The sequence below is a fragment of the Oryctolagus cuniculus genome, chromosome 13 (genome assembly GCF_964237555.1).
Source record: "Oryctolagus cuniculus chromosome 13, mOryCun1.1, whole genome shotgun sequence".
In the NCBI taxonomy this organism is placed as follows: Eukaryota; Metazoa; Chordata; class Mammalia; order Lagomorpha; family Leporidae; genus Oryctolagus; species Oryctolagus cuniculus.
The window spans coordinates 40,494,515-40,777,228 of NC_091444.1; the positions used below are offsets into that span (position 1 = coordinate 40,494,515).

At 53.5% G+C, this 282,714-nt stretch overlaps 2 protein-coding genes and 1 long non-coding RNA gene across 4 annotated transcripts; 2 read left to right on the forward strand and 1 right to left on the reverse strand.

Moving 5' to 3' along the window:
• The first annotated feature begins 18,585 nt into the window (after window positions 1-18,585).
• Window positions 18,586-26,231, forward strand: LOC108178194 (uncharacterized). Its single transcript, XR_011381794.1, has 3 exons — window positions 18,586-18,765; window positions 19,202-19,538; window positions 25,830-26,231. It is a non-coding gene; the product is annotated as an uncharacterized lncRNA (long non-coding RNA).
• A 3,976-nt stretch (window positions 26,232-30,207) lies between these two features.
• LOC100350928 (inositol-trisphosphate 3-kinase B) lies at window positions 30,208-129,909 on the forward strand. 2 transcript variants are annotated; one of them, XM_008268340.4, is made up of 8 exons: window positions 30,208-30,458; window positions 31,864-33,996; window positions 117,050-117,149; window positions 118,328-118,541; window positions 122,677-122,881; window positions 124,711-124,812; window positions 126,148-126,219; window positions 127,062-129,909. In XM_008268340.4, the coding sequence occupies exons 2-8, from the start codon at window positions 32,074-32,076 to the stop codon at window positions 127,275-127,277; spliced, it is 2,832 nt and encodes a 943-aa protein (XP_008266562.4). In that variant the 5' UTR covers window positions 30,208-30,458; window positions 31,864-32,073; the 3' UTR covers window positions 127,278-129,909. The 2 variants fall into 2 exon arrangements, with proteins under 2 accessions (XP_008266562.4, XP_069911526.1); XM_070055425.1 differs by lacking the exons at window positions 30,208-30,458; window positions 31,864-33,996 and adding an exon at window positions 81,429-82,164.
• Window positions 129,910-140,434: 10,525 nt separating this feature from the next.
• Window positions 140,435-201,481, reverse strand: STUM (stum, mechanosensory transduction mediator homolog). Its single transcript, XM_008268339.4, has 3 exons — window positions 201,043-201,481; window positions 150,460-150,639; window positions 140,435-146,545 (listed from the first exon to the last, which is right to left on the reverse strand). The coding sequence occupies exons 1-3, from the start codon at window positions 201,242-201,244 to the stop codon at window positions 146,511-146,513; spliced, it is 417 nt and encodes a 138-aa protein (XP_008266561.2). The 5' UTR covers window positions 201,245-201,481; the 3' UTR covers window positions 140,435-146,510.
• Between the last annotated feature and the right edge of the window lie 81,233 nt (window positions 201,482-282,714).

A 282,714-nucleotide genomic window follows, 5' to 3' on the forward strand; every position in this document is an offset into this window, starting at 1 on the left:
CCCACCCTCAAAACAACATCAATTAGGCCGGCGCCGTGGCTCAATAGGCTAATCCTCCACCTTGCGGCACCGGCACACCGGGTTCTAGTCCCGGTCGGGGCGCCGGATTCTGTCCCGGTTGCCCCTCTTCCAGGCCAGCTCTCTGCTATGGCCAGGGAGTGCAGTGGAGGATGGCCCAGGTGCTTGGGCCCTGCACCCCATGGGAGACCAGGAGAAGCACCTGGCTCCTGGCTTCGGATCAGCGCGGTGCGCCGGCTGCAGCGGCGGCCATTGGAGGGTGAACCAACGGCAAGGGAAGACCTTTCTCTCTCTGTCTCTCTCACTGTCCACTCTGCCTGTCAAAAAAAAAAAAAAAAAAAAACAAAAACAAAAAAACAAAAAAACATCAATTAATTGGCTTCCTTTATTTAAAAAAAAAAAAAAAACAACTATGAGATGAAATTCACACGACATGACATTCACCATCTTAAAGTGAACAGTTCCTTAGGGGTTAGTAATCCCCAGTGCTGCACACCCACTGCGTCTGCCACTCCAGAGGAAGATAGCACACCTGTCTCGCGGGTTCACGCTCTGTCCCCCACCCCCAGCCTCTGGCAACCACCCATCGCTGTTAGGTCTCTACGGATTTATCTACTCTAAATATTTCGCGTCAATGGAATCAAACAATACATGACCTTTCGCGTCTGGCTTCTTTCAGGTAGTGTGTTTCAAGGTTGGTCCACATTGTATCGCTGCTTCCATTCCAGGCTGGAATCTCTTCAGTCCCGGGCGGCCTTGGGGTGCAGCAGTGAAGGTATCCTCAGGCTGCCTCCTCCCTGCCCCGCTTCCGACCCAGCTTCCTGCTCCTGTGGCCTCTGGGAGGCAGCAGGTGATGGCTCTGGTCCGCAGGTCACTGCCACTCACATGGAGACCTGCACTGAGTATGGGCTTCTAGCTTGCGCCTGGCCCAGCTCCGGTTGTTGTGGGCATCTGGGCAGTGATCCAGTAGGTGGAAGACCCCTGTGTCTCTCTGTTTCTCTGCCTTTAAAATTATAATAAAGAAGGACTGGTGCTATGGTGTAGCCCAAGTGCTTGGGCCCCGGCACCCACATGGGAGACCTGGAAGAAGCTCCGGCTCCTGGCTTCAGCCTGGCCCAGCCCTGGCCGTTGCAGCCATCTGGGGAGTGAACCAGCAGGTGGAAGACTCTCTCTCTCTCTCTCTCTGTAACTCTGACTTTCAAATAAATATAGAAATCATTTTAAAAAATTAATAATAAAACTTAAAATAGACATCCTATCACATGTGTATAACATGATTTGCTTTTTCATGGGTTGATGGACATTTGGGCCACTTTAATAAAGTCTCATAAAAGGGAATGTTTGCAGATCTGCGCGTTTGCAAGGAGGTTCTCACAGACGGCACAGAGGTTACCGTGTCAGTCCCCATCCCCTTGGTTTGGGGGTACCTGGTGCTCTGGAGCTACAAATGATGGGCAGAAAAACTCCTGATTTCACTGAGAGGGGGCTTCCTGAAGCTCACGTAAATGCAGATGAGTTCAAACCTATGCCTGGATTTCAATATTTTTCACACCAAAAAATAAATTTATCTTTTCATTCCGTTTTCCATGAGCTTTTTGATGTGCCCTCATCTAATCGGGACAGAAACTGTGACGACCTCCAGTTTGTAGAGACGGGAGCTGAATTCCAGAGACCGGAAGTCAAATGGCTCAGGCTGGGAGGCACTGGGGGACAGGCCAAACCCCGACCTTTGGACCAAACCCAGCCCCCACCTGCTTTAGCAGCTGTCACTCACGACAGCCGCAGTGACCAAGCTGAGTCCTGAAGGAGGGACACTGGCGTGGCAGGAAGAGTCCAGGGCAAGAAGTGGGGCCCGCAGTGGCCAGTCTGGAGGAATGGGACTCACACGGTGCCCGAGGCGGGGACTGCTGCTCTGGACCCAAACACTCCTCCCTGGCGGTCTCCCTCTGCCCACACCGCAAAGCCTCTGGCCAGCAAGTCACAGTTCAGCTCAGCATCCTGCTTCCAAAGACCTGCCCGCATGTGACCTTCCTGGACACCCGCGGCCTTCTCACACGCAGAGGTGCTGAATGGGAGGATGAACGAAGGCGATCAAAGTGCTTTTTGGGTCCTCTGCAACTTTTCCCTCTAGGCAGCTCATTCTCTTTGCTTCAAAAACCAAAATTCCCTAGCAAACAGTGGCCACCAACAGTGGGGTGCCGGTGCCTTGTCTGGGCCCGCAGGAGAGAAAGGGGGCGGAGCCATGGCCTGAGGATGCTGCCCATCCCAGCAGCTTGGCCTCTCTGTCCTGCTCAGGACTCCCGCATCGCGAAGGCCTGGCCCTGGACGCCAGAGCCCCTCTCCCACTCTGAGGGCCCACGAGGCAAGGTCCAGATTCCCCTCCCATTTCATTCTCCGGCAGCTCAGCTGCCTGCACAGTGGAAACTGTGATTGCATTTCCTGCAGCTTCCTGTTCCTCTCACCCCTAAGAAGCTGCTATGGATTATCTCAACAGTGTCAAGATGCGACATAAATTTTCATGCAAGCAGAAGGCCAAAAAACCCAGGGCTGGGGGGATGCGAGGGGAGGGGGGAAATGAAAACTTCGAGGCTGACACATTGCAGGCCCTAGAAACATCTTCCGCTCTTTTCCGGCCCTAAGAATAAAAACTCCTGCTCGGGCTGCACTGCTCTTCCCTATTATGGAGATGTGTTTGGGGCTGGAGGAGTGACTGTTCCCAATAAACAGAGGTGGGCAGCCTTCGGAGCTCCCACAGGCTGTCTCTGTGGTCCCAGGAACCCTCCCTTTTGTGGGCCACACTCTGAATTAATAAAACCCTGTGGGGGTGCTTGCTGGTTTTAGGGCCTGGCGCCTTATTTGGTTTTGGGAAAGGCCACTTTCCTGCTGATTCATGGCTCTCTTGTTGTCCTGGCTGCGAGGAAGGGAGATGGACGCACAGAGCCTGGGGACGAGGGAGCAGAGGAGTCGAACGAGAACCCAGGACACAGGGCACGCGTGTGTGTGCCTCTCTGGCCTTGCATGAGGATGCACAGTAGGGTGTGTGGTCGCAGCCTTTGCAGCCTCCGCCTTGAGCTCAGTGCCAACGTAAGGGGATGAGACCTCTGTGGTCCGCCTGCTGGCTCCCCAGACTTGACCGTGCGCCCCCAGGATGGTCATTCCACCTCTGTGAGCCTCAGCTTCTTCACCTGCAAAATCAGCCCAAGAGGTGGATGGCAGATGGGACGCGGCAGCCACGAGAGGGTCACGGGGCATCAGCGGGATGGCTGGCCAGCAGGAGGACTCTTGGAGTCACGGTTGACTTGGCAAATTCACAAGTCAAGTTCAGTTGTGCAGGCTCAGGAACCTGATGACACACACTGGGGCAGGAGTATGTGTGTGTGCCCGTTTTTTCAGGGGCCAATTAACGTTAACCTACTTCTCAGACACTGATGTATAAACCAGAGTGCCCAGTGACTGATTCAAAGTGAAAAATGCAGTCACTCTGAGGGCCAGATACCCCCAGGCCCCAGGCAGAGTGTTTCGAGCCGATGAGTGAGTAGTGGAAAGCCTGGCTGAGGAACAAGGGAAACTGATTATATTAGCTAAATTAAGTGGCCAACTCTCTGCTCACCCTTTCGTTCATCTCCCATAATGCTGTTGCCCGCCTGCACCAAAGTCACACCAAGGCCTGCTTGTCCACGGATGTGCCACTCTGCTCTGTCCTGCACCTTTGTCAGGTCCCACGGGCATCCTTTCCCTTCCTAACAGTGCCCGGTTTCATGTGCAGGTGTCCCATACACACCCCTAGGCCTCCAGAGAGACAGATTCCCAGTTCCTGTAGAAGCTGAATGAGGCAAAATCCCAGACTCTATCCTCCGAGCCTGCCTAAGAGTCAGCCGTGGTGACAACTTCCAGAAACTGAGTCTGGACTTCCGACTCTCAGAACTGGGAGAGAGAATAAAGTTGTGCTTTTCTAAGCCACTTCGTTTGTGGTCCTAGTTACAGCAATCACAGGAAACTGATTCCCACAAGGATGGCTGTTGAGACTCCGGGCAGCTGGTATACCTGATTGTGTGTCACTGAGGCTAGCTCCTACCCCTGTTTGACATAGAGACTCAGAGTGCTTTTTTCATAAGCAGACACTGTTTTCCAGGGAAAACTGCACTTCAGACAATCATGTCAAATATGGCAAAACTGCTGGGGTACTTGCTCCACCAAGTGAGTCTCCCGCTAGTACTGCCTAGGCTGTGCTGGTCGCGGTCATTCGTGGCTGTGGGATGCTGAGTGTGGCTGCCAATGCTTCACCCCTGCTGATGTCTTCCTGAGGCGTTTTCATATTAATACGTATTTTTCATTATAAATGTGTTCCTTTTTTCCCTTCCTCTATGTGATTTCCATGACCTAGTTAGGTCTTTGTAGTGCTATTTTTGCAAATAAGTGTGCATGTAGGACATATGATGTGCTAATTCCACTTCAGAAGGTATGAGCTATTTGTTAGAAAATGGGCCTTTAGGCCAGAGAGGGCTGATAAATACCACTCCCAAATGTCACTGCCAGCGTCATCGCCGGTGCTGTGGCATCCACTTCCCTGGTGATCCCCGCCTCCAGGAGCAGCACGGCGAGCCCACCTCTGCACTGTGTCCTGCCAGTCCCCCCCTCACCCGGGACAGGCAGCACACTTTCCCATCACACTGCGATCGCTCTACCCGGTCCCAGCCCACGGACAAGCTAGCGCAGGAGGCCAGGAGAGGCAGACCCCCTTGCCTGCAGTGCCCTTCCCTCTACCCTGGGGCCAACACAACCCCACCTCATCACCCCCACCACGAGAGCAGCCACAGGACCCCTCCTCGGTTCTCTCCTCTAGTTCTCTGCGCTGGCCTCTGTCAGTGTGGACAGCACCTGTCTGCTTCTCCCCACCACACGGGCTCCCAAGCGGCGACCCATCCCTCGAGCTCCACACAGCACCTGGCCGGTTGTAGCTGTGTGACACAGCTTTCATGGCATCAGGAAGGCGGAGGGGCAGGACGAATGTTCTTCCAACTCTGTTTCCTCTTCTCTGAGACTGGCCCAGCCCCCGTCTCAGGTTCCTGGTCCTTGACCCACGGCTTCCTTCTTCCTCTTTCTCCATAACTCGACGTCCTCACTGCCCCCTCATTTTTCAATGGAACCCATCTGCTTCCTCACGCTGTTCCCAACACACAGCTGACCAAGCCCCGGGCCCGAGTCCCTGGCCCCCTGCTCCCCTACAAGCTCGTTCTCCAGGAGGGGTGCAAGCTCATTCTCCAGGAGGGGTGCTGGGTGCTGCCCAGCCCCGGCTGAGAGCGGGACCAGGGATTTCCTTGTTGGTACTCCCACTCCTGGAAGGCAGATCTGACACCTCGGGATGCAAATGACTTCATGTGTTCCATTCTTGTTGTCCAAACCACACTTGATGAGGTAGTCTAAGCTCAAAAGGAGCCCGGCCGGCCCTGCTTGTCAGCATCCCCGGGGGCGGTGAGCAGCAGCTCTGCCCACGGGCCCGCCTGGACCACAGAAGAGCAACACTCATCTTTAATGCCTCCTTGCTGCTGCCCTGGGAAGGGCTCCACACTCAGTGGGATTCTCTGGGTGGCAGGGAGCGAGGGATGAGTCAAATCCTCTTCTCGAGGGGACAGCGACAAGAACAGGAACTTGGACACAAGATTCCCCCCTGTGGATTAGCCTATTGAGCAGCGCCAGCCCATCCATTTATTTTACATAAAAAATAAACAAAGTTCTTATGAAAGGAAGACTGCAAATACAATGAAATACAAACACTGTTTTGGAAACACACACACACACACACACTTCACTACCCATTTCAGAGATCCTGGAGGTCGTTGGAACAAGGGAGTAGCGGAAGAACCCTCTCAGAGGAGTTCTGTTTGGATGTCTCTTCGGAAGGACTGGAGAGCAAGGAGCCATCGTTGGTCGTGTCAGGAGCAATCCTCAGTCAACTCTGTGTCTGCGGGAACTGGTCCCGGGTGCGTGTGGATCGCAACACCTCGGACGCTCAAGGCCTGTATTTAAACGGTGACCCTGGGCACATCCTCTCAAATGACTCACAGTACCTAATACCATGTCAGTCTGTGACAAGAAAAAATATCTGCACATGCTCAGTTCTGACACAATTTCTTCTCGGAACATTTTTGATCCACAGTTGCTGGGATCGTGTCTATATTCTGCCCTGGGGGCCCATGGTTTAAAGGGTCCTGTACATCAAATACATGCACACAAAAAACAAGTGTGTCAAGTAACATGCAGAAGGCTTTGTCACTGGTGTCTGGTGCTGTATGCAGAGCAGCCTGCAAGCCCAAACCCCTGTCCTGTTGACAACACTGTGCAGGCTCCAGAGAAAGGCTCCTCCACAGTGGTTGTTCTATATATATATATATATATTTTTTTTTTTTTTGACAGGTAGAGTGGACAGAGAGAGAGACAGAGAGAGACAGAGAGAAAGGTCTTCCTTTTGCCATTGGTTCACCCTCCAATGGCCGCCACGGCCGGCATGCTGCAGCCGGCGTACCGCGCTGATCCGATGGCAGGAGCCAGGTACTTATCCTGGTCTCCCATGGGGTGCAGGGCCCAAGCACTTGGGCCATCCTCCACTGCACTCCCTGGCCACAGCAGAGAGCTGGCCTGGAAGAGGGGCAACCGGGACAGAATCCGGCACCCCGACCGGACTGGAACCCGGTGTGCCGGCGCCGCAAGGCAGAGGATTAGCCTAGTGAGCCGCGGCGCCAGCACCTATATTTTCAAAACTAAAAGCAACGACATTGGCATGCCATGAAGATTGTAGATTGCATCACTGCCAGCCTTGGCCATGGACACTTGGAGTATGGGAAGATTTGAGCAGTGAAAGGGTTTAGAGAAAGGACAAACAAGTTAAGTTCTTCTCAGCCTGGGTGCAGAGGAAGCACTACGCAGCACCAAGTACTACGACCATCTTCCATTGCCTTCCTTGGCCCATTAGCAGGGAGCTGGTTTGGAGGCAGAGTAGCCGGATCTCAAACCAGCACTCGGCTATGAGTGCTCGGTGCACCGGCTTAGCCCACTGCACCATACTGGCCCCAAACATCCACTAGAATTCTTAACTCTTTAGATTCCCACTCGTCATTCCAGAAGCCCTCACTCATGTAGTATCTGCAACAGTTGCATGAGCCAGACTTGGAATACTTTGCAGTAGGAAACATCATTCTTTTTTTTTTAAAGATTTATTTTATTTATTTAAAGGAGTTACAGAGGTAGAGACAAAGAGAGAGGTCTTCCATCCACTGGTTCACTCCCCAGATGGCCCCAGTGGCTGGAGCTGTGCCAATCTGAAGCCAGGAGCCAGGAGCTTCTTCTGAGTCTCCATGGGTGCAGGGGCCCAAGGACTTGCGCCATTTTCCACTGCTTCCCCAGGCCATTGCAGAGAGCTGGATCGGAAGTGGAGTAGCCGGGACTAGAACAGGATGGGATGCCGGCAGTTCAGGCCAGGGCTTTAACCCTCTGCACCACAGCGCTGGCCCCAGGAAATATCATTCTTAAGTCTGTATATGCAGTCAGTTCTCGCTGTCCATAGTAGCTGTGTTCTATAAAATCAACATGGACACTGAATTTGTGGACAGGAGTACTGAACCATTGCTCCCAGGGGGAAAACACAGGACTGGGCTCCCGTGAGCCGCTAGTCACATTTCACTAGCCAATCAATACACAGTTTTGCTTTCTGTGCATTTACATTTGGGTGTTTTTAAAATATCTATTGCTGATTCACTACCAATGACCTCATGGCCAACACTGCTATACCTCCGGCCTAAATGAAGCTTACTGGATACACATATGTTCTCTACAAAGCACCCAAAAGCCTCTTTCACTCAGGAACACACGGTAGTGTGTTCTACTCCTGGGGACCCTCTTCAAAGGCAAGATCACCAAAAAAAAAAAAAAAAAAAAAAAACTTTTAAAAACTGTGGTATTTTATAGAGCTAGGAAAGGGTACTTGGTTACAGGACGAGGGCTGAAAGAGGAAGGGCAGGGTGTCACCTTGTTTGTCCCTGCTGGGAAAGTGTGAGTGGGGTGACTCATCTTTCATGGCCCTGTACTCGTGTGCGAATGACCTCAAAAGCACTGAGTGTTGACTGTGAGATTACAAAGAAATTTTCACAAGTAGGTGAAGCCATAAATACAGACTTTGTGAATCATGAGGATTGACAGTTGTGGATCTAGATGCAATGAATGTGAAGTGTGATATTCATTTTTCATATTATATTAAAGAGTTGGGAGCAAAACACCAAAATTGCAAGTGATTTTATTTTTGTAAAATGATGTACTAAGATTTAATTACATCTTAAGTAAACCAAATAAAAGTTTCATCTTTGCATAAGTAAATTATATCTAAAATGTGCATATTCATTAATTATCATTTACAATTTGGCTTTTAATTTTATAGAAAAATTAAATGTTTTAGAAGAAAAAACTTTTTAAAACAGAGTTTTAATTTGTTTATGTTTCTCTTTTTATATATTACAAATTGTATACTTGGAATATAATCACTTTCATTATTTAATTCCTGAGGTCATTACTGTTAATGGTAAAGAAATGTGAACATCTTTATTATAACAATATAATTAATAATGTTGCTAAAAGGTAGGGATTATGGTACAGTGGGGTAAGCCACTGCTTGGGATGCCCGCATCTCAAATCAGAGTGCATGCTCCAGTCCCGGCTGCTCTGCTTCTGATCCAGCTCCCTGCTAGTGTGCCTGGGAGGCAGCGGGTGATGACCCAAGCACTTGGATCCCTGCCACCCACATGGGAGACCAGGACGGAGTTCCTGCTTCTTGGCTTTGGCCTGGTCCAATCCTGCCTGTTGCAGCCATTTAGGGAATAACCCAGCAGGTGAAAGAGCTCTCTATTTCTCTCTGTCTGTCATGCTGCCTTTCAAATAAATAAAAATAAATCTTTCTTAAAAAGTTGCTAAATGAAGGTAAGAAAAATGAGTTTTATAGAGATAGTACGTGAATTGTGTATGTGTTTATTTTGCCATTTATCTAAATATTGCCAAGCCATCATCAGAAAACTAGACATGTCCTATAATAATAAAATGCAAATGTCTTAGATAATTTGTTGACTTGTCATATATGGTCACAACTTTATGCACACACATACATATATACATATATAAAGATTTATTTTTTTATTTACTTGAACGAGAAAGAGAGAGAGAGAGAGATCTTCAATCTGCTGGTTCATTCTCCAGGTGGCCACAATGGCCACAGCTGGGTCAGACTGAAGCTAGGAGCCAAGAGCTTCATCTGGGTGTCAGGGGGTCCAAGCACTTGGGCCATCTTCTGCTGCTTTTCTCAGGCCATTAGCAGGGAGCTGGATCAGAAGTGGAGCAGCCAGGACTTGAACCAGTGCCCATATGGGATGCCAGTGTCCCAGACAGTTGTTTTACCTGCTGTGCCACAACACTGGCTCCAAGCTTTGCATGTTTTTAAAAAGTTTTGTTACGAAGATAAGCTTGTCAAGATGTAGGCTGCAACTTATTTTACTTAACAGTTTGTTGCCTTCATTTATTCAGCGTGTGGCGCTTCCTTCTTGCTCTGGCCTTGGGTCTGCCCACGTGTTAGTGGGCCTGCGGCTGCGGAGCTCCAGGGTATCCGGGTCTGTTATTCCATAAGAGCAGCAGGTATTCTGATGTTCTGACCAGGTCTAGGTCCAAATTGCAGGGAAAAAACAGGGACCGGCTGGCGCCGCAGCTCACTAGGCTAATCCTCCACCTTGCGGCGCCGGCACACCGGGTTCTAGTCCCGGTCGGGGCACCAGATTCTGTCCCAGTTGCCCCTCTTCCAGGCCAGCTCTCTGCTGTGTCCAGGGAGTGCAGTGGAGGATGGCCCAAGTGCTTGGGCCCTGCACCCCATGGGAGACCAGGATAAGTACCTGGCTCCTGCCATTGGATCAGCAAGGTGCGCTGGCTGCAGCGTGTTGGCTGCGGCGGCCATTGGAGGGTGAACCAATGGCAAAAAAGGGAAGACCTTTCTCTCTGTCTCTCTCTCTCTCTCACTGTCCACTCTGCCTGTCAAAAAAATAAATAAAATAAAATAAAATAAAAGAACAGGGACCAACAGATCAGCTGGAAACTCTCCAGTATGGAGTTAAACATTGTCCAGGGGTTGGAAGAGGCCACGCTGGCAGTCTGGGAGCCAGAAGTGGAAGGATGCAGCCAATGCATGGGGGCAGAGATGTCCACTGCAGGGAGAGGGTCCCTGCCAAACTGATGGGGTCAGAGGGTCCTGGGTTGTGCTGAGCTGAACCTGGAGTCTGCCTGCTCTGCTGTCCCACCCTGGAGGAATTTTACCAGAACTGGCTCACGGGGCATACCAGCTCTCAGGTGCCGTTTGCACCATCGTGAGCATGGAGGCTTCCCGACAACAGAACACCCATCTGTCCTGTACCGCCCACCTCAGACGGGCCCTGAACCAAGGCCGCTCCAGAACAAGTTTACAGGAAACGAAAGACAAGACATGGAGCCCACCTGCTCCGGTTAGCGACTCTGCCTCCGGGTCCTGAAGTTCCAGCTGGAAATCGTTTGACTGAGAATCAGTGCAGCCAAAGCCCCGGGGGACAGAGAAAACGATCTGGGTCCATTTCTAGCTGCTGCGCTCACCGGCGGCGCGACCTTGGACAACGGCTGTAACCTCCACGGGCACTGTTTCCTCATCTTGAAACAAAAGCACAGTTGAAGGTCCCTCTTGCTTTGCAGCTCCATGATTCATCTGCCAGAGGGATCCCTTCTGTGTGTCTTGGACCACAGCCAGGATCAGGATTACTTAGTCCAAAAGGCGGTTGTTCCTTTGTGTGCTGGCCCGAGGGGGAACCCAGACATTTTATGATGCTACTGGGATGGTGGGTGGAGGCGGCAGGGGTGTGTGGTGGCTGGTGTCTTCTGCCTCCAGGCCGCGTCACTGGCACTGGTCCAGCGTCTCCAGGGGAGGTCACCCCACCATGGTTGTACGGTCAGAGCGCTACCTGCAGGAGGTTCTCCCAAGACAATGGCTCCCTTTGACCGCAAGAAAGTCCCTTCAGCTACGGTGCACAAGCTTTGAGCTCCGTAACAGCCTTCAGCTGGTGACTTTTTAAAAACCATGACATGTTCATTAACTTAGTCAACAAGTATTTCAATAGAGGATAACAAAACCTACCTCATAGCATTGCTGTGAAGAGTAAACTAGTTCACAGAGGACCGCCAACAGGGTTTGACCTGTAGGAAATCCGAGTATGTTAGCTGGGGAGTGCCTATAGCTTGTGCCAGATGCTGGAACCCCAAAGGAGCAAGGGCAGAGGCAACCAGCGTGCACAACCAGCGTGCTCCATGGAACTAACAGTGCAGGAAGAAACCAATGTGACAGGAATACAGGCAAGGGAGGTGTTGATTCTTTGCAGTGGGAGAGAAAAATGAAGAGCCGTGGGCATCTCCCTCCCCGACACCTAACATCGGGTCCTTTCTGTCTCCAGGTAGCAGAGCCCATCTGTCTTGTGGGGAACCCTTCCATGTGGTCAGGTGGGACGGATCCCAGTGGAGGGTGGGGACCCCAGCCTGGCCATCAGAATGTTCTCTCTTTCTGTTGGCACTCACTGGCTCAGGGGTAAGATGTGGTACAACCCAAGAGGATCAAGGAGCTCCTCATGACTTTGACAAACTTATTAGCAGAGTGCAATTTCTGTCTTTGGGGTCAAGAGCTTCAACAACAATGAAAGCAATGGACACTAGAGCTTCCAGGGTGACTAACTTTAGGTGGAGGAACAATTGAACCTAAGGCAGAGATCAGAAGAGTTGGAGGGTGGGAATGAGGAGAAGGAAGTGGAAGGGAGAGAGAGCAAGAGAGACAGAGAGAGAGAGAGAAGGAGATGGGGGAGAGCGAGAAAGACTTTTCTGAACCTCTGGAGCCTGAACCTCCACCCACTCCCAGTTACCTGAACCAATAAAGTATCCCTTCGCCCAGGCTGGGTTACACTGGTTGTCTGGCATTTGCAACCAGCAGCCTTGGTAATATGGACAGTTTTTGTTTTTTCAAACACAGAAAGAAGATGGGGTACCTTAGCTGGAGTTTAAAAATATGTAGGAGTCCTGCAGGCAAAACAAAAGACCCGTTACCTTTGGGATTCAGGGACAAATCATAACTCCTAGGAATTCTTGCCATGTCTTGAAAAGCCTATATTATTTTCTCTCTTTACAACACTTTATTTACATGTTTTCATTTTGCATGGACACAGGTTGGAGTGTTCCCAGTGCATCCAGAACGGACTTCCCATCGGGCACTGGGTTCACGTAAGCCTGTGCCCCGAGTGTGCTTCTTCTGCCTTTGGGACTGACTTGGTTTCTGCTAGTTCAGACTCTAGACTCTTCCTGACTGTACGTGGGAGTGTTCCACTGCCACATCAACTTGTCTTTCCATTTTGTCCTTTCGGGGGCCCAGCAGGAGGCCTTGAATACTCCGCAACACCAGTCCACTGTGGTCCCCAGGGCTATGGGACCCTGGATCGCCACGCAGCTGTCAGCCACACGGTGGCCGCTCCTAGCTCAGCCTTTCTGTCTCTTTCCAGTCCTTGGCCGGGAACCCCCACAGTCACGCTCATGCTCCCCGGGGCACCCTCTCCAGTCCACCCCCCTGTAGGTCCCAGCAGCTTCGGCACATCTTCCTCCTGTCTCTGCATTGGCTCCATCTCTTTGCTACGGTCCAGAGAGTGCTCCTAAGAGTGCCTTTCCCTGCCCTCACCGGTGCAGCCCTGCCAACATTTGTCTCCGCTGTCATGCCTGTTCCACACTCCTTTTTAGGGCAGGGAAGCAAATTTCACATTAGCTTATTTGACAAGGCCAGATGTGACAGCTCACCTCTGGATTTTCACTAGAGAAGTGCTATTATCCAAGTTTATAACATGTGTGTTCTGTACGGTAGTCATCATTCCACTCTTTTTCCTTTCTAGCCAGAATTCTGTATTGAAATGGATTCAATATCCTCTCTAACGCCTTTTACACTGCTTGCTCCATTCTTGAGTTTCTCATTTCTTTAAAAGGTGGACTCACAACGAGCGGGGTGTTCTTCCCAGGAGGACTCTGGGCAGTGCAGTCCGTGAGCTCTCTTCTGTTTCAGGCTGTGCCTTTGCACGTCTACTGAAACAGCATCTTTAATATATATAATATATAATATATAAAATATATATAATAAATATATGATATATAGCAAAATATAATACTATTATATTATTATAATATATAATATGCATTATTATAATATATTATTAAAATATATTATAATACATAATAAATATATAATATATATAATAAAAGTCAGAATAACAGGGAGAGACAGAGAAGAGATCTTCTATCTGCTAGTTCACTCAACAAATGGCCACAATGGCCAGGACTGGGCCAGGTCAAAGCCAGGAGCCAGGAGCTTCCTCTGGGTCTCCCATATGGGTACAGGGGCCCAAGCACTTGGTCGATCTTCTGCTGCTTTCCCAGGCCCTTTACAGGGAGCTGGATTGGAAATGGAGCAGCCAGGACTTGAACAGGCTCCTTTATAGGATGTTGGCGCTGCAGACCGCAGCTTAACCAGCTGCGCCACAGTGCAGGCCCTCAAGAAAAATATATTTTTTTAAAACCTAGACTTTTGTTTATTTTATTCCTAAGGAGTATAGATACCTGTAAAAGAGCATGAAGAACCTCAATATTTTAAGAAATATTTTGAAAAAGATATATTTATTTATTTATTTATTTGAAAGGCAGAGTTTCAGAGGGAGAGGAACTCCATCCAGGTAACCCACATGGGTGCAGGGGCCCAAGGACTTGGGCCCTCTTCCACTGCTTTCCCAGGTGCATGATCAGGGAGCTGGATCAGAAGTGGAGCAGCCACGACTTGACCCAGTGCTCATACGGGGTGCTGGTATCCCAGGCAGAGGATTAACCCTCTGCGCCATAACGCCAGCCCCTCAGGTCATCTTAATAAAATGAGCACTGTGAGTTCATGGCCCTCCTTCTCAACTAGAATGTTGTGACTATTGCTGAGCCCATTTCCCTCACAACCCTCAGAAGAAATCATTATCCTGTTTTCCTTCTAGATTAGCCAGGAATTTACCCTTAAATAACACATTATTTAATTTTATTTCTTGACAACCAGAGAGACCAAGAAAGAGAGAAACAGACAGACAGACTCCAATCCACTGGTTCACTTCCCCCGCCCCTCAAATGCTAACAGTAGCTGAACCTGGGCCAGGCCAAAGCCAGGAGCTGGGAGCTTAATCTGGGCCTCCCACTTGGGTGTCAGGATCCATGTACTTGAGCCATCATCTGCTGCCTCCCAAGGTGTGCGTCAGCATGAAGTTGGGGTCAGAGCAGAGCCAGGACTCAAACCAGGCTCTCTGATACAGTGTGCAGGAGTCCCAAGCAGTGCCATAACCCCGGTGCCAAATGCCTGCCCTCTGGCTCATTTTTTATCACTGCAGTCATGTGTTCGATTTTGTGAACATACTGCAATGTATGTATCTATCCATTGTCTTATTGATTCAGGTGTTTTTCTAGCATGATCAGTACTGCCATGAACATCCTCGTGTGAGTCTTCAGTATCTGTTGTAATTTTTGCAAGATGTTCATTTGAGAGGCAGAGGGAGAGAGAGAGCTCCTCACTACTGGGTCACTTCCCAAACACTTGCAATGGCCATGGCTGGGCAGGGGCAGAAGCCTCAGCATCCAGAAACTCAATCCAGGTCTCCCATGTGGGTGGCAAGAACCCAGTTCCTAGAGCCATCTCCCGTTTCCTCCTGGGGTCTGTATTAGCAGGAAGCTGGAGTCAGGAGCCGGAACAAGGATGGAGCCCGGCTACCCCAACATGAGATGCAGGTGTCCTAACTAAATCTCACCCCTGGATTATTAGTCTTTTCTTCCATGCATAGGTTGCTCTGTTTAAGAATCACCAATCATTATATTTCATCATGTTTTTCTCTTCCATGTCCGTTACGTTCTCTTCAATAGTCACTGTAATTATATTCAACTTTTCCTCTACATCATAATTCAAATTTTAACACTCTATCATTTTATTCTTATTTCCAATTTATATTTTAATTCTATAATAATGCTACCCTCTGTTTGCTTCCTTAAATCTGAAATCTCTTTCCACCTCCTCTCTGTTTTACCATCCCATCCTGGAGCTCCTGCATAGTCTCACGTTCCGTTAAGGTGCACAGCGTAAAGCGTGGCAGGGCCGCCTCCTGTCACTTCCCTTGTGATTTCCTCTCACTCGGGCTCCTGGCCGCTGCCTGCCACATTCCCTTCTGCCACCCTGCAGGGTGAGTCGCCCTGCTTTTCTTGTCATTTCCTCATGCTTGGAGAACCTTATCCATTCCCGTCAGCAGTTATGACAGAGCGTGGGCGACTTCTCTACTTGCTTCCTCTTGATTTGCTTTTCTCTCAGTTTCACTGGGAGAGCTGAGGGAGCCAGGTGGGGAGGTGCAGGGAAAGCTCAGAGGACAAGTGTCCATGCTGAGATAGCCTGGACTCTGCTCCAGGCTGGATAACAAAGAGAGGAGAGAGATGAGAGAGGTGAGAGAGAGAGAGATGCCTTCCATCCTCTGGTTCACTCCCCAAAATGACACAACAGCCAGAGTTGGCCCAGACCAAAGCCAGGAGCTCAGACCTGCACCCAGGTCTCTCACGTGGGTGGCAAGGGCCCAAGCATTGGGGCCATCTTCCACTTCCTTCCCATGCACGTTAGCTGGATTGGAAGCAGAGCAGCTGGGACTTGCCCAGCACCGTTACACGGGATGCTGGCGTTGCAAGCAGCAGCTTAACCCACTGTGTCACACCACCAGTCAGGATTTATACCTTCCAGTCCACCCTGTCCCCAACAATCCCAAATTCAGTGTGCTGCCCTGAGGCTGTCACTTTGGGCAGAATCAGCCCAGTTGTTCACTTTCCCCCTTTGCCCCATTCATCCCAGCTTAGCCTTGTCTACTACTTTTCAGCCAGAGGAGGAAACAGCTCAGTAAACCTTCATGCATGACTCTCTCCTCTTTGGGAGTCTTGGTGAGAATCCTCAGGACCTTGTGGACTGCTGCTTCCAGGAAGTGGGTGCCAGGTTAAGAACCATGCGTGGCTGGTGCTGTGGCATAGAAGGTTAAGCCTCCACTGGCATTACAGTGCAGGAATCCCATATGGGCACCGGTTCAAGTACTGGCTGCTCTAATTCTGATCCAGCTTCCTGCTAATGCACCTGGGAAATCAGCAGAAGATGGCCCAAATACTTGGGCCCCTGTACCCATTTGGGAGACTCAGAAGAAACTCCTGGCTCCTGGCTTCAGCTTGGCTCAGCCCTGGCCATTGGGGCCATTTGGGCTATTTGGGGAGTGAACCAGCAGATGGAAGATTTTCTCCCCTCCTGCCTCTCTCTCTCTCTCTCTCTCTCTCTCCTTCTCTCTGTCTCTCTGTCTTTCAAATAAATTAATAAATCTTTAGGAAAAAAAAAGAACCATGCCATGCTGGCCTTCTGCATTCTGGTCCATAATCTCATTTATTTTCTTGATTAGCAATTTCGTAAATGTATCGCCTCTTTCCTTATTTGTTTGGTGTTGGTGAATGTCCTCTGTTTACTTTTACTTTTTTATCTTAGGGTGCTCTTTTGAAGTATTAGCAGAACAAAATGGGGTAAGAAATTGTCAACTACCATTTTAGTCCAAAAGTCCTTTATTTATCTTATGTTGTCTGGCTATCCCACCAGAATTTGATTTCCATAAGGGCAGGGACTTCATTTGGTTGTTCGTGTCCCACATCCTAAAACAATGTTTGGCACAGTGTATGTGCTCAATGAGTACTCAGTGCGTGGATGGATGGATGTGTAGGAGGATGGATTGGTGGATGGGTGGATGGATGGGTATATGATTGAATGGGTGAGTGCATGGGTAGAAGGTAGATGGATGAATGGGAGGGTTGGTGGGCAGATGAGTAGATGGATGAATGGAGTACATGGTGGGTGGATGTGTGGGTGGATGGATGGATAGGTAGATAGGTGGGTGGATGGATGGGTAGAAAAACAAAGAAATTAATGAGGCAGCTTTCCACATAGGTGGGAACGGTATGGGCTGAGCAGTGGAGGCAAAATGGAGAGGAAGAGTGGGTTTGACACAGGAATTTGGGGTAGATCTGACAGAGGTTGGTAACTCAGCTATGGTGAGGAATAGTGGGTAAGAAGGAAAATCAACCCCATATAATAACTGAAGACTATTGAGCGTTCAGCTTGATGAACAGGTGTGGTCATTAGGTCCTTAACTAAGAGTGCAAACACCAGAGGTGGAAAGGTACTGAGTTTAATTCTGGCGTGCTGGGTTTGGCCCCGTTGGGTCATGTGAGATATGGGCTGATGTTGAGAGACAGCGGAGCTGGAAGGATCCGGGGAGTTACCAGCAAAGGCGAAGTGTGAGTCAGTGGAGTTAGAAGAGAAGAGAAGGTGCAGAGGAGGCAGCTGCTTAACAGCATTTAAAGTGGAAGCGGGATCAGAGGGAAAGAAATCTGATTCTACTAAGCTCTAGGTTCCAGGACGTGCTTCTAGAAATTGGAGGGGAAAAAAGACATGTAGACACACGTGCCACATTTGTGCCCAACTGGACTTGCTCGTGCCCCAGCGTCTGCTGCCCCATTCTCCCTGCCATCACGTGTTTCCAAAGGGCAAGAAGAAACTGCAGGTTTGTGTAACCTCACAACAGGTGAGACCCACTGCCTCTTAGCAACAGGAAAGGTGCTCTTTGCGCTCACTGACTTGCACGATGTAAGTCATTTGAGGTTTTAAGAATTCAGCGGGGCCTGGGCATTTTAATACCCAACCCATGGGGCAGAGGGGCATGGGAGCAGACAAGCTCAAGGCAGGAAGTGCTGAGTGTCAGACCAAAGGCCCAGGGAAGACGCTGGGAAGGCTGATCTCCCCTGATGACTCAGGGCCTGGAAACGAGCTGTGACTTTGAGACGGAGTCAGCTGTCTTATTGATTGGGACAGGGGCCCAGGGCTCACAGTCCCACCCTAACTCCTCCCCACCTATTTCACATCCTTAGACCTCTTTAGGGTTAGAGTGATGAATTCATTCTGAATCTCCAAGTTCAATGTCCCCAGTACCCCTGCGCACTGTCCCGGGGATTGGGAATTGGGAATTCGGGTTGAAGCAAAGTAGCCTTGGACTCCAAGGGCTTTGGTTCCTGAACTGTCGTATGCACACCCAAGCCAGAAAGGACTGTGCCTGTCGGGTGGGCACAAGTTTGTCTTCTGAAGTTTCATTCCTCTTCAGCCACTTAGCTGAGACTTCGGCGGAAGGGTGACCATCAATTGTCACAAAAATAAAAGTTTAATCACGAAAAACATGAAGCACTAACTGTGGCCAAATTAATCCAGATTTTTACTGTAGATAATTTTGTTGTTAAGTCTTACAAAGTGCTGGGCATGAGGTTAAATGCGTTATCTCTGAGTTCTATTCTCCTATCAGGTTGTTCAAATTGAAATCATATTAATAATTAACCTCATCCCTTCCTTTCAATGCATTTTGACCGTGGACTCTGCTGGGAAGGCAGTTTCTGCCTCCAGAGTCTAATGCATTCCAGGCTGAAGACTGCACCCCCACCCCCACCCCGTCACAGGGTCGGGGAGGGGGGTGAAACCAGCCTTAGTGGATCCGAGCAGCGAAATAGAATGGAGTGAAAAGAAGCTATCAGAGTGCACCACACTTACTAAGGGTAAGTTCCATGAAGCCTTTATTTGAATGTATTGTTGTGTTTATACACCATGTTTATCTCACACCTGTCTCTGTAGACCCCTGATGGTAGGCCTAAGGATACACGGAATAATGATGTAAAATGGGTCTCTTACCGTCAGCCAATTTAAAAAGGTTGAAAGCTATGAAAGACCTCAAAAAGTTCATGGAAAACGGAGTGAAAAGTATATTTTGGTGCAAAAACCTTTTGATATCCCTGTGTAGTTATTTCACAATATATTGTCTTCAAAGGTTCTTGTGCGAAGAATTTCAAAATCTGTTTGCCCTGAGATCAACATGTCTTTTATTTTCGTTTTCCATGCAGTTTTTGAAGTGAATTTTTGAAGTAACCTCATATTTGTCTATGGGAGTGGCAGAGGGGGAATTTTCTTTAAAAATTTCCCGTTGTCGTTACACAGGCTTCTAGTCATAAGGAGTTTACACGCAACTCTATGTTTGCACGCATTTCAGTAGCTTTGGAAGAGAGGAGTTTGTCAGCACTGGAAGGCGCTTGAGAATTCTTTTCCTTTAAAGGTGGGATAATGACTTGGTGAAGCTTGTGTTCCAGTCGTAAAACTACTTGGAGATTCAAACCGAAATCTCAGAGAAGTGAATGGCCTTGCCCAGAGTTACAGAGGCGTGAAGGTTAACAGCTGGGCCAAGACCAGAGACCAAATCTCTGCCCTTCTACACCACCCAACACTCGGATACTGCTCTCTGCGACCATCTTAACCTGTGTCCATCATTCAGCCCATGGTAACAACTCAGATACTTCTCATGCAAACAGGCCGCTGGCTGGATGGGCGGGAAGATGGGATGGTTTGGGTCTTTTGAACTGTAGCACTCTTGGTTGCCTTTCAGCAGCTGGGGGAACATTTGGCTCTGAATGTATGAGAGGCTATAGCTTTATTAAAGAAAGCAATACCATTCATCAAACTAATGATCAATAACAATTCTTTAAGCAATACTGTAAGTACTTCATGGAATCAAGTTATTCTTTAAAGTCATCTTTAATTTCTCACCACAGGTGTTTGGAAACATGAATGGTTCATATTTAATGTTTACAGTACAAAGGAGGCATTAAGAACAACTTTTCTTTTTTGGCGATGAGAGACTCCAGTCATAAATCCATACATAGTTTATTCATAATATGCATTTTTCATGAATTTTTGAAGACCCCTCTTATGCATGGATTTCAATATTTTTTGCACCAAAAAAACTTCTCTCTTAATGCCATTTTCCACAAGCTTTCTGACACATGCTCGTGAATAGCTGGGTTCGTGCACCTGTGTGCGGGAGAGGTTAGGAGAGAGGAATCCTTCACCACCTGGTGACCCCTTCGCATGCATCCAGCTCCACCTCTCAGCAGCGCCTCCACCTTCCCTCTGGGTCCCGCTTCTGCTCATCTTCAAAACCCACAGAGGCCCCCTAAACACTCTGGCTGCCTGCACCCTGCCCTTCCCCCATCCACTCTCCTCTCCCCCACCCCTCCCTGGCAGCCAATGGGCCTTCCAGCAGCTCCCATGCACTCCCCAGGCAAAACCCACAGTGTCTCCCTGATCTTATTCTCTGCAACTCTCTCCTCCCTTGCCCTGTCCCTGCCACAACTGTGACTTGTTCCTTGGCTCAGCAATTCACTCTTGCTTTCTGTGGGGAAGGCCCCGCCCCAGTGGCTAGTGGACTGCCTCCCTCCTTTGCTCCCTGCGCATCCCTGCTCAGACACATGCCAGCATCCCTGACCATCGTGGGGAAACAGTACCTCAGCCTTCCCCACACCCCTCACCTGCTGTGTGGTTTGGTCCCCGTGTGCTCAGCACACTGGTTTGCTACCCTGTGTCACCCACTGAAGTGCGGTCTCTGAGGGCAGGGGTTGGGGCTGGTTTGCTCTCTGCTCTGTCCTCAGCATCTAGAAGATGGCCTGTGATGGAGCTGCTCACTCACCTTTCTCAAATTAATTTGTTTTCTTCCATTTTTCTATTTAATCACTTTTTAAATAAAGATTGATCTTTATTTATTTGAGAAGCAGAGTGACAAACAGAGAAGGAAATTTCAATCCACTGGTTCACTCCCTAAATGGCCACAATCACTGGGGCTTGGTCCAGGCCAAATCCGGAAGCTGGGAGCCAGGAACTCCATCTGTGTTGTCGCTCCCCGTCTTCGTGGAGGAACGACACAGGACCCTGCGCTGTTCTTTCGTCTGCTTGGCCCTCCCCGGGTTTGCTGCTGGTTCTTCCCGGGTTGGCTACCGTCCCTTCCACCTCCGTGGAAGGGCGTTCCCCCTGGCCACTTTCCCCACTTCCGCAGGGGAGCGGCACACCGCCGGCCGGCTCTCTCGGGGGCTGCACAGGTGTTCCTTCAGATAGATGTTCCCCTTAGATGTTCCTGGTGCATGTTGTCTCTCTCCTCCTTTATAGTCCTCTTCCACCAATCCCAACTCCGTTACCCACACGCCGAGTACGCTGCTCTCCTCCAATCAGGAGCAGGATCAGCTCCTGGAGGTCATCACTCAACTTGGCAAGAGGCAGCTGCGTAGAAGCTGTTTCCTCCTCTCCCAGCGCCATATTGTGGGAGAGCAGATGCATAGAATAAGTCTTAATTCCAGTAACTTAGTCTAGTCCGAGTTGCTCCCAGTTGCTCCCCACATGTGTCCCCACGTGGGGAGCAGAGGCCCAAGTTCTTGAGCCATCTTCCTCTGCAGGGAGCTATCTCAGAAGTGGAGCATCTGGGGCCTGAACCAGCACTCCACTATGGGATGCTGGCATTGCAGGTGGCAGCTTAACCTGCTGTGCCACAAAGCCGGCCGCCCAGGGAATCTTAGAATCTGGAATGGCCTTGGCAAGTTCTCCTCTACCTCTCGGCGCAGCATGTTGGGTTAGGAGCTCCTAGCCACGCTGAGTGGGTTTCCTGGTCCCCTGTGCTGGGTGTGCTGCCTGGCCACATGGATCCTGGCAGAGGAAGGCTGGAGCCAGAGAGGACCTGGGAGGGAACAGACCCATGTTAGTGCCCAGGCCAGCCGGCGGCAGAGGAAGCCCTGAGCCGGGGCCCTGGAGAGGGGCCAGCAGGCATTGAAAAGGGGATTACTGAATGCATGGGATCATGGAGGTCTCTCTTCGGGGACCTGGGTGTTGGGGGTGTCTGTGAGAATCCTGGTCTCCACCCTCTAAGGTGAAGTCCAGGGACCAGGCTCTGGCACAGCTTGCTTTGTGTGTGACTTTGAACAAAGCCTTCAGCTCTGGCTGCCTCTGCACTCCTGGCCCGAGTTGCTGGCTCAGTTCCCCTGGGACAGGGCCCATGTGGAATTCTTTGTATGCATTTAATCCCTCAAGAGCCCACAGGCTCAGCGGTGGTATCCCTGGGTTCCTTACCTGTGTCCATCATGGACTTTTTACCAAAGGACCCAAGGGTAATAAGAATAAAATGATGAAATGGAAATATTCAGGTATTTCACATTCTTTTTAAGACTTATTTATTTGAAAGAGTCACAGAGAGACAGAGATTTTCCACCCACTGATTTACCCCCCAGATGGCTGCAGCAGCAAGGGCTGGGCCATGCCAAAGCAGGCGCTCCATCTAGGTCTCCCACATGGGTGGCAGAGGCCCAAGTGCATGGACCATGTTCTGCTACTTTTCCCAGGCCATTAGCAAGAAGCTGGACTGGAAGTGGAGCAGCCAGGACTCGAACCAATGCCGATATGGGATGCTAGTTTCGCAGGCAGCAGCTTTCCCTGCTAACCACAATGCCTACCCCTCATATTCTTTTTGAAAATAAGAATTTATTCATTTATTTGAGAGAAACAGAGAGCTTCCATCTGCTGGTTCACTCTCCAAATGCTTGCAATAGCTGGGGCTGGGATGCGTTCAGAACTAGGAGCCTGGAACAAACTTTGAGCCCACCTGGTGGCAGGAACCCAATTACTTGAGCCCTCACTTCCACCTCCCAAGTCTGCATTGGCAGGAGACAGGAGTTAGGAGCCAGAGCCCAGGCACTCTGATGTGGGGTGTGGGTGTGGGTGTCTTGTGCACTAGGCTGAATGCCTGCCCTGTATCTGACACCTTACCCAGGACCACAGCAACAATCTGCTAACTGTGCCCCTCAAGAAAAAATTCTCTTCCTCTCCAGGTGGGTCCAGGTCTCCTCTTTGTCTCTCAGAGCCCCCAGGGAATGCTGCTGCCTCATTCTCCCCCTCCTCATTCTGGGACAGTTTAAGATCTGTTTCTCTTCTAGACACAGCCCTGGAAGGCACTGAAGAGTTCCTGCCTGTAGGAGTTCCTGGCCTGGGTGGGGGGTGCCCTCCCCTTAGAGGAGGAGGGGCCCTGTGACTCGTTTCTGAGCAGTAGAGTTTAGCAGAGTGGTGGTCCTCACTTCTGTTGGCTTGTGTCCTGCTTTACTACCTCACGTTAGATTTCATTATGCTATAGCTGACTGCGATTCCCGTCGCGTTCTCAGCTTGCACAAAAGTGGCCACGTTGAGACCCACATGGCAAAGAGCTTAGGGTGCCTCTGACCAAAGCCAGCAAGTACAGAATCCTGCAAACAACGAGAACCCGAATGTGGATTCCTCCCTAGCAGAGCCTCTGAGGAAGCCCCAGCCCCTGCTGACCCCCTGACTGCAGCCTGAGGCAGAGGACCCAGCTAAGCCCCACTGTATGTCTCAGATGATACATATGTGCACATGCATATGTGTAGCTTTAAGACAGTGATGTCCGTGCAGTGGGTAAGTCACACCCTCCCCTGTCGGGTGCATGCTCCTAAAAGGCAAGGATGGTGTTTTACTTATCTTTGAGGTCCTAGAGCCCGGCACAGGACCCCTATGGACGTTTGGGGTCACACTGAACTGGCCTCTGCCTCTTTCTCCTCCAACAGAACTTTCTAAAACTTTCTAAAATGCTAATTGTCACTCTCTGCTTCAAACTCCCCAATGGCATCCTATCGTTTTCAATAAAAATTGGCTAATTTAGCTTAACCATTAAGGAACCTCACAATGTGTCCTCCAGCTTCTATTCCAGTCTCTTCTCCACACCATCCAACCCCTCTCTCCCCACACTCCAGTTCTGCTGACTCATCACTCCTGCAGCCTGCCCCCCTGGTGGGGGCAGGGCTCTTGCACGTGAACTCCTACTCATCCTTTCCAGTCCACTGTCACATCACCTCCTCGCTTAGCCCAGGGCCAGCCCTGCTACTGTGCTCCTTGGTACTCTGAGCTATTTTCCCATGTACCACACTGGGTTTAAGCCCCACTCCTCTTCTAGTGTGTGTGTGTGTTCTCACCCCAGCCTCTGGCCTGGGAAACCTAGCCATCGTTGAACGAGTCCCTGAATGGTATTGATACTAATGCCCAGAGCTGAAGCGAGGTGCTCACAAGTTAAATAAGGCTGAACCAGCTGTGTCAGTGGCTCACCTGCATTGTGGACTGAGGGTGCCGTGCAGACAACAGAGACAGAGTCTCGTGCTGCTGTTGCTGTCTCCTCATCATAAGCAAAGGGAGAGAAAAGCCCTGGTCCTGCTGGAGAGAGCTGTGTGTGTGTGTGTGTGTGCTAGGACATTACCCGGGGGACATCTGCTGAGACTCCACCCTTAAAGACCCGGTATTGAAATTCTCTTATTTATTTATTTATTTGAAAGGCAGAGTTAGAGAGAGGCAGATGCAGAGAGAGGTCTTCCATCCACTGGCTCACTCCCCAGATGGCCACAATGGCTGGAGCTGTGACGATCTGGAGGCAGGGGCCAGGAGTTTCTTCCTGGGCGCAGGGGGTTCAAGGACTTGGGTCATCCTCTGCTGCTTTCCCAGGTGCATTAGTAGAAAGCTGGATCAGAAATGGAGCAGCTGGGACTTGATCCGGCACCCATATGGGATGCCGGCAAGGCAGGCGGCAGCTTTACCCACTATGCAACGGTGCCGGCTCCCCCCCTATGTGGAAATTGAACACTTCCTTCCCCTTGCTAAAATCTTACACGATGGAGCCAGATGGACTCAGGGGCCCTCTGTGGCTCTCCCGGGCTTCCTGGTTGGGACCCTTCAGACCCAAGGCCCCCTCTGTCAAAGAAGATGCTTTGTCAGTTGCGTGTAACTTCCTCATCCTGGGTGTTCTCCTCACCACTTATTTTTGTCCTATGTGCAGGGCCCATGAGTTCCACAGAAATCCAGCTGCCCAGGAAGGTTGCCGAGGCTGTGTCTCCTCCTTCGCCACTACAGATGTGAACCAAGGGCAGCCTTTTCAGTTACAAACAAGTGTGGGCTCATGGGAGGGGAATCCCAGGAGAAGGGCGGAGTGCAACACCTTACAGTCAGTATCTGAAATTGACAGCCAGCCTCTCCCTTTCAGTGAAAATGCAGTCTTGACACTGCATTTCAACAGGAGTGGTGAAGCTGGCTCAGCTCCCGTGTAGACACGAAAAGCCAGATCACATCTTTTCAATGCATTTCTGATCGGTTCATGGCGGTTTCCAGATGATGAAAACACCTGTGTTTACGAAACCCACTCTGACGATGGCTGTTCCACAGCTTTTGGGTCTCCCTGCCTGGGTCTGATTTGCAACAGTGCTGATTCAACCACCATCTCTGTTGTTCAGACGGCTGAAAAGCCGTTTTGAAACTTGGAGGATCACTGTTGCCATGCTCAAACATAGCTGGGTGTATACAGAGAAGTCTCTTACGCTTTGCTGCAGAAATACTCTGGTCAGCTTGCTTTGCCCTCTCCAGCACCGCCACCAAATGCCCCTCAGGTTGTGGAGAGGCAGAAAAGCCTGCGGTTGTCCTTACCTGAACTCAAGGTGTTGAGTGTTCAGATCGGGTCCCTTCTCTACCCCAGGCCCTGCAGGTGACACAGGAGTCAATTCTTAGGAGGAGTCAGAGGTAGCAGATGGCAGCAGAGCTGGGTAATGGGGGGGTGGGGCGTGTTTAGTGACTGAGAAATGAGTGAATACATGAGGAATAAGCTATTATAACATGGGGTGTGCCCAGGAAGACATCTAATCAGGACTCGGATAGGAGGGGTGTAGGGGTTGGGGAGTGGTAGAAATATAAGAATGAACTTACTCTTTGGCAGGTTAAAGCACCAGCCTTCAGCGCTGCCATTCCATATGGGCGCCTGTTTGAGTCCAAGCTGCTCCACTCTGATCCAGTGCTCTGCCATGGCCTGGGAAGCAGTAGAGGATGGCCCAAGTGCTTGGGCCCCTGCCCAGAAGAAGCTCCTGGCTCCTGGCTTCTGGCTTTGGATTGGCTCAGCTCTGGCCTTTGCAGCCATTTGGGGAGTTAACCCTGCAGATGGAAGATCCTCCCATGTCCCCACTCTGTCTCTTTCTTTCTCTGTAACTCTTTTTTAATTAAATAAAATAAATCTTTTTAAAAAACCTCCAAAACCCTAAATTGTATGATTTGCTATTTGTATTTTGTTCTTCCAGATTTTGTCCCCTACTAGTGGCAGAGGGTCCCGAGACTGAGCATGAATGTTTAAATAAATAAGCCTATTTTTTTAAGTAGTAGTGTTTGAAGATGACAAAATTAATCACAAATGAGCTTTCATGTGTAAGGCAGGGTATCAGGCTGCTGGGGTCGGGGGTGGGGGGGTGGTCCCTACAGAGGCCACAGCTGCTCTTCCCCCTCAGGGGTCTTCCAGAGAGAGTGAAGAGTGCACTAGCAGCAGGAAGCATAGGAGGGTGCTGAGTGGGCGGTGCTGGTGCAGGGCCCCATGGGAGGAGGAAGTGGGTGCAGGCTGGGCCATCAGAGAAGACCCGCAGGACAGGCGGCACAGCTGGAATGACTGTGGGAGAGAAGTTCTAGAGAGGACAGTGAGCCCAGATGGTGAGGAAGGCAGTGTGGCCAGAGAGGATCCAGAAGGTGTCATGAGCAATCCAGTGGGAGATGTGAGTTGGGTAAAATGGAAAAGCCCTGGAAGGGCAGCCCACATGTTCTCACGTTCTCCCATGGAGGGACAGGCAATAAATGGCTGAAGGAAGTAATGTGTCTTGGAGAAGGAAAGTCAGAGTAGAAGGAACTCACGTGTGTGTCTCTTGGCCCACCCAGAGGAGGGGAGGACTGGTTCCAGACCTCCAACCTGCCCTGGACCAAGGTGGGAAAGGGGAGTTAAGACAACAGGAAAAGGCATTCTGGGAACACAAGGTCAAGTTCCCCTTGACCCTCCCAGATGAACAGCTGGGGTTCTGGCTTCTCTGTGTCTCTCGGGTTTCCTTGGCCTGGGCTGTTCCCCTAGAGCTAAGGTAATGGGGGAAACCAAGGAGCCAGTCCCACGGTTAGCCAGAGAGCCTCCATGAAGCCAGGCCACTCTGGGAAAGCAGTCTGTAAGTCTTCCTGCTCCCACCTTCAGACTATGGAATTCACCCTTTTGGAAGTGTCTGCTTGGCTTCCCCACTGGAGGGGAGCCACAGAAGAAGTCATCTGCTTCTCCTCGTCAGGAGATTGCTAAAGGCCTAGTGAGTCGGACCCAACAATGGGCCTTCCTTATGGTCAGAGCACTTAGGGTTGCAAGGAGCAGAGCCGTGCTTGGCTAGCATGAGTGGAGGTAAGTTTGTTAGGGAAGCTCTGCAGAATCTGACCTAACCTCAGGGAGGACCCAGACCCCTGCCAGGCCTTACGGGAATGGGCTCTGGGAGGCCACCCATGCGTGAGGCTTCCTACTTTCTCACTCCATGCTTGCACGCAGTGCCATGGCTTCTCTTGACACCTCTGGTGCTCCCATCTCTGCTCACCTGGACGTCCTGTGCTCATTCCTGGCTTATTCCTCATTGCTCTCTCATGTGCCCCTGGGCCCCAAGCTTCATGATCTTTCTGCACAGGTCCTATAAGAAGCGTTTCTAGGTCCCACGAGTGGAATCCAGTGGACCACCTCATGTTTTCATTCCAAGTCGTTAGCCAGCCTGGGGATGAGCTCTCTTGGGATTATTGTCCTTCCTACTCTAAGCAGCTCTGGGCTCAGAATGGGCCTTTGGTACCTAGTGTTTCCATTCATGGAGCTGGGCAGGCTGAGTCTCTGAGAAGGGCATGTGGGCTGCCAACTGGCACCTCTCGTGTGGTTTTACGTCCCTGAATAAGGGCATGGCTGTCTACATAAGGCCGGACTTCAGAGTTTCTGAAGATAGAGAGAAGTGCCTGGCAGGACCAAACCCCTATGCTGTTGCTGGTGCTACCACCAAGGGAACAGAGCGGCAGCGGCCTGGGAAGAAAGGGCCTCTGGGAGCTGAAGATGCCTATTCCAGAAGCAGCTGTGTATTGAGTATCTGTGACGTGTAGTGCAGATTCTGGGCTAGCAACACACATCTGGGTCTTCCTTGGTATGAAATGCCAGGGGGTGAAAGCCTGCTTTTGGAAAAAAAGCATGTCTTTTAGAATGTAATACATGTACATTATTTAACAGATCTCAAACCTGGATTTCAGAGTTTCAGCTTTCCCCCAGTGCCCACTGCTCTTGGCGGCTCGGTTAGACTGGCAGGATGATCATGTGCTCCAACCCAGGGCAGGGTCCCTTCTGAGGGTCACACCTGCCAGCTGTCAGCTGCCTCCCGGCCAGGGGCTCTGCAAGCTGACGACACGCTCAGGCAGCCTGGGCTTCTCAGCTGTGTGGCTGGGCGGTGACAGCGAGGTTCCTCAGGAGCCGGGAGGCTAAGCGTCTGCGCTGAGTGTGGCAGGGTCCTCCCATTGCTTTCACTGGGATACCTGACTGGGGGTACCTGACAGCAGCCCACTGCAGGGAGTGGGTCTCCTAGGAACTGCCAGCTACTCCTCTCCCCACTAGGGAACCAACTTAGGGGCAAACATAGGCCTGGTTCTCAGTCTGAAGAATTACCCAGCTCCTGAGATAACACCTGAATAAACTCTGGGCCTTTTTTTTTTTTTTCTTAGCCCCATTGTGTGTGTTTTTTATGTGGGAGGGGAGGTTGGGTGGTGTGGGTAGGGGGGAATTAGGTTCAATCCTTCCATGATATGTGTGTGTGTGTGTGTTTAAAACATTTATTTAATTATTTGAAAGGCAGAGTTACAGAAGCAGAGGCAGAGACAGAGCGAGAGAGGTCTTCCATCTGCTGGTTCACTCCCCAGATGGCCACAATGGCTGAAGTTGCATCCATCCGAAGGCAGGAGCCAGGAGTTTCCTCTGGGTCTCCCATGGTGGTGCAGGGGCCCAAGGACCTGGGCCATCTTTTACTGCTTTCCCAGGCCATAGCAGAGAGCTGGATCGGAAGTGGAGCAGCCAGGACCAGAACTGGTGCCCACAGGGGATGCTGGTACTGCGGTGGCTTCACCCACTATGCCACAGGGCCGGCCCCATCCACGATGTGTTTTTAAAAATGTGAAGGGATACAAGTGTCTGATTCCCGGGAGTTGTTGGCTGGAAACTCTCTTGGTTTCAGACTGAAGCGAGTCTTCCCCCGACTGACTGAGCAGCAGGTTGCTTTGCTCACTGAAACAGTATTGTTACATAAACAAGCCGGAGACTGCTGGGCTGCAAGCAAAGCCAGCATTTCCATCTGACTTTTAGCCGATCAGGATGTCTGGACCAATCCAGGCTCTGCAGTTTCACATCTCCTGAGCTTGCAGCTGTTTTCCCTCTGTCCACTAAATGCTGTAAAGCTTTGGAGAACTGTGCAAAGCACTCTTGCAGGCTTCTCTGGGGCTGCATCCTCCCACCCAGTAATGCTGGCTGATGCGCCTTTCCCTGCTCTGCTGCTGCTGGTGACAACCACGGAGTATACAGGGGCCTGAGCTTGGGGGAGGGGTCTCAGAGGTTGCTCAGGCCTTCTTGGTTTCAGGACAGTCTTGTTTTTTCTTAAAATAACTCGAGAATTATGTGCAAAATATGCGAAGGTCACATTAGCTGACTGCGTCCATAGATAAATGTGCAGCACAAGGACTTGTTTACACATCAGCCACTGCACTGCCAAACCAGCGGCAGCCAGCAGCCCGCCAACGTAACAAAACCCTCCTGCAGAGATGCACTTGAAATCTGCAGCTTTGCAAGGATGGCGCCCACAGCACACCTTCCTTAAATTTGCATATTTGTGAAAAGAACACACACCGTAGAAAGAATTTTAGCCGGGTTTAAATGCTAAAATGGTCCCCTGGATTTGCTTTGTGGAAAACACATGCCCAAAACTTTATTGCAAATTAAAAAAAATATAGTTGCATAAAGCCAGACATCAGCAAGCCTCCATGGAAGGGTGGAAAATCAATCGTATATCTTTAACCCGCAGAAGTTAAAAAGACCTTTTTTTTTTTTTGTTAGCTAACAATGGAAACTTTTTTTTTAAGTGTTTCCCTCCCTCGGTCTTGCCAAGCAATAGAAAAAAAAAAAAAAGAAGAAAAGAAAAACTTGTTCCGCTGAGTTCAACCCCAGACAGGCTCACAACTTCCTTCCTGCCTTCCTCCCCCGAGCCCCCGCCTTTCTCCCTCCTCCCCCCCCCAACCAACTTTTTTTTTTTTAATCTTACATTGAACAAACACCGAAGTGGCCGGGAGCAGCCGCTGGCAGGGGTAGCGTCTCCCCGGCCGAGCCGGCCCCTCGCCGAGCAGCCTCCCCTCTTTCACAGTTCTTTTTACGGTCTTCCCAAGCGTGCTGGGGCTATCATTCCGGAGCATTTGTACCCTGAAAGCCGTCTCTTCCCTCTGAGGTCTGCGGCTGCGGGCATGTAGTCTGCACAGCACCCGGGAATCCGAGGAATTGCAGGTAAGTTGGCGGCTTTTTAATGGCTCTCGCCTCCGAGTCCGTTTTCCCCTTGCTCTCTGTTCGGAGCGGATCCGGGCATTCCGGGTTCCCAGCACACAAAGCCAGGCTGGGGAGACGGAGCAGGGGCGCCGGGGGCGCGGGAGCCACCAGAGAGTTTTCGGTGTCTCGTCGCGCCCGCCTTCCGGGCTGCTGGCTGGACGCAGTCTCCCAGGCGCGCTGCCGGCCGTCCCGGGCTCCAGCCGCTGGGCGGCTCGGCCGGCGCCGGGCGAGGCTGCTGGGGACGTGGAGGAGCCCTGCACCCCCGGCCGCGCCACGCCAGGGGCTTTGAGCGCCGTCCCCCACCCCGCCCCGGGAGGTCTGCGGAGCCCCAGGCTCTGCGCGCCCGGCTGCAGCCACGCTAGGCCGGGAGCTTCCCGGAGGGGCGCGGGTCCCGGAGCCCGCGGGGGCAGCCGCGGCCTGGGTAACAGGGCGCGCAGAGGCCGGGCTCACACGCTCACACGCCCTCACGCACGCGCGCACACACACACACATACACACATGCACACACACACACACACACACACACACGCAGTTCCCCGTGCCGCGGGGGGCGGCAGCAGGGGTCCCCGAGCCTTGGTTCCGGTACGAGGACCTTGCCGAGTCTCGGGCACGCGCATGCTAGCAAAACACTTGTTTAGGAACAGGCGACAACCCCAGTACTTGAAAAACGCTTGGGCCCGCGCGGCCCCATCGCCCGCCCAGGCCGTGGTAGGCCGAGAGACGGAGCCCCATGCCAGGGTCAGGAAGGTAAAACGAGAGCACTCAAACGCCCCCCCTGTCCCCCAATCCCGGCGCTCGTGGCGGCTCTGGGACGCAGGTCCCGCTCCAATTCCGACAGAGGCAGTCTCTCTCCGTTGCCCCGAGAGGATGGAGCAGGGCTGCCCCCGAAACCCCTCGATAGCCAGCGTTGGCTCAGACCGAGGAGACCAGAGATGGTGGCGCGGGGGCCTCACCCTGGGGAAGCTGGGAGACGCCGCCCCCGCACTCAGCACCTTTAGTGGCCGAGTGATTGTGCATCGTGCCTCGCCCATCTGCTTGGTTTCCGACCTGAATCTTATAACTGGGGCTTTGAAGGGATCTCGGAGCGCATCCCATCGTGGAGGTGATGTCCGATTTCAGAGGGTGGGGTGGGGGTGGGGCACCCCCAGAAAAATGCGCCCCGGCAGTCGCGCTGGCGGCGGGGACAGCCGTCCAGTGCCGGCACGTGTGCTCGCCTAGCCCCGCAAGCCCCACGGGTGAAGCGTCCACGGTCGCCCGGTCGGGGACGGAGTGGGCTCCCGGGCTCCGTGGGAGCTCCGCCGGCGGGATTCCCCCGCCTCCTGCCCCGCGCCGTCGGGCCTTGACTTGTCTTCTTGTGTCTCCACAGCGGCGCGTGTGTGTATGGAGCGCTGGGCGGGGGTTGCGCCCGCAGTCGCGCCCCCGGCCCGCCTCCCAGGCCATGCCGCCCTCTCGGCGCGCGGAGCCGCGGCCGCCGCGCCTCCAGGGCTGAGCCGCGAGCGGCGGGAGGAGGCGGCGCCGGCTGCGGAGCGGGAACGGGAGCCGCGGCGGCGGCGGGCAGCGCGGCGGACCCAGTACTATGGCTGTGTACTGCTATGCGCTCAATAGCCTGGTGATCATGAATAGCGCCAAGGAGGGCAAGAGCGGCGGCGGCGGCCCCCGGACCAGCGACAGTCAGACGCCCCCGCCCTCGGGGAGGGCCACGCTGAGCCCCGGCAGCGTTTTCAGCCCCGGGAGAGGCACCTCTTTCCTCTTCCCCCCAGCCGAGTCGCTGTCGCCCGAGGAGCCCCGGAGCCCCGGGGGCTGGCGGAGCGGCCGGCGCAGGCTGAACAGTAGCAGCGGCAGCGGCAGCAGCAGCGTGGGCAGCCCGAGCTGGGCGGGCCGCCCTCGAGTGGACGGGCAGCAGGTGGTGGCCGCCGGCGCCCTCTCCCCGCCGGAGCCCGAGGAGGCCAAGAGGAAGCTGCGGATCCTGCAGCGCGAGCTGCAGAATGTGCAGGTGAACCAGAAAGTGGGCATGTTCGAGGCGCACATCCAGGCGCAGAGCTCCGCCCTTCCAGCGCCCCGCAGCCCACGGCAGGGCAGGGCTCGCTCGCCCTCCCCCTGCCCCTTGCGAAGCAGCAGCCAGCCCCCAACAAGGGTCCTGGCTCAGTCCTCCCCGGGCGAGGAGCGCAGGACAAAGTCTTGGGGGGAGCAATGCCCAGAGACTTCCGAAGCCCACTCGCCGAGGAGAGGGGTGCCCAGCCGTTGCCCCTCGAAGGACACGGAAGGGGTGGCACCACTCCCTGGCCTGGACACCTCAGCAGGAGCAGTGGCCCTGCACCCAGCCACTTCGGTGAGAACGGAGAAGGGAGTCCCTGCCAGTCCCCCCGGTGGCTCACCCACAGCTACGGACATTGACAAGACGGGCTCTCCTTCGGGAACTCCGAGCTGCCAAGCTCCCTCCTTGGGGCTGGGCAGAGTGAGCTTCATGGTGGCCACAGACACCGCAACAGCTGCATCCACCTGGCCGCTGTGTCCCCACGCTCCCGCCCTCACTGAGCCATCTGAGAGGGCCTGCGAGCCTGGGGGAGCAGTCTCCCGGGAGACCCTGGCCTCCGAGATGCGGGGACAGTTTCTGGGCAGTGACGACACAGGCCCAGCCTCAGAGAGGGCCAGGGCTTGCGGCAAAGAACCCCCTGGGAAGGCGGGGATGGGAACTGTGCCCTGTGGCCTCCCTGGCTCCAGGGTGCCTGAAGCCGGCGAGAGACCAGAGGAGACGACTGTGAACGCGCAAAGCTCGGAGGCCCAGGGCTGGGCCAGGCCGCCTGGAGTCCTGGGCTCGGGAGGCCCCGGGGAGGCCCCAGGTGGGGTCCCGGTGATCCGGGGGCCACGGCAGCGCGCTGACCGAGCGGAAGAAGGGTCTGCACCGCTGGGCTTGCTTGGGGGCCGCTGCCCCGCGCAGCCAGTGGCCCAGGAGATGGAGGCGGGAATTCCTTCTGGCAGAATGCTGGAGCCTTTGCCGTCTTGGGAAGCAGCGACAGATCTGAATGAACCTCAGTGCCTTGCTGGGGACAGGGTGGGTGTGCAGCCTGGGCACGCCAGGGCTTGGCTGGGCACTGTGGAGGAGGCCGGGCTGGCCTGGACGTGCGGCACGCGGGCATCATTGCAGGGGACAACGAGGTGGGAAGGCCCGGGGCAGGACAGAGACGCACAGCCCGGGCCAGACCTGCTGTCCCAAGGGGGGAAGGACAGACCTCTGGCGAGAGAGACCTGCGGCCCCAGCAGCATTCCCGCGGTCATCATTACGGACGTGGGTGCCCAGGAGGACGGAGGCTTGGAGGAAGCCCAGGGAAGCCCCCGAGGCCACCTGCCGATGAGGAAACTCTCGTCTTCCTCGGCCTCCTCCACGGGCTTCTCCTCTTCCTATGACGACTCAGAGGAGGACATCTCCAGTGACCCTGAGCGCACCCTGGATCCCAACGCCGCCTTCCTGCACACCCTGGACCAGCAGAAACCCCGAGTGGTAAGTCTGGCCCCGAGATCTTTCTAGAACCCATGCTGATATCAGCAGGCCTTCGATGCTCCATTTGTTCTGTTTGTCTTGCTTTGTCCCGAGTCATGAAGACTGTAACCAGGGCTCTGGGCAGTCACGGCTCATACTTCCTTCCAGCTGTGTTTGCTGGGGGGAGGGTGGCATGGTGGTGGTGATGGGGTACGTAGAGGCACGGACCGTGCACTTCATAGTTTGGACAGCAAATCTGAGTCACTCCTACTGCTGTTTCCATGCTCATCCTAAAAAACAGGTTTTCACTCGAGTGCTTTCTCATCAGCACATCTTCTGGAAGATGGGATTCATGCGTGCCACCAGAAACTTGCTGGGTAATCCTCGAAGACAGCAAGAATGCTGAGTGTAGCTTTTGCCCGATCAGGCGAAACACTTAAGGCTGTGATTCATTGTGGCTGAGGGCATCTGACCAGGATGTCATCCAGTTAACTCAGCCTCTGCCGAGAGGAGAGCAGAACCTGGCCCGGGGCCCTGGAGCCCGTAGATGTGGTCACGCTGGTCTGTTGGGTGAGGAGCGGCTGAACCTCAGTGACTTGAGGCCTGGACATCGTAGTGTCAGTGTGGGCAGGGTAACTCAGGTGCGGTTTGATGTTTGAATTAAAGAGCCAGGAGTGAGGGCGGTATCTTTGCTGGAATGTTACATTAGATTGAACTGCTGGAGAGAAGCACCTGGGTGCTGTCTCCAGGCTAGGTACCTCCTGCTAGGTGAGCCTGTGGGCCAGAACACATGCTGGGCAGGTGTGCTGTCAGGTGCATCTCTGGGTTCATCACACTGACATCTCCCTCTGGCTGCAGCTGTAGACAGGAGTTTTTCTCCTCTGCATGGTTAATCTCAGTCATAGACTGTCTTCGCTGCAGGATCAGAGGACCTAACAAGACGTAAGTGATGGCGCTAGCACTGCTGACAGGGGCTGGACTTTGTCTTTGCTCCTCCAGAGTCTGGGGAATTTCCCAGCTCCATGGGGTGGGGTGGGGTGGGGGGGCTGTTGCGCTGCCTTGAGGGAAGAGTTGGCATTTTATTGTCAGTAGCCTTCTGACTTCATGTTGAATATCAAACACTAGTCACTGCACCTGGATCGTTTTCTCCTGCACAACTTGCTGTTTCCATGCCACGTCCCTCGCTAAGATGTCTGCACTCCAAAAGCATGCTTCTGTCTGATTCCGGGTCACAAGCCACAGTCTGAATTTGTGAAGGCCAAGCATTTCTCCTCCTGAAACTCTGCTTTCTGCTGATGACCTGGAGGCAAGTGTGCATGCAAAATCTGTCCCAGTCACCCTGGCATTTTGTGGGCAGCACAAGGCCTGCACCTGCTGTTGGCCATGGGCACAGCACCTTTAGGAGGGCGGTCCTCCTGGAAGGGGACGGTGGTGCAGAGCGGGTGGAAAATGCTCTCTGAAGGTGTGGCCCGCAGCCACAGCAGGTAGAGAACTAGTGAGTGAGGCGTGCGTGGACCCAGGCATCTTGTTCGTTGTGCAAACCCTGAAGCGTGGTCACACACAGCCACTTCAGCTCCTCCAGCTCTCCATTCGCCCTTTCTGGCTGCGGATTAGCAGCTGCGAATGGCTGATTACCAAAGTGGTTTATATGTCCTGTGTTTGGAAAGAGCTCTTGTCTGGAACTAAGTAAAGAGGAGATAAACAATGACAGGTGATCCTTTTGTTTCTCTCTTTTGCCGGAGGGCTACCAGCGGACAAATCAGAGGCTAAAGTGGTGTTTTCAAGTTAGCTAACAGCTCCCCAGGTAGCAAGGAGACTGGCTTGTAGTCCAGCCTGCCTCCCATCTCTAAGCGGGTTTTCAGACGCCCACAGCGGAGAGCCAGGGGAAGTTCCCCTGCCGGCTTCCTTCTCTGAATCATGTGAGGTGATGGGGAGTGGGAGGCGGGGGCGTAGGTGGGTCACCAGCTGGAAATTATGGGACCCTGGGACTTCTGAGCTTCGGTGGAGTGCTTACAGGATAAGGAAGGCTTGCGTCTCGTTGCACAGATTGTTAGGCCAGGGCCTTAGCTCGGACAGCAGAACATCTGCTCACTAGGCCAAAACTCACTTGACGGCCTGAGATTGATGTTTTGTCTACAGGGGCCAGACACCATGACCGACTGGGCGTTTGGGCTGGGTTCGAACCTGAGCTAGTGCCGTTGGCGGTTCTGCAGGGGCAGCACCAATGCCGTCCCGTCCTCCTTTCTGAACTCTGCCGCTTCCGTCCACACTGCTGGCCTGCGCCGTAGCTCTGCACGCTCGCTCCCACACGCCCGCATGCCCTAAGCCTCACGCAGGCCCACACACGCTCAGGCTCAGCGTCACTCTCCCGTCCGCTCACTCACACCCAGAGGTTTGAAGTGGCACGCTCAGCGTTCCAGGAGCACGAGCACGACCTTGGGGACGGGTTTTATGCCGCCACCCTGCCTTCCTGACCCTTTGGAGCCTCGTGTTCCTGCGGAGGAGCAGTCACTGTGTTGGACAGTGGGGGCTCCCGGGCGGCCCCTCCACACTCCCCGTTCTCCAGCAGAGCCTCCTCGTGTGAGCGCTGTGCTCTTTCACAAAACCACAACTAACAGTCAGCAGGTCCTCCCTCTCCTTTGTCTTTCCATTGCAGAGCACCTGGGCCATTGAACACCAGGCTTAAGGTACAGCATGAACGTATGGGTGCATCTTTAAAAAAAAAAAATCCCATGGCCGGCTCCACGGCTCACTAGGCTAATCCTCTGCCTTGCGGCGCCAGCACACCGGGTTCTAGTCCCAGTCGGGGCGCCGGATTCTGTCCCGGTTGCCCCTCTTCCAGGCCAGCTCTCTGCTGTGGCCAGGGAGTGCAGTGGAGGATGGCCCAAGTGCTTGGGCCCTGCACCCCATGGGAGACCAGGAGAAGCACCTGGCTCCTGGCTTCGGATCAGCGTGATGCGCTGGCCATTGGAGGGTGAACCAACGGCAAAAGGAAGACCTTTCTCTCTGTCTCTCTCTCACTGTCCACTCTGCCTGTCAAAATTAAAAAAAAAAAAATCCCAGATTTTATTGATGCATTCCAAAAACTTCTATCCATTTCGTGTACAAACAAAACAAAACAGCACAATACTGGGTTGGCTCCCTGGGGGGTTTATATAAGAAAGTACAGTATACATCTCCTGCCTTCTTGGAGCGTAAAAAAAAAAAAAAAAAAAAAGCCAGGGAAGCAAAATTGCAGTGCTCAGCCCACTTTTTGTATTGACTGATTTTGTTGTCTTTTTCTTTGTTCTGCTTTTTGCCCCCTTTTAGTGAGAAAATAACTCATACCCATGGGGGGAAAATGCCTCAGGATGTTTAAAATGTTTTACATGGTTTGAGAAAGCATATAAAAACTTGATTTTGGGGTAAACCAAACTGAACTTAAAAGCCTTAGAAAAGAATGCACTTTAAAAATTAAATCTGGTGGTGAGTGCTTGCAGGTGGGGAATTCTGGCCTGGATGAGGGTGTTGAAGGTGCAGACGGGTGGGACTGAGTTCAAGGCAGCCTTCTTCCCGTGCAGGTGTGTGTGAGCATGCTTCTGGCAAGACGTCCGCAGCTTCCAGGTCTAGGAGAACCCTGAGTCACTGACGTGAGGTCTGGGTGTTTCTCTGACCTGTTTGGGGATGAGGACACCAAGACCCAAATGGTGAAGGGGCCACAGGACACGCCTAGGCTCTGCCTCTTAGATTCATTTGGTTTTCTCCTTTTAAGATGTACCTATTTTAATTTTGTAAGTAAAGAAGATTTATTTATTTACTTGAAAGGCAGAGTGACAGCGAGGGAGGGTGAAGCAGAAGGAGCGGACCTTCCACCTGCTGGTTCACTTCCTGAATGCCTGGGGTAGCAGGGGCTGAGCCAGGCCACAGCCAGGGGCCTGGACCTGCAGCAGGGTGTCCCTTGTGAGTACGTGGGCCATCAGCTGCTGCCACATTAGCAGGACGCTGGATCAGAAGCACAGGGTAGTTGGGACTGGACCCAGACCCCCTGATAAAGGGATGTGGGTGTCTGAAGCAGCGGCTTAAGCTGCTGTCCCATAATACCCACCCCTGGAATTTGCATACGGCCAGGGGATGGCGCCCTGGAGTCCGTCTTGTTCGATTCCATGATGCTGTGATTCTGGACAGGATTCCAGACCAGCTGGATGTGCGGGATGCAGCGGGGTGCCTGGGCGTGTGACAAGATCCTTTGGTGTGGACCTCGGGCCACACTGAGGCCAGAACTGGGCGCCTTAAGTTTGTGCTTTCACACGAGGGCAGTTGATTGATTGGCCTCTTCAGAAGAATGGTTCTTGGTAGTTCAGCATTGGAAAGGCGTGGGCCACGATGGTCTGCACACTACTGAAGATTTCCATGAATATGCACACTGATCGCAGAGGCAGTGCAGGGAGGAGGCGAGAACGCCAGTCTGAAAGCACAGAACGCTCTGCGGCTTTGGGCCCCTCAGGTGTTTCAGCTGGGAAAGACAGAGCCAAAACAACATTTCCGAGACCTTGTTTTTTTTTCAAAGATGAAAGTACTTGGCCAGCTCAAAATTCTTTTCAAATAAAGGTGGGGTACAGAGAAAAAGGTTGCTTTTCAGCGTTGTCCCTTTTATGCAGGTGTGGAGGCTTTGCCAAGGTACAGCTCACAACTTTCCTAGCCTTTATGTTTTCCAGGGCAATCTCTCGAACCAACCACTTGGTTGCTGCTTTTGGAGCAATGCAATTGTGGTATTGCAAAAATCATTTTGGGGACTTTTGTTTTTAAGCGCTGAATGGCTGTGGAGTGACTTTTCTGATTTCTGTTGGCGCCTATCTCCAACTGTAAGTGCAGATTAGATTAGTCCTGTGTAGTTTATTTATATTCCTAGGAGTATTGATAACATTGTTGGGCTTGTTTTATCTTCTCCGGTTTCAGCTTGGTTATCAAAAGGTAGGATTTTAAATTATTGAATGGAAAGAGTTTTCTATCTTGGTAGGAAAGACTGTGTAGATCTGAGATCAGCAGGTGATTTGGGGTTAACTCAGGAACTAGAACGCTCTTGCTGTGTCACACGTCAGCACAGAGGGTTCTGGGGTTTTGTTGGAGAACTTGGCCTTGTAGGGTGGGCACGTTGTGCTCTCAGTCCCATGACAAATCGCCTGGCAGCGATTTTTCACGTTGTGCCGAGGTGGAGCTGGCAGTGTGAGCGATGTGTTTTTTTCCCCAAGCCACACCAAGCCCAACTGTGAGCTCCATGGCAGTGTGAACAGTCCTTTACTGTGTACCTGCTGCCTGCTTAGAATTTCGTATTCCCAGTTCTCCTGAGAGGGGTGTCCTTGCTGCGGCTGCACACTGTTAACCTACGAAATCAAGCGCCCGGGGCCGTGGCCCATCTCCACAGCATGGAGCAGAAACACCCAGCTCAGACTCAGCCCCGAGGCTCCCGTCCTGCTGACCATGGGCAGTCGCCGTGGACGGCGGGTGGAATCTGCCAGGCTGATCCCGTGACTGTATTCCAGCTCGACTTGCCGTGGTGCTGCCACCAGCCTTGCGTGTCCTCGAGGTCCTTGTCATCTCCGCACTGGACCTGCCTCATTCACCCTGGGCTGCAATGAGGACAGCAGCCCTGATGCGTTTCCGCAGAAGTGAACGCCGTTGTTCTGAAGACAGTTCACGTCTCCTTGGATCCAAGATACCATAAATACACAGGACCTCCTTAGGAAGCCAGGTCCCTGTGCTTGCTGTTAATAACCCAAACTTTCCTGTAGCTTCCATAAGGAAGCAGATCTGGGTCTGGGAGCGGCCCTGGGCTCATTTCCTCCTGTATCGTCCTTCTACAGCTGGGGGCAGCAGGTCAGAGCATTCACTGCACTTCTAGGACCCTTTTTACCTTCTTTTCACTTAAAAATCTCTTTTGTGGATAAGCTTCTTTTTCACCCTTAAAAATCCACCGGGGCTTTAAGATTAAAAAAAGCTTTTAAAATAAAAAAAAAATCATCTGAAAGGCAGAGTTGCAGAGAGGGAGAGACATCTTCCATCCGCTGGTTTACTTGTAACCCAAATGGCTGCAGTGTTCCGGATTGGTCCAGGCCAGAGCCAGGAGCCTGGAACTCCACAGCACGGGCCCCAGGCACGTGGGCCTCTTCCACTGCCTTCCCAGGTGCATTAGCAGTGAGCTGGATTGGAAGTGGAGCAGCCAAGACTTGAACCAGGCAGAGTGTGTTTGGAGAGGGCGCTGGGCCCCTTGGAAGAAATCTGTGCAGCAATGTCTGGATTTTGTTGAAGTTCCATTTTTATCCCACCCAGTCTAGTGCTGGAAAGAGGCCGGACTGGAGGTGCTTTCTGCAGGATTGGCGCTTCTGAGCGACCTGTGACCTCACAGGCTGGGAGGAGCCTGAGTTTGCCCATTTGGAATAAATAGGGCTAGTTTCTTGCAGCTGCCTCTTGTTCAGTGGCAGGGTTGGGGAGTCCTGTTTGGCTTAGACTCAGGGAGACAGGCTGAATAGCTTGGTCAGCAGGAGTGCACGGTGCCACAAGGGCCAAGGTCAGCCAGGACACCTTCTTGCAGAGTGTCTGTGTGGGAAGACCACTCCAAGGTCTCTTCCTCAAGCCAGGGCCTTCCTGGCCTGTGCGCTGAGGAGTGACTTGCGGTAGTGATTCCACTGGTACGCCGGCCCTTGGACTTTTGAGTAACTTGTCTGGCTTGTTTCTCTACAGTTCCATGAAGAATTCACTGTGAGAAATCTGATCTTTTCCCCTTGTTGGCTTTCCTTGGGCATTTTATTGACTTGATGTTACGTAATGGAAACCCATTCAACAACAGGTGTCTCTTCAGGCCACTATTCAGCACTGCATTTTGTATTTCCTGAAATGTTGACTTCTGTTTTGCTCCAGACCAGCTGCTAAGTGTGATACATAACCGAGAAGTAGGAGCCATGGATGAGGAGGAAGCAGAATGTACCTCCGTGTACATATTTGTGTTTGATTGATCTGGGGCAAGGGGAAGATGGGATTTTATTTTTCCATCTCTGAATATATAGAACGTGTCTCCACCTGGGCTGATGGCGGTGGATTTTCCCTTAGCAGACTCTCCCTTGTAAGCTCACTGTTACCCTATTAATCTAGCATTTTACTGTTGTGGTAAGATTCTGGGTGGAAAGGGAAAATGAAGTGATACAGCATGTCAAGCAGAGGAACTCAGATGATTTCGAATGACCTGGTGACCAAGATTAGGTAGGGTCTGATAAAAATATATGTGTTAACGACACAGGGTCAGGGCCCGTCCTTGGCCAAGAAGCAACACAGGGCGTGAAGTTGGTCTCATTGCATTGAGGGAGGCCACAAATGAGGTGCAGTTGCCTGTGGCTTGTTGGGCCCTGGGGTGATTTTCTTTCTTTATCCTTTTTTTTTTTTAAGGATTTATTTTTATTTATTTGAAGGGCATATTGACACAGTGGGAGGGACACACACACACACACACACACACAGTGAGGGAAAGATCTTCCACCTGTTGGCTTACTCCCCAGATGCCTGTAACAGCCAGGGCTGGGCCCATCTACTGCCTCCCTGGCACATTAGCAGGAAGCTGGACTGGAAGTGGAGCCGCTGAGACTTGAACCAGGCACTGCAATGTAGACTGCAGGCATCCACAGCAGCCCCTTAAACCCACTACCCACAACACCCACTTCTCTTTGCCCCTCCTAAAGGGTTCTCTGCATCCTGCCTCCTCCTATTTAGTTAGGATAAATAAACCATAAGAAGCTGTAATACATTTTATATTAGGAGTGCTTAATTGTTTTTTGCACACTGTGGGGTGCGGGGGAGTTTAGCACGCCCCCAGGCGGGGATTTGTGCCCTGAAGACTGGCCACAGGCTGGAGGAGGGGGCCCACCCCCGGCCCACCCCCCACCCCCAGCTCAGTCTGGGATCCTTCTTGGTATGCTGCAAGTTGGTGGGACCTGGGCAATGACCCGGGAGGTCACCGCACCCCCAGGCAGTTCCCAGCAAGTGTTTTTCCAATTTCCCTGACATTCTTTCCAGGCTCAGCTCAATTTGTTTTCATCTTCTCTATGGCAATTGATGACGGAATTGTAAGATGTATAATTCAGCAGGATCTCCTGTTAAGTGCTGCTTCGCCCATTGTATAGGAGCTGGTGTTTGCTTCTCTGCTTATGCACTGAGGTACAATGTTTTCTTTTTACAAGGTAGCTATTTGCATAGCAGATTTAATAAAATAGATGTATGGGGAAAGGCTGCAGGCTGGTGTGGAGGGGGAACTCAGGAGTATCACTTCTGTAATCCTTATCTAACCTGAATCTGTTAGCAGGAAACCGAAAAGGCCTGTGTATGACAATGAGATAAACAGTTTAATCTCTGAACAATGTCAAGTGGAAAATCCAGCCGCCTGCCAGTAGCTTAACAAGTGGCCAGGAGATTTGGTTAGGGACAAAGGATCCTGAGACCCAGCTTGCTGAGCCAAGGGCAGGAAAGCTGCTGGGTCTTAAAGCAGAGAGGTTGGTTAGGGGGATGCTGTTAGGCTTGAGAAACTACTAAACAATTCTTGCAGATTCAGAAGTTGGTAATGAGGGGACATTGTGAATGTAAGTGACGTTTTAGGCTATGTGAGCCCACTGGAACCTTTTTCTTTTTCTTTTCTCCAACATTAGCAGCAGCAGCAGCTGTGAGCATCTTGCAAATTCCAAATAGCTTTAGGAGACTCAGGGCCTTTCCTGAACACTGTACTGGGTGTCCTCCAGGAGCGCAGCTTTCTGGAAAGACTAGTGACTCTAGTCTTTCAGACTTCAGGTTTTTCAGATTCAACACTTGGCCTCCTTGTGTTTCAGTATGCTCATCTGTAAAATGGGCATATTGACAGCCTTCCAATTTCATGTAGTCTGTGGGTCTCAAATGAGGTAGTGTATATAGAGTCATTTGGGGAGTGTTTTATGACTGTATTATTTCCTGCCTAAATTAGTTTTTTTTTAATTTTTAAATTTTTAATTAATTTATTTTTTTGACAGAGTGGACAGTGAGAGAGAGAGAGAGAAAGGTCTTCCTTTGCCGTTGGTTCACCCTCCAATGGCCGCTGTGGCCGGCGTGCTGCAACCGGCGCACCACGCCGATCTGATGGCAGGAGCCACGTACTTCTCCTGGTCTCCCATGGGGTGCAGGGCCCAAGCACCTGGGCCATCCTCCACTGCACTCCCTGGCCACAGCAGAGAGCTCACCTGGAAGAAGGGCAACTGGGACAGAATCCGGCGCCCCGACCGGGACTAGAACCCAGTGTGCCGGCGCTGCAAGGTGGAGGATTAGCCTAGTGAGCCGCGGTTCCGGCCCTAAATTAGTGTTAAGTGTGAGTATTACGGTTTTGCTTTTAAAGTTTTCCAAAAAGTGGGAGGACAGGGCAGGCGCCACATTAGTGCCATGCAGTCTGACCTTGAGTTGAAGAGAAATAGCCAGGCTCTATGTCAGCAGCCATCGCCCTGTCCACAGCAAAGCTGCTCCCAAGTGGGTGTAGCCGTGGAAGTGGGGCCACCCTGGGGGCATCGAGGAGTGCATGCCTGGATGAAGCTGGCTCCACGTTGGCTGCGGGGCAGCCTCCTGTCTGAAGGCCTGGCCCCTGGATGTGGTTTGCAGTGGACATGTAAGTGTGGTGGACCCAGGGAAGGCTGCAGGAAGGCAGGAGGGGCCGCCCAGCAGGGGGCTGCAGCCCTGGAACAAGGCTGCCGGCTCCTGGGTGGTTAAGGGGAGGCTGCGTTCCCCTTGTGGATGCTTGATTCTCACAAACCCATGTGGTGATGTTCTCATCTGTGTCCTGCAAAGTCAGAGAGGAATTCAGCCAAGACTTGAGTTTTCATAGCACATACCACATCTGGTAAGCATATGCCGATGCCTCTTTGCACCCGGAAATCTCTGTGTCTTTCCACACGGAGCTGGGTCTCCCTTCTGGTGGCTGCTCACACCAGCAGCTGCCCAAACCATTTAACGTCGCTGTCTGGAGGCACCTGTGCTGGGCAGAATGGCTGAATTGATGCAGTCCCCGTCCTTGGGGATCTGCACTCAAACACAAAGCCAGTAGACGGCCTTGAGATCTGCGAAACTCAAGACCAAGTTGTATCGCCATTAAATAGCACAGCCATTACATAGGAGTGGATGAGTGATGACTTGAGGCTGGCGAGTGAAATGCAGAGTGTTTCAGCGTGCGTTGTGGAACAGGGAGCTGGGGCATTGGTTGGTGGAGCCGGGGAGGGGGTGTGGGGGAAAGGCCTTGAGGAGTTGGCTAGCTCTGTGCCAGGTGGTCAAACCAGGGACACTTCTGGATGCAAAGGCTCTGGGAGGTTGCCCCGGAGGAGGGCAGAGCCCTCCCCGTCCCAGGCCTCACTCCAGCACAGGGCCGTGTGCACCTGACGCTCAGCTGGTACAAGCTGCCCTGAGCCTGTGCCTCTTGAAGCTGCAGTGGGGCCTTTTGGTTCCCTCACTCCCACCTAGGCCGCCAGAGAGGGACCTGGCCTGGAAATCTCGGGAGGGACCTGGGCGCCTGAGTGTTGTGGAGCCTTCACCTAAGGAGGCATTCTGGAGGTGGACTGGCTGGGGGTAACATCTCACAGGTACCATGGGTGTGGGTTAAGGGCAGGTCTGGGGTTAAGTCTAAATGCTGCTGTTTCCTGACTGTGGGGCAGGGATCCAAGTACTTGAGCAATCCTCTGCCTCCCAAGCTGCATTGGCAGGAAACTGGATCAGGAGCTGAGGAGCTGGGGCTCGAATCGGCACTCTGCTAGGGATGCAGGTGTCCCAAGGGGTGGCTCACCACCCCCATTGCCTCAGCGCCGGCCCCTCCACTATTCTTTTGGGTGGAAGTGATGCAGGGCGCCCGGAGGAGGTGTTGCTTGCTCATGCTTGTCTTCCCCTTGCATTAATAGTGGGGTCTGGCAGTTCCCTGTGTTGAGGGTTGTAGGGGTGTATGCTGTGCTGGATCAAGCTTGGGAGTGTGGGGCCTCAGCCAGCCAGGCCTGCACATACACCCTCGCTGCGTCCCAGACCTTAGCAGAGACTTATCTTTAACAGGCTCTTGGAAGAGGGAATGAGATCATGTGCTCCAGGAAGAGGCACTGAGCAGGTGGGGAGCAGGGGTCACTTCCTCCGCTGTCTCCCAGGTACGAGGAGCATTGATGATTGGGTGCCCATCTTTGCCTTTATCAAGTGGCCCGAGTCACTGCAAATGTCCAGGATAATGACAGAGGCTCCAGGATTTATTTTTCCCAGGAGGCTCCTCAGCTGCGGGAGCAGCTTTGCTTTGTGACCAGGGCTCTTTGTGACCAGGGCTCCGCACCTGAAGCTTCAACAGCAGTCCCTTGTCCTCAGCTGCCAGCGAGGGTGTCAGGTTACACGCCCTGTGGACCAGCCTCCTTCTGTTCGGGTTTGGAGGTGGAAACTGGCTGAGATCACCAGGCATCCACAGGGCATCCTGTGCTGGGATAGGAGGCTCCCTCTCTGATCCTCCTGTCCCCCGGTTCCCTGGCTTTCTTTATGTGTCCCCAGAGCATGCAAGGGGGTGAAGATGCATAGGAAGCTGCTTTGTGTTGTCTCTGTGCACTTGAGTGATTTAATGGCTTCATCTCTTCCCCTGTGCCACACCTGGTGGCCAGGCCAGGCACAGGCTTATGAAAGCAGGCTCTTCTGAGATGAAAGAGGTGCTTTGCTTGCATGCAGACCAGGGGGCCCTAACACATGCACAGGGTCATTGAGGACCAGAGACCTGGTGGAGTCTCTGAAGTCCTCTTGGCATCACCTGGGTGCCCCGTACTCCCCAAATCCGAGGCTGTGCTTTGCTGTTGTCCTCAAGGTGGTGGAGGGGTAGAGTAGAAGGCAAACCTGGTCGGGTGGCTGGACTGAGTCCCCGGGAGACCCACGGGAAGCCAAGTGGACACAGCGGGAGCCACCTTGTGACAGGTGCCATTTGAGCAGCACACATTGACGTCAACAAAGTGCTGGGCACCCCGGTCTGCAAACACAGGCTTCTGTTTCACAGTGGCCATGGGAAGTGGAAATCACTTTCCTTCTGGCTGCAACATGGAACAGGCAGCCTGCAGGACTGACCATTGGGGTTCTGATCTCTCCTGGTCGTGAGTTGTCCTCTCAAGCCTTCTGGAAGTCCAGGACCCCAGGATGGCTGTTAGGAGTCTGGGTAGAGCTTGCAGGCACTGAACATGCTGTTTTGGGGCCGTGCCCCCTTCTGGAGAGATGTGTTCCCCCCTGGCCTGCACTCACACCTTCCACCCCTCAGCCTCCGTCTGCCCTGTGCAGGACAGCCGGTGATGTCTGGGAGGAGTGTGACTGTGGGAAGAGCTGGGCTCAGAGGAGGTCTGATGGCTGTGCGTGCAGGACAGGAATTGCCTTATTGCCCCAGCCTGGAAATGTACACGGGATGGTAATGAGTTTGGATCCCTGGCTGAAGCCACGTGCAGCGGTGTCTGGGATGTTGTTTGCCTCTTAGTATTCCACTGTGTGTTACAAGTCTGCCTCCTGCCCCCAGGAGCCGCCCAGAGACCTAGCATCCTTTCCTTGGCATTCAGGACTGGCCTAGATTTTCTGGTCTATCACCATTGGCTTCAAATACCACATCCTTTGGGGAAGGCAAGAGGTGTGGCGGCAGGGAGCCCTAAAGCTCCTCGTGGGTTACCATGATAGGAGGCGCCGAGTGGACCATGTGGTAGGCTGCGGGAGGACCATTACCCTGGCAACTCACTGTAGTTTGGGGACATGTGACACTGACTTTGGAAAGATTTCAGGAATGTCAGAAAATAATGCAACATGAACTGACCCCATAGCCAGGTACTATAAAAGGGAAAGTGGATCCCAAGTATGGGTTTATGCTTTTTCATTTGTTTACTTTCATCTTATTTGAAAAGCAGAGAGACAGACAAAGATCTTTGATCTGTTGGTTCACTCTCGAAATGCCCACAATAGCCAGGGCTGGGTCAGGTCAAAGCCAGGAGCCAGGAATCTTTCTGGGTCTCTCCAAGTATGTGGCAGGGACCCAACTCCTTGAGTCATTGTCTGCTGCCTCCCAAGGTGCACGTTAGCAGGAAGCTGGCGTCAGGACTTAAACCCTTGGACTCCAACATGGGATACAGGTGTCCCAAGTGGTATCCGAACTGCTGTGCCAAATGCCTGCCCCCCAAATACAGCTTTTAAAAAGTGGGGACCTGCACTGTGGCATAGCTGGTAAAGCTGCTGTCTGTGATGCCAGCATCTCACATGGGCACCTGTTTGAGTCCCGGTTCTTTGACTTCTGATCCAACTCCCTGATAATGTGTCTGGTAAAGCAGTGGAAGGTGGCCCAAGTCCTTGGGACCCTGCACCCACATAGGAAACCTGAAAGAACTCCTGGCTCCTGGCTTCGGTTTGGTCCAGCCTTGGCCATTGCAGCCATTTGGGGAGTGAACCAGTGGATGGAAGATTACTCTCTCTCTCTCTCTGTATCTTCTTCTCCCTCTCCCTCTCTATGACTCTGCCTTTCAAATAACTAACTAACTAAATATTTTTTAAAAAAGTACACAAAGCCTAGGATGGAGGAGACCTGGCTCATCAACACTGCTTATGAAATACACTGTGGGTTGTAATTTAGTGTGAGTTCACCGTGAATTGGCTGTGCGGTGCAGCTGTGTGAAATGCTGAGCAACCTTAGGATGCACAATAACTAAAAATAGCAGCAGCTGTGATTTCGGAAGCACCATTGTGTGCCAGGTATGTTCCATCAATCACTTCTTCTAATTTTTGCAAGGTATGTACATGGGGACTTCTTAAGTTTCTTGGTAGCAGTTGGTGCTGTGGCATAGTAGGCCAAGCCTCCTCTTGACACGCCGGTATTCCATATGGACACTATTCGAGTGTTGGCTTCTCCTTTTCCAGTCCAGCTAATGTGCTTGGAAAAAAAGCAGTGGGTGGCCCAAGTGCTTGGGCCCCTGCACTCAGGTGGGAAGACCCAGATGAAGCTCCTGGCTCTTAGCTTCATATCTGCTCAGCTCCGGCCATTGAGGCCATTTGCAGAGTGAACCAGCGGGTAAAAGACCCCTCTCTATGTCTATCCGTCTCTCAGTAACTCTGCCTTTCAAATAGATAATAAATAAATCTTAAAAAAATTTCATGGTGAATGGAAGTAGCAGATGAGTTTATTTTAGTGCAACACCTTGAAACCAGGCATACTCAGGCCTTCAAAAATGCATATTGTGAAAAAACAATGCGTGGGTCCCAAATTTTTTTGTGCCCAAGTAAACCTGCCTTCTTACCCTGTAAACTTCTGTTTGTATTATCTTCTGCATGTCACAGTGAGTAGAGAAGTCATCCAGTGGAGCCCGTAGCTGGCCGATGGCAGGGTTGGGACATGAACACATTCAAATCTCCAGAGGCTTGCCCTGTCCTTACTGCCATCCATCGGCTGCCTTGGAGGACAGAGGGGAGGCAGTGGGGCTCTGTGCAGAGCGAGCTCTGAGTTCGCTTCTGGGCTTTGAGCTCCTGGAGCAATGGGGACTGATTATAGTGATTGCAGAGGGAGCTGGGTGAGACGTGGAGGGAAATGGGTTGGGTGTTGCCTGGGAAATGTTAGATTTGGGGAAGGGGAAGAGAGATGTTCTCATGGTTGCCCTGGAGTGGTGCAGTGGCTTTTCAGTCTGGTTAAAGATCAATTTTCTATTGCAGAGGTGGAACTGAGAGAGGATTCTTTTCCTTCCAAATGAATGGGCCTTTGTTCAAAAACAAGGACTTAATAGGCAGCGGTAGCAAAAGGGACCTTTTGGAGCTGCCTGCAGCCCCAGGCTGGTAGAAAAAAAAAGGGGGGAGCTCCTAACCTTAAAGGCAGAGAGGGTGACGCTCCTCTCTGGGCAGGGAGGCTGCTTGGGGGGAGGGGAGGGGCTCACAGCAGGTGCAGAGCACAGACCTGTCCACAGAGCCTGTCCTGCTGCCTCTCCACTGCACTGGGCACACTCGACACCCTTCTGCACAGCACCCAGAGCCCGGCACCCCATCCAGGTCTCCCACGTGGACTGCAGGAACCAGAGTGGTGGAGCCATCATTTTCTGCCTCCCAGGGTGCACGTTAGCAGGAAGCTGGGAGCCGGGCTTGAATCCAGGAGCTTCAGTGTGGGAAGTGGAGTCCCAAGCAATGTCTGAGCTGCTGCGCTAAAACCCTGCCCCTGCACTTAGTTCTTAAAGAAAGTGCAGAGCTGTCTTCCAGGGGACCTGCACAATTTTTCCATCCCCACAGGGAAGTCTGAGTGATGCCGTCCCTCCACACCCTCGCCAGCACCGGGCCTTGTCATTCCTCTTCAGTTTTAACCACTCTGACAGGTTAACTCATTGTGGCTTTAATTTGTTTTTCCCTAGTGGCTAGTGATGTCCAGCACTTTTTTATAGTCTTATTTACCATCCCCTTCCATGAAATGTTCTGGCCTTAAAAAAAAAAAAAGCCACAGAGGTGCTGTGGAAACAGGGGCAGGGTATCTAAAGCCTTGAGTCCCTGTGCAGTCTCTGCATCTCAGGCTTCGAGTGGTGGTGGTGGTAGGGGGGGTCCTTTCTGCCCTCGGAGTTCTGGGACTCCAAAATAGAGCAGTGGCCCTTGGTGGGTACCTGTGGTGGGAGCTGTGGTGTGTAGGGAGCCAGGGTGGCGGCCCCGGCCCACACAGCATCACCGCCCAGCCTGTCTCCCCAGCAGCCCGCCCAGGCTGACTCACAGGTGCCATATTTAGGGAAAGCCAACTATTGATTGTCCTGCCTGGAAATAAAAAGGAAAACAAAGCAGCAGATGGGGGAGGGGTGTCTCCTCCCCATCTCCTTCCATCTCCCTCTGGGCCTCTCTGAAAGAAAGGAGCAGGGGGCTGGAAACCAAGGGCCGCAGTAGAGCAGCCGGCACCCCCTGAACCTACCTGCTCTGTGCACGGGGGGCCCGTCCACTCCAGGTGTCCTCCTGTCTCCGGCCGGGCGGATTCCTTCTCAGTCCAGCTCAGACTGGAATGAGTGGGCTCCCCTTCTGCCACTGGCCTGTCCCTCTTGGTGTCCTTCCAGGCTGGGCCTGCGCTTCGGGTTCGGTTTTGCAACATGGTCATGCTGAGGGTCCTGGGAAGGCTTCTCCTTTTTACTTGAATTAAACAAACAAGAATAGTTGGGTATACAGTTTAGAACTGCTGAACAGATGGTGACTGGAGCAATTGTTCTCTCTCAAACCAGCAGCACGTTTCACCCTTTGCAGATCGAAGGCCGGCAAGCAGGGGCCTTGGGTCTGCTGCCGGTCCGTGTCCCTGCAGGGGCGTGTGGTCTCCGCTGGGAAGCCGGGGAGATGTTACCTGCTTGAGAGGATCTTTATGCTTGTCTTTCTGCCTAGTACTCCACACGGGGTTTGGGGTGTGTGTGAAAGAAACCATCTTTTTCTTTTTTAAAACTTATTTATTTGAAAGAGTGTCTTTCTCTCTCTCTCTCTTTCACACACACACACACACACACACACACAGATTTTCTATCTGCTGGTTCACTCCCCAAGTGGCTGCAACAGCCAGGACTGGGCCAGGTTGAAGCCAGGATCCAGGAGCTTCATCTGGGTCACCCACATGGGTAGCACCTAGGTCATCTCTGCTGCTTTTCTCAGGCACATTAGCAGGGAGCTTGATTGGAAGTGGAGCAGCTGGGACGCAAACCATGCCCATATGGGATGTCGGCATCCCAGAGGGTGACTTTACCTGCTACGCCACAGTACCAGACCCAGAAGCCATCTTTAGTCTGGATTTAGTGAGTCACACGGAATGAACAAGTGTAGTTGTTTCTTGCTGGGTATCATGGGGTATGACATTTATAAACTCTCCTTTGGTGAATTTGTATAAACAGTCGGTCACAAAGAAAGTGTTGTCTTCTAAGATTTTTTGGAGAATGAGCAGAGGATTTTCCCATGTGTCTGCTGAGCCTGTGTGTTGGGAACAGTGAGTCTCGTGAACACAGATGGTTCCGGCTGTCCGGCGAGCCCGGGGCCCAGGAAGCAGCTCCAGCACACTGCAGCCATCATTTGGCTGGGCCCAGGTCCAGAGGTGCAGCTGAATCAGAGGGTGGTTTAGCTCAGACTCTTCGGGTTTGGTACATTTTGAAAACCTAGGTTTGATGTTTTCAAGTTGTTGAATAGGTGTTTTTAAAGATTTATTTTATTTATTTGAAAGGCATGTGACACAAGAGAGGGAGAGACAGAGACAGAGAGAGAGAGAGAGAGAGAGATCTTCCATCTGCTGGTTCCCTCCCCTAAATTGCTGCAATGGCTGGGGCTGGGCCAGGCCAAGACCAGGAGCCTGAAACTCCTGGATTTCCTGCATGGGTGACTGGCACAAGCACTCGGGCCATCTTCTACTGCCTTCCCAGGTACATTAGCAGGAAGCTGGATTGGAAGTGGAGCAGCCAGGACTCAAGCTAACCCTCCAGTATGGGATGCTGGTATTACAGGATTATTATACATATATTATTAGAGGTATTATATTAGCTTGTTGCACCACAACGCTGGTCCCTGAATACATTTTTAACTCTTGCTATGTTCCTGATTCAGATTTAGATTTGGTGTTTGTGTTTGGTTTGAGTTTGATTACACAAAATGTACTGCAGCTGTTGGTGAGCAGTGTATTTTGATTCAAGTCACTTCTCCAGATAGCATCAGTGTTATAAAATTTATTTCCTGTGAACTAGCCTTTTTCCAGGATGGTTGTGTGTGTCAATCTCTGGTTTCGTAAATATTCTGCCTGAAAAGTTCCCAGACTTGTATTTGTGCTTTGCCATGATGTAGAAGTGGTAAGTTCTTAACACTAAAGTCAGCAGAGGTTTTGCTAAATACAATGTGTGGATTTTGTCTTGTTGGTACCAGGTAATTGCTTGCAGTGAGCTAGCATTCGGGAAGTAGTGAGCTAACTCCTCACTCATGCAGTCCACGAACATTCAGTGTGTGCTAGCAGGTGGGAGTATATTTATAAGTAAAGCTTATGTGTGTGTGTGTGTATATATATATATATATATATATATATATGTAAACGAGATGTCTACAGTAGCAACAGAGAACCTTCTGGAAGGTTTTAGAAAGTCTGCTCTGATGCAGTTTAGTGTTACAGTACCTAACATTTATGGGGCAAACACTGAATGAGTGGTTAAGTGACAGTGACAGAGGAGTCAGAACATGAACTCAGACTTGCTTCCTCCAGCACATGAACCTTTGGCACTAGGGACGTTTGGAGCCCAGATGAGGGGGCTGCATCTCGGACCAGTAGCATCTCCCCCAAGTTGTGATGACTTCAGCTGTCTCCAGACATTGTCAGATGTTGCTGGAGGGTCCCTCGTCCCTGGATGCAAACGCTGCCCTAGGGCTTGCCCTTGTCACCACTGCTGTCTACACTTCCCAGTTAAGTGAGTGCTTAGTGCGGGATAAGCGTGTTTACAGTGGAGTCCAGATTCCTGCTGGAGGCAGAGGACACATGTCAGCACCGTCTGGGCTTGCAGGGAAGAGTCCATCTCACAGAAGGAGCCCTGTGAGCTGAGCTTTGAAGGACTTGGACTGCTCAGAGAAAGGGAAGAATACAGGAGCCGCGCGGGACCCCAGGGCACAAAAGCAGGAAGCGGGAGGAAATAGGGCAGAGGGAGGGGATGACAGGCCACTCGCTGTGGGCCCTTGGTTTCCCTCCTGATTGCTGTTTGCTTGTTTACTCCCTTGGAGCAGCAAGCAAGCCAGTTCATGGCAGCCTTCCTTCAAACTGAGGGTGGTGTGTGGGTCAGCAGGGGCCAGGTTGTGCTGCAGTAACAAACAAGCCTGTACGGTCGGTGGTGGAAAACAGGCTGGGTATATTCCTGCCCTTGCTGCATCCCTGCTGTGTGGGGCTGGCCGCGAGCTCCTCTCCATTGTTGTCCTCACCCTGTGGCCCCAGCGGATGGTGCCTGTCCCCATGGCAGAGGGAACAAGAACTTGGCGATTGCATCCTGACCCCTAAAGCTGCAGCCCCGAGGAGAGACCCACCTCCCACCTCTGCTCACATTGGATTGACCACGTGAGTCTTGTGTTCTCACCTAATTTTCTTTAAAGATTTGTTATTTTTATTTGAAAGGCAGAGTTGGAGAGCGACAGAGACAGAGACAGAGAGAGAGAGGAGGTCGTCGATCCGCTAGTCCACTCCCCAAATGGCTGGAGCCAGGCCAGGCCGAAGCCAGGAGCAGGAGCTTCATTCAGGTCACCCGCATGGTTGCAGGGGCTCAAGCACATGGGCCATCTTCTGCTGCATTCCCAGGCCAGTGGCAGGGAGCTGGATCGGAAGTGGAGCAGCTGGGACTGGAACTGGCACCCATATGGGCTGCCCGCACTGCATCCTCAACTAATTTTAAGGGGCAAAAGAGTCGGCCTACTGTGTGCTTGGGGAAATGACCTGGGACTCAGCCTGAGTCTGGTACCTGGAAAGAGCACCCATATGGGCTGCCCGCACTGCATCCTCAACTAATTTTAAGGGGCAAAAGAGTCGGCCTACTGTGTGCTTGGGGAAATGACCTGGGACTCAGCCTGAGGCTGGTACCTGGAAAGAGCCAGCATGCATGATGTGGCATCCTCCGTGTGCCAAACTCAGTGAGAATTTGCTGAGCAAAAAGGGAAAATTAGACTGCTAAGATTCCAGAAAAAGTGAGTTCTCTGAATCAGCCACAATAGGGCCTTGTGGGTTGGGACCAGGTCACAGACCCTCCTTTTGAGAGTTGGGACGTTGTGGGTGGGAGCGCAGGGTGGGGGTTCTTGGAGCAGGCATGAACCTGGGTGTGGAGGGCCGCTGCCCTGAGGTGCGTGGTTGCTCCTGAGGACGCTGGAAGTATCTAAGCATCCGACCGCCCCAGAGCTTTCGCTGGCTGTCCCTGTAGTAAGCCCGAGGCAAGTGCTGGGCAGCAGGATGGTGTCCGTTGTGCGTCTGAGAGATGCCAGCAGCGGGGAGGCTGTAGGAAGCCCAGACAAAGGCCTCATCCACCAAGGCGCGTTCTGCTCGCCAGAAACTTCCAGACCACGACTGTGTCGCCGGCCCTGGGGTGAGGAGATAGAGCGGGAGCCGGGCTGCACCGGGTCTAAAATGGGATGAAACCGGAAACCTGTGGGGAGGATGCAGCCCTTGTCACCCCTCGGCAGAGGGGGCACCGAGGCCTTAGAAAAACACAGATAAAAATAGTAGTCGTTTGCCACTTCCCTCCCCAGTAGAATGTTGTCTCCAAACCTGGCTGCTTCCGAACATCTTGGCTGTGGCGTGCAGGAGCGGGAGGGAGGGGGTACTGGCATCCCTCAGAGGCACACAGAGTTGGCAGTGGGGGGAGGCCTGGAATAGGGGCTGGGGTCTTACCAGAGTGTGTGTGTCTGTGATAGGTGTCAGAATTTCTGGATGTGTGCATATGGGTGTGTGCTTGTGTATACACGTAGTATGGGTGTGTGGATGCATGGATGGTATGTATAGGTGCTCATGAACATGGGGCTGCACACACGTGTTCATGTATGTGCGTCTATGGGGTCATGGCATGTACACCTGTAGTCGTGTGTGTGTGTGTGTGTGTACACGTGGCTGGCCGTGGGCAAGTGCCCCCGTGGGAGGGGTGCTGGGAGCTGTGTGCAGCAGGAGCGTTACTGACCATCCTGTGGTTTGCTGATAGCCGCCTGAGCGAGGCTGTGTGTGCTTCCTCCCTCCTCCGCAGATGCTGCGGTGCACCCAGGGAGGTGTGGCAGCTCTCTGGCATTGCACACCTCCGGCTTATACTGTCCTTTTCTCAGAGGGCAGCTGGCTTTTGGGAGCTCCAGCAGGCGGCACTGGGCCAGATCCTGTGGCTGCGGGTCGGCACAGCAGATGGGCTGGGGCAGGGGCGTGCGGGGCCAGGCTGAGCACCTGCTCCTCTTCCTGCCAGGCTGCTGCTCCCTGCATCGTTGCGTCCCACCATGGTCCGCGGCATCCCGCTGAGCCAGGTGTTTGCGAGTGTTCAGGCCCTGTGAGTGGTCTGAAGAAAGGAGGTCTGGGGGGATGGTGCAGGAGCCCAATGTCTCCCCTTCTTTCCCCGTTGTCTGCTCAGGGGCAAGCTGCTCATGCGCAGACACTCTGCTTGTCCTAGGATTGCGATCATGCCCAGGGGGACTGAGTTAGGTGAGGGTTCAGACTGCTGTGGGCCTCACAAGCGCCTGCACTTCCCGGGGGAAGCTTCTGGCCTGCTGGGACCTGGGCAGCAGTGGGACTCAGAGAGGGGCCTGCCTCCTAGGGCAGCCATGTCCACCCCGCTGTGGTGGGAAGGTGGTTTAACTGGGCTCCGCTCAGAGCCCCTGCCCTGAGGGCTCTGGAAGACACAGGTGCTGTGTAGAAAACCAAGACTGTTATCTTGCTCTCAGCCACACCCCACGGGAAACCTGTAGCCCTTCCTCTGGGGAGCTCTGGGGCCAGCCCTAGCGAGCTTCCTGTGAGGCGGAAGACCTTCCTGCAGGGGAAGAGAAGAAAGGGAAATGGCCACCCCAACACTGGGCTTCCTGCTTGCCTAGCGGGGCTGTGCAGTGCAGGAAGCCCCCTCCTCCCCTTCTCGCCTGCATCTCTGTGTTGGGGGCTGGGGCGGGGGGAGGTAGGGGGTGTGAGGGATACCAGGGAATGGCGGGCACCTCCATAGGTTCAATGCACACCTCAGAGGGGGGATGGGCAGTACTCCCAGGGAGCCTCTGGTGGGCAAAGGGCATCTGTCACCTCACCTCTGTGACCAGTGCTAGGAGGTAGGTAGGTTTCCGGGTTATTTCTGGTTATGAGCAATTTCCTTTGGGCAGCTTTTCCAAATGGGGCATGAATGGCATTGGAGGTGAACATTGCTGTTGTTTGGGACAGTCCCGCACACTGCAGGACACTGGCCTCTTTGGCCCTGGGGCACTGTTGACCAGTAGCAGTAACTGGTACCCCCAACACACACACACACACACACACACACACACTCTTCCAAACATCCTCTAGGACTGGGGTGGGTACTACATCTGGGTAGCAACCACTGTAGGAACTGTTTTTTGTTTTAAATAGATTTTTGTTTACTTGTTTATTTGAAAACCAGAGAGAGACAGGGCCAGGGCTTAACTTGCTGTACCGTAGTGTTGACTACAGCAAAGAGTTATGTGCTTTGGCAAAATCTCGGGAGAATATCAAGTGGGAATCAAAGGGCTTTTTTTTTTTTTTTTTAAAAAAGATTTATTTATGTATTTGAAAGAATTATACAGAGAGGAAAAGCAGAGAGAGATAGAGAGAGAGGTCTTCTATCCACTGGTTCACTCCCCAATTGGCCACAACAGCCAGAGCTGCACTGATTTGAAGCCAGGAGACAGGAGCTTCTTCCGGGTCTCCCATGTGGGTACAGGGGCCCAAGGACTTGAGCCATCTTCCACTGCTTTCCCAGGCCATAGCAGAGAGCTGGATCAGAAGTGGAGCAGCCAGGACCCGAACCAGTGCCCATATGGCTGGCATTGCAGGCTGCAGCTTTACCCACTATGCCACAGCACTGGCCCCAAGGGTTTATTTTTTAAGGGGGGGTGGGGCTAGGAGATTAGGATAAGATGGAGGATGTCAGACTGAGAACTGTCCCATCAGCTTGGACAGCCCTGATTGAATTGTTTTAAGTGACAAAGTTTCATCTCTCATCCTACTTATGAGCACCCTCAGTGTTCCCTCTGGGGCCAGCTTCATGGGGTGTGACCAGCACCCTTGTGCAGGCCCCTCCTGCTGAAATGGTTCACACTTCCTATTGGAATCTTTGGGGGTGTGTTTTGTAAGGGAAGTCCACCGGGACCAACAAGCATGAGCCCGCTGGGCTGGTTCCCACTTGGCTTCTGCCCCTTACCCCCCAGTAACTGCCGACACCTTTGACCCCATTAGGGACCTGGGCAGGAGATTTCCAGGGGAACAGGATCAGTGCTGCTGGTATCCCAAGGTAGGGCGTGGTGGCCATTCCTTCCCCAGGCTGACAAGACCACAAAGTGGGCAACTTGGCTTGGAAGCCTCCACCTCCCTCCGGGTCCAGTTACCAACATGCTGGGCACAGGGGTTGGAATCGCTTTGTATCTGGTGGTCTTGAGGACAGGGGACCTCTTGCTTCCAGCCTGGCAAGAGGGGAACACCGTAGCCACCCTGAGCAGCCTCCTGGCATCCTGTGTGGGTCTGCATTCACCCAGAGAGTATTTCCGGTGCTCCAGGGAGCATGACATTAAATAACAAACAGGAAACAGTGCAACAGTGTGAGAGACTGCAGGATAAGGGCAATGGTTTGATATTTTAGTACCTTTCATGGCGCCTTTTCCTGTTCTTTAAACGAGGGCTCTGCGTTCTCACTTTGTACCAGGCTCTGCAGATTATGTAGCCAGATATTTATGTAATGTTTACCTGCAATTTCTGTTGAGTTTTCCCCTCCTGTTTCTGGAAAGAAAAAAGGCAGGCAATTGAAAGGGCTCCCTGCGAGCACAGGGACTTGCATCCATCTTCTCCCTTCCCTGGTTGCTGGCAGCCCTCCCCAAACTTCTTTTCCAGTGCCACCCGTCAGCACAGCGTTTTCCAGAGCAGACAGGCCGGGAAGACAGGCTTGCCCGTTGCTGAGATGCGGCTGATGGGCGGTGAGCCTTCCTGCCAGGGAGCTATTGCTTCATGGGCATGAGTTGTGGGACCCGCTCTGGGGGGAGCGCTGGGCCCGGGCGGGATGCTGTTGGGATATTACACAGGAGTCATAAAGTAAGCTTCCAGGAAATGAGAGGCTCCATCCACTGTCACCAGCAAGCTTAATAAGGGACTGTTTGTGAACCGGGTAGTGCTGTACCAAAAGGTAAACACTGTCCCCTCCATTGAGGGTCCTGAGAAGCTGACCTGACCACAGATAAGGAGTCTGGAGAAAGCGTACCACCTTCTTGCGGTAGCATCTGGAGCTGTCCTTAGGCCTGGTGCAGCTCTTCGGTATGCAAAGGATGGAAATACCGGCACCTTTTCCTCTTCCACCTCTCAGGATGGGACACGGTTGAATGCACTGCTGGGCCCCCAGCAGACGGCTGCTCAGGCTCCCTGCCCCATCAGCTGTTTGAACAATCCCTTAGTTACTGGGCTCCTGCACTGGCTAACTCGTTAGCATAGCAGAGTTACTCAGAAACCCAGATGTCTTCCACATCTCCCTCTGCTCTGTCTTCAGGGCATGTCGGCTCTTGTCTTCTGGTGGTCCCAGAAGGGCTGATGCAGGTCCCTGTGTCCTGTGCCAGCACGAAGACATCCCAAGGGGGACAGAGGAGATGGCTCACATCGGTGTCTTAGGTGAAGATGGCTTTCTCAGGAGTCTCCCAGCAGACACCTCCGTGTCTCATTGGCCGGGATTGGTCACACACTCGGGCTTGGGAGTGGCTTCCAACAGTTGGTGTTTACTGCTGGAGCAGCTCCTCTGGGCACACGGCGAAGTCCCCTTGGGGGAGGGGGGCAGAGACAGACACGCAAGCAAAATCAGATCCTGTAACTGTTCCCTGCCTCCTTCTACAAAGGGTTTAAGGCTGATTCTTTTCTGTGTCCTTTTTGGTTTTTAATAAAATGTCAATGTTACAGAGAAAGCAGCTCCCCATTACGGTGACGAAATGAGTGGTTTAACTCATCTTAAGTGTACTTGGTCTTCATGATAAACTGCCTAGCTTTTTCAGAACCTGGTTTGACCCGGTTCATCCGTTGGTTGTGTCAGGTTAGCGCCACTTTATATTTCCATTAGTGTTGGTTTGGGTCATCTGCTCGCCATTGTGAATGTGGAACTGTCTTACGGCTGATGCGGCTCAAGTGTTCAGGTGCCAGGCACTAAGCATCCCTCACGAAGTGTCTCATTCCGTCCTCAGAGCAGCCCATTTCCAGATGTGGAACTGAGGCACAGCCAGTGCGGTGAGGGGTTGCTGTAGGTTCCCGGGCCCTAGCTTTGCTCCCCACCTAATCCACGGCCCACGGTGGCTGGGGGCAGTTCTGTGTCTTGTTACTGATGCAGCAATTGGTAAAAACGACCGCTTTCTTCTCCCTGGAGTTGCTTCCTTGGGAAAGGTTCCCCTCAGTGGTGTCGCTGGGCCAGTGGCCAGAAGAATGTCCTGAAGTTCCTGCGTCCACCCACGTGGCTGAGGAGCCACCTGCACCTGCTGCTTCTCTTGCAGCCTCCAGGCCTCCTTTGTAGCTGGGCAGTGTCTTGTAGGCCCTTCAGCTCTTAATTTTTTTTTTTGACAGGCAGAGTGGACAGTGAGAGAGAGACAGAGAGAAAGGTCTTCCTTTGCCGTTGGTTCACCCTCCAATGGCCGCCGCGGCCGGCGCGCTGCGGCCGGCGCAACGCGCTGATCCGATGGCAGGAGCCAGGTGCTTCTCCTGGTCTCCCATGGGATGCAGGGCCCAAGCACTTGGGCCATCCTCCACTGCACTCCCGGGCCACAGCAGAGAGCTGGCCTGGAAGAGGGGCAACCGGGACAGAATCCGGCGCCCCGACCGGGACTAGAACCCGGTGTGCCGGCGCCACAAGGTGGAGGATTAGCCTAGTGAGCCGCGACGCCGGCCTCAGCTCTTAATTTGTAATCCCTTAGTTATCAAGAACCAAGACTGGGCTTTCCCCGTGGTGATGGCCTGTACTTACTCACGGCTTATTGCCTATTCAGCTCCACTGAGCAACCCCTGACGGCACAGTCGATAGCATTTTATATAGTAAACAACCAGGTATGTTATTTACATGTCTCTGTTTCCATTCTGTGGTTTTTCTCTGGAAATTATACTTCATTTTGCAACAGTGTTTTTAGTCTCCATTAGCCTGACAGATCCTTCTTTCCCATGTGAAGGTGTTCTGCATTGCCCGGGGCCTGGAAAGAGAGCGGGCACGGGACTGCAGGGGCACGGCTGTCACTGATTTTCCTTTGGCATCCAGTGTTCATGATGGGTCAGTCCTTGGAGGACTGGGCTTTTGGGGAACCCCCAGGAATCAGTGAGGCTGAGAGCTGGTGCCTGGTGCTGGCAGGCTGGCCCCTGGCCATAGGCAGCCACTCCAGTTCTGTGGCCACCTCTACACCTTGGCAACAGCGTGGCGACTGAAGCACCCAAGCCCAGAAAGCCAGACAGAGTGGCGGCTGGAGACTTTGCAGAATCCTTGTAATTAGAAATGGAAAAGGCCATTGGCTCGTGTGCCCTCCTCCGCCGCCACCCAGACCTAAGCCAGTTTTAGAAGGTGACATGTAATTTGCTCTGTCACTTGAGTTTTCCAGGCCTCAGCTGTGACATCCAAGCGCTGAAGCAGATCAGGATTTTTTAACCTTTCTGGGGTCTTGTGCCGGCCGAGAAAATGGCCAAAAGCTGCGCCACCTCCCCCTGGCTGCTCGACCTGCTCGGCACACAGTGATCTGGAAGCCTCAACCTCAGCCTGCAGGCTGCAGGTTTAGAACCGCAAGGCTTGCTAGGCCCTGGCCTCCCTCTCAGCTCAGAAAACCCACGTCCTGGAGTCTCCTGGTCCAGGAACCTCGGAAGAGACGGGGGCCACGGGGAGTCGACTGTATTTACTCAGAGGAAGCCACTGTCCAGCCAAGGGTTTTTAGTTGGTTTAGCATCTGTTGTAGTTCAGGATGGAGTTCAGCTTTGTGATACCAGTTCTTTCCTCTCACTCCTGGTCAGTGTCATCGTGAACTCTCCCAGGTCTGTGGGGTGTGATGCACTTGAGGTGCTCTTCGGTCTCCACCTCTCAGGATGGGGGAATGCTGGCCAGGTGTCCCTCTCTCAGCAAGTGTTAGCCTCTGCCTGCTGAACAGCCCCTTGGCAGCCGGGAAAAGACACAACAGGCTGCTTGGGTTGATGTTTATGGGTGCCTGGGAGGTGGAAGATAGGAAGAAAAATCCTTCTGATTGCTCCATGGGTCCTTCCCCGGCACTCTAGGTTTGGTTGGCTAAAAGGCTTCGCTTCAGGTCCCTGGGACTTTGAATTCCTCAACTGATCTGCCTGCCAGTGAGTCCCAGGAATGATTCCAGCCATGAATATCTGTTGTTGAGCATCAGGAGACAACAGTATAGGCCGATTGATAGAGCTGGAGCGGAGTTGCCTGCGGCCTCCAGCTGTCCGGGCCAATCAGCCTCCTAGAATGGGCCACATGCAGTCACAGATGTAAGGCTTTCTGGGAGGCTGAAGGGGTACGTGCCTGTGTGTGCTTACAGGCCTGTTCGCCTGTTTGTATTTGACCCAGAGAATTGACAGCAAGTTTGGACAGGGGGTAGAGAATCTTCTTAATAGTCTGCAAGTTTCTAGAATCTTTTCTCCCCTTCCGGCTGCCAACATGCTTCTGGGACTGTAGGGCTAAAAAGTGATAAAGGAATTATTTCCTAAGTATTTTTTTTCAAGATTTTAAGGTGACTTTGCCATGTGGGAGAATGGCCTGAGTGTGGGCTCACTGGTCTTTAACTCTTCTTAGGCGCTTCTGATTCTACCTGAGTTACTGATCCTGTTCTTATCTCCCTCCTGTTCTGGAATTCAACCCAACATCTAACCCCTCTCATCATGCAAAAAGCATGTGCTGTTGAAAAGCACATACTGTATGCCAGAGAGGAGCTTATGACTTGAAAGGAATGTACACTCCAGCTCCAGATTTCCCATGAGGCCGAAGTTGTGTGGAGTCCCGGGGTTTCTCCCGGCAGCCGCGGAGAGGAAAGCCTCTTACTGAGGGCCTGGGCGCAGCATCGTGGCATGCCTGTCGCTCACCGGTCAGGAGCCAGTGACCTCTGAGAAAGTGTGGCCGTCAAGTCCCGAGCACGAGGCACTGCTTTGTTTCAAGCCGCGGCAGACTCTGTCCAGTGTCACTTTTATCTCCATTGCTTTTGTCAGGTTTTCCTGCTCCTTTCCCTGGAGTGAGGACATCGTGCACTTCCCAGAAGGACTGTCTTCAGCGCGGTCTGTTCAGTTTCCCAGGGAGCCAGGAGACACACTTAGCAGAGGGCTTCTCCAGCCCCATACATCCTCACCAGCACACACAAGACACTTCAGACAGGAAACTCCTAACCTTGACCAGTAACTGTTGGCTGTTGGGGTGTGGCTACCCTAGACTGTGCAATGCTGTAAACAGCTAATCCCATTAGCACTTTCTTGGCTATGCGGAATTACATTGGGGATCCAATTTAATAAGAGTTAATAATTTGTAGTAGGCATTTTACAGCATGCTAAGCATTTTCTGAAGTGCTTGTTCTATTAATGTTTAGACTACTAATTACTTTAGCAGGTCCCCACTTCACATACCGCACAGGTGAGTTGGATTCTGTTTACTATTCAGTTACCCAGCGTTCTCTGGGGGTGCTGCATTGTGGGGCAGCCGGTTAAGCTGCAGCTTGGGACAGCTGCATCCTATAAGGGAGTGCGGTCCAGTTCCCAGCTACTCTGCATCTGTTTCAGCTTTGCAGTTAATGCAGTCTGGCAGGCAGTAGATGGCCACTCACGTGGGAGACGGACAGAGTTCCTGGCTCTCGCCTGGTCCATCCCTGGAGGTGGCGGCCATTTGGGGGAGTGAACCGATGGATGGAAGATCTTGCCTTTTTGCCTTTGGAGTAGATGAAAATAAACATTAAAAAAAAAAAAAGTTCCCTGGAGTCTAGAGTCTGACTATCTTAGTTGAGCTCAGTAAATACAAACTGTGAGTGACGTCTTTGCGTGCAGAACGGGTACTCTACAAGCTGTGTGCGGGGTTAGGCACAGTGTCAGCTGAAGAAATGAAGGTAAAAAAAATCGGTCCTTCCAACAACATTAAGTAATAATGGGAACACATTTGTTGTTTCTGACCTGAAGGGACTGAGGGGAGCCTGAAGATTGAGTCTGACTTACAGTGTCCCTTTCAGTTCTCAAAGAAGCCCTACAAAAGTACTATAGACTGAGGCAAAACATTAGGTGTCCCCACCACCGGGACGGCCTCCTGCGGCGCTGAGACCAGCAGCCGCAGCCTAAGGTGTTTCCCAACTGCCGGCTGCAAAACCGACGCGACCGTAGCCCCTCCTCTCCGGCAGCCCCTCTTCCTCCGGTGGCCCCACCTCCTCGGGCAGCCCCCTGGCCCGGGCGGTGCCGCCCCCGCCACGTGACCGGCGCTGCCGCAGAGCATGTCGGGAGGCGGCGCCCCCTCCCTGGCCGCGGGCTTCCGCGCGTGGGCGGCACCGCAGGACGGGCGGGCCTCGCGCTGGAGTGGGTGGGGCACGAGGCTGGGGGAGAAACCACGGGAAGGAAAAGCCCCTGGCTGGGCGGCGCCAAGCAGGCTTGCGCTGAGTGTGGAGGGCCGCACGACTGTTAATTATAAACAAGGGAGAGAGGGAGGCGGGCCGGGTCCCTGGGTCCCCTGCTGCGGGCGCTCTGTGGTTCCTGGGGGAAGGGGTGTTCTGCGCTTCACCCAGGGGTGCTGGCGCTCAGCCTTCCTGAGGCCCAGGAGGTAGGACTCCGGGAGTAATGGACATTTCCTAGCGATAGCTGCACATTCCACCCCCCCCCCCCCGCCCACTCAGACATTCCCCATTTTCTCATCATCACTTTCTCTCACTTAAACACACACACTTAGCCCTTGGCAAGCAAAGTGGAATCTCGGGTCCTTCTTAGACCTCAGTGTTTAAGCTGCTGAAACACAGGGCATATTTGGTTTAGATATTTCACTGTTAGGAAAATAAACCACCCCCTGCAGTTACACCAGCTCAGAGCTTTCCTCAATGGGGTCAGTGTAGATTATCTCTTGGAAGGGAAAAAAAATGTTTAATTAGTAAGGGATAACATTCCAACTCCTAGCTCCTTGAGGCTGGGGGAGCTGGGGCAGGAAACAGTTATGTTTGAGCAAGTCCAAAACTCTCGGGCCCAGGAAACTCCAGGGGAAGTACAGTACCCGCGATGGATTTTCCTGTAGCTCGTTGACCCGGCTCTCCCGGTTCAGATTCCATTCTGGAATAGTCGATTCTGGACTGACCAATAGGAAGGCACCTTGTTTATGGGTCTCCACTAATACCTGCACAACCAAGAGTCTTGCAGGGCGGGAGTTGTGTCTCTTGGGTGCTTTGGAGTCAGTGATTGGATTAAATCTTGGCCCTTACTGTGCCAGTACAAGAGCCTGGAGTTAGCTGCCCAGCTTGGTAACAGCTGCCATGAGGCCCTCAGAGCATGGGCAGCCTGGCAGAAGGAAGCGCTCCTCCGTGCCTCTCCGTGATGAAGTGGGGGAGCCATCACGGTGATGTTTCTCCTGAGGGAATGAGTGGTCGCCCTACTCTACCTGGCCCTGATGCCCTCATGTCGCTGACATTTTCTCTGGTCTGAGCAGGCATTTCCTGCCCTTCCGATCCCCTTCTGTGTGTGTGTGTGTGTGTGTGTGTGCGCGCGCGCGCGTGTTTGCAGGCGCGCGCGCCTGGGTATTTGAGGAGGAAGGTTGCTGATAAGGGAGCCATAGGTGAGAAGGAAATGGCGACTTGATACCATTGTTCTGCAGATTTGGGGAGTGCTGATGAGGCTGATGCCGAGGAGGAACCAGCCCACCGTGACCTTGAGCCCTCTGATCACAAATGGTGGGTTAGTAGTGCCCCTGGGGTGCTCATTCGTGCCTGTCCACAGCAGCCCTAGGAAGGCTTCCCCTGGCGCTGCCAGGTCGCTGAGCAGGCAGTTTTAATCCCTCCCTGGTGAGTCGCTGATGCCATTTTAGGCAAGATTCTCACCTTCTGTACAAGCACTTCCTGCTCTGCGTGTGTGCGTGTGTGTGTGTGTGTGTGTGTGGAGACGGGTGTGAGTAAAGTGCCTTGCGTATGTCATAAACGGTACTGACTACTTTTTTGTTTTTGATTAATGAAGTTGTGCTACACTGGGTGTCATGGAGAATATCCCACTGAAAACTGCTCTCAAAATGTTGGTAAGGGGTGGGCCTGTGGCTCTGTGGTTAGGCCACCCGTTGGGACACCCACATCTCTTATCAGGTGCCTGGGTTCCAGTCGCGGCTTGGCTCCTGATGCTTCCTGCTGATGGGCATCCTGGCACGTGGCAGGTTATGACGGCTCACGTAGTTGGGTTCCTGCCACCCCCATGGGAGATCTGCATTGCCTCCCCCGACCCCTTGTCGTGGGCATTTGGGGAGTAAACCAGTGGCTGGGAGCCCTCAGTCTCTAAACAGAAAATAAAAGAAAAAAGAAAAAAAGTCACCAGTGAGATGATAATGTTGGGTTCTTCAGATGTGCTAGGCATTGTTCTAAGTGCTGTAAATGTTTTCACTTATTTACTGCTCATAACAGCCGTACGAGGCCAGTGCTATTAATTGATCGAACTTGCAGGCAAGGAAACTGAGGAACAGAATGTTCTAGCAGGGGAATGCCGGCCGCCTGGCTGCAGTCTGCTCCTAGCCCTTCTCCCCTGCACTGCCTGAGGTACAGGTGACCCGGATGTTGTTGTCAGCAACCTACGGGGTGCCTGGAGGTGCTAAGTCCCTTGGAGGGCATCCTTGGAATGTTAGGGGAGTGGGCGGTGTCCACAGCCCCTCCTCTTGCTGTCACAGAGCTGCTGGGGCCAGGAGGCCGCAGTCTTCAGCCTGCCTAGCCAAGGAACAAATGGCCCACTGAGTGCTTTGCTTTAGACTGAGCCCTTTCGCTGCCTCTTGGCCTGATGGGCCCTTATTATCAACATGTTAGAAAGCCAGAGCTGTTTCCTTCTGGGAGGTGGAGGGGGTGCAAGGAGGCCAGCAGGCCACAGAGAGTTCAAGGAACTCCGGGGAAACTTCAGGCATTGTTCCCTGCCCGGCAGCTCTTCCCGGGTGCTCCCCAGCAGTTGCTGGCCTTGCCAGATGGCACTGGTTTGCCACCAGCTCGACCAGCTCTTTCTTGAGCGGCTGAGCGTAGCCCTCTTAATTTCAAGCCAAAAAGGAGCAGTGGGCTGGAGAGGGTCCCTGTCTTGGAGATGAGCAGAGTGGCAGAGCTGGCCCTGCCCGGGGCTCTTCCTGGAGGCGGTCAGCAGATGTGTGAGTACGATGTGCAGGGCTGAGTGCAGAGGAGATGCCGTGGGAGGGGTCGCCCCGTCTGGGGTCTGCTTCCCATTGGTCCTGTCCTCTGCGGTGACCTCAGCCAGCGGCTTCCTGATTTGGGGAAAGGGTCGTCCCTTCCTCTGCAGCCTCTGGTGACGGTGATGGTGACGACCCGTTCAAAACCTGTCCTCGGGTCTCTGTCTTTTCCAGAGATGGTTTCCTTGGGCCCTGCTCTGATTCTGGAGAGAGGCAAATGCAGCAGGCATCGTGACCGAGTGCGAGAGGTCGAGCTGCCTGTCACTGGTTCAGTGACAAGAGGTTTCTCATCTCGTGTGTTGGGCAGTGAGCATCCCCAGCCTTGGCCCTCTGGTCTCTGGGGTCAGCTTGGTTCAGTCTAGAAGCTTTAGCGGCTCACTAGGCTAGTCCTCCACCTGCGGCGCCGGCACACCGGGTTCTAGTCCCAGTTGGGGTGCCGGATTCTGTCCCGGTTGCCCCTCTTCCAGGCCAGCTCTCTGCTATGGCCTGGGAGTGCAGTGGAGGATGGCCCAGGTGCTTGGGCCCTGCACCTGCATGGGAAACCAGGAGGGGCACCTGGCTCCTGGCTTCGGATCAGCGCGATGCGCTGGCTGCAGCGCGCCAGCCGCAGCAGCCACTGGAGGGTGAACCAACGGCAAAAGGAAGACCTTTCTCTGTCTCTGTCTCTCTCTCACTGTCCACTCTGCCTGTCAAAAAGAAAAAAAAGAAAAGAAAAGAAAAAAAGAGTCAGTGACCTTTGTCATCTTTCTCATCAGCAGAAATTTCCTGACCGTCCACTCTATGCCAGGTGCTGTGGAAACAAAGAGAACTCAAAGGCAGCAGCTGTCCTGTAGGGAACTGTCCAGTTTGGGTGATTCCCCTGGGCTCTTAACAGCTACATCCATGGCATTTAGGGGATGGAAAACAAGACTTGAACCAGTTGGACAGACACATCCAGAGCTGCCCTTGAGCCTGTAGTTGTGTTCTGCCCTAGGGCAGTGTCACTCCCTCTGTCTGGAGAAGGCAGTGTTCGAGACCCTGCCTCTGGGCCTAGTGACCCCAAGGCTGTGGGGCCAGGGAAGCCTCGAGAGGGTTTGGCTGTGCTTGAGGACCTCAGCGTCCAGGTGTGAGAGCACATCTGCTGGGCTGGGACAGAGACGCGGCGTTCCTTGGGGCCAGCGCTTCTTGGGGAGTTCTGGGTTCTGTGCAGGGGGACCCGGAGAATTCTCTTTTTTGATAAAGCTACCTGGGGCAGGTCGCCAGTGTCTTCGTCTGGAACAGCTTCTCTTTTCTAGTTCCCACGGTTGTAGAAGCATGTGAAGCCAGGGTTGTATGTGAGGTGTGCTCGGTGTCCGCTTGTGCCTCTGTGTAGGAATGAGCAGCCCTCGTTGGGGGACTTGAAGCAGAAGGAGGTACAGAGAAGCCCCCCTGCCTGACTTCCTGGCACCATCACGCCAGAGGTGATAAGAGGAGCTGGGTCCCTTCACGGCTGATGCCAGGGTGCTGTGTCTGCAGTGCCTGCTTGTCCACAAGGGGAAAGTTACTTCTCATGGGTGCTTGTGATCTTTTCAGATTTGTGTATGGGTAGAAAAAGGGGAAAGAACTTTAACATGTGTTGACTGTTTGCCAAACACTGCTCCATACCCTTAAATGCATCAGGCTTTAATCACTCCCCGCAACCATGGTTGGCCCTCTTCATCGCTCAGACAAGAGCGGAGATTCAGGAAGGTAAAGCAAGTGGCACAGGCACCTCGCCGGAATCGCTGGGTTTCTCCTTGGACCTGCCACTTCCAGTCGATGCTTGCCCATTCTTGCTTGTGATTGCATGCTCTCAGATCACAGCGTCTGCAAATTAAAGTGAACTGGTTAGTGTGGTGGTTGCTGGTGCGATTTGTCCCCAAGAGGATTCATAAACTCCGTGGTGGTTGTCTTTTTAATTAGAGACACAGTCCCTAGTCTTCCTATAGGAATTGACATGAGTGAGAGTGACCTTTGCCCTGGGCTGTTTTCCTTGGGGTGGGGACAGGATGTGCACAGCCCCTAGTTGGTTACTGCCAGGTCTCAGCTCTGGGATTCTAAGACGATGAGATGCTTAGAGAGGATCCAGAGCCTTCAGCAGATGTAAAGGGGTTGCAGCTGTTTGTTCTCCACGCTGATGCCAGCTGTGAGTTCTCCAGAGAGCGCTAGCCTTCTGCGGGGTCACTTTGCCTCCAGAGAGACCCTGAGACACAGCAGCAGCTCATGGTGCTGCAAACCAGTAGTACTCCCACTTGACAGTGGAATCCACACAAAACAAAGGAGAAGGTAGACGGGCCAGGCCTGGGCTGTTTTTTTCCCTAAGCCTTGACCTTATCAGAGTTAGAAACTGGTGTTTGAGATGGTAACATGTTACTAACCACTCCTTGGGCTGGTCTTACCAGAGATAAAGCTGGTGTTTGACATGGTAACATATGTTATTACCCACCAGGCTAGTATGTCTTATTAGATACCAGTGAGCACTTTCTGTGTGCTAAGCTGTGTGTATCTTAATTATATATATGTACATATAATTCTCATTTAATCCCGTACCGAAACCAGGAGGTAGAAATTATTATCCTCATTTCACACGAAGGGAAACTAAGGCTTAGAGGGCTTAAATAATGGGCCCAACTCTGTGCAGCTGGTGATAGACGGAGGTAGGATGTTAACTCAGGGTGATGAATTCAGAGATGCCCAGGTAGGGGCAGTAATGGGTACGGAATGGGTTGAACTGGGTGCCCTGGGCAGGAGCAGGAAGGAGCCAGTTGGAAGAAGAAAACAGAGTGACAGTGAGTGTTGGAGCCCGTGTCCTTCATCTTGCCCTCTGCTCTGCCTCTTCCCTCTCCCAGTCCTGTGTCTCTTTTCCCTTTCATCCCTTCTCGCTGCCTCCTGGGCCCAGGGAGTCCTGCCATGCATCCCCATCTCTCTTCTTCTCATTTCTCCTATTCCTCTTTCTTTCCTTCCCTCCCTTCTTCTTATCTATCTTCCAGTTCTGCTGCTCACCCAGCTCCGCTGTGGCTGCCCAAAGGGCAGAGTGAGAAGGGGATGTGGGAGTCTCTGCAGGCAGGGACAGGACCAGCGGTCAGTGGGGACCGCTCGGGCAGCTGGTCTGGATTGCTTGATCCCTGGGGCAGTCCAAGGACATGGCGGTGTCCTCAGAGTCCAGCAGGGCCACTTCCCATTAAGCAGAAGGTTGAGCTGACCACTCCTCTGTCTCCTCCCACTGCCTTGAAGCCAGCACCTCCCTGATTCTGCTTAATTGGTGACCTTCAAACTAAAATGGGATGACTTTTGCATCTTTTACTATTGATTTTGGCCTAGTGTTTCCATCAAGACATTTTTTGGCTCTTGATTTCTGTGCTTGATTGCATTCACAGTCCCTCCCTCCCAGCTTTTTGGGAACAGCAGAAAGAATGAGGAGTCTGTAACAGCAGCCTCCTGCTTAGAGGTTCACTTCCAAGATCAGGGGGCCTGTTATTCTGGGGTCTGGACAAGGCTGGCAGTGGTGGAGCAGGTGCAGAGGAAGCAGAGAGGGAGGCCAGGGTGAACTCTGCTTAAATAACCAACCCTCTCAAGAGAACCGCCTTCGAAGGGCACGCCCTCCGTGACCCAAAGACTGCCCACTGGGTTCACCTCCTACAGGCCTTAATCTGGTCTAGTCTCCACCCTAAATCCAACAGCCATTAACATTGACCCATTGACCATTAACATAAGACTTTGGGGCCCAAGCCCTCAGTATGCAAGCTTGTGGGGGACATTCATGCTATCATCCAGACAGAGGCCTACATTCAGATATGCAGCATTCAATATTCACTTCACCTGGCAACATTTTAATTCTGGTTTTTGATCAGGCCAATTTAAGGCTTGTTTAATCCAGAGGTTTGAGCTGATTAAGCCACTTGAATAACCCAGCAATTTGTACCTGGGATGTGGGCCCCCAGGGGCTATTTAGCACTGTCTGGAGCCGTTTTCTGGTTGTTAGAATTGTTAAGAGTGGTGCTTCTGGCGTTAACTGGACAGGGGCCAGGGATGCTACTCCACATTGTACAGGTGCCCAGGACTGCACTGAATTACCCAGTCCGAATGTCACTATTGCTGAGGTTGGGAAGTCCTTGTAAATGATGCCCGCCTCTCTGCTGTGGGAGATAAGATATGCAAATGTACTTGATAAAACTGTGGATACCTGGTCACCACTGACCAGTTATTATTGAGGGCACTCCATGCCAAGTGGTACTGTTGCTATTCACAGGTTAAATAAGTGATCGATGAAAAGGTTGTCTAGGGTTGGATTCAGGAAGGAACCTTCTAAGAGTCCTCATAGAAGCAGTCTTCAAGGTTCTTAAGGGTCCACTGTCAGCAGCTACCAGGGATATAATTATTCAGTTTCAGAACTATTTAGCTGGGACCAGTGTTGTGGCATGGCAGGTAAAGCTGATGCCATGACGCTGGCATCTCATATGGGCACTGGTTTGTGTTCCAGCTGCTCCACTTTCTATCCAGCTCCCTGCTAATGGCCTGGGAAAATCAGTGGAAGATGGCTCAAGTTCATGAGCCCCTGCCACCCACGTTGGGAGACCTGAATGAAGCTTCTGACACCTGACTTCCACCTGGCTCAACCCTGGCTGTTGCAGCCATTTGAGGAGTGAACCAGTGGGTGGAAGCTCTCTTCTGCTTCCCCTCTCTGTAACTCTTTCAAGTAAATAAATAAATCTTTTAAAAAAGCTATTCAATCACACTTTGATGCAGATTTTATTTCTTTATCTTTTCGTGCATCTTGATGAAATCTGAACATATCCTCTGTGGCAGTTTTCTTGGTTTTGTAGCCTGCATCAAATGAAGAAATGAGATTTGTTTGTTGAGACTTTTTCTTGGTGAACCCATGTCGACTTAGTGATTCTTAACCTGCTGTGCCACAATGCTGGCCCCATAGACAGGTGATTCTTACCTTTCCCTGTAAATGGTCACAGATCACTTATTCTATAATCTAGTCTTCTGTTTGCCAATCTGAAGCTTCCAGAATCCAGTTTGGCAAAACATTAGGCAAATATTTGCCCATCTACAGTCTTCCGACCCTTTCTCTGTGATGTCTTAAAGGTCATTAGCAATTGTTCTGTGAACACACAGTTGTATTCTTTTAGGGCTGTCCTTGAAAACAGGGTGCGCAGTGAGAACACAGTGGCTGGGGCATTGGCTAATTTGAATTCTCTCAGAGGTACTGTTTGGGAGCTGGCATTTGACTAAGTGGTTAAGACACTGGACACCCATTTCCCATTTTGAAGTGCGTGGGTTTGAGTCTTGACTCTGCTTCTGGTTCCAGCCTCCTGATGCACATTCTGGGAGGCAGCAGGTGATGGTGCAAATTGTTGGGTCCCTGCCACCCAAGCTGCTGGCTTTGGCCTGACCTATCCCTAGCTGTTGCAGGCATTTAGAGAGTGAACCAACAGGTGGGAGATCTCTCTGTCAGTCTCTGTCTCTTTCTGTCCCTCTGTCTTTTAAATAAACAAAATAGATGAACAAATAACTTTAAAAACCATTGATGTAGATGCTTTTGAGTAAACAAATTTTTCAGGAAAGAGGAATAAGAGAGAAATCTACCTCTTATCTGAACGATGGTGTCAGCACCGACCTCTGACTCAGAAAGGTCTGCCTGGCTGCTGTGAAGCACAGCAGTGCTAAAAGCACCCATGGTGACCTTCAAATAGGCAGCAAAGTCAGTGTTTGCCTCTGGGGCCAGTGTTGTGGCCTGTGATGCTGTCCTCCCATTTAGGTGCCTGTTCAATCCTGGCCGCTCCAGTCCTGGTCCAGCTCCCTGCTAATGGCCTGTGAAAGCAGCAGAAGATGGTCTAAGTCTTTGGGCCCCTGCACCCACATGGGAAATCTGGATGAAGCTCCTGGCTCCTGGCTTTGGCCTGCCCCAGCGCTGGCCATTGTGGTCACTTGGGGAGTGAACTAGTAGATGGAAGATCTCTTTCTTCTCTCTTTCCTCACCTCTGTAACTCTGCCACTCAAATATAAAGAAATCCTTGAAAAGATAGATGGCTGCATCTAACCTGTCTTGACCCGTTTTCTGTTAGCATAACAAGACACCTGAGACCGGGCGATTTATACAGAATGGACATCGATTGGCTTGTGGCCCTGCAGCTGGGAAGCATAAGAGCATGGTGCTGGCTGGAGAGGACCCCTCTGCATCCTAACGAGTGAAGGGTGTCATGTGCAGAGACAGAGCAAGGTGCCAGCCACCAGTGCCATCCTTGGGGCCCCACCCCACAGTCTTGTTTAGTCCTGATCACCTGCCAAAGGCCCTGCCTCCAACTGCTGTTAACCTGAGTTCCAACACATGCCTTCTGGGGAGTGCATTCAGCCCAACGTGTCTTAATGGCACAAAGTAGACTACAGTAGGCAGTATAGGAGTGCACTGCACAAAGCAGCAGTGAGAACCATTGTACACCTTGTGTTTTCAGGGTTTGGGTCTGTGTGCGAGGAATCCCCTGGACATGCTGTGAACTGGACTGCTTACAATGGATCACAGTCACAAGTGTCAGGGTTGAGGTCTATACAGATCTGCGTAGAAAGTGGTTCTAAAGTCTGGGAATTAACTCTAAGGCATCAACTCCTAGACAGGGGATTCCTTCATCTCTGTGTGGCAGAGATGCTCATAGTGTTTGGACAGGGTTCCGTTTAGACCAGGCAGGGAAAGAAAGGGGATGGAGGAGGCTCTAATGCTTGCAGAGGCCCGAGAGGGGTCGTAGCTTAGTGTCTTACGTGCTTGGAGTCTGGGCTGCTGGCTCTCCCCTTCCCCAGCAGGGGCTGTCGTCAGGCTTCTGCGAGAGCTGAACTCTGCACTCTCTGCTCACGCAGGTGGGCCACGTGTGGCTCCAGGAGTCATGCTACCTCCAGACCTCCTAGGAGGAAAGCTGTGCCCGGCCAGGCCCACGAGTGCCCTGGCCAGTGAACTGCACACCGTCAGGTGTGAACTCCTCACCGTCAGCTCAGCAGGGGTGGCAGTGGACGCTAGAGCTCCCAGGCCAGGAAGGCTGAAAGCCGTGGACTTAGGAGCCGGGCACTGAGATTCTGTTGGTGTTGGTGCTTGAGAACAAAGGAGGAAAAGGAGAGATGAGAGGCATTCACATTTGCAAAGATGCTCTTTTCTTCCTTTTCTCTCTCCCTCCCTTCCTTCCTTTCTTTTCTGTCTCCTTGGATTTCCTTTCCTGTGTTTCTCAGACTCGAGTGGATCCTGGGCATGAATGAGTCTGTATTTGCAGACCAATTCCTTGAACAACACGCCCCATTCAGCTCCTGTTCTTGGGACCGTGTTGGAGGGTTTGGTGTGGCTCTCCCTGACAGTGGCCAGCTCAGAAACAGTGCCCAGAGCACCAGACTCTGCAGGGCAGGACACAGGAGCCTCAGTTCACTCAGCTGCCCTGTGTTGGTACCAGGCGAAGACAGGAACTGGCTGATGTGGAGGAGTACGTCTGCAGAACGGGACAGCTTTCTGCCCAAGGTTACCCCGCTAAGAATTTCCACTTTACTGTCAATTTAAAGAGGCCTTTGGGATCATGTTTATGGAATCTCCCCGCTGTTGCCATTTCATGTGACTTGTGACGTCACAGCCGGCGTGATGTTCTTACCCAAACGGAAATTTGGGCTGGGCTGGGGCCTCTGGGAAACTTGGAGTTCAGGCAAACAGGATTAAAAACCGGCATTCTGAGAGGCTGCCTGGTGTGACGGAAAGAGGATTGACTTTGGAGTCAGATGACTAGGAGCTGATCCTAGTTCTGCTCTTTGGGCGTGTTCCTGACTTCCTTCAAATTTCTCATTTACAACAGGCAAAAGCTGTGAGGTTTTGAGGACTTCACCAGAATTAAAGATGTGGTACTGTGCACATAGTAGGCCATCAGTCAATACCGATTTTCTCTGTTTTTTTTTGTCCTTGTTTGCTTGGTGCTGGTGCTTTTCATCACTGGCCCTTGTTTGGTCACCTGTCCAGGGTGCAGCTGTTACCTGGTAGCCCAGAGCCATGCAGTGCTGCCGATGAGGACCCGATGAGGGGAGTCTGCCTGCCGGGGTAGGACCGCTAGGCCTCGGGCAGCTTCTCCAGCTGTTGAAGTAGCTGAAAATTAAGCCTTCCAAGGACAATGATGACATGGAGAGGGGTGGGCGGCCACGTAAGCACTGGGAAGCAGCGCATGGCATTGAGGGGGAGTGGGCAGACCCCTTGGCATTACGGTGTTGCTGCTTATTCAGGAAAGTTGAGATGTGTTGGAGAACGGAGTTTTCCTAAAGACACCCGTCTTAGGACTAGCAGTCTTTTCTCGTTGTTCCCCCATAAAATTTGTTGGCCGTGCTTTGTATTGGGCCAGACGTACTCGCTGAAATGTCATTTTGCAAATTTAGAGGAGGGAGGGGAGGGGTTGTGTCTGCAAATTCTAAGCCCTCCCCTTTCTGCTGTTGATTCAGATTCAGGCCGAGACACTGAGATCTGAGTACATTCAGGGGGTTTCTGGGGCTGCTTTTAGAATGCCTGCTTACTGTGCGTGCAGGGCTCTGCCCAGCCGGGCTCAGACTTCGCTCTTCTGAAGCCTCATGACCTGGGAAAAGAGTGTGAATGTGTTCAAAGTTCATTTGAGAAACAGATTAAGCATCCTTATCCCCAAAGGAGAAACCCGTTTTACTTTTTTTTTAAATTATGACAAAATTCATAAAACATAAAATTTACCATTTTCACCATTTTTAAGTGTACAATTCAGTGGCATTAAGTCTGTTCATATTATTGTGCAAGCTTCACTACCATCCATTTCTTGAACCCTGTAATCTTGCAAAGCTAGCACTGTACTCATCTGTCCATCACCTGCTCCCCCCACCCCTGGCAGCCACCATTCTTTCTGTCCCTGTGAACTTGACTATGCCTGGTGCCTCACACACGTGAAGTTACACAGCATTTATCCTTTTGTGTCTGGTTCATTTTGCTGAACATAGTGTCCTCGAGGTTCATGTATGTTATAGTGTGTGTCAGAATTTCTTTCCTTTTTAGGTTGGATAATATTCCATTGTATGTATGGACCACATTTTGTTTATCTATTCATCCATCAGTGGATACTTGGGTTGCTTCCACCTGTTGGCTATTGTGAGAAATTAGGCTTGACGTGTTGAGAACAAGTCTGGTTTCCCTGCCTCCTGGGAAGAAGGCAAGTTGAATAGGTCTTCTGTGTGAGCGAGTGAGGTGCATGTGCACGTGTCTGTGTCCATCTGTCTTTCTCAGTTGACGTAAGTAGTAGGGGTAGAAAGAGTCCTGTTTTATGTCTGAAGACATGCTCCCTACCCATGAGGCTTGTCCAGCTCTTGATGAAAAGGTAAACAAGAGACAAGTGCTTGACGTAGCAGACAGAAGAAGACACGTGGCAAAGTCTCACCATGCTGGACAGACCAGATCATGTTTCACAGCTCCGAGCGCCTCGCCTGACTCAGCCTCCCACACTGGATGGACGATCTGTTTACTGCAGGGTGCTACAGCAGCAAGAGAGCCAGCTTAGGAACTGGACAGCCAGGAGGCCAGACTGGTCCTGTGATTGCCTGGTTGTGTGACTCTGGCTAACTCCCTTCAACCTCCTTCCTTCTCGGTCTTTGCATTTAAGAGGATTTTGTGGTGTACATCAGTGGAGCATATAGAAAGCTGTTGCCCAGCTTGTATTCAGCCAGCTTCAGTTCCCTTCCTCCTGCCTTCTCCCACAGCTCCTTACCAGGAGGGCCCTTGCCTTATTTCCCTTGGCCTAGGCCTAGCACAGGGCCTGGCACACACTGACAGCAGCCAGCTGAATGCCTGTGCCACGTCTTCCAAACTCAAGAGATTGTTTTGTTTTTGCACCCAATATATTTTTTTTATATTTTATTTATTTGAAAGACAGAGTTACAGAGAGCGGTAGAGACAGAGCGAGAGAGGTCTTCCATCTGCTGGTTCACTCCCCAGATGGCTACAATGGCTGGAGGTGCGCCGATCCGAAGCCAGGAGACAGGAGCTTCTTCCAGGCCTCCCACGTGGGTGCAGGGGTGCAAGGACTTGGGCCACCTTCCACTGCTTTCCCAGGCCACAGGAGAGAGCTGGATTGGGAGAGGAGCAGCCGGGACTAGAACCGGCACCCATGTGGGATGCTGGCAATTCAGGCCAGGGCTTTAAGCCGCTGCGCCACAGCGCCGGCCCCTCCACGAACATTTTGAAGTGCCCTCCTGTTGACTTTCTCCTGGATGACTCTGTGGGAAACAAAATCCCACAGCAGGACTTCCCCAAGACGTTCCAAGCCAATCAGCACCAGTGGAGGAAGTGCAGAGCCTCCTGGGGGCCGGGGGGACTTTGGGGAGAATATTATTTATTTGGATGGGTAAGCTCTTGCCTGTTTGAAAAGCAGAAACCGAATACTGACTGGCCTCATTACTTTTTTGGTCATTGCCTCTTTGTGTGTAGAGTACTTTTAAGAGATTATTGCTTGGGACTTTAAAAATAGGCCAATTGTCAGATGTCTTGGCAGGAAAATATCTCCCAATGGCTTTAGGAATTTTCATAAGGCCAAACATCTCTCCTTGGAGCAAGCTGTTCTGCTTGCTTGTTGCTGAATACACGGAGGAGGCCGGAGAACAAACTCGGTTCCGAGTGAGGGCCCTGGCGATGAGATGTCAGCAAAGCGGGGAGGGCTTGTGTATGGGGGGGATGCTGACTGGTTGGTAGTGGGAATAAAGAGTCCCTCCCTCCCCCAGTCCTCACCCATCTGTCTTTGGTTTGTCCAAAGAGAATTATCACCAGCCTCCCAGGGCAATTCTGTGGTTTGGGCAGAGAGGAGGATACAGGCTTGCTGGTGTGGTTCCAAAGGCCAGTGAAAGGCAAAGGAGAAAGCATGAAACTTGGCTGCGGATGCAGAAGGCTGCTCCAGCACATCTGAATCTCGCAGCGGCTCTGAAGTCTGGGCGGCCCCTGAGCAGCCTGCTAATGGCGCCGGGCTCTGGGCTCCTCTAGCATGGGGAAGTGCCTCTGGAAGCGTTGCTTGGGTGATGGAGAGCACCCTTCCTCCCTTCTCCCCTTGGCCCTCATCTCTTTATCATCTAATGTTAAATATAGCCGAGCAGGCATGGGGGAGGGGCTGGCACAGTCCTGGCAGAGTCTGGGGGTTTCCATTCTGGGGCTTTGGCTCCCCAGGGGGATTGTCTGATTCATCTTTGCATCTCTAGTGCCGGCACAGTGCCTGTCGCATGTAGGGGGCTGCAGCTGGAGAGAGCATGCACTTTTTTTTTTTTAAGATTTATTTATTTATTTGAAAGTCAGAGTACACAGAGAGAGAAAGAGAGAGACAGACACAGAGAGAGAGATCTTCCTTCCGATGGTCTACTCCCCAGTTGGCTGCAATGGCCGGAGCTGCACCGATCTGAAGCCAGGAGCCAAGAGTTTCCTTGGAGTCTCCCAAGCGGGTGCAGGGGCCCAAGGACTTGGGCCATCTTGTACTGCTTTCCCAGGCCATAGCAGAGAGCTAGATTGGAAGTGGAGCAACCAGGACTAGAACTGGCATCCACATGGGATGCTGGCACTGCAAGTGGTGGCTTTATGTGCTACACCACAGTGCTGATCCTACATGCACTTTTCTAGAGCTCTCAGGGTAGCGGAGATCTTTCTTTGTTTACAACAATGCCAAGAGCTTGGTTTGTCATTTCAGAGGGATGCAGAATGATTGCTTAACCCTGTGAAGTGTTAAGCCCATTTTTGTTGTTGTTGCTTTGTGCTTGGGCCTAAGACTTGGTATTGGCTTCCCATTTTGGTCTATTTTCCTAAGGAAGACATAGGGCCATTGGAGGCATTCTCCTGTTTTGCTTTTTTTTTTTTCTTTGTTAAAAAAATGAGGGAAATGAGTTGGGCATTTTGATGTAGTGGTTAAGATAGTGATGAAGGAGAGGGAGGACCTGGCACTGTGGTGCAGTGGGTTAAGCCACTGCCTAGGATGCTAGCATTCAATGTGAGTGCCGTTTTGAGTTCTGGCTGCTCCATTTGGAATCCAGCTCCCCACTAATGCACCTGGGAAAGCATAAGAAGATGGCCTAAATGCTTGGTCCCCTGCCACCCACGTTGGGGGCCCAGGTGGTGTTCCAGGCTCCTGGCTTTGGCCTGACCCAGCACAGGCCTTTGCAGCCAGCCATTTGGGGAGTGAACCAGCAGATGGAAGATCTCTCTCTGTCTCTGACTCTTGACTTTCAAATAAATATATCTTAAAAAAAAAAAAAAAAGATTGAGACTCTCATCTCATATTGAAGTGCCTGGGTTCAAGTGTCAGCTCCACTTCTGATTCCAGTTTCCTCTAATGCACACCCTGGGGGGCAGTAGTGATGGTTCAAGTACTTGGTTTCCTATCACTCACATTAAAGACTTGGATCGAATTCCTGGCTCCTGGCTTTGGTGGGGTGCAGCCCTGGCTGTTGTGGGCGTCCGAGAAATGAACCAGCAGTTGGAAGATAGCAGTCTGCCTTTCAATAAAATGAAAAATAAAATACAGAAAAAAAATTTAAAGGAAAAGGGTCACATTTAAGTGGTCGCTTGAAAATGAGGCATGATTGTGAGGTTGCTGAAGCTGGAGAAGCTGCCTGCCGTGGGCACCTGTGTGGCCCTGGCCCCATGTGCACCAGCAGCGCTGTGGGAGGGTGGGAGGGTCCCGTGTCCCCATCCCACACAGTGCTGGGACTGGGGTTTCAAGGAGCTCTTCAGTTCTGCTGGCCTCAGCTTGGTGAGTTCAGAAGCGGATTGTGTGGTGGTGCCCACTCAATTCCTTTACAGCGGGTGCCACCCATGGTCACAATGGACAAAGTGTTCTGGGAGCAACAGAAGGGCGAGTGTCGTTCCAAGGCTGGCCTCTGAGCTGGGGTCCAGAAACAAGGGACCTGGATGTGACATGGGACCACAAGAGATGACAAGCAAGACTGCAGGCCCCAGTGTCCCCTTCACAGGCCACTTTCGGTAGCTCGGCCTGGGGGGTGGGGAAGAGTTGTGTCATCGCCAGGGATGGGAGCCCTAGGCTGGTGATTCTGAAGGAGCTCTTTTCATGACTAGTTTACGGTTCTGCAGCTCATGGCCTAAATATCTGGAAGCAGTCTGCACTATTTCTGCCTTTCATCCTTGATTAGAGGTTAATTTTGTTCCACAATGAACTCATTTCAGTGTGAGTGTAAATGGTGCTATAGAAAGATGCATTTTCTAGATATTTCTTTTTGCTCACTGACTTCAAATATACTAGAACCGATGGCAGCAAAGGACTCAGGCCACATGAGCAAGGCAGGAGTTGGTCCAAGGTTGCATCACTCTCCGGAGGTTTCAGACTGGGGCAGCCCTGCTCAGGCCAGCCTCTCAGAGGCTCTGGAGCAGAAACTCTCCCTTTGTCTGCCTTCCAGCACCTCAGTCTCTATCCTGTGCCCTCCCACCACTACGTGAGCCAGCCATGTGTGGTCCCCAGGGCTTGGGGGCAGGTGGACACTGAACACCGCAGGACGACCCATAGACACACTCATACCGAGACCCCCTTGGGATAGCCTTTTTGGCTGTCATGCCTAGCCACACATTCTGTCCCACAAAGGGCTCCTGGTGAGGCAGGAGGCACATGGCTGGAAGGTTTCCTGTTAGCGCAGGGGAGCATGGGCTGGTTGTCTTTCCTGAGACTGATCCTGTGTTGTGTCTGTGCTGGCTGGTAGCCCCCAGCTGGAGGAGGCCCAGGGCCCCGAGGAACTGTGGATTTTCCCACGGAGTTTAAGGGTCTCAGTGGTCTGATCCTTTGGAATTTCCCCCATTTCCCTGAGGGCCAGGGTGGATCCCTGGCTGAGGACTTGGAACCCACCGCTGGGAAATGCCCGAGAGGACCTGAAGCCAGGAATAGTATCTCTGTGAACCCACGGGGGTCTTCCACTTCCTGTGCAACTAAGTGCAGCCTCCTTTCCAGTCAATAACAGCCATGCCCAGAAATGAGGCGGGGCCCCCTGGGTGGCTGGGGAGGTGGCGACTTGGTCAGCCAGAGCCTCACTGTTGATTCCAGGGCAGATGCCTCTGTGACCTGCCTCTTGCCCACCCACCCAACTCCCAGCACCTCCCTTGTCATCCTACTCAAAGCCGGTTTGGGAGCCTGCCGGCCCACATGGCTTTCCCCTGGCTTCTCTTGAGTTCCCTGGTAAGTCCCACGTGTGTGTGAGTACATGTGGGTGGGCAGGGGTTCTTACCTGTCACTCCCCCTCTTCATGGAGGAACGACACAGGACCCTGCGCTGTTCTTTTGTCTGCTCGGCCCTCCCCGGGTTTGCTGCTGGTTCTTCCCGGGTTGGCTACCGACCCTTCCACCTCCGTGGAAGGGCGGTTCCCCCTGCCACTTTCCCCACTTCCGCGGGGGAGTGGCACACCGCCGGCCGGCTCTCTCGGGGGCTGCACAGGTGTTCCTTCAAATAGATGTTCCCCTTAGATGTTCCTGGTGCATGTTGTCTCTCTCCTCCTTAATAGTCCTCTTCCACCAATCCCAACTCTGCTACCCATACGCCGAGTACGCTGCTCTCCTCCAATCAGGAGCAGGTCCTACAGTTTATTGGTTGAACTGGAGGCAGCTGTGTAGAAGCTGTTTCTCCCTTCTCAGCGCCATATTGTGGGCGAGCAGATGCATAGAATAAGTCTTAATTCCAGTAACTTAGTCTAGTCCGAGTTGCTCCCCACACTTACCTGCCATGCTAGGTGGGCTGTTCTCTTTCCTGAAGAAACCTGCCTTCCTTGAATGGGGTTGGTTTCCGCAATAACATCCCGTTGGAATCTTCCCCTTCCCTCTGTTTTTTTTTTTTTTTTTTTTTTTTTTGGACAGGCAGAGTGGACAGTGAGAGAGAGAGACAGAGAGAAAGGTCTTCCTTTTGCCGTTGGTTCACCCTCCAATGGCCGCCGCGGCCAGCGTGCTGTGGCCAGTGCACCGCGTCTATCCATGGCAGGAGCCAGGTATTTATCCTGGTCTCCCATGGGGTGCAGGGCCCAAGCACTTGGGCCATCCTCCACTGCACTCCCTGGACATAGCAGAGAGCTGGCCTGGAAGAGGGGCAACCGGGACAGAATCCGGGGCCCCGACCGGGACTAGAACCCGGTGTGCCAGCGTCGCAAGGTGGAGGATTAGCCTAGTGAGCCGCGGCGCCGGCCTTTCCCTCTGCTTTTGCCCCCACTCTTCCTCCCTGCCCCCACTCTTCCTCTCTGCCCCTACTCTTCCTCCCTGCCCCCACTACCATCATGGGCTCCACATCTTGCTCCCCATTTCTCTGCCAGAGGAAGCCCTTAATGCAACCATGCAGCTCCCTACAGTACTCACAGCAAGCTGCTTCCCCACCCCTACCCAGGCTCCGGCGCCTCAGGACCAAGGAGTGGATTTTTTTCCTTATATAGGTTAGTATCCTGATCCAAAAGGCTCAACCTTGAAATGTGCCAAAGTCGGAAACTTCTTGAGTGCCAACATTGACACCACCAACTGGAAAATTCCACACCTGATGTAATGTGATGGGGGTCTCAGTCAAAACACAGGCGCACTGAAAACATTGTGTACAGTTCCCCCTTGGGCTCTGTGTGAATTTCATGTGTACGCTTTGGGGGGTATCACCCCAAGATGGCTCATTATGTACAAGTCAAATTATGCCAAAATCCAAAAACATCTGAAGTCCCAAACACTTCTGGTCCCAAGCATTTCAGGAAAGGGATATTAACCTGTATGGTGTCTTTGGGCTTCTAATTAGTTAACTCGTGTGTTCGTTTCATAAACATTGAACTAAGCACCTGTTACGTGCTAAACATTCCAGCCGAGCGAGCCTGGGTGCCTGCCCTGGGTCACAGGGACGCGTGATCAGATCTCTGCTTGGTGCCGTGGAGGTGCAGGGAGGCTTGTGAGGGCAGGGCCAGGCTGGTGTGGACACAGAGGGAGGGACAGCTTCGCTCCAGGCCCCAGGGCTTGCTGGGAGGCCTCCCAGCCAAGAGCTCAGCTGTGAAGGCTCAGTAGGAGAAGGGACGGTCGAGTTAGGTCTTCACTGTTGAGTTGGACTTCAGGGGCTAGACAGGGTTGGGGGAGGAAATCCGATTCCAGGCTGAAAGATCTGCACGAACAATGGCCAGGAGACCCGAGAGAATGCGGCAGGACCGGGAGCTGGTGAGTGGGCCAGCCTCACCAGAACCTGGGGGCAGGGGTGGGACAGAGCTGTGTCCCCTGTGGAGGGAGGGTACTGAACATCAGCTTCAGCCTGAGCTGAGCTTTGAGTTGCTGCGTTTAAGGACATGAAAATGTCCTGTGGTTGACGAGAGGACATGTTGAGTTGTGCAAGGGGCATCAGCAGCTCTAGGCTTAGGGAGGTCACTGAAGACAGACTGGGGACAGATTTCTCAGTTTCCCTTGTGGTACAAAGAAGGCAGCCCCTCCATTCCTCATCTTGGTTCCAGTGTTTACCCAGGCTTTTAAGGGGCAAGAAGAAACCAGTCATTTTTCCTGACCCTGTTCTTCTTTCCCAGTATAGACCTGTGGATCAGCTGACTCTAAGCCCAGTTTTCTGCCTCCTGGGTGTGACCCTTGGAGGGCAGGCAGCAGGGTGCCACACTGGGTGGGACAGCACAGTGGCCTGGGAGGATCTGGGCTCTGGGCCCACCTATGTGCCCCCTGGCAAGTTGCTGGCACCCTGCGCTTGGGTGGTCTCTGTGAGATGTGAATGGCTGCCTTCTTTCTGGAGTCTGCATGAAGAACCAGTGCAGTAACGCACGAGGATACCATCCTCAAAGCATCGGGCGTGGATCCTCCGTGCCTTCGTGTGCGTGCCGGTGCTAACTTTCCCAAGCACTTGTTCACCAGCAGGTTCTGCCATGGAAAGACTGCCAGGAAAAAAGGCTCTTAGGGATCCCGGTTCCAGGACAAGGATAAGTTCAGAGTTCAGGTTTGTTTATACTGCATTTGTGGTGCCTCTCCTTGGTTAAAAAACATTTTTTTTTTTTAATTTGCTGATTCTATCTTTCCCTCCCCTGCCCAATGACAGATGGGCGCTCCATGGGCCCAGATGTAGGCATTCCACGCAGGCTTTTCAGAGAGACAGTGGGGCCCGCAGGCAGCCTGTTCTACTCCTGGGCTGGGGCCCATCCCCTCCTGCAGGTCTTTGCTGGGCAGACTGGCTGCACAGGCCCAGTTAGACTTGAGCAGGTGCTTCTGCTCTGAGCTCCTTGGGCTGATCCTGCACTTGCTCCCACGTTCCCTTCCGTCCACGCCTGTGCCACTTCATTTCCTCCCCTTGTTTTGTTCCTGATGGCTCCAGCCTCTGCACTTGGTCCCAGTGTCAGAGAGAGTTCTCAGCCGGTGAGAACTGGGTGCTGTAAAGGGGCTATCTTTCCTGTTTCAAGTTCATGGACTCTTTGGGTTTGTAAATTTGCCTGCCGCCCAGGAGGCAAATGGTTTGTCAGTATGGGCATGCCTCAGAGAAGCAGCAGGAACGCTAGCCTTTGTGGTCTGCAGGTCAGCATCGCCTGCTCTCAGGACCAGCAGTGGACTGTCTTTGCAAAGTGCCTTGTGACTCCCACACTTCTTTGTTATCTGAAAAATGACATTTGGTGAGATGAAAGCCGAGTTGTGCACAGCGTCATGGCATGCTTGGTGGTGGTTCTTAGATCTCCTTCACCCTGTCCTTTGCAGGGGTCTTTGCCATCCACTTAGAGTTGAGAATCAAACCAGGAGGAATTTGATTTCAGCTAGAGCTCAGATTCATTTCTTATTTTTATTTTATTTATTTATTTTTAAAGATTTATTTATTTGAAAGGTGGAGTTGCAGAGAGAGAAAGAGAGAGGTCTTTCATCAGCTGGTTCACTCCCAAAATGGCCACAACAGGCAGAGCTGGGCTGATCCAAAGCGAGGAGCTTCCTCCGGGTCTCCCATGTGGGTGCAGAGGCTCAAGGACTTGGGCCATCTTCTACTGCTTTCCCAGGCTATAGCAGAGAGCTGGGTTGGAAGTGGGGCAGCTGGGACTCAAACTGGCACCCATAGGGGATGCCAGCACTACCTTACCCACTATGCCACAGCGTTGGCCCCTCATTTCATACCCACATTCCTCCCTACTTCACACCAAAGCAGAAGGGCCTTTGAAATGTAGAGGGAAAGGGGACATAGCTTGGTGGAGAGAAATGGGTTGTTGGTGCACAGACATGAGTTCAAGTCCGAATTCTGCCTCTGAAGAGTTCTGCGACTTTCAGCAAATCATGGGCTCTCCCCAAGCTTCTGTTTCCCTGGGGTCTTGACCTGCCTCACCAGCTGTTTTTGAGTATGATAATAAACAGCGTATGCACCAGAGCTCCATCAGGTCTGCAGATGTTGGAGGAGGTGGAGGGGAGCAGTAATCATGCTGACAGCAGGTTCTTGGATGTTGGGTTGCTCAGAGCATGAATGGGGGGACTGTTGGTACAGAGCTGGGATTCCCCTTCTCTCTGCCATGGGACACCTGTCAGTTTCCCAAGGTCTGTCTCTTCCATGCAGTTTACATACGTTTGTACAGAATAGGTGGCAGGCAGTGCCGGCTGCCCCCTGGGGCATGGCGTCCCTCCAAGTGTCATGGTATGCAGTAGGAGGGTGATGGTAGGTGTGGATCCTGGGGCTGATAGACCTGTCCTTGCGATGACACAATCCAGTCTGACTGCCACCCACTTTGGGAGGTAGAACAGTGGCCACATACCCTTGGACTCTCCCTGTAAATATACACGGCCCCCTGAGGCTGGGCTTGTGCCCAGGTGGGGAATGGAGGCTGGAAGTGTCCTGGGTATTGCAGCTGTTGCCTTGCTGCCTCCCACACCACTTTCAGCTTCCATAGCTCCGCCCCCAGGACACGTGACTCACTCAAGGGGTACCCTCTGGAGGATGCTGCCAGCCCAGTGTCTCTTGACGTCACACACAAGTTTATCCAAGATGCGGTTTCTGAGTTAACGGTCATAGGTATCATTTGCCGAGGGCCTAGTGTGTGTCAGGCAATGTCCTAGGGTAGCCCATTCTCAGAATAAGTGCAGGAGGGAGGCGTTATCATCACCTCCGTTTCACAGATGAAGAATCTAAGGCTCAGAATGATGAAGTGAGTTTGCCTGGGTCATTCACGGGTAAAGTGCTGGACCTACATTCAGATTTCTGTCTGCTTGCCACCTTGCCTTTTACTGCCAATACACAGAAATCCTTTGGGTGTTTCCTGTTCACCTGGCGAATGGCCTTTAGGTTGTCTTAGTAGTTGCAAGCATCAGCCAGGTGGTTCTCATTAGGCTGCATATCAGAAAGCAGTTCCGATGCCAGACTGCACTCCCAGCCCATCAAGTAATATTATCTGGAAATGGGATGCAGACAACGAAGATTGCAAAGCTCCCAGGTGACGCTGATGTACCACCACGGTTCAGGAATACTGCACGTGCCCACCTGGCTCAGGTGGTAGTGTGCCTTTGACTAATGAGGATGCGAGGGAGGCGGCTGCAGGAATCCTTTGGGAGGCTGAGAAATTCTTCTGCCAGCCCTTAGGCTGCCCACCTACCTCTCTGCTACACTGTTTTTCACTAGCTCTGAGACTGACTTTATTGAGCAGTCATTCAGTTTATAAAATTTATAAGCAGCAGCTGGCCCCCAGTTTGGGGAGACAGGCATTTGATTTGAAGGAAAAGGTGGAGGTCCAGCCTGGAGAGCTGGAAATTGTGTCTTGCAGGGTTGCCAAAAAGATGGCCAGCGGGTAGACCCGCATTCTTGTCCTTTTTCAGTCAGTGCCCAGGCATTCAAATGTTGTCCCAGGTGGGAATTGATGAGCACAGATCCAACTCTGCACAATGCAAAATATGCAAATTGGGTGTTTTAAATATTAATTTTAAAATCAAATGTTTTATCTTGATGTAAGTGTTTCTCTGAATGCCCCAAGCAGTTACGGGAAAGCAGCAATTTTGAAAGGCCTGGGTTGGAGCTGGGCTCTGAACCTATCAAGTTTCCTCCACTTACCAATTCTGTGCCCTCACCAGCCTGGCTGTGAAGGCACATAGTATATACCCAATATGGATTAATTCCTTTCCCTTCCTATTCGGCTGTATTTTGGGATAGCTGCAGTCCTAATTTACTGATTAGCCCAAAGGTAGACAGAGCAAACCCCTCAAGGGCAGAAGGGGTGATTCTGGGTGGGTGTGATATGCATCTGCTGGGAAAGGACCCCCTGACTTCTGTCTGAACCGCAGTGCCTGTGCCCTACAGCCCCTCCATGCCCTCTGTTAGGTCGTCTCAGTAGGGCACTGGGTTTGCCGTGGTGAGAGGAGGAAGATGGCTGATTGAGCAGGGCACGCAGCTCACAGGCCACCATAGGTGGCATGAATAATTTTTGCTAGTGGGAAGAGTGGGTTTTCAGTAGGCAGTACCCCTAAAAGACCCTGTCAGGTGCAGTCCCTGACCCCAGGGACTTAGCAGTAGGAAAGAACGCACCGCCTAGATTCTGTGTGCGCGCGCGCGCGTGTGTGTGTTGGGGGGTGGAGTGAGGCCTCGTGTTCACCCAGGGTGGGGCTAGACATTTTCCCCAGGGATAGGCCAGCTCGCCTGTGCTGTGCCCAGGGAGCTTCCAGGCAGGGGGCAGAAAGAATCCTTCCAGTGGGAGAGGGGCAGCAGCTCCTTGGCTTGGTTCTGATTCTTCTTCGGCTTCAGTTGCATCCTCAACTAAATTGAGCCGGGTCTCTAATGGCGGTCGCCGGTGTCTGAAGATACCCTTGTTGAAAAGCCCTGGTCTTCATTTTGCTTCCTCCCCTACCAAGGAGTTTTTGCTTTTGAGAACCAGTGGATGACTTTATACAACTACTCCTGGTCAAGTCGACTTTTCAGTAGCTCCGCCGTCTGTTCCGGGAATAGGGCCTTAACAGGCGCAGCAGTTAGAGCTGACACATTCCGTGCCTGCTGCTGCTGGTTCTCGGCGCCTGCAGGCGCTCCCACCTCCCTCCGCGCAGCACAAAGGGACTGCGACTCCCCGCGCGCCCTTTCCAGCCGCGAGGCTCGCCCAGAAGCTCCGCACTCCTCCTTCCGGGTCCGGTAGGTCCAGGCGGCTGAGCGCGCACTCCCCGCGCCGCTGCCGTCGCTCCGCCCCGCCCCTTCCCGGGCCCCGCCCCCAGAGCGCGTCATGGAAAGGAGGGGCGGGGCGGCGCTCACGCGGGCGCGGGCGCGGGCGCGGGCGCGGGCGCGGGCGCGGGCGCGGGCGCGGGCGCGGGCGCGGGCGCGGGCGCGGGCGCGGGCGCGGGCGCGGGCCCAGAGGCTTGGCCTCCGCGGTCACGGCTGGGGACTCCGCCCTGGGTCGCGGTCCGAGCAGCCTGAGGGTTGAGCCGGCGCCTGCGGTGACGCGTGTTAGGCCCGGAGGCGGGTGTCACCGGCAGCAGGTCAGAGGCGCGGACCGAGGGCCGGGTGTCAGTAGGGAAGCCACGGCGTCCTGGGGCTTTTTCTGCTTCCCTCCGTTCTCCCTGGCGAGGGCTGAGGGACGTAACCCGGTGGAAAGCAGTTTGGCTTCCGCAGACGAGAGTTTAAACCCGTAACCTTTAGGTGTCTTTTAAAAACGTTATGTTACACACACACACTCATGCACATGCACATGCAAATTTCTTAACATATTTTCAACTTCTTAGCTTGATTCAACAGATTATGCTTAATACCCAAGATTCATACTACTGTACTACAGATTTGTTTTCACAGCAGTACGTGTTAAGTTCTTTATGATTCCACTTAACAAAGGCCTACAGAAGCGATACATAATTTGGGTATTAGGAGATAATATATTTGATGAGTTTTTTGGAAAACCTTTCCCACTCCATACTCAAATGCACTTGGCCGGCGCTGCGGCTCACTAGGCTAATCCTCCGCCTTGCGGCGCCGGCACACCAGGTTCTAGTCCCGGTTGGGGCGCCGGAGTCTGTCCCGGTTGCCCCTCTTCCAGGCCAGCTCTCTGCTGTGGCCAGGGAGTGCAGTGGAGGATGGCCCAAGTGCTTGGGCCCTGCACCCCATGGGAGACCAGGATAAGTACCTGGCTCCTGCCATCGGATCAGCGCGGTGCGCCGGCCGCGGCGGCCACATTGGAGGATGAACCAACGGCGAAGGAAGACCTTTTTCTCTGTCTCTCTCTCACTGTCCACTCTGCCTGTCAAAAAAAAAAAAAAATGTACTTCATTGTCAAGTGCATATTTAGATCAGATTCTTCAATTGTAATGTTGATCTGTTTTTTTAAAAAAAATTTTCTTGAGAATGTTCAATTGGCATTTTTTAATGAGTTAGCAGAAGTGCAGATATTATTCCATATAGCTAGTCCTGCATTTCTTCCCTAAATTCCATTTATGTAAAATTGATTTTTTTCTGATTTTAATACCACAAAACACCTGAGTATCAATTAAAAGTTAATTTTTAATCTCATAGAAAATCTCTCACTTTTTTCATGATATGTAAAGTAATCCATTGGTAAAACTGCATATATTTTTCTTCCATTTGTAAGATTCTATTTAATGATATTTGTTTCTTTGATCAAAGACTTCACTGCAGGCAGTGCTATTTCTTGTGTCTAAGAATGTCTCTGAAAGTCACATCCCCAGTGATATTTGCCAGGCTGAGAGTACACAAATTTGCTCAGAGCTTATTCAAGTTAGCCAACATCAAGCACATATGGATGCTTCAGGGTAAGACTCTAGGACAGAATGCGTAAACTGTGTCCCTAGGAACTTTGAAATGAAGTAGGTGGTTGCTGGGTGGAATTTTTTCTTATTCCACGAGCTGTGTGTGAATTCTGTCTTCAGCAGGCCTAATGCTTGAATAAATTAGATGTCTAACCAATAAATTATTTTCATGCATAGAATTGCAGGTTTTTGTACTCCAGCATAGTTTGGTGTTATTCTGTACTGTAAGAAAGTTCAACAGCAATGTGATTTAAGGTTTTGTTTTGTTTTTTGTTTTTTTTTTTTTTAAGTGGGGAATGTGAGTGACTTAATTCATGGGTACTTTTAGAACCTAATAGATAATCCCATTGTCTTTATTTTTCTAATTAAAGAATTCCTAAATACTTTGAAAATATAAAATATTCCTAAATAAAAAAATAAATAAAAAATAAAAACGTTATGTGTTGAGCGCATTGTAGGTTAGTTAGATACATCCAGAAAACGGTGATGAAGAGAAAATCACCTGGATTTACCCTCTTAGACTTTTGTCTGAGCATTTAAAAAACTGCTTTTATCTTGCCACGGTGCAGTTTGAAGTGAAAATTTCCTTTTCTTTTACCTTCTTTGTCCCCGTTCAGAAGGGAAGTAGAACAGTGACTTGGAGTTGATCTCAGTATCACTTTTTGAGACTAACCCAAGACCATGGGACCTGTGAGCCTACAGCCGACAGTGAGCGTATGTGGCTAGTCCTTGGGTTTTCTGGGCTGAGACTCAGAGACCTGACAAGCCTGCCTGGGGTCACGAACTGAGCCAGGAGCAGAAGGCCCCGGGTTTCTTGCTGGTGAAGTTAGGCACCTGCCCAGACTCCGGCAGTGCCGAATACCCTGGCCCGTGTTTAGGTCAGCAATTTCAGAGGGGCAGAGAAGGAGAGAGAGGAGACTGCCGCCACCTTCCAAACAAAGAGTCTGCAAGTGGAAAAGTGACCTTTTCTAAAATCTGTATGGGTGTAGTCGCTATAGGAAGAAAACACCAGTGAGGAGATGTGTTGGGGGGCAGAGAGCTGTGTCCCAGTGCCTGAGGAAGGTGGCCCTGTGACTCCCCCAGCCCAGGGCTGGCCGCTGCCCTGCCCCCCCCCCCCCCCCCCCGCCCCGGCAGCTACCACTCTTCCTCTTTCAGGAGCAGCTCACCTAGGGCCTCCCTCCTCCCCGCCCTCTGGGATGCCCTGTGTCTGCCCTGTTTCTCTTGTCTGTGTTGTCACCTCCTGGGAGGCCTCACTCTTCACACAGGAAGCTTCTAACTTCCTGAGAACAGAGAGCAGCCTCTGTGACCCTGGTTGAGATGTGTAAAGACCTCACCAGAGCCGGGGCCCACTCCTGGAACCCCCCTTTTCTCCCTGGCTGGGGCTGTTCAGGGTAATAACGATCACACTTGGAGGGTGACAAGTGCTAGACCTTTGACGTGTTTATCGCCACGAGATCCCAGACTCACGCTCACTGCTCAGCCGAGAAAGCTGATGGCCCTCAGACAAGCTCGCCTGACCTCACACTGCCCTTGTCAGCCTGACGGCAGGTGCCGTGTTTGTGACCACCGGGCCAGACCAGTGGGCACCATGCCAGGCGCTTGGCCCTTGCCCTGTGTGGCTGCCCATGGCATGAGGTCTGCAGCCACCTGCAAAGGCTTTTATTGTCTCGACACCCTGAGCAGTGTGGTTCCCATGCTCTCTCCTCTGTGCCACAGCCTGTTTTCATTTTGCACCATTTTTTTTTTTTTCCAACAGGCCATTTTGACCATGTTTAATAACCAGATGCCATTTGGATTTTGGTTCTTTTGTAAGACTTTTTATGTGAATAGCATTAGAAAAGTAGTCTTTGTCAGCTCCCACATCCTGGTTTGGCTTCTGGACAGGTGTGAAGGTGTGCCCCCCTCCCCACCAGATTTTGGTGTTGGACCAGTCTGTCTGAGCCTAGACTCTGCCATTGACTGGCAGCATAGCTTTCAAAAGAATTCCTTCATTTCATGCTTGTCAAAACATTCAAGTAATGGTGGCACAGGCTTGATATGGCAAAAGATAGTGAAGTCCCTGTGCGAGTGGGTTCCTCCCTTGCAGGAGTGCATGGGTGAGGCTGCTGCTCACCCCCTTCAGTCCTGCCCCTGCCAATGAGGGCCAGCCACGCTCTTCTCCTGGGCAGTCTTGCCTGGCACTTAAGGAGGATGCCCTCCCCATGGAAAACTGAAGGGTGTGATGGTCATTAGCACTTATTTTAACACGAGTCATTGGTAGGCACACAGGGGCTGCAGTAGGTTGCATTTTTGCCATGGAGGAAGGAGTCCTCCAACTTCCCCACTCACTGTCTTTCTCTAGGCTGGTGCCACCTGACTTGGAGCTTGGAACCACATGCAGCAGGGTGGGTCTGAGTTCTGGGGCTTCTGATCCTGGCCTGGGCTTGTCTGAGGCCCAGCTGAGGGAAGAGAACTGAGGAGGGAGGAGAGACTGCCCACACCTGCTCTCTGGAGGAAGCCTCACATAGCTCTTCCTGCCTTCTCTACCTTGGTACAACGGTCTGCCCCCAGCCCTGGTGGCACCTTGCCTGGTTGCTAATAACAGAGAGGGAGTGAATCTGCCAGCCAGAATCAGTAGGCTGTCCTGCACTGTGGTCCTGGCAAACTTTTGCAGGCTGACTTGGTAAATATCCTTGTGGACAGATGAAGCCTGTGTGTGTCCTGGAAGCTCCTGCTGGCCCCTGGAGGTCATACCCTTCTGGAAGGTAGATGGGGATGCCTTTGACTTGATCTCCAAACAGCATTTCAGATAATTCTAGGGTTCCAGATCAGCCAGTGGGGAAGAAGGTTTGCAGATTTGGAGAAAGAAGCTGCGAGGGTGCTCAAGGGAGAGAAGCAGAAGCAGAGAAGGGAGAGTGAGGCCAAGAGGAGAGGAGACTGTGTTAGATTCTTAGTTACTAGACAGCACCATATGGTTAACTCAGTTCTTTCTGGAGTGCAGAAGTGGAAATAAGATTGAAAGAAGAAAAGTGAAAGATCTGTAGTTTTCCTGTTATTCAAAGACCTACCATCCATTTCAGTGTTTTATTTTTAACTTGCTTACATAAACTTTTTTTTTTAAAGATATATTATTTATTTGAAAGGCAGGGATACAGAAAGAAGATGAGAGAGAGAGAGAGAGAGAGAGAGAGAGAGAGAGAGAAATCTTCCACTCACTGGTTCATTCCCCAAATGGCTGCAATGGCCAAGGCTGGGCCAGGCCAAAGTCAGGAGCCAGGAGCTTCCTCCGGGTCTTCCACAGTGGGTGCAGAGACCCAAGTACTTGGGCCATCTTCCACTGCTTTCCCAGGCACATTAGCAGTGGATGGGATCAGAAGTGGAGCAGCTGGTACTGAAACTGGCACCTACATCAGATGCAGGCACTACAGGCAAAGGCTTAGCCTTCTATGCCACAGTGCCACACCCTTAGACAGACTTTTCTAGAAATTATTTAACAGTACCTCTGAATAGCTACTCTTGAGTTCTTTATCAGTCAAAATGTGGTATAAGTCCATTACTAGAATAAAATGCTTCCAAATTTCTGGGTTTTCCAAGGAAATTTTGCTACATAATAATACTTTGCACGTGGAAGATATTTCCTGGTGTGCAAAGCATTTTCACATCTGTTTTCTCAGTTGGTTGTCTTAAAAACCTTAAGAACAGGGCAGGGAATATCTTGTTATTACCCCTGTTTTACACATGAGGAGGCCAGTGTTTCTTTTTCTTTTTGACAGGCAGAGTGGACAGTGAGAGAGAGAGACAGAGAGAAAGGTCTTCCTTTTTGTCGTTGGTTCACCCTCCAATGGCCGCCGCGGCCAGCGCGCTGCAGCCGGCGCACCGCGCTGATCCGATGGCAGGAGCCAGGTGTTTCTCCTGGTCTCCCATGCGGGTGCAGGGCCCAAGCACTTGGGCCATCCTCCACTGCACTCCCTGGCCACAGCAGAGAGCTGGCCTGGAAGAGGGGCAACCGGGACAGAATCTGGTGCCCCGACTGGGACTAGAACCCGGTGTGCCGACGCCGCAAGGCGGAGGATTAGCCTATTGAGCCACGGTGCCGGCCTTGAGGCCAGTGTTTCTTTAAGATTGGCCTGTGCAAGGTTATTTTGGGGGAGAGGGTGCTAGAGCCTTTTTGCCTTAACCATCATGCCGCCCACTGACATGGTTCCTGGGACCCAGGCTCCCTTTGCATTCTTGGAAAAAGAGTGCACAGGTTCCTTCTGTGTGTGAGTATGCGGACTTGCTGCTGGTGGCTTAACTGCCTTGGAACTGAGTTTGCATTTGAGATTCTGACTTTCCTGCTGCCAGCCCTGCCCTGGTTTTGTGCCTGCTGCGCTGCTGTGAGCTAGGGTAGGGTGCCTGCAGTCATTCTCTCTGCACTGCTTGCAGCTTCAGAATCACCTTGTAGGCAGTTGTGACTTAGAAGACTGTACACAAGAAGCATTACACAACCAGATGTTCATTTTACTAAATGGAAAATGTGACTCAACAACTGGGGCCAGTCTGGCCCTCCAAGCAGGCAAATGAGCCACTGAGGATGAAGCCTTGGCCTTTGGATGGCAAGGAGCCCAAGTTCAGGTGGTTGGGTTTAGTTCTCCTCACTGCTGGTGTTCCGTCTTGCTCAGACACCTCTGACCCACCCCTGCGGGATAGTCTGCAGAAATCTGCAAAAGTGTGGGCGGGATCACAGGTTTGGCTCAGAAGGGTGAGTTGGGGAAGTAGTCGAGTGGAAATGTGGCTGAGTTTGAGGAGCAAGAGGTCAGGACCCCAGGACTGTCATCGAGGTTAGAGAAACCGCCAGTGTCTGTAGAACACGCCGGAGCACGTCGTGTGTGCCTGTTGCATCTGTAGAGCACCCTGTGTGCCATCACGCAGGCCTGTCAGCAGCCCCAGGATGTGAGCAGAGCAGTGCATATGCCCTCACTTTATAGAGGAAGTAGAAAGCGAGAAGCAGGAAGGTTGCGTAATTTGCCCAAAGTTCCCCAGCTAGTAAATGGCAGGGCTGGGACTGACGCCCGGGTCTTCTGACCCATGCTGGGTCCATGTTCTTTCCAGTGTGCCATCTAGCCTTCTCCCCCTTCCTCCTGTCCACTTCCCCCAGCTCCCCAGGGGGCTCCTGGCCACCAGCGTGCTAATGGCAAGCAAGGGATGAGGAGGATTTTTCCAGCGCTGAGATGTTTCCGGAACAGTGTAGACCTGTCTGTGTGTCCTGATCCATGCGTGGGGTCTGGGGGTGACTGAGCCTTGATCTCCTCCCCCAGGGCCTCTGGAGAGTGGCCGGCTGCTCGTGGAAAGTGGCAAGAGGTTTGTTTTCCTGTTTCTCCAGGGGTTCTAGCAACCACTTCCTCCTCAGCACCCAGTGGAACGTGGTAAACACAGTCACGCCAGTGTATGCCCTCGGAGAACCTCAGTGCTTCCTTTGTTTCTTTCTTTCCTAACGTTTGTCCCTAAAGACACTTTCTCTCTCTCTCCCTCCCTCTCCCCCTCCCTTCCTCCCTCCCTTTCCTTACCCTCCCCCCCATAGGTCTCCTTCCCCGCCTGGTTTGGAGTTTTCAGAGTACCCTGCAGTGGCCTTGGAAACAGAAAACCCACAGGGAGGTCAGGCACAGTTCTCCGCTTGCTTAGTCATCCTGCTCCACTTTGGAGGAGCTGGGCTGGAGCCAAGGTAGTGGGAACCCCAAATGGCCATTAACTCTTATGGGTAACACTGGATCAGCCAAACGCCTGAGAGTACACAGGAGGGGTGTGGGCTGGTGGATTATTAAAAATGACAAGAGCTAGCCACTGGGGTAGTTGCTCCACAAGCAGGCACCAGGAGCAGAGCAGGGCTTGGAGGGCAGGTCCCAAGCATAAGGAAGCACAAAGAGGTTATAAAGGAGTCGACAGGTATGGGGGATATAAGGAAATGGTGAGTGGGGGTATTAATCTTAGGTATCCAGAAAATACATTGATATTTCAAAAGATACTTGCAGTTGCTGGCTTGGGATTGTAAGACTGTCTTCTGAATCTACCCAGCTTTTCTCCCAGCCCTGGAGTCCATGGGATTCTGTTCATGGGAAGCGATGGTGGGGTATAGCTGATCTCCCCGAACTTGCAGGTGGAGGAGTTTGGGGACTTATGGGCTAAGACTGCCCCCAGCTCTGCTCCCAAGCTAGGCTGTGACTGACTCAAAAAGAGGGCAATTGTCAGGCTGCCCTGCTGCGGGTGTTTGGGCTTAAGCTCTATGCGTTCTTCAGCAGAACAATGCAAGAGCAAGTCTCTGAGCCTATCTGGCAGAGATCTCTGTGAGGAATTAATAGGAGCTTCCTGCAACTCTGACGGACTTGCAAAAGACAGTCCAGATATAGAAACTTCCATCGCACAGGGGCCTGTCGGGTTTCCTACTCTGTGCAGAGAGATAATAGAACGGAAAGACCAAGAAATGTAAACATGCAGCATGTATCTAACCTACGTGATCTGTTTACGTGTGCCGCTCCATGTGCAGTGCCGTGGCTGCGTGATCATGGCCCGTCTGTTCACCTACATCATCCTGCATCTGTAGGCGTCAGAGACAGTCAGAGGTTCCTGTCCCTCCACAGGGAAGGGTTGAGGCTCCTGGCTACTGGTTGGGATTTGGCGGAAGCAGTTTCTGGTACCACCACCTGTCCGCCGTGGTTGTCTTTAGGTCCCCGAAGGCCCTGGTGTTGGCCCAGATGTTAGCCCTCCATAGGTCATCTCACCCCTAAACCTGAGTTCCTGTGTTTTCTTTCATCCCTGTTTTAAATGGGAATAGTGAGACGAATGTTCTTGTCATATACGAGGTACATTTTGTTGCTTATTTTCATTACTTGAAAGCCAGAGTGACAGAGAGAGAGTGAGTGAGCTCTTCTGTCTGCTGGCTCACTCCCCAGATGCCCACAACAGCCAGGGTTTGGCCAGGCTACAGCCAGGAACCTGAGACTCCATCCAGGTCTCCCACGTGGGAGACAGGGGCCCAAGCACTTAGCCATCTTCTGCTGCCTCCCAGGACGCATTAGCAGGAAGTCGGACTGGAATCAGAAGAGCCAGGAATTGAGCCCAAACTCCGATATGGGATGCAGGGTTGCAAGTTGTGGCCTAACCTGCCACACAACGACGCACACCCCTGCTGTGGTACTTCAAAGCATGCATGGGGCCGGCGCCGCGGCTCACTAGGCTAATCCTCCGCCTTGCGGTGCTGGCACACTGGGTTCTAGTCCCGGTCGGGGCGCCAGATTCTGTCCCGGTTGCCCCTCTTCCAGGCCAGCTCTCTGCTGTGGCCAGGGAGTGCAGTGGAGGATGACCCAAGTACTTGGGCCCTGCACCCCATGGGAGACCAGGAGAAGCACCTGGCTCCTGCCATCGGATCAGCGCAGTGCACCGGCCGCAGCACGCTGGCCGCGGCGGCCATTGGAGGGTGAACCAACGGCAAAGGAAGACCCTTCTCTCTGTCTCTCTCTCTCATTGTCCACTCTGCCTGTCAAAAAAAAAAAAAAAAAAGCATGCATGACTTGTTGGTAACAGGATTTTGTTTAGAAAAGGACATCCTGAGTGTGGCAGTTGTGGTTTGTGTTGTTGTTTGAGTTGCTGGAATAGGGCAGAGAACCTAAATGGAGGCAGACTCTGCCAGAGGCTGTCTTCCTGTCTGCCTGCCCCAGGTTCTCACCTGTTGAGGAGCTGCGGTCTGAACATGGTGACATGGCCACACCACCAGTCCAGGCCAGGGGTCGTGCGGTGATGGCACCTGCTCCAGAAATGGGAGGTGGGTTTGTTCACCACACACCTGACGCAGTGTTCCCCCTACCCTCCTTCCCTGCCCACAGACCGGCTCCTTAGCTCTGCATGAAGATTGCTCCCTGCTTCTGTCTTGCCTGGGCCTCTGGCAGGTACCTTTTCCCACAGGGATCACACACCTTCAGGTTCGAGTGAGAATGTGTAGGAGCCAGGCTCCCTACACAGAAATACAGTCACGGCCTCAAGTGGGGGCTGAAAACCACCCGCCTTCCCCTCTGCCTGGATGACCACCGCCTCCGGAAGGCTGGCCTTTCTTGTTTTCGCCCTCTCTCACCAGCTTGCTGCTCCCCAGGCCACCTGTTGCACTCCTGGCTATGGAGCCGCCGGCGGTCTCTGGGCTCCCGTGAAATCTGAAGTCCTAGAAAGCAGTGCAGGAGCTGCCCCCCTGTCATTCTGCTCTCGCCTCGGTCACTGTGCTGTTCCTGCTGGCCTCTGACCCTGCACAAAAAAAGGCCCAGCCAAGAGAGCACACCCCTCTCCCCTCCCTCTGGTCACTCTTTTCCTCCATACCTGACTTTATCTTGAAGATGTTTCTTGTCACTGGATGCAGTATGTATATATATATAGTTGATCATGCTCCTTCTGTCACTTAGAATGCAAGCTGCTTTGAGCGTGGGGACTTCTGTTCGCTGCTGAATCCCCTGGACTTTGAACAGTGGCACACCTGAAATAGTGGTCCAACAACAATGAATGAATGAGTGAATCCTTTAACAGCAGCACTTACTGAGTCCCTTATTAGGCAAGGGGTGCCAAGATGGTTGTAACAGTCCTGCTGTCAAGGAGCTCACCCCATTGATCTGTTCTTTGTCTGCAGGGGCTTCCCTTGTAAGTCTCCTCATCACTTCTGCTCTTGCTGGGCCTTTAGGATATTGGGGAGGCCCCTTCGCTGGTGCTCCTGTGCTCCGTGAGTTCTGCAGGGTCTGCCCAGAGCGGTCAGCCTGCTCAGTTTTGAGTCTTGACCTCATGGGACCTTCAGATGAAGGGACCTCAAAGATTTATTTATTGATTTGAAAGAATTAGAAAGAGGAAGAGACATACAGAGATCTTACATCTGCTGGTTCACTCCCTACATGGCTACAATGGCTAGGGCTAGGCCAACCTCAAGCCAGGAGTCTGGTACCCCATCCAGGTCTCCCACATGGGTGGCAGGGGCCCAAACACCTGGGCCATCTGCTGCTGCTTTCCCAGGCACGTTAGGGAGCTAATATGGGATGCGGGCATCCCGGGTGGCAAGTGGCTTAACCTGCTGTGCCACAATGCCAGCCCCTGTATATATTTTGAATTGTAAAAGTAAGCTAACTACACAAATTTTGAAAATAAAAAGGTAATATATCATTATAACCTGACCATTATAACTAAACATTGATTCTTTTGATTAGTAATTTTTGGTTAAGTTAGAGTCCATCTTACTTAAAAACAGATTTGAGGTTTCTTACAAACTTAGATCCATGTAGTTCCAGTTTCAACTCTAGCTGCTCTCCTTCCAGTCCAGCTCCTTGCTAATGTGCCAGGAAAGCAGTGGAAGATGGCCCAAGTCCTTGAGTCCCTGCCACAAGGATGGAGAGCCAGGTGGAACACTGGGCTCCTGGCTTTGGCCTGGCCCAGCCTCAGCCGTTGTGGCCATTTGGGAGTGAGCCAGCATATGGAAAATCTCTTTTTCTCTTTGTCCTCTCTCTCTCTCTCTCTCTCTCTCTCTCACTCTCTCTCTCTCTCTCTCTCTCTCTCACTCTCTCTCTCTCTCCCTCCGCTCTCCCTCTCCCTCTCCCTCTCTCTCTCTGTCATTCAGCCTTTCAAATAAATAAATAAATAAATAAAACTTTTTAGAAAAATTGGATGTAGTACAGTACAATAACTAAGAAATCAGAGCAAAAAGGCAAGTATTTTATTGAAGTCAGATAAAGTTAAGGTGCAGAAATGCATATTAATACAACTACTCTTGTAAATCGGTATATTTCCTGTCAGCCTTTTAAAGTATGTACATTTTTGTAGCCTATCCTGCTTTGCCCTGCAGTTACATTATAGCAGAATTTCCCACGTCTCTGTGAAGCCTTACAGTCAAGGACGGCATGATTAGTCTCAAGCATGTACCCATCATTTTTAAATCATTCCTCTATTGTTAGTTGTTGAGTTATTTTCAATACTATTGTTACTGTAAACAATGGCTTGATGAACATCTTTGTGCTTGTAACTTTTTCCATATTTTAAAGTATTTCCTTAAGTAGATTTCCAGAGGTAAAATAACTAAATGAAAGGTTGAAGCATTTTTATGGCCACCGAAATACATTCCTCAGCTGCTCTACCAAAAGGTCGCATGCGTTCATGTGTGCTGGTGTGTGCCCCCCTGTGTCCTCCTCCTCACCAGCACTAGTGCTTACTGTCTTTCTATTTTTGGCTAAACTAATAGGCAAACATTATATTGTTATTTTCATTATGGTATATTGAATTATATATATGTTGCCAGCTTCTAATGGCATCTTGGAAGTTTTCTTACCCATTTGTTTGAGTTTTTTATATGCAGTGGTTATTGACTCTTCAACCGTAATATATATAAGGAGACTTTAAAAATTCATTTACAAATTTGGTGCAAAAAATTTGAAGTCCATGCATAGTTTTTCATAATAGACATTACTTACGAAGTTTTTGAAAACTTTTATGTATTGATCTCAAAATGTGTCTTTTTAAATTTTATTTTCGTTTTATTTGAAAGACAAAGATCTTGCATCTACTGGTTCATTCCCAGAAGCCTGCCACAGGCCAGGCTGAAGCCAGAATCTCAGAGCCCAGTCTGTGTCTCCCACGTGAGTGGCAGGGACACAGTGCTTGAGCCTGTACCTGCTGCCTCCCAGGACGTGCTGGAGCAGAAAACTGGAGCAGAAACAAGAGTGCTGACTCTTGATACAGGATGCAAATGTCTAAGTGTCACCTTAACCACCGCCCAACGCCCGTCCCAGTTCAAAAATGTTTTCACCAAAACAAGCGTATATGTTAATTCCGTTTTCCATGAACTTTTTGATGGAGGGCTGTATTTTGTAAAATGTTTTCTGTCATTTATTTGACTTTTGCTTTAATTTGCAGGCTTCTAAGCTTTTGATCCTTATAAGTTCTGCACTTGGGGTTGTCAGAGCTCCTGGTAACTTTCTCTGTCACTTAGCTGGAGGCTGTGGTCTGAGTTTGTTTAGCCTGGCAGTGGAGGCCTTTGGGGATCCCCGCTTGGCTGTTTCAGAGCGTCAACTTCTGTTCTCCTCCTAAAGCCTCAGTAGGAGATGAATCAGTGATGTTTCTAGCATATTTGGCATCAGGAGCAGATGATTTTTTTTAATGCTCATCTTTTCTGTAATGTCAAAATAATTGTGGTAAATAAATAATAAAGGCAGCCAGAAAGGAATTGACAGTGACACTTCCCTATTGTTGAATTTTTTTGTATATGTCATGCTGGTTTTTAAACAAATGCAATGGATTTAACACTTGCTAATTCCACTAGTGCTTATTTTGGAAAAAGGGAAAAATTACTGACATACTGGCTTGTAGCAGTAATGGCTAAGAACCCTCTGGCTTCTGATTTTGAATCTTCTGTAAATTTGTCAGACTTCATGAAACTCTTCGTGTTCAGGAGATGCAGCCAGGGCTGTCCTCCTGTCTCCCCCACGCTGGTCCCAGAGCACTTTTATTCCTGTTAGTTTTGAAGAGTTTCTTCCACTTGAAGCAACAGATATGCAAGCAGGAACGGCCTTAGATGTAAAGAGACTGTAGCAGAAATTCCTAAAAATCCCTCTTCACAGTAAATCCCAGAGACTGCAGGATTGTGCACGCTGTAGGTGCTCAGGAGTGGTTAAATGTCTCTGCAGTTGAAGAGCGAAGCAGGAACAAAACCGCCTAAGTGGTGTCGGAGACGGGCAGGGTGGAAGTGGCTCAGGTTCTGCCCGTTTGTATTCACAACGCCCATGCTTTCAGTGTTTGCTTCTGATGTGGTCTTCAGGCCCCCCGACTCTGAGACCCGCCGCCCTGGAGTGAGCTCCGGTGGTGCCGGTCCTTGAATCGTGAGGAGCAGGGGCTGCCCTGATCTGCGGCTTGGCTCTGAATGAACTGCACAGGTAGGAACTCGGAGCTCAGGTGCAGCAGTGGTTTAGAACGGGGAGGGGGGATTGCCAGCTCCTGGCAATAAAGAGCCCGTCAGTTTTGTTTCTGTTTTGCTTCTCGTGGCCAGCCCTTAGTGCTGTGGGAGCTGAGCTGCTCGCTGTCCTGAGTGTGCCATTCATGTCTCTGCTGTGTCTCCTGCTTGTCCCAGGCCTGAAGCCCTACCCCTGCTTCACACACACACACACACACCACTCCCCACGCATGTCCCTCAGCTTCAAGATCAAGGCCTTTGCTGTGAAGTTTGTTTCCTTCATTGATTCCATTTCTCCCCAAGCAATTCCTTCCACTCCTGACTTCCTGTGGCCTATGGCCTGCACCTTTATAAGACTTGACCCCCATGCCAGTTACGCAGGCCCATGCTCATCACCCGTCATGCACTGGGCCATCCCCGGGACTCGGGGCTGAACCCAGCACATAGGCCAGGTGTCCGGTGTCTGCTGTTGGATTTGAATGGGTACCAATTATGCCGAGTGGCACCGTGAAGGACGGAGGAGTAGGCCTGACGGGCCGCTGGATTTCACAGACAGGAGGGACGAGTGGAGGCTGTATGTGGCCGGGGCTTGGCATGGGGAGAGCCTCGCCAGTAGGTTTGCCCGCACTCGGCATGGACGTGTCTGGAGGCGAAGGCTGGTGAAGGGAAGTGGGTGTTGTCTTTCCCCAGCTCCATCCGCCGTGCTGGGACCTGGGCAAGTCCTTGCTGCTCCCCGGGTGTTGTCTGCAATTACGGGCTTTGATGGGGCCATCTGAACCTCTGCTTCTCTTGCGCTCTTGTTCAGAGTGTCACATGCAAAGCCCCAGCCCGCCAGAAGCAGCACTTTGCTAGGAAGCCTGGGTGGTCTGATGGGGCCAGGGAGGCAGTTAGAGATTGCCTGGCCTGGATCTCTGTCCAGTTCTCCCCCCTGAGGGGCTCGCCATGGTGGTGTCCCCAGCCCCTTGGGAGCTGCTGCCTCTAGTTCTTAGCCTCTGGGCATATGGGAAGCTACTCTTCCCCTTCCAGAACCCCCAGCCCTAAAGCAGACCCTACAGAAGGTGCTAAGCCAGCCTCCTTTGCTGCTCCTCAGCCAGGTCCTGGGTCGGGGGGCTCCCAGTCACACAGGAGTTCCCACTTGCTGGTTCCCGGCTCTGGGAACACAGTATGCTGGAGCCCGGGGAAGCAGCAGTGAGTTGGCTGCTTTCTTCCTTCAGGGAATACTGGCTCTTATGGGGTGTGAGCACACCATTCACATGGTCTGTGTCAGCAGAGCAAGGCTGTGTGAGGAGTGGAGGACAGCCTGTGGAGGGGAAGCGACTGGGATTTTGAGGGTGTGGGGCATCGGGAAACGGGCTCTGGGGATAGTACGCAGAGGAGATGAGTGAGCCTGGCTGCAGGGTGAATAAGAGGTCCCTGGGGAGGCTACAGGAAGGGGGGGTCCAGCCAGAGGGGACAGCACACTCGGCCCAGGAGCAGGAAGCAGTGTGGTGTGTCCGGCTGATGGGGCCTGTGAAGGAGCCTAGTCTTTGTCCTAAAGGCTTTCGGAAGCCATCAAAAGTTTCAAGCCAGGGGCGTGGGGCCTGGTGGGTGGGAGAGGAGGAGCAGATTTACAGTTTAGAAAGAGCTCCAAGGCTGAGGGGTAGAGGGTGGGTTACAGGCGGGCTCACCTGGAAGAGCAGGGGCGGTGGTCATAGGGACGGGAGAGAGGTGTCAGGGCAGTAGGCCTGGGGGACTCAGAAACCCCGTGGGGTGTCTTAGAAGCTCTGAGCCTGTACAGGGAGCCTGCGGTCCCCCATGTGTTTTGTGAGGTTCCCCCAGCACATGCTCTATCTGCCCATTGCCCCTGGAGCCCTAGCCAACAGGGAACCAAATCCGTCATGCATGACGCTTTGCCAAGGGACTCAGCACAACAGCGAGCACTTACAGTGCTGTGTGAGCAGCTCTGGCTCCCCAGGAGGTGGCAGAGCTGGGTCCTGCTGGGTGGCCTGAGTCAGCAGCCCTGCCTGGTCACCGGGGAGCCAGCAACCACTCCCCACCCCCGCGCTCACTGCTGTCATTGCATTCCCTGTCAGGCAGGCTTGGGGGGGTGGGGGTGGGGATGGCCAGTGGCCATTGGGCCACATTCAATGAGCTGTTGGCTGCTGCAGTGTGAAATACTCAGAGGCTGGGTGTCCTGCGATTTCCTCCAGTGTGTTAAGTGTTGAGTTTCATGACCAAAATATCAGGCTTCCTCCCGCCTCCACTGCTCACCTGAGCTGACTGCAACTGGCAGTCCCAAGTGCCTGGTACCCCCAGTTCTAGGCCCCATCCTAGCTCCTTGGAGGCAGAGGTCAGCCAGAGGCAGGCACTGTGCGGCTGAGAGCAGTGATACTCCCCTTCTCTGGGCGAGCGGACAGTGGCACCAGGCCCATCGGGGCAGCTTGGCAGGTGGCCGAAGAGGCGTCTCTGCATGTCTGTTGCCTTCCCTCGCCCCGACCGCTTGATGTAATCAGTCCAGAGGGGCCAGCTTTGGGAGTTTTATTTTATCCTATCCTTCACACCTGAATGGCCTCTTTTTGCCTCGCACGTAGTGTGTTCAGGCACTCCTCCGATTTTCCCACCGCCGCCTCCCTGCATGGCTGCATTTTCCCCTCTGTTTGCAGGTGGTGACAGCAGCTCAGCACAGCAGGCGACATGTCGACATGGCCAGGGCCAGCCAGTAGGCTGCCGTCAAGGCCTCTCGGCTTTCCCTGGCACTTTCCGCTCATTCTGTAAATTCAGCAGCTCACACCAAAGTGCTCTCAGGGCCAGGCAGGTGAGCTGTGTAAACAGGGCCTGTGGCAGGTACTCTAAAGATACCAAGACATAGCACCATCCCAGGAGTGCCGTCCTGGAGTCACCAGCCCAGACTTGCCAACAAAGATAGGGATGTGGATTTTGGTGTGAATCCGATATTTAATTTAGAAAAAAACATTGCAGCCAAACAAAATCAGCACACTGGACCCTGACTGTCACCTATATCCACTGAACACTGGATACTGGCTTTGCCCTATGTCCGCTGATGGCTGTTACTCATTGATGCCCGTAGTGGGGAACTGGGCTGATTGGCTTTCCTGTTAAGGGAAAGGAAAGAATGAAGTTTGGGGAAAGGGGAGAGGAAACAGTTGGAGGAGCTTCTGGTCCATCCGTGCGCTGCTGGCCCAGCGCTGTGTAATTAGCCCAACCACCCGCATTCCCAGCGCAAATACTTTCCATTTTCCTCTTTGGTCCCCCCGAGTCCTGGAGTTCATTGGTGGTTTATAGACTTGCTTCCTTTTCCGAAGATGGAAATGACGACGGCTTGAAAATATTTTCTTCAGTTGGGTTTTTCCTTGGTGACTTCACTCAGAGACAGATGTGCCCTAATAATAGCACCAGAAGTTAGGGGGGAATAAATCAGCCAGCTGGTCCTGTTCCCTAGAAGTGATGTTACAGTTCCTAAATGTGGGCTGTCCCCAGAGACTCCCAGGGGCCGAGCTGCCAGGGAGCTGTGGTCACCATGAGAGCCCGGAGTACCCCCCCACCCCGCCCCGGGACAGAATCCCCATGGCTCTCCACTCACCCAGGGCAGCAATGCCACCCTCCGACCTCCGGCAGGACATGCACACTTCCTGGTGGATGGCAGGTGGACACCACAAGGGTGTCCTCGTAGGTTGTGCCAGGCGCTCCTTCAAGCACGGCGAGACCTGAACCTTCCACAGAGAGCACACCTTCCTCCAAGTGTCTGCCTGGTGCCTTCAGTCCAGGATCCCCAGCTGCAGGGACTCCCCCGGGCCATTCCTTTCTCACGACTAGCCTAGAACACTTCTGTAGAGAATGACTCATGCCCCCTGAATGGTGTTTCAGGATGCCAGAGACACATGCATCTAAGAGAGCCAGGAGCCCTGTGCAGGCCTCACAAGCATGAGGGTGACTTTTGCAGGGGCCTGGCCAGCACGTACACACGCTGACGCTGTTGTCAGTCTGAGGGGAAGGCAGGGAAGCCCTGGGATGGAGCCCCTCTTTGCCCTTGCCTCTAATGTAGCCGGTCCCCACCCCAGTGCTGTGCAAATCCCTTCTGTCAGCGATTACCCCTAGAGCTGCTGCACAGGGTCTCGATGGAAAAGGAGTGGTGACTCACTGTAGCCTGAAGCAGAAGTGGAGGAAGCAGTGTGTGTGTGGGGGGGGGGGGGGTGGAATCTCTGCTCCTGCTGTAGGAGAAGCATGCATGTCGCTGGAGTGGGGAGTTCAAGTGGGAGCCCCGGGCCTGGGCAACTAGCCTGGGGGAGCCCGTCTGCCCCTGTGGGCTTCTTGGGGAAGGGAGGCAGGCTCCAGAGGCCCATGCCCTATAGGGAAAGCGCTAAGTAAGCACCCCACCAGCAGCAACAGGGCCCAGGTGACAGATGGACAGATGCACAAGCGAGGGTGATGAGTCAGTCTGTTTATGAAAATCACACATCCCGACACAGACGTCAGGATGACCTGGGGGACAGCCGCGTTTCGAGAGCTGATGAGCCTTGCTCATCGCCGGGGGTTCACTGGTGTGTGCCTTTAGCAATGTGTTTCCTGTGCTGCAGCGGTCTGCACGAGAACAGACGCATGGCTGCTGAACTGCGACAGGGCTTGGCCGGGAGAGGGAAGCTGGTGACGGCGCTGCACGCCGGCCTCTGCTGGGCAGGGCTGCCAGAGCTTCCCACGGAGCAGCTCGGGTGCTGGTTCCCCTTGCCGAGTACCATTGAGCCACAGGCAAATCAGTGTCATCGCTCGGAAAGATGAATTGTACCAGCTTATCTCACTTGGAGATATTTTCTAAATATAGTTAAATATTTGATCCTGCTGCAGGCTCTCATGTGGTATCAGAAATCTCCTTGCTAGAAATTCTTTAAGTGGGAGTTCCCAAAAATCTGGCTTTGGAGTTAGTCCGGGGTCACCCCCTTAACCAAATCTCTTCACAAGCACTTTCTGTGTTCCCAGAAGCTACTTAAATTAAGGCAGTATTTTGTCTTTTCTTGTCATGTTCTTGGCCTAGAGAGGTGAGGGTTTAGCAATCTGGAGGTGGAAGAAATGCTGTCCCTTCTGCTGTGTTCAGTAGTATCCTGAGCTTTTGAAGTTTATAGCCTGATGGTTTTTCTGTCTCAGAGAACCTGGGGTAGGAACAAGGGAGCTCGAGTGTTTAAGAGCCCCTGGCCAGGGGTCGGTTTCCTTTGTCGGTGCTGGGCTCTGAGAGCTGGGGGCCAGAGGGTGACGGCTGAGATTCCTTGCCCTTCTGTAGAAGGCTGCCTTTGAGGCTTGGGGAGGCTCTGGCTTCCAGAATGCCATCTTCCGGCACGGCAGAGCCTGTGTGCTGTTGCCTGGCCGAGCCCTGTGAGAACAAGCAGGGTTACTGATTTCAAACCCCAGGTCAGCTCTCACACCCTGCTTGAAAGTGGCTCCTGGGCAGTTTGGGGCTTGGAAAAGACTTGGTTTAAGGCAGGCCTCTGTCTGCTGGGAGAGAATAGAACTGTTTGTTTGGGACTCACTTCCTGTTGGCTGTACTTTGTCCCTGGAGAGATAGGAGAGATGGGATGAGCTAGAGGAAGAGGCCCAGAGCTTTCATTGTGCAGGCAGGCTCCTGCCTGGGACAGGACTCAGGAGCCAGCCCCCTGCCTGGGGTGGGACTCAAGAGCCAGCCCGTGCCAGGTCAGTGGCAGCACCGGCCCACCTTTATGGAATGCTGCCAGTCACAAGATAGGCGGTGTTCCTGTTTTACAGATAAGGCAGAAGCGGGGGCTCAGCTAGGTTGCTGCCTTGCCTGATACCAGGCGTGACTGGCAGGATCTACCCCTGAGTTTCTGTGGCTGTAACATTGTGTGTCACAAAGGATAAGAAATGAGGCCGTCTAACAGAATGCTGCAGAGCTGGGGAAAATCGTCTGCTTTTCCTGTGCCTCAGTGTTGTCATCTACGAAATGGGATTGTGACAGGTTGAGCTCCTCTTATCATACAGTCACAGGGCATCAAATGGGTCTGGTTCTAGCGAGCACTCGGGTGGATTAGCTGAGTACTACTATGAGTAGAACAGCCTGCAAGCCGTGGGCTCTACTCCTGCCTTTTACAGCTCTGTGGGCTGAGAGGGAAGGGTTGAGCACCCCCAGTCCCTCAGGGCAGGAGAGCTGTCCCCAGGAGGTGTGTTGGGGTGGCAGCGAGGCCCAGTGATCTGGCTGGCCCGGAGCGGGGACACCGGGGTGCCCAGCAGCTCCTGAGCGTCAGTGCTGGCCGTCTGCTGACCGGAGAGGGCTCCAGTAAGTTTCCACCCTCTGTAGTAGGCCTTGTTTTTTGCATTCATCGGAGTAAAAATAAAATCCCTGGGGAGGAGTGGATGCGGCGGAGGGCGGGAGGGGACCTGGTGTGTGTTGCAGGGGTGGCCCTGGGCGGCTGCGCAGAGCCCGGGGCGCCCTTTCCCAGAGGAAAGGCTGAGCCTTTCTGTCCTCTGAGCATTACCCACGAGGAAGTCTGTTCTCCAGCCGCTACCCGCTGCCCCCGCGGCCACTCCCCGTTTCCTCCTATTGTTGGTGCTCTTGCAGACGCTGGCCCAGCAGCCTTTGAGGCCCGGCTCAGCTCCCGGAGCCGGCTCAGTGGAGGCCGCTGTGTGTGCCGAGGCATTTCCCATGCGTCCTGCTGCTTCCGTTCCTGCCTCTGTCCTCGGGCTCTCCAGTATTTTTAGTTCTAAAGAGGATGGAATCCAGGCGGGAGGAGGACGGAAGAGCTGAGTTAGTGACCTTCTAACCAAGCAGGAGTGCTTTCTGGGCCCGGCCTGGGGAGAGGGTTGGGAACATTTCCATTTTGGGTGAAGGATACCTCGATTCTTGGGTAACCAAAAAAAGACTGGTTTGGCAAGATTGTGGGCCCCTTTGGTGCCAGCTCCTGTAAATTTAGGGGTGGGGCTGGAGGAACAGGCTTTGGTGGTGCCAAACAGCCTGGCAGGGACGTCCCAGAGGGAGGGATGGGAGAGTGAGCTCACAGGGCCTGCCTACCTGGATCTTCATGTCAGGTAAAGAGACCCGGGGCCCAGGCCCAGCCAGGCTGCTGCTTTCCTGGAGTAGTGTGGAGGCATAGACAGACCAAACAAGAAGTTCCAGCAAGCATGTTCCTCCTGCGGCCTGGAGACAGCTTCAGAAAAATCCAGACTTCAACAGGTGAGCGTAAAGCAGTGTGAGGCCTGGTTTAGGTTTGTTTAGTCTCCCAGGCCTGGATCCTTGCTGTGTGCTGGACCTATAGATGCTGGGAGAATTGCATTCCCACTGGCTGTGCAACCTAGGGCACAACAGATGGAGTCCTCTTGCCACTAGGAGACAAAACGAAGTCTCTAAGATTCGTGGCACGCTCAAGTACATCCAGGGCCCCTGGGCTTGTGTGGGGCTGGAGTACCTGGAAGGCTTCACAGAGAAGGCAGAGCCAGCTTGCAGATGCCAGAAGTTTCAGCTGGAGGGAGAGGTGGCTGTGGACACGCACAGGTGGGGAGAGCAGGCCACCTGCATGGCAGAGTGCTGCAAGTGCGACAGGTGTGGTACAAGAGGATGGCCTGTCTTGCTGGATCAGAGCTGGTACATGCTGAGCCAGGGTGAGGAGGCATCTGAGCCCCTCTGATGCTCCAGCTGGAGCTCTGCTCCCTTCCGTGAGGGCCCCTGGAGGCCTCTTCCGGCAGGTTCTGTGGATGACAGGAGATCTGGGAGAGTAGCTGGGCTGGAGGACCCCCTGTGCCAGTCAGAGTGCTGCCCTTGGCCTAGAAACTAAGCCTCAAGTTGCACCCAGAGGAAGGTGGTTCATCAGTGGGGACTGCTGGGCAGCTACTCAGGATTCCCAGGCTCTGGCCAGAGGGGGCTGCTAGGAGTCTGTAGGCCCCAGTGGAGTCTGTTGGCAAGGGCCAGCGGAGGCCAACCTTTTGTTAGGCACTCCAGGCTGACCAGGTCCACACTCTCCACACCCTGAGTACAGCAGCCTTTGGGCCTGCCTAGAAGTGGGGAGGACAGAGCTGTCACCAAAGAACACAAAGCCAGTCCTTGCCTCTCCTGCCTGCCATGGCCGGGGCCCTTAGCCCACAGGGGCTGCCAAGGCCCTACCGTCTTTTTCTTCTGCCCCAGACCCTTAGTTGATTCTGAAGGGGGTACAGATTGAGCTTCCCTAACCCAGAAACCTGAAATCCAAGTGGAAAATTCCACACCTGACCTCACAGAATGCATTGCAGTCAATGCACAGGTGCACCTAAAAAAAAAAAAAAAAAATCTCATGCAAAGTTCCCTTCAGGCCATGTGGGTGAGGGGTGTATGAAGCATAAGTGAATGTTTACACTTGGGTCCCATCCCCAAGTTAGCTCATTGTGTGTACACACGTATCCCAAAACACACATGAACCCGAAACACTGTGGCTCCCAAGCATCCAGAGGAGAGCTCCTCACCCACTCCACACCATGCACTGATGGCCTCTGGGAAGGTGGTGAGCAAGGCCCAGGCCCAGTGAGTAGCCTGCAAGAGCAAGGTGTGTGGTACAGGTGGGACGAGATGAAACTTTGCACAGAGGGTTTCTGCCCTTGGTGTGTAGGGAGATGTTCTTGTTTGTTCAAAGGGAAAGATGGTTAGCCTTAAATCCAGTCTTATTTTTAGCTGAGGCTACCTGCCCTGCCAAGTCCTTGGGCTTAATTTTCCTTAGACCCTCAGTGTCCTGGTTTTGGAGGGCCCCCCAGCCCCTCCCATTCCCTCCTCTTCTCCAAGAGCACAGCTCCTTTTTGGCAGGGCAAGGCTTCGATTTTGGCCCCGGCTCGGTTTCTAAGCAGGGCTCCCAGAGGGAGCTGCTGAGCCAGGGCCCCTACCTGCCTGGGCTTGTGCCCGCTGCCCTCGCAGCAGGCCTCTGCCAGGGGGAACACAATGAACAGAGCTGGCCGCTGCCTGCGCGCTGCAGCCTGGGAGAAGCACCAGGCTTTTCCCCAGCGCGGGAAAGAATGATCACCAGGGAAACCCTAACTGCTGTTTTAGAAAGACCAAAAGAAGAAGGAGGAGGAAGAAAAAAGCATTTTTCCCAAACATGGAAAACTAAGTGACTTTTTGCTCAGACTTTTCCAAGAGCGGAACAAAGGCTCTGACACAGAACGAACCCTCGCTGGGCAGGGGCGCTGTCGCCGGCTTTGTTGAGTGTGCCTGCCCCGAGTGCGGGTCGGTGGGGATGTCCCGGGGAGTGCGGCCTTTCTCCCGGCCGGCGCCATCTGAGAGGCGCTCCCCTCACAGGGTGCTGCGTGAGGTTGTCCGGTAATGGGGCCACAGGCAGATGGTCCCAGGGCCTGCAGGCATGACAGGGGCCCAGTTAGCCTGTTGTCCTTGGAGTTAAATGGCGGAAGCCTGGAAGCTCTGTGTCCTTGGGCAGGTTCCTTAACACCTCTGAATGTGTTTTATCATTTGCAGAGTGGTGCTGTGTCAGTGCTGTGGGTGAGGATTATATGACATAGTAATAGCACCTAGCAACTTGGCAGCCATTTAACATGTGATTTCTTTGCATACATACACACACACACACACACACACACACATCAGGCATGCATATACTGTACAGCAGGGAGTTAGCCTGGAAATACTGTTTATGGAATGTCATAAGTTCCAGGCTTCATATCCCTTCTCTGATATTTTCAGAGATTTCATATCTGTGTGTGTGTATGTGTGTGTGTAAGTAAATGGGGAGTCTTCACCATCATGTAAAATCAAGAGTTACCCAAATGGTCAAACTTTCAAGTATTGGAGGAAAAGCGGCAAAATGGAAGAGCAAGTCAGATGGGAAGAGGGTTAGAAAGGGTGTAAACCCCCTGTGTAAAGTCAGTTTTGTCGAGCAGTCTCCCTGATTGCCCCCAGAGATACCCTGCATGCCCTGGGGTGCCCAGCACAGCTCCACACGTGTGACATAGAATGCTTGGGAAACAAACATTTCTTTCTCCTTTTTGCAGCTTTCTTGACCCTCAGAAGCCAAAACTGATGTTGAAACACCTGACTCTGTGTGGCCCTGCCTCTCCCCAAGTCCTAGATCGCAGAGCTCAGGAGCTGCCCTGGGAGTTCCCAGAGCTGCCTGGGTGTCGAGGGAAGCCTGGTGAGCAATTAGCCATCTGCTTAGCTCACCCGATCGCCACTCGGGGACAGTCTGGCCCTTTGGAAGTGCCCGGCTGGATTCTTGGCAGTCTGCTGTGCCTTGGAGGGAAAAGTTATTTCATTCAAAACAAAACAAAACAAAACAAAACAAAACAAAACCAGTGAACACGTAAGGTTTGCCCGTCCACGGCAGTAGGCAGTTTATACCTCATCAGGTTCTCATGGCCGCTGCGTGGCAGGCAGGGCCTGTGCGTTGGTAGCAGCCCCAGTGTACAGATGAGGACCTTAGGCCTGCCTGGCAGCCAGGAGGTGGTAGAGTAGAGTGAGGATTGATTCGAACTCCAGAACCTGAATGGTACTCCATTTGTTCTAGAAACAGAGTCTAGCACCGTGGCCTGCCTTCCAACTCAGAGGCAAAGGGTCCAGGCATTCTGCCCCTGAGTGGGAGAGGTCATTTCAGCCCATGTTTGCAGGGTGGCCAAACAGCCAAGGGCCTCGCGAAGGTGGTGACCAGGGCAGCTGGAGGAAGGGTGGGCTGTCTTGGTATGAACTTGGGGCAGCGAGTAGCTGTCTTCCAGAGGTGCTTCTCTCAAACAGTCCAGGCATGGCTGTGGGTGATGGGGGAGGAACTTGGGGGCCCTGGAGTGATGGAGGAGAGCCTCTGACCAGCTTCCCAGGGGCAGGTGCAGGCCCTCACAGAGGGTGTGCTCAGTGCCTGGCAGGACAGGTCCTTCTCTTCACCCAGAAACCGGCAAACCCAGGGCAGATCTGGGAGGGATCTGTGCCCAGGACGCCTTGGAGACAATGCTAGGCCCAGGGAAGGTTCCCTGAGAGAGAGCTCTGAGCTGCATGCTTAAAAATATGCAGGGGGAGGGTCTGGCAGTGTGGCGGTGGGTTAAGCTTGCAGGGCTGGCATCCCATAGGGGTGCTTGTTCTATCCTGGCTGTTCCACTTCATGTCCAGCTCTCTGCTAATGGCCTGGGAAAGCAGTGGACGATGGCTCAAGTGCTTGGACCCCTGAAACCACATAAGAGACCCAGATGTAGCTCTTGGCTTTGTCCTGGCCCAGCCCCAGGCAGTGCAGCCATTTGGGGAGTGAACCAGGGGACGGAAGATTGATCTCTCGCTTGCTCGCTGTCGCTCTGTGTAGCTCTTTGCTTTTCAACTAAATAAATAAATCTATATTTATAAATATAGGTAGGGGAATTAGCTATAAATATAAATACATAAATATAAATATAAATATAAATATATGTGGGGGAATTACCTAAGGCCTGTGCACCTGCAGCCATTCTGAGACATCTCTGAGAGCTGGCAGGGCACTCCTGCTAGTGTCAGGGTGTGGCCCAGAGGAGGGTGGTGTGCTAGCAGTTGCCTACCAAACCTCACTGTCCTGAAAGAGTGGGGGGCTAGTGAGAGGCAGCCAGCTCCCTGCATGGATGGGGTCCCCAGGGATGCTGCACGTGCTGCAGCCCTCACAGTGCAGGGAGGCCTTTCTGCCCGCCCACCCCACAGTGCAGAGCCAGTGTTGGTCTGTCAGGCAGAGGAGGCTGGGAAGAAAACAGACTCCCGGGGCACTGCCATGCAGAGGGTGAATGAGGAAAACGCCAAGGACTGGTCACCACCCGTGCCTCTCCTGCCTGGCCTCTGAGCCCCCTGGAGAGCCGCAGGCCCCTGAACCTTGAGCCCCTCCCCCACCCCTGTCCTGAGTGCAGTGAGAGTCAGGACACAGGCCTGCAGGTCCTGTGTCACCTGCTACCTCCCAGCAGTGCGTGGCTTCCTGGGCAAGCAGGAGAGCTGTGCAGTCACCTCAAGCATGAAGAGGCTCCGTGGTTGCTTGGTGGCAGATTTTTTTATTCCCACTACGAATCTCTTTCTACATTCTCCAAATATTTTCACTCCTTCACATCAGGTGCAAGAGAAGGAAACTCTCCAGGGAAGCCTTGGCCACACCAGCGTCTCCAGGCCTCGCTGTCTGGAAGTTTTCTAATCCTTTCCTTCCAGATTTATCAGAGGGAATCAGGCTCCACTTTCGGCTGCTAAGCTGGACTTTGCAGAGCAAGGTCACAGCTGCCACGGGCAGGGGTAACAGGTGCACCAGAAGGCACTGCCTTCCTACAGGTGGAAGACCATGCAAAGCCAACACCAGGGCTTGTTTAACGAGGAGAGCAGTAATGAAGGGAGTGGTCAGCAAGCCCGCAAACCTAAGGGGTTACCTGCCTCGTCCTGTCTTAGCCACCGGCACAGAGTCGAAGTGAAAGCCGGGTGTCTCCAGCCCACCCTTTGCTCGGCGGCCCCAGCTGCCTGGTGCTTTCCCTTCTGCTGTGGTGCTCCTGAGAACAACTCAAGTGAGGAATTCCAGCCATAGGGCCAGAAGCACTGACCAGCTGCTCTGAGCTGACACAAGGGGAGCCTGGACCTCGTGGTGCCTGGCCGCTACCCCAGAGCAGTGCCTGAGCAGCCCCGAGATTGGACAGATCTGGAGTTTGGGCAGCCAGCATCCCAGCTCCCCAGTGGGAAGTGCGTTGGGCTAATCCTTCTTGTCCTTGACCAGTCTTCTGTCTCCCTTGCATGCATGGAGAGGACCCTTGCTATCAACAGACACGGAAGATGGTGAATTTGTTTGAGGTTCCCAGTGTGAGCTGGGGCATAGGAAGCAATGACTGGGGGAGATAACTCGCTGAGCCTGGGATTCTTCATTTGCAAAATGGAGAAAGTCCTCAAATCTTCAGTTTGTTGTGGTGGTCAGAACAGGGCCACCGCACGCCAGCCCCTGCCCCTGTCATAGACTGGGAGCTCAGCCAAGGGTCACAGTGACAGTGCTGGCCAGGGCTGGGGGTGGCGGGCGCTGGTGCATGTGTTTGCAGGGCTGTGGGAGTGAACCCTTCTGTCTCCCACTGAGATAACACAAGCAGTACACCATGGTCCTCAACAGACCTAGGAAGGCCCCCTGGTTGTATCCTCCCAGTAGGCTGGCCCCAGGTCTGCGTGTGAGCAAGCAGCGTGCGGCAGTGGAGCTGGCCAAGGTCAGCTAGCCTCAGGTTCACAGAGAAGGACCCCATGGCCTGGATGGCCAGCAGGAACCTGCCACCCACGTGGAGCTTGGGAGCACTCTGGGAAGGAGCCACAGAGGGTGTACACACACCCCTGATGACTGGGAGGTGATGAAGGAACAGGGCCTGTGAGTCCGCAGGTGGCCAGCTCTGCCCCCAGCCAGGGGACCGTAGGGCCTTTGCCACGTTACCTTCAAGGCATTTGAAGGCCGCCTTTGTGTTCCCAAAGCTCTGGCTGAGAGGCTGGAGACCCAGGCCTGTGGTGTGGTTTCTGAGAAGTGAGCGAGATGGCGGCTGGGAAGCTCCCTGGGGATTGGGCAGAGCTCTCTGCTTGCCTTGCCGCCTTGTCACCTGTCAGCTGGGGGAGGAGGCCTCAGGTCCAAGTCTCAGCATGGTGACTTCCTCCAGGGAAGCGCTCAGAGGGAGGCTGTTGGCCTGACCTGTCTTGACCCACAGCCTGGAAAGCTGCCTCTGCCTGGAGCAGGTTTGGCTCCCGAGGCCGGGGTGGTCTCGGGCGTCATCATAAAGGACAGATCTCTGCCATCTCTTCCCACCCTGGAATTTTTCTCTGCTCCTGTGAGCTGGGGCGGAAGGTGGGTTGGCCACTGCAGCCTCCTCTCCTCAGCCGGGGCCTGGAAAGTACTTTTTCTGTTTAAGCTTTGGCAGCCGTGTGGGCACTGCCCGGGTGCTGCTATTTAAAAACCATGGGGAAAACCCCCGTATGCCGCTGCCAGCAGGGTGAAGTCCCAGTGCCATGGCTTTCCTCTCAAGTGGAATATTCCACAGCCCTCCTCCGGGCTAGGCAGCCCTGGGATGGCAGCTCGCTCTGTGCAGGGCCCTGGTGGCCCGTCCTCTTGGTGAAGAAATGCTTTATACTGAGGAAGTGTGGAGAGGCAAGTCCCTGGGCCAGATGCCCGTTCCCTCAGATCGCAGCGGCGTTGGCCGCTCCAGCGTCCCCTGGGATCCCTTTCTGACCCTTTGGTCTTTAACCTGGAAGAGAGGCCCAGAAGAACAGCTCTCGGGGATTCAGAAGCCCTGTTAGGCCAGCGGGTCTGACTAGCCTTAAACTGTTAGCTACGGCAACACCAACAGCTCCCCTTGGCCCTGACTCACTGTCCTCGGGCTACCTTGAGAGGCACCTGTGCCCCCTCGGAACACAGAGCCCTGGACTGCTGCACGCACCTCTGCCGCAACCAGACAGCTTTGTCTCCTGGGAGAAGGACACTGCTACGTACTATTTCTACACTGTCCATTGAGAAAATCGGGGACCCCAAAGAGGGTTGGGCACTGGCTCCCGGGCCAACCCAGCATGACTGCTCCCCTGGGCCAGGCCCTCCAGAGTCCCAGCACCCACAGCTGGCCTGGCTGACTCCCTCCCCTCAAACTGTATGCAGCCCCCATCCCAGCAGGCCTGGCATACATAGTCTAGGTCCCTGGGGCTCTGTTGCCCCAACCCCTCACCTGCTGGGTAACACTTTCTCTGCCTCGGGTGGGTGCAGCCTCCACAGGCACCTTCCTTCCAGGTTCACCTGCCTTGTGTGGCACCTCCAGGGCCTTGGGACCTTCCTCCATGGGTGCTCGTTTGCCACCGCTCCTGCTAATAAGATGTGCAGTGCCCCACAGTGGCTGGTGACGGTGGCCCTCTCTAACCATCTCAATGCTCTTGGGGTGGGCAGGTCATTTTCCTGTGTCCTAGAGGGTCCCATCAGCCTCAGGAACCCTTCACCAGACAGACGAGGAAGACGTGAAGCAGGGCACTGGGCCTTCATCTCTGCAGCCCATGCCTATTAAAGTTCACGGCCGGGTAGCGTTTTCTTAGAGAAATCGTTCTTTTTGAAAGCAGTCGATGAGCCATGGGTTGGGGTGTTCTTGCCAGGGAGACAGAGCTGGACCGAGAGTGCCTTGCCTCCCTCTCCCCGCTCCCCACTCTCACCCCAGACCCTCGTCTCCTGTGCACTGCCTCCGTTGTAGGAGTGTGGCCAGCAGGTGATGACCGGCTGTACGCACTTCTGGACGCACCTTAATGGCTTCCCCAGGAGCTGGGCACGCTGCTGCATGGTCCCTCGTGGAACTAGGTGTTCCCATTGTTGCCCACACGCATTGTCCACCGCCATTGTTCGGGCAGCCTTCTGGGCATTTAGATAAGAAACTGGGCCTCCTCAACCTTCTTTGGCAGTCTCTGTCGGAAAGATGCAGGAAAACACGCTAGTTGCTAAGGGCGGGCCCTGGGTCACCTCCGCCCACCCCTCAGAACAGGGGTGCTCTTGGCGGGAGGCTGAGGGCCTCTGGGGTGGAGATCAAAATGCCCAGGTTCCGGAGGGAGGAGTTCCTCTCCTTAAGTCTCAGCCCAAGAAGGAAAGAAACACAGGAGCCTGATTTCCGCTTGAGATCCAGTGGCCCTCACCGTCCCCCCAGGGCACCAGCTGGGTGCTTTGGAGCCGGGAGTAGGGAGCCGTGGCTTTGGGGTGTCCATGACCTCCCCCGCCCAGCGTCCCATGCTGCAGAATTCCTTTCCCTTTGTCCCAGCTCAGTGCACCGTGGCTTTGCTAGTCAGAACTCCACCTGCCATCAGCCCAGGTCCTCACTGTGCCCTCAGGGACAAGTGCTTTGGGAGACACTGGTCTTCATCTCTACAGCCACTTCATAAACATCAAGATGTTATTTCCCAACAGAATCCCAACAGGATTCTTTTGAAGTTGGTTGGAGACCTGAGAGTTCCGATCCCAGCCTTGTCATTTAATTCTCGGAGGTGCAGGTGCTACCACATGGAAGTACTAATGCCTGCTTAACATGCTTGCTGTAGAAGTAAAATAAGATTCCCAGAAACTCCGTGTTCTCTCTCTGCTCTTCCTCCCTGGCCCCTCCCCACACATGCACTGGTGGGCCTGGCTGCTTTTATGTGACAAGCTCTAGAGAAGGAAAAGCGCAGTGAACAGGAGAGCTGTGGCCCCTCTCACCGGTGTGCATTGAGCCGTGGGAGGAGCTGCTGTCACAGGGAACTCCCTGCCACGCACTGGCAGAGGTGCCCTTGTTGCCTCTGCAAACCGGTCACGTGGTGACCCATTGCGGCTGGTGGCTGCAGTCATTGTGGGAGGGCCATTGGTCTTCCAAACAGGCAGGTCGCTCTGCCAAGTCCAGGAGTACCCACTAGTCCCAAGAGCTTGGTGGGCTGGCCACGTGCCCCTCGCCAGACAGACAAGGGAACAGGCCACGGGGCAGTGAGTTCCCTCGCCTGGACGCTGTCCTAAGCAGAACGTGGAGGAGGGCGGTCTAACGCAGAGCTCTTTGCTTGTTTTCTAGAGCAAATCATGGAGGAAAATCAAAAACATGGTGCACTGGTCTCCCTTCGTCATGTCCTTCAAGAAGAAGTACCCCTGGATCCAGCTGGCGGGACACGCAGGTAGACGCGGCCTCCCAGCTTTCGCCCAGGGTGAAGGTGCTCCTGGGCCTGCCCAGGCCAGCAGCAGGGGAGGGCCTGGTCCCGGACGCTCCAGAAGATGAAGGTTGCAGCTGCTCTCTCAGACCTGTGCCCCCTGCCGGTGCAACCCCCACCTCTGTCCCCGTCTCTGCCTCTTCCAGACCCTTTCTCCCGCTCTCAGTCTCGCCTCCAGTTGAACTCAATGAAATAGATGCTACCGCTCTGCAGAGGTGCCCACCGTTCTACCCTGGACAGAAAGGGACAAAGCTAACCACTTTATTGGGCGCTTACTGTATGCCTGCATTGCCATGGCCACTCACCCCCCCAGGAACCGTGAGAGGAGACACCATTTGGATGCTGGTTGGACGGTGGCTATGGCTCCAGGGCCATCTCCAGTCCAGCCATCAGTGACAGAGGAGGAGGGGCATCTGGAGCCAAAACCCCAGTCTCATCTAGTCTGCTTATAGGCCCCTTGGGCAGGCCTTGTCCTCTGAGACATTTCAGCGACTGACCATGGACTTGGCCTTCGTGACGTCATTGGCCTGCGAGTTCGCTTCAGGCCAGCACAGGGTCTGATGTCTTTTCTGTCCCCTGCCCTTTTGGCCCAGGCCCAGGGGTGGCCATGTGAGGGTATGGCCTGGAAGGAGCACTCCCCGGACAGGCTGAGCCTTGGAGCCCCCTTTCTTAGTCTGCTCCATGTCCCCTGTCCTGTCCTATCAGGGCTGCGGCACTGACACTGGAGACTCAAGGAAGCAGGTTGATGATGATGGGGTGGGGATGGCCCTGGGGACACAGAGGCAGGAATAGGTCCCTGCACTGTGCTCTGCTCTGCCGCCTGTCCCTGGAAGCCCTGCAGCCGCAGCCTGTGGTCCTCCATCTTCAGATGAGGGCCCTGGGCTCAAGAAAGTCAGGAACCAGCCCAGTAGGCAGCGAGTGGGGTGGTGCTGGGAGGGCCAGGGACTTGAACCCACTCTGCTTAAACTGCTCAGTCCACAGCAGGGCCTGGGGCGTACCTGGCCCCAGACTTAGCCAGAGTGGCAGCATCCACAGGGAGGCCCAGGCACTTGGGCCGAGGGGGCTGTCAGGTGGACCAGAGAGGATGGCGCCTCTGCCTGCCGACCACAGCTGGGACCCAGGGCCTCCTCCCTCTCGCTCTGCAGGAAGCTTCAAGGCGGCCGCCAACGGCAGGATCCTGAAGAAGCACTGTGAGTCAGAGCAGCGCTGCCTGGACCGGCTGATGACCGACGTGCTGCGGCCCTTTGTACCTGCCTACCACGGGGACGTGGTCAAGGACGGGGAGCGCTACAACCAGATGGACGACCTGCTGGCCGACTTTGACTCCCCATGTGTGATGGACTGCAAGATGGGCATCAGGTGAGCCGTGCCCCTCCCACCTCACCCCGGCACCATACGGCTGACAGCCAGGCCACGTGCAGCTTCCGGGAGGCTTCGGGGTCTGTGTGACAAGCCAGAACCCGCCTCTCTCCCCAGGCATCTCCTGTTATGTACAGGGGGTATAGGGACCCTGGCCTTGCTTGCGACAGCCCCTGCCTTCTCTGTTGCCCTGAGGTGAGTAGGGGCCAGTAGCAAATGCAGCCAGGGCAGGGGGCCCCACTGGAGGCTGGGATTGCACAGGGCGAATACTGGGTCAAGAGGTAGCAAGATGGTGACTTTCTGCTGGTGAGCTGCAGGGGTTGGAGAGGCACAGAGGCCTCGTCAGTGTCACAGCGCCAGTGAGAGTGGAGAGAGCTGCCTCGTGGAACGGACAGACTTGTTCCTGCTGCGAGAGTACAGTCGAGGAGAGAGGGCCCAGGAGCACAAGCGACGCCAGCGATGCACACTGGCTGTTGCCCATCACGGGTGGGCCTGGGGGTGGGGCAGCCTGGTTGGCAGGGCATGGGAGGGCACTCCAGGGACCCAGAACTGGGAGTAGCAAGTGGGCTTGTGTGCAGAACTGGCTCCCATCCCCCAGTTTGCAGCTTTAGGGCCTGGCATCTGGCCTGAGAGAAAAGCAGGAGAGGCAGGAAGAGGAGAAAGGAAGAGCGAGCAGGAGGTGGGCAGACAACAGAGGGGCACTGAGGCCCAGCCCGGCTCTGCCTGGGCCCCCATCTTGGCCACAGCATTTTCTCGTCCCTTCTCAGGCCCTGCGTGGCCGCTCCATCCCAAGAGCCACTCACGTGGCGCCTTCTCCCCTGCAGAGAGGGTTGGTGACACCTCTGCCGCCGTGGCCCCAGTGCAGTGCAGGTGCTGTGCTCCCCGCTGACAGCCCGGCTGGGGCTGCAGGTTCTCCGTGCGGCCCGCATGGCTGGCGTGGGAGCCAAGCTCTGGGAAGCAGAGCTCAGAACAGAAGACTCCATCTGTTTTCCATGGTTTAATCAGCTTATTTCTTATGTGAAGAGAACAGGAGAGAGGGAGTGGAGTGTGTTGAGAGAGACAGAGAAAGAGGCCAGCAGCAAAGTGGCCCCATCAGCCTGTTTGCCCCTTCCTTCCTCACCCATCACGGGAGCTCTGTCGCGTGCCAGACCTGTCAGTGAGGGCTGGGCACGTCTGGACCACTGCTCCCTCAGGCCTGTCCCCAGTCCCTTTAGCCACCATGTGGCCACCGCTCTTATGCAGAGCCTTATTTCTGCCCCCCGGAAGACCCTCCCCTGCACACCGGGGTGAGCCCCCTCAACAGGAGCCCAGCCCTTCCTCCCAACCTGGATAGCGGTAGAGGGAGGTTCAAGTTTCAGCTCCAACAAGCAGAGAAGATTTCACTCGGTGTTCACTTGGATGCCCCAGTGAGTAACGAGTGTGTGGCCCGTTGCTCCCAGAAGTCTGCAGCCCCTAGGATGCACTACTTCGCACCAAGCCCAGGGCCAGGCTGCCCATGTACCTGCCTGCTCCCCAAGAGGCTGCCGTGGACGGGAGCTTGGTCCCCACCCTGGGGCTGCCTCCCAGCCAGGTTGGACAGCTTCTCTCCCGTTGCACCCAGAGTGCGAGGGTGAGACACATTTAGCCCAGTCCTGGCTGGCAGCCGGCAGCTGAGGGAGTAGAGGAGAGAGGGGTACAGGTGGAAGGCAAGAGGGAAGTCTCCCCAGAGCCAGGGTCCACCTGGTCCCACCTGCCCTGCACCTGGATCCTAGGGACCGTGGTGCTACAGCTCCACGCCAGGTGCCATGCCTCCGTTGCCTTATCCTGCTGCGTTCCCCCAGAAGTGGGAGACGGGTCACATTCCTGTTGCAAGCAGGAGGATCCTGATCCTGAGAGGCTCAGTGAATCTCCAGGGCCACCAGCCAGGCAGAGGTGCAGTGCAGATGTGCACCCAACCTGCCCACAGCCCGCACTCCCACAGAGCAGGTCTCGCTGCTGTGCTGGGCCTGGGCTGCCAACTGAGGCCTTTGGCCAAATACAGTGGTCCAGCACTCTCCGAGCTTCTCCCCAGGCCAGCAGTCCATGGTCACCCCCAGAGTGTAGCCCATCCTTGCCAGAGGGAGGAGGCTGGAGCCCAGGGCCACCGCCAACCCTGAGTCCCAAGGCACAGATGGTAGTGTCTTAAAGGAGGGACTTTGGGGCCCCAGTGACACAGGACGTGGGCTTGTACTGCTCTGCCGGGTGTTCTTAGGTTTGTGACTTGATGCCGAACGCCAGCAGTGTCTTCCTCACATCCCAGCCTGAGGCTGGGGGTAGAGGCGCCCATCTCCAGCACTGCTCCCCTCTGCAAGCTCTGGGTGACTTTGGTCTGCCACCTGCTGGCTCCCCGCCCCCCAGGCTTGTGGCCTCCCAGAGAGGAGCACTTCCTGACCTGGTCTTGTCACCTCCTCTGACACAGCACAGTGCCCCCCACAGGGGAGTTGGGCCAGCCAGGTCTCTGGCCCTCTGTATGGGACGGGGCAGCCTGGGGAAGCTCTGGGCTCACATGCCCCTGGTCAATAGACCCCACCATCCAGCTGGTGACCCCTCAGGGCATCTCTTCTTTGGCCTCCTTCCTCTTGGAGTGAGTGAGCATGCCCACATTGAGCTGTTCTTGGAGAAAAGCCCTTGTGGGAAAGAATCTGACTTTGAAGTCTGCATCCTGTTTGAGCAGCTCCTGAGACCTCTTTGCAGAAGTGAGCCAGCCCTCTGCCCTGTAGGCCCCTGCAGCACACCTGGGGGCAGTGGCAGAGCCCCTGCCTGGCAGGGCTGCCCTTCCCCTGCTGCCCAGCATGCACACCGATCCATACCGGCCCTGTTGTCAAGGACCTGGCTCTGCCTGCACCGTGGTGTGTTGTGCGTGTGCAAACATGTAGGTGTGCCTGGGTTCCTGCATATGCACACGAGTGCCTAAGAGGTAATGCCTCCTCCTCAGTCTTCAGCCACTCCCAGAAGATCCTAAACAACCAGGCCAAAGTTCATATTCAGAGATTTGGGGGCTTTTCTTCCTCCTTCTTTGAGGGCAAATAGCCATTGATAGTGCTTTCTGCAACCTTGTCATTTTTAAGACATCGTGGGTTTTTGTTCAGCTTATTTTGGGTCCCAAACCAGCAGCTTGGAGAAGTGTTGGAGCAGGGGCTGGGGTCAGGTGGGGGGTGGGGCCTTTGTGGCCAGCTTGCGCCCACGCAGGGCGCAAGGAAGAACTTCCCCATCCTGCAGCTGACACGGCCGATTTCCATCTCCCAAAGGGTGATGGGCAGTGTCTGAGCCCCTGTGGGGGAAGAGGGGGCGTTGGAAAGGGAGCAGAGAGGAGGGGAGGACTGAGTCATCCCCCTTGGGTTTGGAGGGGGTGGTAGGAGGCAGTTGGGGGAAGCTTGGCAGGGGGTCGGGGTGGGAGGGTGGCCTCACAGGCCAGGGCCAGCAGTTCAGCCATGGGCACCCTGCCCACTTCCCTTCTCCAGCACCAGGGGGTCCCACCAGTTCAGCCAGCAGGCCCACCTGCTCGTGTGGTGTGCAGGGCTGGGAGGCAGCTTGCTGTGGTGCATGTACTCAGGTTGCTGGGCTGGGGGCTCAGGGAGGTGGAGGCCTGGTGTGGACAGGGTTGTGTGAGCTGGGGAAGTGTGTGGGATAGAGCAGAGGCCGAGGAACCCCAGGCCTCAGCATGCCTGTGGGCTGCTGCAGCCAGCACTGTGGGCCCTCAGGGCTGCTGCTGGCCCAGCCTTGCGCTCAGGAACTGTCCCCTCTTTGCAAAGAGCTGCATTCATCTAGGGACAGGGCCGGGGGGGGGGGGGACAGATGCTCTGCAGCCCACACAGGCGTTGGCTTTGGAAGCCTTTGCTTTCTGGAGGCTCCCAGGCAGCCCAGGGGCCACAGTGGGGGCCCTGAGCAGCCCCTGACCCGGTACTCACTCGCCCAGCATACACACAGCAGGAGGAGCAGGACAAGCCCCAGAGCAGCCACCTCCTTCCCCCTCCTGCTGGCCCCTGGGGGGTGGGAGGGGCTGAAGGAAGGGTCCCATCTCAGGAGCCTCTGGGGCTGGGCCAGGCCCGCGGAGATCTGGAGATGAGGGTGCTCCGATCCAGCCTGCAGCCCTCATGTTGCCTCACCTCCCACGCAGGACCTACCTAGAGGAGGAGCTGACCAAAGCCCGGAAGAAGCCCAGCCTGCGGAAGGACATGTACCAGAAGATGATCGAGGTGGACCCCGAGGCCCCGACCGAGGAGGAGAAGGCCCAGCGCGCCGTGACCAAGCCGCGGTACATGCAGTGGAGGGAGACCATCAGCTCCACGGCCACCCTCGGCTTCAGGATCGAGGGCATCAAGGTGAGGCCAGTAGCTGGCCCCCAGTGAAGGGGGGTGTCTCCTCACCAACGTCTATCCCAGGGGCCCTGGCTGCTCTCAGAGCCTCAGAGGATACAGGCAGTTGGCCCTCAGGGACAAGCAGGTATTTGGAGACACTAGCCCATTCCTCCAACTGAGGCCCAAGTGGGCTGACCCCACGAGGGACCCCCAGCCCTGCCCAGCACTCAGCCCTCTGTTGAGGACTCTCCACTTACCCAGCCCATGTCTGCCAGACAGAAGCCAGCTTGGGGACTGCCACCGGGGAACTGGCTGGCTGGGTCTGTGCCCGTGAGCTGGAGTAGCGAGGAGATGCAGGGTGGGAAGCAGGGACGCTGGCCACCGTGCCATCCATGCTGTGGTCCCTTGACGGCCTTGCTCTTTCCTCTCCAGCCCCTTAAGAGTCTTCAGATATCATTCCCTGTCCCCAGGCTCCTGCACACCCCTTGCTGTTGGAGCTGCAGGGGACAGAGCCAGTGGTGGTCCCTGCAGGGGCCTGGGGCAGCCAGCCCAGAGACCCACCTTCCCTCGCAGGAGCTAGCAGCAGCGGCTGGCAACACTGCCCCCAGGGTTGTTCGCGGCTCGCTGCCCGAGGGGTGCTGGGCTGGCTTTGCAAGCCCGGGGCTGAGAATGCTGTTTGCCCCGTCCTTGCCTGGGAAACCAGCCTTTGGCTGGCCTGCTCCTCTTGCTGCTCATTTTCCTTCCTCTGCTGTTGGAAAGAGCTCATGTTCCCTGCACCTGCCCTCCCGAGCACGCGTGCCTGGGTGCCTGGTGCCTGGGCGCTGTCCAGCTGCAGGAGAGGCCAGCAGCCCGTCTTTTCCCCTAGGGAGAAGCCGCTGTCTCCCTGATTTCCCGCCCCTCTCCTGCTGTGGTTCCCAGGGAGGCCGGAGGAGGGCTCGGCCTGAGGACTGCTGCCCGCCCACCCGCCTGCCCGGCGCCGGCCCCTCGTGCACTGCAGGGTTCCCCATCTGTGCCTGCATCCCAGACAGTCACAGCGAAGTCGTAGCTTCCACTAACCCCCAGCCTAGAGTGGACCGACGCAAGTGCCGACTCCTGGGGCCCTCTCCTTTGTCACCCTTTGTCCCTGAAGCACAGAACCTCATGTGCTGACCCTGCACAGACTGAACATACGTCTCCATGTCCTGTCTTCACGTACACCTGTGATACAGTTTAATTTATACATTTACAGTGTGACGTGGGGCAGCAAAACTAGCATGAGTTTCTTTTTCCTTCTTCATGATTTCATAGATTGAAGACTCTTTCTTACCATAGATCTTGGCAACCTCGGCGTAATTTTTTTTTTCTAAGTGGAGATGTCTCGGCTTTCCACTGACAAAAGCACTTTATGGCTTCTGTTCGGCACATCCGAGTTGCCAGCACCTCCACCATGCTGGTGCTGAGGAGCCAGCCACACCGCTGCCACTCCCACGCAGATCAGATAACGCAGGCAGCTGCTGGGGGTGGAACCGGCAGGCAGCGTGCGCAGCAGGCGCCTTGGTGGGAGACCAAGGCCACCCTTCCCCTGGGCCCTTGCCCCCTGCCCTCTGCTTGCTGTGCTGCTCCAGGCCTTTCCTCTGGAAGCCACTGTCACCTCTGTGTGCCCCTCCATGAGGGCCCAAGACAACACCCCTGGCCCACCCCCCACTGCCTCTGTTGGGCCATCTGGTTTACCACGGTGCAGCTGGTCACATCTGCCTCTGGCCCTGTACATCGGCTTCTGGCTGCTCCGCTGCTGCAGGACCCCTCGTGGTGGAGCACGGTCCCACCCCAGGTCCTCTGCTCACGTGCTCCTGGGTGGGTGTCACTGTCCCTAGAAAGAAGACGGCTCTGTGAACCGGGACTTCAAGAAGACCAAAACGAGGGAGCAGGTCACCGAGGCCTTCAGAGAGTTCACTAAAGGAAACCAGAACATCCTGGTGAGTCAAGGCCCCTTCCCAGGGAGAACACCACCTGCCCCGGCTCTTGGCCCAGCCCTAGCCCAACCAAGCCATGACAATGGCGCTGCCCCAGTGGCCACACAGCAAACCCTGGCCCGCCGTCGGCGTGGAAGGTGCAGAAGGTGATGCAGTGGCCCCGCCATGCAGGAGTAGAAGGGAAGCCTGGCCAGCACTCACAGACGCTCCCTTAGCCGTCACCCTCATGGCTCCAGGACTCGTTTCCCATCCCCCGAGAGACTGACAGCTGCTGGGAGTGGTGCTGCATTCAGAGCAGCATTCCCAGTCCCGTGTCACAGACAAGGAAGCGGAAGTGGGCAATGCAGCTAGGAGAGGAGGAGCTGGGAGTCACTCCCGGGTCTCTGCCGCTGGGCTCTGCCCTCCCTAGTAACAACTGGCCAGCTGACCTGGAGCCTGGAGCTGTGGACTACACGTTGGTGACAGAGAGATTGCTTCCGTGTGTCCCGCCGTGGCAGCCAGCAGGCCTGGGCAGACACTGCACCCGTGGGCATCAGATGACCCAGATAGCTGACGTGGATGTGCCGTGCCTTGGCTCCCACGTGCAGCGTATGCTGTGACTGTCAGAGGTCCAGGTATACCAGGGATGTGGGCCGTAGACCCGAGTGAGAGGCACCTTCTAAACAGGCCCCAGGGACTGCAGAGCAGAGAGGGGTGAGCCCAGACGGCCTTCTCTGCAGGGACACACAGTCCAGCTGTACCCGGGAACTCTCCCCACCCCCTTCCCAGCAGGGGAGGCTGCAGAGCTGGGGCAGCCCTCAGCTCTCCCAAGACTGGGCCCTTTGGTTCTTGGTCATCTGGAAGGCCCATTGCAGCCCTCAGCAAAGCCTAGGGCTTTATTCCTGGTACCGAGCCCTCCAGGGAGCTGCCCAGTGGCCCTGCCAGCTGCCACTCCTGTTCCCATGGGCATTGAGGAACCCTGAGTGTCACGGGTTTCCCCCATGGCCACTGGCAGTGACCTTGCTGGCTTTGCCACCTGCTCTGTTCTCTCAGAAGCAAGGAGGCAGTGGCTTGTCTTTCAGAATGCGTGTGTGCCTCACTGGCATATTGGAGCACGGAGGGGCCCTGTACCTCCTGTCATGGGACAGGCTGGCGGGAGAGGGATCAGGGACCCGGCTATGGCTCCTCCTCTGGGCCTGTTTCCTCCTGGGTAGAGGAGAATCAGGGGATGGGGGATAAGCCATCACAGTGTAAGGCTGCTTTCATTTTGGACATTCAGTGCCTCTAATGAGCTACATGGGCTTAAAATCCACTGCCTGCCCCGGTTGTCTAAAATGCCACTCACTTTTCTATTTCCAGATTGCCTACCGGGACCGACTGAAGGCCATTCGAGCCACCTTGGAAGTTTCTCCCTTCTTCAAGTGCCATGAGGTGGGTCCTGGGCTTTGCCCTCTCGGGTGGAGAGGGTGTCTAGGACAGCTGTGGCCCCCTCTGTATGTGGAGGCCCACATCCATCCTAGGGGCTGTGTTGGGCACCCTGGGAGAGAGAGCACACAGTGGAGGGGGCGGGGAGTCCTGCCAGATCCCCATGGCCATTGTCCTGCCAAGGCTTGTCCCTTCTGGTCAGCAGTGGAAGGGCCTCTCTCCCACACACCTCATGGGTCTCAGGGCAGCGATAGCCAGCTGTCCCCATCGGCACCTCGAGGTCTTCAGGCTTGACCCAGAGCAAGACTTCCAGGCCTCCGCTGCTGCTCTTGGGGCAGCTGCACTTCCCACCTGCTCCCCCTTGGCGGACGCTGGTCTGCAGGGCCAGCAGGCAGCAGGTGGGAACTGCCCGGGAGGGGTTCTAAGATCCTGATGTGAGCGAGCCAGGGCCCTAGGACCATGTGGACACTCTTCACGTGCACACACGCACTCCGAATCACAGACACACAGATTACATGCCTGCATTCACACAGAAAAATCACACACACACACACACACACACAAAATTGATGTGGTTACACATGACATAGGCACATTCATACACTCACACCATTGCCCACCAACACACTATGCACCTGGCCAGGCACACGGCCCCTGGGGCAGTCAGCAGGGTGTGGGCAGAGGTGGGGCAGAGGGAGCAGGCCAGCGTGGGACTTCCTCTTCCTCTCTGCTCTGCCCACACGGAGGGGCCACCACCCCCAGAACCCCAGCACAGCCGTGCCTGCAGGGGTTCTGCTGCTCCAGACCTGAGCTGCCAGCGCCCGCCCCTCATCCCCTGCACCCTCCAGGTCATCGGCAGCTCCCTCCTCTTCATCCACGACAAGAAGGAGCAGGCCAAGGTGTGGATGATCGACTTTGGGAAGACCACACCCCTGCCGGAGGGCCAGACCCTGCAGCACGACGTGCCCTGGCAGGAGGGGAACCGGGAGGACGGCTACCTGTCGGGGCTCAACAACCTCATCGACATCCTCACCGAAATGTCCCAGGGCGCCCCACTGCCCTGAGCCCGCCCACGCGCCCTGGCCTTCGCCTCTGCCTTGCACTCTGCTTGCCTGCTCCATGCTAACTCTTCTTCCATGCCGCCTGGGCACGAGCCCCGGGACTGACCCTCCCGAGCTGCACTATAAGACACTTTGGAGACAGGAGAGGAAGACAGAGGCTTGGGTGGCACGGCCGTGTTGATAAGAGAAGTACCCAGGCTCAGCTTCCTCTAGAGCTTGGAGCTCGGGCAGGGGCATGGATGGTCGTGGGATCGCTGGCAGCTGGTGGGACCCTGAGCAATGCGCTGGATTCTGGGAGGGAGACCCCTGCAGACGAGGGCTGCCTGTGGGGTACTGCTGCCCCCTGCTGGCCAGTGCTGTTAGTGCCGCTGTCAAGTTGGTGGGAGCCTCTCTTCCAGAGCTCAGCATCAAGACTGCTTTCCTGGGGCCTGACCGTGGTTCTGGGCTTCCTGGCAACCCGGGCACAAAACCACTAGGGAAATGCATGTTGACTGTGAGCATCCCAGGGACTCCAGAGGTGCCTGCTGAAGCATGAGCCCCCATCTACCTGGTATTGAAACCCTCTAGCTTTGGGCCAGACCCAGAGGCTAGAAGAAGGCTGAAGCCAGCCTGGCAGAGGAGTGGGGCAGGAGCTGGGCTCTTTCACCTGGAGCCCACAGTCCTTGTGCCACTGCCTTCCTGCCCTGCTGGGGGCTGGGTGGCAGAAGGTCAGTGAGTAGACAGCACCTAGGCCCTGCCCCTTGAAGACCGTTCTTGGGTCTCTGCCTCCCTCCCTGGTGCTGGTTGGGCAGCCTCTCCTGCACACATGGGGTCCTGTCCTGGAGCCCAGAGCTCCTGGTGGTTGCGGCCAGCATCAGGCGGGAAGTAGACTCTGGCTTTCCAGCATCCATGTCTCGTTTCCTCTGAAGTGAGCCTCACAGCCTAAAGGGGCTGCGGCCCCCCTTCCCCAGGCCTTATTTGAACTGCAGAGCAAATAAGTCTACACTGTGGAGAAGAACACACAGCGTGCAGGACTTCCTCAGAACAAAGCCGCAGGCAGAGGCCAGCTGGAACTGGGCCCCTAGGCCCCCCCGGTGGCCCCCAGGCCCCTGGGGGTTCCCCCCGCCCCACACGCCTTTGCTACTAGAGGCGTCCTGCTGGACACCAGGCCCATAGGGGCTGGCCAGGGACCGAGGTGTGTGCCCTGGAGGAGCCACTGCCACCCTCCTGGGTGACACACACGTTTCCCCTTCACATGCTGGGTGGATGAGTGACAGTTGGTGGGGGCGGAGGGTGGAACCCATGAGGATGTGTAAGTACAGATTTAAAACAAAGAAATCACTTAAACTTCCTGGCTCTTGTTCAGAACAGCAGTGAGCTCCTGTGTGGGCCAACTTGCTAAAGGCCACACTCTGGCCAGCTGAGCGTGAGAGGCCTCATGGCAGCACGTGCTGGGGACAGCAGGTGGACCGGGCTCCAGCGCTGTGGTCACTTACCCATTAGACGAGGTCCCCCCACGGGGAAGGGACCTCGGGATTCTGCAGCCGAATCCACGGGCTGGCCCAAAGTCAGCCTCCTCCTATCTGTGCAAAGTGTGCTGAAGCGAACTGATCATCTGATTATCACTGTTGAGTTGATGATAAGGACAGAAGTCACAGGGGACCAGCTTCACTTCTTTGTGAGAACAAAACTTCCCAGGCACTTGAGGCAGGCCCCAGCTGTCGGCAAGCAAAGTGCTGATGTGTAGATGAGCATTTGTTCAAGGCGGTGCACAGAGCCTCTTGCTGGCAGTGCCCTGCTTTGGGCATCGTTACCTGTGTGAGGACTGTGGGAAGGGGCATCATCTTTCTAGGGCTGCTCTGGGCCTGGGGTATTGTGTAATTCCTGTGCCCGTTCTTTCCTACACCTCTGCCCCCCAAGCTATCTTGCCCCACTGACAGTGGGGCCCGTGATGGATCCTAGAGAATTTCCCAGATGCGCTGTTCAGTGGTCTGGAAGACCGTGCCCACCCAGCTCTGGGGTCCCCAGCAGCTCCTTCGGTCCTGTCTGTGCAGATGCCAGGAGGTGGGCCTAGCTATGCACACATGTGCGCAGGTACATGGGAGCTGCAGCCCCTGCAGGTCCCTGGGCCTTAAGCACTGCTCAGCATTCATGGAAGGTCTCCTCACCGGCTTTTCCCAGACTGGCCCGTTAGTGTCATGTAAGACGTTTTTAAGTTATATTTATTTTATTGGTTTTTTTTTTTTAAGTTGCACAAAACACTAAGACTGAAAGGCTGGACTCTTTCTCCTTGAAAAGCTTTGCCTTCTCTCTGAACTTCCTTCCCCACTCGGTGCATAGAGCCCAGAAGTCGCCCTGGCTCCCGCGATGGACTCTTCTGTATGTAGCTGTGATTTAGCTTTGAGTTTCTGCGCGTCCGGTCGAGCCCAGCGTGTGCATGTGTGCGTGAGAGACCTGGCCCATCGCTGCAGTGCGTTCAGCCCATCTGTGCCTTCTCTCTGGAGGAGGGAACCCCCTCTGCCATGGGGCTCTCCTCCTCTGGGCCCCCGGCCCTGGCCGGGGGCTTTAGAGAAACTGAACTGTTACAAGCCCTGCCCGGTGCCTGTCAAACCCCCGCAGAAGTCCGTAACTTCCTGAATAAAGGCCCCGGAGACCAGCGCCGGCTGCAGTGTCCTCTCTCTGACCCTAAGCCTTGGGCCCAGGCTCTCCGGGAGCTGGCATGCCCTCCACCCTGGGGCTTAGGATCCTGGCGATGGGAGGCAGACTGGCCAAGTGTGTCGTCTGCACAGAATTTAAATCTGCCTCCAGGAGGAGCCGTGTCTGCCCTGGCCACCAGGCCTTCCAGTGGCAGCTCAGGACTCGGCAACGAAGAAGCCCTCCTGGCCCACCCAGCCGCTGCTTCTGGAGCGTCCCTCTGTGACCAGCGCCCGGGGACGTTCCCTCCTGTGTTTCCTCCTTACCAAGATTGACCCCATGGTCAAGGTTTTTTGTTGTTGTTTTAAGATTTTGAAAGAGTTACAGAGAGAGAGAGAGAGAGAGAGAGAGGTCTTCCATCCACTGGTTCACTCCCCAAATGGCTGCAATGGCTGGGGCTGGGCCAGGCTGAAGCCAGGGGCCAGGAGCTTCTTCTGGGTCTCCCATGTGGGCACGGGAGCCCAAGGTCTTGGGCCATCCTCCCCTGCTTTCCCAGGCCACAGCAGAGAGCTGGATTGGAAGTGGAGCAGTCGGATCCACATGGGATGCCAGCATCACAGGCAGAGGCTTAACCAATGATCAAGGCTTGCAGATGAGAAAACGGAGGCTTAGGAAAAGCAATTTGACCTGGGTGATAAATGGGAACCAGAGATTTGAATGAAGAATTTGCCTGGATTCAAAAGCAGTTATGCCTTCCTGGCAGTCGGGGATTGCCTAGAGGACAGAGAGAGAGCCTGTCTTACCCTTGTCCTGGGTCTCGGCATGAAGTAGCAAGCCCAGGGTTCGATGGGCTCAGCAGCCCTGCCATGCATCAAGGGCTTGCCATGGACTCTGATCACTGAGGGCTTCGTTTGCAGAATTCAGAGGTGTTTCCCCCTCTTTGGGGGTGGGGGTGTATCCTCCCTTTATCACTGGGAGAAGTTATAAAAGGGACATAGAGACCAGGAAAGCCGCAGGGCCTCTGCACGTCGGAGTCTGGTGGCCTCACTGGGATCACGTTGCTGTCGGCAGCAGCCAGCCCTGTAGCTTCCCATCAATGCCCTCCGGGGCCCAGCGTGGAGACGCCTCGGGTCACTCGTGCCATGAGGTTCTGGGCTCTCGGTGGCCCTCAGGAGAGGGGCAACCCAGGTCTCTCTCTCCCTTGCCCTGTGGACAGGGTGTGCAGAGCTGTTTCTGTGCCAGTTCACAGGCTGGCTCACGTGCCCTGCCATGGAAAAGCAAAACCTCCTCATTCTCAGAACACCGAGAAACTGTCTGGTTTCTCTCCACTTTTTAAAACTGTGACAGCTGTGGCCCGCCGTTGGCATTTAGCGTGCCGTGCACAGGCACGAGCTGAGAAGTGAGAAAGGGGATGTTGGAGACGGATTTGGTGTGGGCGCAAGATGTGAGGGCTTTGCAGCTCATTTTATAAAACAAGAAAATAACTGGTTGATAGTGTCTCAGTCGGCTCTGGCTGCCCTACGAAACACCCCACAGCATGCATCTTCGCTGATGGGGAAGCTCACAGTTCTGGAAGCTGCCAAGTCCAAGATCAAGATTCGGCTGGGTTGGGTTCAGCCCAGGGCCCTCTTTAAGGCTCGTGGGCGACAGGCAGCGGCCAGGTTGCTGTGTCCACATGGGCACCCTCTACTCATACAGAGACAAGCCCTATGGGGTTAGGAACCGGTCTCGGGAACCCCATTTATTTACCTTTTATCCTTTCCTCACTGGCCCTGCCCTCAAATATAGTCACAGTATGGGAGGACTACGACATTGGGATTGGGGGGGGGGCGGCATTTAGTCCACCAAAGACCCCTGTTGCTGACTGCTGGCTGCACCTCCCACCCGAGACCTTCCCAAACTCGGGAATGAAGAAAGCAGTTTTGGGGGAGGAAAACGTGCCCGGTCCATTTCTGCAGTTGTCAACGTGCCGGTACGTGTTTGGGGGACTTGTTATGAAAACCTTCTGCAGATCATGGACAAACTGAGTGCAACAGTTCGCTGCAGATAGCTGCCCTCCTCTATAAATGAAAAGCCCAATTTCAGTCCTGCTTTCTGAGGGCACGTGCGGGAGCTGCCCCCGTCTGGGCGGCCAGGCGCATTACAGGCACCTGAAGGGATGGAGGGGCGGGGCAGCGGTTGGGGCTGGCGGGTCTCTGCCAACACGTGTCTCCATCATGCCGTTTGATTCCACAGTCTTCATGCTTAATCCCCAGGGGTCTTGGGTTCTCTGAGCGACCTTGCCCAGGTGTGGAGGGAAGCAGACAGGTGGTGGCGCTCCTTCAGGCACTCCAGGTTCATGACAGATGTCCTGATCCCCTCCCAACCTTCTTCCTCACACCCACCCCTGTCTCAGTCCAGTGCAGCTCTGCACGCAGTCAAGGTGTCTCAGAGGGGCTGGCTCTCAGTTCCTACTGTAACAGGCTGGAGCCTCCTGAAGCCAAGCAGTAGGGACATAAGCTAGGAGATGTGAGGGAACTGGGCTGACAGCCCCAAGAGGGCGACAGAGTATAGGCCCTGGGGGTGGCCAAGGCTGGGGAGGGGCCACAGCAGTCCCCCACTGCCATTTCTGCAGTGTCCAGCTCCTCGTGCATCTGAGCCAACATCAGCCCCATAACAGGATGCTGATTCCTGTCTGGACAGTTGGATTTAGGGCCAACGTGGTCCACCAGACCTCGCTGCTGCTTTTCAACCCCTAGTGCAAATTCTTATGACTGTATTTTTCATTAAAAACTGATATACTTACCAATTAGAAGACACAGAGTAGTTAAAAAGCAAGATGCAGCCAAATGTCTGGAGGAAACAACTTTGAAGATGTGTGAGTGTGCATATATCTCATGATATCTAAGTTTTCAACAAAACGAGACATTAAAATATAAGGAAAGTCAGCCTATAAAGAGCGAGCTGTGAGTCTGTCCAGATACTGGATTTAATCAGTAAAGCTTCACAGAAACCATTATAAGTGTGCCCTAAGGAATAAAGGAAACCATGCTTAAAGAAGTAAAGGAAGATCTAATGATAAAGCTTAATCAAATAAAGAATATCACTAAAGGTAAAGATTGTACATGCCAAGAATCAAAGGGTAATTCTGAAGTTGCATACTCAACAGCAGTTGAACTGGCAGAAGAATGGTAAAGCATTTAGTCCAAAGATAGAAGAAAGAAGAGAAATGAACAGGTCCTCAGAGAAATGTGGGGCATCCTTAAGTGCATCTGTATACATGTAATGAGAGTACCAGAAAGTAAGGAGAGAGAAAGAAGGGGAAAAATGGAAGAAATAATGACTGCAGACTCCCCAAATTTGTTGAAAAAACACTACATTAAAGAAGCTCAGGGGCTGGCGCCGTGGCTCACTTGGTTAATCTTCCACCTGCAGTGCTGGCATCCCATATGGGTGGTGGTTCTAGTCCTGGTTGCTCCTCTTCCAGTCCAGCTCTCTGCTGTGGCCCAAGAGTGCAGCGGAGGATGGCCCAAGCGCTTGGGCTGCTGCACCCACATGGGAGACTGGGAAGAAGCACCTGGCTCCTGGCTTCAGATCTGTGCAGCACTGGCTGTAGCAGCCATTTGGGGAGTGAACCAATGGAAGGAAGACCTTTCTCTCTGTCTCTCTCTCACTGTCTATAACTCTGTCAAATAATAATAATAATAAAAAAGCTCAACAAACTCTGAGTAGTATAAACAAAAAGAGATCCACACCCAAACACCTCATTGTATGAAGAGTCAAAGAAACTTTGAATTCCACAAGAGAAAAATAACTTGTATGTAAGGGAAACCCAGTAAGATTATGTTACATGTTTGGTCTCCTGGCTAAGATACCACATCCCATTTCTAAGTGCCCACTTTGGATTCTGGCCGTAGCTCCTGACTTTAGCTTCCTACCCATGTAGACCCTGGAAGGCATAGATGATGGCTTAAGTAGATGGTTCGTGCCACCCATCTGGGAGACCTGGATTGTGTTCCTGGCTCCCAGCTTTGGCCCAGCCCAACACCAGCCATTGTGGGCATTTGTGGAGTGAACCAGCAAACAGGAGCTCTCTCTGTGTCTCTGTCTTTCTTGGTCTCTCTGTTTATCTCCCTCTCTCAGCCTCACAAACAAATTTTCAAAGCTGGTATCATTTACAATATGTAACACCAAAAATCATAAAATACTTATCTATAAATCTAACAAAATTTGTGTATGCCAATGAAAGATAGCAAAGGACTAAACCTATGACATACCATATTCATGAATGAGAAGACTCAATCTTGTTAAGATGTCAATTCTCATAATCAATTGATATTTGATTAGAAGAGCCAAAATAATTTTGATAAAGAAGCACAAAGTTGAAGAACTCACACTCAAGGATTTCATGACTTACTATAAAGCTACAATAACCACAATATACTGGCATATGTACATAAAACAATGGAGCATGAGAAAATTCAGAAATTCATTCCACACCTATGGTCAAGTGGTTTTCACTAGAGATCCAAAGCTAACTCAGTGGAGAAAGGAAAGTCTTTCTAGCAAATAGAGCTGGAAGAATAGATGCCCATGTTCATCCAAAATAAAATGAACCTGACTCAAACTTTCCATCACATATCCAGATGGACTCTGGTAAACTCTGTAAACTCGTGTAAAACCTTGAGCAATGCCTCTTGGGTCTCACAATCAGGAGAGCCTATTACATGAGATGTTTTCACTAAATTTGAGATCCTCATCAAGCCCCTGAAGTATCACCACCATTTCCTAAGGCTTGGCTTTGTGTCTTCATCCAGTGTTGTTCATGTTCTGTCTGCTTTCTTTCAGGTCCTAGTGAAATTCTTTGAGGCCCAGGCCTGCTGGCTTGTACTTATTTGCATGGCTGAATAATCAACACCTTGAATGGGCAGGAAGCCAATGAAAACAAATTCTACTTCTAAGCTGGGCACAGAGGATATTTTTTGCATAAATATTTTCCATTTTAGGCAGAAAGGAGGGGCAGATCTGCAGGTGTGCTTCCTATCAATTAGCAACTTGCTGCTTTTAATTCCATCTTGTCCGTGCAATTAAATGCACCTGGCACAGGCCGTGGTTGGCATGAGGAAATGAGAAACTGGGAGCTGGCAGTATCTGGGAGAGAGTTTCAAGTCTGAGAAACCTGTCTCTAGGTCCTGGCAACTAGGACCATAGCCCTTGCCTTGTGGAGACTTTCGCAAGACTGTGGGCGGGGACACCAGCTGAGGGCCTGGGACCTCAGAATTCCCAAGACTTTGGATTGCTAACCTCTGGACTCAGTTTTTATGAAGGCTAAGAAAGGAGAGACTTAGCTCTAGGACCGAAGACTTCAGCTTCCATTTCTTTTTCTTTCACTGGCCCCTCATGGATGAGTTAGCAAACTCCCAGCACACCTGGGGGGCCTCTCCGCGTGTTGAGAAGGCCACACTTTGGGGATACAAAGCCATGGCATGTCCACACCCATCAGGTCAATGGGAAAAGAGAGCTTCTGCATGCATGTTCATCTTTTTTGGAGTTTTCTATGTGGAGAATGGGTCTCTTGAAATTCTACATGCTGTTCCCTGCTCTCATCATGTGAGGCCAAGGAGGGGACAGGTGGAGACAGAATGGAGGGGGCGGGGCTGGAGGGAGATGAAAACTGGAGACATGTAAGTGCCTTATCTGACATGCATGGTGCATGGAAGTGATCACAGGCGTGCCCAGGCCTGGTGAGAGTGTGTGAGTGTGTATATGTGTGTGTGAGGGAGAGAGTGTGTGTGTCTGTGCGTGTGTGATGTGGGTGAGTGATGATCTTGTGGGGGTCTGGTGCCCTGCGGTGGCTCAGCTGTGCTCTTAGGTGGGGAGGGGGGACAGTGAAGACAGAACAAGCCATGGAGGCTTTGGGGAGTGGGTTCTTAGCTAGGACTTTTTCTTGTTACTGGTCAAACAACTTGAACCAGCTTGTTGGACAGGACAAACAGTGAACGAACAAGGAGAGAGAGAGGAAGAAGAGAAGAGAAGGGGAGGAGAAGAAGGGAAGGAGAGGCTGGAGGGGAGGGAATGGGGAGAGGAGGCACAGGTGGCTCCAGAAATGAAACTGTGGGTTGGGAGGGCTGGAACTGGCCTTGGGATGGCAGAGTAAGACAGTGCTCCCCATCTCTGCCTGTTGGCACCCTGCTCCACCAGGTGGAACCTCGGCTGTGTCTGTGCGTGGCTTTATGCTGACCACTACTGCCTTAGGATGGAGGAGGGAGAATCATCACCTCCCCAGAACCCTGGTTAGGGAGAGCTCAGGACAGATTCGGGTCATTCCAGGTTAGCTCAAGGAGAGGGATGTGCTGTGGGCCAGCTGGGGCCCAGGCCCTCCTTGCTCAGGGATGGGTGGGTTCTGGGAATAGCAGTCTCACCCAGAATCACATGGGGGCAGGGGAGGAGCAGGCCCATTGAAAGGAAGTGGACAGCAGAGAAGAGATCAGCCCTTGGTCATTCCTGTGGGCATGGCCTTGGGCTGGGTCTGGGGAGTCAGGTGGAACTTGAGCAGGGCTGGTGAGGAGAGGGGCTTCCAAGAGACTGCAGGTGCAGACTGGGGCACTGTCCAGTTCAAGGACAGCAGCTCAAAGCAACGACACTGTAAAACTTGGCCATTGCCTCCTTGGTGTTTCCCAAGCATCCTGCTGTGTTCCAGGTGTTTACAGAAGCCGACAGCAGAGGCGAATCCTCTGTCGTCTTCCTCTGGGGCCCCCTTCCTGGCCTGGACCCTCACAAGGTGGGGACAGTTTCTCAAGGAAGCTTGTGACATTCCTACTTTCAGAAGTTTCTTTGTTTTCTATAATTTTATCTTTGACATAGCTTTTTACAAAATTTTTATTTACTTATTTGAAAATCACACACACACACACACACACACACAGGGAGAGAGACAGAAACAGAGAGTCCATTCCCTAAATGCCTGCAATGGCTGGGACTGGGCGATCCAAAGCCAGCAGCTGAGAACTCAATCCAGCTCTCCCATGGGTTGCAGGGACCCCAATACTTGAACCATCACTACTGCCTCCCAGGGTGCACATTAGTTAGCAGGAAGCTGGAGTCAGGAGCTTCAGCCAGGACTGGAAACCAGGTACTCCAATGTGGATCGCATTGCAGGGCTATCTTAACTACCATGCTAAACACCCACCCCAGCATAGCTTGTTTTGGTGAGATTATAAACATCCACCCCTCTGGCTGGGAGACAGCTGCAGGGGCCTGCTCTGAACACAGGCCTCCCCTTCCTCTGACAGCTCCACCCAAGTGGGGACCCCAAACCCAGTGTCCAGCTGGCAGAGACACTGACCCAAGGGGCTGTTCACCAAGCATCCCAGCAAAGACAAGGCCTCCTCTGACCACCCAGGTCCCCAGGTTTATCCCAAGGATGCAGAGGGGCCCCTGGCCCCAGAGCAGCTGCACAGCTGTGCACCACTAAAGAGCTGCAGTGTCCTGGGCACTCCTGGTGCCACCACAGACCAGACAGCTCATATGGCAGCACTTCCCGAGACTTTTGCCCACACTTTGGGAAGCTGGAAGTTGGAGACCAAGTTGTCAGCTAGGCTGGTTCCTTCCGAGGCCTCTGTCCAGCCCTACTGTCTCCATAGGCCTTCCCTCCGTGGATGTCTGTTCTGACCTCTCCTTGTAAGGACACTGGTCACACTAGATAAGGGCCCACCTTAGTGACCTCAGGTTAGAGTCATCACCTCTTGAGACATCCTATACTGTTTGGGATGCCCACATTCCACTGCAGTGCCTGGTTCCAGCTTCCTGCTAATGTGCTCCCTGGGAGGTAGCATGTGCTGGCTCAAATACTTGGGTCCCGACAACTACATGGGAGACTGGATGGAGTTCTGGATTCCTAGCTGTCACCTGGCCCAGCCAAGCCTATTGCAGACATTTGGGGGAGTGAATCAGCAGATACAAGATCTGTCTTCCTTTCAAATAAAATAATAAATAATAAGGGGATTAGGATCTTTATATATGAATTTGGGGAGCAAGATATAATTGGGCTCATAATGGGCCCCATGTGAGAAGAGGGCCTTGGTGACCCCCTCTGGCAGTTCTCCATTGTGGCATCTCACAAGCTGCTGGCCAGCTGGGGGTTAGGGCCAGGCCCTCAGCTGGGGCCCAGGGAGGGGAGCTACATGCCAGGGACAGGCCTACCTCTTCCGGGAGCAGACCCCTGCTTCCTGCTTAGAGGCTGTGTTCTTTGCATGAGGCTGTAGCAGGCTCACCATGGCCTTGGTTCAGCCAGGTGGCATGGCGACATGTTTGTGAATGGGTGGCAGTGTTGCTGCTTTGTCTCCATTTCTCTAGCAGGGGAGACCACAGTGTGAGGGCTCCTGTCCTACCTCCCCAGCTGTGCTAAGTAGAGAGAGTTGGGGACCTCTCCTCCCTCGTCTTACCCTGGACCATGAGCCTGGGGAACAGTCAGCCCATACTGCACAGCGAGCGTGATGTTTTCCCTCCTGCCACCCCAGTGAGCCTAGGCAGGTGTGCTCAGAACAGGTGATGTTCCAGGTGAAAGGACCACCTAATTCTGTCGTCACATGGGCTGGCAGTGCCTCGGCCACCATTTCTGGAAGGGTATCCGGTCATGGGTTCAAGCCAGTGTCTTCCAACAAGGGAGGAGAGGCAGTGGTACATGAGGGCCATCTATTGTCCTGCCGTTAACCCACTGTGAGCCTGTGGACAAGTGGCTCAGCTTCTCTGTTCCTGGGTCCTCAGATATGGATGAGGCAAGCATCAACCGCCTGCTAGGTTTGTGATGATGAAAGAACACAGTGGACGCCCAGTAGACACCCGGTGAAAGCCGGCTCTGTTGGCATGTCTGCAGGAAGGAGCAAAGCGCTCTGTAAACAAGGAGCGACGAGGATCATGGTTGTTCACAACCGGAAGGGAGCCCGGAAATGTCTGTCTTGGTTTGGTGGCGCCATAAGCGGCCTGCACAGGGTTCCCCACCAGGAACCTCCCAGCCCCAGGCTTGGGCTCCACCACTCCTTGGAAGGCAGTTGGCTGAGAAAGGAGCCACAGTCTTGTCCCCAAACCCAGCCTCACTCTTGCCTCCTCCACTGACCTCTTGTCCCAGGGCATCTTCACGTAGCCCTCCTGTGCTGGCTGCAGGCAGCCATGCGCCCCTCCCAGTGCCTGAGGGCTGGGGGCTTACTTACTGTCAAGGAGAGAGGCTCTGGCTGGCTCAGCCCATGTCACCCTGCCTGAGGCTAAGAGGTTAGGGCCTGAGAGGGGGGGTGTCTTCGCTGCCCTTCTCAAGGCTGGAGGTGGCACTAACTTCCGCTCAGCCCCTCGGAAACCTACGATGGCACAAGCAGTGTTCTCTGGCCAGGAGGATCCCCGCCTTCCTCTGAGCACACGGAGAATCTGGAAGACGCTCACCATCCAGAACTGCTCCCTAGAGTGTCTGGATGACCTTGACAGTGCTTTGGGTCATTTTGTCGCCTTGGGCTTTGAGTCCCAGTCTTGCCCATGAGCAGAGTCAGCCCCAGGCACATGTGACATCTCTGGGTCCTCCTGGTTGAACTTGGGGTCTCCCCACAGGTCGTACTTAGAAGCTGACTGACCCAGGGCCACTGCCACATGCAGGCCCCGAGCTGCAACATCTCTCAGTAGATGGGCCAGGATGCCCCGGGCAAGGGGACCAGGACCCAGGACTGCAGCTTTCCCAAGCAAGGGTCCTGGGCTGACCTGAGCCAAGGGCAAAGGGTGGGGCTTTCACTCGGAATGTGAGTGGCAGGGACGGCACCTGAACACTCCCCATCTGAGCACACACAGCCCAGACCACGGCACCAGCGCCAGGTGCCACACTGAAGGAGTCAGCCACTCCTCACACATCTGCAGTCAGGCCACGGGTCCTGTCAGCCCCATTACGAGGCAGGTGAGCACTGAGCCGCCTGTCAGGCCCTCCCCGGGCGTGACAGAGGGCTGCGCATTCCAGGCACAACACTTTCATTGCAACGTGATTAGATTTCATCCTGTTAGCCTGTGTCTGCTTGTCAAGAGCCTTTTGGGTTCTGATTTGTTCACCTAATATATTTATTCCCTTCATCCACAAGCCTGATCAGTGGTCTAGGTCTTCATCCAATTACTGATGGCAGCAGTGGCCTGTGGTTCCCGCACCATCCCTCATCTGGTTAAACAGCTACTTATAAACATTTCCAACCACTCTCTCTGGTCCTCACCTAGTAGAGGACTTCACCGATGTATGTTTGTGATGGGCATACCCCTGTCAGCCTGTGGAGCACTCAGGCAGATAGGGGCTCCATCTGCACACCTGCCCTGCTGACTCCACTCTGCAAATGCACAAACCTTCCCAGCTGCAAAGCCACCGATGGCCAGAGCCGCAGTGGTTGGAGGAGGCAGGTGCATGAGCCCTCCTTCAGGAAGAAGGGCCGGGAAGTGGGCAGGACCGGCCTGGGGAGGTGCCGCAGCCTGCATGGTGGAAAAAAGGCTGACAGCAAAGGCTTCGTGCCAGGGAGATCCGTCTGCTTCCGAAAACAGGAGGACACAGGGACTTGAGAAAGCACCAGAAAGGTCACATGAATGTTTATTACATAGAAAAGAGGGAGGGGAAGAAAAGGTTTCCAAAGCCGTATTTCCAAGGATTTAAAAAAACATGAACTTAGAATGCCGAAGAGATGCCGTGCGTGCTGTCTGTGGAATAGGAATGCGTGTGTCTGTATAAATATGTACACGGAGCTATGTACATGGGTTTCTATCATCATACGTGACGTTTTCATCACATGTACAGCAAAGCTGCTCAAGTTACGGATTGTAAAGCTGGCAGAAGGCTGGAGCAACTGTAACACTGCTGGGTGCTCAGAGGGCACCATGGAGAGCCCAGGGCTGGGCACAGGTGCTGGGAAGCTGGGCTGCAGGCAGCCCTGGACCCCAGGCTGCAAGGTCAGGACCAAGGCGAGGCTGCAAGCTTCTCCAAGGTCCCCAGCATGTGAAGTTTTCTTCTAAGAAGGGCTCCAGGCATTGGAGTAGGCTGCACATACCCCTTGGCTGGGCTAGGCTGGGGCAGGGTCCCCGCAAAGTAGGAGAAAACAGTCCCCGGAGACCAGAGACTCTGTCTCGTCTGAGAGCAATGCAAATATACAGCAGCTAATTGAACAGAGAAAGAGACCCAACCAAGCCAATCACAGCATCAAAATGTTGCAGGCCCGGCACTCATCCCTGTGTTAACACAGTGGATGCACGCAGGGCCAGCTGTCTCACTTTCATGGGTACTGTTTTCAAAAGCAGCACCACACACAACAGTGTGGAAAATGGCTTAGCCTACGACGTGGGCCAGACCCGTCTCATGGCTGTCCAGGAGCCAGTCCCGGCCACCGCCCCTACTTTCCTCCTGGTCTCTACGCTGGGGCAGGTGGGGCTGCAGAAATAGGAAGGGGCCCTGGAAGGGTCCCACAAAGAGGATGCTGCCCCTCTTTTCTGGGAGGGCCCACTTCGCCCCCTCCCAAGAAGGCCAGGCTGGCAAACATGGGGAAGAACACAGCCCATTTGGTGGGGTGGGGTCCTGAGTCCACTGACCCTGGGAGGAAGAGACCCACGGGTCCTGGCTCTGGAGAGAGAGAGAGGAAGCAGCGTGTGTATGTGGGCAGGGGCTGGGAGCTGGGTGCTGGAAGAGGAAGAGGAGGTGTGGGTTCCATTGGAGATCAGTCCCAAACCTGAGTCTCCAGGAAAACTCCATCCTGCTTCCCCCAGCAGTCAAGGGGCCGGGTTTGGTTGTGTGTATGTGTGTATGTGTGAGAGAGAGACAGACTCAGCCCTTGTGAGGGTGAGATGCCGTAGGCGTGCACTGTAGAGTCCAAACTAGCCTGGGGTGTTGGCACTGTGGCCAACCCAGGAAGGAAGGGAGGCGGGTGGGTGGCTGAGGTTCCCTAGCAAATGTAAACCAAGAGTCAGCCCATACTGGACACTCAGTTCATAGACAAGTCAGACGCTGTCTGCCTTCCCGCCCTATGGAATTGTGTCAGGAGGGGAGAGGAACTGGGGACCGATGTTTCCACTCTCCCAGAAGAGTCTCAGTTCCAGGGCTGCAGCCACTTGAGTGGTAACTCCTTCCAGGGAGGACAGCTCGTCTCTCCTTCCCATAAGGAGCAGCCCTGCACGCCCTTGGCCCACTGCCCAGGCCTCTGCATTTTCCCACCTACAGATGGTTAAACTGAGGCACAGGGCAGTCAGAGAGACAAAGGCTTCCTAACAGCCCTGAGGCTGGAGCTCATTGGCCTCAGCCTTGGATTTAGGCCTGAGCATGAGCCCTCCATGCCTTGGTGATCCACGGGCATCTCAGAAGGTCTAAGAATCTCACAAGTTCGGGACCTGAGCCTCTCACCCACCTGCTCCAGCTGACCTTTGAAAGAATGATTATTCTGCACAGCCACGCTGGTCCAGGGGGACACTGCCCTTCCCCCGCCAAGCTGGCCTCCACATCCCTGCAACCTGCACACGGAGCTCTCTGCAGGGAGAAGGTGCCCCACTCCCACCTCACCTGTGAAGGCTGGGCAGTGTCAGGGCTGTGGTTGGGGGGCCACCCTTTGCTCAAGTACAGTCCCACGGGGTCACTCCTGGGGAGCTTGCTGAGCCAGTAAACCAAGCAGGGGGTGAGGGCTGCCCTAGGCCAGCAGGTAACTTCTCCCAACTACACAGAGAGGACACACCGAGTCTCAGCCCCAGGCCCCACTTCTGACCCTGGGTGGTGGTGTGTGTGGCAGCAGGTCATGGCCTCTGGGGGGCTCCCCCACTGGCAAGCCCCTGATGAAAGCCCAACCAGAGGGAGTCACAGTGGCAGTGAGTGATGCCTCTCACCACTGACGGACGGCTGTCTGCTGCAAGATGCACCCCAAGCTGTTCTTGCAATGCTCAGCCACGTCATTAAAATCCTGAGGCTGGTCTGGGAGTCAGGATGAGGCCCCAGGGAGCTGGACTCCCCAACGCAGACCCAGGAGCCAGGTTCGGGCATGGCAGAAATGAATCCCCCAAAACTCACCAATGTGCACAGGGAAGGCTTGGCTAAAGGCACAGCTCAGGGTTTCTGCTTTGTTTAAAGAGCTGAGCTGGTGCGTTTCAGCTCCCCTTGCAGAAGGCATCTGTCCTGGTCCCGGGCTTGCAGCCCCACTGTGCGCTGGCCTTGGGCTCAGTGTCATGGGTCTGTGAGTGGTTCCTTTTTTGAGATCCTGGGTCCCTTCCCCTTCAGGGGAGACATCAATCATGGGGCTTTTCTTTCGTGCCTGTCCTGCCCGCTGCCCCTCAGCCCAGGGCACCCTGCATGAAGCCAACTCAGCGCGTGCTTTCATGGTGATGGCACAGCTGCAATCCTGGGCTGGCCCCTCACACCAGCCGTACCTCTAGCCACCATCCTCTTACAACTTCACCAAAGGCACCCCTTCTGGGCCGCCCTTAGGTGAGGGAGAGTGGGCTCGCAGGCTGCCTGGGCAGAGGCAAGGGCCGGAGAGCATGGTGGAGCAGGGTGGGGGCCGTATGGCTCTCCCCAGGGAGGTTCTTGTTTCGCCTTGTTATGAGGAGGGGGAACAAAGACCCCTCCAGGGGTCTGCCTCTGGGCAGGGCCGCGGTGAGTGCCTGCACTGGTTGTGGAGGTGGCTAGTCCTGGTCACTCTCGGCTCTGCCCCTTCTGAGCCAGGTGTTGGGGTCTCTGGCTTCCTCTCTGCCGCTGGTGAGGGGAGAGGAGGCAGAATGATCAGCACGTGCCCAGGGAAGTACCCAGCATGGGGGCTGTGACCCACTCTGCACGTTCCCTCTTTCCCCTCAATTGCAGCCAGAGACGATCTCCAAGCCAAAGCCAGGAGCTTGTCCTGCTGGGTCAGGCTGGGGAGTGGGCCTCGGCAGCAGCACCCCTGCCCCACAGAACCAGCATCTGGCCAGGGACAGGACAGAGGAGCCGGGCCTGGAGCCAGGAGCCTTCCACCCCGTTTCCCCTCCAGGATGCTGGCCTTCGCAGCTGGGCGTCCTCAACCAGCCCCACTGTCCACAGAGACTCCCAGGCCACCTGGTGGCTCATTCTTGCTGCAGAATCCTGCTCTGGCATGAGCACATGGACACTCTGATCACCATGTCATCAAGGGGCCCTGGGAGTGTGTCCTTGAGTCTAGATTCCAGCCCCAAACACCCTCAGCCAGAGCATCCTGCTGAATGCCACAGCCTGAAGCTGGAGTGTGCCCTGTGGCTCGTGGCCAGCAGCCCTGTGCTGCACACAGAGGCGAAGCCCAGCCTGGTCACCAGTGGTCTGTGCGTGCACGGAGTACTGCCAGGCCCAGGGGTTCTGCTCAACAATGGTGGGTGGCATTTACAGGTGTGCACCTGACAGGCGGAGGGGCCGGCTCAGACCACGCTGCCCCTGAGCACTGGATGAAGTGGGATGATCCAGCGGATGCTATTTTGAGCTGGTCCCACCTACGTGGCAACCCTCGCAGACTCACTGTTACAGAGGCAGGCGGGGGGACCCCTCAGCTTCTCCCACGCACCTGTTACCTGGAAAGAGGCTTCCTTCTGAGGCTGATGTGTGCTCCAGCCTGGAGAAGCAGCCCTCCAGCCCCTCCCTCCCGGAGCACAAGCCCCTGTATGAAGCCGTCGTACACTGGGGCTCACGGTGATACCTGCCACTCAAGACACGCCCACCCGCGTCTGGATCCTGTCACTAAACACGCGACATAAATTGCTATCTCTTCTCTTCCCCCTCAGCAGCCACCCCCAGCCCAAGCCAGGAAAACGCGATCCTCCTCTCCCCCTGTGGGAGTGGGCCCTCTGAGCCGTCATCACTGAGGGGGCAGGCACAGGGGCCATGGGCCGGGGGCTGAGCCCACTCTTTCCCTCAGCTGAGCTGTTTGCTCTGTTACCAGGCAGCTCTGTACTCTGGTGCAGCTGCCTCTAGAGCAGGGAGCTGCCAGCCCAGAGGAGGCCCCAGCGTTTGGGATAAAATCCGATCAGCTTCCCTGCTCTGAAGCCACCGAGGCCTGGGGTCAGGAGGAAGAGACAGCAGGAAGAGATGAAGAAAGGGCTGGGTCCTCCAACAGGGCAGCCCAGCCAGTGCTGGGGAGGGGGCAGTCGCTCAGCAGAGCAAAGGGGTGGACTGGGACCCCACCCTGGTGGGTGCCCGGGGTGGGTGAGTGGCCACAGGGGGTCTGTTTCTCCAGGGGTGCCTCTAGCAAGCAAGGAGCCCCAGGCCTGCTCCCTGCAGGACCAGGCTGAGAGAGCCAGTAGGAAGGCGGAGAGGCCTCAGGGTAGCGGGCAGACAAGGTGGCCAGACACATCCCTTCTCCAGCCCTGACCAGTCTCTGAGAGACAAGGCAAGCCCCTCCTCAAAACTGGACATACCCAGTGCTCGGGGGAGTGGGAACCAGGTCTTGGGCCCGTCCCTGCTGTTCACACCTCCTTTGTCAAGAGTCCATCCTGCCCCTGCGATTTGGGCTCTCCTTTCTCTTGGTTTCAGGTCGGTGCTTGGTCCACAGTAGCCTGCACCACCTCTCTTGGTCTCTCCTCTCTCTCTGGCCCCATGGTCCCTTTGCGACTGCAGGGATCCCTGCAGTGTCTCCGTCTGTCTGCAAGGAGCAGTTCAGACAGAGGTCCCAGCCCCACACACCTGTCTCCCAGCTGTGAGCCCCGACGAGCTCTCAGACGGTAAGGATCCCCCCACCCCCAACAGCAGCACCCTCTGAGCTGGCCTGAGCGAGGCTATTTCCAGCACTCAGGGCCCCCAGTGACTGTGCCTCTTCCCCCTTTCTCTGCAGGGACATTCGCAGGCTTGCTGCCACAGGGGCGGGGGTAGGGGGTGAGGTGGGGGGTGTTCCAGAATCTGCCGCGGTGTCAGGAAGCACTCGGGTCGGTGGCTCACATTACGGTTCTCAGCTCCAAACCTTCTGAATTCACACACACTTCCTGCCCCAGGGGTTTCAGGTAAAGGGATGTGGACCAGAAACAGTGTCACTTGGCCAGGTGGGAGGCGCCCACCCGTGGCCGCTCACCCCCGGGCCTGGCAATGCTGCGCGTGAACATCCGGCCATTCCAGTGCGTTCACTTCTGAGATAGAGCCACTGCCTTGCAGAGAACAAGGGCCAAGCACAGCCACGGCGGCTGGCAGTGCAGGCCCCGGAGACACCCGCGGGGACCCGTCCTCTCCCTGAGGCCCGGGGCGGTGCTGCCCCCATGAGGCCACAGAGTAAACACTGGGGGCACCAGGTTTCTGAGGCAGGGCGAGGGGACCACCACAGTCCTGCCTCCCTGCAAGCGCCCGCCCACCTGGGCCGTGGCCCAGCCCAGCAGCTCCAATGTGCCCATGCGGTGGGCGGTGGGCACTGCCAGGCAGGGATGAGCCTGCTGGAGCACCCCAGCCCCCCGTCAGCACTGCCATCTCCACCCCACTCCCCAGCGCTCCGGGTGCTGCGCCTACAATGCTTTCCGGAACAGGAGGAGGGACTGGCAGCCCTCAGAGCCTGCCCAGAAAAGCAGATGCGTTTTCACAATAAATAATATTTTTAAAAATAGCCCCTTTCCACCCCAAATCCGAGAAGAGCAGAAGAGAACATGTAAAGGTCTTTGTGGCCCTGGACTCTGCCGCTGGCTCCTGTGGGCTCACAGCTGCTGTGGGATGCCCTGCTCCTTGTAGCCTGTGGAGAAGCAGCACAGGAGAGATGGTTAGAGTCATGGCCGCCCCCGACTTCCCCAGGACCTGCTCCAGGCCAGAACATGGGCACGAGCCCTCACTGACGCTACAGTGTGCCTGACTGGTACTGCCAGGGCACCTCTTCCCGAGGCCTCTGGCTTCTTACAGCAAAGAATGCATCAAGAGTCAAGAGTTGTAGGATACTGGGTATCTTGGGAATATATGAATGGGGGGCACTTGGAGTGGGCCTGGAAGATGCGCTCCTGCACTAACACTCAAGAGCCCCTGCACCACAGCGGCCCCACCAGCCTGGCCTGGTATGGCTTCCCAATACAGAGCCCTGGGAGAAGGTGCCAGGCAGCTTTCCCAAGTGATATGCATCTGGTGCAGGTGCATAGAGAGGAGGGAAGAGGAAGCCAGCACACAGAGCGAGTAACCATCTCAGCACAGGGCCAACTAGCTGGACTGCGGAGACAGGAGAAGGACCCAAGGACTGGGAGCCTTTAAAACTTCGTGAATGACTATGAGATCTTTGGGAAAATCTGAACACTGTTGGTACTAAGGAATGGTTGCTAATTTATGTGGGTGTAAACGGGGATTGTGTTCATGTTATTTTTCTTAAGATATCTGCTGAAATATTTATGGCTGAAATGACATGAGTGGAATTTTTTCTTTTAAAGATTTATTTATTTGAAAGGCAGTGTAACAGAGAGAGAAGACAGAGTCATAGATATAGAGAATTTTTCCACTCACTGGTTCATTCCCCAAATGGCCTCAACAGCCAGGTCTGGGCCAGACCAAAGCCAGGAACTAGGAACTCCATCTGGGTCTTCCATATGGATGGCAGGAGCCCAAGTACTTGGCTCATCATCTGCTGCTTTCCAAGGTGCATTTGCAGGAAGCTAGATAGGAAGTGGAGCAGCCGGGACATGAACCTGCACTCTGACGTGGGATACCAGTGTCCTATGTGTCACCTTAGCCTGCCGTGCCACATCACTGGCCACATGAGTGGAATTTACTGAGTGGCTGCCGCCTATTAGCCAGCTCACGTTGCCTGAAGACGTTATTGAACTTCTCTTCATTTAGCAGATTCTTTGCCAATTTTAGGTGCTAATAATGCAGGGCTGGGCAGTGCGTGGGGGAGAGAGATGGGCGTAATGGAACAGGCAAGTATGTCCATGCACTGATCAGAGCTGCAGCTGCTGTGGACATTTCCAACTCATTATACCAGGCATGCTGTTTTTGCCTACATTTAAACATTTTCCAAATACAGGGGCAGGCACTTGGTGCAGCAGTTAAGATGCCACTCGTGATGCCCACATCCCATATCAGAGGGCCTGGGTGTGAGACCCGGCCCTGCTTCCAGCCCCAGCTTCCTGCTGACCTGCACCCTGAGAGGCAGCAGGGGATGGCTCAAGTAGTTGTGTCCCTGCCCCCAACATGAGAGATCTGGATTATTAAGTTCCCGGCTTTTTACTCCAAGGCCCAGCCCCAGCTGTTGTGAGCATCTGGGGAGTGAACCAGCAGTTGAAAGATCTGCCTATTTCTCTGTCTCTCTTTCAAATGAATTTTTAATAAATAAAATTTAATAATTTTCTAAAAATTTTCCCCCAAAATGTGAAAAGCCCATTGGCTGAGTGGGAGAGGCAGGTGTGTGTGTGTAGGGGCGGGGCTCCAGGGGAGGGGAGGGCCCCAGGCACCAGCTGAGCATCCACCGAAGACTCACCTTGGGAAACTGCAGCGGCACAGAGAGGTGAGGCAGCAGGAGGAAGAGGAGAAAAAGAGAGAGAGTCTGAAAACAGAGGCCGCAGGGACATACACAACGTAAAAGGATGGAGGACCCACAGAGGGACTAAGGGCCAGAACAGGGCTGTGCCAGTGGCTTCTCAGCAACCAGGCCCTCGGACAAGCAGCCTCCATGTGCGCAGGGGCTGCCCACTGGCCCGCAGTCAGCCCACCATGTGGACGGACATGGCTTCCCCTCCCACTGATACTGTCAAGTTCTGTCTCAGGCCTGCGCAGATCCCCCAAGGACAGCGGACCTCCTGCTGCTGCTCCCTTCCTGCCCTTGGTTGCCTGGAGATGAATTCAGGGTGCACTTGGGAAAGGACAGCTGCAGGACGGGCTGGGCGGCAGCAGCCTCCCCTTGCCATGGTGCCCCTGCTGGCCACGTGGTTAGGCCTGTCTGTGGTCAAGAGCCACAACTAGGAAACCTAATGCTGGGGGCAGACCCAGGCCCCAGGAGGGCAAGTAGGTTTTATTGTGCAGACATCTTGGGGTGATTGGCAGTGATTGCCTGCAGCCCTGTGCTGAGCAAATAGGAGACTGCTCCGCAGAAAGTGTCCTGATGGATTAGCAAAGTCTGCCATGTGTGTGGCAGTAGAAAGAGTCCACCAGAGAGCTACCAAGTGTTTGTTTTACTGACCCAGGACCACGCAAGCTGACAAGCTCCTGATTTTAACTTGTACTGTCACCTGTACTTTCTCCGATTCCCTGCAGGGGGGTTTTCCTGGATGGTGTGTTTGCTGAGGACACCTGGATGACGCCAAGGACCGAAGAATCAACCTGTGCTGTTAGAACTGCCGGGTGTCTTCGTTGTTACAGGACGGGTGTCTTCATTGTTACAGAAACAACCCATCCAGCCGTCCCCAGGACAGACAGGTCACCGTGGACACACACTCACCACTGCTCAGAGCACTCAGTGCTGCCAGGCCAGGTATTCCCTTCCGCCCGGCTGCCCCGATTGCCCAGCGTCTGCCTGCTTTGCTCTGACTCTGGAGTACCCTGGCAGTGCAGCCAACTCACTCCCTCCCCTGCCCTCTGTTCCCAGAAGAGCCACTTCCGGCAGCCTGTCTGACCAAACCACTGGCTCTGAGGGCCTCACGCAGCTCTGGTACCTGCATCTTCCCTTGCCCAGTGGCCTGACTGGTCACTGACCCTGGCTCCGGCATTGGTGTGAGCCCTAGATCCCGGATTGTCACAGGGTCCTGATCTCAGGCTGAGTGAGCTGCAGACCCGCTGGAGGGCCCCTGAGTTCTGGCTTCCCTTCCTGCCCTGCTGTCCTTCCCCTGCATGGCTTACCTCTGGCTCTGACAGGTGCAACACCAGGAGGAGAACAGGGTGGGAGGTGGCATGAAGGGCAAAGTGCGCCAGGGAGTGTGGTCCCCAGGTCTGAGCAGCGGGGAAGCATGGGGCGGTGGTGCAGGGAGACCAGCACAGCTGTCTGAGGTTTCGCTAGGCTGTTTCAAATGGGGCAGTCAAGGAGTCCTGGGCGAACTTGATTTTGCAAGTTAAGCCCATACACCAAGCACCTGGGTCTGGATCCAGTTTGCCTGAGGTGACTGGTAAAGGCCCACTCACTACGTGGGGGGACTCATGAGGCTTTAGCGCCACCGAACTCAGAGCTGGGGTGGCGGGAGGAGGAACTGGTGCCGCCGGGCCACGCGCTTCCCCCCGGGCAAATGCACCAAGCAGCCTTTGTCTTCTTCCTGAGAACTGCATGGTGGAGACAGAGAATGGTGGGCCCAGGGGGCTGAGCTCACGAGGCCACAGCTACCGGTACCCAGTCTGTCCTCCTGTTTCCTTGACAAGTGACCGAGGTGTCATCGCTGGAGAGGGGCTCCCTCTCTCTCTTCCTCACGCTTGCTGGCTTGGCTCTCGGCCGAGCAGAGCCCTGCCTGCCACCCGCTCACAGTGACCTGCGGGGAGTGGACCAGGCGTGGGGTTGAGGGTGGTAGTGGGAGCCCCCTGTGCCGAGCAGCCACAGGTGCTAGTGAGGAGGGCACCTGTGAGCTCTGAGGAGCACCTGTCCTTGGTGGTGAGCAAGACCTCAGCCAAGCACCAAGGCCTCCCAAGCCCATCCAAGCCTTGCCCCTCCCCCACCCCATCCCCGATCCCAGGGGGCCTGTGGCCACTCACTGGCGAGGATGACCATGTCCATGCCCCAGAAGATGCTCATGATCCAGCCCACCATGACGATGGCCGTGAGGATCTGGATGAGGGCCGCGGCGATGTTCAGCCAGAAGACGCAGCACACGTGCCTGTCTGGGAGGTCGGTGCGGGCCCCACACAGCACGGTGAAAGCCGAGACGAATGTCCCTGCGAGAGGCCAGAGAGGACGGTCTTGAGAGGGTGCCCGGAGACCAAGGGGCCTGCGTGCCCATTGCTGCCTGGGGCCCAGCTGCCCCTCCCTGAGAACTGCAACAGGAGCGGCCCATGTGTGCCCCCTGTCCTCTGAGTGGCGCTCCCCGCTCAGACCTTGGGCCAGCTCTTGGCCATCTCCAAAGCACAGAGGTCAGCGGGCCAGGTACGGCGTGGGGCTGCCAGGGCCCAGCAGCATCCTGGATCCCCTGGAAGCCATATGAGAAGCAGGCCCCACAGTGAAGAAGCAGCAGGGCAGCTGCCTGCAAGGACAGCTGGCCACATCTGGAACAGGATTCCAGGGACCTAGGGCTTCCGAGGAGGGAGCTGGGGTGGCTGGGATGACACAGAGGCAAATTTAGGAGAGCAAGATTGGGGGCGGAGAACCACCCCAGGGCATACACTGATGGCCTGCAGGCTGGCCTCCTTGACCCCTCCCTGTTTAAAAAAAAAGCCACATTATACACTGTGAAAAATAAAGTTTATTTATATCCCTTTTTTTTTTTTAAATTAGACCCTTTTTTAAAATAAGACTTATTTATTTATTTGAAAGAGTTAGAGAGAGAGAGAGAGAGAGAGAGAGGTCTTCCATCCGCTGGTTTACTCCCCAGATGGCTGCAACGGCCAGAGCTGCGTCAATCCAAAGCTAGAAGCCAGGAGCTTCTTCTGGGTCTCCCATGCAGGTGCAGGGGCCCAAGGGCTTGGGCCATCTTCTACTGCTTTCCCAGGGCATAGCAGAGAGCTGGATTGGAAGTAGAGCAGCCGGGACTTGAACTGGTGCCCATATGGGATGTCAGCATCGCAGGCAGCAGCTTTACCCGCTACACCACAGCACTGGCCCCGCTTTTTCTATTCTTAAAGTTTCTTTTTTTTTTTTTTTTGAAACTTTTTTTTAAAAAAGAGTTTGTTTATATATTTGAGAGGTAGAGTTACAGACAGTGAGAGGGAGAGAAAGAAAAGTCTTCTATCTGCTGGTTCACTTCCCAACAGCCAGAGCTGCACCGATCCGAAGCCAGGAGCCAGGATCCTCCTCCAGGTCTCCCACGAGCTTGCAGGGGCCCAAGCACTTGTGTTATCCTCCACTGCTTTCCCAGGCCATAGCAGAGAGCCAGTACTGAAGAGGTGCAGCTGGGACTAGAACTGGTGCCCATATGGGATGCTGGCACTGCAGGCAGAGGATTAACCTACTGTACCACAGCGCCAGCCCCCTGAAACTTTGCTTTTGTATGTGTAAAAAAACAATGACAAAGAAACCCCCCATGGGCCTAGGCCTACGCAGAGCCAGGATCCTCAGTGTCACCATGCTCCACTTCCACGCCTGTCCTACTGCACGGCCTGCAGGGGCAGAACTGCATGCAGCAGCTGCCACCCCCCGTGGTGACAACATCTTCCTGTGGGCAGCTCCTGGACGACTTGCCCAAGGCTGTCTTGTCACTCCCCGTCTTCGTGGAGGAACGACACAGGACCCTGTGTTGTTCTTTCGTCTGCTTGGCCCTCCCCGGGTTTGCTGCTGGTTCTTCCCGGGTTGGCTACCGACCCTTCCACCTCCGTGGAAGGGCGGTTCCCCCTGCCACATTCCCCACTTCCGCGGGGGAGCGGCACACCGCCGGCCGGCTCTCTCGGGGGCTGCACAGGTGTTCCCTCAGATGTTCCCCTTAGATGTTCCTGGTGCATGTTGTCTCTCTCCTCCTTTATAGTCCTCCTCCACCAATCTCAACTCGGCTGCCCACACGCCGAGTACGCTGCTCTCCTCCAATCAGGAGCAGGATCAGCTCCTGGAGGTCATCACTCAAGTTGGCAAGAGACAGCTGCGTAGAAGCTGTTTTCTCCTCTCCCAGCGCCATATTGTGGGAGAGCAGATGCATAGAATAAGTCTTAATTCCAGTAACTCAGTCCAGTCCGGGTTGCTCCCCACAGATCCCCCTTTCTTTTTATTTTTTGGCGTTGATACGCACCTGTCTTCGGTGCCCCGCGGCACACACTCTGCTCTGCTTGCTAGAGTTGCCCACAGGTGCTTACAAGTCCTACCAATCAGGCAAACCGAATCCGGGTCCTCTCTTCGCCATGTTGTGAGGAGGTTTTTAGGCGCTGATGCGTGCCTGTGTTCGGTGCCCTGCAGCGCATGCTCTACTCTGCTAGAACTACCTGCAGGTGCTTACAAGCCCTAACAGGCAAACCGAATCCAAGCCTTCTCATTGCCGTATTGTGGGGAGACTTATTGGTGTTGATTCATGCCTATCTTCGGTGACCTGCAGCTCATACTCTGGTCGAGCTGCCTGCTGGTGCTTACCACCTTACTAATCAGGCAGACCGAATCCAAGCCTTCTCATTGCGGTATTGTGGGGAGACTTATTGATGTTAATTCGTGCCTGTCTTCGGTGACCTGTGGCGCATAAACTGCTAGCCGCCCGCAGGTGCTCACCACCTCCCTAATCAGGCAGACCGAATCCAAGCTCTCTCATTGCTGTGTTGTGGGGAGGCCTTTCTCTATTTCTCTATCTCCGGGCATTCCTATTTCTCCTATTTTACTTCTATCTACCAGCATTCCTATTTCTCTCATTTTACTTCTAAACTTCTGTTTCTCTTATCCCTGCGGCTTCCCGGCACCCACCCCGAGGCTGCTTCTTGGCGGCTTCCCGGCTCTGAGCCGCTTCAGCCCGCGCTTCTCCCATCTGCGCGGCTTCCCGGCTTTGCGCGGCTTGGCTTCGCGCGCTCCGCGGTCTCCACGCCCTTCGCATCCCCACCACGGCCTCGCGCCAGCCCCGCGTTCCCTATCTATTCACGCCACGTGCTCTCTCTGCACACGGTGGCTTCCGCGAGTCACACAGCCCCAGCTCACGTTTCCACCACTAGTATTCAATCTAAGTTCCCCAGGCTAACCTGGCGAATTCAACCTAGCTCATGCGTCTGCGCCTTTCGGTCTGGCTTCCTGTCCTTAGCTCCCCGGGCTAATCTGACGGATTCCAACCTGGTGGCCCACGTCTCTGCCTCTGGTTCCAGATTTTCGCCTTTTGCCCCCCGGGCTGACTTAAAGAATTCCAAGCTGGCTTACATTTCTGCCTCGGCCTGCACTCGCGGCTTCATCCTCCCTAACATTTTTCTCTACCTGGTATATTTCCCTAAGTTTTCTTCCAACAATATTCCTCCCTCATTTCTCCTGGCCTCTCCCCACAGTCCGTATCCAAGTCTAAGTTTCTTATAGGTTTCACTTTCACTTTCAACCTGCAGTCCGTATCTGAGTCTAAGTTTCTTCTTGCTTTCACTTTAAATCCTAACTTCTTTCCCACAGTCCATATCCGAGTCTATGCCTAGGCTTTCGATAGCTTCTTTCGGCACCTTTTCTGTCCGGCTTTCCCCTAGGCTCTTTGCTAGTCTCTCTCTCCGGTATTTTCCACTTCTTCCCGTTTCTTCCCTCCTAAGTTTGCTATCCGAGTCACAGCACCATTATGTCGCTCCCCGTCTTCGTGGAGGAACGACACAGGACCCTGCGCTGTTCTTTTGTCTGCTCGGCCCTCCCCGGGTTTGCTGCTGGTTCTTCCCGGGTTGGCTACCGACCCTTCCACCTCCGTGGAAGGGCGGTTCCCCCTGCCACATTCCCCACTTCCGCGGGGGAGCGGCACACCGCCGGCCGGCTCTCTCGGGGGCTGCACAGGTGTTCCCTCAGATGTTCCCCTTAGATGTTCCTGGTGCATGTTGTCTCTCTCCTCCTTTATAGTCCTCCTCCACCAATCCCAACTTGGCTGCCCACACGCCGAGTACGCTGCTCTCCTCCAATCAGGAGCAGGATCAGCTCCTGGAGGTCATCACTCAAGTTGGCAAGAGGCAGCTGCGTAGAAGCTGTTTTCTCCTCTCCCAGCGCCATATTGTGGGAGAGCAGATGCATAGAATAAGTCTTAATTCCAGTAACTCAGTCCAGTCCGGGTTGCTCCCCACACTGTCTTACAGCTTATTTATTTATTTGATGAAGAGAAAGAGTACACTCTAAAATGATGATGAGAAGTACAGGACAGCAAACACATAAACCACGGCACAGTCACGTATCACCAGCAGGTATTCTGTACTGCACACAGCTGCCGGCCATACTTGCATAGAGCACAGTAGGCTTGTTCATACCAGCCACGCCACAGCTGTGAACTACGCATTCACTGCTATGGCTATACACGTCACGACGCCATCAGAGAGCAATGGGCCTTATCCTGTGCTCTGCTAGCCACAGACAGCAGAGGGTCCCATGAGCCCAGGGCTGTGCAAAATGAACCACATTAGTAGAGACTTCAGCTTATGTTAGGAAAAGACAGGTTGGGCTGGTCACCACGGTGTTTATTTTTTTATTTGTTAATTTTTTAATTCATTTGAGAGGTAGAGAGACAGAGGGAGAGCTCCCATTCACTGGCTCACTCCCCAAATGCCTGCGATTGCCAGGGCTCGAACCAGGAGCCAGGAATCCAATCCAGGTCTCCCACATGGGTGGCAAGGATCCAATCAACTGAGCTATCACCACTGTCCCCAGAGTGTGTGTTGGCGGGAAGTTGGAGTCGGGAGCCAGAGCTGGGTATTGAAGTTGGGTACTCCAATACAGCTACAGACATCCCAACCAGCATCTGAACCGTTTGGCCACATGCTCACTCTCTCCACTCTATTTAGGAGACCACATGTGTGGTGTGGGGGGGACCTTGTGCTCACTACTCTTTCACTCACGTTGATGTGCTCATGAATATAGGACATGTACAAAATTAGGGACATGTTATGCACATACTGACTTGCATAATATGTTCACACACACATTAGGAAGCATGGATGGCAAGTCCTTTTGTCATACACGGTAGCACTCACCACAGAGTGGAAAATCAAGTCAATGGGTTTATAAGGATGCTCCAAAAAGTTGCTAGAAAATGGAATTCGAAGATAAGCCTATTTGGTGCAAACAAATTCTGAAATCCATGGAATTTTTTTCTTAACATACATTTCCCATGAATTTCTTAAAGACTACCTGCTTGAGATAAAAACAATGTTTTAATTTCTTCAGCAGTAAACTTAAAAAAAAATGTTAGCACATTTTCATATGTATAGATGCTAATTATTTTAAATGAGTCTTACCTGTTAAATACAGAGTTCTACCCAACCACAAGGTGTCAGTTCTAACATATTCCATGGAGCATCAGCTGCATGCTGGCCAAGGTCCTGGCACTCCAGAGCCCAGGCAGGCGAAGGGGACCTGGCGCCTCCACTGCAAGTTCACACTCGGGCAGGGACACTGGCCACTCATACCAGGAGTAGCGATGAGCTGGGCGTGGCTGTAGCACGACAGACTTCACAGAAGAGCAGGCTGCTGAGGGGCTCCAGGCAGCTGGTGGGCACTCAGGAGGCGAAGGAGGAGAGAGTACCTCTGCAGACAGTGGCCAAGGGCTCCGTAGTGCATGGGACTCACAGCACAGAATGGGGGAGGAGCTGGGCTCAAGGCATGCAGGGCAGTGCTGAAAAGCAAGGCTGGCTCATATGCAGCAAACAAACAAAACCTTTAAAATTAAAAAAAAAAAAAATGAGCTGGAGTCGGCAGAGGTCAGACTTGAAAAACTCCTGAGAGTCTTGCCGGCGGGCGGGGTGGGGGGGGGCTGACCCCTCCTCTTCCGGGTCCTGGGCAGCAGCCGTGAAGAGTTTAAACAGGGAACTAGAAGGTCAAGTTCGAATTTTAGAACACATGCTGTGACTCCAAAGGGAAGATGGTCAGAACAGGCGAGGCCCAAAGCCCAGGGAGCAATGACGGGGCCAGGGAAGCATGGCTGCAGGCACCTGCAGGGACAAAGGAGGTGGCGTCCTTGGATTGCGTGGTCTGCTGGATGCTGGGACAGAGGAGAAGGTGCACGGAACAAATCTGGCTTTCTGGTTTTCCACTCTCCCTGCTGAGGGTGGAGCCATTAAACAGCGTGGGACACGGTGGGGGTGAGGGGCGTACTGGAAACGGGGATTCAGGTTGCAGATATCACCCAGAAAAGAAAGAGGCCACCAGGGGCGGGAGTGGGGGACATGATGAGCAAGAGCAAAGTCAAGGACAGACCCTGGGGGATCTAGATCTCAGGGGTATGCATGGAAAGGAAGACACGGCAGAGATGGAGGTGGAACGAGCAGCAGAGAGGGCGAGAGGGTGTTGCAGAAACAGAAGAAGCGTGGGCAACAGGCCCACATGCGGCAGCCAAGCCCAGTGGTGGGACCAGCTGGAATCACTGGAGACCGGCAGGTGGCTCAGAGCTGCAGCCAGAGGTCTGGAGAGGCTGGGATGTGGGTCCCAAGGCCTTCAGTGAGGGCCAGTCTTTCTGAAACGGGAGAAACTCCCCATGAGAGGGGAGAGGATCTATCCAGAGAGGACATCGGTGGACATTCTTGATCAAATGGGAAGGCCGTGCAGATGCGGATACAAGGCAAGGTTTTCCAAACCAGCATGTCCATCAAATGGAGGGCCACAAAAATGCATCTTCTAGGCTCCTACCTGCTGGCCACCCAAAGGGACGGGTCCAGGAATAAGACGAGCATTCCTCAGCTATACTAGTGGACAACAGATGTGAGAATCCTCCCTGTAGGGAGAGGAATTAGCCTTGCAGATACAGGACCAGAACATCACACAACCTTGTTGGGAACTGGTCTCAATCTGGCCTTTCACTCAGTCCAACAGGTTCCCCGACGTGCCTCGGTGCTGAAGCCAAGAGGTCATCCTCTGCCACAGAGGTGGTGCGCCTGGAGGGGCCGGGGCCTGGCCAACACCAATTGGCACAAGGAAAATCATGGTAATGAACCTACTGTCAGCCCCCAGGGCCAGTGAGTTATAAGACAGACACACCTGTTACACCCTGCCATGACCTGGGAAAGACAGGCAGCTGGGCAGACTGAGGAAGCTCCCCGACCAAATGGAGAGGATGGCAAGGGCTCAAGCCCAGCCAGTCCTCACAGCCAAAGCCTCTCGGGCCAGGCTGGGTCAGTGGTTTCCCCAAGGAACTCAGGGCTCAGGTCCCAGACAAGGCCACAGGGAAGGGAAAGGGTGCAGGAAGTCCCCAAATGGCGTCTCTGGGCTTGAGTTCTGGGGAGGGCTCCCGGAGCTGGGCTCCTGCTCCATCGGGCACAAGAGGAGAAGTGGCAGAAGGGGCTGTGGCAGCCTCCCCACAGAATAGGGAATGGAGGCCTGGGGCGGCCCAGGGCGCAGCTGCCCGCAGGACTCCCCTAGGAGCGCTGGATGGTGCTGAGTTGGGCGAGGAGATCTCAAGGCCTCTTGGAACCCCAGGGGGGAGAAGGGCAGAGCTTGCTCCTGAAGCAGTGTCTCCGAAAGTCAAGTCTGATCCCAGATGTCAGCTGCAGCTGGCTGTGCAGGTGTCAGTGGCTGTGACTTAGGCCCTGACACCACCCTCCAGCGCTCGTGTAGGGAGGGCAGGGAGGGCACTGCTCAGAATGAGAGCTTTGGGGACCGGAAGGAGATGTAGAGAAGCCCTGGGCTGGACTTCACAGCCCGACTGGAAGGAAAAGCCATATCCTCAGAAACAGGTTCCACTGCCAGCATGAAGTGAATGGGAGGTCACACTCCGGGTCCAGCTCAATCCTATGAAGCTTTGAGTCTCAAAACTGGCCAGGGGGTATGAGGAACCACGGGACTGTGCTAGAAGTCCAGCTCCTTGGGCCACGCCACCTGCAGGCCCGGTTGGCATCTGCTCAGCACTGGGAAGAGGAAAGCGACCTGGCTGCAAGTTCACAAATGCTCTGGACAGAAGTCCCAGGAACGCAATCCAGTGTGGCCTTGGAAGTAAACAGGCGCCCCACAGCCATGGCCTGTGCCAGCCAGAGGAGGCTGCAGAAGACGCAACCGGGGTCCTGGGGCGGAGCAGGCACGTGCTCGGCAGACTTCCCCGCTGACTCCTTGGAGCTCCATTTTCTCCAGAAACGGGGCAGAAGGCTTTGGATCTCGTGGCACCGTGGGAAGGCACTGTCATCATTTCCGCTCCAGCGCTCCAGGACGGAGCGCGGGGAGAAGACAGAGCGAGACAGAGGGGAAGATGCCAGGAAGGAGGCCGTGCCTACCCTAGAACTGGGCCGAGATGTCCACCTCCACCCAGAGATGGAACACAGCCCCCACACCTGGCCAGCAGCTTGCAAGGACACAGAGAACGCGCAGGATGCCACACGGCGGTTCTAGTACCCTCGTCACCCTAAACACGCTCAAAGTTCCCCAGAAGGAATCGGTCAGCGCCTCGGACCCTGATCCCTGAGCCAGCGGCAGCGAGGGCCTGCAAACGGTGTTCAGCACACGCAGCAGCTCATCAGCATGTGGCCGGCACCCCAGCATCTGGGGGCAGGACGTGGGGGTCCGCACCTGCCACCAGCAGCTCACAGCTGCCCTTGATCTAGCTCTGATGCACCGGAGACGGGCAGTGAATTTGTTATGACTGAGAGCTTTCCAGGCATGTGGCTTCCTGTCCTCCAGCAGAGGTGTCCGGCACTCCAAACTTCACATTTGGCCCTCACTGCTACCCTACACCCAGGGTCCTCTACGCTCACCAGTCACAAGGTGCCAGCTCAGGACACAAGCTCACGCCTCAGGAAGTCGCCTGGCGAGCTGAGGACTGAGGAGCCACAAGGGCTGTGGTGGGCTCCCAGGGGCCACCTCTGTAGGTAGCCACAGAGCAGAGGGGCAGGAGGGGCCGCAGTTGGTTTCCAACCCACCCACAGGTAGCGCTGTAAAGGAAGGGGGTGGGGAGCCTCCGCAGCTGCCACAAATACCACTGAGGACAGAGAGAATGAGACCAGCCCCCTCCCCCACCCCCGTCCTGCAACGCCTGCACCTGACATCAGGTTGATTACCCACTGCAGGCTAAGTCAGGCTGGAGCTGATAATTAATTTTAATGGCTCTGGGCCTTGCATCAGCCTCCCGCGCTTGTTACCAAACCTCTCTGCCTTCAGCCTCCCCCTCGGAGATCCATGCCCAGCTCCGAGCCTGGAGGGAGAGGGGGAAGGGGCTGGGGGGCCTCAGAATGGAACTGGATACCTTAGGGCTCTCCCCAGGTGTTCGACCACATGCAAAGGCTCTCAGCCTTGTCACGACAGATTCTGGGCTCGGCTGTGAGGGTGAGCTGAGGCGACCAGGATGGGAGCAGGGTGCAGAGGTGGGGCAGAAGGGAGGGGGCGGCTGTGTAATGACCGGGGTCGTCTCCTTCCCGCAGGTCCGCGTTGGGAGCAGTTGGGCAGACGGAGAGACTGGAAGGGCTTCGGCACTGGCATTTGTTGGAGATGATGGCAGGGCTTCCACCTGATAAGGTGACACCCGCAGGACGGTGGGCAGGTGCTTGTGGGGGCAGAGCAGGAATGAGAGCAGGACCCCGAGGCCACTGATGCCCAATAAGGGCACACATTTTATGGAGCACGGGGAGCTAGCTCGTTGTACATAGGACACTTATGGGCACTGGTTTTTCCATCACCTCGAACATTTCTCATTTCTTTGTGCTGGGAACATTAAAAGTCCTCTCTTCCAGCTATTTTGAAATGTACAGTAAATTGCCAGCTGCAGTCACTCTGCTTGATAGAGAGCACTAGAACATATTCCTCCTACCTAGCTGTATTTTGGTACCTGTTATCCACCCTCCCTCTCCTCCGTCTTTCCCACCCTCCCCAGCCTCTCGAGACCACTATTCTCCCCTCCACTTCTATGAGATCAACTTGTCTAGCTTCCATATGAGTGAGAACACGCAGTATCTGTCTCTCTGTGCCTGGTTCATTTCCCTTAACACAATGTCCTCAGGTTTGTCCTCGCTGCTGCAGATGACACAGTCATTCTTTTTTATGGCTGACTAAGAGTGCCCGTATGCATACCATTTCCTTTATCCAGGCATCCGTTAGGACACCTAGGTTGGTTCCACTCTCGGCTATTGAGAATGGTGCGGCAGGAGACATGGAAGCGCAGGTGCCACTTCAATGCATTGCTTTCCTTTCCTGTGGCTATCCACCCAGGAGTGGGATTGCTGGCTCATGTGGTAGTTCTGCTTCCCGTTCTTCTAGGAGTCTTCCAAGATGGCTGTACTAATTCACGTACCACCCAAAGTGATGAGAGTTTCCTTCACCTTGCCCCCTCCCCCTCACCAGCATTTGTTACATTTTGATCTTTTGGTAACAGCCACTTAGTGTCTGTAATCCATAGGTACTAAGCTAAGACACCCAGGTTCATGGCTGAGCCTGGTTCCATTGTCCTGGTCACAAATAACCTTCATGAAATGCCTACCACGTGCTCAGCATTGAGTTCATTAAAATCTAGTCCTCTCTTCTTATTGACCCAAGCCATGCGAGCCAGACTGCACCGGGCCTCTAGCACCTGTGTGCGTGAGCCCAGGTGTGCCAGACGCCAGTGGGAGCTCACAGTCAGATGTGGGTGACCACTGGGAGTGTGGGGAGAGCTGTCTCCAGGTGGCCCAAGCTGTGGCCACAAGGTATGTGGGAGGACAGTGTGCTCTGCGTTCTTCTTGCAGCATCAGGAAAATGATCACAGGTATTAGCAGAACATTTCCAATCCTGACCTAGGCCTGGAAGCCTGCGTTCCTGGGGGCAATGTCACCTTGCTGTGGACTGAAGGCATCCTTCCCCCCAAATCATGTTGGCACCTTGGTCTTCAATGCGATGGCATTGGGAGGTGGGGCTTATGGTAATTAGATTTGGATGAGGTCAAGAGTTTGGCTGGAGCCTGGATGATATGACTGATGTCCTTATAAGGGGAAGAAGAGACCCACGTGCTCTTGCATATGTGCTTGGGTTCCCCCGGGCTCCCACCAGATGAAGAAACCAGGCAGAGGGCCCTCGGCAGTACCTGACCATGCTGGTACCCTGGACTCAGCCTTCCCAGCCTCCAGAACTGGGAGAGAGAGATGTGTGCTGTGGAAGCCACCCAGTCTATAGTGTTCTGTCACAGTAGCCCAGTGGCCCTGTGCTCTTCAGCTTTGTGTGACTGCCAAGAAACACCTGGGCCAGCTAAGTTTCTACAGAGGAAAAGTTTATTTAGCTTGCAGTTTTGGAGGGTCGAGGGTACGGCACCTGCTTCATCTCATTTCTGGCAAAAACCATGTGGCAAGTGGCAGATGGCAATGCAATGGTGGGAGCACATGTTGCAACAAGCGGTGCTGTCTGAAGCCAGGAGCAGAGATCGCGATTGAGGCCTTATCAGGTTTTATAACCACCCCTGGTGAGAGCTATCTTCTAGGAGTGTGGCCCAGTGACCGCAGGCCACCAGCCTCCACCTAACCACAGCTTCCACCACCTCCCAACAGCAGCAACCTTTACTGACGTGGACCTCTGGGGGACACCCCCACCATAGCAGGGCCCCTTCCAGAAAATCATCGCCAAGTCATTTCATCCATTCATTTTTCCACGTATTCAGCTAGCATTTATGAAGCACCTGCTGAGTGCCAAGAACTGGGCCAAATCCGTGTACCTCAGTAACAACCAAAAGACAGGCTCCAAGGTGTCGAGGACCCGGGGGCAGCACGAGAGAGAAACAGTCTGCAGAGTAAAGGCCATGTGGCTGGTTCTGCGAGAAAGGGCCAAGCAGGGAGGCAGGGTGACCCTGGACACAGACGAGGGCTCTGGTGCCAGAAGACCACGATCCAGACCTCACAGAGAAGCTTTCCCATCTGTGGAACTCAGGCGATGGCAGTCGCCTGCCTCCAAGGGCAACAGGAGGACTAAGCGAATCCCTGTGAAGTACTCGGAACACAGCGCGAGCCCTGAGCGAATGATCTGGGTGCGTGAGGAGGACCCCATGCAGACAAGAAAGGTGAGGCATCAGCATCAACCTCCTCAAGGGGCAGCACTGGGGCAGAATCTGGGCAAATAAGGTGCATTAACAGTGAACGTGAAAACGGAACTAATGAGCTCAAGGAATCCCGCCCTCATAATGGCCTATGGCCCCCCGCGCTGCTCTTCATGCCATCTTTACAAAAAACTTCTTGTGACTGCTAAGTTCACGTGTCAGCTCAGGGTGCTGAGGCTTGGTACCCGGCCAGGGCCACAGTGTTCTGCAGCTAGTAACAAATGCAGTTGTGATGACTGTGGTGAGATGGGGGAGCGTTCGAAGTGCAGTTGCAGAAGCAGTGTGTGAACTCTGGGGTGGGGAGGGACCATTTAAAAATATCTACTTATGTGGACAAGGACTGCAGTGTATCAAGCGAAAATGAAACTTGCTTTGCCATGGCAGCATTCTAGGTAGCTCTCTCTCTCCTCTCTCTCCCTCTCTCTTTCTCTCTTTTTCAGAAATAAATTCTCTTGGGTCAAAGAATAATTCTAGATAATTCTAGGCCCCGGTTGAGATGTAACTGTGCAAGGATGTCTACCACCCAGGCCTGTACTGGTGGCAGAGAAGGCAGTGCCAGCGGTGATTCAGTGGACAGATGGCAAGCAGACACTTGGCACAAGAAACAAATGATGCCAGGCCTGGGACAAAGTCCTTGGATCTTCCGGAACACCTCTGGAATGTGGCATCGCTCCCAGTTAACCAAGCACAGCAGCACTCTTAGCCAAATGGCAGGCTCGGGCTCCCCTGCTGGAGGTGGGAAGAGATGCCAGGTAAGGACTCCAGTCCCAGGGGACCTTGAGGAGCCACTGTGGATTCATTTAGGTGGCTGAGTGACAGCAACAGCGGAAAGGGAGGTGGCTCGGCTGGCCAAGCTGGGTCCCAGCCTCCCCGAGGACCAGAGAAGAAGGGGAGGGTGTAGGAGCTTTGTGAGGGTCTATGTTCAGGTGCTTGCTCCCTGTCTGGCTGGTGACTCTCCACAGGCCTGGCTGACTCATCTGCTCCTTCCTGGAGCTGGGCCCTGCAGGGTGGCCCTCCTAGTGCCAGCGACAACTTCCTGCCAGGGCTTGGGGGATCAAGCTCAGGATGGCTTTCTCCCCAGGGAGCTGATGTCACCACTCATGCACTACACCTGCAGGGAGGGCATGTCCCTTGTGGTCTTTATTTTAGAAATAACCAACTCAAACACACTTAAATAATAAAGGATTTGTTGGTTCATAAAACTGGAAAGGCCCAGAAAGGCAGTGTGGGGTTGGTGGTAAGCAGCGCAGGCTCTGAGCAGAGTATGATTGCTGAGTTTATCAGTCCCTGGCTCTGTGAACGTGGGCAAGTTACTCTGCTTCTGGAAGCCAAACTTCTTTTATTTTTATTTTTTTATTATTTTTTGACAGGCAGAGTGGACAGTGAGAGAGAGACAGAGAGAAAGGTCTTCCTTTGCCGTTGGTTCACCTTCCAATGGCCGCCACGGCCGGCATGCTGCGGCCAGCGCACCACACTGATCCAAAGCCAGGAGCCAGGTGCTTATCCTGGTCTCCCATGGGGTGCAGGGCCCAAGCACTTGGGCCATCCTCCACTGCCTTCCCGGGCCACAGCAGAGAGCTGGCCTGGAAGAGGGGCAACCGGGACAGAATCCGGTGCCCAGACCGGGACTAGAACCCGGTGTGCCGGCGCTGCAACGCGGAGGATTAGCCTATTGAGCCGCGGCGCCAGCTCTGGAAGCCAAACTTCTTATCAACACTTTTTAGGCCAATCTCCCCCTCTGTCAGATACGCGGTACAGTATCATTTATATTACCAGGCTTAATAGAGGGTGTGCATTTAAAGTTCCTGGAACATACTAAGTGTTCAATAACTGCTGTTTTTATTAATAAGAATTCAGGGTTGGTTTGATTCCTTGGCTCAGTGATTCAGCATGGACCCAAAGCCTCACATCTTTCTATTCTGCCTTCCGTGGTGTAAGCTTTATCTCAAAGGTCAACTTCCCTCATGGTGACAAAATGACTGTAGCAGTTTCAAGTTTTACATGCATGTGTCCAGAGGAGACAAAAATGTCCTACCCCATCATTTCAGTAGGAGTGCTGAGATTTATCCAGATCAGACTGCTTAAATTGAGGGCCTATCCTTGAATCAGTGATTTGGCAAAGGAAAAGCAATGTGCTGATTGCCTTAAGCAACTGAACCCACCCTTGAAGCTGGAAGTCAGGTCAGCCTCCTGTACAAGTCCCAGGCTGCATGCAGGTGGCATGGATCTTTTGGAAAAATCTAGATCTTCTTGGGAAGTTAAAAGGTGGCAAAAGGCTGTTGGGCAAGTGCTCGCCAATGTTCCCTAGCAGGGGTGAGATGTGTTAGAAAGTCAAGCAAAGAAATGGCAAATTGGACCCTCTTTTTCCAAATGGGGGTGTGGTAACTGTAAAACACTGGCACCCTTCCAGCAAAAGATGGGTCCACATCCCCTCCTGTGGAAGCTGCTCTCTGGGCAGCAGACTCCAACAGAAGCAACCATGTGCTCACTTCCTGGGCAGGCCTTCACCCACCTTTCACTTCCTGCATCTTTAGCTACAAATGCTCACACCTAGCCACTGTGCTCCAAGGAAGCCCTGCAAGTAGTCCTGATAGAGAGGCCTGTGTAGGCGGTCCAGCCAGCAGCTCAGGTGCAGTCCCAGCCAAGGGCCAGTGTCAGCCACCAGGCATGGGAGTGAAGACGCTGCTCCGGATGTCTCCGGCCCCCAACCATTAAGCCACCTTGGACTTGGATTCTTGCTGGCTGAGGCTCTAGACATCATACAGCAGGGACAAGGTGTCCCAAATGTGTCCTGCTGGGCAAATTCCTGACACACAAAAGTGAGGAGTGTCACCAAACGGTTGTCAGATGCCTAAATGTTGGGATGGTTTGCTGTGCAGCAGCAGATGGTGGGAACAGTGTCACTGGGTACTATGTCCATGGTGGGAGAGGAAGGGTAGCAGGGGTGGGTAGGGTGTCAGGCTCTCACCGTGGTCACTGGACATCCTACTAGTCTCCTAGAAGGTCTGTTCTGCGTGGCTCTTGGGCGCAGGGGTCCTCACCCATCCCCCAGCCCAGAGCCCCGCCTGGACCAACCCAGGAGAGACCCAGAGATTCTCTTAGGAGAACACTGGAGCAATGTGGTAGGAAGTGCTCAGCATTGTCAAAAGATACTCACACAAGCAGAGGCGGCAGGCTGGGAAAGAGGCCCCTCTGGCCAGTGGCTGGGGAGCTCCGACTCTGAGCCACCTAAGCACAAACCCTGACTCCTGCCTGCCCTCCAAGCCCCCTTCCATCAAGGGTCAAGAGGCTGAGCCAAAAGGCAGAAGGAAGGATTGCACCAGACAGAGGGCTCTGGGGAAGGAGAAAAAGGCCGGAGCCAGTGAGAACTGGCCCCCTGAGGGCCTTTCCAGATGGACAGGGATGGATGAATAAGCCACGGAGGAGGCACATCAGAGATCTGCCATCATTGTCCCTGGGGCTGGATGTGCAAGCTTGCTTGTCTCAGAGAGGCACCTTCCCAGCCCCCAAGGGTCAGAGGCATCAGAGCAACAGTACCAGTCACTGCCGACTATCACATGCTGAGCGCTCACGAGAGACGGGCATCCTACTACATTACTCCCCCGTGTCCCACAACCATCCCTTATCTTCATCTTCACCCAACAGGCAAGAAGGAGCCTGGCATGAACGCTGCCTTGGCCATTCAGTAGACTTCTGCGCTCTCTGTGTCCCTGTCCTTTGTGCTGTGTCTCTGCTGTCCTCCCATTAGGAGGTCGAGTCTGTCTCCTTGCCCTTTGAGTCCAGGCTGGCCCTGTGGCTTTCGTCAGCCAGGACGAAGCAAGTGGCGTGGTTCCAGTTCCACCAGGGCCCTGCATGCTTGTGCTGGCTCTGGTAGAGCTCTGCGCAGCCACCACATGAACAAGGCCAGGCTGGCCTGATGGAGAAGGGGACCCTTTGGAGACAGCTGCAGGCATCCAGCCCAGCCCGACCCAAGAATTGCCCTCTGGGCCCAGCCACAGGATCAGGAACAAAAGAAACAGGAGCCACTTAGTTCTGAGAAGGTTGTCATCAAGCTGGAGTTCATGGACACGCCCTGTTTTCATACCCCTGGCAGCCACCAGGAAAGACGTGTAGGAGGCCTGGGACTGTGGTCCCTCAGCTCATCAGAGAATCAGAGGGGCGGAGGATGCGGGCTCCAGCAGGGGCCTGCCCTGCTGCAGAATGACCCTTTCCAGAAAGCGAAACAAAAGCGGCCTGGCTTCTGCACAGCCCTCCGGAAGAGACCAAGGTGGGGACCCTTCAGGATCCATGTACTGATCTCTCTCTCTCTCTCTCTCTCTCTCTCTCTCTCTCTCTCTCTATTTATTTTGAAGTCAGAGCTACAGGGGCTGGCACTCTGGTACAGTGGGTTAACGCCCTGGCCTGAAGCGCCAGCATCCCATATGGGTGCTGGTTTGAGACCCAACCGCTCCACTTCCCATCCAACTCTCTGCTATGGCCTGGGAAAGCAGTAGAAGATGGCCCAAGTCCTTGGGCCCCTATACCCATGTGGGAGACCAGGAGGAAGCTCCTGGCTTCAGATTGACACAGCTCCAGCCATTGCAGCCAACTGGGGAGTGAACCATCAGATGGAAGACCTCTCTCTCTCTTTCTCTCTCTCTGCCTCTCCTCTCTCTGTGTAACTCTGACTTTCAAATAAATGAATAAATCTTAAAAAAAAAAAAAAGAACTACAGAGGGAGTGAGGGAAAGACAGATCTTCCATCTTCTGGCTCACTCCCCAAATGACCACAATGGCCAGAGCTGGGCTGATGTGAAGCCAGGAGCTTCTTCCAGTTCTCCCATGGAGGTTCAGGGGCCCAAGCCCTTGGGCCATCTTCTATTGCTCTCCCAAGCCATAGCAGAGAGCTGGATCAAGAGTGGAGCAGCCAGGTCTCCAAGCACTGCCTATATGGGATGCCGGCACTGCAGGCGGCAGCTTTACCCACTACCTCACAATGCTGAGCCCACGTACTGATCTCTTAAAGGGGCCAAAGGCCAAATGGATTTGAAAAACCTACTTTTTGACAAGAAACCGACCTCCAGAAAGGACGGAGAACTGAATCCAGCAGCCCTGTTGGAGTTCTGGCAGGCTCGAGGGGCTTAGTGTTGACCTGCACAGCAGTGCCAGCGCTACCTCTGTCTTGGTGGGGCTGGGAAGACTTCTGGTGCCAACATGGCTGCCACTGAGGGTGACTTAGCCGAAGGGGACACAGCAGAGAGGACGCAGAGACCAGAGCCAGGAGCAGGGCAGGGGGCAGGCAGGAGCTGGGGTGGGGGTGCTACAGTTAGACACGGGAAAGAGGCAGATGCTGGTTGAATCCCAAAAAGCCCCCACAGCTGTGGCGGGGACTTCCATGTACTCCACAGGGGGCCAGCCGCAGGAAGTCCTGGTAAGGGCTCTGTGAGAGATGGCAGTCTCCCAGGGACACTGGGCCAGGCCCAGCTCAGATGAAACCCACCCTGAACATGATGAGCCCTCAGCACTGGCTCCTTGCAGGTGTACCCAGCCTCCCTCCTCTTCTCAGCCCAGCTTGCTAGGGTTCTGAGTCCCCCACCTCTTGAGGGCTCTGCGTCCGCCCTCACCAGCCCCTTCCTCCTTCCCGTGGGGGCTCCACGCACAGCCCACATGCTCCACCCCTTTGTATTTATTATGTGTACCTGGATCTGCTCTCCCCCAACACAAGGTAGGCCCAAGGGTCCCCACCTTATCTGGTTTGTCTATGAGGCCCCTGAAACACCTAGAAAAATAATTGGTCCACAGAAGGTTCTCATTCAGTATCTAAATGTTAAACAAGCAAATGTACCTCCTGGTCCTTAATTACGCCCTGGTCACGATCCGGTGAAGAGCAAATACCTTCAGGAAAAACCAAAGGCAGCCGATCATGATGTGCTCTGGGGAGCTCTGACATGACCCCAAAAGGGACACATGGGTGGTAAAAGCCAAACCACTGGTCCCCAACGTGGCCTTCCACGACATGTCACATTGCTATGTGAGATTATGTTCACTGGTGACCGAGAGACCAAGAAGTGCTGTGGTTTGAAGGCGTCCCCAGAGGCTTGCATTGGACCCTTCATTCCCAAAGCAGCAGCGAGGGAAGCTGGTGCCCACCACCGGTGTGTAAGTCGTGAGCACTCCACCCTCACTGAGGGAATAAGGCCTCTGAGCTCTGCACCTGCACGCTGGTCCCTTCAGGGCTCAACATGTGATGACACCGCACAAACACCTGCCTGAGGCAGGTACCACGCCTTTGGACTTCCCAGCTTGCAGCCCATGAGCCAGATAATCTTTTTTTCTTTATAAATGACCCAGTCAATAGCATTCTATTAAAGCAACAGAAAACAGATGACAAGAGGAGGAACACATAAGCATTTTTTCCAACAGCAGAGAGAGATGCTCACAAAGAATGAAGGCAAAGGTGAACCTGTGTCTTGAGTGCTGATCTCATAAAGGCCACAGCAGATGTATGGGTATATGCCTTTGCATCCAGAGAGAGGCCCTTCCCCAGGGTGACAGAAAAAGAGCTGAGATTTGCTAAGCATCTCCCAAATGCCACACAACAGAATGGGCAGGGTTGTCATATAAAATACAGGACACCCAGCTGAACTGGAATTCAGAAAAACAAGGAATAATCTATTAGCATACAGTTGTCCCAAATGTTGTATAGGACATACTCATAATGAAAAAAATTCTGTTTAGCTGGAGCTCAAGTTCAAATGCCATGCAATATATGCCTTTGAAACTACATTTCCCTGGGCATCCTGTATTATTTACTGACAATCTGGCTACCTTAAGAGGCTCTTCATATGTGTTCACCTCCAGGCAACCTCCCTGCATCTGTAAGACAGCCGTTGCTAGGAACATCACACTTAAACACTGGTTTGTTGCTTTTTAATTATTTTTAAGATTTAATTATTTGAAAGGTAGAGATACAGCAAGAGAAGGGGGGCGAGAGAGGGAGGAAGAGAGATTCCACCCTCTGGCTCAATCTCCAAAGGGTCACAACATTGGGGGCTGGGACAGGCTAAAGCCAGAAGCCAGGAGCTTTTTTCAGGTCTCCCACGTGGGTGCAGGGGCCCAAGTCCTTGGGCCATCTTCATCTTCCATTGCTTTCCCAGCTGCATCAGCAGGGAGCTGGATCAGAGATGGAGCCCATATGGATACCAGCATTGTAGGTGGAAGCCTAACCTTCCCCACCACAGTGCCAGCTCTCACTTAAATCCTTTTTAATGTTGCCAGATATGGTCCCATTTAATCTTCTCAGGAAGTCTATAATGTATACATAGTAACCTCCATCAGGTGGCTGTCATCACCCAGCAGGTTAAGCCACCCGCCTGCACCACTGGCATCTCATATTGGAACTACATTTCCCAGCCTCCTCTGCAGGTGGGAGAGGCCATGTGACCAAGTTTGGGCCAATGGCCTATGAATGCACAAGTGAAATTTCTGGGTCATTTCCACCTTAAACCCAGCTGCTTTCCTCAGACTTTACTCTTTCCTTTGCTGTGGGCTGGACAGCAGATACAGCAGTGACCCAACTTCAACCACGGGGACAGGAACAGCATCCTAGGCCATGGCAGGGCCTGGGTGAGGAATATTTGCCAACGTGGTTCCCACAACGACCTCCTGGAACAGGGCTTCCGTCTCAGCCTGGCCCAGCCTGACTGCTTGTGGGAGAGAAAGGACATCTGACCTGAAGCCACGACGTTTCGGTGCCTTTTCATAGCAGCAGAGCCCCTGCTGTAACTTCACAGACCTCCCACACACCAGCCACCGCACCAGGTGGCGAGTCAGCGGTGACTGAGACACAGGACGCCCAGCTGAGCGGTGCACACGGACACACGGAGACACTGGCAGATCAGCCTGAGAGGGCCCAGAGGGCGGGGCTTCCGAGAGAAGGGAAGACCTCAGGAATAGTGGGGGGACAGGAAGGGGGAAGAACGTGCCAAGCAGAGGGAGTGAGACATGTGCCAAGGACAGTGTGGCATACACGGAGATCAGCCCGTGTCCCCCTTGTCCACCATGCAATGCTGAAGTCCCCAGGATCAGCCTTGGACCGTTCCTGTCCCCAGCACACTACTCCCTCTGTCCAGCATGGATGTCTCCTCCGAGTTCCAGCCCATGTAGACAGTGGCTGGCTGCTTTTTATATCTATTTGTTTTTAAGACAGAGTTAATGATGGTGGGGTGGGGGAGACAGAGAGATCTTCCATCTGCTGGTTCATTCCCTAAATGGCTATAACAGCTAGGGCTGGGCCAGGCTAAAGCCAGGAGCCAGAGGCCTCTTTCAGATCTCTCTTGAAGTAGGCAGGTCAGGGATGGGAGGCAAGAGGTGGCCTGGCTCAGCTCTGCCCGCAGGGTCTCTGCCCATGGCTGTGGCCGTGGCAGCAGGAGGGGCTGCAGGCTTTCACCTTGGCCCTTTCATGTGAGTCAGACTTCCCCTCAGTGGGGCTGGACGGGCAGAGAAGTCTGTTTTGGGAGCTGAACAGTCAGCAACTGGGATTGCGGGAAGCAGGTGGAAGATAAAACCTGCCCCAAATGTAAGAGGACATTTTCCAGCCCACGCTTGCCCAAGGTCACTCCCTGTCCCCTGTCCTGGGCAGGTAGCAGAGGAGAGGTCATGACCCCCAGCCCCCACTGAGAGGGATGCCTTTTTAAAGAGTGATGAGGTCACCACGAGGGGACCTGAGCCCAGTATTTGTAAAGACACCTGGGGAAGCAAGATGGTGCAAGGTGGCGAGGAGCGCTTTGACCTCTTCATTGTCCACCACACAAGGCCAGGCTTTTGGGCCCAGGCCCCAGCTGCAGCCCTGGCGTGTGGCTGCCTCTCACGGGGAACAGGTGAGGCTGCGCTGGGGCAAGAGGCAGAGCGAGCAGGTGAGAGGGGTGAGCCAGGCCCCTCCTCCCCACTGGGAAGGCACAGGGGTGGGGGAGATTTGGGTTTTTTACTCCCACTCTCTCCCTGCCCAGTGAGACAGGTTCCTCCCTGGAGCTGCCCCTCAGCGCCACAGAACACCCAACACAGCTGTCGGGGACAGCCTAGAGGGCAACCCCATGCATGGGCTCTGCCTACAGCCTGGGCCGACAACGAGTGCTCCCCCAGTACATGCGGCAGCCTGCGGCCTCCTAGCCCTCGCTGCTGCTCCGGCAGGAGGACGCCCTACCCTAGGGACCCATAGGGGTGCTCTGCTTTCCCCTGGCAGCTAACTACATGCTGGGTTAAGAGCTTCCAACCATCACTTGTTCTCAGGATGTGTGCGTGTGTGCATGAACACTGCCAATGGAAGAAGTTGGCAGTGTTGGGGGATGTTTGTTTTACACAGCTCTTTAAAAAAATATTTATGGGGCTGGCACTGTAGTGTAGTGGATAAAGCCACCACCTGCAGTGCTGGCATCCCATATGGGCACTGGTTCAAGTCCTGGCTGCTCCTCTTCCAACCCAGCTCTCTGCTGTGGCCTAGGAAGGCAATAAAAGATGGCCCAAGGCCTTGGGCCCCTGAACCCACGTGGGAGACCCAGAAGAAGCTCCTGGCTTTGGATCGTTACAGCTCTGGAAGTTGCGGCCATCTGGGGAGTGAACAAGCGGGTGGAAGGTCTCTCTCTCTCTCTCTCTCTCCCTCTGCCTCTCTGTTATTCTGCCTTTCAAATAAAACGAATAAATCTTTAAAAATATATATTTATTTATTTGAAAGGCAGAGTTAGAGGAAGAGAGATCTTCCATCTGCCAGTTCTCTCCCCAAATGGCCACAACAGTTAGTTCAAAGCCAGGAGCTTGGAACTCCATCCAGGTCTCCCACATAGGTACACAGGCCCAAGAACTTGGGCCATCCTCTGCTGTTTTCCCAGGCGTATCAGCAGGGAGCCAGATGGGACATGGAGCAGCCGGGACTCGGCATCGCATACAGTGGCCCCTTGCACAGCTCTTCAGACTCCCGAGGCTTCATTCCCATGCTGGATGCTTTGTGCTTTCCTGTTTGCAAGGAGCTCCTGAGAGTGGGCCCCAGGAGGAGTGAGGCCCCTTCCCCTGCACCGGCTGGGAGCCCTTCAAGCTGTACAGCCTGGAGAGAAGAACGCCGGCCACTTACTCCCTGTGTGACTTGCAAGAAGTCACTTCACTGCTCTGTGCCTTGGCTTCCCCACCTGAACTCGACAGCAATTGCACCAACCTCCTTGTGTTGCTGTGAGCCTTGAAGGGGGTGTCAGGTGCTCAGGACAGTGAGTGACACCAGGACGCCCCATGGAAGTGTGGGCCTGGCGTCAGGACTTCAGGGAACAGGGTTGGGTTGCCCTCTGCTCTCTTTTTTGTCCTCCCCACACCAGCGCGATGCCTGGGGTGCGGCAGGCCTCTAACGAGGGCTGATTAAAGACTCCATCTCCAGAGAACCATGAGCCATGGCCAAGTGTCTTTAGAACTAAGCAACTTGTGTGGTGGGCTCCTGTTGCCTGTGCTCGGGTGGTTGCCAGGGGCTAGGTGGGCTGGAACCAGGGGTTAGCATTAATGGGTGCAGAGCTCCTGTCTGGGAAGAATGTTCTGGAGATGAACTGTGCTGATAGTTGAAGACACTGAAAGTACTTGATGCCACTAGATAATCCATCTAAAAATGGCCAAAATGCTAGGCTTTTATATGGTTTCCATTTGCTCACAGTTTAAAAAGAACATCCTTGGAATGTGTGCTCACTAGCCACTGGCAACCTTAGCGAGAAATGAGTCTCTTTCTGGGCCACGCCCACACCACACACCAGCCCCCCTCAACTGAACTTAATCTCATCACAGCTTTCCGAAGACGCACAGGAATCTCTCTTCCTTCTCTGCCGTGAACACCAAGCTAATTAAAGAAGCCCAAGTCAGAGCACAGCAGTGTGGGAATGCCCAAGTCACAGCTGCCGGCCTCTAGGGAGGCTTCTGGCTGGGAACCCGGCAGAGCTGTCCACCAGCAGCGCCTGGCACCAGCCTTGTCCCTGTCCCTAACTCTGCTCCAGGAAACGCTGTCACCCTCTGCCCCCCTTAGCGAGGTGCTTCTGGGACCAGGAGTTAAGGACCGGCCATCAATCCACCTGCTTGGGAGCTTCCTGAAGAGAAGAGAAGCTGTGCTCCCTCCTTGTGATCTCCATCTGAGCTGAGCCCAGGAGAGATTTTACCGGGTCAGGCAGGGCTGCGTCCACGGCTGATGCATTTCTCAAAGCAGGGCTCATTAGGCACAGGGAGGCTTTGTGAGCCAGGGCTTGAAACAAGCAGGAAAAAGGGCAGGCATGGCAGCCCCTGAGATGGGGTGGGCGGGACTCAGCCCTGGCCAGACGCCAGCGCTGGCTCTGGGGAGAAGCTGACCCGCAGACATTGCCTATTAGGGCAAGGAGACTGCAGCCGTGGGAGGCTGGGGTGTGTGCAGAGCAGCTCCCACTGATGTCCTGCTGGTGCACGCTGGCCGCTCCAGGCTCCAGGGTGCCACGAGAGAGCTGGAAACGGGGCACTGGGTACGGCACGCAGCCTTTGTAGAAACCCCTGGTTACTGTCTCCCTTCTGAAAACAGCACTCTGCGGAGTCTGTGACAGACACCGCGTACTCAGATTGTCCCCAGCAGACTGTGCCTGCAAGGGCCGGCTCTGTGCCACCCTCTCACCGCCCCCCACCCCCATCAGCTCCCTATGGCCCAGGCAGCAGCCAGGCTAAGCTGCCCCACCCAGGGACCTGACTGGCCTTCCCCTGCCTGCCTCCTGCTCACCCACCCCGGGTGCTCTGCTGCTGTGAGGCCCAGGGCCAAGCTGTCTTTCAGGAAACCTTGGGTTGGGGGCGTTCCCGGCTCGCCAGTGCCACTCTCCTGTGTCCCCTCCACACTTCCTGTGTCCTATGTAGGGCTCACCTCCACTGACTGCTTCCGCTTGCTGGCCTGCTCCAAGCAGGCCTCAGCAAGTCCTCGTGGGTCCCTCTGAGGTCAGCCCAGCTCTTGAGGAAGGAGGTGTGGGCAGCAGTGGGGCAGCTGCTCGCAGGGCTGGGAGTGGCCGGTCTACCTGGCTCTGCCCTTGCTTGCCTCGGGTGGGTCACTCAGACTCTGGGCCCCGGGTTCTGTCCCTGCTACTTGATGTTATACTCCTCCTGCTGCGAGGAGCCAGTGAGTTAACACACACAGAGCCCAGGCCCATGACCCAGGACACCCTCTAGGAACAAGGCCCACACCTGCTCTGCCTTCCCCTGGGGGCTGTCCCTCAACTGCCACCTGCTCTGGGCTTCAGGATCCTGGCATCTCCCCAGCTCAGATGCGGATGCCCTGACTCCCACAGATTTAGGCAAGGACCCGCCCCACATCCACATAATGCAGTAGACAGAAGCCATGCGCCAGAGTGCATGAATTCATGGGACGCTTCCCCGTGAAAATGCCTCAGGGAAACCAGCCTCCGGGTTTGTGCTGGGGAAGACAATCTCTCTACTACCTTGTTCATTCCCTTGGCCCGCAGCTCAGCCCCCTGCCCTGCCCCAGCCACCTTACTCAGCCCTTGGGAAGCTCTCCCCGTTCTGAGAGTTGGCAGCACGAACATCCCCAGCCTCGGCCGCCCCTCGGTGTGCAGGGGTCCGTGAGGCCACCGCAAGCCCAGCCAGGTCTATTCACTCATTAGGTTTGCCCACCTCACCTCAGTTCCCACAGCTTCCTCTGGGGCCCTCCACTCCCCCCCACCCCGAGACCATGACGCTTGAGTGGACCTGACCTTGGGCCCCGACTCCCAGGGTAGGCACATGACACAGTCTGGCCCATCCAAGCATCCCTTTCCTGCAGCCACAGTGACTGCTCAGAGATGGGCAAGTGACTCAAGCCGGGCCAATGAGATTGAGTCCTAGGGGTTTTACTGGACAATGGCGGGAGTGGGGTGGGGGTGGGGGGTTCAGCCCTCTTAAAGAGGAAATTCTGCCGTTTTCAACAACATAACAAACCTGGAGACCAGCATGCTAAGTAAAATAAGCCAGACACAGGAAGACCAACACCGCCTGATCTCACATAGAGAACCTTAACTTACAGAAACAAAGTAACACTGTGGTTACCAGGAATCAAGGGGCGGGGTGGGAGACACCGGACAGACTTTCAAGTACAAAACAAACACCTTCAGATCCAGTGTGCAGCCTGGTGACTGTGGTTAATAATGATGTGCTGTGTGCTTGAAACGGGCTAGGAGAACAGATCTGAAGTGATCTCAACTCCCGGACTTGAACCTCATTGGCACAGCTTGAGTCATGTGCCCGTCTCTGAGCCAATCACTGTGGCTGGGGGTGTGGGATGCTTGCACTGGCTAGACCCTTGTCATGTGCTTTCCTTGGGAGTTGAGGGCCAAGGTCAGCCCCACACAAATGTGGCAAGGGTGTGGGAGAGTGGAGGACCCCAAAGGAAGCTGTGGACTTCCAGAAGAAGTGCAAACCTAACAGGTGAGCAGCAAAACAACACACAGGAAAAGTAGCGTGAGGGCATGGATAGGTGAATTTGCTTGACTTTGGCAGTCACTTCATTGTATGTAAAATGAGTGCTACACTCAAGCAAATGAACATACTAACATGATTTTGTACTCCTTAAATATAAAATTTTTATTTTAAATAATTAGTAGGAGTGGGCATCTGACATAACAGTTAAGACACTGCTTGGGATGCCAGTATGCCATGTTGGAGTCCTGCTTCCACTCTCAATTCCAGCTCCCTGCTAATACGCACCCTAGGAGGCAGCAGACGATGGCTCAAGTACTTGGGGCCCCACTACCCACATGGGAGACTGGACTGGGTTCTGGGTGTTGCAGGCATTTGAAGGAGTGAGCCAGTGGTTGGAAGATCTCTGTGTTTTTCTCTGCCTTCCATGCAGAATGAAACATATTTTTTTTTTTTTTTTTGACAGGCAGAGTGGATAGTGAGAGAGAGAGACAGAGAGAAAGGTCTTCCTTTTGCCGTTGGTTCACCCTCCAATGGCTGCCGCGGCCGGCGTGCTGCGGCCAACACACCACGCTGATCCGATGGCAGGAGCCAGGTACTTATCCTGGTCTCCCATGGGGTGCAGGGCCCAAGTGCTTGGGCCATCCTCCACTGCCTTCCCTGGCCACAGCAGGGAGCTGGCCTGGAAGAGGGGCAACCGGGACAGAATCCGGTGCCCCGACCGGGACTAGAACCCGGTGTGCTGGTGCCTCAAGGCGGAGGATTAGCCTAGTGAGCCGTGGCGCCAGCCAGAATGAAACATTTTTTTTAAAAGTCTTCTTTTCATTGGAATTAGCAGTTTAAAAGACATTGTCACCATGGATCACCCACAAGCCACTGTGTAGAGAGAACCCACCTAAAAACCAAACAATTTGAAGGAATCAAAGGAGGGCCAAGTGAGCACCTGGATCCAGCAAGGCCTGAAATCCGTTGAGCCCTGGACCTCATTGTTCTAGGAACCAACAAATTCCCTCTTCTGTTTAAAACAGCTTGAGTTGGTTTCCTGACACTTCCAGCTGGAAGAGTCTGACTCACTCACCATCATCTGTGGACGTTACCTCGCTATGGCAACGAGCCCGTTAAGTAGACATTATTAACTTCAGGTTCACTGCACCTGAAGCACACAGAACTCACCTAGCCCAGGTTAGAAGGGCAGAGCCTGGGCTCCCAGGGCTGCTACATCACTAGAAAATCCGCAGTGTAGTCGCTAACCCAATGCTGCAGTCAGGATCGCGAGCAAGAGACTGCCCAGAACACACTGCGGGGGGTGTAGGACCCACTCTCCAGACGTATTGTCTGGATTATAACCAGAAACCATACGACACGAGGCAGACTTTTGGGTGCAATGGTTAGGATGCTGTGTGAGACTCCTGCATCTCACTTAGAGATGCTGGATTCTGCTCCCAGCTCTGCTTCCAATTCCAGCCTCCTGCTAATGGGCAGGCGGGGAGGCCTCGGGTCCCTGTGCCAACATGGGAAGCCCAGCGAGATTTCCGGGCTCCTGGCTTTGGCTGGCCCAGCCCTGGCTGTTGTGGGCATTTGGGGAGTGAACCAGCCAACAGAAGCTCTCTCTCTCCCCCTGTCTATTCTGTCTCTGAGACATATTATTTTGAATAATAACAAAAACAAAACTACTGCAGTAACGGGCCAAACTGGGTAACCTGAAGCTGGCCCAGAAAGAGGCGGGCTCTGCATCCTCAGGCCCCCAGCCTGCCTCCCCCAGAGGTGTCACCTCACACTACCTAGGGATCAGACACTGGAGACCTGGGTTCTGGCCCAGGCTCTGCTGCCAGGTGGCCTGGGCAAGTCTCTCTTCCCCTTGTCCCCTGAGGCCCCCTTGCAGCAGGATCTGCTGTGTCCCTGGTCCTGTGAAACGCAGGAAAGCCACACAGCAGATTTGGCACCACAGACTCCACAACAGCCCTGCTCAGTGCTGGGGCAGAACCACTGCAGGACGTGGGGCTCGCCAGGCATCCGTCCAGGGGCTGGGGCAGAGCCTCCAGAGCCCCTGGGACCGGGGAGTGCTACCCAGCCGGCACTGAGACACTCTGGGAAACTGGCTTCCTCAACCGGCCCAATGCACCTGCAGGCCATGCCTCCGGCAGGGGTGCTGCACAGAACACGCTCCGCTCTGGTTCACTCTGCCCACAGCAGAACAAGGCCAGCTCCACTTTCCGTCTCTCTAGACGTCTGGGCCCACAGGATTGTCAGCCTCTCCACCTTTGGATTTCCTGGTTTCCAGTGAAGCCCAGCTCCACAAGGATATCACTGGGGAGCCAGGATCTAGCCACGTGCCTACTACGTCTCAAGCCCCTAAAACCTACTGTTGGAAGCCACTGACTGTAGTAGATTTTAGAAAAACAAGCCTGGAAAAATCTGAGTCCAGGGCTCTCATCTTTCTAAGGTCAGATTGACCTTAGTCTAAGGTCAGATGACCTTGAGTGGGGACACGTGTGCTTGGAATGCCCCTGTGTGGAGGAAGGCGATGGCATGGGCTATGACACCGACGCCGGGGGGGCCCAGGTTCTCACAGCAACCTCCCATGCCCTAGATCCGTGATTCATTGGCGGCACCTGTTCCACAAGCCCTACCACCTCTCTGCTCAGCTCATCCATCCCCAGCAGCTCGGACAACACAGGTTCTTATGCACCGTTGGTTAACAGGCCTCTGGTCACACAGATACGCTGAATAAAGAGGGAAAAGCTCCAAGAGGTGAACCTGGGAGCTCCACCACCCTCCTGGGGACCATGAATCAGGACTAAAAAAAATGGAATCTTCATTTTCACTGTCTTTTAACTCAATTTTACTATTTCCTTTCATTATGCATGTATCCAACAAACACAATAACATTAGCAGAAACTGGTCTTCATCATCCATGGAAATCATAGATGTTTCCATGCCACACTGCAGCCAAGACATTGACTTCTCAAACTCTCGCTGCCACAAAGCACCACTTCAGAGCTACAGCACTCATTAGACCCACGGCTGGGTCTTCTTATTTTGTGCATTATTCCAGAAGCACGGTGTTTCTACATACAAATTTGTCTGTTTAAAAAATATTTTGATACCTGTTTTTCAATATTATGTAAGTTTTTTGGAAGTCCGTGTATTAAAGACACTTTAAAGTGCATTTTTCCCCAAAGCCCCCTATTCTGAGAAGGGGTCTAAGGATTCACCAGACTGAAAGGATCCAATGGGTCCAAAACCAGGCTGAAAACCTCTGGATGTAGGTTTCTAATAGCTCCTCTGAGTTCGACTCCGCCCACCCACTCAGATGCAGAGCCCAGAGGCAGACCTTCGGTGTAGCAGGTTAAGCCACCTACTGGGATGCTTGCATCCATATCAGAGTCCCTGAGTTCAAGTCCTGGCCCCACCTCTGATCCCAGCTTCCTGCTGATATACACCCTGGAAGGCATCAGGTCGTGACTCAAATGCCGGGGCTCTGCCAACCACGTGGGAGACCCGTACGGAGTTCCAGGCTCCTGGTTTCAGCCTAGCCCAGCCCCAGCATTTGGGGAGCAAACCAGCAGATGGAAGCTCACTTATCCAAGCTCTCTCTCCCTCTTGCTGCCTTTCAAATAAAAGGAAAAGAGGTAAATAAATTAAAAAGCAACTTTCAAAGCATGTACAGATGATGGAAGGCCATTTGGTTGGATGCTGGGGCTCCAGGTGCCACGGAAATAGGGGACCCTGGGGAGGGAAAAGGCCTTTGTATGCTGTTCACAGGGTGCAAGCTTGCCCTGCCAGAAGGAAGCCAGGAGGAGGGAGGTCGCCTGGCCTGCAGAGGTGGGCATTTCTCTCATCCTGGTGCTCTCCAGCCTAAACCAAGGGCAACAGCACCTGGCCAGGGTTCTGAGCTTGCCCGCCTGCTGGAGGAGCTATGCTCAGATCCCTCTCTGTTCTTCTGTTTCATACAGTGTTTGTGGGCATCGGCATCTTCAGATGTTCTGATGCTGCCAGTGTGCTTTGGATGAGCCCTGTTGCTAAGAAACCAATCCCAGATGTATCTTTAAACACACAGCCCCAGAAAAGCACATTCCTCTCCACGCAGCTCCACCGCATCTTGTCTGGGGCCACTCAGGTTAGACCGGCAGCTGTTCCAACGGCCACATTCCTAACCCCAAGGAAATTTCACTGCACTGCTCTGATAAGCACACAGAGGAGCCCCCTTCCGAACTTGGGGCGATGGCCTTGGGTAGAAAGGAGGGCACCGTTCCTGCCAAGGCCACCTGCAATCATTGAGCAGGAGGTTCGGGCTGGACAAGTGGACCTGGCCATGCAGCAGACACTGGGGAGACCGGCAAGCTGTGGCCCCCTCCTGGGGGCTCCTCTGAGTGTTTTTAAGAACCACGGGCCCCACACATGCCAGGCCACATCCCACCAGAGCTTCCCTGCCCCGGAAGCTCTGATTCCTGCCATGTGCTACCCAACAGGGCAGAGCAGGGGCTCCGGCGGGGAAGTCCCCTCCCCTCCAAGGCTTGAAAGCATAAGGGGACCCTGCAGGTAGCTCCAGAATTTGGGGGGAGCCTTGATCTAGGCACCCCCAGGAGTAAGGCTGTTTCAGATGGGCACTTTCACACGGTACAGGTTCTCTGGCTCCGCCCCACCCCTACCAGTACTGAGCCAGGCCCTCTGAGCGGAAGCTGGGGTTTCAGCACGTTTCCTTCACACAGCACAGCACCACACATCAGCTGGGCCCCTGGCTGGCTGTGGCGTTCCACAATGACTGAGCACCTGCTACGAGCAGACCTGGGACCAGTGCCCAGGGAGGAGCCTTCCTGCACTTGACAGGCCACAGGCTAGGGACCTCCGGGCTAGAACGGGAGGAGGCCTTCACCCCAGGATGGATCTGCAGGATAATAACAGTACTATTTCATTCTCTATGTGCAAAGCACTGCTCCAAGGCTTGTGATGTAATAACTCATTTAACGGTCAAGAGGGCACCATGAGGTGGGTACCACCAGCCCCATGTTGCAGATGAATAAACTGAGGTACTGACAGGAAAGTCACTGGTCCAGGGTCACACAAGTCATCGCATGGTAGAGGGGAATGCAGGAGGTATTCCTTCAGAAAGAAATTACATCCAGAAAAGGGTCTCCAGGACTCAGGGAGGGGCACCTGTGTGCACACATGAGCACAGACACACAGCAGCAGCATTCTGGTCCGACTCACCATCACCAAATGCCCTCTTGCTGGGCTCCCTCCCAGCTACTCCCCTGGGCAGCACAGTGGGTGGCTGTGCTCTCGCTCACCCAGTAGCCAGCCCTTGCTCCTCCTGCACTGGGGAGCCTGGAGGTGCACCTGTGAGGAAGTGCCCGCTGCATTTCATACCTTGGGGAATCAGGGACAGGGGACATGCCCTTTTGTCCCCACAGCCACAGCAGTGGCCACCAGAGGGGGCAGCCAGCAGCAAGACACCAGTCCAGTGCTTGGCGGGCTCCTGGTTCCTTCCCTCTCCTCCTAGCCGCCCACTAGCCTCAGCCATGCTGCCTGATACTGGCATTTAAAAAAAAAATAGTTTCTTTTTGTTTGTGTTGAGTGAAGAGCCTGGGGCTGTGCTGCAGGCAGCACCCTGGTTCTGATTCCACTCTGGACAACTGGGCTGTGAGCCACTTCCCAGTAGCTGTCCCAGCCACATTCTTCAGGGCTATTTCAGGGCAAACAAACAATGCCTAGGAGCCTGTGAGCAGCCGGCAAGCCCTGAACGAGTGGCCTGCCAGGGGTGGGTGAGCCTGTGGGCGAGGCGAGGGCGGGTCCTAGGTCCTGGGCAGAGGTACCTGCCTCTGCACCCTGAATCCACAGGGTACTAGGGGGACCCACGGCCCTGAGCATCCTGGGAATGGGCTTTGGCCCAAGTCTCAAAGTCTAGAAGTACAAAATGTCACAAACTTCCACACATGCACCTATTGCAGGCCCACATGGGGTCCCCACATGTGGGTCCACACGTGCACACAGAGGGCACCCCCTTGTTGGCTTCCAAGGAACCGTGATCGGCTCCGCCAGACACGCAGTCTGGTATGTCCTCCTCTGGGTGGCCCTGTTTGCATTTCTGGCACTACATAAACAATAACAGTCAACACAATGGCTTTCTAGTAATTCATAATTCCTCATGATTCATAATGCTGTGTGAGTCAAACCCCTTGGCTGTTCCCAGGTGCGTGATCAGGCAGCGCTGGTGCCGGACGCCTGAGGGGCTCACGGCAGGACCCCGGGCAGAATCCTATGGTGCTGATGATGCTTCTGCTACTAACTCCCTCTACCCATCATTTCTTTTCCAAAGCATTTTTGTTATTAAAAAGCTCTCTCTCCTATTTGTTCTGCTCCTCCCTCAATCTCCTTGCATATCCCGTTCCCTGGGAAATAAAACTTAACGGTATGCAAGCTCCTCTGGCTGGCATCATTGATAAAAATTATGCCATTCGGTGCCACTGGGACCATCCACCGCCCCTAATTTCATTCGATTTTCCTCCACTGGCGTTTACAGTGACTAGCAAATGATTTCTCATTCAGGGTTTTCTTGTTTTAGCAGCTAATATTGCTGTGGGTTTATTCTCTGTTGTTTTCCACTGCAGATGTTCCACCTTTGAACAGTGCTGCACTTTATATGGGATTTGGGGACAAATCTGGTCCAAAGCAAAGAAGAGCCCTTGGGTCTCCCCTCACCCCGTGGGTGGCTCCAGGATGTCCAGCCCTCAAAGTTTCAGAAGAGATTTCAGAGCAGCATGACCTGGCCAGAGCCATGGAAGAGCAGAGTGGCTGTCCATGGGTGACTACCCGATTGGCTTTGGCCCCAGGACAGGCTGGGCTCCTTCTGCCCTCAGCAGGTCCACTTTCTAGAAGCCTCTGGGTCAAGGGTGTCATTTAGCTGTCCAGGTCTCTGCCATCACAGGGATTCTTGGAATCCTAAGTGTGGCATTTGAGGGAAGCAGCCATGGGGCGGCTGCCAAATTTACCACCTACTTTCCCCCAAACACTGCATATCAACCGCAGCCCTCCATGTGCAAAATCCCCACAAAATCATGTTTATGGAAATTGTATTGCCATGGCAACTGTAAAGGTCTCACAAGTATTTTTAAAATAGCAAATTAACAAAACCCACTTATAAAAATCTAAAATCTGTTCCTTGATGGGCATTTGTGAACATCCAAATTCTAACAAACACACACCAAAAAAAAAAAAAATGTGTTTTGTGGCATCATGGCAAAAAGGAAGGGAAGGGCTCCTGACCCTGGATTCACGGGGGGCAGAGGGCTAAGTTTGTGGAAACAAAGTCTGATTTTTCTAATAAGAGGCTGTACTTTGGATTTGTTCTGGAAAACAACACCAAGATCTTTGGTGTCGAAAAATATGGATAAGAGACCCGAATTGCTGAAATCCCAATTTTTTTACTTTCTATTTCCACATCACTGATATTATTACCTTACCCACTCTGCAAGACTGTTCCATTTTTAACTCATAGGTTTTCAGCAGTTGCATAAGCTTCTGCCGCTGTGATTTAGCCTGGCTCAATCTCTATTCTAAAACCTGCTCCTCGGAAGTCTGCCCGCAAATCATACACACAAGGAAGGGCAGAAAACAGATTCAGAAGCACCCAACCAGAACCCTTTTGCTTTTGAGAAATGTAATTGGCATGACGATCAAAGGAGATCCTTTTAAGAAGCTGATGCACGAATTTGCAGTGTCTTTTGTAAAGATTTAAAACATAACAGGTGTATTTGATGACTCCTTATAACAAGGAATCATTGAGGGCTTGAACCATTCAAACGCTGGAGGAAGGAAAACCAAACCATGCAACAGATGATCTCACTTGGTCTCTGCAGGCGGGGAACAGGAGGGAAGGCAAAGCTGACAGCACAGCAATGGGTGCTCCGGGGTGGAAAGCGCACTGGACCCTGTTGTGCTTGGCTGCAGACATCCTGGGCTTCACAGCAGACAGAGTGAGGAGGAACGGCTCAGTCCCAGCACAAACCACAGGCTGAGCAGACGTTGCCTCTTCCAGAGGAGGGCTCTAGGTAGAGGAGGGAAAGGGCGTTTCTGGGAGGCAGCAATTCCAGAGTCAGGGGTTCCTGCGAGGAGAGCAGGCTGGAGTCTCCTCTGGGCAGGAGGGCAGCCCAGAGACCTCTGAGCAAGCTCGAGGGGCCAGGGCTGCACAGGACACGGGATCAGCTCAGTCCCTCCGCAACATCACCGATATCCCCTCCCACACCCCTCCCCCAACTCCTTGGCATGTGGAAACTCCTGAGCACCAAGAGCCCACGCTGTTCAGACAGCCCCAGCTCTGTGCAATGGGCCATCCCACAGCTTCCAGAAGGAAGACCGTGCTAGGAACCAACCTCTCCAGGAGGGCCAGGGGGAGCAGGGGGAAGTGGTCAGGGAGGACCCCACAGTCCGGGAGGGGACTATGCAACAGGGAGTCCCTGCAAGAAGCAGAGGCTGTCAACCCTGGAGCAATGCCAGGGGCCACTGGCTCAGCTGGCCTGAAGGGGAAGTGAGGGAAGGCGGGGAGAGGAGGAAGGGTGCTCTCTGAGTCCACAGAGCGCTGGAGTGATGGAGGCCACGATCATGGACGGGAAGTGGAGAATTCGGAGCTGATACCTGATTCCGCTCCTCCTTTCTTCCATCCCTGCCAGTGATCATCGTTGGCCAAGACAAGGCAAGAGAGGCAGTGACGTAGGCCAGAGAGGTCAGCCCCTTCTGGTCCACAGCAGAGGAGGGGAGGGTACAGAATGCAGAGAGGGGGAGCGAGAGGTGAGGGAGCCAACCAGCGGCCCCTGCAGCCTCCTCTCCTGCCCCCTCTTCGAGGGCCAGGCTTCTCACTCATTCAGATGGATCAGCTGGTGGGGGCGGCTCCCTGAATGCAGGAAAAGTTGCTGGTTCCATTCACTTCCTGACATGGAGGCCTGAGGTGCACGGAGCCCTGATTTTGTTTCCTGGCCTATCTCAGCACAAACAAGGAGGCAAGAGCAACAGCCATCTCGGCTCCAGGTGTCATGCAGCGAAGCTGGACAGGGAAAACAAGCCCCACCACGCCAAGTGCAGCTCTGACAGAGCTGGGCTCAGAGGGCAGGCTTCCGGCTCTCAGTCTGGCACACAGTACACTTTCCCTAAGGAAGGGAGGCAGGTCCCAGCTCATTACCAGTCAGCCAGTATGGTGGGATTCTACAGGGTGCTCTGCACTGGGCTACACACTGGAGAGAGACACACCAAAAAAAGGTATACTCAAACACAGGATTAATCACATGGGTTTGAAATTAGAAAACCTAGAATGCGAGTGGCAGGTAGACCAGATGGCACAAATGAAAACTTGCGAATTATATTAGTTGCTTTCAAATGTATGTTAGGAGTCATGTGCATGTCCCCTCACCACTGGCAGGAGTGCCAATCCACTGGTGCCTGGGGTAACCACTCACCCACTCCCTTCTGTGGATCTGCCTTCCAGATCTACACTGCCCAAGGACCTACAGCCTGACACAGGGTAGACCTAGCTCCCAATTCCCCAGGGGAGGGATACAGGGAGATCTAGAACATCCTGCAGCATGAGCTGTTTGGGCTCAGATGAGAAACCAGCTGGGAAAAGCAGGCAGTATTCCTGCTCAAGAGTGGGCTCAAGGAGTTGGAGATCCTTCCAGACCCATGGCCCTCTGTGTTTGCTTTCCTTTTAGCCCAAGTCAGTCCCCAAGCACCGAGGCCCATCTTCTCAGGACAGGCAAGGCTCCGAGTCAAGCTCTAGTCCATCAGACCCAAGCTTGAAATGCGAGCGAGAATGTATCAGGGCCTGACACCCTGTCTGCCTTCTTTCTCAGAACCCCAGCTACTTGGGCCTAAGATGGTTATGTTTACTTCTTTCCCTTCTGAGTCAGGCCACAGGGTGACTCCTGGAAAGATTCCACTCACATGTATAACCCACACGATCCATCAGAGCAGCCGGGGACGGGGCCACTCTCCCTGCCCTCTTCGCGTGGTGCAGCCTTTGGTTGTTGGTTTGAGTTGGTTTCTTTGAGGCCCATGATGATTCTTGGGCTGCATACTGAGTTGTCAAAAAGAGGAATGACCAAGAACATACAAATCTCTCCAAATAGCCTTCTGAGGCATTGGGATCTGCTCCAGCTCCAGCTGAACACTCAGATTCCTGATCAGCCCCAGAGGAGGCAGCAAGGGCAGCCTGTTCCAACTCAACAGGCCACTGAAGGCACTGTCGCATGTGTGCTGGCCCCAGGCTCCTGGGAAATGCGCTTCGGTTCTAATCAAGTCTGTGCTGATGGAGCAGAGGAGCAGACTCATACATGGCTGCCCTTGGGGGAGGGGTCCCTGGGAAAATCTCTTTGGGGGCCTCGGGCCTTACAGTGCTACCTGATGCTGTGACTTACTTCCCATGACCTCTTGATGGCCCTCCTGTATTTGACTAGTCAAAGCTGGGGGACTTCAGGGCTAAGACAGAAGCTGTGTCTTACTTAGGGAGCAGCAGTGTGGACTGTGATATAATCGCTATATCTAAACTGCAAGTATGTTTGGCTTTGGGCCATGTCATTTTTTTATTTTAAAATATTTTCTTTTTTTTTTTATTTGACAGGTAGAGATAGATAGTGAGAGAGACAGAGACAGAGAGAGAGAGAGACAGAGAGAAAAGTCCTCCTTACATTGGTTCACCCCCCAAATGGCTGCTACAGCCAGCACTGTGCCGATCTAAAACCAGGAGCCAGGTGCTTCCTCCTGGTTTCCCATGCGGGTGCAGGAGCCCAAGCACTTGGGCCATCCTCCACTGCCCTCCCAGGCCACAGCAGAGAGCTGGACTGGAAGAGGAACGACCAGAACTAGAACCTGGAGCCCATATGGGATGCCGGCACCACAGGTGGAAGATTAACCAAGTGAGCCACGGCACCGGCCCCTTAAAATACTTTCAAACTATCAGAAAAGTTGCAACAATCATACAGAAAACTCCTCTATCCTCTACCCAGATTTCCAATTTGTTTATTATTTTTTAAATTTTTACGAGACACAGCAATCTTTCATTCACTGGTTCACTCCCCAAATGTACACACTGGTTGGGGATGGGCCAGGCCAAAGCCAGGAGCTTGGAACCTATTCCAAGTCTCCAATGTGGGTGGTAGAGACCCAAGTACTTGAGCCGTCACCTGCTGTCTCCCAAGGTGCACATTAGCAGGAAGCTGGAATCAGAAGTGGAGCCAGGATTTGAACTCAGACACTCTGTGATGCGGGTGTCCTGAGCAGTGTCTTAACTGCTGTGCCGACCGCCTGCCCTAACAGTAGCAATTTCTAACATTTGATTACACTTTGCCAATTCTCTCCCCCTGCCTTTCCAACACTCACTCATTTTTCCTGAGCCATCTACAAATAGGCTGCCTTCTTCCAGGTCCTTTACGCCTTCATACTTGAGTGTATGGATCTATAGAACCAAGATAGCCCACTATAGATTCATCATACAGCCATCAACCTTGGAAGCGCAGTGCTGCTACGACATTTTATCTGCTCTACAGCCCACATTCCCATTCTGTCAATTGTCTCAATAATGTCCCCGCTGGTGTGCCTTCTCCAGTACAGGATCCAGTCCAAGATCATGCTTCCCATCCGGTTACCATGGTTTTAGCCTTCTTTTATCGTTCATGACAGCGGTATTTTTTGAAGAATACAGGCCGGGGGTTGTGTACGGTGTCCCTCGATTTGGGCTTGCCTGATGTTTTCTGAGCAGATTCAGATAACGTGCTCCTGGCCAGTGCACTGCAGAAGTACAGGTGTGCCCCCTTAGCCCATCACACCAGGAGGCACCCGACGTCCATCCATCCCTTGTTGGTGATATGACTTTTTAAACCGCTTTATTGAGACAGAATTCACATACCCTAAAATTCACCCATTTAATAACTCACTGTGGTAGCCACAGTTGTGGAACCATCACAGCCAATTCTAGAACATTTTCATCACCTTCAAAAGAAGCCTTGTACCCATGAGCAGCCACTCCTTCCCCCCACCGGCTACTTCCTGTCCCCATGGGTTTGCCTGTTGTGGACACTGTGTATGGGGCCTGTGTGACTGGGGTCTTCCACCTGACATCATTCTCTCCAGGCTCAGGAGATGTCAATTCTGCCCACCCTGGGAAGATGCTTCTGGTTGCTCCACTCTGTGGCTCTCCCTCCTTTGCCAGGGGTAAGCATCCTGAGAGGGGCCCACCAGAGAACAGCCCGCTCCGCATCAGGCAGCCGCTGGAGTTGACAGAAGGTCACTAAGAGCCATCAGCTCTGCCATTCCCCCGACACTCGTCTATCAGCTGTTCCCTAAACAACTTCAAAGGACATGGGGGAGGGGCCCATGCAGGTAGAGCTGCCGCCTGCAGTGCCCGCATCCCATATGGGCATCGGTTTGAGTCCTGGCTGCTCCACTTCTGATCCAGCTCTCTGCTATGGCCTGGGAAAGCAGTAGAAGATGCCCAAGTCCTTGGTCCCCTGCAGCTGTGCGGGAGACTGGGAAGAAGCTCCTGCCTCCTGTCTTTGGATCAGTGCAGCTCCGGCCATTGCAACCAATTGGGGTGTGAACCAGCAGATGGAAGACCTTTCTCTCTCTCTTTCTCTCTCCCTCTCCCTCTCCCTCTCCCTCTCCCTCTCCCTCTCCCTCTCCCTCTCCTTCTCTCTCTGTGTAACTCTGAATTTCAAGTAAATAAATAAATCTTTAAAAAGAAAGAAAGAGAGAGAGAGAGAGAGAGAGAGAGAGAGAGAGAGAGAAAGAAAGAAAGAAAGAAAGAAAGGAAGGAAGGAAGGACGGACGGACATGGGGGAACTGTGGGAGGTGACCCTGCTCTCCCCCACTAATACCTCGACTGCTCCAGTGGGTCCCCCGCAGGGCAGGCCATCTGTCCCAGTGACGGGGCAGCCGGCAGCTCTCCTCTGCCCTGTCGCTCCCCCTCTTCGTGGAGGAACGACACAGGACCCTGCGCTGTTCTTTCGTCTGCTCGGCCTCCCCGGGTTTGCTGCTGGTTCTTCCCGGGTTGGCTGCCATCCCTTCCACCTCTGTGGAAGGGCGGTTCCCCCTGGCCACTTTCCCCACTTCCACGGGGGAGCGGCACACCGCCGGCCGGCTCTCTGGGGGCTGCACAGGTGTTCCCCTTAGATGTTCCCCTTAGATGTTCCTGGTGCATGCCGTCTCTCTCCTCCTTTATAGTCCTCCTCCGCCAATCCCAACTCGGCTGCCCACACGCCGAGTACGCTGCTCTCCTCCAATCAGGAGCAAGTCCTACAGTTTATTGGCTGAACTGGAGGCAGCTGTGTAGAAGCTGTTTTATTCTCTCCCAGTGCCATATTGTGGGAGAGCAGATGCATAGAATAAGTCTTGATTCCAGTAACTTAGTCTAGTCCGAGTTGCTCCCCACACTGCCCCATGTCCCTGCTCTGTGTGACCCACATGCTGTGGTACGGTCCTCCCACCCCCACCTTCACCCTCCAGGAGCCCTGGGACCTCCATCTCCTGCTTCCCTCTGAGCTCAGCTGGCTGAGCCGTGTGTGACCTGGAGGCCCGTGACCCTCATGTAAGGGCCCACTAGGCTAAGGGAGCAAGGCCCTGCTCCTGCTTCTGCCTTTCCAACCCACAGTTAGCACGCATGCACGCCTGCACTCCCACACACGCCTACTGGAGAAGACAGCGAGGAGCCACAGACGAGCTAAGTGTGGGCTTGACCCTCAGAGAAATGGCTTTGCGTCAGAGGATTGAGACAAGAGCAAAAGAGCCAGATTGTGGGCTGTCCTAAACAATCTGACCACGCCAGGCAGGAGTCCACCTCGCTGCAGTGGTCAAGAGAGGGATCCACAGGAGGGCACGCAGGGCGGGCCTCGTGGGCTGGGGAGGAGCTGGACAGTGGCGGAGGGTTAGGGGCTCCAGGCAGGGGTGCAGCAGGTGCGACCGTGTGCCTCAAGGAGGGACCACATACAGAGAGGGAAAGAGCAGGCGAAGCCCCCGCCGGGCCCACTGGGGGATACGGATTGCCTTCAATGGACACAAGACTCAGAACCGAGGGCGGCCACAAGCAGAGCTGGGCTTCGTCTGCACCCACAGAAACTCCACTGAGCCGAGGTCAGGAGATTCGTCAGCCCCACTGCGATGGACCCATCTGAACGCCTGGGCTGCCTGTGCTCCCTCCTGCAGCTCGGCTGAGAGGCGCCGCCCATCCCTCCCCAGGGGACCGCTCACGGCACCCAGGACGCACCGCACCTTCCAACTCGCCTCGCCGACGCCATGCTATTCCGTTTTCATTGAGAGTGTTTCTGCTTGGGGAGATGCTTCTTTTTAAAGCAAAATGGAAAATAAAACATGACACCCTCCCAAACACTGTTCCCTGGCTCCAGGCCGCCTGCATCTCGCCCACCTGCAGCACTAACGCGGGCCTGCTTCAGAGACAGCAGGGACGGAAAAGGGACCCAGACAGCCACTCCCCCCAAGGACACCTGGATTAAGATGGTTTTGTCCCATTAAGCATCCGCAGTTCTGCAGGAAAGCGGCCAGTGGTGAGGAGGCAAGGCGGGGCGGGGATGGAACGACAGGCTGTGTTGTACTCAAAGCCGCAGAGCCGACCGCCATGGCAGAGGGGTATGGAGGGAATCACATCTCCACAAAGCCGTCCTGGGAGGTGCAGGTGCTGGGGACACAGGCACCTGCTTGCTGACTGGCCTCATGGCTGTGTGGCTGTCCCCAGCCCCTCCTTCATCAGCCCTCGCACTTTCAGTTAATTCAGCACACACGAATCAACACTCCACGACCAGCCAGGACTAGGACATGCAGGCAGGCCCAGGGCCAAGGTCAGGGCTGCTCCTCATCTGCGAGCTGAGGGGGCTGGAGGGGCCCTGAAGCCCCCTGCCCTGGGAAGCTCAGCACAGCCTGTTGTCAACAAACCCCAAATCATTCCCAGCCTGGGGGCTGAACTTGTCAGGCAACAAAGACCACAGCCTACTCAGCACTTGGCTCAACAGGGCCCTCGGGCCGTGGCCCCACAGACCCTGGGTCCCAGGGCAGCCCTGGGCTCACATCATCATCGTATCCCTTCCAAGAGAAATGACCTCTTCCATGTGATTTAAGGCCTTTCATAGAACAAATGGAAAATGAGAGAGGCATAGTCTCCCCTCTCCAACATCTCAGCTTTCTCCAAAAAATCATCCACACTTCACATGACTTTGAGAACGTAGTGCCAGCCGAGGCCAGCGCTTCTCACAGGGGAATTCCCATGCTGAAGATTCCCCTTCCTCACCCCAGGTAGCTGCGCCACGGGGCACGGGCCTCAAGGGTACATGGACGAGCTGCCCGGTGGTTTGCCTGCATTTCCAAGGCTGAGATCCTCAAACTCAGCCCTAGGAACTGTCTTCTCATTATTACAGCAAGGCAGCTACAGGTGAAGTTTATCGTGATGTTTGTGTGTGTGCACACGTGCAAGGTGTGCACACACACACGCACACACTCATTCGGCACCCTGAGGTTCTCACAGCCCTTCACCAAACTACAACACTAGCCTCGAAGATCTGTCCTTGCACAGGCCTAGGACCTGGGGAGTGTAGTGAAGAGAGCTTCTCCTTGGTGTGTTAAGCCCAGCCCCAGAGAGCAAGTGCTCTGCCCCATCACCCTGGCCTGTCTCTGGTGCGATGTCTGGCTAGGTGCCCAGTAGGAATTCCCAGCACTCCACTGCATGAGCCAAGGAGAACCAGATGCTGACAAAGGCAGCAGAGCGCCTGGTGGTCCTCACTGATGGGGAAACAGCCCCAAGAGGCTGTGTGACCTGCCCCAGGTTCCAGGTTAAACTCCCAAGTTTAGAGGTTGCCAAGAGCAGGAAAAAGCCAAGAAAAAGCCCACAAGGTACTAAGGAGCCAGAGTTAGGTCTAACACCTGCCACCCTAGAGGCCACCGCTCTTCCCACCATGCTTTGTGGCATCATGAATCTGAGAGAGAACTAGAAACGTGAGTTCAGGCCCCCCGGGTCATTCTGTTCAGACTGTTGCTCCTCTCCCGTGCCTCCAGGCTTACCAGGAAAGCACCTGCTCCCTGCTGCAGACTGGATTCGACGGGCGGCCCACGCTTTCTCCATGAAAGCACCCATCTGCATTTCTCAGTGTCTGTCTTCCCGTAAGAGGGCGCGACTGCACCTCCTCTGCCTTCGCACCCCAGCTGCGAGCACAAACTTGCACACAGAGGAATGCGGTGCGTGTCTGAAGGGGAGAGCGTGACTGAAGGCACGGGGAAGTCGGCTCTCCTCTGCTCGGCTCGCCCCTATCCCCTACTGAATCCACCCTCCCTCCACACCATCTGACCTCAGCCCATCCCGCCCCACCCTGCCAGCCTCCCTGCCACCTCTCAGAAGGATGTGCACGGGGGTTTATGTACGCATCCAGTGAAGTTCCCCTTGAAACAGAGAAGGTCCAAATTGAGATATTCTGTTACTATAAACTACACACCAGACTCTGACAACCTAGTGCACGAGAAAGAAACATAAAATGTCTCATTAGTAATTTTTATACTGATGACATGTTGAAATGATAATGCTTTGGACATACAGGGTGAAATGAAATAGTAACATTAATTTCACCTATTCCTTTTTACTTTTATGAGTACTAGAAAATATTAAATTCCATGTGACATATTTCTATTGGAAAGTTCTGGCCCAGGCCTTACAGGTCATAATAAGGACCTGAGATTTTATTCTCTGTGACATGGGGGCCATTAGGGGTTTTAAGCTCAGAAAGTGACACAATCTGACACATACGTGTTTAAAGGATTGCTACATGGACACAGGTAAAAGGGAGCAGGCCATTTAAGAAGCTGTTGCAGTAACTCGGGGAAGACGGAGGCTTGGACCAAAGAGTGGAAAGAGTTGGTCAGATACTGCATAGATTTTGAAGGCAGAGCCAAGAGCATTTCCTGACAGATTGGGCGTGGGGAGTGAGAAAAAGCTGAGTCCCAGTTTTTGGCCCAAGCATCTAGAAGGATGCCATTTACTGAGGTGGGGAAGGATGAGAGAGCAGACCGGGAGTGCAGGTTGGGACCTGTTACATCCACGATGCCTCTGGTTTCCAAGGGGAGGTGTTGGGAAGGGCAGGGGTCTGAGCTGGGGATCTGAATTTGGGAGTCATCATCATCAGAGTGCAGTTTAAAGCCCAGAGATTGGGCAAGATCACCAAGGAAATGCATATAGGCAGAAAACAGAGGACCAAGGTCAAGGTCAAGTGTCTGGGAACTCCCAAGTTCAGACGTTGCTGAGAGGAGTAAAGGAAACCAGAATGCCTATGATGTACAAAAAGGGTGGGTGTCTGGCCCAGCAGCTAAAACGCCAGTCACGTCACCCTCACCCCACACCAGAGCACTTGGGTTCGAGTCCCAGTTCTGCCCCCAATTCCAGTTTTCTGCTAATGTGCACCTGGTATTGGCTCAAGTAGTGTGGTTCCCGCCACCATGTGAAAGACTTGGATGGAGTTCCTGGCTCCTGGCTTCAGCCTGGCCCAGCTCTGGCTGTTGCAGGCATCTGGGAAGTGAAGCAGTAGACAGAAGCTCTGTTTGTTGCTGTCTTTCCTCCTCTCAAATAAAAATAATAGTAAAACTCTTTTCTAAAGAAATGCAAACCAGGAGATGTTGGTAACACGAAGAAGAGGAATCAGAGAACAGCCACCGATTCAGCAACTTGAAGGTGCTGGTGCCCCTGAAAAATACCATTTAGGGGAACAATGGAAGCAAAAACCTGATTCAAAAGAGTTCATGAGAAAATGGGGCGGGGCGAGAGGCAACAACTACAGACAACCCCTGTAGGGAATTCTGCTGTAAAGAGGACAAAGAAGCGGGCGGCGGTCCCGGGGGAAAACAGGATCCAGAGACCCTATTCTGAAAAGATGGAGACAAGGGCAGCATGTGTGCGTGAGGCTGGGAGGGAGCCGGTGGAGAAAGTTGACGATGCTGGAAAGGCTGAGGAGTCCGCTAACACTCTCCTAACCTTCAAACAGCACGCTGACGTTGCCTGTTCACCTTGTCCCAACCCTAGACGCCACTGCTCACCTTCCAGTGGGGTCACAGGAGTCAGGGGCTCACGTGACCCTCATCTCCCTCCTGCTTCCTTGCCAACATCCGCCCAACACGTCCTGTTGTCCCACTGCCCCGACACACCACCATTTTCATTTATCGATTGCCACCTCGGTATCCTTAACTTCCTCATCTATCAGCTTATATAGCATTTCTTGATTCTCTACTTTATATAATGAGAGTATTCACACCTGTACCCTACCCACTACATGTTATTCAGCTTGGCATACTACACTGGACAATGGCAATGCTCACAACAATCGAACCTCAGCAACTTGGGCCATGCTCTGCTTCTGGGAACCAGGCTGAAGAGCAGGGTGGAGGTCTGAGCCAGGGATCTGAATTTGGGAGTCAGCATCATTAGAATGCAATGCAAACCCCAGGGCCTGAGCGAGATCACCAAAATAGTGAGTGTAGGTGGAAAGACAAGATCACGGTCAAGATCATTTTTTTTTAAAGATCTATTTATTTATTTGAGATGTAGAGTTAAAGAGAGAGAGGGAGAGACAGAGGGACAGAGAGGTCCTCCACCCACTGGTTCACTCCCCAAGTGGCCAATCCAAAGCCAGGAGCTTCTTACAGTTCTCCCATATGGATGCAGTCCTTGGGCCATCTTACATTGCATTCATCCTCCACTGCTTTCCAGGCCATAAGCAGGGAGCTGAATTGGAATGCAGCAGCCGAGACCTGAACCAATGCCCGTATGAAATGTCAGTGCCACAGACAGAGGTTTAACCTACCACTCCATAGCACTGGCCCCAAGGAGATCATTCTTGTGAGAGAGAGAAAAGAACAATGACAGAATCTCACAATGCCTCTAACCGCGTCTGTTCAGCATGGCATATGTCACTTCCATGTATACTCAACTGGCCAAAGCAAGTCACACTGCCAGGCTGGGTATCCGCGGGCAAGGGAGGAAGTATTCTCCTCCTGCGAGAGGTGGGTCAGCCACAGAGCACCGGGTGGGTGTGCACAAGCCCCTTCTCTCCTCTTCCAGCCTCCAATTTCTACAACCTGTGCTTTTCACATCACACTCTTAAGGTAGAAAATCCTTACATGTCCCTTTATGGCTATTCTTAAATCACTTCCAATGCTTTGTTGTTGGATGGAGAAGCTGAGAAGTACTGAGCAGTATTTCCATTACTATGACTAAGCAGACATTCCTTCCTGCAGAGCCAAAGACCCGCGGGTGCACCACTGTCCCCGTGACACAGACCTGATTCACTTGGGAGACCCGTCCGTACATTCCACTGCTCAGAAGCAGGCCATGTTTCGGATCACTTCGTATTTGTGCTATGCCTTTTAGGAAATTGTTTTTTGTTCTCCTGAACTTTCCAACTACCTTTCTTCTTTCTTCTTGATAGAAGAAACAGGTGTCTTCTGCACCGTATCTATCACCCAATACCCTCCAAATTCCTTCTCACAGCATTTAGTGTTTAAAATCTTTCTCTTCTTAAAGACTGTTGATCTTCTAATGCAACTGAGCAGGTTGCCACACTATGGCATCTTAATGTTTGTGCATGAGCTTTTGTCCTTACTGTAATTCCTAGTCACCTTGTTTTGCTTGCTTGCTTGCTTAATTTTCTGCAGTGTCCCCGCAATACTCTGCTCAGTGGAATGGGATCTTCTCACGCCATGCTCAGAGCTCTCTCTGCTGGAGCCCTCCATCCCCCCACTCCAGTGAAGACTGACTGCCCTCCAGGCCTGCTAAACAATTTATCCTGGGGTTGCTCTCCACGGCTGCCCTGAATAGGACTCTTTCCCGGATCTCATATCTTCTTTCTTGGTTTACTCCCTTACTTTGCTGAAATACATCTTCAAGTAGCTTCCTTAAAAAGCTTGAAAGGCGATTGTTTGGCCTACCCATAAAGATGCTAGCTAGGATGTCTGTGTTCCATATCAGGGTACCAGAGTTTAATGCTTGACTCTAACTCCTGATTCCAGCTTCCTGCTAATGCAAACCCTGAGGGCAGAGAGTGATGGGTCAAGTAGCTGGGTTCCTGCCACCTATGTGGGAGCCCCAGATTGAGTTCCTGGCTTCTGGCTTTGGCCCTGACCCTGGCACAACCCCAAGTGTTGCAGGCATTTGGAAAGTGAGCCAACAGATGGAAGCCTTCCTTTGTTGCTGTAGATTCGTTCTGAGAGGAGAAGCGTGGTAGGGGCAAGCGGTGCAGAGTCACCACACAGACCCCAGGAGTTGGGTGAAAGCAGGCCAGAGGCGAGCAGCCTGCAGACTCATTTATTTCAGTTGGTACAGCTGCTTAAATAGCCCCTGGCAACCAATCTGGTCAAGGGGCGGTTTATGCCCTAACCAATCACACCCTGTTGCCAGGCAGTTTCTGAAGCCATCCAATCACAGCCTGTTGCCAGGCAGGCTCTGTTGCTAGCAGCCATCTTGGCATGGCCTTCTCATTCCACCACATTTCTCCCTTTTCGTTTATTTTTGAGCAACGGGAGGCATGATCCTTGGCCATACCATTGTTGGCCCCGTTTCCATGTGGTCTCTGTATGCGACTGTGCCTGTATTAGGTTGTCTCCCAGGGTATCTTACCCATTATTGACTAACCAGCACTCAAAATGGGAGACCATAGGAGTGCTTGCTCAGATGGGGGTAGGAATGAGGAACAATGGTAATCATGAATGGCATGACTGCACACAGGCTGTGAGCCGTTTGAGTGGCTGACAGGAGCTAAGTGGGGTATAAAACAGTAGCAGATGTGGCTATGGGCAGTGCTGCTCTTAAACATTGGCAACAGGCTGTGACTGGTTAGGGCATAGACTGCCCCTTGACCAGACTGGCTGCCTTGGCTATATAAGCTGCTGTACCAACTGAAATAAACGAGTCTGCATGCTGCTCACCTCTGGCCTGCTTTCACCCAACTCCCGGGGTCTGTGTGGTGACTCCACACCTCTTGCCCCCACCATGTTCCTCCTCTCAGAACGAATCCACAGCAACATCTGGTGCCCAATGTGACTGAGACAGCATGTTGGACACAGTGAGGTCCCCACTTGATTTCAGCAAGTAGGCCCGTTGGTGTTTTGTTGTGCTGTTCGGTTCTGTGAGGGTGAGCACAGAACCCCCTCCTACGACCCTTTCCTTGTTCTTGTCCTCGGTCGAAGTGACCCCAGGTTAAGCACATACAGCCCAGAAGCGTAACACTGCTTCTCGGCTCCTCCTACTTTCAGATCGCCCGGTGAATTCACATAAGGGACTGATCATCCCCAGAATTCGGAACCAAGTCATCTTCTCTCACTCGAGAGAGGTGACGCTCTGGAGACACCGTGTGGGCATATGGCCTTGACCTAACAAATCAAGGAAGTCCCCCACTAAGCACAGGACATACATATGATTCGATACACCACTGTCTGTTCATCTAACGTAGGGAACCCCTGCATAATGCCATCAGCTGCTGAGGTGCTAGGAATTTGTTTTGTTATGGCAGCAGTGCTGTGCGTGTCTTTCTTTTGGCTAAAGTTGGCATGGCCTTCTCATTCCACCACATTCCTTCTCTGTCTACCTCTCTACCTTTCAAACAAAGTTTTAAAATATCATTTTAAAGATTGAGTAGAGTGGAAACCTCCTTGGTTCTTGCATCGTCAGACCTTCCTCACTTACGTATAAAATATATGCATAGGACCAGATAATGTTTAATGCCTATTTCCAGAGTATAGTTCTAGTCAATATGTATTCATTTAAAACATATTACTTCAAGGAGAAATTTGAAGTAGTTGCATCTCTCACAGACTTTACAATCTATGTGGGAGACAAAGACCAAAGTCTACAATGCAAGAGATGCAGCTTGTGATTCATTGCCAGTGCAAGCCCTGGGGACAGAGGAAAGAGAGTGGAGCTGAGCCAGACTGTGGTGCCTGCTGGGGCAGCAAGACTCACGGAGTGCCAGAGAGCAGGCAGTACGCTAGGGGTAGGTTAGAGGTTCATGTCATGCTCTCCAGTGGATTAATGGCCAACATTAGTGTGATGGAGTGGTTCACGGTCAATGGAAGTTCTCTCTCCCGCTTTCCCAGTTACTATCTGAATCATCACCATGTTTGTCCCACCAAACGCAGAGAGAGATAATTTTTACATCTGCAAGTGTAATTAAACTTAAACCTCTGATCAGTGGACAAGCTCTCTGGCCATTTTGGGGCATAACAGCAAACTTCCATAGTGTGTAAAAACAACTCTGTAAATGCAGGCACATGCCGTTCTTGTTGGAACCGGAAGGTGCCACCAGCCAGCTTTATCGGTGGAGCTATGTGGAACAGAACCGGGGGTGATCTTCACAAGCACGTGTTTTCAAAAACTTGCTCATTGTTCCAAGGAGGAGACAACATGATCATAAATCACTTCTTCCCATCCCCTCCCCAGGAGAGGAAACATCCCTCTTATGGTAAGATACGAGTATCATCCTGACGGCACTGCTGCTTGGATGGTGAAGGTACTGGAAGCTTCAAGGGCAGGGTTTCTCCACGGTAGGTCCTGCAAACTAGATGGACCTGACACACCTACATCAGAGCAAAAAAGGTGCCTTCATCCAGCCCAGTGCCTGTTCGCTTGCTCTCTCTCATCCAATTTGCAAATAAGAAGAGCACATGAGGGTACAGCAATCTATGTCACCCTGTTTTCTTCATCATCATCCCCAGTGGCTGGCGTCAGCTGGGTGCCTGTGTTGGTCCAATGAGTGAATGAACTGAAGGAAGCTGCATTTCATCAATGGGCAAAAGCGGTCCTGAACAATCAGTTATCACAGGAGCTTCCAACCAGCCAGGAGGGCTTGGAGGAGTGGATCTCGGCCAAGGGGAAGGTTTCCAAGAGCTGAGGCTGTTCATACCTCTTGGGAGGATGAGGGGACCAAAACACGCTTGCAGGGTTTGCCTGGGCTGCTGTGCTGGCCCCGACTGCACCGCAGGTGGAGAGCTGAGCAGAGACACACAAGTGGTCCCAGAGGGCTGTGTTCATGCTGCCACTGCCGCAGCAAGCCCCACCCAGAGACCAGAGATGGGCCCAGTGCTCAGCTCTGCAGAACAAAGTGCAAGACAGAGCTTCCTGGGTGCTCTGCACAATCCCATTTCACCCTCCCAGCAATCTGGAGAGATAAGTGTCCCTGACTTACAGATGACAGGCACTGCCAAGGGCCAGGAACCCGGCCCCTCCATCCTGCAAGGAGAGGAGCAGGGCCCTGGACAGCCAGCACAGCCTGCAGCAGCAGCCAAAGCAAAATGAGAAATACACCTGCAGTAGGTCACTGAAAAATCCCGTCTGCACACCCACGGCTCACCTGTTTCATGCCTTTTGTAGTTTGCTTATTTTCTCTTGCTGCTGGTTTCTTAGACAGCTTTTAGTTGTTTGCTTGTTACAAATATCCCACAGGGTTCTGATCTAATAAAGGGAATTGTGAAGTAGGGAATGCTGGATGCCCAGGGCAGTGGATCCAAGGTAAGAGGTCAGATGGGGTGAGACCCAGGAGGGCATGCACAGGTGCACAGCAGGCAGCAGGTATCCCACAGGAATGACCCAGCAGCAGCAGTCTGGTACAGCCCCTTCCACCTGGCACCAACGCATTTGCTTTCTCAAAAGACCATAGAGTAGCATTTACTTCCACATTTGAGAAGGCAAAAATACATATGTATGAAATAAGGCACATCCAGCCTCAGGATCTTCACATGAGCGCTGACAGCAGTTTCCTTTTACTCCAGCAGGTGGAAATTCCTGCACCACCAAATTAACATCAGCTTGCATCCTGGCAGGTCTCACTGTGCACAGAGCCGCCAGATGACACCAGGGTGGGCTGGGGGTGGGGGTGGGGGGCAGGCTGCTGGAGGCAGCCTGGAGGTGCAAGCCCAACCCAGACGACCTGGCTTAACTACTCGGGAAAAGGATGGGGGACAGAAAGGGCAGCAGGCAGGGAAAGCACAGGTCCTGCGTGGGAGGGAGCGGCCTGAGCTGTACCCTGCACTGCAGCAGCAGAGGCTGGCGAAGAACAGGGCCGTGAGAAAGGCCAAAGTCCAACGCTAAACCACTTCCAGCTGACCGCAGCTCCTGGGAACTTGAGCCCCACGCCGGCAACCAGCTCCTCAGCAGGGGCAGGCTTTCTCCCGGAGACGCACAAGGGGCGTCCGCCCGGCCGGCTCTGCGCAGGAGTGGGGGGCAACTACCAGCGCCCGACTGGCGGGTGGCAGGCAGGTGGGCTGCAGGGGAGGCGGCCGGCCCAGCGGGCGGAGGTCTGGGGGTGGGGTCGGAGGAACGAGAGGCAGAACACTTCGCATCCCCTCTCTCCACTGGCCCTTCAGGCACCTCTCTGTGCCGGGGCTTCTGTCTTAAAATGTGGGCGCGGATGCCACCAGAGCCCCTCCTGGAAGCCAGGGTCCGACACAGAATTACAGCGGCGCGATCTCCACTTTTCTTGCGGGGTCACCTGTGGCCAGGCCCGGTCAAAACTCACGCAGTCATCGCCCACGCCCTCGGCGCCCTGCGGGGGTGCAGGCACCCGGCGACGAGATGGAGAAGACTGGCCAAGGAGTGCTCTGCCCCTCGGTCCGCACACGGTGTACGCAGGGACGGCTGCAGGGCGTCCCCGCTTCTCCCGCCCACCGACTTCTCGGTCATCGCCTCCGCGACCCCGCAGCTCCCCCTCCTCTGGTCCCACGCCCTTCGCGCAAAGCCGAGCGCGACGGGGAGAAGCGGCGGAATCTCGGCGCCTGGACGGGAGCCTAGCCCAGGACCGAGAGAACCGTCCGGAACGCCGCCTGCAGGCTCTAACAGGCCCGCAAAGTTTCCAGCTCTTCCGGGTCCGGCTATCCCGCCTGCGGACCGGGATCCCCTCGTGGCCTCTCCCTCTCCCGGGCGCCCACTCCGCGCGCTCTGCCACCTACCCGGGGGCGCGGGGAGCGCGGCCGGGCGCGCGCGCGCGCGGGCACCGCACTTGCCGCGGGTGGGCGTCCCCGGGGAGTCTCCCGCCGCACCCACCCTTCCTTGGCCTCCGTCCCGCCATGGGCCGGGGCCGCAGGGGTGGCGGCCGCCGCGACTTACCCAGTCCCGGCACGAAAGTGTTGAGGAAGAGGCAGATGACGGCCACGGGGAAGGGCATGTAGGGGATGGCGGCGCGCAGGGGGCCCTTCTTCTCGCGGACTTGCACCACCACCCCGCTGGACGAGGACGCCCCCCGGGGGTCTGCCGCCGCCACCGCCGCCGCCGCCGCCGCGGTCTCGGGGTCTTTGTGCGAGGGTTCCATGGCCGGGCGCGCCCTCCGCGGGCCGGGCTGCTGTGCCGGGACTGGCCCCGGCTCCCAGAGGCGGACGACGACCGGCTGCGGGCTCCGCGCTCCCGGCTCCGCGCCCAGCTCCGGCGGCCGGCGTGCTCCGTGTGCGGCGCGGCTCGCGGAGAATGCCGCCCTCCCGCGTCCCCACGCGCCCGGCCCTCTGCCGCGCGCTCCACCGCGCTCCCACCTCCCCGGCGGAGGGGCGGGGAGGGCGGCGTGACACCCGGCAACAGCGCTCCGACGCCCCTCCCCGCCGGGCCCCTTCCCCGCCCTTCTCTCCCCACCGCCCCTCCTTCCCGCCCCAATAACTATTAAGAAATGGAAAACCAGGGCGAAAGGAAGTGGACGAAGACGCGAAAGGAGCTGGTTGTCCAGGTTCTGGGAGGGAAACACACTCCCGGTCCTCCCCAGACAGGTGCACCGGGCACCTTGGCCCAGGAGCACCCCGAGGTGGGGGTGTGAGTTCGGCTAGCACTGTCGGGAAAGCCCCCAAGGCTGGGTCCATTAATCGGGGCCAGGTACTGAGCAGCACCCAGTAGGCCCTGTATTCGTTCTGATTTCAGTGAATTGGTTTCCAGTCACGGAGGAGGTGCAGTTCTGGGGAGGATCGATAACAGAACTGCAAGCAGGGGACAGCTTTTCAAAGTCCAGGCCAGGTCTCCTTTAACAGGGGACACACCCTACCACACACGCGGGAAAAGACCGCGCCCGCCGCGGGGTTAGGGGTGATGCAGCCGAGCATCCCCTGCCCAGTGCTGGGAGAGGAGGGGCGGGGGAACCTGGGTCTTCCCTGTGCCCGACGTAGCGGTGCCCGAGCCCGCGAGGACACAGCGCCGTCTTGTGTCGATGACGCGGCAACTGGCAGAAGCAGAAGGATCTGCAGATGGCCAAGTGGGCAGCGCGAAGCTCCGTGCGCGCGGGGTTGGATTTCTCAACAGTGCCGCCGGCACCTCCGCACCTGGGGAAGGTAAACATGGAAAGGCAGCTGCCTGGTAGGTTAGCAGGCAAAGAGCTGCATCCTTCCCCGTTATGCTTTCTGCAGGATAGTAGCGACGGCGGCCGGAAACAGCCCAGGGGCTCCAAGGAAGCCTACTGAAAGAACAGGGATGTTTTATGGGTGTGTGTTAGAACAATTTTAAAAGCAAATGGCAGGCCGGCGCCGTGGCTCACTTGGCTAATCCTCCGCCTGCAGCACCGGCACCCCGGGTACTAGCCCCGGTCTGGGGGACGGATTCTGTCCCAGTTGCTCCTCTTCCAGTCCAGCTCTCTGCTGTGGCCCTGCACCCTCATGGGAGACCAGAAGGAAGCTCCTGGCTTTGGATCGACTCGCTGGCTGTAGTGGCCACTTGGAGGGTGAACCAACGGAAGGAAGACCTTTCTCTCTGTCTCTCTCTCACTGTCTTAACTCTGCCTGTGAAAGATACTGATGGGGACACACACACACACACACACACACACACACACGAGCTTAGGCTTAGGCAACCACCTGTATGCCTGAGAAGAGCTCATTTATCCTTTCTTGGGCTTGAGAGACTGTGTTTGTAAAATCAAAGTGAGATTCGATTTAGTGCACACTGACGGAAGGACTACTGTGACTCAGGTTCTGGAGAGAGAGAGATGAGTAGATCCAGCCCCTGCCCTCAAGACTCTTAACAGAAGAGCCGAGCGCTACTAGCGGCTGCAATGATGGAATTAGAGAGGCAGTGACAAACGTGGTGGCTGTGCTGAGCTGAAGGTGCTGTGGCAGCAACATGGGCCTAGGGGTGAAACCAACCCGTGCAGGGGGACATCCGGGGAGGTCTCGCCAAGAAAGTGCTCCTCATGAGACTTCAGCAGTGGCTACAGTGAGCTACTTGCAGGAGGTTAGTTTTATCTTCAACCAACCTTTACCTGAGCACTCTCTGCCTGGCACCATTCTAAACACGTGACAAAAAAAAAAAAAAAGGCCAGCACCGCGGCTCACTAGGCTAATCCTCAGCCTTGCAGCGCTGGCACACCAGGTTCTAGTCCCGATCGGGGTGCCGCATTCTGTCCCGATTGCCCCTCTTCCAGGCCAGCTCTATGCTGTGGCCAGGGAGTGCAGTGGAGGATGGCCCAAGTGCTTGGGCCCTGCACCCCATGGGAGACCAGGAGAAGTACCTGGCTCCTGCCATTGGATCAGTGCGGTGCGCCGGCCGCAGCGTGCTGGCCGCGGCGGCCATTGGAGGGTGAACCAACGGCAAAGGAAGACCTTTCTCTCTGTCTCAAAAAAATGCATTTTACCTCTTAACTCTATTATTTATTATCCCAATATACAAATGGGGAAATTGAGGCACAGAAATATTAAATAAGCTGCAGGAAGTTGCGCCCCACCCCCCGGTAGTAAACAGTAGAGCTAGGATTTGAATGTAGGCAGTCTAGCTCCATAATCTAGATGCATAACTTATTTTATTAGACACCTAGAAAATAACCCATATTCTTTCAATATTCTTTTTTGCAAAATACCTGGACTGTTTTAGGGCCACTTAATTGCCACTGTTCCTAGAGAAAAACCATTCCAGGGAAGGAAGTGAGCTTGTATTCCCCAGTTTCTGGGTGATTTACTAAATACCTGGATGCCTTCCTGACTTTCAGGCAGGGCAACAGCATGTATTTGTACAAAGGCATGGGAGCCTAGGTAAGTAGAGAACATTCCAGAAATTGCTTTATGGCTAGGGCTCATGTGTCAGGGGTAGGAGATGGGTTGGGTTGGGTTGGGTGGGCAGGAATCTGGTACTAAAGGACACGAGTTTGGACTTCTTCCTGGTAGCCATGTGGAGTCACTAGAATATTTGTTGTTGTTTTTCTAGAGCATTTTAAGTTGGGGTGTGTGGCATGAGTGTTCCAGTTAACTACTATGCAGGTACCGCCATGTGGCAGCTTGATGCGGCCATTTTGTTTAGAACCACAAATTCCGTGGTCAGGAGCTTCAAGAGAACACAGCTGAGGTAGCCCTCCCTGCTCCTGTGACCGAGCCTCAGCTGGGAAGACACAATGACTGGCTCCCAGCATGGCTGGGGCTACAGGATCCTTTTCTACAGAGTCCCGGTTGTCCTGCTCAGACTGGCATAACTTGAAAGCTGGCTTAACCAGGAGGGCTCACCAGAGTGCCATCATGTGGCCTCTTTGAGTGATTTGGACAACATGGCAGCAGGATTCCCAAGAGAACTCCTTGAGGCCTCACAGGATGAGCACTGCAGGCCAGTGGACACAGCATGGACTCTGCTGCCGTAGCCGGGGAAGTCAGGACTCTCCTGCTGGAAGCATCATAGACCTGGCCAAATTTAAGTGTAGGACACCCCATTTCTCGGTGGAGGAAAGTACGAATTTGGGCCCAGGCTTGAAGACCACTCTTCTGAGATATGTTTGTTGGCAAGATCACTCAGCCAACAGTGAGGAGGATGGGTTGAAGGGGATAAAACTGGGTCACATGCCCATCTGGGGTCTGGGCAGGAGGAATGGGAGAGAGACAGTTCCCAAATGAAAACTGAGTATTGTTAGTAGCCAAAGGAGATGTTGAGTTGGAGGGGTCTGGCCCCAGGTCTGGCAGGAACTCATTGATTAAATGGCTAGCATATGTAATTGTCCAGACAGAAGTTGGATATTTAGTCAAACTGGGGCTCAGGAAAGCTATTTGCACTGCAGATTTGGGAGCCATCAGCTCACAAATGGTAGTTACAGCTCTGGATGCAAGTGTGGAGCAAGAGGAAACCTGGGAGTCACTAGAGGGTACTATGCCAATCAGAAAGGTGGCTGGCGGGTGGAGGTTTCAGTAGAGAAACACCAGGTGTTAAGGAAGCACACAGTCAGATGTGTCAAATGCCATGGGGGAGTAGAGCAAACCCCGAGAGGGTCACTGGATTCGGCCATTAGGAAGTGCAGCTCTTTGGGGTTCTAGCTCAAAAGTCTTCCCACTGTGTCCATTTGCAACAAATTTGTCCATTTCATCGAAGTTGTTGTGTTTGTTGGCATAAAGTGCTTCCGTCTGTCCTCTCACTATCTCTCTTTACATATATAAATATATAAAATATAAATATATATGTATATATTTAAGAGGAAGAGAGAGAGTTTCCATGTACTGGTTCACGCCACAAAAGCCCACAACAGCCAGGGCTACTCAAAGCTAAACCTGGGAGCCAGGAACTCAATGCAGGTATCCCATGGGGGTGACAGGAACCCGATCACTTTGAGCCATCAGTGCTGCCTCCCAGGATCTGCATTAGCAGGAAGCTGGAGCCAAGAGTTGGAGCTGGGAATCAAACCCAGGAATTCTGACATGGGACGTGGGCATGTTGGCTGGTATCATAGCAACAAGGTCAAATGCCCACCTCTTCTCTTTTTAATGTCTGCCAAATCTGTAATGCTATCTCCTCTTTCATGCCTGATATTATTCATTTATGCTTTCCTCTTTTCTTGATCACTCTTGCAAGGGGCTCATCCCATGTCTGTTTGACATTGTGACTGCACTGATGTTTGTAGCAGAGCTGGAGATCTAAGCCATGTCAGCCAGGATGAGGCCTCTGAATAAAAGGTAAAGCCTCAAAAAAAAAAAAAAAAGTCAACAAACACAACAGGGAAAAAGAGATCAAACTGCCGATGACATCAGCCAAATAAGACATGTAGGCCAGGCATTGAGTCATAAAGATAAAATCTATTTCTTGGCCTTGTTCTGTCATCAGCTGAATAAAATATCTCAGCTTTGGACCTCATTTTACTTACAAAAAAAATTGCTGATGTCAGCTTCCAAACTGCAAAAGCACCAATACTCCAACCAAGATGACTGCTTTTGGGCAAAAACCAAAACAGTTGCCCCAGGAGTGGAAAACCAGACTTTATTTGGAGCTGAGTCTTTAAACAAGTTTTCTATAATTAATTAATTAGTTAACCAATTAACGTTATTTAAAAGGCACAGAGAGAGATCTCGCATCTTCTTTTTGACTCCCCAGATGCCTACAAAAGCCAGGGCTGAACCAGGCTGACATTTGAGAGGTGGGGCATTGGGAGGTGACTGAGCCTTGAGGGTCCTGCCCTGATGAGTGGATTCATCCAGAAGTAGGCTTAATGGGATGAATGGGTCATTCTGGAAGCGGCTCTGATGCCGGAGCAGCTCTCTGTGGCTCTCTTGCTCTGTCTCACCGTGTGCTGGGCTCTGCCGTGTTAGGATGCAGCCCAGAGGCCCCTTCAGAAGCTGCCCAGATGCCAGCGCCATGCTCTTAGATGTCTCGGCCTCCAGAATGGAGAGTGAGCCAAATGAACTTTACTCTTTGTAAACTGCCCAGTTTCAGGTACTTTCTTATAGCAACAGAAAACAGACTATAACACTGCCATCTGTCTGTCTGTCCACCCATGCATGCATGCATCCATTCAGCTGTCATCTGCATGATTTTGATGGTCCTGCTTCTCCAGTTGAACTCTCGCTTATACAATGGGATTTCCAGAGAAGGGCTCAAACTGCATCTGTAAGTTTTCTAATTGACGAACCTCCACCCGCTTCAGCTCTGCTTCCTTCCGTATGTGGCTCCCATCTGCGCACTGGTCTGTCCATGTGGTGAGGAAGATGGCATCTGAGCACCCAGACGGCCATCCCTCCTGCAGCTCAGCATACAGACTGCCCTCTTTCTCCCAGGGAAGTGATTCCGACTGCCCCCTCTTGGGTGGTGGGCCCACCTCTTGGATCAGTCACTGCTGCTGCAGTACTGTAGTTGGGTATCAAGCCCTACACCACCTACAGTGTTCAGGATTCTGACATTATCTCACCAGACCTGAAGGAGTGGACAGAAGTGCCACTGAAGAAGTAAGTGGTACCATAACCAGAAAGGGGGCCTTGGCAATGCACGATCCACTGACGCAAGTCACAGTGACAGCAGTGACCACCGTCTACTACAAAGAGTTACGAGCTTCTTGGCAATTAATCTTCTAAGTCACAGGTCTTGAACTGCATGAGCCACATGCTTGGATTTCCCTCTGCGTGCTGAGCAGCTGGTTGCTTTCCCAGCTGCAACCTATTCACGTGGACGCTTGCTCTTAAAGACAGAGCCCTAGTGTGGTTTCTCCACACATCTCCACTCTACTCAGCTGTGTGACTGTGCTCAGAGCAGGTCACCTCTCCGTGCCACCGTTAGCCATCTGGCTAGTAAGAGTTTCCATGGCCACTCCTTCCCCCTCCAGAAGACCAGGAGTGTAGGGTTGGAACACATTCTAGAACAGCATAAATATTTCAGGTCTTGGCATCAGGTGATTCATTTCTGTGAATGGCACTTTCCTGCCATCTTCCTAAGTGACAAGCACCCTCTCCATTCATCTTTTGAAGCCATAACAGTGTCTTGCTTGTAAAGGAAAAGGACGAGGGAAAAGAAATGCTTCAAAAGCCAAGGCCAACAAGGGAAGAGAAGACATGGGTCCCCCATGCTCCCACCTTCCCACTGAGAGGCGTGTTGGAGCCAGAGTGCGCAGTGGGACTCAGCATGGGTGTCTCTTCTGGTGGGAGCACCCTCCCCCATGAACCTCCATTTCTTTTTTACTAGGATAAGCAGCCTCATCAGCAGAGGACTCATCAGACCAGCAGTCTAGATTCGGATGCCAGGTGCGCATGGAAGTATTGGCGCTCACAGGGAATTAGAGGAGGGTGGGGGAGTAAAGCTTTCACTCCTCTGGGAAGGTGATTTGAGCACAAGAAGAGGAAGAACAAGCTGCAGGGTGATTGTCAGATGATTCCACACCTTGCCCCGCTCAGTCTCTAAGGACCAAGGGAAGACTCCCCGCCACCCTGAACTCAGTGTAGAGGATCCGAGACGCACACTGGCCAGGCCAGGGAGCAGACTACTGCCTCTTTAAGAGCCCTGCAACCGCTGGGGGCTGGAGCTTTACCTTGGCAAGTCCTACTTGTTATGCAAACAGTTTTATATTTTTCTAGAATTGCTAAGGCTGAAGCTGCAGACCAGGTTACCAAGGAAAATGTGGAATACGGCTAAAGGCGAGAGCAGGAGAGCTTGCAGAAGACCCTTCGGGTCTGAAAGTGGCCAACATTGGGCAGATTTGCATTCCCTTGAGGACCAAGGACTCTAGCTCCCTGCACTGGGGAGCCTGGGCTGAAGCAGACAGGACCCCTTCCTAGGGCCTCTTTCCCACAGGAAGAAGTGGCTTCAAGGATGAAATGGTTGTGTCCAGAGAGGACAGCAGCCTGGAGCCCACCTGGGACAGGTTAGCAGTTATTATGTTGCTCAATATGGAGTCATTAGCTCCATGTGACTGCTTCAATATAATGCTAAGTAAATTAAAATTCAGTTCTTCAGTAACACCAGCCTCATTGAAAGTACTTACTGGGCACATGTGGCCAGTGGCTGCCACGCTGGACAGTGTGGACAGAGAACATTTCCATCATCTCAGAAAGTTTGATTTGACAGGTCCAAGCTAGAAGATAAGTTATCTGCCTATTAAAAAGATGCAACAGGGGCTGGGCCTTGTGGCGCAGTGGGCTAAGCTGACACCTGAGACACCAGCATCCCATATGAGTCCCGGATGATCCTCCTCCGATCCAGCTCCCTGCTAATGTGCCTGGGAAAGCAGCAGAAGGTGGGCTGAGTACTTGGGCCCCTGTACCCACATGGGAGACCAGGATGAAGTCCCAGGCTCCTGGCTACAGAGTGGCCCAGACCCAACCCTTGTCATCATCTGGGGAGTGAACCAGCAGATCAAAGATCTCTCTTTCTCTCTCTCTGCCTTTAAAATAAATAAATATATAATTTTTTAAAGAAAAGATGCAATATCAAAGTGGCTTAAACAATATATTCATTTTTCATAAAACTTTAAGGTTGTGGCTCAATTCCCCAGAGTCTTCAGGTTCTGTTCCTATGGTGTCCACACAGTCAGGGACCCAGGCTCCTTTGGGGTTGCATCTGATGCTCCTGTGGTGTTTTCTTGTCTGTGTGGTCCAAGATGGCACACCAGCCAGTGGCAAGGGCGAGGAGAGGGTGTACCCCAGAGGCCTCACCAGCACCCCACAGATCTTTACCCCTCATGCCCAGCAGCTAGAATTTGTCACATGGCTTCATCTAGCCACACAGAGGGCTGGGAAATTCTGATCTGGTCAGAAGCAAAAAGTGCAGCACTATGGGACAGGGAATAATAGGTGCCAGGGCGTGGCAGTCTCGCTCAGTCTCAGCCTCGTTCCCTGCTCACCTTCCATTCTGTTCGCCAGTCTTCTGCTTTCCTACTCCCTCCCTCTCCTGTTTATCCGCTGCCCACTGCCCTCCCCTGTGAGGTATGGCGCCCCACAGCCGACCTGGACACACGCAGTCTCGTGGAAGTCCTGCGAGGATGAGGACGCCTTGTGACGGATGAGGACGCTGAGCCCTGCTTAGTTCCCAACAACTGCTGGAAGGTTGGTCGCATCGCCACTCACTTCCTCCTGCTCCCCCCCCTGCTTGGCCAAGGTCTCTTTCTCTCTCACCGCCTCCTAGCTCCACTCGTTTTCTCACAGCTTCTTCCTTTCGCTCTTCTGCTGTATCTCCCATTGCAACAGGCGGGCCTCACTCAGCCCCTCAGAAACCCGTTATTCAATCCGTCAAGTCAGCTCTCCTGATTAAACCTGCTGGGAACTAGGTTTGAGTTCTCCTGTAATTACAGCTGAAGACCTGAACAAGAAAATCAAGTGAACTGGCAGAAAAACATGGGGTTACCTTGAAACAGCCTGCCTTTCCTCTCCTGCGGGCCTGCGGGCCAGTCCCCCGCACAGTGACCCCTGCTGTCCTTGACCCCCAAGGCTGAGAGTGTGGGCACTGGGACAGACGTCTGCAGGTGGCAGTCCTGAGAGTCTGGGGGAGGGGTTCCCCAGGGGCAGGAACCCTCCAGGGCTCCTGTCTTCTCACTCCAGGAAGCCTCTCCTGTCCGGGGTTTGGGTAAAGTCCTCCCTCCTTCAGCGTTGTGGGTTTCTTTGCCTCCACTTGGCTACAGCAGCCAGGGTGGGCAAGGATTTCTGAGAGCTCAGTCCCCTAAGCAGTCTGGGCACTGTCTTTGATTTGGGCCGTCTCTGACACATGCAGGAGGGTCCCGTGGGCCACAGTGGGCATGACAGGGGACCGGAAATGGTAGAGGCAGAGGGGAAGTGAGGCGCCCTCCCCTTCTCCTGCTCTGGAGCCCTAGCTGGAGTGGCAGAGGCAGCAACACTGGCTGTGCCACCCTGCCCTCCATTCAAAATTCCTACCAAGCTTGGACTTGGGCAGCCTTCTCCCCCCACCCCAGCCTCTCTTCCCGGCACGTCACACCCACACCCGGGGCTCAGCAGAGGCTGGCACATCCTGGGTGTTGGATCAATGTGAATTGAATGTGCCTACTCATTCAGGCACCCATCAATTCCTGTGTCTTCACGTGCTGTTTTTATTATTCAACCATCCCAGACAGCCCCCCATTCACTCATGTCTTTTCGGAAGCAGTGGGAGTCCCCGAACTCAAGAGTCGCACCAGAAGATGGTAGAAGTCCGGAGCAATTCAAGGCAGAGAAGCAAGGAGACACGTGGGTTTGTGGGAGAGGAGGAGAGGGACAGAGAGCTCACTTTTGACCTTGAACTTCATCTTCACCCAGCCACCAGGGTGGATCACATGTCTTCTCCTCACTACACCAGCATTTAACCAAGAAAGTTATGTGCTAGCAAAAAGCAACAACAGCCTAGTCAGCCAATAAGGCATGGACTGGCAGTCCTGGTGAGTCCCCAGTCACCACAGAGGGGTCATAGTACAGACCGGGTGTCTTCTTAGTGGTCTCGTGCCGTGCCAAGTCTGTCCATCGCACTCCTCCTGGCCCTTCAAGCAGGAAGCCCAGCCTGACACTGGCTCCGCAGCCCCCTCTCCCTCCCTCCTCAGCAAGGCAGCACTTTGGACCCAGGCTGCTTTTGTACCAGTTGCATGGTCTCGTGTTTCCTGCGATGACACACAGGGACAGAAAGCTCTGGGATGCTGGCAGGCACCACAGCCTGGTCTCTCTCTCGGCATTTGGTTCCTGAGCGTAGGTTGAATTGTTTCTGTCTTAACTACCCGGCACTTATTCAGTACCTCCACGGCTCCGGGTGGGGGATGTCGGGGAGAAGGGGCTGTGTCACGTGCTTTACATTCACCCTTCTGCCTGCCAAGCTGCAAAGGGTCCCTCGGAAGGCTCCCGAGCCTGTGTCCAGGGCTCCTCCTCCTGCCCACCCCCTCCTCACACTCCCTGAGGCCACTCGGGGGCTACCTCAGAAAGCCCAGCCATGATTGTGTCCCCAGGGAGCTGTGTAAGGTGCATGTACACCCAGTTGTGAGCACATGAGCTTGGAGTCAGACATTCCTGGGACCAGGCAATCCTGCCCCAGTCACTCACCGACTCTGTGACCTTGAGCAAGAGGCCAGACTCTGAGACTCAGTTTCCCCATTTCTAAAATGGGGGCAATACTAATAACACCATGAAGAGAAGACTGCATGGAGAACTTAGCACAAGGCCTAGCACATAGTAAGTGCTCAATAGACGGGACCTGGGCCAATCATCACCATTACTCACACCTTACAGAGGAGATGGGTGATTTCATTGGTACCAGGTGCCTGCAAAACTCAACCACAGGGAGAGTAGGGGATTGCTCTTATCACTCATCTAGTGTGGTGGGAGGAGGGAGGCGGGAACCCAGGACCCTCTATCACCCTATATGCAAGCAAAGTAGGTGGTCACCGATGCAGGACCGGCAGTGCTCTTCCTAGCATCCAAATAAACTGCTCGTATGACTGACAAGTAAGTCAGGGCCACTGCGAACGTCCCCTGTGGTCCCTCAGGGCTCAGGCAGACAGCCATGAGGAATAGTGCCTTCAGGGCAACTGACTTCTCCAGTCAATCTCTCCTGCTTTGTCTGACAGCTGGGGGAATTGTGTTGGAGCAAAATGGACAACAGAGTCTTAGGCCACCGGCTGGGACAAGCAGGAACAGAGCCGTGTGTGGTGGGGTGGGATGGGAGGCATGGGAAGGGACTGGGGAGAGGGGAACAGCAGATGTGCTCCTGGCTGGCCCCGACTCCCACCTGCCATTCACTTCCTGTGTACCCTCGCTCCTTGAGCCTGGGCAGGGCCTATGGCTTCCTTCCCACTGAGAGAGGATGGTGAAGGCAAAGGGGGTTTGGTTAGCTGATGTCATTGAGGCCCAAGGCCATTTGGTTGAAAGCAGGAACCCTGACAGCACACTGAGTGAGGCTGGAAGTGAATCCTTCCCCAGCCAGGACCCCCAAGGGGAACGCAGGCCAGCTCACCGCTGGGTGCCCCAGTGGGCCGTGCTCCCACTCCTGAGCCCGCAGACCTGTGACAGAACACTGGGCCTCATTTCACGTGGCTGAACTCGCAGCAATCTGCCACATAGCAGGAAAGACTGATATGAGGAGGCCCAGCGTGCGGGACGGAATGGGGGTGCTGCAGACGGGCCCCCACCCCAGTGGCATGCACGGCGTGTCTCATGCTAGGAGCCCATGGCTTGGGCCAGCACGTTCCACCCGACCACCTTGCCGACCCTGCTCTGCTTTAATTCTTACACTTTCTTTTTGCTTTTTCCATCAAGGTTTTCATTTTCATTTTATTTGAAAGGCAGAGAGACAACGAGAGAGATAAAGGAAGATCTTCCATCTGCCGGTTTACTCAAATGGGCTAAACACCCACGGCTGGGCCAGTTCAAAGCCGGGAACCCAGAACTTAACCCAGGTCTCCCACGTGGGTGGCAGGAACGCAGTACTTGAGCCATCACTGCTGCCTCCCAGAGTGGGCGTTAGCAGGAAGCTGGAGCAGAGGCAGAGGAGCCCTGCGCTGCAACATGGGATGAAGGCATCCAAGCAGCGTCTTAACGGCTGTGCCGAACGCCTATACCCTCCCTCTCCCACTCCAGCCTTGGCTTGGGGTAGAAAAGAGTCCTGTGTGCTGGGCCCCTGAAGCTGAGGTGGAGAGCAGGGGATGGCCAAGTGCCTGGGACGAGAGGACCGCAGTTGCCAGGCTCACCCAGAGTGGGGGCTGCTGTGAGCCATGGGGGAAGCTACAGTCAGATCTGGCAAGGGCCAACACCCCTGCTTCTTTCTCTCTCTCTCAGCCTCCAGAAGTGGTCAGTCTAGCATCCTTGGCCCTGGCCCTGACACCTGCAGGCCCCTTACCTCCTGTGGGTAGAGCTGGGGCCTGTCCTGGGTAAGGAGAGCTACGCACCCTGAGGCAGGACCCTCAGACCAGAGGGAGCAGACCCCTGCTTTGGTGCTGAGCTGCCTCTGGACCCCATTCCCAACCCTGGCGCCCCTCATGCCAAAGCCTGTGGGGCTGCTTCCTTGGCGGGCGCGCACGCGCCCACGCCCACACACCCACACACCCACACCCACACACACACACGTGTCTTCTCATGGCAGAGGCACCTGGACCTACTCTGTCTTTCTCACGATGGCTCTCCCGAGTGGTTTTTAACCTGTTGATGTGTAGCCCTGGAACCTCTCTCCGAGCACAAATCACACTGGAAAACTCAGCTGCAAGGACTTGGAAGCCAGCGTGGGAGAGGAGCCGGGACCTCTCCAGCCCGGCCTCCCTTCTTCCCCACCTCAGCCTGCCCTTCCCCATCTCCCACGCAGCCGCTGAGGGCTGTGTGGAGCCCAGGTGCTCCGCGGAGGCTTGTGGGACCCAGCGGCCCAGCCTCTAGTCAGGCCGCTTCCTCTCACTCTCCCCCAAGCCCGGTCGGGACCAGAAGTGTCATCCCCTGGTCCCAAACACAGCTGTCAATCAAGGGGCAGATGTTTCCAGACAACAGCCCCAGCGGCAGCCCTGAGCGGGACGTTTCCAGCGGAAGACGCCGTGGCCAGCATCCGCCTCCCGGCCATCTCCGTGAGAGGAATGCTCTTGGCTGCCAAGGAGAGCTTTAAATAGCCTCGGAGTTGAAACTTATTCATTATTTAGTCCAGCTCCCAACCCAGGCAAGAATCCCTCCTTACACATTCCCACTGAGAGGGGACTACTTCCCAAGATGGAGAACTCACTACTCCACACTTGGAGTGCAGCCGGCTGCTGGCCAGGACACTCCCCCCGGGTCCACCCTGCTCGGAGACCCATTGTGCAGACTGCCACATTGTGGCCTGCATGGTCCTCTCTTTCATGGACTTTTGGATTGTCCCCGTGACCCGCTTTGGCCAGCAGGCTATCAGCAAACTTGAAGTCTGATAAGCACGTGCCAGTTGGATGCCTGCTGCCATGCCGACGAAGCTCAGGTTAGGCCACTGAAGCTGCAAGGCCACCGGGAGAGAGGCCCGGGAGGTCTGGACGTTGCAGTCACAGGCAGGCTCCCAGCAAGGGACCAGAGCAGAGGAACCGCACCACGAAACCCAGCCAAGCCACGGAATCATGAGAAATAACAAACTGTTATTTTAAGCCACTACGGTTTGGAATGGGTTGATATACAGTGACAGATAACTGGAAACCACGCAAAGGGTGTTCCTGGGAGCAAGCTTACCAGATCACATAGCTGAGATTCTTTGTCCCGGGTCAGCCCTTAGCAGACGACATAGACCAGGTGGCTTGGCCAGGGGACGGGGGACACTGGGAACCCTGCCACGTGGAATTACATGAGAAGGTGCCGGCCAGAGATGGGCACGAGGTGCGAGCCCTGGCTGGCTGACAAATGATGCAGAACAACCTGGCTTTCTGCATAAGCCTGGAATCGTGCTACAGTTAATTCCTGGCCACTGAAGTGACTTTGCATCGTCCTACCATACAAACCGCCGCCAGCCGTGCCCCAAAGCTGTGAATCCTGTGTCAGCCGCACAGGTTCGTGGTAATGGCTTGCAAGTGGGGGAAAGAGCAGCAGGACCTGCTGGGGGCCATGACAGCCTCCTCAACAGGGAGGATCAGAGGGAAATGCTGGAGGCCCAGGCTGCCCCGCCTCCCCCAGGCACTCTCTCCCCCAGCGTTTGTGCAGCGCCCACGGCTCCTGTCTCCCAGCAGCTCCCTGTCGGAGGGGAGAGACTGACAGGCGAGGCAGCACGCTGGTGTGACAACAAGGATGCCCAAGGGGGTACCCAGAGGATGTTTGCTCCCGGACAGAAGCTGTGACTAAGGCCAGAGCCGAAGGGCCACAGGACAAGCTGCACAGAAGGCATGGATGGCAGACTGCTCGCTCCTGCCCAGTCCCCGTGCAGCCCTTCTTCCTTCCAGTTAGAATATCGTTGCTTCTGGTGGGTCAAGCTTCTCACTAGACCACCTTTCCCAGATGCCCTCATAGCCAGTGATGAACAGTGAGAGGGATGCACAAATAGGAAGTGATTCTGTCTCAGCCAGGAGACACTGCCTACCTCCTCCTGCTTCATGCCTGGAATCAGTACTTGATGGCTGGAGTGCCAGCAGCCGTTTGGCACCATAAAGCAGACTTGAAGATGGAAGCCAACTATGAAAAGGGTGAAAGAGGAGTGGCTACACCTGGCCCAGAAAGCCCACGTCTGGATTCTATCACAGGTGCAGGAATTAAGTGTCCTATTTAAACTTCTTTGTCTTGTTGCCATTGTAACACACAGCTGCATAGTACAGTCCAGACTGCGATGCCTGCCTGTGCCAAGGCCCGCAGAGGAGGGAGCATAGCCCTTCCTTTGCAGGTGGTTCCATATAGATGGAGCTCAAAGTGCGAGCTGAAGGGGGGGGGACTGACAAGGGGCGGAGGTGAACCTCGAGCTCTGGGAATGGTGGCGCCCAGAGGGAACTCATAACTGCTGGCATTTCTGGAGCTGCCGAAGGGCAGGTTCTCCCCTTGCCACCTCCTACATCTGGAGAGGGGACTGCCTTCTGCTCCCCAGCCACTCGGGACTCAGGAACAGAGTGTCCTGAGTCAAAGGCTGTGTCTCACGAGTAGGGGGGCTGGCCGCAGACCCCGGTTCTCAGCCATGAGACCTGCCACACCACCTCTCTCCAACCTGGGATTGTCTGCGCCGTAGCCCACTTTGCAGGGTGCTGTCAGATTCAGCCTCCCCTTCCCTGGGCTGTGCAAGGACAGAGAGCAGAAGCCAGGAGGCATCCCCCAGCTTCCAGCGAGGGGTCGTCTTGGAAACGCCTGTTCCCCGGGCTTCCCCGGGCCTGTGGACACCTGCCTGGAGCAGCCCCGCACCTGAGCAGCCCATGTCCACAGACTTCTGCACCCACCAGCCATGCTAGCATGGATCTGGCCAGTGCCCAGACTCCACAGGGGACTCTGTCTTGTTCTCAGCCCTCCTCCTCAGCCCCTCCCAGAGCAGCCCTGTCCCTGCCCCTAACCCAGAGGGGCTCCGCTCAGACCCGTGGATGGGCCCTGAAACACAGACGAGATTTACTTCCCACTCCCTGCCCGCCCCCTTCTCTCTGCTATGGGGGAAGGGAGGGTGTGAGCAATTCTTGTAAATGCAGGCCCTCTCTCGCCATCACTGGCAGAAGAGGCCCCCCAAAATGAGACAGCTGGAGAAACCTGTCACCCTCAAATAATGAGGAAGCACCCAAAGACAGCTAGGGTCAAGTTCAAAGACACAGGTGCATCTGGTACAGTGGTGAAGACACCACTTGGGGACTGCTTTGAGTCCCAGAGACTTCACTTCTGACCTGACTTCCGGCAACACGCACTCTGGGAGGCAGCTCAAAGACTGGGGTCGCTGCCGCCCATGTGGGAGACCCGGATGGAGTTCTGGCTCCTGCATTCCAGCTGCCGGCATTGAGAGAGTGAACCAGGGGATGGAAGTTCTCTGACTCTCTGCCTGTCAAATAAAATGAAAAAGGAGGAAGGGAGGAAGTGAGGAAGGTGGGGAGGGAGACCGGATGAACGAGCAAATGAGCCAGGGTGAAGAAACACCCCAGGCCAGTGTGCCCATGTGAATATCATTGAGGATAGATTGACATAGACCAAATACATTTCAGTCCATGTGTCTGTAACCAGACTTTAAAAGACAAAAGACTATTTGCTATCAGTGGAGGATGTTAATGAGCTAATTCATTATTTTGACAACTAACGTGTATAAGAAAAAAGTCGAGTGAGAGATAAAGGCAGAAAGTAGCCTGCCCGAAGTAAATATTCTCAGATCCCAAGACGTTAAAGGGGGAGGGGTCAGCCTGTGCCAACTCAGGCGTGGGACCAGGAAAGGCAGCGCTTTTCAGCGATGCACTGGGGGAGGAGGGGTCCTCGCGGTCAGCGGGGGAGGGCAGCCTGGGGTTTGGTCTCCGGAGAAACCGTCCTGTAGCCAGCAGAAAAGAACAGGATGTGTTTGGAAGGGAACAGCAGCCAGAACACCAGACAGCATCTGGAGCTGTCCCAAGGCCAGCAAACTCTTGGCCACAGTGTAAACACGAGAACAGGGACCCAGCTTCAGGAGTAGGGAGGCTGAGCAAAGCCCTGGAGTGTGGAGGGAGTGCACTTCAGAACCCCTCAAGGGGGTGGATGTGGGAAGGTCGTGCGTTGTCACCCAAACTCCAGGGCTTCAAGGAGGAAAAGCTGGGGCCAGACTGCTGAGGGCAGGGCCAGGAGGCCAGGAGATTCTCTGCTTAGACTTTTGTTTTTTTCTTGTTTAAATGGGCATAGTGCATCCCAAATCTGGAGAGTGGAAACGCAAGATGTTCCCAAATCCAAAACTTTTTGGTGCTCCATGATGCCACAAGTGGAAAAGCCCACACCTGACCTCAGGTGAGGGGTGCTGTCAAAAGACAGGGGGAGGGGCAGGTGTTAGCCTAGCAGTTAGGGCACCCTTGTCCTGTGGCCAGGGCCTCGTTCTGATAGCTGGCTCTGGCTCCTGACTCCAGCTAATGCAGACCTTGGGGGGCAGGTGATGGCTCAAGTAACTGGATCCCTGCCACCCACAGGGGAGCCTGGATTGGGTTCCTAGCTCCTGGCTTCAGGTGGCCTGAGATCATCGCAGGTTTCTGGGGGAGTGAACTAGCGGGTAGGAATCTCTGTGCATGCATCACTCTCTCTCTCTCTCTGCCTCTCAACTGTAACAAATGCACATGCATTAAAATACTTATAATACTACCTGCAGCTTCCATGTAGAATGTATGTATGAAACTTAGATGGATTTCATGTGCAGACTTGGATTGCCAAGAGATCTCATCATGTATATACAAATATTCCAAACTCCAAGACACTTCAGGTCCTAAGCATTTGGGAGGACAAAATCCTGTAGTGTAGAGCAACAATTTCAGGGTCAGTCCACCTTGGTTAGGATTCCATCTTGGCCAATGAGTACCTGCATGACGTTGGAGAAATTATTTAATTTCTGTGTGCCTCAGTTTCCCCAGCTCTATAGTGGGATAGAACAGTGGAAAAGGTTAAGTGTTCTAGAATATCTTTAGGATTTCCTAACAGTGACCATGACCTTTCCTGGTTCAGATGAGGAAACAGACCCAGAAGAGCAAGTTCTTGGCCACAAAGCCCAGTTGTATCCCAGAGAGGCAAGACAGAGATGAGAAATCTGCAAAAAACTATCTGGACACAGCTTCTTGAGCACCTGTCTCAGAGGCTGAAAGACCCCTGCTCCACCCAGCTCAGGTGACGTGGAGGGTGGTGTTTGGGGTAAACTGAGGAGTCTGGGTTGTATGGGTCCAGCCTGGGCCTTCGGGGCTAGGGTGCCCCCCTTTCCTAAGTTCTCAACTCTACAGAGAAGTTCGTGGCCTGGGCTACTGTTCCGTGTAGGGGTAGACAGAAGAGACTTGCAAAGCCCTGTCCACCTGCTCTGTGGACAAGGGAGGAGGAAGACCACCCTCCTCCCACACACAGGAGGGACATGAAGCTGGTCTCGTGTGTGGCAGCTGCCCGCACACCAGGCCTTGGCCACAGTCACCATGGAAACCTCACTGTGAAGCGCTGAGTGGTTTCAGGTTTGGCACCTCCCAGCAGATGATCCAGAATGTACAGGGCAGTCCCTGGCCTTCTCTTCAGCTAAGCTGCATGAAGATCCCAGGAGGCCACTGCTGTCCCCCGGCTCACAAGAACAAGTGTGTGGGTCACCTCCCCAGGCCAGCTTTGGCCACTAGGAACTGTTTCTATTCACTCAACTGCTATTGCTCTGCAGTAGGAGGCTGTAGGTGCTAAGTCAGGAACCAATATGTAAAGAAATCATTACAGTAGTTTCTCCTTCTCTGTGGCTTCAGTTACCTGCAGTCAACCACAGGGTGAAATATTAGCCAGAAAATTCCAGAAATGAACAGCTGACAAGTGGTAAATTGTGCCCCTCTGAGTGGTAGGATGAAACCTGGCAGCATCTGCCCCCCCCCCGGTCTGGGAGGTGAGTCGTCACTTTGTCCACTGTGTCCGTGCTGTATACACTGCCCACCCGTTACTGAGAAGCAGTCTCCGTTGCCACATCGATGGGTGCTGTGCCACAGGACTTGTGTGCAAGTGACCCCCTTTCACTTCAGAAGCACTCCAAAGCGCAAACTCGCATGAGGGTATTTTGTTATGATGGCTCTATTTTAGTGCTGTTTCTGTTCTCTTATTTGCCTGACACATAAGCTAAACTTCATCATAGGTACGTAGAATTAGGAAAATCATAATGTGCTCAGGCACCCACTGCGGGGGTCTTAGGATGTATCTCCTGCAGACAGGGGAGGATGGCTCCTGTCACACACACCCACGTGGGGCACCAGCCCAGTGCCATCTGCCCAATAAAGCAGGTGATAGAGAGGGCCGGGGAGGGGCCAGGGGCTGTGAGGAAGTACAGACAATTTGGGTGGTTCCTGAGGAGGCTGGTGGGACCAGGTCAAATGGCTGCTGCATTGCACGGAGGCTGGACCACAGGCCCACCCGCAGGCCCACTGCAGGCCGTGTGTTTTCCCTCTAGCAGAGAACAGCTAAGCACACACACGGTGGAGGTTGTGGTGGGAAAACAAAGCGTGGGAAGTAGAGTTGGAAGAGGAGCATCTCTGGAGTGAAGGCAGGGTCCAGGGGATGCCCCGGGAGTGGGCGGCTGACCAGGAGAGGGGGCAGGAGTCCCAGCAATCCCAGAAATACAGAGTTGCCTGTGGCAGGACAGCTGGGAGAGAGACGCTGCTGTCCTCTGCAGTGCAGGGTTAGGCAGGTGTGGAACAGAACAAAGGGAAGCCCCGCCCCAGCGTGCTGGGAGGGGCCGGGCTCCACGGAGACGCTGAGAAGTGGGTCCCTGCTCTGTAACCAGGTTCCCCAATGCTGTAGCACCGGTAACAGGCCCGGGTCTTGGAACTCCCGCGTAGTTGTCCAAGATTGGCCTGTAATGTCGCCCTCCTTCCTCCCAGGACTGTCCCTGGCTCACCTCTCCAGATGGCATGGGAGAGTCCGACACTGCAAGCTCAGGACCCTCATCAGCTCAGGGATAAATTTGGACGTTGAGCCGTGATTGAACATTGGGTCTAGTTTGTATTCCACGGGTGTTAGCGCATTCGGTACAAGGATGAGAGCTCGGTGCAAGCAGTAAGGAAGGCAGGACACGCAGGAGGTGAGTGAGAGACTCTGTCCTCTGCTCTTCTGCCTGGATGTACCAAGCCAGGTGCCCTTGGCCTTGCAGGCGTCTGAGATGTTCAGCAGGTGTCTCTTCAAGCCATTTCCTGCCGCGATGAATGGTGAGCAAGAGGGGACTTCAGGGAGACTTCAAGAGCCCCCTGGTACAGTCCCCCGCTGCAGGACTGCTGCTGAGAGAATGGCCTCCCTCGATGGCTCACCCTCTGCAGGCAGTGGCACCCCTGGGAGGGTGAAAGTGAAGTCCTTTGCCTTCTTAGCTCCAGGAAAGCGAGACTTGTGGGGTCAGCTTCAGCCACGGCACCTGAAGACCTGGGTTTGAATTCCAGCCCTACCACTTTCTGCTGTGTGACCTCGGGCAACTCAGCCTCTCTGAGCCTCTGTGTCCTTTTCAGCAACTCAGGCAACAGGGGGTTGTGCTTTAGGGCCAAGCGCCAGAGTCACCCTTACGGAGTCTGAGTGTCAGTTTTACCACTTACTGCACAGGGGCCACGTCCTGCCCAGTTACAAGGTGCGGCCCTGCAAGCATGCATCCCCCTCCTCACTCAGCTAAGGAACACAGGGGAAGCAGCTGCCCCTCCCCCAGCCTGTCCTGGACCAGCTGGTCACCAGGCACCTGGAAAGAGATGCTGCCTCAGCCACAGAACTGCCCCCACTGTGGGCCAGCCTCCCTTGGATCACACCAGATTCTCCTGACTGCCCCTCCGAATTCTGGCCCTCCCTCCTTTGGTACCCTGGAGTCCCATGTTCCCATGTGGGACAGGCATCCCCCAACCTCACCCCCCGGCTCCAGGCTCTGCACCACTCAGGAGCGCGGCCTCCATGACAGCGTCTTCCATGAGTGATTCTCTGTAACGTAGCCACTGCGGCTTGGTATGTGTGTTCCCGAGCGGCAACCATGTTTAAGTGCTTTACTGAGGCATAATTTACATAGCAGCTGATGACTTTTCATAAATCTACACACTCGTGCAACCATCACCGCAATCCAATTTTAGAACATTTCTATCCCCCCAAAAATATCCCTCATACCCATTTGCAGTCCCTCCCCACTCCAAGTGCCAGCCCCAGGCAATTTACAATCATTTTCACTATTTAAAAAAAAAGTCAGACTTTCCTCCCCAATGTTTTACTCTTGGAAATGAAGTTGCGATGAACAGTCCTAGGCTAGAATGACAGCAGCCTCCTGGGCTCATTCCCAAGCTTCCCTGAAGATCCAGGAAGGACCTGGTCCTGACCTGAACCCCACATTTCACTGGGGACCAGGGCAAGGATGAGCACTGCCCTGAGCCCACATAGCTTCCAGCAGAGCAGGGAACCGAGCCCAGCATTCCTCACCGCCAGCAACAGTCGCTTCCAGGACTCTGCGCCTCCGCGCACTGCTAACCCAGGTAACTGGTCGTAATTCATTGAACCTGATTTTCCTGGCCTCTCCCTCCTTCTCCCACCCCTTCTTCCTCTTCCTTCTGCCCAGTGCAAGTGTAAACTAGAATTGAGTTGCCCAGAAATCAACATCCAAGGAAGAGGTGGAGGGGACCAGGCACTGAGAACATGGTGGCCCCCTTGCAGCTTGTGTCTCCCGGTGTGTGGAGCTCAGTATTCAAGGAGTTCACTCCTGTCGCTCCCCCTCTTCGTGGAGGAACGACACAGGACCCTGCGCTGTTCTTTCGTCTGCTCGGCCCTCCCCGGGTTTGCTGCTGGTTCTTCCCGGGTTGGCTACTGTCCCTTCCACCTCCGTGGAAGGGCAGTTCCCCCTGGCCACATTCCCCACTTCCGCAGGGGAGCGGCACACCGCCGGCCGGCTTTCTCGGGGGCTGCACAGGTGTTCCTTCAGCTAGATGTTCCCCTTAGATGTTCCCGGTGCATGCCGTCTCTCTCCTCCTTTATAGTCCTCCTCCGCCAATCCCAACTCGGCTGCCCACACGCCGAGTACGCTGCTCTCCAATCAGGAGCAAGTCCTACAGTTTATTAGTTGAACTGGAGGCAGCTGTGCGGAAGCTGTTTACTTCTCTCCCAGCGCCATATTGTGGGAGAGCAGATGCATAGAATAAGTCTTAATTCCAGTAACTTAGTCCAGTCCGGGCTGCTCCCCACAGATCCCCCTTTCTTTTTATTTTTGGCGTTGATACGCGCCTGTCTTCGGTGTCCCGCGGCACACACTCTGCTCTACTTGCTAGAGTTGCCACAGGCTCTTACAAGTCCTATCAATCAGGCAAACCGAATCCGGGTCCTCTCTTCGCCATGTTGTGAGGAGGTTTTTAGGCGCTGATGCGTGCCTGTGTTCGGTGCCCTGCAGCGCATGCTCTGCTCTGCCCGCAGGGGCTTACAAGCCCTAACAATCAGGCAAACCGAATCCAAGCCTCCTAATTGTTGTATTGTGGGGAGGCCTTACTGATGTTAATTCGTGCCTGTCTTCGGTGACCTGCGGCGCATAAGCTGCTAGCCGCCGCAGGTGCTCATCGCCTCACTTAATCGGGCAGACCGAATCCAAGCTTTCTCACTGCCATGTTGAGGGGAGGCCTTTCTATTTCTCTATTTCTCTATCTCCGGGCATTCCTATTTCTCCCATTTTACTTCTATCTTCCAGCATTCCTATTTCTCTCACTTTACTTCTAAACTTCTATTTCTCTTATCCCCGCGGCCTCCCGGCGCCTCGCCCTGCCGGCAGGCTCCGCCCGGAGGCTATTTCTCCGCGGCTTTCCGGCTGAGCCGCTTCAGCCCGCGTCTCTCTCTTCTGCGCGGCTCGGCTTTGCGCGCACACTCCGCGGTCTCGCACTTAACCCTTTCGCGTCTGAACCACGGCCTCGCGCCAGCCCCGTTCCCTATCTACTTGTGCCCCGCACGCTCTCTCTGCGCACGGCAGCCTCCGCGAGTCACACAGCGTAGCTTACGTGTCCGCCACTAGCATTCAATCTAAGTTCCCCGGGCTAGCCTGGCGAATTCAACCCAGCATACGTCTCCGCCCCACGATCTGGCTTCCCGTCCTTTGCTCCCCGGGCTAATCAGACGGATCCCAATCTGGCTTACGTTTCAGCTTCTGGTTTCAACTTTTTGCCCCCCATTCCCGGGCTAACTTGAGAATCCCAAAGTGGCTTTCGTATCCGCCTCGGCCTGCCCCCCGCGGCTTCAATTTCCCTAACACTTTTCTCTACCCAGTATGTTTCCCCAAGCTTTCCTCCAACAATACTCCTCCCTCATTTCTCCTGGCCTCTCCCCACAGTCCGCATCCGAGTCTGTTTGTTCTAGCTTTCACTTTCGCTTTCGACCTTAGAGATTTCTCCCAGCTTCCCCCCGTAGTCCGTATCTGAATCTATGCCTAGGCTTTCAATAGCTTCTTCCGGCACCCTTTTTTGTCCGGCTTTTCCCTAGGCTGTTTGCTAGTCTCTCTCTTCAGTAATTTCCCACTTCTTCCCGGTCTTTCCCTCCTAGGTTTCCTATCTGAGTCACGGCACCACTATGTCACTCCCCCTCTTCGTGGAGGAACGACACTAAACCCTGCCTAGGCTTCATATCCGAGTCACGGCACCATTATGTCGCTCCCCCTCTTCGTGGAGGAACGACACTAAACCCTGCCTAGGCTTCATATCCGAGTCACGGCACCATTATGTCGCTCCCCCTCTTCGTGGAGGAACGACACTAAACCCTGCCTAGGCTTCATATCCGAGTCACGGCACCATTATGTCGCTCCCCCTCTTCGTGGAGGAACGACACTAAACCCTGCCTAGGCTTCATATCCGAGTCACGGCACCATTATGTCGCTCCCCCTCTTCGTGGAGGAACGACACAGGACCCTGCGCTGTTCTTTCGTCTGCTCGGCCCTCCCCGGGTTTGCTGCTGGTTCTTCCCGGGTTGGCTACTATCCCTTCCACCTCCGTGGAAGGGCAGTTCCCCCTGGCCACATTCCCCACTTCCGCAGGGGAGCGGCACACCGCCGGCCGGCTTTCTCGGGGGCTGCACAGGTGTTCCTTCAGCTAGATGTTCCCCTTAGATGTTCCCGGTGCATGCCGTCTCTCTCCTCCTTTATAGTCCTCCTCCGCCAATCCCAACTCGGCTGCCCACACGCCGAGTACGCTGCTCTCCAATCAGGAGCAAGTCCTACAGTTTATTAGTTGAACTGGAGGCAGCTGTGCGGAAGCTGTTTACTTCTCTCCCAGCGCCATATTGTGGGAGAGCAGATGCATAGAATAAGTCTTAATTCCAGTAACTTAGTCCAGTCCGGGCCGCTCCCCACAACTCCCTTCTCTTCTCCAGGTCCAGTCTGCCCTTTCCTCAAATGCATCATCCAGTGCTGTGAACCCCCACGTCTCATTGTGGGCAGGAGGCCTGGGAGCCAGACAGAACAGGGGTTGGGTGAGCATGGGGGGTCTCCCCCCGCCGCTCCCTAGCTGGGCGACCTTGGGCATGCAGAGTGATACACAGTCTGTTCTGGCTGCCGGCCTTTCTCCTTCTCCATGTTGCACCATCTCGGTGACACAATGAACGTAGACTGTGGATGCTAAGGAGGTTCCTGGAGGCTCTGCCAGGAAGGCGCTTCCTCTGCCCACTGCAGAAGCAAAGGAAACAAGAGCCACGCTCAACCATTTGGGTGCTCTCTCTCCAGGGACACTGCGTCTCAAGCAAGTGACCATATGGGCAGAAGCAACAGAGATAATTAATGCAAGCAGTCAGGCTTGGCCCAGACTGTTGCTGCCACGGTTTCCCTTCCATCTGTGAGTCTGAGGAGTCAGCCAGGGAGGTCACTCTTGGTATTGCCTGCAGGTAGATTTCATCCCATTGTTACCACTTGGCAGAGTGCTTTGGGATATCACAGACATAAAGGAGCCAAACTGCCCTCCACTGAAGGTGAATTGGATACAGTTTTGTCTACGTCCAGCTAACAGTTCTTCTTTTTGTTCCTTGTGCTGAAACTCCAGTGCACAGGGCTGTGCTGATGATTGTCGCTGGTCTGTGACACACTCTCAGTATGGGTCCATCGTAGCTGGTTTTCATTTAGTTCTTTGAAACAGTATGGTAGGGTCGGGTTTTAATCGCCAATTGCAGGGGTAAAAGAAATTTCCGTCGAGGTTATATTGTGTCTTAAGATGCTGAACGCCTCTGCGTGTGTTTATTGGACGTTCATCGTTCCTCTTCTGTGAAATGTCCACTCATGTCTTTAGCTCATTTTCCCATAGAGCTGTAGTATTTTTCTTGCAGGCTTATGCAAGTTCTTTATATAGTTTTTTTTTAATTAAAAATGTATTTATTTATTTGAAAGTCAGAGTTACACAGAGGAGAGACAGAGAGGTCTTCCATCCGCTGGTTCACTCCCCAATTGATCGCAACAGCTGGAGCTGTGCTGATCCAAACCCAGGAGCCAGGAGCTTCCTCCAGTTCCCACTTGGGTACAGGGGCCCAAGGACTTGGGTCATCTTCTACTGCTTTCCCAGGCCACAGCAGAGAGCGGAATCAGAGGTGGAGCAGCCAGGTCTCAAACCGGTGTGCACATGGGATGCTGGCACTGCAGGTGAAGAACCTTAAAAATCAAACCAAGATGGAGTGACTTAAGCTAACACTATTAAAAACAAGAAGTCACCTTTGCCCCAAATAAAAAATTAAAGTTTAAAATTACAGCCCTAGACTTTTTCCCCCAAAGCTAAAATTAGGTGCAGCTATAAAATTAAGGGACCCTATGCTTAGCTAGCTGGGACACTTGTGCCTGGCTGTGCTAAGACCTAACCCAGTTTGTATACCTCCTAATACTCAAATAACAGGGTGTGGGAAGTGGGACGCTGCTCTCCCACCAGGGGAACAAAGGGAGCGAGACGTCGTCCCCCCTCAGGGTGAACAAGATGGCGCTGGCAGGGAAAGGAACTACTGAAGAAGTAAACAACAAAATGGCAACGAGGTGCATGCCTCCCATGTGATCCCGTAGCTGATTGGATAGAAGACACATGCCTTTCACATGATCAGCTCACGGATTGGACTGCTGTGTGCATGGCCTCCATGTGATCCCGTAGCTAATTGGATAGAAGACTCGTGCCCTTCACATGATCAGCTCACGGATTGGACTGCTGTGTGCATGGACTCTATAGTGCTTTTGATTGGTCGCTGTGGGTATATAAACCGTGTGGCTTTGTACTGGGGGCGGCTGGCGCACCGCACTGATCCAATGGCAGGAGCCAGATGCTTCTCCTGGTCTCCCATGGGGTGCAGGGCCCAAGCACTTGGGCCATCCTCCACTGCACTCCCTGGCCACAGCAGAGAGCTGGCCTGGAAGAGGGGCAACCGGGACAGAATCCAGCACCCCGACCAGGACTAGAACCCGGTGTGCCGGCGCCGCAAGGCGGAGGATTAGCCTAGTGAGCCGCGGTGCCGGCTTACAGTTATGTTTAGCGAGCAATCCTTTTCTCTATGACCTGTGACTTCTGCCACTTAGCAGATGTCTTAGGTGCCTTGGCACGTGAGGGGCTCCTTTAGGTTCCAAAGGTGAACTTGCTATCCACATTGCTTTGCTGTCGGTTCCTATGAAGGCCTGCTCTTCTTTCTGAGAAGCCTCCTGCTACCCTCGACCTTTTTACATTTAACATTTTGTAATGGTTTCATCAAGTTATAGGATAAATAGTGTTAGGATTTTTAACAGAGATTGCACTGAATCTGTGGATCAGTTTGGGGACTGTTGATGTCTTCATGATATATAACCTTCCTAACCATGAGTTTGGTATGTGTACTTAATTGGGTCTTTAACATCTCTAACATAATTTTATAGTGGTCTCCATAGAGATTTTGTGCATGTTTTGGTAGATGATTAATATTTTCTGGTACTCTTATTAGATACTTAATATTCTATGATACCATCATCTAATTGTTTGCTACTGGTATATGGAAAGACCCAACTGACTTGTGTATTAGTCTTATATCTAGAAACTGGCACGCCTACACAGGTATCCATTCTTTTGGGCTTCCTGTGTAGCAGTTATATCACCTATTAATAATAAGTTTTTATTACTATCTTTTTTAAGATTGATTTATTTATTTGAAAGAGTTACACAGAGAGAGAAGGAGAGGCAGAGAGAGAGAGAGAGAGAGAGAGAGAGGTCTTCCATCCACTGGTTCACTCCCCAGTTGGCCTCAATGGCCAGAGCTGTGCTCATCCAAAGCCAGGAGCCAGGAGCCTGCTCTGGTTCTCCCACGCAGGTGCAGCGGCCTAAGGACTTGGGCCATCTTCTATTGCTTTCCCAGGCCATAGCAGAGAGCTGGATCGGAAGTGGAGCAGCCAGGACTTGAATGGGCACCCATATGGGATGCCAGCGCTGCAGGCAGTAGCCTCACCTGTTTATGCCACAGTGCTGGCCCCAAAAACCTCTTCTTATCAGTCATTTAATCATATGTGCGGGCTTGTGCAAGCAGAAAGCAGGCACACAGAAGTGAGAAGCGGTTAGCCAGTCAGCCAGTTTTTTTTTTAACTTTTTTTCTTTGAAAAATGTAATGATTTAATTGTTCCTGGTCAGTATCAGGCCTGGCGTCACTGACCTTGGCGCCACCGGTATTATCCTGTGGCTGCAGCCGGGATAAGGCAGGAAGAACCATAGTCTGGTGGCCTTGGCTTTATCAAGCAAGCAGAGGTACAGAAGCCAGAAATAGGCCAGTTACAACCAACATTTATTTTTATGAAGAACAGGCCCTGCTTTTTTTTTTTTTTTTAAGAGTTATTTATTTATTTGAAGGTCAGAGTAACACAGAGAGAGAAGGAGAGGCAAAGAGAGACAGATCTTCCATTCACTGGTTCACTCCCCAATTGGCTGCAATGGCCAGAGCTATGCCAATCTGAAGCCAGGAGCCAAGAGCTTCCTCCAGGTCTCCCATGCAGGTGCAGGGACCCCAAGGACTTGGGTCATCTTCTACTGTTTTCCCAGGCCATAGCAGAGAGTTGGATTGGAAGTGGAGCTGCTGGGACTTGAACCACCACCCATATGGGATGCTGGTACTGCAAGCAGCGGCTTTACCCTCTACGGCACAGCGCTGGCCCCAGGCCCTGCTTTTAAAACAACCAAGCAAAATAACCTATAGTCTATAACCACCCAGCATGCTGTACCTTGTAGACAATTTAAACTTTCGAGTCACCTATTACAAGATGTCTCAGTTATATATCTATTGTATCAATTAAATGGTTTTGTAATTTATTAGTATGGCAAATTATATTTTTAGTTTTCTAGCACTAGACCATCCAAAACACCCAGGATAAAGCCAACTTAAATGTAGCATAGTTTTTAATACCAGGTTAGCATTTTATCTGATATTACTTTATTCAGTGTTTTTGTACCTATACTTAATGAGTGAAATAGACCCATAATTTTCCTTTCTCAGAAAGTTTTTTCTGCTCTTTTTAACAATGTTGGGAAAAGGAGATGCTGACATTCAATGGTTTTTTTGTTTGTTTGTTTGTTTGTTTTTTGGGGCAGGTAGAGTGATAGACAGTGAGGGAGAGACAGAGAGAAAGGTTTTCCTTCCATTGGTTCACTCCCCAAATGGCTGTTTTGGCTGGCACTGTACGGATCCGAAGCGCCAATCCGAAGCCAGGAGCCAGGTGCCTATTCCTGGTCTCCCATGCGGGTGCAGGGCCCTAACACTTGGGCCATTCTCCACTGCCCTCCCAGGCCACAGCAGAGAGCTGGACTGGAAGAGGACCAACTGGGACTAGAACCCGGTGCCCATATGGGGTACCGGTGCCGCAGGAGGAGGATTAACCAAGTGAGTCAGAGTGCCGGCCCCGACATTCAGTTTTGATATGTTATATTTGCACAGAAATCCCTTGAGTTTATATTTAATAAACATTCAATGGCAGTTACTGAGTACTGCTTTCTTTCCGAAGTATTTAAAAATTTACCAAGTACCTTTTGCAGCAGTTTCTGGTGGATTGCCGCTGTATTCAACGGAAGGTGGATGTGAAAGTGCGTCTTGTCCTCTTTGAAAATCTGGGGGAGGCTGTCATTTCCTCCAGCACCTTTCCTGTTTGCCGGAACTCCTCAGGGTTGACCCACAGTGGAGCCCCCCGTGCACCTGTGCATCTCGGCTGCACCTCACAACCCAAGAAATGGCTCCTAAAAACCCCACAAACTGGCTGGGCTGTGATGCCTAGATCTGTCTACAGCGTGTGAGACTATTATGGGTTTTTTAGTGAGAAAAACTTTTACATTAAAAAAGTCGTTAGTTGTGGGCCCCCGGGTGAAGGTGTTCTGCTCTCTTCCCACCAGAGCTTTCTGTGGTGTGCCTGGGCAGGCAGCCCAATGTGAGAGCACCTGGTAGCTGGGCAGCACCACTCAGCAGTAGGTCAGGGCTGCACGATTGGCAGTGTCCCCTCCAGCGAGGCCTGGCCTCTGTCCACATGCTCTGTTTGTCCTGTAAGCCCTACCGCACCCTGGGGAGCAGGTCGATCCAGGAAGCCCTTGGAGCAGAGAGGCGCAGAGCTGTAACGTTCAAAAGCAGGAAAATGCTTGCATTGCTGGCCTTTCTCCCTTCATTTCCTGGGTGCATGCACCTGAGCCAGACAAGCTGCCTTAAGCCAGGAAGGCCCCTTCTGCTGGCAAAACCAAGCCAGGCTCCACATTGGGTTAGTAGCGTGGTGCTCCCCCAGACCTAAGGAGGTTCTGAGGGCCAGGTCAGAGGGATCATAAGGTAAGGTGGCTGTTCCCTAGAGAGAAAAGCTTAGTTCTTTTCTCCTCATCTCCTTCTCACCCCCTGTGATGGCTAACTTCATTTGTCACTTGACTGGGCCATAGGGTGCCCAGGTATTTGCTTCCATTGTCCTAGGTTTGTCTGTGAGGCTGTTTCTGGATAAGATCAACATCTGCATCCATGAGCTGGGTGAAACCACTCATCTGGGCCTCATCCAGGCCTCATCCAGTTCAGTTAAGGCCTGAACAAAACAAAAAGGCCCAGGGAGGGAGAATGCACTCTCTCGGCTTGTCTGTCTGCTGGGTTGGCCTTCTGCTGCCTGTGAACTTGGAGGAGGGCTCACTGCACCCTCCGCTCTCCGGGGTCTCCAGCTCGCAGCCTCAGCAACCACAGGAGCCTAGTCCTTCATATACATCCCTTTTGCTTCTTAAATTCTTCTCCTGGAGAAGCCTGCCTAATACACCTCTGTTCTCTATTTCCTGCTAGAAGGGAGGGAGGAGGGGAGGGAGGGAGGAAAGATTCTGTGATTTTTTCTTCTTCTTAATTCCAGAGGCAGAGACACAGAGGAAGAGGGAGTTCCCATCACAGGCTCACTACCTAAATTCCCACATTGGCTGGGGCTGGGCCAGGCCAAAGCCAGGAGCCCAGGACTCAATCCAGGTCGCCCACATGGGTGGCAGAGACCCAATTACTTGAGCCCCCACTGTTGCCTCCCAGGGTCTGCACTGGCAGGAAGCTGGAGTCAGGAGCCAGAGCCAGGAACTGAACCCAGGCATTCCAACGGGGGGTGCAGGCATCTTAGCTCCACGCTGAGCAGCTGCTCTGGGGCTGTGCCAGTGATCTTCGCCATTATAAAAGACGGAAATGTCCAGAAAAGGCACGGAAAAGTACAGAAATACCTAATAGGGAAATTACCCTGCGTAGCACTCCTCAGAGACAACTGATATTAGTATTTTGGCAAACACTTATGCCCCACTTAACACCCTTTAATTTTTTCCAATTTAAGAAGCTGGAGGTAAAGAGGTGTTGAACAAAATAACAATGATCACAACCCAGAAGCATTCTCTGTAGAGGAGCTCTCCTCCCTCTCCCTGGCAGTCTTCCCTAAAGTCATGTTGCACTAATATAATGGGGAGGGGGCGCTCTCTTTTCATGCTCTCTAAATCAGTTCTTAGTTTGTTACTGGAATTCTTATCCATCACATTATTATTCCTTTGAAGCCTATTTTTGAGAGGTGAAAAATGTGTTCTCCTAAGGAGAGAGAAATGTTAATGACCCAGATTTGGTCAGCGCATGTTGTGAACATGTATTGAAACTGCACACTGAGCCCCATAAATATGGACAGTTATTGAATGCCAATCAAAACATGTTCATGTTTAAGGAGGAGATGGAAATGCCAGCCAACATGATTTGATCATTACATGTTGTATACATGTATCAAATTATCACACTGTGCCCCATAAATGTACAATTAAAATAGTAATAAAAATGTGTTCTCTGGTATCTCCAATAGCTTCACAAAGAAGTCATACACACAAGTTTAAAGCCAATTGTGGGGTCGGCACTGTGGCATAGCTGTTTAAAGTCACTGCCTGCAGTGCCAACATCCCATATGGGTGCTAGTTCGAGACCTGGCTGCTCCACTTCCAATCCAGCTCTCTGCCATGACCTGGGAAAGCGGTAGAGGATGGCCCAGGTCCTTGGGCCCCTGCACCCACATGGGAAACCCGGAAGAAGCTCCTGGCTCTGATTTCGGATCAGCCCAGCTCCAGCCATTGAGGCCATTTGGGGAATGAACCAGTGAATAAAAGACCCCCCCACACACACACCTCTCTACCTTTCTCTACTTCTCTGTAACTCTGCCTTTCAAATAAATAAATAAATTTTAACAACAAAAAAAGCCAGTTGTGAGGGTCGGAGCTTGGCACAGCGGTTAAGCTAGCACTTGGAGTGCATGCAGGGTGCAGAGTGGCATTCATAGATGGCTTCCTTCTGTGTAAGGAAGATGCTTGGTTATTGATTACTGTGTAACCTCCCATCCCACAGCTCACTGGCTTACACCAGCTGCTAGCAAGCCCTGTCTCCCCGAGTTTGCCAGTGGACTGGGCTTTCTCCTGCTGCCATGATTTATCTGGCGGCTAGACTGGGCCATCTCTGGTGATGCAGGCATGTGTCTGGTGCCTCTGAGGGCATGGCTGAGGGCCTAGGACCTCTCTGACTGCATGTGGCCAGCTCGGGCTCTTTGGACAGCTGATCCTGAATCCCGAGAGCGAGCACCCAGGGAGGCAGTGGAGGCTGCCAGTCCTCTAGGGGCTGGAGCAGCCAGAGCTTCCCCGCTGCCACACTCCAGTGGTTATAGCAGCCACAGAATCAACCCCGGGTCAAGGGCAGAGAAAGAACCTCCATCTCCCCATGGGGAGAGGGGCCAAGAATTTGTCCATTCCTCAATGGAAGGAGAGAAGGAGACTGTATATGTCTTTGCTTACATTTTTAAAAATGAATAAATGGGGGCTGGCGCTGTGGTGTAGCGGGTAAAGCCACTGCCTGCAGTGCTGGCATCCCATATGGGTGCCGGTTCAGGTCCCGGCTGTTCCTCTTCCAGTCCAGGGCAGCTCTGGCTGTTGTGGCCATCTGAGGAGTGAACCAGTGGATGAAAGGCCTTTCTCTCTGTCTTCCTCTACCTCTTCCTCTCTGTAACTCTGCTTATCAAAAAATAAATAAGATCTTTTTAAAAAATGAATAAATGGATAAATCAAACACTAATAAAAAGTTACCTATGCAGAGAGAGGGATCAGGATGGAGGAGCTAGGGAGAGGAGCTAGGCTTCTCTCAATATATCCTGATATGTAGTTTTGATTTGAATCCAAATTTCATTTTTACAAAATCAAAAAGGCAAAAAAGAAAGTCTTAAGCTGAAAATAATTGGGAAAGAAATGTGCCCAAGTGCACATCAAGTTGGAGGCACAACAATGCAGAGAAAATAACTACTTCAAATGACTTTAAAGTAAAGAATTGTGATTACACAGTCCTGGTGGGGTATTTTCTAAGTACAAAATGAACCACAAAGAAATCTTAAACTGCACTCTGCAATCTCACTGTCAAAAGCAATGTTCATATAGCTATTTTGAAACCATTATAGTTATATTGTGGAATAAGGCAAATAAGTAATTATGTCAAAGTCATTAAAAACCAGGCTTTTCATCAGAGAAAAGAAAGTGTAAACTCAACCAAGTTAAATAAAAACCCTGTGATTTTAAATTTGATTTGAAAGTATCAGCATAAATTCATGATATTTTTCTCTTTAAAAAAAATAAGAGTATGCAACTCAATTCACAATAGCTGTGATATGGAATCAACCCAGATGTCCATCAACTGAAGACTGGATAAAGAAATTATGGTACTTGTACACAATGGAACACTACACAGTGGTAAACAAAAATGAAATCCTGTCATTTGCAACAAAATGGGTGCAGCTAGAAACCATTATACTTGGTGAAATAAGCTAGTCCCAAAAAGAAAAATACCGTATGTTCTCCCTGATCTGTGGTAACTAGTAGAGTGCCTAAAAGGTAATCCACAGAAGTGAAATTGACACTTTGAGATGCAATGACTTAGAACGGCCCTTGTCTCAACTGTTGAGGAACAGGGCTTTTTGCTTTTTGGGTTTTTTTCATACTATTTGTTGAACTCTTTACTTAGTGTAGGGTTAATTTTATGTGTATAAAGTTAATTGAAAATAGATCTTTGTAAAAAATAAGAATGGGAATAGAAAAGGAAGAAGGATGGGAGTGTGGGAGGGAGGGAGAGTAGAATGGGAAGAATCACTGAGTTCCTAAATTAGTGTATATGAAATGCATGAAGTTTGTGTACCTTATATAAGAGGTTTCTAGCTTAAAAAAATATAGAGTACACCCAGCATCATCAAATATGTAAAATCTGTGTCCAAATAACACTTAAAGCAGTAATACTCATGGGTCCATATTCAACTCTTCTGATGACTAGGAGGAGAGAAAATTCTTATTTATTGAAGATAATGATCAGAAGAGATGATAGAATTGGAAACTCATGTGACTGCTAATGAAATGAGCAATCTAAGATGCTGAGACCACCAGGCTGGCAGGATCTGAACCCACTTTACTGCAAAAAGAAAGATAAACCTGGCCTTCAGGGCCTTGTGCAGGGATGCGCTAGGAAGCGCACAGATCCCCTGGGATATGTTCTTGCCTAGAAATGGATCTGGAACCTACCAAGGAGCGGCCTGGGGGACACCAGTCCCCTGTGCACTGGCAATAGCAGGTTGCATTGTTGGAAATTCTAAATCAATCATAAGGGGCCAGTGCTGTGGTGCAGCAGGTTAAGCCACTGCCTATAATGCTGGCATCCTGTAGGGTACCAGTTCAAGTCTCAGCTGCTCTACTCCCAACTAATGTGCCCGGCAAAGCAGCGGAAGATGGCCTAAGTGCTTGGGACCCTGCACCCATGTGGGAGACCCAGATGAATCTACTGGCTCCTGGCTTCCACCTGGCCCAGCCCAGGCCCTTGCAGCCATTTGGAGAATGAACCAGCAGATGGAAGATTATACTCACTATCTCTCTCTACCTCACTCCCTGTAACTTTGGCTTTCAAATAAATATATCTTTTTAAGAAATCAATAATAAAACCAACTCAAAGTTTGTGTTTAAAAAAAAATTATATAGGGGCCAGCGCTGTGGTGTAGCAGGTAAAGCAGCCGCCTGCAGTGTCAGCATCCCATATGGGCGCTGGTTTGAGTCCCAGCTGCTCCACTTCCAATCCAGCTCCCTGCTAATGGCCTGGGAAAGCAGTAGAAGATGGCCCAAGGCCTTGGGCCCTGCACCCATGTGGGAGACCTGGAAGAAGCTCCTGGCTCCTGCCTTCAGATTGGCTCAGTTGTGGCCATTTGGGGAGTGAAGCAGCAGATGGAAGACCTCTCTCTCTCTCTGTGCCTCTCCTCTCTCTGTGTAACTCTGACTTTCAAATAAATAAATCTTTAAAAAAGTATATATTTATTTGAAAGGCAGAGTGACAGAAAGAGAGAGAGAGAGATGATCTTTCATCCTCTGGTTCACTCCCAAATGGCTGCAACAGTTGAGGCTGGACCAGGCTAAAGTCAGGAGCGAGAAACTCCATCTGGGTCTCTCACATGGGTGGCAGAGACTTGGGCCATCATTGCTGCCTTCCCAGGTGCATTAGCAAGAAGCTGCATCAGAAGCAGAGAAGCCAGAACTTGAATATGCTCTCCTGTATGGGATGCAGGTGTCCCAAGCAGCAACTTAACTCTCTATGCCACAATGCCCGCCCCAGTCAGTTTTCTGTTGTCACCACCATACATCAGCAGTTCTAAGCAAGATGGGTAATAAAACACCCTTCCCTCCAGATGTCAGTTTCCAATGGTTATCCACACTTGGTGCACCATTGCCTGAATACAATGAAGCTTCTAAATCTAAATAACAGCCTATAGAAAATACAGAATACACAAAACAAGTTGAATGATATCCTAAGGAAGCACTATCCTTCTACTTGGCAAACCTTCCAACTTCCCTAATAAATCAAAAGGCATGAAGAACAGGAGACAGGCTCTTAGGATAAGGGAGTGGAGGGGTCTTAAGTTGCTTACCGGCATGAATGTGCAGACTTGCTTTGGTCCTGATTTGGATGATAAAGGACAGTTGTGTTAAAGATTCCCTATGGCAGGTGGTTTTATCTTGTATGCTCACCAGCAGTGCAAAGTGACTGAAGATACTATGTACATGTGACATCTGTGGTTTGCTCTGAAGTACCCCAGTAAACAGGTAAACAAGCAAGCAACGTGGGTGGGACAGAGGAAACAAGACGAGCCAAGATGTCCATCGTTGTTGGAATTGGGAGATGGATTCAGGGGGGTTCCTTGCTATTCTCTCTCCCTTTTGGGCAGGGGTGGCTCTACATGTGAAATTTTTTCATTACAAAAAGTATACAAAAAAAGGGAGGAAAGAGAGGCCATGTCTATGCAGCGGTAGCTTTCTTCATCATCATCATCATCATCATCATCATCACTGCCGCCATCGCCATCAGACCTTGGATGGGGCGTGAGGAGTGAGGGAGGTGAAAGCCAGGTCAGGGGCCAGCCAAGCCAGACTCCAGGTCTGGAGTCAAAACACAGAGAAAGGAGGGGCAGCTCAATGGCTGGGCACAGGTGAGAAGCCAGGCCAGCAGGTGGATCCCAGGAAGCTGAAGACAGCGGTGCTGTAGTCAGGAGGCAGGTAAGAGATTGGCACCAAGAGACAAGGAAAGCTGTGGCAGGAGGCGGAGTGTGATATCAAGCAAGATGAGACAACAGGAGGAAGGGCACTGGCCCCACACTGGTGAAGGACCTTTGTCCTGAGTGGGAGATGGGCCGGGGCACAAGACAGGGAGCTGTGGTGGTGAGGAAAGTCCCCCTTGCTAGAAGGCTTGGTCCTCACTGCTGCAGGCAAAGATTTCACCGCTGAGTCAGCACACATGGTGGGGCAGGGCGGGGTTGGGGTTCAGTGAGCTCAGGCTCAGCAGGAGCAGGTTCCAGACTCTGCACTTGGGTTGGAGGGCTCCTGCTGCACTGGTGCCCCGAGGGCTGGGCATGGCGGGAGCCCGTCCCCAGAGGGACATGAAACACGTAGAAGTTGTCATTTATATGAACTTTGCTAATACACAGAAAGATTGCTGTGCTGTTCAGTATGGATCAGAACAGTTGCGTTGTGTATGTAGATGCCTGTGGTTTAGTAGCCCTCCTCTGAGGGCCAGGGCTGCCTGCCTAAGCACTAGGGGACCTGGAGGTGTGAAATGAGAAATGAACTTGTATTTGCCCATGTACTGACGATATTTTAAGAAAGGACATAATCTGGGGGACTCAGATGGCCCAGCTGCATGGTGAGAGACAGCCTGGGTAATTCTCAGTGGGGTGGTTTCCCTTCCCTATTCGAGTCCTCGGGCCAGCATTGGCTTGAACCCTAAAGCTTGTGACTGAGAACACCCAGCCCAGCACCGTGCTTAGCCGTGCAGTGTCGCCACAGCCAGGGAAGTGGCCTGCTCACTTCCAGCCCTAGGAGAGCTACTGAAATATAAACTTTTCTGCAGACTTCCACTGGAAAGAGATTCCCCAATATAATAATAAAAGCCAGAATACTAAAATTCAAAAGGACAAGCTGTGTCTCCAGGCGAAAGTCATGTTCTCGGCCAGTGGCTGTCGCCGTGGACTGGTTGCACTCAGCTCTCCCCCAGGGAGACAGTTGAAAGCAGCTCCCTCTCGCCAGCATGTAGCAGCACTGCCAGCAGCTGGAGGCCTCTGGATGCTTGGCCGACTGCGCTCGCATCTCCAGAGCCGTGCTAAGGGGCCGCGTCTGCCTTGCCGTTGGAGCTGGAGTGACGATCAAGGCAGGAGGGTAGATGCCGTGACCCAGCCTCCAGTCCTCCTGCGCCTGGCTCTCACGTCCCTCTGCTGCCCTCCCTTCTGTCCAGCTCTGAGCGCGCATGTGTGTACATGCATGTGTGCAGCCCTGGGCCTGTGGAAGGCAGGGGCCGATGTCCACCTCCTGCAGTTGGGTTGGAGGGGGTCCTGCTCCTAGCCCTGACCCCTTCGTCATTCCCAGCCCCACTTCTACCCCTGCCCGCAGAGTGGGCCACTGCATGGGACACCCACCTCACGTGTTGGCGTGCCTGCTCTCTACCCCAGCTTCATGCTAGTGGGAAACAGCACAGGCCCTTGGGTTCCTGCTACCCATATAGGAGAACCCAGATGGAGATACCGGTTCCTGGCTTCATCCTGGCCCAGCCCTGGCTGTTGCAGGCATTTGGGGAATGAACCAATGGATGGGAGATTCTCTCTCTCTCTCTCTCTCTCTCAAATAAATTAAATAAACAAATGTTCAAAGGTACCCTACCTCCACCCCCGCCCCACCACTGTTCCACCCGAAAGCGTCTTCTTTGTGTGCTGGGCTGTGCTGGCCAGGAGTGCAGGAGGGAGAGCATCAGAGAGCTGAGCCCCTGCTGCCCCTTCCCTGCGCAGCCGCTGGATCCAGGACCCCCAGGAGTGCATTCCCAAGGCTGCTACAGAGAGAGCGGAGGAGGCTCCCAGAGCCGGCCTGCTCTGAGCGCCTGCTCCCGGTTGTGGGCCCCCCACCCCCCACCCTGAGCCATGAATCTCTCGGGCTGGGCTCGGGCCTGGTTGTTCTTTCATCCCCTCAGTGCTCACGTGGCGAGTGTGGGTGTCCTGGAGCTCCCGGTGGTAAGCAGGAAAACCCACGCAGCAGCCACAGCCTGCTTTCGCCTCCTGCCTCTGTTTGCTCCTGCCCTGGCCCCCGAGCCCCTCTCGCTCACCTAGCTGCCAGAGCTGGCCCTCAGGGTTGTCTTGGGGATGGAGGGGTCCCTGTGGCAGCACCCCACGCCTCAGAAATCCCCAGGCGAGCAGCTCGAGGCAATTCGCGGAGAAACCTTGGCGCCCCCTCCCACAGAAGTGCTTCATTAGGCTTCCCGAGCTGCTAATTAAAGACTCAGGCTGCTGCTTGAGAGGGCGCTGGGGTGCTGAGCCGTGGAGCAGAGCGGGCACGGGAGTCAGCAGCAGAGCTGGGGATGCCCGGATTGGGGACAGTCTTCAATGACACCAGGAAATCAGTGACTCTCTCCAAAGGCCCTTGATTTTCCGCGTTTAGCTGCTGTGTTGTTTGGATAAGAAAAGAGTGAGCCTTGTTGGGATTTGCTGGGCAGTTTGCAGGCGAGCCAGGGACAGACGCCAGAGCTGGAGCTAAGCCTGCTCCCTAGCTGGGGTGAGCTTCTGTCTGGCATTAATTGGGGGCTAATTAATGTCTCTAAGGAGAGGCCCTTGCACTATCATGTGGACTGAAGGATCCCTCCAGTGGCCGGCTAACACGCCAGAGTCGGCCTGGCTTTGGCACATGATGACATTAATAGGCCCTCCAAGACATGGGCAGTGCCCCCCAGAGCTGCCCATGGCTCAACAGCAGCTCTGAGAGGGTACTGAGAAAGCCAAGAATCTGCCCACCCGGGCCCGCAGCAGCACCCCTTGCTGCACCTGCACAGAGTCTGCAGCCCACCCAGCACAGCCAGGCTCCCCTTGCCCCAGGCTGGGGCCGAGTCCCCTGGCAGGCCTGCTCTCGGGGGAATCAGAGTCCAGGAGTTTCCACTGAGGATGTGTCTGACCCATGGCACCTCATCATGAGTCTGGGTGGGGAGTAAGGACGGGACTGTAGAGAGAGGAGAGAGCCGATGCTGTCTCTGCAGAAATGCACCTGGCAATCCACACCTCAGTCCACCTGAGGCCTCAGGACCTGCCCACTCTCCTCCCTGCTGCTTAAAGTTGGCCCCCAGGCCAGCACTGTCCTTCCCATCAGAGGAGAGGGCTTCCTGCCTGCTCTCCAGGTGAGTGACCTGTGATGAGTCCCGTCCCTACTCTGGGCTGGGATCCTTCCTCCTGCTAAATGGTGGTGGTGCCCCTGGGCTTGAAGGACTTCACAGGGCGGGGGACTTAGCCCCAGCATCTAGGAGTCTCCTCTCTGCCCTGTGGGCCCTGTCAATAACGACTGCACACTGCCCACTATGTCCTCTCAAAACCCTCCAGCGGGCGCTCAGAGGTCCCCGTGGAGCCTGTGCATTGGCCTGGAGCCCTGAGGGCACCCCAAGGGCCATGGGATGCGCTGCCTGGCGCTGTCTGGCTTTGGAGAAGAGCTGTGGGCTCCTGGTCCGGCGGCCCACGTTCTTGGCGCAGCAATGGTGTTCTTGATCAATTGCATCAGCTCCAAGTTCTGTGACCACCTGGACAAGCTGGCACTGGACGCTGTCACATTCACAATTGCAGTTGCCAGTGTCACTGGTGTTTCTGGGGGCTGCAGCTCCTCTTCTGCTTGCGACACCCCATCTCCCTGACATACGAGAGCCTGACCTCGAGGCACAGGAGTGTCACCTGCAGTGGGGCAGCTTTCCCTGCCTCTCTGTTGCCAGGCCTGCTGGGCGCTCTCCCTCGACACCCGACACACCTGCTGCTCTGCTGGCAGGACCCGGCCATGCCCGGGTTCACCCAGGCCTGTGTTGGGATCCTTTCCCCCTGCTCCTCCTGCCACCTTTCTATACATGTTACAAGTTAACCTTATGCAGCCGGCGCCACGGCTCACCAGGCTAATCCTCTGCCTGCGGCGCCGGCACCCCGAGTTCTAGTCCCGATTGGGGCGCTGGATTCTGTCCCGGTTGCTCCACTTCCAGTCACTCCTCTTCCAGGCCAGCTCTCTGCTGTGGCCCGGGAGTGCAGTGGAGGATGGCCCAGGTCCTTGGGCCCTGCACCCCCATGGGAGACCAGGAGGAAGCACCTGGCTCCTGGCTTCGGATCGGTGCAGCGCCGGCCATAGCAGCCATTTGGGGGGTGAACAAACGGAAAGGAAGACCTTTCTCTCTCTCTCTCTCTCTCTAACTGTCAAACTGTGCCTGTCAAAAAACAAAACAAAACAAAACAAAAACAAGTTAACTTTATGCTTATCCCGGGAACCCACTGTACTGCCAGGATCGTAACTGGAATCGCAGCCCACCTCAATGCTCTTGCCACTGCATGTTGGGGCGATGGGATCTGTGCCCGCTACCACAGTTACCCAGTTCACTTTGGCCCTCCTCCGGCTTTCCCTACGTTCTTAGGAGAACACTGCACCATGCTACGTGGGGAGGGCCTTTGGGACTGGGCCTCCTTCTTCCACCTGGCACCCCCAGCTTTCTCCTACCATGGGAGCTTCCAGAGAAGTGTCCGGGGCTTGGTGGAGCTGGGAGCCCAGTCCATCATGTTCGAGCTGCCCAGCATCACGTGCGTGATCTCTGTAGACTTCAGCGTGGCCGTCAGCATCCCGGTAGGAAACATGGAGCAAAAAGGATGTGCCCAGTGGTTGCCCTGCTGTGCACAGAGCTTCCTGCTGGGGGTTCATTTTCACCACCAACAGGGACAGCATCACCCTGGTGTCTCAGGTGGTTCCAGTGTACATGGCTTCCCACCTCCTCGGGGGCCCTGCTTGTACCAGCAGCAGCATTGGGAGCGGAAGCAGAAATCAGAAGGCTGGAGCCATTGTTAACACCACCAAGCGTCAGGCGATTGCTGTCCGGGGCTGCATTCGCAGCCAAGCCCGGCTTGCTCTCTCTGTGGTCAGTGACCATCACCTGTGCTGCTCCCAGGCTGTTTGCTTTCTAGGCTTTATTGCTCAGCTAAATTGGACTAAAGCCTGGAACATGCTCAGGGCCATGCCAATGTGAAGGTAAATACAGCCCCAGTGAAATCTTGCTGCCTCCCCAGATTCACCGCGCCGCATGGGCCCTGAAACCCACGGAGAAATTTTAACAAGAGATGTTGATAAAAAGATGCAAGGCTCAGTTGGACCAGCAGGTGCACCAAGAGCTGCCTCCGCCCATCCACCCAAGGAGAGCACCCATCTGCCTAGAATTCGGTTGGACCTGTGGAAAGGGCACCTGCTCCTGGGGTCTGTTTTAGTCTTGCTGGCAGGGCTTCTAGGGAAGTATCTGTCAGCATTCAGTGGGGGCAAGAGGGAAAGTCCGGTCAAGTGAAACAGAGGCACCTGGCCTGGTGACAAGTTTTCTCTCAATAAACCCAGACTCAGTGGACAAGATCCCAAGACCATGAGGCATGGGATCAACCTCACTTGCTGCGCCTTCTAGCCCTGCACACTGGGGTCTCGCTCGTTCGCACCCAGGACTGCGGGGTGACCGCAGCAGCTGTCCAGCCTCTTGCACAAGGATCATACTGCACATCACTAGCCCAGAACAAGATCCAAAACCAAAATTTGCAGGACAGTTTCCGGAGGTTGCTTAAAGCTTTCCATTTTACCAAGTCAAACAGTTTTGAGTAGAAGCAGCGTAAGCTGGGGACGTCTGTACTTTGGAGCTTACGAGTAATTTGCAGGCAGTTAATCTTGTCCATGTAATTCAGCTGTGTCCACAGAGTTTGCATTTCCAAATATACCCTTTTTTTTTTTAAGATTTACTTATTTAGGCTGGTGCCATGGCTCACTTGGCTTATCCTCTGCCTGCGGCGCCGGCACCCTGGGTTCCAGGCCTGGTTGGGACGCCGGATTCTGTCCCAGTTGCTCCTCTTCCAGTCCAGCTCTCTGCTGTGGCCAGGAAAAGCAGTGGAAGATGGCCCAAGTGCTTGGGCCCTGCACCCGCATGGGAGACCAGGAGGAAGCACCTGGCTCCTGGCTTTGGATGGGTGCAGCGCTGGCCATAGTGGCCATTTGGGGGGTGAACCAACGGAAAAAGGAAGACCTTTCTCTCTGTCTCTCACTGTCTAACTCTGCCTGTCAAAATAAACAAACAAACAAAAAGATTTACTTATTTATTTATTTGAAAGGCAGAGTTACAGAGGTCATCTACCCACTGCTTCACTCCCCAAATGGCTGCAATAGCTGTAGCAGAGATGATCCAAAGCCAGGAGCCAGGAGCTTCTTCCAGGTCTCCCATGCAGGTGCAGGGGCCCAAGGACTTGGGTGATCTACTGCTTTCCCAGGCCATAGCAGAGAGTTGGATCAGAAGTGGAACAGCCGGGACTCAAACGGGTGCCCATATGGGATGCGGGCACTGCAGGCAGCGGTTTCACCCACTATGCCCAGCACCAGCCCCTCCAAAAAGACCTTTTCTAATGAGGAAAAGGAGCTAAGGTAAAAACTATATTGTGGGGGCCGGCACTGTGACAGTGGGTTAAAGACCCAGCCTGCAGTTCTGGCATCCCATATGGGCACCAGTTTGAGTCCTGGCTCCACTTCTGATCCAGCTCTCTGCTACAGCCTGGGAAAGCAGTAGGAGATGGCCCAAATCCTTGGGCCCCTGCACCCATATGGGAGACCTGGAAGAAGCTCCTGGCTCCTGGCTTCGGATTGGCCCAGCTCTGTCTCTCCCTCTGTAACTCTGTCTTTGAAATAAATAAAAGAAATTAAAAAAAAAAGAAAAGAAAGAAAAACTATATTGTGGGGGCTAGCTCTGAGATGTAGCTGGTAAATTCACTACCTGCAGTGCCACTACCCCATATGAGTGCTAGTTCACATTCTAGCTGCTCCACTTCTGATCCAGCTTCCTAATAATGCACCTGGAAAAGCAGCAGAGGATGGCCCAAGTACTTGGGCCCCTGCACCCACGTGGGAGACCCAGATGAAGCTCTTGCTTTAACCTGGCACACTGCAGCCATTCGGAGAGTGAACCAGCAGATAGAAGATCTCTCTCCCTTTCTCTCTCTCTCTCCCCCCCGACCCGTCTCTCCCTCTTTCTCTAACTCTGCCTTTCAGATAAATAAAATAAATCTGAAAAAAAAAACTATACCATGGTCTAAAACAGCATCTGAAAGGCGACTCTGGAGCCCTAATTCATCCACCGCTGTCTCAAGGGCAGCTGTGCACCGACCGCCTTCCTCTACAGCTCTGTTATCTCTTCTGTTTCCTGATGCTTAAGATACAACGTGTACAAACCGTGCTTACAGATTCTTAGGGTATGATTTACTTAAAATATATTTCACAGTAAAAAGGAAACTCTCCAGCCCACAGCAAGGTCCCCAGCGCTGTCCCTCTAGCCAGCCCAGCCCTGGTTCTCCAGCCACGTGGCCGGGCTGGCAGCCCCTCTCACACCAGCGGCTCTGCCTGCACCGCGGGAGCCGCCCCTGCTCCCTGCCCTCCCCTTACCTTGCATCACTTTTCTTTAAAGTACATTTCCCTGCCAGGTCTCATCAAGTCCACCTGTTTGCTTATTGTCGGCCTCTCCTTGATCATTGGTGCACACCGTAAGTGCTCACTAAGTACCTGTCAAACACGTGAGTGTGCTGCCTTAGCCCCCACGGCTTCCCCTGCCTGCCCGCCTTTCTCCCTGCCCATCCGGGGTCTCCCTTCCCCCTATAGCTCCAGGGCCTGCAGTCCCAGGGCTTCAGCTGGCTGCTCCGCTGTGGGTCAGGGCGCAGCAGAGTGTAGGAGACCCAGGGGTGCTCAGGACAGCAGCCCCAGGGCCAGAGGCTCAGACTCGCAAAGAAAACCAAACACCATGCACACACTTGGCACAGAGCAGGAAGAAATCTGCTGCTTCTCCAAGCGTCCAGCCCGCAGAACTTCACTTGTCCCTTCCGGAGACCACAGATGCTTGGTGACAGCTGAGTTCTGTCTTGCAGAAGCAGGGACCGGGGAGTATTTCTGGTCCAATTAAGCTTTAGTGCTTGACGAGTAGGAACTGCCGTGACACCTATTTATGTTCCTAATGTGAGGGCCATATGGGCTCTGGGTGCCTCTGTGCCGTCTTGCTGGCCTCCCCACAGCTGTGCACACCAAGGGGATGGCTTCTGCACCGGGAACTGGGATGCAACGAGGGGCACCCCTAAAACAATGGGGTCCACTGTGGCCTTGACTTGTGGCAGACTTCTCAGGCAATACACACATTTTCAATATTAGCAAGTCAAGCAATTATCTCCACTTCCAAGGCGTGAGGAGTCTTCACTATTCTTATCACTCGCGTTGGGTTTATAACAATGCTGCTCTTGATTCTTCCGGGCTTGGCAGATTGTAAGCCGGCAGTTTTAGCACGGAGACCAGATTGGAGACGTGATCCTCACTAGATAGGTAGATGGATGGGAAGGCAGATTAGCCAGAGTCTGTTGTAGTGCGTGCATCTGAAAACCTTTTAAGTGAAATGCACTCTAACGTAGGTGGCCCATTTAAAACTAGCCCTGCTTGGTACAGTGAATGCCTGGCTTTGCGGGAGAAAGAAACCACAAGCAAGTAGCGTGTGCCCAGGGCAGCCAAAACCTGCCCTGCCAGGCTCCTTGGCCAGGCTGGACCTGCTCTGCCCTGGTCACAGGGAGGCCTGCCCCTGGCCTGCGGGCTTCCAAGTCCCCAGCTCAGGAAACCCTGCAGCTCCTCTCCACGCTGTTTGCTGGCTGCCTCAGCTGTGAACAGGCCCCTCCCTGAGGAGGCTCAAAGGCCCTTCTTTGTAGCAGAAGCCCCTTGCCGGGGTGGACATGAGCTGTGGTGTGGCACAGGTCCTCCTCCCTCTTGGCCTCACGTGGGAATGCAGGAAAGTGGATCTTTGTTGTTAGGGGGTCTCCTGGGGCCCAAGGGGTGGTGATCTACAGTGCATATTTCAGCTCCATGTGGCACTGATGACATAGCTCCTGGTGTCCCCCTAAGACAATGCACAGCACGTGGGAAACTCCCCGGAGGAGCTGGGGCTGAATATGGGCGTGAGAAAAGCTGTCAGCTTGAGGCGTCAGAGTCAGTAAGGTTACAATAATGTTATTTACTGGGTGGGCTTTGGGCTAGCAGTTATGTCACAGGTTAGAACGCCTTCACTCTACATTGGAGGACCTGGGTTCAGTCCCTAGCTCTGGCTCCTGACGCCAGCTTCCTGCTAATGCAGACCCTAGGAGGCAGCCATAATCACTCAAGTAACTGCATCGCTGCATCCACATGGGAGACCTGGATTGAGTTCCCAGCTCCTGGCTTTGGCCTGGGCCATCCTCAGGCCCTTGTGGGAATCTGAGGAGTGAAGCAGTGAATGGGAGCCCTCTTTCTCTCTCTCTCTCAAGTAAATTAAAATGCAAAATAATATGAATTATCATTAACCAACTGCTTCCTCCAAGCTGGGTATTTTGCACAGTTTTTAAAAAGATCTATTTTATCTGAAAGCGATACAGAGAGAGAAGGAGAGATCTTCCATCCACTGATTCACTCCCCCAGATGACTGCAACAGCCAGGGCTGGGCCAGGCTGAAGCTAGGAGCCAGAAGCTTCATCCAGGTCTCCCACATGGGTAGCAGGGACCCAACCACTTGGGCCATTAGCAGGGAGCTGGATCAGAAGTGGAGCAGCCAGGACTTGAACCAGCGCCCATATGGGATGCTGGGGTTGGAGGGGGTGTCTTCACCTGCTACACCACAGCGTCAGCCCCTGCACATTTTTTAACACATGGGATTCTTACAGGCCGCCAGCAAGAGGAACACTGTTAGCCCCACATTTCAGATAAGGAAACCAAGGCTCAGAGGGGTTCAGCAACATTCTCTAGGTCACACAGCTTTACACAGCCAGTAGTCAAACCCCCAGTACCCGAGCCCCTGACCACTTCCCCTTGTCTTTCCCTCCTTTCAGAAAGAGAAAATAGACAGGACAAGGGACCTCCAGGACCTAAGGAAGCCTGGAGGGAGTCCTGTGGGAGGGTCCCAAGGGGCTGTTCTAGGATTGAGGCCTCTTTTCCTACCCCATGGTCATAAGAGGAACAGCCCGTGTGCACCAGGGCAGATGTGCCTGCACATAACGGACAGAAATACGTCCACGCAGCCTGCAAAGAGCTACTACCCTCCTAGGCCCATCGTCCTGACCACCCAGGATCTTCCCCAGCCCCGTGCTCAGGAGCTCACGCCTGGCCCTGCCGGCTTGGGGGGATGCAGAGTAGTCAGCCAGGGTGCACATTGCAAGCTGTGGGCCAGCCAGAAGAAGGATCCAGGAGGCACTCCAAGCTCAGGAAGCCAAAGCTGTGGGGGTGGGAGAAGGGGGGAGGCACAGAGAGGGCCAGGAGCCTTAAAGACAGAAGCCTGGGAGTGCCATCTGTGTGGCTGGAGGCTTGGGTGGCAGGTGCGTGCGACAAGGGCACCCGTGGCCTGTCCCACACGGTGCTGTACTGGGCAGGCAGGTGCTCAGGGGCAGGCGGGCTACAAGCAGAGAGCGGTGCCTGAGGAACAGGATGCCGTGTCAGCATCGCCAGGACAGCACTGGCCTCCCCCGTGCCCCCAGAGCCCCAGCTCACATTCCCGCGCTGAGCCAAACACGATCTGATTCAAGTGCCAGAGTATGACTGTGACCCTGTGGGCTCCGCGTGGCTCAGTCCCGCCCCCGGGGCCTGCTGTTTGCCTCACAGCCTCATCTGGTGTGAGTGTGCAGTTCTGTGTATTTCTTTTTATTACAGTTGGAATTAACTAGCTGAGAGATCCAGTGGGCTGAGGGAACACAGAAATTGAATCAAAGAAAGCAGGAGAGTCGATCGGTTTCTAGAAGCGCAGGATGTACCGAGGCGCTCAGCGGGGCCTGCGCCCGGCCTGCCCCCCTCCCCAGTGTTCTCTCTGAGTCTTAGTCCCCAGAGCCCTGCGCCCACCAGGGCAGCACAGAGGTGACTCAGCTCCCCCCCTCCCCCCCCCCACCGATGTGGGCTGCCAGTGCGCAGGTGGGAGAGGCTATGCATGGCCCGGCGCGGGGCTCGGGGGATCAGACCCAGGATTTCTGTGGCTGCTCACCGGGCTGTCTTTGTTCTCTGCCCTGCAGAAAAGGGAGTCTGACCTAGAGGCGGGGCCCCTATAGCCTGGGTGTTGCCAAAACGCATGTGGCTACAGGAAAGTGTGTTGGAGGAAGGGGAGACAGAGTAAGATCCTGGGGCCCGGCCGGAAGGGCCTCTGTAACCGCAGGCAGCAGCAGCAGGAGCGGCAGGACAGCCCCTCCCACCATCACGTCCTCATGCAGGGCGTCTGCCTCAGACCCACGCTCACACGCACTGTGTCCACCCGGCTGACCTCTGCTCTGCCTTCAGGCGTCAGCTTGGACCCCACTCCCCCAGGGATGGCTGGCCTGGCCTCTTCAGCGTCCAGCAGGGTCATAGGACCGTTGTTACCACGCCAGCCCCCTGCCTCCTGTGCTGCCCTTTCTGCTGCTCTCCCCTAGTCCAGGACAGTGGACCTCTTCATGCTGCACATTGAAAGAAACTACCTGGCGCCGAGGCTGTGGCACAGCAGGTAAAGCCACTGCCTGCAGTGCTGGCATCCCATAGGTCGCTGGTTTAAGTCCCACCTGTGCCACTTCTGATCCAGCTCTCTGCTACAGCCTGGGAAAACAGAAGATGGCCCAAGGGCTTGGGCCTCTGCACCCACGTGGGAGACCCAGAAGAAGCTTCTGATTGGCTTCGGATTGGTGCAGCTTCAGCTGTTGCAGCCATCTGGGGAGTGAACCAGCAGATGGCAGATCTCTCTCTCTCTCTCTCTCTCTCTCTCTCTCTCTCTCTCTCTGCCTCTCTGTAACTCTGCCTTTCAAATAAAATAAAGGGCCAAAGTCTGGCAGGGCAGGCAATGAGTCTAGCAGTTACGGCGCCCATTGAGATACCTGCAGCCAACACCCAGCTCCAGCTCCCAACTTCAGCTTCCTGGTAGTGATGACTTAAGTGCCTGGGTCCCCACCACCCACATGGGAGAACCTGGATTGAGTTCCTGGTGCCTGGCTCAGCCTGGCTCAGACCCGGCTCAACCCCAGCCACTGTGGGCATTTGGAGAGTGAACCACCAGATGGAAGCACTCTCTCGCTTCTCTCTCTCTCTCTCTCTCTCCCTCTCACTGAATAATAAAAAATTAAAAAGGGTCACAGTTACAGACCCAAGAATGAGAGTCTGGGTCGAGGCACCGAGCACGCATGCACTCATTTATTCAACAAGTAATCACTGAACAGGTGCCAGCTCCAGTTATGGGACCCCAGCGGGCAGCACAGAGCAAGGTCCTGAGCCACCACCTCCCTTATGGGCATCCCGCCCAGAGACAGAGTGGGCTCAGGGTACAGGGGGACTGGCCATAGAAGAGGGAACTGAGGGCACATCAGGGCCAGGCAGGGGCTCAGAGAGTTTGTGCACCTCTTGCTTCCGGCTGCCAACTCCTACCTCGTCCACGCACACGGGCTTTCTCCATTTAGAAATAACTTCCTTTCCTGTCGTCTACCTGCGCTACGCCCATGAGCATATGCACTTGACCTTCAAGGTGAGAACAGCTGCAAAGGGCAAACTTGACATTTAGTGGACAACAACAGGACTGCTGTCATGAGGAACAGTGATGGCAGAGAGAGGAATTAAAGGTGTGACCTGGGAGGGCTCATTTGGCTCCCTGTGACAGAAAACCCAGGGACTCAAGCAAGACAGACTGAACTTTGTCTCCAACAGGCTGGAGCAGCATGGCCACAGCACTGCCACCAGGCACCCAGGCCCCTCCTCTCCTTCTTGCCCTCCTCAACATGGCTTCGGAGGCTGCTGAGCACCAGCCATTGCATCCACGCCAGCCCTTGGAAGGAAGAAGGGGCAGAGAAAGTCACCTCCCTTTAAGACACTTCCTAGATGTCCCATTGGCCAGACCTAGTCACATCACAGCCAGCCACAGTCCCCCGCCGAGCAGTAATCAGGGTTTATTATCGGAGACCACACTGAGGAATGAGCGGCAGTCTCTCCTCCCGGTCACGGTCACGGGCAGAACTGGGCCAGACCCGCTCTCCTCCAGGAACTTTTTCCCAGGCTTCACGCAACTCCCTGGGCTCTGGGCTGCACACCTCTGCTCAGGCTCTAGGGGCTGGGATGGAGTCTGGCCTGTCTCCCTGCTGTCCTAGCAAGATGCTCCAGGCTGGGGGACTGGGAACGGGAGGCATAGGGGGCCGTGGAGGCTGTGGCTGCAGCCTGGGCTCTCACACAAGGCCACCTGACCCCATCACAACCCCACCACCTCTAACGTCCATCACGTGTGACCCAGGCAAGGCGCTCACCCCTGGAGCCTTTGTTGCTCACGTGTAAGTGGCAATCAAAACTGCTGCCTCAGGGCCCAGCGCTGTGGCGTAGGGCGTAAAACTGCAGCCTGCAGTGCCGGCATCCCAAATGGGTGCCAGTTCTAGTCCCAGCTGCTCCACTTCCGATCCAGCTCTCTGCTATGGCCTGAGAAAGCAGTGGAAGATGGCCCAAGTCCTTGGGCCCCTGCGCCCGCGTGGGAGACTCAGAGGAAGCTCCTGGCTCCTGGCTTCAGATCGGCACAGCTCCGGCTGTTGCAGACTGCCAACTGCAGAGTGAACCAGAGGATGAAGACCTCTCTCTCTCTCTCTCTCTCTCTCTCTCTCTCTGCCTCTCCTTCTCTCTGTGTAACTCTGACCTTCAAATAAATAAATACATCTTTAAAACAAAACAAAACTGCTGCCTCGCAGGCTTGCCATGAGGTTAAGCTTACTCTGTAATGGTGGCTGTTTGAAGAGCGTGCCTTGGCCTGGGCTGTCTTTGCCACCATCTACTCATCTCTGTACCTGTATCTATGTCCATAGTCACCCCTAGAACCGCATCCACACCCACATTTCTGCATCGAAGCCTATATCTCTGCCTATATAGTCCATATTTGTAGCTGCATATGTTACATCCATGTCTGTCTCCATCTCTATACCTACGACTCCACCCACTGGTCCCATCTGCTTCTGTTCCTGCATCTGCCCTGTGACCTCTCTGTCTCTTTAGCTTTTCCCTCTGTCTGTGCCTTCTGTACGGCTGAGCGCTGGTGCACTCTGGCAACCGCTGGAGATGGATTGGCTCATCACAGCTCACAGACGTCCCAGACCCAATTAACTTGGCAGACTTAGGAGAGCTCAGGACAGGCTCGCAAATTAAATCCTGTTACTGGTTCCAACGAAGTGAGGGCACTGCCCCACCCCCGGGGCTGTGCTCTGGGGAGAGGTGCACATGGCTCTTACGCTTAGCCGTCCCCAGCACCCAGGCCTCAGGGTGTGCTGCGTTATTGGAGAAGCAAAGCCACTAACTGCTGCCAGGCCTTGGTCAACTTTAGCCTCAGCTTCAGGGATTTCCACAGGAGGCCCAGGCATTGAGGCATGAACCCCACACATCCCTTGAAGAACCACATATGAGTCACTGCTGGAGACACGGCAGGCTGGAGTCTGAACCTTGGATCTGTCATGGGCCAACTGTGCGATCCTGGCCCGCCTGCCCAACCTCTCTGAGCCTCGGGTCCTCATCTGTGTGAGGGGCCAGAGGCAGTACGTGAAAGAAGCCCACAGATCCCCAGGACCGTGGGAGGTGCCAGCAAACATATCAGGACCTCACTAGGATGCTCTCCCATTCCCTTCACCACAGAGCTGGCAAGAGGTCCCAGGCCAATCCTGCCCCTCAATTTGCACAAGTTCAGGTCCTGGTGATGGGTGGGACTTGCCCCTCCACGTCTCGTGTCCACCTGCCATACCTGACAGGATCACGCGTGAATCCCCACGGCCGCCACAGAAGGCCTGATGGTCCTGCTCAGATTCCAGGACCCTGGCCTGTCCCCCGCTCTGCCTTGTCACAGCCTGCCTGAGTCACCTTGCCTTGAGGCATGCATCTTCCTTTCTCAGTCCTCCCTCCAGGAGGCCAGTCTTCCCAGCCGGCCGGCCCTGTCAGCTGCCTCGGGTGCCTGACCCAGGACATGCTGCCTGCTGTCTGGGACCTGCACCCCCCCCACAGCCTCCAGTCACATTCTGCCAGAATGCCTCATGTCACCTGCTTGTGAGCCGGCCTCCGCTGTTTGACAGCCCCAGGGCCAGAGGCCAGGCAAGGAGTCTAGGAGCCTTATCACTCTCTGGAACTAAAGACCCCAGCAAGTGGCCCTGATGGGCAGAGGCTCCTGGCTTCTGCTAGGCACTTCCCCAAGGTGGAAGCCGAGGTGCTATTTCACTTCTTGTAGGTCTCACTTCCCAGCACAAGACTGCAAAGACAAAACACCATCAGGGCTACTGGGAGGGCTGGTGCTGGGTCAGCAGCTCGCATCACCTCTGAGAGCGCAGCCTCTGCTGAGCGCCACCAGGACACGGGGAGAGGCCCCAGCCCTCCCCTCAGCTGGCATGACCACCTGTGTTTACCCTCTCCCCCGAAAACCCACTGCAGTGAAAGCAAATGCATTTTTTTTGACAGTATAAACCCAAAAACTAGGAGAACATGAGAGGAGCCAATTATAGATAGGCGATTTCAACAGCGTCTGGAAGACAGAAAACAGATGGAGGAGGAACATTAGCAGAGGAAGATACAAGCCCGGGTGCTTGGCAAGAACGCTCCCGACCGGCAGGAAACTGAGTGGCCCTGCCGAAGGCCTCAGGCACCCAGGACACACCGGCAACAGGCGAAGTCATAGCTGCCACGTGTGAGCGCCCGAGGGGGCTTGGGTAGAAGTCTATTTACAGTTGGTTCCCGGAATCTGCGGAGCGTAGGTGCTCCCTTGCACATCCCAAAACCCACGGAGGTACAAGTCCCCTACATAAAACGCGTGGTCTTGGCATGTTACCTGTGGCCAGCCTTCCTGTACTTGGATCACTTACAACACCTGACACCCTGTGAACGCTGGGCAGGAAGCTGCTGGGCTGGCCTGGTTAGAGAATGAGGACAAGAAAAACGACTGTGACAGATACAATTTGTTTCTGAATATTCGCCAGCTGTAGTTGGCCCACTCCGCAGAAGCCGGGCCAGGGGATACAGAGCCCACTTCCTCCCTACCCACGGCTTGCTGTCTGGTGTGGTAGGAGAGCGCTCCAAATGAGGGGTGGACAGGCAAAGCAAGGGGTAAGGATGAGGAACCGGACTGCAGTCCAAACCCCTCACAAGTCATGGTGACCCCCACCTCCTGCTCCTGCCACAGCCACTGTGTGGTCTCCCCAGCCTCATCCCCTAACCCCATCAAAGCCCCACCCACACCTGCTCAGGCTCCACCCCCACACTCAGACCCGCCAATCAGCTCTGAAGGCCTCTCTGAATAACCAGACAGTATAGCATCCACAGATCTAACACAGACCAGAGCACAGATGAGCGTTGGGTGTGTGTCCAAGGACCCAGAGCCGTGCAAAGTCCAGCTCTCAACAAACCTCTAGTAAAAAGTCCCAGAGAAATAAGAGAAGACATTGTCCTTTACAGAAAAAGAAAATAACCAGAGAAAGAGAAAGAATTCTTGGATATTAAAAACATAAGTCATAGCAGTTGAAATAAACATTCAGTAAGAGGAAATCTGCCAGAAAAGACAACTAAAAGAGAAAAAACAGGCAAGACACCAGAATTAAAGAAACAATAAGGAAAACAGATGGGGGGAAACAATTTTTAAAAAAAAACATATAAAAGGGGCCAGCACTGTGGTGCAGCAGATTAGGCTGCTGCTTAAAAGGCCTGCGTCCCATGCGAGAGTGCCTGGTTCAAGTCCCAGCTACCCGGCTTCTGATCCAGGGTCTGGTTACATGTATCCTGGGAGACAACAGATAAAGGGTCAAGTACTTAGGTCCCTACCCCCTACGTGGGAGACCCAGATGGAGCTCTTGGCCCCTGGCTTCAGCATGACCCAGCCCTGCTGTTGCAGGCAAATTGGGGAATGAACCAGTAGACGTAAGATCTCTCTCCATCACTCTGCCTTTCAAATAAGTAAACAAATCTTGTAAAAATGTATGTAAAATATTCCCAGAACAGGAAGGGTATGATTTTTAATATGGAAAGGTCTGCTTGAGGGCTCACCATTATAAATAAAAAAAGAACCTACACCAATTTTGAAATGCAAGACCTCCAAGGACAAAGAGAAGACCCATAAATCTTCTGGAGAGCTGACATAGGGCACAAAAAGAGAACCAGGGGCCGGCACTGTGGCGCAGTGGGTTAAAGCCCTGGCCTGAAGCACCTGCATCCCATATGGGCACTGGTTCTAGTCCCCGCTGCTCCTCTTCCGATCCAGCTCTCTGCTATGGCCTGGGAAAGCAGTAGAAGGTGGCCCAAGTCCTTGGGCCCCTGCACCCACATGGGAGACTGGGAAGAAGCATCTGGCTCCTGGCTTAGGATCAGCGCAGCTCTGGCCATTATGGCCACCTGAAGAGTGAACCAACGGATGGAAGACCTTTTCTCTGTCTCTCCCTCTCACTGTCTGTAACTCTCTTTCTCAAATAAATAAATAAAATCTTAAAAGAGAGAGAGAGAACCAGAATCAAAATCAGCAGCAACAGCAGATGCTAGAAGATTAGGGCACCACGCCCTCAACATTCCATGGGAGGGGAGGGGAGATATTTTCCACATTCAGCCGCTGCCCCTAAGTGGGAGAGTAGAACAAAGACATTTTCGGGGGCAGGTGTTTAGGAAAGCAGTTAAGACACCGCCTGTGGCTTTCACAGTCATACTGGAGTGCTGGGGCTCCAGCCCTGGCTCTGCTTCGACTCCAGCTTCCTGCTGATGTATACCCTTGGAGGCAGCAGTGATGGCTCCAGGCTGATGACCCTGCTGCCTGTGTAGGAGCCCTGGGTGCAGTTCCAGGCAGCCACCTATGGCCTGACCTGGCCCCAGCCATTGCACACATTTGGGGAGTGCAACCAGCAGATGGAAGGGGTGTGTGTGTGTGTGTGTGAGTGTGTGTGTCACTCTTTGTTTCTGTCTCTGTCTCTTGGCTTTTCAAATAAAAAAAGAATTTTTAAAAGACATTTTTTTACAAATGTGCAAGGATTCAAACAAATTGACCTCCCTTGCTCCCTGTGTAAAGAAACTGCTGAAGGATGTGCCCCACCAAGACCAGGTTGTCAACCAAGAAAGAAGGTGTGGAGCTGAGGAAACAGGATCAAAACTATTAGAAAAATAATTGCACCCATAAATGTAGGCTTTTCTCCCTGTCATTATTCCCTAAACAATACAACTATTTACATAGCATTTCCTTTAAGTCCTGAGATGACTTAAAGTGTACAGGAAGATATATGAAGCTTATATACAAATACTGCATAATTTCGTATACAGGATCAAGGGTTGTGGATCTGGGCATCCGCAGAGGGGCCTGGAACCAACCCCCATGGATACCAAGGAACAACTGGGCATAAGACATGTCCCCCTCCATGAGTGTTCCCCTTCCCCCTCCCCCAGCCTACTCCCTGTACTCTGTCGGTGAGGAAGCCCACGCCCCTGGCAGTTGGGAGTGGTGCTCCTGCAGTGCCACTGCACCACACGGTGGGGCTGGGACCGCACCTGCCCTGCTGTCCCCTGGACCAAGCTGCTCCCCTTCCTGTTGGGGCTTCCCCCCTACCATGGAACAGAGGCATTTTCTCTTTTCTCTCTGGTGACCCACACTGACACCAGGTCAATCACCGTAGTGATTGGCTGCTGCCAGGGGTGCGGTTTTCCCATTAGTCAAAAATCCACTTAATGCTGGCCTCAGCTGGCCCACGGAGCTTCAGCTCATCAGCGAGGACTCGGAGCGCTGCCTCTGGCACCTGACCAACATTGAGCTGTGTTCTAACGTGAGACTGCATCCAGGCCCCACCCCTGGGGACCCCCTAACAAACCAGCACGTGCCCAACAAACTCGTCCCGGAGTCCTGCCCGTGCTGTCACATGCAGCAGACCATCCTGGTGCCCAGCAAGGAGCTCCTCTGCCCTCCTGAAAAGCAGGCGGGGAGGCTGCTGGCATTTGGAGGAGACACTGGGCAGTGGGAGCGGGACCTGGCACAGTGGGGAGAGAATCTGCTCACTCAGCCCAGGGAAGCAGCCCCCGGCTCCTCCCTCCGCCTGCCCCCTCCTCTGGAGCAGGGCTTGCTAGCTGAGGCTTGCCAGCCCAGGCTGAGACCATCAGCAGGGAAGGAGTCCCGGATGGGGGGCCGTGATGAGTGAGGTGCCTGGACGGTGTGCCTGGCCCATCACCAGAGCGCCATGATGCCAGCCCCCATTAGCCTGTCACTGCTGAGGGGCCAGCCAGATCCAGCCCCAGGCCACTGCTGTCCCTCAGCATAGCCATGTGGATGGAGTTTGTGCAGGGAAGCTAGGAAGCTGGCTTTGTTTTTTGGGTTTTTGTTTTGTTTTGTTTTGTGTTGTTCTGTATTTTTGAAATCTCCCAATCCTTCCATTTGGCACTGTGATGGCTAACTTGGGGGATCAGCTCGGAGGGCGGGACATCTAGCTGGCTGGGGGGAGCACTGTTTCCGGGGGTGCCTACAGGGCAGTGGCCTGGGAGGCTGGGGTGGGGCTTGGTTGACATAGACATGGATGTTTCCTATTGGTTCAGTGTCTCTGACGAATACAGCAACCGAAGCAACTAGAACATAAGCAAACCAATCGGCCTGCAGGCAGCATCAGCCTTCAGGCTGCCCACCAGTCTGCACATTCTGCCCTGGAGTCTGGGCCAGGAGCACTTAACCTCCGAGCACTGGGAACCTTCCAAGCCTCCTGTGTCCTGCCACCCTTTCTCCACGCATGTGGACTCCAGAAGCACCCTGGGAATCTCATGCTCCCAGCCAAGGGGGCTTGCATAGGGGCAGGGTGTGAGCTGACTGGGTGGGGAGAGAGGAGTACCCCGCAGACATGTGCAGGGACAAAGCCCAGTGCCCACGTGCAGTGCCCGGCCCCGGCCAGCTGTGGCGCTGTCCAGCCGATGGAGCAGAAGGAGCCAGCCATGGAGGGTTGGAGAGGCCTCTGGCTTCCCAGGGCCTGCATCTCTCCTGGACAAAAGCAGGGCTTGAGTTGGGTTGGGTCCTTTCTGCTTCTCACATGCTCTGGCAGGAACAACAGTTCTCCACTCAAGAGCCGGCACCCGCCAAGCTGGAAGGGGCATCACCTGGGAGATGCAGGTGCCCCTCCCCTGCTCCCTCGGCCCACAGTCCTCAGGGAGAGGGGACCGGGCTGCATCCCTGCGGCTCTAGAACCTTCCCTGGGGCCCCTGCTCTCCAAAGCTCTTCCCTGCCGAGACCCTGAACAAGTTCTGTGTTGTTTCTGTGTCAGCTCCTCTTTGCCCCCCCCCTTTTTTTTTGAGGGGGGGGAGGATAACAATCCCTTGGGACTGGGCAGGGTGGTATGGAAGACAGGCAGCTCAGCACCACCATCCCCATGACCATTACACTGTGCCCACAGGTTTACCGAGGGACGCTCTCCATACAACAAATTGCACGTATATAATGCATTCAGTCTGATCATTTTGACACACAGACTAGCCAGACCAGCAGCATCATAGAGATGCTGAACATGCCCTTCACCCCCCAAAAGTTTCCCGGGACCCTTTGTAATCCCCCTACCTCTGCCCCCATGTGCGGCAATCACTGATCTGCTTTCTGTCACTGGACGTAGGTTTGCATTTTCTAGAGTTCTGCATAAATGGAATCACCTGTTGTTGCTTTGGCCTTTTTTTTCACCCATTATAATCATTTCGAGATTCAGCCACACGGCTGCCTGGGTTAACGCATTCCTTATAGCTCGCTGGTGTTCCAAAAGGTATGCACACCAGCTACTTCCTAAGTGTTTCCTACGGCATTGCTTCTCGTCTTCAGATTGGGTTCAGGCATTTGGCACAGCGCTTGGGGTGCCACTCGGGATGCTTCCTGTCGCATAGTGGAGTGCCTGTGTTCAAGTCCCAGCTCCATTTCAACTCCTGCTTTCTGGCAGTGCGTACCCTAGGAGGCAGCTGTGATGGCTCAAGTACTGGCGGCCTACCACCTGCATGGAAGACCCAGAGTGAGTTCTCAGCTCTCCTCTCCAGTCTGGTTCCAGCCCCAGCATTGCAGATGTTTGAGGAGTGAACCAGTGAATGGGTGAGTGCTCTCTTGCTGTCTCTGCCTCTCAAATGAATAAACATAAATAAATAAAAAGTTAAAGTTGATCTGCACAACAGAGCCATGGTCTCCACTTGGCAGCTGAGGCAGGCAAGGCTCAGAGAGGTGAGGTAACTTTGCAGAGGTCACACAGCAGGGAAGTGGAAGAGCCATGATTTGAGTTTGCGTCTGGCTCCAAAGTCGGCTCCAATGAGCTGGGCTGCCTTGCATAGCTTTCTCTCTCCTCTGATGTCCCTGCCATCCTCAGAGCCCTAGGCTTCTCAGCATCAAGCTGTCTTCACCCACACCCCTGCCCCCAGCTCCAGCCCAAGGGCTCTGGGACACAGCCTCAAAGGGCCTGGCCGCATGGGCCCCGGGGCACTCTGCGCACATGGTTGCCAAGGCAGGAGGGCGAGGGAAAGGGACAGGAGCCCCTGCTGCACACTGAGCGGATTTAGCAGACTCCAGCTTGTTTTCGTGCCGATGTGCAGCACGTGCCCTGGGCTATCAATAGAAGCAGGCAGAAGGTGGCCGCCGCGGCAGATTGCAGGGGGCGGTGCGGCAGCTCCGTCGTGCTTTGCTGGCTCCCAGAGACTCCACTGCTACCACCCCACACACCCCAGCCCCTGGGTCCACTTGAATGAGTCGCTTCATTCAGAACCTGCCCTTTCCAAGTTCCCAGAGACGCTGCGAAGGCCTCTGGGAGGGAGGCTATGGGGGACACGCACACAGTGAGCTTGTTCCTTTGGATCTCAGGCACCTGCCTGGAGTCTGGGACGACAAGCTCCTGGCCAGCGTCTGGGAGGAGACCTCCCGTCCCCTCTGAGCACGCCGCAGGCAGGCGGCAGCGGCTGTGTATTGGGTCCAGCCGTGCACCCCTGCCTCTTGGGACCTTGGCTGCACAAGGCCCCCTACCTTCAACCTGCCCCCTCTTCTCCCTTCCCCAGAGCAGAAGCCTTCTCTGAGCCTGCTGTCCCGCCACTCGGCCACCATTCTATTCTAGTCCTCTTTCATTTTCAGACCTAACTGCTTCCCCGGCAGCCCTCCTCAACCCCTACAATGAAGTCAGGGCCCGGGAACTCTCTGCCACAGGTCCCTTAGGATGTGGTCCTGCTTAGACTGTCAGACCCAGGGGGCGGGGCCTCGCCCACCTGTCCTGCTCACTGCCACTCAGTGAATACTTATTGAAATGCTTTCCATCTCTTGTTTGTTTGTTTGTTTGTTTTTTAATTTGTTTGACAGGGGCCGGTGCTGTGGCACAACGGGTTAAAGCCCTGGCCTGAAGCACAGGCATCCCATAAGGACACCGGTTCTAGTCCCCGTTGTTCCTCTTCTGATCTAGCTCTCTGCTATGGCCTGGGATAGCAGTGGAGGATGGCCCAAGTCCTTGGGTCCCTGCACCCATGTGGGAGACCCGGAAGAAGCTCCTGGCTCCTGGCTTTGGATCAGCTCAGCTCCGGCCATTGCAGCCATCTGGGGAGTGAACCAGCAGATGGAAGACCTCTCTCTCTCTCTCTCTGCCTCTCCTTCTCTCTCTGTGTAACTCTTTCAAGTAAAATAAATAAATCTTTAAAATAAATAAATAAAATTTGTTTGCCAAATAATGAAAACTCCTACCTACTGGTTCTCTCCCCAGATGACAGGTTGAAGTCAGGAGCTGGGAGCTCAGGCTGAGTCTCCCTTGTGGGTCTCAGGGACCCAAATACTGGAGTCATCACCTGCTACCTCCCAGGTGCACATTAGCAGGGAGCTGGGATCAGAGGCAGAGCTGAGACTCCAACCCAAGCAGTGTGACATGGCATGAGGGCATCCCCAGCACTGTCCTGACTTCTGGGCCAGATGCCTGTCCAGGACGGATTTTCTTGAGATAAAATTGCAAAACTAAACAATGTATCAGTTAGAGGTACAAATACTCAGAACTGTAAAGAAAAGTGACAGCATTGTACATTCAGATGAGGATGAAGTCACAGCCGTGATCAAAACACACCCAGAAGATAAGTGTTGGTGAGGATGTGGAGATTGGAGCCCTTGTGCCTTGCTGGTATGAATGTAAAATGGCACGGCTATGTGGAAAACCATATGGCAAGTCCTTCAAATATATAATATATATTGTATATATGTAATCTAATTAAGCATAGGATTATTTTATTCAGCAGCTCCATTTTCAAGCATATACACAAAAGAATGGAAAGCAGGCACTCGAACAGATTTTCGTCCACCAATGTTCACTGGGGCCCAAAGGTAGAAGCAACTCAAATTTCTGTTAAATAGAAATGAAATGTGATGCACATATATATATATATATATATATGCGGGCCTGGTGCCGCGGCTCACTTGGTTAATCCTCCGCCTGCGGCGCTGGCATCCCATGTGGGCACCGGGTTCTAGTCCTGGTTGCTCCTCTTCCAGTCCAGCTCTCTGCTGTGGCCTGGGAAGGCAGTGGAGGATGGCACAAGTGCTTGGGCCCTGCACCCGCATGGGAGACCAGAAGGAGGTGCCTGGCTCCTAGCTTCTGAACGGCGCAGCGCTGGCCATGGCGGCCATTTGGGGAGTGAACCAACAGAAGGAAGACCTTTCTCTCTGTCTCTCTCTCTCTGTAACTCTACCTATCAATAAATTAAAAAAATCTTTAAAAAAAAAAAACAAAAAAATTTGTGCATATATGGAGTATTATTCAGTCTTCAAAAGGAGACAAATTCTGACATGCACTGCATGGATGAAAATTGATGACATTATTGTAAGTGAAATGAACCAGTCACAGAAGGACAAATGTATGATCCCACCTGTACGAAGCTACTTTGTCAGATGCACAGAAACGGAAAGTAGAATGCTAGTTTCCAGGGGCTGGGGGAGGGGCAGGATGGGGAATTATGGTTAATGGGTACAGAGTGGCAGTCTCAAAGAGGAAGCCGCTCTGCAGCGAGGGCCATGGCTGCACAGCAGTGTGGGTGGGGCATCACCAAACTGTACCCTCAAAAATGGCTGAAAGGGTGGATTTTGCTCTTCGTGTATTGTGTCTCATTTAAAAATTAAAACAAAGCAGGCTGGGGGTACCACAGGGTGTGGATGAGGCGTGGGCCTGGGAAGGGTCGCAGAAATGCTGGCGGCACTTGCCCTCCTTGTCCTAGGTGCTCAGTCTCTCTGTTTAGCTCATTGCCTGTATCCAGCCACACCTGTCTCCTCTGTGGCGCTGTGTACTGTTTTTTATGTACCCCAAACACACATTTTAAAATGTTAACCTCTGAAATTGGCTGCAACTCACAATCAAGTGATAAGGGGAAAGTGGCCTTAGTTTATTCTTAGTATTCTTTTCTTTTGCAGTACATAAACTAATGAAGTTTCTCACTGTCACTCACCAGTGTCTTAGAATAAGTCAAATACAGGGCACACATTTGCATATACAGATATTCTGTAATTAATTTTTAAGATTTTTATTTATTTTTATCTATCTGAAAGACAGAGTCATAGAGAGAGGAGGAGACACACACACAGGGGTAAGAAAGAGAAATCTTCCATCCACTGGTTTAATTTCCCAAATGGCCACACCAGAGCTGGGCTAGGCCATAGCCAGGAGCCTGGAGCTTCTTCCAGGTCTCCCACATGGCTGCAGGGGCCCAAGCCTTTAAGCCATCCTCTACTGCTTTCCCAGGTGCATTAGCAAGGAGCTAGATTGGAAATGGAGCAGCCAGGACTTGAACCAGTACCCATATGGGAGGCCGGCACTGCAGGCAGCAGCTTAACCCACTCTCCCACAGCGCCAGCACCTGCCCTTGTACTCTTTCAACATATCACTGAGCATCTGCTAGCTGCCGGACCCTGCTCCACGCTCTAGAGACATTCTTGGGAAGAAAGCAAAGTCCCCTCCTCCCTGGAGCTCCCCTCTAGTGAGGGAGACCCACGGTGAGCACTGAGCTCTGCTGAGGCTTGGATGTGGCCTGAGTTCCCACAGGCATCCCTGTGCTAGAACTGAAACCCGATGTGAGGGTGTGAACTTACTCTGGCGGTGGCGTTCAGAGGTGGGGCCTGTGGGAGCTGATTAGGGCGTGATGAGGTCATCAGAGTGGAGCCCCCATAATCGACACCGGCGGCTTTGTAAAAACAGAGAGCGGGCGAGGGAGCAGAAGGCACACACACGCTCTCCGTCTCTTGCCGTGTGATGCCCCGCATACCCTCAGCGCTCTGCCAACAAGAGGGCCCTTGCCCTTGGGCCCGAACCATGGGTCAAAACAGATCTCCTTATAAAGCTACAAGACTCAGCTAGGAAAAACAAATACACCCTGCAGTATGGAAGAAGCTGGTAAATTCCTCTGATAAAACTGTGCTGTTCATCCTCCATCTGCCGCCCCTCCTCCCAGCCCTGCTCTGCACCCCCACGGGTGACTCCTGGTGACTCTCCCACCCAGTGCTCTCGCCCTCTGACTTGCTGTCAGATGCAACCAGCAAGAGGTGGAAAGAGGAGGTGGTCCCCCGGAAGCTGTAAGCGGGGTGCTACTGTTGACCAACCAGCACTCCCTAAAGAAAACATTCTGACTTGTGAGCATATTTGCCCATTTCTGTGGAAGAAGTGTTCCTGCTGCAGAGCCTTCAAACGGCCAACTTGACACTGGAGCTGGACAGAGCTGCCTGCAGTTGGCCCTCAGGACCCAGTCGGAGCCAGTCGGAGTCAGTCCTAGCTGGTCCCAGCACCACCACTGCTCCCTGCCGTCCCAGCTCTGGTAGTGGTGGCATGCCTTGAGGACCACAGCCTAATCCAGCCTTGACCGGTGCTCACAGCACCATCCCTCTGCCGAATCTTCAGGCCCAGGGTTGGGAAGGGCTTCTCCGAGATGCTGGCCCCTGACTGCCTCAGTATCCCCAATCAGAGGCAGGTGTGTGACACAGCAGCAGGATGCCACTTGGATGTCCACGTCCCACATCGGAGCACCTGGGTTTTTGAGTCCTGGCTCATTTCCAGTATTCCAGCTTCACGTTAATACGCATACTGGGGGGGGGGGTGCGGTGGGTCCCTGCCACCCCCAATGGAAACCTGACTGAGTTCCCAGCTCCTGGCTTCAGCCTGGCCTGGCCCCAGCTGTTGCAGGCGCTTGGGAAGTGGACCAGTGACGGGAGGTCCTTCTGTCTGCCTCTCTCTGTGTGTTTGTGTGTCTGCCTTTCAAATAATAAAATTCATGGAAATTTTAAAATATCTCTAGCTAGTTGCTTTGCCCTGCTCGTGTCTCTTCATCAACACTCCTCAAAACCCCTGTGGCTGGTCCTCTGTGTGCTTCTGCAAGAGCCTGGCCCACACAGGACGGTGGATGGTGGTGACTTTCTACAGGGTGCACACGAAGCCGCTGTGATGCCGTGACATTGAGGCGGGAGCTGAGGGAGTGAGAAGTCACCTGCGTGGGGGTCTTGCTTCCCTTCCCAGGGTCCCCACACCCATGCCTTGGAACAATCTTCCTTGTGTTTGAGTTCTTGCAGTGCCAATCCCAGCGCCTCACAGGTATCCAAAAAACATTCGTTGAATTGTAAAGAACTGAGACCTCCTATGGCTTTTCTTCTGCTCTCTCAAAGGTGTTCCTTGTTCCCGTGAATTTTCCCTAATGCTCTTTCCTGCCTCACTCGATCTTCAGCTGGGCCCATGCCCAGCTAGTCAGAGCTAGTAGGAGGTGGCATAAGGCCCTCCTACAAAAATCACAGTCCCCTTAGAAAAACTGCTGGATTTGAGGCGAGAGTGGGTAATTTACATACATTTAGATGATGCATCCAAAGCTATTAAATCAAGCCTGTGAAACAGAAATCAGCACAATTTGCTACAACTGTATTTAAGCTCGGTTGAGGGACAAGTTAGGGAACTGGCGTTCAGAGCTTTCGCCACCTAACAGAGCAACCACCACCAGTCTGCCCGCTGACCGCTGGGCCTGTGTCTGAGAAGATAACACTCCTGGTGCGCTCCTGCCACGCTCCCCCACACCAAGTGTTCCAGTGAGATGCGGCAGGCCAGCCCCAGGAGGCCCTGGCCCAGGCTCACTCCCCAAAACCACAGAGCTGCCTCAGCCTGCCTGGGCAGGGAGGGGACACTTCGTAGGGAGGGTGGGTTCTTTCTGAAGATCAGGGTCAGGGTTGGAAGTTGGGTTGTGATCTGGTTAAGGTTAAGGCTCAAATTAAAATTGGAGGAAAGATGAGAATTAGGTTTAAAATTAGGATTAGAGTTGGGGATTACCGTTGGCTTAAGGCTAAGGTCCAGATTTGAATTAGAGTGGGTGAGGATTAGGGCAAAGTTTAGCATAAGAATTGCTATTATTATATTATATTATATTATATTATATTATATTATATTATATTATATTATAAAGGATCCTTGTACTGGCAGTGTGGAGTTTTTGGAATAGAGAGAGGTATTCAGAACCCATCAGGAACTATGTAAGACCCAGGCCCAGCACAGCACATGGATTTAAGGTTAAGATTAGGATTAATGTTAAAGGATGATTGGAAGCAGTATTCATGTTAAGGAAGGGATACATGGATAAGGGTATTAATCTGAAGCCTTTTGAGGTTAGATGGGGGAAAATTTTGACTTCTTAAAGCTGGTTGGGGTACTGGCGCTGTGGCGTAGTGGGTAAAGCTGCTGCCTGCACTGCCAGAATCCAATATGGGCGCCAGTTCAAGTCCTGGCTGCTCCACTTCCAATCCACCTTTCTGCTATGGCCTGGGAAAGCAGTAGAAGATGGCCCGAGTCCTTGGGCCCCTGCACCCATGTGAGAGACCCAGAAGAAGCTCCTGGCTCCTGGCTTTGGATTGGCGCAACTCTGGCCATTGCAGCCAATTGGGGAGGGAACCAGCGGATGGAAGACCTCTCTCTCTCTCTCTCTCTCTTTCTGCCTCTCCTTCTCTCTCTGTGTAACTCTTTTAAATAAATAAATAAATCTTAAAAAAAAAAAGCTGATTGGAGGAGTATAGTGCCAGCTTGCCAGGCCCACTTATAGTCCTTTTACCTCCTGCTCCCAAATTATCTCCTAGATGCATCTTCCCCATTCACAGCTTTGGAAACTTTTTATATTTTTTGTAAAAGATTTATTTATTTATTTTTGTTTTGGAAGGCACACCTACAGAGAGATATGGAAAGACAGAGAGGGGGAGACAGTGAGAGCGAGCGAGACATCTTCCATCTTTCATCCCCTAGTTCACTCCCCAAATGGCCACAGAAGCCCTGGCTGGGCCACGATGAAGTCAAGACCCTGAAATTCCATCCGGGTCTCCCACGTGGGTACAGGGGCCCAAGCACTTGGGCCATCTTCCTCTGCTTTCCCAGGCTCGTTAGTAGAGAGCTGGATCAGAAGTGGAGCAGCCAGGACTTGAACTAGTGCCTATATGAGATGCTGGCACTGTAGGCAGTGGCTGAACCTGCTGGGGCACAATGCTGGCCCCTCTTCTTGGAAAGCTTACCCAACCCCCTGCAACAGCATATGCTTGCCTTCCTCAACACCCATTCTTCAGTAGCGCAATGCTGATTTTTATTTAGGGTTCCTAGCGACACTCATAGCTAAAAAATCCATTTGTGGTTCTTAGAGTTCAACATGGCCTCCTTCCCATGTAGTGGTCCACGTCCAGTGAAGGGAAGCCTCAAGTGGGACCTCCAAGAAGTCTTTTAGAGAGGATGCACCGTCTCCATCCCTTCCTGCTTCCTGCCACCTTGGCCTTGGGCTCAACAGCCAGGCAGTGCAGTCTCTCAGCCCTGAGCTGGAGAAACATAAATATGTGAGCCCCCATTGTTTTGAGTATTATTGTTCGTTGCAGTTGAGCCTGATCCCGATTAATGCAAGCCCTGGAATGCAGTTCCAGACTCCCTAGATGTATGCCAAGTCCTCAGCACGTTCAGCCCATGGGCCTGGGAGTGCTGGTCGGTGTTTCCTTCTCTGCGCTCCCCATGGCTCCAAGGCACTGGGTAGCAGGCACATGTCTGGGACCTGGGTGAGGGTCCTGAGTGTTCTTGTCCTTGTTATCATCCTGACCTCCCTGGCCTCCTTGGTGCGCCTGGCCTTTGACATCCTCGATACCAGAGGCCTGGAGGACAAGACCACCCCCTGCCTAGGCCCTCACCCTGCAGACACTGGGACCACGCTGCTGCATTTGGGGTGACCAGGCCAGAATTGAGAACCACGGCATGGGCAAAACCTGCCTGTGTTGGGGGCTCCTTGAAAATGCAGAGGTTGGGCCGGCGCCGTGGCTCAATAGGCTAATCCTCCACCTTGCGGCGCCGGCACACCGGGTTCTAGTCCCGGTCGGGGCGCCGGATTCTGTCCCGGTTGCCCCTCTTCCAGGCCAGCTCTCTGCTATGGCCAGGGAGTGCAGTGGAGGATGGCCCAGGTGCTTGGGCCCTGCACCCCATGGGAGACCAGGAAAAGCCCCTGATCCTGGCTCCTGCCATCGGATCAGCGCGGTGCGCCGGCTGCAGCGGCGGCCATTGGAGGGTGAACCAACGGCAAAGGAAGACCTTTCTCTCTCTGTCTCTCTCTCTGTCCACTCTGCCTGTCAAAAAAAAGAAAAGAAAATGCGGAGGTCACATTTACATCTGAGCTGCCATGAGGAGCTGCTGGGACCGCAGGCAGCCAGGACAGCTTCCTGCTGAGCTGAGGCTGAGGGCACACGGAGCAAGGGCCATCTCAGGCTCAGGTGGGTGGCAGGGGTCTGGATGCCCGAGCAGTGCCCACATTCTGATTCCTGATTTCTTGTTCAGGCATGGTAAATGGCTATAGCAATAGTCATTATTAGCCGGCGCCGTGGCTCAATAGGCTAATCCTCCACCTTGCGGCGCCGGCACACCGGGTTCTAGTCCCGGTCGGGGCGCCGGATTCTGTCCCGGTTGCTCCTCTTCCAGGCCAGCTCTCTGCTATGGCCAGGGAGTGCAGTGGAGGATGGCCCAGGTGCTTGGGCCCTGCACCCCATGGGAGACCAGGAAAAAGCACCTGGCTCCTGGCTCCTGGCTCCTGCCATCGGATCAGCGCGGTGCGCCGGCTGCAGCGGCGGCCATTGGAGGGTGAACCAACGGCAAGGGAAGACCTTTCTCTCTCTGTCTCTCTCTCTGTCCACTCTATCAAAAAAAAAAAATAGTCATTATTATTATTCTCGAGGCTTACAATATGGCACTCCCTCTTGTAAATGCTTTCTCTGGATCATCTCATCTACTCCCTACAGTAGAGCTTATTATAGTTCTTTCCTACAGCCAAGTAATTGAGGCACAGAGATGTTAAGTAATGTGCCAAGGTCACAGCAGAGCAGATAAATGTTAGGGCTTGGGTTGGAACCCAGGTGGTCTGAAGCCAGCGTCTAACCCCTGAAGCACCATGCTCCACCGCCTCCCTAAACAACCCGCTCATCAGTCAGTAATACCAGTTCCTGTCTGCTGAGCACTTTCTGTGAGCGGGCTCTATTCCAGGGGCTCTCAGTCGGGCGGGGGGGATCATGTGGCAATGTCTGGAGAGCCAGGGCAGCTGGTGCGTCAGCCCAGGGAGAGGCAGACTTTAGAGAGGTTTGCAGACCAGCTCGAGCGGACCCACAGCCAGCTCAGTCTTCCCAGAAAGCAGAGCCATTGGCTTGGCTCTTTCTTAGGATCTTGTAGCCAGGTCTCAGAGAAGCCAGAGCAGGAAACTGCCGAGGGCCCAGGGCCCGGGAAGCGGCTCTGCAGCAGCCGCTCCAGCCGTCTTAGTGCAGCCTCGGCACTGAAAACCTGCTCAGGGAGGAGCACCGCCTTCTGTGGCGTCTCACGCCCTACAGCCTCGCTGGACTGCAGTGGCTTCCATGATGCCAGCTGTACCTGAGACCCCAGTGTCAGTCGGTCACGTGGAGCGCCCCCACACCCATACTCAGCCAGGTCATGCGAGTGCCCCCGTGGTCTCAACCCCATTCTGGCTTTGGCTCCCCAGCGCTATGGCTGAAAGCACAGTTCAAGGGTTGGAACACCACCACCCCCGTCTCCTCGTCTTCCTTCTCCCTCTCTTCCTCACAGAGTCGCTGAACACATTCAGTCCATAGACTAAGCAAGAACAAAATTCAGGCTCCCTCAGGGTGCTCAGGACAGACGGGCCATTTGCAACAGCAAACGTCCACCAGCAGAAAAGTTGGTCATGTGAGGCGTTTGCAATAGAGTGCACAGGCTCCCGTGGAGACGAATGGTGGCTACACGTGTGTGCATGGGGAAACTGACAAGTGGATAAACAAAATGTGGCACAGCTGTGCCATGAAACACCACATGGTGACAGGCAGGAATTAAGTCCTAATCCACGCTACTGGGAACCGGGCAAAGTGCTGCTGAGAGCAAGGAGCCAGTCACAGAAGACCCCGAGTGTGTCACTACACTCACACCAAAGGCCGGAATCACTGCAGACACACAGCAGACTCACGATTGCTTAGGGCTGGGGCTGGCGTACGGGACAGAGTCTTTGCTGAGCGGATGGGAATGTTCTGAAATTGTGGAGACAGGTGCACACATCTGTGACTGCACTAAAAACCATGAAAACAAGTGAATTGCATGGTATGGGAGTTTATCTCAGTAAAACTATCAAAATAAAATAGAAAAAAAAAGTCTCATTCCATTTACGGAGTGATCCAAAAACCAGACTAAATAATATATTACGTAGAACGTATATCTGACCTGCCTAGAGAAAACGAAGTTCAGCAGAGGAGCTCCTGCAGGGCAGAAAAGGCAGGAGACGGGGCCCCAGAGACGTGGCCATGGAGTCGGGAGCTGCTCTGTTTCTTCTGCAGGCGGTGGGGCACGTGTCTACGGCTCTGAGAGTCAGCCAGGCGGCTGCTATGACATGCTTGTCACTGCCTGAGAAACGCCACAGTCGATTTTTTTCTCACTTAGACTTTGCGTGTGATGTGTGCACAAGAGTGATTCAATGACATACATCGAAGTCGGAAAGATCTTATGCAGTAAGCAGGAATCTCCAAGTGTCAGGGAGAAGACAAAAGAGAGCCGAGCTGCGGGGAGCGGCGTGGGGGCGGTGAGGGAGTGCTCCAGGAGCAGCAAGGGAAGAAATTAGGGGAGACAGGAGTGATCCAAGGTGGGATGGGGGATTACAAACTGGAGCCTCCTCAATGCCCTTCAAAAGGGCCAAGGGTGAAAATTACCCTAGGATTTGCCCCTGTTGCTGTAGGTGCTTCCTCGGATGTCAGTGTGTCTCCAGGGCTGCCTTGGGCACGTGGCTGCCATTTGCACTGATTAACTTCCAGCTGCCCTTTTCCAAAGGATGGACTTGAGATGAGGCGAGCGCGTTTCATGCTCATCATCAGACACCCCGGGCTCCCGACGCCAGGCTCAGGTGGGCAGGCATCCAGGTAGGCTGAGGCCCAGGTGCAGGCCCTGAAGCTTAAATGGAAACTCGTGCCTGGGACCGAGCCGGCACCAGAGCTGCTGGTTCCTTTCCCGCAGAAATCCTTGCTGTGGCTCAGTGGAGTCCTCCGTTGAGAATGAGACACTCGGAGTAGCAGCGTTCTGAAAGCAAAAGCCCTAGGTCAGGACACGCTGTGGTTGCCATCTTTACTATGACCTTGAAGTGCTTAGCAGACAGGAAGCTGACAGAGGAAACGTACTCACAGCTTGGCCAAGAACTTCAGGTGTTACCCAAAGCAACAGCAGCTGGGGGGAGAGGCGTGGGAGGGAAGCACCATCAGGCCTCACCTCTGCCAGAAACAGAGATGCAGAGAAGAGGCCCCGGCCCAGGCTCGGCCCCGCAGTGGTGAGGCTGGGCTTTGGCTTCCACTTACTGGGACTCCAACGTAAGTGCTCTGGGCACCATTCAGCACAGCCTGACAAGCAGGGCACCCGGGCTGTGCAGGCCACAAGAGCTCTGTTCACAGGGAGAACTGTATTTGGCCCAGTAGGCCTGCTCCTGCCTCTCTGCCCAGGCCTCTCTAGCAAATGGGAAACCAGAGCAGGACCTGGGGCTGGGGGCTCTCTTGCCCCAACACTGACATTTCTGGGGAAACACCTGGGCCCAGCTGATGGCCCAGGTGCAGCTGACTGGTGGCAGGAGCCCCTGTAGCCCCTTGGGCAGCCCTCAGAGGTCCCCAGTGCCCTTGACTTGCCCTCCCAACTCCCTGCCAGGCTGTGCTCCAGAGAAGCTCCTGATCTCACCCAGGACTTGCCCCGTGTCAAAGGCAGGCGTGAACCGAGGTCTTGATCCTTTGCACCTGATTTGCATATCCCCGCACCGCTTTGAGACAGACGCTTCTTTCTCTTCCCCACCCACCCTCAGCTCATGCCCTTTCTCCTGTCATGGGAGAAGCGTGCTCCTGTCCCCACGTGCCTGACAGCCTCCTCTGTGTCCCTGAGCGTGACTTCTAAGCACCACTGCAAAGCGCAGCCTTGTGGGAACCTGTCACTGCCTCCCTCGCCACCCACACTCGCCTGCTTTCAAACCCGCACTTAAAGAATTCCTCGTTTTCTCCATCAATTTCCTCTACTCCTCCTAGCTGAACTTGTCTTTTTGACTTTCCCTGAAAAGCCTGACAGGGCTCATCAATATTCCAGGCGGGGGCTCCCGGACAGCAAGTGGGCAGCAGGGACTGGGAGCAGCCAGGTGGGCAGCCCTGCCTTGGCCTCTCCAACAACCCCCAACCTCCCCCCACCCCCACCTCCCTCCTCTGCCCACCGGCCCAGGGTCTGGGACTGACTGTCCCAATGAGCCCCGCTCGGCCAGCCTTGCATGCTAACAGGTGCCCAGCCCCAGAACAGACACATCAGCTAACAAAATGTGAAGGGGAAACCTTGCCCCTGGGCCTCATAGATGCATCCTGGCTTTTTTATTTTTTATTTATTTTTTTTATGACAGGCAGAGTCAGTGAGAGAGAGAGAGAAAGGTCTTCCTTCTGTTGGTTCACCCCCCCAAATGGTTGTGCCGATCTGAAGCCAGGAGCCAGGTGTTTCCTCCTGGTTTCCCATGCGGGTGCAGGGCCCAAGCGCTTGGGCCATCCTCCACTACCTTCCCGGGCCACAGCAGAGAGCTGGAATGGAAGAGGAGCAACCGGGACTAGAACCTGGGGTGCCGGTGCCGCAGGCGGAGGATTAGCCAAATGAGCCTCAGCGCCGGCTGCATCCTGGCTTTTTAAGCTGCTGCCACTCAGTCCCAGGCTCATGGCTGGGCTGGAGTGCAGAGAGGTCTAGGGAGGGGTCTGTCCTTGTCAAATGACAAGGCACGCCCCCCAGTTCCCCACCTGCCGCCCAGGCCCAGCTTCCTGGGCCGGAAACCCCCTCCCAGGGGCTGGCTTTGGCTCTCAGAGAGGCTGCAGGGGTTACAGAGGCTGCAGGGTTGTTCAAATACGGTGACAGTTAAACGCCGGCTGCTGGGAGGGAGAGCTGAGGCGTGACGGCTGTTATTAGGGTTCTTAGGTACAATGCTCCTCCTCGGGCTTGGAAGCTCAACCAGAGGGGGCGTAAAACATAGCCAACCTGCCTGCTCTCCCGGAAATCCCGAAGCTAACAGGGGAGGGGACTCTGCAGGGCTGGGCTCCGGGAGCCTCTTCCCGCACGCCCCCTGCCGGCTGTAATCCGCCTCTGTAGGGCTGTGCGAGCTCGCTGTGCACATCGTTTGGGTAGACCTGCTCCTTCCCCGGCGAAGGACCGCCTTGCCAGCACCAGGGCCCGGCCGACAGCAGGCCACGGCCAAGGCTCAAAGGCTATGTTCTGCTCTGCAGAGACTCCCGTGGGCACTCTGCAAAGACCACCATGACACACGGGCTTCCTCCTCCCTCCCGGCTGGGGTCTGGGGGCTGACCATGGAAGCACAGCCCAGCGCCTCAACCCGGGGGGCCTCAGATCTGAAAGCACAGCCCCTTTGCCCTGGGACAAGCACTCTCCATGCTGCCATCTCCTCTGAGCAGTGCCTGCGCGGAGCCATCAGCACTGAGCACTGTGGCAGCTCCAGACCTGCATTAGCCAGTTGGGCGCAGCAGGTGCGGGAGTTGGGGCCCCTCCCTCAGCCCGTAAGGAGAGGAAACAGGGAGGCGATCCTGGGCTCCGTGTAGCTGGGAGCGAGGCCCCTCCACACTACTGCACTAGTGCTGGCGGTAATCTGGCCAGGCCGTTTGTTCTCTCCTGGGAGTGCCAACTGGATCCTCCTCTTCACTCCCTCGCTGAGCCAAGCGTGGGACCCCAACTAAGCAGGAAGAGAGGTCCAAGTGGAGTGGCCTGGTGTAGGTCACCTCCCAGGAGCCCGCCCTTCCGCACTGGTAACAGTAGAAACCAACCAGAGGCAGCTGTTTCAAATTGCCTATGTTTGTTATAGGATTACTCAACACACCGAAGGTGATCCAGCATGAAATTATCTAATGAACTCTTTCCATTTAAAACACCCCTTGCTTTGGGGTTGGGATAAAAGGCCATGCAGAACCTTAACCTCTTAGGTGGGACTCTGGGGTGGTCCCTTAGTCACCCATATTTGGATGTTCTCTCCCCAGAGCCTCTGTCCAGGCCAGCCTGTGGGCTGGATCCGATATGAAGACCTCCATTAGCGATTGCCCAGAGCCTTCAAGAGTTGGGGTAGCCAATGCCACAGAAGACTGGCACACGGCCTGCAGGAGGAGTGAGTGCCAGTGAGCGCTGAAATCTGCAGGTTCCCAGAGTCTGCCATGGGAACCTGCCTTTCTGAGCTGGGTGTCCCTAGAGGTAAGGCAGTTCACACCCTTGCTAAGATGGCTTTGCAATACAGCGAACCCAGTGACACTGATCCTTGGTCTGACAGCTGTGTATGAGTCACTATCACCCCTGGCCATCTTGTTGTGGTTTTGTGGACATGTAAATGAGGCCACCCAAATACATGGATGTGGACAAGATGAAATTCCTTCCTTAGTAGGCAATCACCCCTCAGGGGCTGACCTCAAGTCAGAATTCATATACTTAACTCTACACAAATGTATTTCTGTTTCCCTTAGGACAAAGCCAAAATTCTAACAGCAGTCTCATGGCTGTTAATTCTCCCTTACCAAAAACCTTCATGAATAACAACAACCCGGGGGAATGCAATCACCCTAATCAGTTTTCTTCCAGCCGAAGACAGGGCTTGTACACTTCCAGAATGCCAGGCTATGTCTGTCTGGCTTAGCTACATGCCTAACAAGACATCTCCTACAAGCAACAGTGAGAAACACAACATGACTTGGATGATAACGGCAGCTTCTGTCCTCTACCAGACACCCATTTAGTGTGGGCAGAGCTGGCCCAGAATATGCCAATCATTGTACCCACCCTGCTGCATGGCAGTTGGTTTAGAAGGGGACACGTGACTTAATTAGGGCAATCATAAGCTTCTCTGGAATTAGTTGAAGGAGACTTGTGAGTCCAGGGAGGCAGCCACACTGCCTGCACGCAATTAACACAGCAGCTAGGCCAAATGGAGAGAGTGACCTCGATAACCTTATTTGGCCAACTGGATCTCGCTGTGCCTAAAGCCAACAGTAACCCTGTTATATAAGCAAATAGAATTTCCATTTATGAGGGGGGGGGTTGTTTGTTTTGTTTTTGTGAAACCCAGAAGTTTCTGATGATATGATGGTTGTGTATTCATGCTATTACCAGTGCTCACTGACTTACTAAGGAAATGAGATATGCAGTCGCTCCAGTTTTTCTACACTCACAATTGCCCTCTCCAAGCAGTCGAGCCAATTCCAGTGGGGCCAGGCCACAGGTTAGTGTCCATGGACTGCAGGTTGCCACAGCTCCCACCCACACCTGCCGAGAAAATTGCCAAATGTCTCCTGCCTGGTCTTGTCACCTGCTAACTTACTAACTGCCAAGTCTATAGCAGGGTTGAGAAAGAGAAGGGTCCGCCCGCCTTACTGTCACTGTTACAGTCGCTAGAAGCTGACCCTGTAGTCACAGCCACAATCACACTAATACAGTGATTTTGAACTCTTCTAGGTGTGCTGACAGGTTTGCCCCTGGGTCTGGTGAGTTCAGGAGATCCCAGTGTCCTCAATTCAACAGAGGTGATGGGGCCTTGGCAAATTGATTTCACCAAAATTCCAAAGAAATTGCTCCAGGAACCAGAATGACTACTTATTAACTTAGAATGAAAAGCACAAGGTTTACTGTTCAGTTGAAAAGGGCATTAGAGAACTTATTTTGTCCAGTCTGAACATTGCCTTCTTCGGAAATCTGAAAACAACTTAATCAGGAAGGCCAGTGGGTGAATCTGGAATGAGACAGATGGCCTGGGATCTTCCTGTTGCTTGCTTTCATCAGGTGGCTTGTGCTTGTCCAGTGGTCACATGGTCATTGCTGCAGGTGAGAGCTCTCTCTCCAACAGGCTGGCGACAGACTCTGTGCCAAACCCTTAGATAGTCCCACAGCAGTTCCCTCTCCCTGACTTCTCTGTGTATTCAAATGGCTCCCATCAGTCGAGACCAGTTTTTTTTTTTTTTTAAGATTCATTTATTTATTTGAAAGGCAGAGTTAGAAGCAGAGAGAGAGAGAGAGAGGTCTTCCACCCACTGGCTCACTCCCCAGATAGCCACAATGGCTGGAGCTGGCCCAATCTGAAGCCAGGAGCCAGGAGTTTCTTCTAGGTCTCCCACATGGGTGCAGGCCCAAGCACTTGGATACTCTTCCATTGCTTTCCCAGGCCATAGCAGAGGGTGAGATTGCAAGTGGGGCAGCCTGGTCTCAAACTGGCACCCTTATGGGATGCCTGCACTGCAGGTGGCAGCTTTACCTGCTACGCCACAGCGCTGGCTGCAGTCAAGACCACTTTCAACAAGAGTCAGGAGACAGCAGCCAAGAATGGGAAGGAGATGGAACCCATCTGGTTACCTTCCCGACATCCATTTCTCCTTCCTCTCTCCTCACAGGACTCCCATTTACTTCGGACATTGCGCTCCCCTCAGCCCTGAGGTTCGTGGCTCCCAGGAAGCTAGCCTCACACTTCCTGTGAACATCTTCTTATCAGGCTACGAGGCTAATCTGGGGTACTTCCAGTCCAGAGGTGCAGTGTGCGCCCAGGGGAGGGCTGAGAGGGGGGCTGACAGAGATGCGGAGCAGGGGGCTCTGGACCACATCTCCCAGGTCCACGATGCCATCCCCCGACCTGGGGACCTGAGTATGCAGGACCACAACTGCCCGTGTTATGCACAGAAGCTGAGCTGTGTGTGTGGTTGCTTGCAGCCACAGGCCATGTGATGGAAACGTCTTCATCTGAGGACCATGTGAAGGGACAGGCGCGTCTGGTGCCTGAGGGCAGAACGCGCAGGCTCCGCTCCTCCAGCAGAGCCACTTGGACTCTGAGCTGGTGCAGGGGGAACCAGGGCTCTGACAAGCAGAGTCCCCCTCAGCTAACTCACAGCTGCATCCCTCCACTTTCATGGAGCCACTCCAAACTCAACAGGCAGGGCAAGGAGAGAAAGAGGAACAGTTAGGCTAGTGCTGGGGAGAGTTTCAGATTTTTTCAAAGGACAGCTTAGCCATGGGGGTCAGACTGTTGCTCCAGTGTGTTGGTGGCTGGGTGGAATAGACAGCAGGTTAAGGGAAGGGAAAAATTATAACACTGGCCAAGGCCAGTCCTAGAACCCAGAGTTCATCCTCTCTCCTTCTCTTTCCTGAGTTCCTGCCTCATCTTTACCAGATAAGACTGCTTCAACCTTTCTTTAGGCATAAAATCATAAAATGTGAATATTCCCCCAAAACACCTTTAAAATGCTCAATAAATAAACCAGGGATTAAGCAGGGGGACAGATAGAGGAAAACAAAGCTGACTCAGCAATGGGAAGAAGCTTTGATTTCATTTTTTTTTTATTTGACAGGCAGAGTGGACAGTGAGAGAGAGAGACAGAGAGAAAGGTCTTCCTTTGCCGTTGGTTCACCCTCCAATGGTCGCCGCAGCTGACCGCACTGCACTGACCCAATGGCAGGAGCCAGGTACTTATCCTGGTCTCCCATGGGGTGCAGGGCCAAGGCACTTGGGCCATCCTCCACTGCACTCCCTGGTCACAGCAGAGAGCTGGCCTGGAAGAGGGGCAACCGGGACAGAATCCGGCACCCCGACCGGGACTAGAACCCGGTGTGCCGGCGCCGCAAGGCAGAGGATTAGCCTATTGAGCCACGGCGCTGGCCTGATTTAATTTCTTAAAAGCATTAAATGAAAGACTTCACTTAACATTCACCAGGGGGCTTTGCCTGATCACACCACGACATTTGGCCTGGAGAAGAGAAGAAATTGAGAGAGGACATAGGTCTAGGGAGGTGGCCATGAACTGATGGGCTGTGTGGCTCCAGGGGACAGAAGTTAACACCTAGCACAGGACGCCTCCCCAGATCACCACCCACAACTCTGGCTGGGAGAAGCTGTTTCTGTGTGATCAACACTGTGCAGATAGTGACTGGTTCACACAACGGTGTGCAGAGTGAACATGGGTTCCAGAAAAAGGCTAAGGCGAGTCCTGCCTATGAGTCCCTGCCAGCCAGGGAAGGGAGTCTGGCTGGGCAAGCAGGAAGCTCTAAAGGAGCAAGAGAGAATAATTTTTGCTCGGTGGCTTGTGTTGGGTGCTTATGTTTTTTGATTGTTATATCTTGCTGAGTCAATCTACTTGTCAATGTATAATGTCCTTGTTTGTCTCTTTTTATAGTTCGTGACTTAAAATCTGTGTTATCTGATATGAGTATAGCTCGTTTAGCATTTCCATTTGCATTCCGTATCTTTTTCTAGCCCTCACTTTGTCTTTGTGTGCCTTTACCTGCAAAGTGAGTTTCTTGTAGGGCAATATAGAGTTAGGTCTTGTTTTTTTTGTGTGTGTTTTATCTGGACAATCCATACCTTTTGACTGGGGAAGTTAATCCATTTACATTGTAGATTCATAATGATAGATAAGAATAACTCCTTTCATTTTGTTAGTTGCTTATTGATTCTTTTGTATAGTTTCTGTTTCTCTCCTGTTATTTATCTGTGTGTTTCAGTAGCTTTTTATCATGATAAGGCTGGATTCTCTTTCTCTTTTGGCTCTGCTAGTGAATTTTGTACTGTCCTATGTTTCTGTTTTTGTCCTATTAGTCTAATGGATCTTCCTTGGTATGTAGCTGAGTGCTTTTCTCTCACTGTTTTAAGATTCTCGTTTGTCTTTAACTTTTTTTTAAGGTTTATTTATTTATTTGAAAATCAAAGTTACACAGAGAGAGGAGGGGCAGAGAGAGAGAGAGAGATCTTCCATCCAATAGTTCACTCCCCAATTGGCTGCAACAGCCGAAGCTGTGCCAGCCCCTGTCTTTAACTTTTGAACTTTTGACAATTTGACTATGATAAGTTTTAGAAAAAGTCTTTATGGCTGAATCTTTTTTTTTTTTATTAGGCTTTTTTTTTTTTGGACAGGCAGAGTGGACAGTGAGAGAGACAGAGACAGAGAGAAAGGTCTTCCTTTGCCGTTGGTTCACCCTCCAATGGCCGCTGCGGCTGGCGCGCTGCGGCCAGCACACTGTACTGATCCGATGGCAGGAGCCAGGTACTTATCCTGGTCTCCCATGGGGTGCAGGGCCAAAGCACTTGGGCCATCCTCCACTGCACTCCCTGGTCACAGCAGAGAGCTGGCCTGGAAGAGGGGCAACCGGGACAGAATCCGGCGCCCCGACCAGGACTAGAACCCGGTGTGCTGGCGCCGCAAGGTGGAGGATTAGCCTAGTGAGCCGCGGCGCCGGCCTATGGCTGAATCTTATTAAGGTCCTTTGAGCTTCCTGTTTCTGGATGTCTGTATCTTTTTCAAGACTTGGAAAGTTTTCAACTATTTTTTCATTCAATAAATTTAAAAAAAAAAAAGAAAATTTATTTATTTGAAAGACAGAGTTACAGAGAAAGGTAGACAGAAAGAGAGGTCTTCCATCCACTGGTTCACTCCCCAGATGGCCGCAATGGCTAACGCTGCACCAATCTGAAGCCAGGAGTCAGGAGCTTCCTCGGGGTCTCCCACGGTGGTGCAGGGGCTCAAGGACATGGACCATCCTCTACTGCTATCCCAGGCCATAGCAGAGAGCTAGATGGGAATTGGAGCAGCCAGGACTCAAACCGGCCCCCATATGGGATGCTGGCACTGCAGGTGGCGGCTTTATCTGCTGTGCCACAGCTCTGGCCCCCTCAATAGATTCTAAGTGCCCTGATCCTTCTCTTCTCCTTCAGGTAACCCTATAATACAACTATTTGTTCACTTAATGGCATCCCATATGTCTTGTATGCTTTCTTCATTCTTTTTAATTCTTTTCTCTTTTATCTGACTGGATAATTCCAAAGCTCTTATCCTCAAGATCAGAAATTATATAAAATTCAGAAGCTTCTGCACAGCAAAGGTAGTTATCAATAGAATGAAGAAATATCAGACAGAAATGGTAGAAAATATTTACAAGCTGCTTCTTCAATGAACAATTAATATCCAGAATATATAAGGAACAACAACAACAATAAAAAAATCAACAAAACAGTTAAGAAATGGGCAAAGGACCTGAGTAGACAGTTCTCCAAAAAAGAAATGCAAATGGCCAACAAATGTATGAAAAATGCTCAGTATCACTAACCATTAAGGAAATGCAAACCAAAACTACAATATCACCTCATTCCTGTGAGAACGGCTATTATCAAAAAGACAGAAAGTAAAAAATGCTGGTGAGGATGTGGAGAAAGGGGAACTCATATACTGTTGTTGAGAATGTAAATTAATATAGCTACTGCAGAAAATGGTATGAAATTTTTTAAAAAAAGCTAGAAATAGATGTGCTATGAGGTCTAATCACCCAACTACTGGATCTATATTCCAAAGATGTAGAATCATTGAATCAGAGAGGTTCCTGCTCCAACATGTTTATTATAACCCTGTTCACAATAGCCATGATGTGGAATCAACCAAGTGTCTGTCATCAGATGAATGGGTAAAGAAAACATGATACATCTACACAATGGACTACTTTTTTTTTTTTTAAGATTTATTTTACTTATTTGAAAGAGTTACAGAGAGAGTTAGAGATAGAGAGATCTTCCATCCGCTGGTTCACTCCCCAGATGGCCACAATGGCCAGAGCTGCACTGATCCAAAGCCAAGAGCCAGGAGCTTCTGCCGGGTCTCCCACATGGGTGCAGGGGCCCAAGCACTTGGACCATCCTCTACTGCTTTCCTAGCCACAGCAGAGAGCTGGATTGGAAGAGTAGCCGGGACTCGAACCAGCACCCAAATGTGATGCTGGCGCTTCAGGCCAGGGCTTTAACCTGTTGCGCCACAGTGCCAGCCCCACAATGGACTACTTTTTAAAAAGAATGAAATCTTGTCATTTGTAGCAAAATGGATGGAACCAAAGGACATCATGCTAAACGATGTAAGGCAAACACAGAAAGACAAGTACTACATGTGTTCCCTCATGTGTGGAAGCTTAAAAAAAAAAGCCCCAAACCCATAATGTGAACACAGAATGGTGATTACTAGAGTCTGGAAGGGTGGGAAGAGCAGAGGAAGTTTGGATTTTTGAAAAAACGGGGGAAGCTAGATGTAGTTCATTAATTGTGACGAATATACTAATATGAGATGTTAATAATACAGAAGCTGGGTGTGGGATATATGGGACTCTGTACTGCTTCATTATTTTTTTGTCTTCTAAATTTGAAACTATTCCAAAATTAAAAGTTTATTTTAAAAATTTACACATGCATGTGCTATTTTTATAAAAATTATTTTAATCACTTAATAAAAAGTGTCATAAGAAAAAAGCAAAAGAGTGAGAGCTAGAGAGAAAGCCAGTGTGCTTATTCTCAATGAGAAGAGGTAGTTTACCAAAGACAAAAGCGTTGGTTGAGTGGATGCCACCATCCTGGGAGTCCCTGGGGCTGGTCTGGACTCCCCAAGTGTCTGAGCAGAGGCAGCAGCCCCTGTCACACGCAGAGCTCTTCAAGGGCTCCCCAGTTTGCTCTTGGCCAATCACCAACTGCATCTGCATTTTTGGGCCACACAGTCTATCCAAACCAGTGAGGGCACAATTTTGGTTTTTATTTTTAAGCTTATTCTTATTTTTCCCCTTTATCTTTCTTTTTAAAGATGGAGTGTTTCTGTTTTCATTAAAAAGGATTGGGGCAGGCACTTGGTGTAGTGGTCAGATGCCATTTAGGGCACCTGCATCCTGTATCAGAGTGTCTATGTTCGAATCCTGGCTCTGCTCCTGACTCCAGCTTCCTGCTAATGTGCACCCTGGCAGGCTGCAAGTGATGGCTCAAGCAGTTGGGTTCCTGCCACCCACATGGGAGGCTTGGATTGAGCGCCCAGTTCCTGGCTTCAGCCTGGCCCAGTCCCAGCTGTCGTAGGCATCTGGGGAGTGAACAAGTGGATGAAGGATCTTTATCCCTCTGTTTCTGTGTGCATATGGGTGTGTGGCCTTCAAAATAGTTTTACAGGACATACTTTCAACTTTTCCCCTGAAATTCAAGCAAAGAAAATTCAAAATGAAAAATCCAATCCTGACACCAGCTATCAATTCAGAATGAATTGAACAAGAATTGGGCAAGGCCTTAAAATATCCTGAAAGACAGAAAGGAAGACTGGAACAAATGGAATATTATATCATGTTTTTGGACAGGATGATTCAACATAATAAAAATGTCAATTATCCATAATTTAATTGATAAGGTTAATATAATCTATTTTAAAATACCATTTTCTTCAGACAAGCTGATTATAGGGTTTATATGAAAAAACGAGCAAGAATAACTAGGAAAACACTGCTAAGAGAAGCAGCGGGGGAGGACTAGGCCTACTGGGTGCTAAACCGTAGTACAGAGCTTCCGAACGCACCACTGGCAGTGCGGGTCTAGAGCTGCCACAGTGCTGACGGCTCCGCGCAGCCGCTGCCCAGATGACGTGGCCGCATGGAGAGTGCTTGACCGCTTGTCCTCCGGCCAGGCTGCGATTTCAGATCTGAGACCCTGGGCTGTAATTAAAACACCGCAGAGGAGATCAGTGGAGCAGAAGAACACAATCTCTAAAGGACCCTGAAAGATAGGGATTTTGTGTCTGGCCAAGAGGCCTCCGACAGCGGCGGGAGGGAAGGAGAAATAGTCCATGCAGAGTATCAAGGGAGGAGGCTGGGAAAAGCTGAGCCCACAGCAGCACCTCGAACCGCACATTCAGACAAGTCCCACATAGACAAAGACTTTGAGTGTTCAAATAAAAGAAAGAAGGAAACCTTAAACTACATGGACTGGAGCCAGTGCATCCTATCCCCAGGCTCACTCCCTGCCCCGCCCTTGCTCCACTGAGAACAGTGGCTGCTGGAGCCACGGCCAAGGGCCCTAATGCTGTCACCCTCAGGGGAAGTGCCAGCCTGGCCTCCTCCAAAGACCACCCTAAGGGAGGCTCAGTGCCCTGACCACAGGGCACTGGCAGACTTGGGAAGCCTCTGCCTCCTCCTGCCACTCCCAGATGCAGGTGCGGCTGCGGGAGGTGGGGCGGGAGACGGGACCGCAGTGCACCGCAGCAACCGCACTTGGGTGAGCCACAGGACAGAAACGTGCAATGGATGAGGCTCAGTGGCAAAAGCCAAGCCCTGTTTGGAGGCATCCTGTGGTTTCGGTGAAGCCAGGGCTGGCTCGATGAGGAGCCGCCTTGGATGTGCCTTCTGGCTCCACTAGCTCAGCCCCTTTGCGCCTCTGTCTTGTGTGCTGGGACTGCATCTCCCAGCGAAGATCTGCTTGCTCTGCCTCTTGCTTTATTCTCTAAGCAGTGTGGGTGGGAGAGAAGACCCAAGAAAAGAGAGTAACCTTGGAGTGAGGGAGGCCTCACAGCCATGACTCCGGGAGCCAGTGTTGGCCATGACCAACGTGGAGGACGGTGACGAGCCCTGCACCCTGCTCTCTCACTCCGGGAGTGCAGGCTCCGAGGCCAAAGGCCGACAAAGTCTTCTCCCCCAAGAAGTACAAGGCAGTGGCCATGTGGAGCTGGGCCGTGGAGTGCAATCCCTGCCCCATCTGCAGGGTGCAGGTGGTGGATGTCTGTCTCAGATGTCAAGCTACAGACAGACCAGAGGACTGCGTCTTGGTCTGGGGAGAAAGTCATCATCCCTGTCATAGCCGCAGCGCGCCCTCTCTGCAGAGCACAGGAAGTGGTCGTGGCAGAGGCTTAGCGCAGCTGTGGCAGCCCTGGTGCGTCTTGTGACCCAGTGCCCTACCAAGGCTGGGACACTACAGGGCTTAACTCTTCAAGTAGCAGGCGAAGGACCCACGGGCCGTGGGACTCGTCAGACATGGGCTAGCATTTTATCAATTTTATTTCCAGGAGGTTATTTATTAAAATGTTAAAGGTGGTCTTTCCTACCTCTGTAGTGTGTGTCATGCCATAAAAGAGGAGAGAACTCAAACTGAATGCCCTTTATAATTCACCTACTGATACATAAGAGGCAGTGAAAGCTGTCCCGTTCGGTGAACTTTATGCATGCTCCTGAGTGATCAGTTATAAAACAGGGCATGCCATTGTTACAAATAAAGTGCAGTTTAAACACCCGCACCCCCATAAAACATCCGGGAGCCACAGAAAACATTGATAAATTCAACACATAAAAATTAAAATCCTGAATGGCAAAGATCACTAATAAGCTAAGTCAAAAGCAAACAACTGGGGAAAATAATTGCAATTCCTATCACACAGACAAGGGGTTAATCCTTCTAAAATACCTCCCACAAATGGAGAAGATAGAGACTTAAGAACAATAGAAACATGGGCAAGGATATTAATAAACACTTCCTGGAAAAGGAAATACAACTGGCTCTGAAGCATGTGAAAAAACGTTCAACCTCACACCTAACAAAAGAATGCAAATTAAAACCTCACTGAAAGATATAGAAATAACTCTCCTAACTCAAGAAGACAAATGACTCAATAAAAATGGGGCAAAGGCTTGAAAAGGCACTTCACAATAGATTAGGGATGGCCGATAAGCACATTCAAAAGATGCTCAACATCATTCATCATCATAGAAATGCAAATTAATGCTGTGGTTAAATACCGCTCTATCCCCACTAAG

What these genes read in the sequence shown, in the direction of transcription:
- LOC100350928 (XM_008268340.4), top strand. Translation starts at nt 32,074, where the DNA reads ATGGCTGTGTACTGCTATGCGCTCAATAGCCTGGTGATCATGAATAGC. An exon ending in TCAGGATCGAGGGCATCAAG is followed by an intron (nt 122,882 to 124,710) that starts GTGAGGCCAGTA and finishes CACTGTCCCTAG; the next exon opens with AAAGAAGACGGCTCTGTGAA. An exon ending in CCTTCTTCAAGTGCCATGAG is followed by an intron (nt 126,220 to 127,061) that starts GTGGGTCCTGGG and finishes TGCACCCTCCAG; the next exon opens with GTCATCGGCAGCTCCCTCCT.
- STUM (XM_008268339.4), bottom strand. Translation starts at nt 201,244, where the DNA reads ATGGAACCCTCGCACAAAGACCCCGAGACCGCGGCGGCGGCGGCGGCG. An exon ending in CACTTTCGTGCCGGGACTGG is followed by an intron (nt 150,640 to 201,042) that starts GTAAGTCGCGGC and finishes GGCCTCTCGCAG; the next exon opens with GGACATTCGTCTCGGCTTTC. An exon ending in GGACATGGTCATCCTCGCCA is followed by an intron (nt 146,546 to 150,459) that starts GTGAGTGGCCAC and finishes GCTTCTCCACAG; the next exon opens with GCTACAAGGAGCAGGGCATC.